This window comes from Lethenteron reissneri, chromosome 35, assembly GCF_015708825.2.
Source record: "Lethenteron reissneri isolate LAM-NWPU_2019-01 chromosome 35, ASM1570882v1, whole genome shotgun sequence".
Taxonomy (NCBI): Eukaryota; Metazoa; Chordata; class Hyperoartia; order Petromyzontiformes; family Petromyzontidae; genus Lethenteron; species Lethenteron reissneri.
The window spans coordinates 489897-778254 of NC_083813.1; the positions used below are offsets into that span (position 1 = coordinate 489897).

General features: G+C 48.3%; 9 protein-coding genes across 12 annotated transcripts; 6 read left to right on the forward strand and 3 right to left on the reverse strand.

Annotated features, from left to right (window-relative positions):
• Positions 1-481: 481 nt before the first annotated feature.
• Positions 482-23084, forward strand: GTF3C4 (general transcription factor IIIC subunit 4). The gene is given in 12 exon segments (XM_061565515.1): positions 482-904; positions 1708-1894; positions 6378-6607; positions 8352-8501; positions 9784-9969; positions 10222-10860; positions 10862-11263; positions 11265-11721; positions 13227-13429; positions 21142-21272; positions 22187-22275; positions 22825-23084. Coding segments are annotated over 12 exon segments (2970 nt in total). The 5' UTR covers positions 482-673; the 3' UTR covers positions 22890-23084.
• Positions 23085-74782: 51698 nt separating this feature from the next.
• On the forward strand, positions 74783-154890 carry LOC133350786 (PH domain leucine-rich repeat protein phosphatase 1-like). Of its 2 annotated transcripts, none has more exons than XM_061565516.1 (19): positions 74783-76110; positions 110997-111187; positions 112322-112447; positions 112911-113053; positions 118571-118717; positions 119723-119953; positions 121524-121729; positions 125126-125186; positions 125332-125427; positions 126289-126444; positions 128333-128536; positions 132264-132426; positions 133184-133314; positions 135058-135168; positions 135812-136015; positions 137095-137338; positions 143762-144114; positions 144669-144804; positions 147987-154890. In XM_061565516.1, the coding sequence occupies exons 1-19, from the start codon at positions 75105-75107 to the stop codon at positions 149232-149234; spliced, it is 5157 nt and encodes a 1718-aa protein (XP_061421500.1). In that variant the 5' UTR covers positions 74783-75104; the 3' UTR covers positions 149235-154890. The 2 variants fall into 2 exon arrangements, with proteins under 2 accessions (XP_061421500.1, XP_061421501.1); XM_061565517.1 differs by having other exon boundaries at positions 144672-144804.
• A 4897-nt stretch (positions 154891-159787) lies between these two features.
• On the forward strand, positions 159788-190161 carry DHRS1 (dehydrogenase/reductase 1). Of its 3 annotated transcripts, none has more exons than XM_061565519.1 (9): positions 159788-159893; positions 174939-175099; positions 176072-176215; positions 176396-176475; positions 181026-181158; positions 182606-182749; positions 183142-183211; positions 186916-186996; positions 189803-190161. In XM_061565519.1, the coding sequence occupies exons 2-9, from the start codon at positions 174950-174952 to the stop codon at positions 189937-189939; spliced, it is 939 nt and encodes a 312-aa protein (XP_061421503.1). In that variant the 5' UTR covers positions 159788-159893; positions 174939-174949; the 3' UTR covers positions 189940-190161. The 3 variants fall into 3 exon arrangements, with proteins under 3 accessions (XP_061421503.1, XP_061421504.1, XP_061421502.1); XM_061565520.1 differs by having other exon boundaries at positions 159843-159910; XM_061565518.1 differs by lacking the exon at positions 159788-159893 and adding an exon at positions 172839-172860.
• Positions 190162-190167: 6 nt separating this feature from the next.
• RAB5IF (RAB5 interacting factor) lies at positions 190168-196592 on the reverse strand. Its single transcript, XM_061565523.1, has 4 exons — positions 196304-196592; positions 194123-194226; positions 192188-192317; positions 190168-190846 (listed from the first exon to the last, which is right to left on the reverse strand). The coding sequence occupies exons 1-4, from the start codon at positions 196400-196402 to the stop codon at positions 190805-190807; spliced, it is 375 nt and encodes a 124-aa protein (XP_061421507.1). The 5' UTR covers positions 196403-196592; the 3' UTR covers positions 190168-190804.
• Positions 196593-209859: 13267 nt separating this feature from the next.
• Positions 209860-214123, reverse strand: LOC133350790 (chymotrypsinogen B-like). The gene is made up of 7 exons (XM_061565524.1): positions 214011-214123; positions 212912-213015; positions 211858-211937; positions 211640-211721; positions 211269-211449; positions 210957-211096; positions 209860-210113 (listed from the first exon to the last, which is right to left on the reverse strand). Exons 1-7 carry the CDS (start codon positions 214060-214062, stop codon positions 209952-209954), a joined length of 801 nt encoding a protein of 266 aa, XP_061421508.1. The 5' UTR covers positions 214063-214123; the 3' UTR covers positions 209860-209951.
• A 14236-nt stretch (positions 214124-228359) lies between these two features.
• Positions 228360-230816, forward strand: LOC133350791 (chymotrypsinogen B-like). Its single transcript, XM_061565525.1, has 7 exons — positions 228360-228479; positions 228803-228906; positions 229079-229158; positions 229277-229358; positions 229518-229698; positions 229914-230053; positions 230512-230816. The coding sequence occupies exons 1-7, from the start codon at positions 228428-228430 to the stop codon at positions 230671-230673; spliced, it is 801 nt and encodes a 266-aa protein (XP_061421509.1). The 5' UTR covers positions 228360-228427; the 3' UTR covers positions 230674-230816.
• A 1774-nt stretch (positions 230817-232590) lies between these two features.
• LOC133350773 (uncharacterized) lies at positions 232591-234327 on the reverse strand. Its single transcript, XM_061565494.1, has one exon. It carries the CDS (start codon positions 234166-234168, stop codon positions 232714-232716), a length of 1455 nt encoding a protein of 484 aa, XP_061421478.1. The 5' UTR covers positions 234169-234327; the 3' UTR covers positions 232591-232713.
• A 3480-nt stretch (positions 234328-237807) lies between these two features.
• LOC133350792 (chymotrypsinogen B-like) lies at positions 237808-240271 on the forward strand. The gene is made up of 7 exons (XM_061565526.1): positions 237808-237927; positions 238251-238354; positions 238527-238606; positions 238725-238806; positions 238973-239153; positions 239369-239508; positions 239967-240271. Exons 1-7 carry the CDS (start codon positions 237876-237878, stop codon positions 240126-240128), a joined length of 801 nt encoding a protein of 266 aa, XP_061421510.1. The 5' UTR covers positions 237808-237875; the 3' UTR covers positions 240129-240271.
• A 23579-nt stretch (positions 240272-263850) lies between these two features.
• On the forward strand, positions 263851-267579 carry LOC133350793 (chymotrypsinogen B-like). Its single transcript, XM_061565527.1, has 7 exons — positions 263851-263988; positions 265443-265546; positions 265719-265798; positions 265918-265999; positions 266293-266473; positions 266656-266795; positions 267284-267579. Exons 1-7 carry the CDS (start codon positions 263937-263939, stop codon positions 267443-267445), a joined length of 801 nt encoding a protein of 266 aa, XP_061421511.1. The 5' UTR covers positions 263851-263936; the 3' UTR covers positions 267446-267579.
• Positions 267580-288358: the final 20779 nt, after the last annotated feature.

Below are 288358 nucleotides of genomic sequence, written 5' to 3' on the forward strand. Positions count from 1 at the left end.
CAACTCCATCAGGCAATTTTCCAGATTTGTGCTTGGCACGTGTTGTTTACATGACAAACCTTACTAACTGGCTGTATCCGGGTGGTGGTGGGTTAATGACACATTTATATTGAGGAATTATAACCCAAAACCTTTTCATGATATTGCTCGTGAAAGCCTACTTCGTGTTAAACTGATCAACCGCCATCCACCGATAAATACGACGCATCAATCACAACCTTTGTGCGTAGTAGGTTTTCGCAGGCGATATTATGATTCATAATAGATATTTTGGTTCGACCGGTTGTGTGTTGGAGAGTAAACCCACGAACAAACGACGACGTCGTTCTCTCTTCTCCACGTGGGCGGGTGTCCATATTTGGTGACGAGACGGGGGAACCCCCCCACCCCTCCCGCCCCGGAGTGACGCGGCTCTCCTGGAAGGAATCCCTCTGAGCTGGCGTCGCCTCCGCGCCGCGAATCGGCCGCTGCCAAACGCGCGCCCTGGTCCGTGCGTTCAGGGTGTGAGCACGTGCGCGGTCACACGCACACGTGGCAGGGCGCCCTGCACGTCCCCGGCCAGCGCACCGCAGCAAGAGCGCCCCGCGCACCATCTACCCGGCAGGCGAGCGACACCGCCAGGCGCCGCGCTCGTGCAGACGCAGAGGGACAGCGGCGGGGTTCCGTGCGGAGTATGTGGGGGGGTGGGGGGGTCGCGTCCCCCATGCGGCTCCACGCGGCGCCGTCCCGCCTGGGCGCGCGTCCCCGCGGCCCCGAGCCCGTGCAGTGGTCGCGGGACGAGCGCGTGAGCGTGAGCTCGGAGCGCGGAGTCCGCGTCGCCGACATCCTCCTGCTGGGCGGGGGGGAGGAGGAGGCGCCCGGGGTGGGCGACCCGCGGCCTCGACTCCGCGTCACCGCGCTGCAGGTGCCGGGGGGGGTGGGGCAGCCACGGGGCATCGCCAACAACAACAACATCACCACCACCACCACTAACATCACCATCACCACCAACATCATCACCACAAACATCAACACCATCAACACCACCACCAACATCACCACCCCTGGTGACAAAAGGCTTTCTTCACCTCTCTCTAAATGCCACGAATACAAAGTCATTCATATTACCGGAACATACAAAAAAAATGTAAACGCAGGTTTAAGGGGTTTTTTTTCGGGGTGGAATTAAAATCGTAGGGTTAGGGTAGTTTAATCAGGGTAGTTACCTAACTTTATTTTTAAATGAAATATAACTAAACTATTCATCGTCCGGATCAAACTGTATTTGCATCACAGCGCCGCGGACCACGAAGAGGATTGTCACGGACTCCTGGTGGTACGGGTCCACTACTCTTGAGCACCGCTGGCGTAGAGCAACAGCTGTGGTCTTACATGGAGGTGGTTGAGCCGGATGATTGCATGAGGAGTGAGTGGAGACAATCTCTCCGATGCCTCCTCTGTTTTTGTGAATGGGGAATTGGTTCTGTTCTGGGTGGCCACGATTGCGCGCTGGTTTCGGGTTGTGGCCCATGAGCTTCCTGTAAGATCCAAAGCCAGGGGATATTTTGCGTCGTGTCTTCCACGGGGTGTTTGTGGCTTCTTCTCAACTCCATTTGCCCCTCCAAGTTTCATCGTCCGGGGTCGACGTTGCACTGTTCCAGGTTCAGCGCGGGGGTCGATCCCAGCACCGCGTGCGTTTGTCTCCGGCGTTGCGCGTGGTCCCCACAGATCCCCTCCGCCACCTCCGCGGTGTCCGTGGGGCAGCAGCTGCAGCAGGAGGAGGAGGAGGCGGCGGCGGCGCGCGTCCACCTGGAGGAGGCCGGCGAGGAGGGGACGTTGGGAGCCGCAGATCGCCACGAGTTTGCGCTGCACCGTGGCTTCACACGCACGCACGGTTCCAACGTGCCGCTGCGCGGTGAGCATCGATGCACAGAGCTGGAATTTTCCAAGTTGTGTAAAAAAAAAACCGATTTATTAGGATGGGGACCGGGTTGAGACTTGTCAGTTTGCTACACCTCTGATTAGCACGTTTGGCTATGTACGGTGCGAAAGAAGTTCAAGATACATTCATACTTCAGAAGCTGGTTTGACAAGGGGTGGCTGAAGTCTGGATATGAGTGACGTGAGTGGCTGTGTCTCACACTGGTGGCTGCGTGAGTGACGTGAGTAGCTGTGTGTCACTGACGGCTGTGTGAGTGACGTGAGTGGCTGTGTGAGTTACGTGAGTGGCTGTGTGTGTCTCACTCACTGAAGGCTGTGTGAGTGACGTGAGTGGCTGTGTGTGACACTGATGGCTGTGTGAGTGATGTGAGTGGCTGTGTGAGTGACGTGAGTGGCTGTGTGTGACACTGGTGGCTGTGTGAGTGACGTGAGTAGCTGTGTGTGACACTGGTGGCTGTGTGAGTGACGTGAGTGGCTGTGTGTGACACTGGTGGCTGTGTGAGTGACGTGAGTGGCTGTGTGTGTCTCACTGGTGGCTGTGTGAGTGACGTGAGTGGCTGTGTGTGACACTGGTGGCTGTGTAATGACGTGAGTGGCTGTGTGTCTCACTGATGGCTGTGTGAGTGACGTGAGTGGTTGTGTGTGACACTGGTGGCTGTGTGAATGACGTGAGTGGCTGTGTGTGTGACGTGAGTGGCTGTGTGTGTCACTGGTGGTTGTGTGAGTGACGTGAGTGGCTGTGTGTGACATTGATGGCTGTGTGAGTGACGTGAGTGACTGTGTGTGACACTGGTGGCTGTTTGAGTGACGTGAGTGACTGTGTGTGACACTGGTGGCTGTGTGAGTGACGTGAGTGGCTGTGTGTGCCTCACTGGTGGCTGTGTGAGTGACGTGAGTGGCTGTGTGTCACACTGATGGCTGTGTGAGTGACGTGAGTGACTGTGTGTGACACTGGTGGCTGTGTGAGTTACGTGAGTGGCTGTGTGTGTCTCACTGACGGCTGTGTGAGTGACGTGAGTGGCTGTGTGTGACACTGGTGGCTGTGTGAGTTACGTGAGTGGCTGTGTGTCACACTGGTGGCTGTGTGAGTGAAGTGAGTGGCTGTGTGTGACACTGATGGCTGTGTGAGTGACGTGAGTGACTGTGTGTGACACTGGTGGCTGTTTGAGTGACGTGAGTGGCTGTGTGTGTCTCACTGGTGGCTGTGTGAGTGACGTGAGTGGCTGTCTGTGTCTCACTGGTGGCTGTGTGAGTGACGTGAGTGGCTGTGTGTGACACTGGTGGCTGTGTAATGACGTGAGTGGCTGTGTGTGTCACTGGTGGTTGTGTGAGTGACGTGAGTGGCTGTGTGTGACATTGATGGCTGTGTGAGTGACGTGAGTGGCTGTGTGTGTCACTGGTGGTTGTGTGAGTGACGTGAGTGGCTGTGTGTGACATTGATGGCTGTGTGAGTGACGTGAGTGGCTGTGTGTCACACTGGTGGCTGTGTGAGTGACGTGAGTGGCTGTGTGTCACACTGGTGGCTGTGTGAGTGACGTGAGTGGCTGTGTGTGACATTGATGGCTGTGTCAGTGACGTGAGTGACTGTGTGTGATACTGGTGGCTGTTTGAGTGACGTGAGTGGCTGTGTGTGTCTCACTGGTGGCTGTGTGAGTGACGTGAGTGGCTGTGTGTCTCACTGATGGCTGTGTGAGTGACGTGAGTGGCTGTGTGTCACACTGATGGCTGTGTGAGTGACGTGAGTGGTTGTGTGTGACACTGGTGGCTGTGTGAGTGACGTGAGTGGCTGTGTTTGTCACTGGTGGCTGTGTGAATGACGTGAGTGGCTGTGTGTGTCTCACTGGTGGCTGTGTGAGTGACGTGAGTGGCTGTGTGTGACACTGGTGGCTGTGTGAGTGACGTGAGTGGCTGTGTGTGTCACACTGATGGCTGTGTGAGTGACGTGAGTGGCTGTGTGAGTGACGTGAGTGGCTGTGTGTGACACTGGTGGCTGTGTGAGTGACGTGAGTGACTGTGTGTGACACTGGTGGCTGTGTGAATGACGTGAGTGGCTGTGTATCTCACTGGTGGCTGTGTGAGTGACGTGAGTAGCTGTGTGTGACACTGGTGGCTGTGTGAGTGACGTGAGTGGCTGTGTGTATCTCACTGGTGGCTGTGTGAGTGACGTGAGTGGCTGTGTCTCACTGGTGGCTGTGTGAGTGACGTGAGTGACTGTGTGTCACACTGGTGGCTGTGTGAGTGACGTGAGTGACTGTGTGTGTCTCACTGGTGGCTGTGTGAGTGACGTGAGTGGCTGTGTGTGACACTGGTGGTTGTGTGAGTGACGTGAGTGGCTGTATGTCTCACTGGTGGCTGTGTGAGTGACGTGAGTGGCTGTGTGTGACACTGGTGGCTGTGTGAGTGATGTGAGTGGCTGTGTGTCTCACTGATGGCTGTGTGAGTGACGTGAGTGACTGTGTGTGACACTGATGGTTGTGTGAGTGACTTGAGTGGCTGTGTGTCTCACTGGTGGTTGTGTGAGTGACGTGAGTGGCTGTGTGTGACACTGGTGGCTGTGTGAGTGACGTGAGTGGCTGTGTGTGTGACGTGAGTGGTTGTGTGTGTCACTGGTGGTTGTGTGAGTGACGTGAGTGGCTGTGTGTGTCACTGGTGGCTGTTTGAGTGACGTGAGTGGCTGTGTGTCTCACTGGTGGCTGTGTGTGTGACGTGAGTGGCTGTGTGTGTCACTGGAGGCTGTGTGAGTGACGTGAGTGGCTGTGTGTGACACTGGTGGCTGTGTGTGTGACGTGAGTGGCTGTGTGTGTCACTGGTGGCTGTTTGAGTGACGTGAGTGACTGTGTGTGACACTGATGGCTGTGTGTGTGACGTGAGTGGCTGTGTGTGACACTGCTGGCTGTTTGAGTGACGTGAGTGGCTGTGTGTGACACTGATGGCTGTGTGTGTGACGTGAGTGGCTGTGTGACACTGATGGCTGTGTGTGTGACGTGAGTGGCTGTGTGTGTCACTGGTAGCTGTTTGAGTGACGTGAGTGGCTGTGTCTCACACTGGTGGCTGTGTGAGTGACGTGAGTGGCTGTGTGTCTCACACTGATGGCTGTGAGTGTGACGTGAGTGGCTTTGTGTGACGCTGGTGGCTGTTTGTGACGCTGGTGGCTGTGTGAGTGACGTGAGTAGCTGTGTGTGACACTGGTGGCTGTGTGAGTGACGTGAGTGGCTGTGTGTGTGACGTGAGTGGTTGTGTGTGTCACTGGTGGTTGTGTGAGTGACGTGAGTGGCTGTGTGTGTCACTGGTGGCTGTTTGAGTGACGTGAGTGGCTGTGTGTCTCACTGGTGGCTGTGTGTGTGACGTGAGTGGCTGTGTGTGTCACTGGAGGCTGTGTGAGTGACGTGAGTGGCTGTGTGTGACACTGGTGGCTGTGTGTGTGACGTGAGTGGCTGTGTGTGTCACTGGTGGCTGTTTGAGTGACGTGAGTGACTGTGTGTGACACTGATGGCTGTGTGTGTGACGTGAGTGGCTGTGTGTGACACTGGTGGCTGTTTGAGTGACGTGAGTGGCTGTGTGTGACACTGATGGCTGTGTGTGTGACGTGAGTGGCTGTGTGACACTGATGGCTGTGTGTGTGACGTGAGTGGCTGTGTGTGTCACTGGTAGCTGTTTGAGTGACGTGAGTGACTGTGTCTCACACTGGTGGCTGTGTGAGTGACGTGAGTGGCTGTGTGTCTCACACTGATGGCTGTGAGTGTGACGTGAGTGGCTTTGTGTGACGCTGGTGGTTGTTTGTGACGCTGGTGGCTGTGTGAGTGACGTGAGTAGCTGTGTGTGACACTGACGGCTGTGTGAGTGACGTGAGTGGCTGTGTGTCTCACTGGTGGCTGTGTGAGTGACGTGAGTGGCTGTGTCTCTCACTGGTGGCTGTGTGAGTGACGTGAGTGGCTGTGTGTGACACTGATGGCTGTGTGAGTGACGTGAGTGGCTGTGTGTGTCTCACTGGTGGCTGTGTGAGTGACGTGAGTGGCTGTGTGTCACACTGGTGGCTGTGTGAGTGACGTGAGTGGCTGTGTGTGTCTCACTGGTGGCTGTGTGAGTGTCGTGAGTGGCTGTGTGTCACACTGACGGCTGTGTGAGTGACGTGAGTGGCTGTGTGTCTCACTGGTGGCTGTGTGAATGACGTGAGTGGCTGTGTGTGTGACGTGAGTGGCTGTGTGTGACACTGGTGGCTGTGTGAGTGACGTGAGTGACTGTGTGTCTCACTGATGGCTGTGTGAGTGACGTGAGTGGCTGTGTGTGTCACTGGTGGTTGTGTGAGTGACCTGAGTGGCTGTGTGAGTGACGTGAATGGCTGTGTGTCACACTGGTGGCTGTGTGAGTGACGTGAGTGCCTGTGTGTGACACTGGTGGCTGTGTGAGTGACGTGAGTGGCTGTGTGTCACACTGATGGCTGTGTGCGCTGGCTGCAGGTGGCTGCGTGTGTGCACGCTGGAGCCCCGTGGGGTGCGACGTGCGTGGGCGCTCTCTGCTAGTGTGCCTCTCCTCGGAGGGCTTCGTCTCGCTGTGGGTGTGGGCCGAGCGCGACGTCCACACCTGGTCGTGCCTCGCGGACCTCACCCAAATGTACAGAGACATTTTAAAGAAGGAAAATTACCACGCAGCTGATGGGGCCTCCCTCAAAGACTTTGATGAATTCAAGGTTCGTCCCACGCATGGCACCTTGCTTTGCTTCACTGCCAGTTTCCCTGTCGGTGATGCATCGACATGAACTTTGTTAATCTTGTTCTTTTACATGTGTGTAATGCAGCTCCAATACCATTGAGCTAATTGTGTGGATACTTTTGTTCGTGAATCTTTGCTGCAATCTTCAAATGTTTCGCATGTCGATGCAAATCAGTTCCTCGTGTTTTTCATTTCAGTTTTAGATTATGGAGCGATTTAAAATCAAACATATCCCATGTCCACGGGCAGAAGTAAAGGGATGAATGAAGTAGTCTGGGAAGAGGCTCCAGCCCCAGCCTGCTCCCTTGCCTGGGGTCGGCCTGCCCCAGGGATGCCCTACCTCGGATCTATGCAAGGAACGGCTTCCACTCAAAGCATTTTAGAGCAGTAATTCGAGTTTAAATAAAACAACCTAAAGGAAGCCGGTGGAGCGGTGATTCAGCGGTTATCACACTTCGCTTTAAAATCAGTTGCCCGAGTTTAGTTCTTGGCCATGGCTACCACCAGTGGCAAGTCGAATTTGAACCGGGCCTAGGTTCCTCTTCACCTGCCCGCACTGACCAGAGAGGCTGTTGTGCTTCTTGAGGTGTGGTGAGCATCTACCACGCAGGCACTTTGGCCTTATCCCCCAGAGCCTCCTGGCCACCTCCCACATGCCATGGCTGTGGCCCTCGCTTCGCGCCGGGGTATCTGCCGGCGTGCTGGGCGTGAGCGCGTGAGTGAGCGCGTGTGTCGGTCCGTGTGACCGTGCGGGTGAGCAGCTGTGTGTGTGGTTGAGCGTGCGCCGGTTCGAAACATTCAGGTCGGCCTGCCTACGATCCATCCTGGGTTTAACCAAGCTGGGTTTTGTGAGGAGCTCTCAAATCATTGAAAGATCTAGTCGCATTCCCATCGGTGAGCTCCTCTGGCAGGCAAGACTGTGTTGGCTGGGGCATGTAGCCCGCATGCCCAACCACCGCATGTCAAGCAGCTTCTGTTTGGCCAGATAGAGGGGGTTAATTAGGCACGACACGGGCTAGAGAAGAGATGGACGGATGAGGTATAGGAGGATGTGGAGCTGAGTGGACTTGCCAAAGACTGGTACCATCGGTGTCAAGATTGGCCTCTGGAGGAGGCTCATGAAGGTCGCTACTGGGCAGTAGGAGGCAGTCTTCCTCCAGCAACAACGGAGGGCAGAGGAGCGATGCTCACGACAACGAGTGGAGTGCCGGCTGGCTAATATGCAGCAAGTTGGCACGGTAGGGGGCACAGCTGGCTCTGTCCCATGACCTGTCAGTGAATCTTCAACACTTAATGTGGCCTCAAAATGCACCTGGCCTGGCACAAGTGCCGTGGTGACATCACCGCTACTTAGTGGAAAATGGCGGTTGTTTTTGTGTGAATATGATTGTGTGTGTGGGGAGCGGTAGTGTCGCGGTTTGCGTGCTGCGCTCCGAACCCAGCAACCCAAGTTCGATTCCTGCTCAGGGCTAACACCAGTGACGATTATCTGAACCAGTTCTGGGCCTTCGCGAGATCGACTCAGCCTCAATTGAGTACCTGGTGCGGCGTGTAAACATCGCCACTAGGGAGACAGAGGCGGCCGGACGTGGTGCTGGCCAGCCACCACCTCGTGTGCCGTGTCGGCCTTCATAGATGTTACTCGCTAACAGCTTGCCCCAAGAGTCTTCTAAAGGCTATATGGGGGCTCTTTGTCTTTCTGTGTGGTTGTGTGCTCCCAGCGGAGGAGCCAGATGCAGGCGCCCGTGAGCGTGGAGTGGTCGCGCATGTTCACGACGACGCGCGTCAGAGACAAGACGGGCACCTGCGAGGAGATTCGCTTCGCCCTCCTCGCCGTGATGATGGCCAGCGGCCACATCGTCGTTTGGCAGGTACCGAGGCACCGGCTCGCAACTCCGCTGGATCTCTTTGTTTTTATCGTTTATATTGTATTTCAATATGTAGAGGAGTAGTGGGATGACGTCATGTCATCTGTAGAGGAGTGGGATGACGTGATGACGTCATGTCATCGAGGCGGCGGGGTACTTAAGGGGGACCCCGGGACGAGGGCGGGGTCGCCGTAGAGAGAGTGAAGTGGCCGCCATGGGAAGAGGAACGAGAGCTTGCGTGGGAACACCCCAGCCGCCGAAGAAGGGCTAGAGATGTAGAGGTCTCACCTCGTCGCCGGGCAGTGTTGGATAAGCCCCCGCCCGGGGCAGACGAGGGGGTAGGCATGAAGGAAGCCGTACCAGAGCGTAGATAGCTGAGGGATGTCCCCTTAAAGGGCATAGTTCTGACGTGCGCCATTACGGATGTAAGCGTCGAGGGTAGAGAGTGTTAACGGTGTATAAGAGTGTGCAAAAGTGTGAATAAACGGCAAGCAGCCCTATGTAAGAATCCTCGTCTCCATCTTCCTCTGCAAGTTTTCTGGGTGTCAAGAGTTACTACACAACAAATATGAGCCCGGTACAGAGCCTATGGATCGTGATGATGATGAGAGTGACCAAGGTAGAAGTAATAAATAGGTTGCCCCATAGAAGAAGACATGATGATGGAGGCAGTGATGAGAAGTAAATTGGGGAACCATTTCGACACATCTATAGTAAGATGGACAACAACTGGAAATTAAAAGTGCGTTCGGAAAAATGGAAGGAACCGGAATGAGAGTAAGACCTGACAGAGGATGGCTTGGCGACAACAGAAAGAGGTTGATGCCAGAAAGATGTGGCCACTACTTTGAACATATTGGCACAAGACAAAGAAAAGTGGAAACAAATGACGAGATGTTCAGTGGACATCACGATCCATGGGCTATTTTCCCATGGATCGTGATGATGATGACAGATCACAAACCGCGACGTGAGGAGGCTGGGCACTGAAACTCCGTGGACAGAAGAAGTCCCCAAACTCTGTGTAGCTGGGTTTAGAGGAGGGGAGACATTGGGCTCACTGCCCCACCCTGGTGGGAACCGCGAGCGTCAGAGTTTTTATGGGGGGGAGGGAAAACCAAGGGAGGAAGAACTGAAATTGGGAGTAAAGGGGATGGGGAGAAGGAGGAGGAGGAGGTGGTTGTCTACGTATGGTGCGAAATAAGTTCAGCGTACACACACGTACCTCGTACTCGCCAACCAGTCACCACTCGGTTTTCCGCTTCTCACCGTACGTCCTTTGCAGGTGTTGGTGCCGGCCAGCACGAGTGCCCACGTGGTGCTGGGCTCGGTGCTGGAGTCGGGCCTGGCAAACCCGCGCTCGCTCAGCTGGTGGGCCTGCCACGTGGGCTCGCAGAACATCAACGGACTTGTTGTGGGAGACTCCATGGGGCAAGTGCGCCTCCTGCCGGTCAATCTCTCTGCTGTCAAGGTGCTCACCAGCAGCATGGCTGCCATGGTTGTGTCTCTTTACTTTTCTGTCACCGCTTGCCGGATCTTACACGCACATTGCATGGTTCTCAATGGGGAATGCAAACTAATGCAGTGCGGGGGTATGTCATTGTTGCCACCACCACCACATTGCCCCTTCGGCGCTACTAAAGGGCAGGGATAGTTGCGAATGTTTGTCTTGTCGACTTGCAAAGTAAAACGCAGACGCGCCTTGTGCATTATTGTGCTGCAGGGCTACTTCACACTGCGGCAGCCAGTGACCCTGTGGTCGAGCCAGGATGGCCTGTCGGTGAACTTCATCCGCACGCTTGACATGGTGCCCTCGGGCGACACGAGCGTGCACGGAGCGAAGCTCCCCTCCTCGCAGGGCTCGGGCGCGCCGGCCGCTCGGCACGCTGGGGGCACCGGCGTCACTGAACAAGCGACCGCCCCCAAGGCCGCCCCCAAGGCCGTCTCCCACGCCCGGGCGAGCCCCCACGCGGGCGCGCTGCCCTCGTCGACGTCTCAGTGCGGCCGCACGAGCGTGGTGCTCGCCGCCCGCGGGCCTCACCTGCTGGCATGCGTGGTGTGCGTGAGCGGGGGAGGAATGAGCGTGCAGACGGCGCACGTCACGGGCCTGCACCCGCAGCCAATCTGCGGCATGGCCGCTGTCTGCTCGAACCGTTGGGGCGACGGGGACGGCGGAGGCGGCGGCGGGGGGGTGGTTTACACCGCCTCCGCCGACGGCTCCCTGTGCTGCGTGTGGCCCGTGCTGTGCCACAGCGGCGGCGAGGGCGACGTCAGCGTCAGCATCCCCGCCGCCGCGGGACAGAGACGATGGGTGCGCTTCGAGAAGCGCGTCATGAGGCTTCCGGGCCCCCTCGGCCACGCAGCGCGTCCGCGGCCTCGCGGCGTCACCCAACGGAGCCTTCCTCGCCCTGCTAACCACGGAGGGGCTGTCCGGCGGGGACAGCGAGGAGGAGGAGGAGGCAGCGCCGGGCCAGGAGGGCAAACCGGGGCGAGATGAATCTGCCGAGAAACAACGGACTCGGGGAGATGGCGAAGATCTGGGCTTCGGAGACGCCGGCGAGCGAGACCCGGCCGCGGAGGCAGCGCGCCACCACAAAACACCGAACCCAGACGGCGGCCACGCGGACGGCGACTTCCCCGTCACTCTCGGCCTCCACCCTCCGCAAAGGACGTACTCGCTCGCGTTCGTCTCGCTCGTCAACCCAGACGAGGCCTTCAGGCGCTTGGTCTCCGTCCCGCCGCCCGACTCGCCCTCTTTGTCCGCCTTGCGGCCTGGCGTTTTTGCGGGCCGACCTGCTGGAGGTGCTGCGCTCGCACTCGCTCGATGTCGGAGGCCGGGTGCCCGCCACCATGCTGGCCGAGTTGGACCGCCTGACGGAGGCGAAGGAGGGTGGCGTGCGCTCGCGGGACCGGGGCCGCTGGGCCGCCTACCTCACGCGCGTCAGGCTTTATCTGCTGCGCTTCGCCATCCACGCCCGGGGGAGGCCGCGGCCACGCTGGCCGCCGGTGGGGGCGGAGGCCTTCGCTCGGCCTCGTCCAGCCACGGGAACCAGTCCAGATGGGGCCGGCGACGGCGTCCCGTCCGGCGTCAAAGACGAGAGCGTGGACGGAATCAAAGACGAGGAGGACGATGACGACGATGACGACGGCGGTAGTAACGCAGGTGGGGAATTTAACACTGCAGACGCCACAAGAATGAAGAGCACGGAGGCTGTCGGTGAAGGTGGGTGTCAGCGACTTGTGCCAGAGACTTGGATATTGCAACGCCGATGATGGCTTGGTAACGTTTTGAGCTACACCACACACGTGGTGTTGCATGTATCAGCAAAACATACAATAGCAGCAGCCGTCTCGTTCACTGGAGTTTGATGGCAGAGGCTCGGGTTGCTTGATCCCTGGAAAGTCAACAAAAGCACTGTTAGTATCGTCATATTTTTCAAACTGTGCTTTTCAAACTAAAACCTCTGTCAACAACGCCTCTGTGTATTCTATATACACCACGGGAGAGCAATGCTTCGCATACATTGCCAATTGTGCACATTGGGTAGCTGTTAGCGCGATGCGCTACGAACCCGGAAACACAAGTTCGATTCTCGCTCACGAGCCAGTTCTGGGCCACCCCTAGGTCGACTCGGCCTCAAATGAGTACCTGGTGTGGTGTGTAAACATCGTCACTGGTGGAGACAAAGGCGGTCGGGCGTGGTGCTGGCCACCCACCCCCTCATGCGCCGTGCCGGCCTTCAGAGTTGCTCGCTAGCAGCACTTGCCCCAACAGTCTGTTAAGGCTACATGGATCTTTGTCTTATTGTGTAAATTACGTAAATATTTTAAGTTTTGTGAATCTACACAATATTTGCACTGGGCCCTACATTTCTGAGAGGATGAACGGCCTCAAACATTCCATGATTGAGACTCGAAAGAATAACTCAGTGGTGTGTAAGGCAAAAATGGCTCCTTCAGAGCGAGGGTAAAACGCTTGGTCACGTGGAGCGAGTGTCAGGTGTCATGTTGTGATTAAATAAAGTCTCACAACAATCTTCCCTTTTTAAAACGAACCCATATCTGTCTCTACACATAAAAAAAGACATATTTTATTACACAACCCATCGGGGGTGCATCTGATGTTTGGGAACGGGCTGCGGCCGATGTCAGAATCTGAATATGTATTTATGCTGGAGGAATCCGATGAGCTATAAAGCTCTTTTTCACAATGTCCAGTTAGGGGCACAGGGTAAGAACATTACAACAACAAAAAATACACACGATAGTGAAAGTACAATAGAGGGAAACAAATCACCCAAACGCATACAGACACAACTAATCCATCCCCATCCCACCAGGCAAAGTCCACTGAGGTATTAGATTATTTTGCCTAAGCTCAACATTGTGGCTTATCATGCGGAAATTTATAGCAGCAAAATTATCTAAATGTGGAGAGACAAACGTGGGAAGGAGGCGAGTAGGAAGAAGTTAGATCTAAGTGACCGTACAGATAGTTATAGGAGTGCCTACAACTGGTGCAAGAATAGGCGAATAAAGTGTAAGCAGGTGACTTGTTACAACGTGTCGGTGCGAATAATTTTTGAACACACTACACTAGTACAGCACACCGGTGTGTTGGAGAGCAAAGCCGCAACATTTACAATCTGAGTACGACATTTCGGCAGGAATCAAATCGCTGGCGAAAGCCTACGTGTTACTATTCCATGTGTATTTGTCTATTCGCAGGTGCTGAGCGCGAGACGGAATCCGACTGGCTTCTGGCCGAGATCCGGCGCAGGGAGAGGGTGCTGGCCCGGGGAGCGGCGTGCCGTGTCCTGGAGAGGGCGTTCCTGTGCACGCGCTTCGACCTGCACTTGCACCTGCCAGCGCGCGGCTTGCTCGGCTTCATCACCAGCGGGGACACGAGCGCGCACGCCACCGACGCACAGGCACGTTCCTGCAGCCGTCTGTCGTGATGGGCCGTGCATGGGGTTCTCGTGTTCCATGTCGTGCCTGTTGGTCAAGTCGAGTCAAAGAGCGGTCGTGGCAGCGACATCAACAGCAGCAGCAAACGCTGTTCGCCGCTGAGTAGCGGTGATGTCACCACCGGCGCTTGTGCCGAGCTAGGTGCACCTGGAGACGACGTGAAGTGTCGAAGGCTGGTAACCCCCTCCAACCAAATCACCTTTACCAATAAGCACAGTGATGACACCAAACTAACAGTAACAAAGACAACGCTGTCTGAGTGTGAACGTACACACACACGCAGTAAATACTTGACGATTAGTGCGGCTTGCATGCTTTCTCTCTCGCAGGTGATGCCAAGCCTCGAAATAATTCTGAAAGTAAATTTTCTGTCCGTTCTTCTAACAGGTTCAATCACCTTTCTCGATTTGAGTCGGTGGCCTAAATACTTAAATTTTGTTTTAATCACGTCGATTTAATCATGTTGATTGGTGGTTCCAACCCTTTATGGGTACTGCGGCCCACTGTCAAACCCTCAAAACATTTACTCGTACCACATCCGTATAGTGTAATTGGTATTGGAAAAACAACTCAGTGTTGAAATAATACTCAATTAGTATTACACACAGCAACATTGCCCCCTCTTACTGCGAGATTTCGCAGGACCCTCCTGAAATGGAGTCTTGAGACTCAGTGATGCTCTTCTGGGTAGACACTCACGAGATTAAAGGTAGGGAAGCACTTCTGTAGAGCTGGACTAAAAAAGAATGTGTGTTTTATCCTAAGGGTCACTGAGCTACGTAGCTCTTTTTCAAAATCAACCTGGGCACAAATGATAGCTCGACGAAGTGGCTTATCATGTGTAATGCGAGCGTAAACGGCCTCGCGGATATGACGTCACAGGTGGGAGGAGTTGGGTCATGTGGGGAGAGGGAGTGCTTTTAAGGGCAGGAACCGGAAGGGCTGGAGGAGAGTGTGGGAATAAAGACAGGAGGAGGCCACGCAGGGCAGGAGGTGGAAAGTGGCGTGATCGCCACAGGTCGGGACTCGGCACCGTTGGCCAGCGGTGTCCGGGCACGGAGGAGAGCGGAGAGCAGCAGCGGGGCTGCATAGAGAGCAGCCGTGGGGCTGCAGGTCGGAGGCAGAGAGGCTGAGTGAAAAGCCAGCAGCGGGGCTGCATTGTGAGCCAGCAGCAAGTCTGCGGGAGCGACGGCAGCAGTGGGGCTGCCGAGCGGGAGACGGAGGAGACTCTGAGCGAGACGCCGTGCGGGCAAAGTTGTAAGAACCACAATAAAGGACAACGGAGACAGACCCAGTGCAAGAGTCCTTTATTACACTGGTGTCAGAAGTGAAACGGCATGTCAAAACAGCTCAGAAGAAAGAATATCCCCGCACCATCGTCTGCTACATCTTCCGACGACGACGACCTTCCTCAGGCAGTAGCGCTGCCAACGATGGAGGGAGAAATCGACGCAGGAACGAGTGACGGCCCGGGGGTGCAAGAGGTCGCCGCCTCGGTGGACGCTGACCAGCGATGGAGACAGATGGCGGCCCAGCTGGAGACTTTGAAGATCGTCTTGGCGCAACTGTGCGACCTCCTCACGCCGGTGACGGGTTCGGGGAGGCCCGGGGGTGACTAACAGACCAGGGCCTTGCCTGCGCCGCCAGCGCCCTCCGCCACACGCCACGAGGACGCCATCTTGGGGGTGGCGGGAGAAGAACCGCGGAAAGTCGCCATCTTGCGCCCTCCGCGGCGGGAAGCCGCCATCTTTGACACGTTGCGGTGCGACGCCATCTTGAACATGCCACGCGATGCGCCGTCTGCGGAGGACAGCAGAGCGAGGACCCGCAGCCGTCACTTGACAACAGTTAAAGAATTTTCAATCGGAGGCGACTGGAGTGCATTCGCCTGCCGATTTTTGGCGGCGGTGCGCTCCACCAGATGGACTGACGCAGAGGCCCTGGAAGTTCTGCCAACTCTTCTCGACGATGAGTCGCTCAGATTTTTCCGTTCCATCAAGGCCGAGAAAAAGAAGACACTGAGAGGGGTTTTTGACGAAATGGCGGATGCATACGAGCTACCGGATGACGCTCACCGACGATTCGTTCAGCGCCAGCGGGCGCCCGAAGAGTCGCCGGTGGCATACAGGGGTGCTGTCCTGGAATTGGCCATGGCCGCATACCCTGAGACGGAGCCTGACCTACTGGAACCCCTTATTTTGGGCAAAATGCTTGAGCTGTCGAGAGATTTGGGGATCCCTATGCCGGTGTGCGGCCATGAGAAGTTGACGTCTCGGGCAGCTGCGAAGTGTTTGGATGCCCAGTTTAATCTGCGCCATTGGAAGCAGGTGACAGCGTGGACGGGGGTGCCCATCGTGGAAGGGGGTGCCGTGGGTTGGGATCCCAAGAAGGCGGTGTACGTTCCTGACGGGGGGGGGGCCCGCAGGAATTGACGGCCGCCTCTGCATGGTGGCCTGCCCGCGGAGGGCCGGGGCCGCGATCTGCGCCGCCGACGCGGGAGCGTCGAGATGGGGGGAGTGCTGTGCGTCGCAATGACGTCGAGTGTTTCCGCTGCGGTCGCAAAGGCCACTACGCCAGGGATTGCTGGGCCCGTATACCGGGGCCGCCCCAGCAGGAGGCCTCGACCACGGACGTGCCGCGGAAGGACCCTCCTGGACAGGCAAGTCGGTGCGCACTAGACACCCGGCAAGGCTTGGCACCTCATTCATCACCGTTGCCGCGCGATCCGGGTGTCGTTAACAACGGGAGGCCGCCGACTGGCCTATGTCGCTCGGTAACGCAGTGGCGTAAATTGGCGCGGCGGGTTGTTGCGGCCGCTACTGGTTCGTCCACTGTGCCGGGTTCTATACAAGGGGTCGACGTGCGCATTTTAGTGGACTCCGGTGCGTCCGCGACGATTATATCGGATGTCATTTTCCATCTGTTGGGCATCCCGCCGGACGCAGTGCGCCCGGTTTACGATTCCTGTGTAGCAGCGAACGGGGGAAGTATGGGCATTGTGGGCCAGGTGGACGCCAATATATCCATCGGGGGGGTGTCGGCCTCGGGAACTGTGTTGATTTCGAGGTCCCTTGCGGTTCCGTGTTTGTTGGGAACTGATTTTCTGGCCAAAATGCCCATTCTAATAAGAGTTAATCAAAATTGCATTGAATTACCGGGGGGTCGAAAAATTACGTTTTTGCCGTCGCCCTGGGGGCGACCCGCTCCGGTCTGCCAGGTGCTGTCCGAAGTATCTGTTGACATTCCACCTGGTTCACAGATGTTTATCCCCTTGCGATATCGGAAACCGGTGCCTGGTCAGGAAGGAGCGCCTGGGGTTTTGTTATCGCCGTCCGCGACCATTACGGGCGGATCGGCGCTGGTCGAGGCGCAAACTATTATTCGGCCGGACCAGCAGCCATTTTTGCAGGTGCTTAATGGGAGTTTGGAGAATTTGTGCGTGCCGGCCGGAACGGTCGTGGCGCATGCCATAACGGCGTTTACGGCCCAGGACCATCTGGGCCGCCGGGATGTGGTTGCCGGAGTTTCGGGCCCTGCGGGTCAAGATGATCGCTGGATCGCCGAATTGTGCGGCGAAAATTCATCCCTGACTGGGGAACAGCGATCCACGCTTCGCGCGCTATTATTGAGTTATTCCGATGTGTTTAGCTCCGACGATTTGGACTTGGGACGCACCTCCCTGCTTTCCCATCATATTGACACGGGGGACGCTGCTCCGATTCGGCTGAACTCGCATCGGATGAGTCCGGCGGAGCGAGACCATGTTCGTGGAGCAGTGGATGACATGCTGGCTGCGGACATAATATCTCCGTCTAACAGCCCATGGGGCGCGCCAGTAGTCTTGATCAAAAAGAAAGACGGCAGATTGCGATTTTGCGTCGATTTCCGTAAATTAAACAAAGTGTCAGTGGCGGAAGCGTACCCCCTGCCGCGTATGGATGATTCCCTCGATGTCTTGTCGGGGGCGAAGATCTTTTCGACGCTGGATCTCTCTTCGGGATTCTGGCAGCTTCCCCTCGATGAGTCCTCAGCGGGAAAAGACCGCTTTCCGTACGCCGCAGGGTCTATTTCAATTTAATTGTCTTCCAATGGGGTTGAATGCTGCCCCCGCCACATTTCAGAGGTTGATGGAGTTGGTATTAACGGGGTTGCAGTGGGAGACATGTCTGATATATTTAGACGATATCGTCATCTTTAGCCGCACATTTGATGAACATCTACAGAGACTGGAGGCGGTGTTTGCCAGAATGCGCTCCGCCAATCTGAAATTTAAACCTAAGAAATGTCACCTACTGCAACGGTCCGTGCGCTATTTGGGACATATAGTCAGTGCTGACGGGGTTGCCACGGATCCGGAGAAGACGGCGTGCGTCCGCAACTGGCCAACCCCGGCCACGGTGGGGGATGTGCGTCGCTTTTTGGGGTTTGCCTCATATTACCGTAGGTTCGTTCCCAATTTTGCAACGATCGCGAGGCCTCTGCACCTCCTTACGGGTAAAGGACGGAAATTCAGTTGGGGACCGCCAGAGGAGGCGGCGTTTGAGGGCCTGCGCGATCGTTTGGCAACGGCGCCGACATTGGACTATCCCGATTTTGATCACCCTTTCATTCTGGACACGGACGCGAGTGACACGGGCATTGGGGCCATGCTGTCACAGTCCAAAGGCGGTGTGGAACGCGTGGTGGCGTACGGTAGCCGCGTCTTGTCCCCCGCGGAAACCCGCTACTGCGTCACTCGCCGTGAACTTTTGGCCATTGTCTATTTTCTCCGCCAATTTCGGCCGTATCTCTACGGCCGTTCGTTCATTGTGCGCACGGATCATGCGGCTTTACAATATGCTCTGAGGGTAGATCAACCGTCTGGCCAGCTGGCACGATGGTTGGACACTCTGCAGGAGTTTTCCTTCCAAATTCAACATCGGAAGGGGCGTCCGCATTCGCGTGACGCGCTCTCCAGGTTACTGCAGGGATCCCCTTGCGCTTGCGCGTCAGGGACGCATAGGTGTACGCCGACTCAGCAGCCCCCTCGGCCTATGGCGTTAGCGGTCGAGGTGCCTGAGACTCCAGTGTGCCCGGGACTGGCCGATGGGGTTCTAAACCTTCCACGAGCGGTGTGGATCCGTGAACAAATGCTGGACGACTCGTTGGGGACCCTGCGGAGTCGGGCTGCAAAGGGAGGGGGGGGACTGCTTTCCGGGGGGATGCCGTGGGCCGCTCTCCGCGACGGACTGCTGATGTGGAGGGAGGGGTTACATGATCGCTGGCGTCTGGTTGTACCGTCGTCGTTACGGTACGAATTGATTAGGACTTTGCATTGCGACACGCTATTACACCTGGGGGTGCAGAAAACCTTGTTGACGTTGCAGCGAGACTACTTCTGGCACGGCATGACGACGGATGTCGTCGGGCACGTTCGTGCGTGTCCCGAGTGTGCCCGGCGGAAGCCACCCAAACACCCATATGTGCCACCGATACAGTCTATTCAAGTGTCTCGAGTTAACGAGTTGGTGGCGTTGGATATTTTGGGACCCTTCCCGCCATCCGCTAGGGGTAATAAATACTTGCTAGTTGGGGTGGAGTATCTCTCCCGCTGGCCGATGGCCTGGCCCTTGCCCGACCAGTCGGCGGCGTCAATTACGGACACCTTTCTATTTGGATATGTCAAGGACAAAGGGGCGCCGGAGAGGCTGCTCACTGATCAGGGCCAGAATTTTTCTTCTAAGTTGTTGGGGGAGGTGTGCGCTGCTCTGGGGACCAAAAAGATCCGGACATCCCCCTACCACCCGCAGACGGATGGCATGGTGAAAAGACTCAATCGGACGCTGTCAGCCATGCTGTGTCACACGGTTAATGAGAAGCAAGCTGACTGGGATTTGCACATCCCTGGGGTACTCTCGGCATACCGGATGACGCCTCACGCGTCCACAGGATATTCTCCGTTTTTTCTCATGTACGGTCGCGAAAACGTGCCGCCAATGGATGTGCAGTTGGGAACGGGAGTGAGAGGACCTACTAAGCCTCTCCCTGACTACATTCAGGACGCCGTTCGCCGCGTCGCTGAGGCGCGGGAGGGGGCCCGAGTGGCTACTGCCAAAACCCAGGCTCGAAACTAACGTTGCGCTCGACGCTCGAAGGGGAAGTGCCCCTGGAAGGTGGGGGATATGGCTTGGCTGCATTGCCCGCAGGTGCGAGCAGGAACCTCCCCTAAACTGCATAAACCATGGCAGGGGCCTGTTAGGCTCATTGAGGTTCCTAACCCGCAGACCGTGCGCGTTCGGTTCAGAGCTCGGCGCTGGTACGTCCATACGTCTCGCTTGAAACTATACGTGGCCCCTCGAACGGATGCGTCATCTCCTGATGTTGCCTTGCCGGTGTCTGTTGCTGCCGACGCACCCTTGCCTGTGCCTGTTGACCCTGCAAGAGCGCCTGTCGTGCCTTCTACAGACAAACCGGCCGTGACACTGCAGGAGGCAGCGGACTCTGCTCGGGGTGGGCCTACTACGGCTGCGGGGACACCTGGCCCCGCCGCCCTTCCAACCCCACCACAGACACGATTGCGGGACACCCCGGACTCTGGTCCTTCGGGGGAACGGGACCTTGGCATTGGCGGGCCTCCAATAGCGACAGGCGGTTTTGATCCTGTCACTCCTAAAACCCCGTCGCGTTCTCGGTCTGCAGGGGGGCCGCCACTCGTCCGGGACGGGCCGGCGACCCGCACGCGTTCGAAGTCCCTTTCTTTTCGTTTATTGTTGTTCTCGTTCTTGTTGTTATTGTTATATTCGTTGTATTCTCCGTTGTCCGTTCACGGCTGGTGGTTGGGGGTCGCTCGCATTGCTTGTTTGTTTCAGCCGAGGACGGCTGGAATTTTCTCTACGGGGGAGGGTGGTGTAATGCGAGCGTAAACGGCCTCGCGGATATGACGTAACAGGTGGGAGGAGTTGGGTCACGTGGGGAGAGGGAGTGCTTTTAAGGGCAGGAACCGGAAGGGCTGGAGGAGAGTGTGGGAATAAAGACAGGAGGAGGCCACGCAGGGCAGGAGGTGGAAAGTGGCGTGATCGCCACAGGTCGGGACTCGGCACCGTTGGTCAGTGGTGTCCGGGCACGGAGGAGAGCGGAGAGCAGCAGCGGGGCTGCATAGAGAGCAGCCGTGGGGCTGCAGGTCGGAGGCAGAGAGGCTGAGTGAAAAGCCAGCAGCGGGGCTGCATTGTGAGCCAGCAGCAAGTCTGCGGGAGCGACGGCAGCAGTGGGGCTGCCGAGCGGGAGACGGAGGAGACTCTGAGCGAGACGCCGTGCGGGCAAAGTTGTAAGAACCACAATAAAGGACAACGGAGACAGACCCAGTGCAAGAGTCCTTTATTACACATGTGTAACTTTATAGCAGCCAAATACTCTAAACCCACGTTGATTCTTAATGTGGAGGAAAAAACCTGAGGACCCGGAGAAAAATCCACGTGACCACGGAGAGAGAGAGAGACGCAAACTCCAAATATACAGCAGACATCAGGGTCGGGATTGAACCCATGGCCTCCTATATACCGGGCAAGGTAGTTCACATTTTATAGCCACCATGACGTCGCGAGGCTTGTTGCTTGTTGTTGCTCTGCGGGAGCCTGGGCGCACGAGGTTGTGCCGTCCTGTGAGAGTGACGGTGACGGCGGCGTTCCCGGATGCACAGGTGCTGGCTGCGAACATCCTGAAGAAGATCGGCAAGCAGGACATTCAGGAGAAGTGCGTGCTGTGTGCCGCAGTCATCCCCTTCGTGTCGCACGTCCAAGCAACCTGCGCCAATGGACACCAGTGGCTCAGGTGAGCGAGCGCATGGGGTCCCAAGACATCAAGCGGCCAGCAATAAAACAGCACTGTCGAATAAAACTGACACCTTTTTTACAAGGAGTCATGTTTGCATTGACCACAATACCTGCGGTCGGAATGCAAACAAAAAACTCTGATAATGTATGCACTGTCCTTGAAATTGATTGGTCCAAACCCGAGACAGCTTTCTTAGAGCCTCGTCTCACATGGTGTTGGACCAGACGCCAAAAGGTGTCATCTGGTCAAAACGCGTCATCTGGTCCAACACCATGTGAGACGAGGCTCTAAGAAAGCTGTCTCGGATTTGGACCAATCAATTTCAAGGACAGTGCATACATTATCAGAGTTGTATTTTTGTTTGCATTCCGACCGCAGGTATTGTGGTCAATGCAAACATGACTCTTTGTAAAAAAGGTGTCGGTTTTGTTGCCAGATAAAAGGGTACAAAACCAATTATCATATTTTGCTACTGGCAAAGGAGGTTCCAATGGAGCACTGTCGAAGTTGTTAATGGGGAACACGTTTGTTGAATTGAGCCAACGTTATTACAAGAGTTTGGTAAAAGAGAAGAAGACGGTTGGAGGGAATTCCAAAGCGGTGCAGTGTGAGGGATGATGAGACCGTTTAATGTGCCGAGGAGTTCCTTGAGTTTTTCTCTCAGCCATCCCTTTTTGTAATCCCTCGCAACCCACAAAAGGGAGGCTTAAGTCGGATGAAGAGTGAGACGCATTTATATCTACGCAATCTAACCCAACAGAAAAAGTACATTTATTATGGATGGCGGTTGAGTTTGCTGGAATGCCCACGCCAGTGATTTCTGGCGGTCGCGTGCGAGATGCCCCGTTTCAGCACGACGGCCATGTCGTCTCTCCGCGCGCAAAACGCCGCGTTGTGTCTGCTCTTCCTAGGTGCGCGGTGACATTCGCAGCTTGCCAGACGTGGCGGTACCGGCGGTGCATCCTCCACGACAGCGTGGCGGCCTTCCCCAAGGCCACGGGTAACTCGCACAACACGGACGCAGAGTAGCAGCCATTCCACGCTACAGCCACACGCACTGCCAGACAAGTGTCGTTAGTAAGAAGCTTGGGGCGGCACGGTGGCGCAGTGGTAACACTCATCGTGCCTCGCAGCGAGAGGGGCCTGGGTTCAATTTCTGACTTAGACATCCTTCTGTGTGGAGTTTGTATGTTCTCTCCCCCTGTTCCGCAAGGGTTTCCTCTGGTTCTCCAGTTGCCTCCCATAGCTAGAAACACAAACACAATGTAACCGGTATTGGCTAAATATCCCAATGCTGGAAAATTACTCCATTAGGATTACACACAGCAGCAGCAACATCGCTACCTATTGTGAAAACTTGGCATGGCCCTGATGAAAAAGTCTTGAGCCTTTCCAGGATGAAAAAGTGCAATAATAAAGATAAAAACAACCCATTTTCAAGCGCTTATAATCAGATACTATATATTAACTCAATGCAACACGATTGCTGCCACTGTGTACGTACATGTCTAACTCTCAGCGCACGTCTCTTGTGTTCACCGCGTCACAGATCCCGAGTGGATGAAGCAGCACCTGGACAGCCCGTGCATCTACTGTGACTCGCCGTACCTGTGAGGTGCCACGTTTACAAAACCGTGCAGCCTCTGGGCCCAGCTCCGCGTTACTCCCCCCCCCCCACCCCCGCGTCTCACATCGCATTGTCTTTAACGGGGCTGCGCTTTACAGCTCCAGTTCTAATGCCCCCACTGATGATAGGTTCCTATTTCTCGACCAATCGGACAGCAATAAAAACAACTTTTAAAAGTTTCACCTCCTTGTTCCTGCGTGCGTCCGCCGGACGGGAGGCGATGGGCGTGGCTTGTCGCGGGGGCGTTTCCTGCCGTCAGACCACAAATGACCGATATCTTCATGGGAACTGCCGACGTTAATCTTCGCTTCAACAATGTTTACACGAGCATTCTAAACTAAATTATAAAAAAAAAAAATTCTCACAGGTAAGGCCCACCAATGATAGCCCAACAAAGAGGCTTATCGTGTAGAAATGTATAGCAGCCAAATACTCTAAATGCATGTTGATTCTAAATGTGGAAGGAAAAACCAGAAGACCCGGAGGAAAATCCACGTGACCACGGGGAGGGAGAGCGATGCGCACAATCCAAATATACAGTATTCGTCAGTCTGGATGGAACCCACGACCCCCTGTATACCAGGCAAGGTAGTTAACATCTCGCAACCGCAGCGCCCATTCATATTGACCAAGGAATTCATGGTCACTGTAGAGATCACCGAGATTACTCAAGCAGATCGAGAATGACTGGGCCCTATTTGCCTGAAGGTGCAATTCTTGCATCCACGTTTGGGAATAGTCTTGTGTTGCAGAGCTGTCAAGGCACACGCACCGCTCTTGTGTCTCACACAGCTCTGTAAACACGTTCACTCGTGTCTCTCGCACCCAGTCACACCCAGTCACACACACAACCGTCTCTCACACCCAGTCACATGCACACTTGTGCCTTAAACACCCAGTGGAAGTCTGTGCAGATAGAGTCCACATTTTTTCTAGACCACCAGAGGAGAAGCGAACTCGCCCGATGATTTCCGTATGATCCCCGTCTCTTCCGTCTCAAGAGACAATGTTCCTCAACTCTGAGTAATGAGCAGGTGGTGGCACCCTTCTTTATGGAAGACAGAAAAGATCATCGTCCGACCATCTGATACGGTCTCTGCAATCCATCACATCCTTTCAGAAGGTGTCTTCATATTCTGTCAGCAGATCTAACAGTTCGTGCTTTGACCTTCCGGTTACCTCACATCTGTAAATATCGATCCCTGATAGACCAAGAGAGGCCAGCCTATGCCTTAGGCTCATCCGTACAGATCCATGGAGTTCAAAACTTTTTTTTCTTAGATGCCCTGAAACAGGTCTCATTCCTCCTCAGCTCGGGATTGTCACACGTCTGCCAGCTCACTACGTCGTTAAAGCATTCTTACTTTTTGAGATTCACCACCATCACGGGGACCCAACAGTCGCCCCACAGAGGTGTAATAACCCTTGGTAGGGACCTCGCCATCATTCTCTCTACAATACCACGGCGTTTATTTCTGAATTGGGTGTACTTCACATAAGGCTTCCCCAGACCGAATGTTTCTCGCCTCTGTAAAAGCATCGAAGCCTGCGCCAAATTCCCACTCCTGAGCCAAGCCACCCCCTCCACCTGGTCAGATTACCCAGGGGGTCCACCTGGCGCTCTGCCTTGAGATGTCATTGAACATGTCCCTCGGGAGATCTTATTGCAGCATTGCTCCCACCTCTGAGATGCTTTTAGCATTTTCTTGATGGCATTTGACTTCGCCGTGATGTCGTTTATTTGGCCCAGGACAATGCGAGTCGGTACAATCGCATCCCAGTGCATCGGTGGCATAGCGCCGGGCCATGGATGCACTTCCATCGCGCCCGCAACCCACCAAAGCCCACTCGATTCACCGTTGCGCCAGGTTTAGGTCTGCCCATACCAGCCGTCCGCTCCGCATTTTTAACCGATAAGGCGTGCCATTGATTCCGAGTCTTTGCAACGCCCTTTAGCTCTACCCGGGCCCCCAACGTTGACCACAGTGTAAAAAGAGCTCGCTGAAAAATGTCAACTCTCTTGAGACTCCTGGATCACTTGAGTTGTGTGGGGCCCTCCGCGAATATCCCTTGGATCTCAACATGCAGTTGTTGTAGCTCGACCTCCTGCTCAAGGGGATTGTCATGAACGCCCACACGGGCCCCCCTCTCTGTGTGTGCGTAAGTGCCGGCGGCACGAGGGTCTCTCCAATTGTGTGGCCCAACTGAGGCTCGCCCATTGCCCGTGGGGCAACCCCACTTCCAGTGACTTCTTGCAAAGCAGCTCACTGATCTCGTCAAGAAACGTCAACCGTCACGCAAAACTCCAGTCATCCTCCAAGCAGCAGCGGCGGCTTTTGGGTAACCATCGAACAAAGACGGTCACCGCATCGCGCGCTTTCGGATGTGCTTCTGCGGCTGATTAGCACGGTTTTATACGTACGGTGCGAAGGAAGTTCAACATTACATAGGTTCGTCCTTGTGCAGTGCATAAGTGTGGTGTTCCCTTCTTCTCCACATACGCCACACAACTTGCTGTGCTGTTCCAGACACTTGCTTGCACCTGCTATGCCAGTAATCTATCCAGCCTGCTCAGAATCTTTATCAGGATATTTATCCTGGAGAAATCCGATGAGCTATGAAGCTCTATTTCACAGATGTCCAGTGGGGGCGAGTCAGAAAGTTATTCAAGTCTGCTGATCAGCCTCCTAATGTGCAACATGTTGGCGGTCTCCTGACCTGTGGGTCTCCCGAGTTCATTGGTCCTGTTGAGAGTCTCCTCCAGAATCTTCTGGGCACCGAGGTACTGGCTTGCTTTGTTGAACATTAGCAGCAGCATGGCTTCTTCCAGACGGTTTCTCTTGTTCATTTGATGCACGTTGTTCTACCGTTCCTCAAGTGCTGCTCTAGCCGCCCTTGGACTTCCCTGTTAGTCCACTTTTCTGCGGCTTTAAACTGGAAGATCCCAACGAGCACTGGATCCAGACAGTGCTTCGTGGACATCACTGCCACCTCTTGGCCCAAGTCCTCAACACTGTGACTCCGCCTCTGCAGGCACTCTGTCGCTCCATCAATTGATTTGTTCAGCCACATCCAAAAATCCATTACCCCCTCCTCTAGAATTGGGAATGTGTTACAATGTCTGCGAGGGCCATTGCAGAGTAGGGCAGCTTGCTAAAATTCCGTTTTAAATTGTCGAAAAGGCTTTCGGGTTGCTTTCTTTGGAAAAATGTTAGACTCCCACGCAATTAAATTTTCACCGTATCCCAGGTTTTACCCAGCAACCTGGAAATTGCCTCTTCCGAATATGTATTCGCTGGGTATTGATGCTTCTTAAGATAGGTCTCCACAACTTCCTGCCAATTCCTGGACTGTGTACTTATCCGACCCATCATCCCGAGATGAAGATTCCTTGGCATCGGTTTGCAATACCAACTGCAACCTGGATAAATTCAAAGTCAATAACTGGTCGTCCCCAGAATGTCCAGTGACACGCAGAACGCTGATGTCAAATGCTCTGCCACTCAACTGGAGCTGTATGCTCACCGATTGACCAATTTGGTGTGCCAGCTAGTTAATTAGATTGCTGAGCTCATACTCCCAACCTGACCTTCACGTGATCCTTTTGGATTTTGTCCGGGCGTCAGAGTGCTCACAACACCTGCACGTGGGACATTACATCGTCTTATTTGATGTCGACATGGCATGCCAACACCATTTCCTCTACGCCTGTTGGGCCGGTGTGCACCCATGCACCTATTGGTGTCACTGGTGGCGCTGATTTATGCTTATCCAAAGACAAAGATCCCCCTATAGCCTTAGACTGTAGCAGCAAGTGCTGTTAGCGAGGACCTTCAAGGCTGTTACGGCACACGAGGGGGTGGGTGGCCAGCACCACGCCCGACAGCCTTTGTCTCCGAGTGGCGATGTTTACACGCCGTACCAGGTACTCATTTGAGGCTGAGTCGAACTAGGGGAGGCCCATGACCGGTTCAAATAATCCTCAGTGGTATTGGCCGTGAGCGGGAATCGAACTCGGGTCGCCGGGTTCGTAGCGCGCTACCCAATATGCTACTGTTCCCCATTCTGCTTATCTACTATTGAACCTACACGCAATTAGACAAATTGTGTGCAACAATGCCCGACAAAAACATTAAAACAAGAAAATTATTGTTGCGCCAGAAAAATATGACGAGAGAAGGGTGGCTTTTTTGTGTTACTCTGCGTGTGCGACGCTGCTGCGAGTTAAATAATTTCACGATTTATTTGCGAACGAGCCACCCGCGTGTGCACAGCGAGCACCGGGGCAGCCCACAACGACGGCTGGTTCGTTGCCTTGTGCCGCGTTCACGTCGCCCCCGCGGTATCGCGCGGCCCGACTGAGACGACCGGACGGACACCTGCACCGAGTGTGAGCACGAGTGGGCCACGGGACGGCAAACACTTTGAGTTCAAAAAGTGCTCCTCTGGGTCGCATTCGTTGTCTGCAAAACTGACCAAGACACACCGCATCGGCCCGCAGAACACCGGGCTGCTCGAACCCCCCCACCACTTTCACTCAGCCTGCCCAGCAGTGAACAGGGCCCATCTGAGCCATGACTTGCTGCTGCTGATGTTTAAGCGTGGCCTATTGCAGGGGTTCTCAACCGGGGGTACACGTGGCATCGTCCCAGGGGGTTAACGTGAGGTGATTTATAAATGCGTGAAAATATATCATACATGGGAGTCATTGGTGAATAATCATGTTGTACGAATCTGCCGACATAAAATAACTACCATAAAATGTAAATCCATATGGTAACCTTGAACGGTATAAAAAGTATTTCTAAACTCACCGATCGTAAACAATGTGGTTTACGAGAGTAACCAGCGAGCGCGAACACATCACGTCACCCATGCAGAGCGTCTGTTGAATTTTTTTAATTCACTTGCAGTTACTCGCTAGTTAGGATACCTCACAAGATGGACAATTGGTTAACATATTGAGGTTCATTATTCGTACATTTATTTCTGAGAACCGTGTTGGGGTCAGACAAGGCGGGGGGGGGGGGTTACTCGGTTGAAACAAAATCCAACAAGGGGGGTAACAGCAGTAGCCAAACAAGGTTGAGAATAACCACCACTGGCTTGCACTTACCTGTCAACCCCTTATCAGTGCCTACCATATTACATACCGATTCAGACCTTGTTGGTCACCCCGTGCCCTTACAAATCTCAACGCTAATCCTACAAAGCCCCATCACAAGGGAGAAACAAATAAATTGTCAAAACAAATGTTTTACTCATTTTCCCTGTGCAAGAATACGGGTAAGGCGTATGGATTGCATCCCGTAAACCCGCGCCTGATCTACAGCGACCGTGTGGAGCACAAGGGCTCCTCACTCCACTCAGCTATTTGACAAAAGACACAAACAGCGGCGAGGTGCGGTACAAAAACATTTACTTGCCACATCCAGATATATAAACACAGAGACAATTTCAACCGAGAAGATGGGTATAATATTCTTAGGTTTTTTCGGTAAAGTCACGTAGGTAAAAAATTGTAATTAATAAAAGTAAAATAAAACAAAATAAAAAATTCACGACGTTTCGGAAGCAACACAAGCCTCCGTCTTCAGGTGGAACCGTCACAGCCACGACAGCTGTATCAAGTAAATGAGAGATCACAAGAAATACCACCCCGTATTTATAATGGTTGAGGGGGGAAGGGCCAGGAACGGCACACTTTTTTATTAATATGGTAAGGTGAGGCTTAAGACTAAGAATAGACTGCATAACAAAGGACTGAGCATAACAAAGGACTGAGCCTTTGTTATGCAGTCTATTCTTAGTCTTAAGCCTCACCTTACCATATTAATAAAAAAGTGTGCCGTTCCTGGCCCTTCCCCCCTCAACCATTATAAATACGGGGTGGTATTTCTTGTGATCTCTCATTTACTTGATACAGCTGTCGTGGCTGTGACGGTTCCACCTGAAGACGGAGGCTTGTGTTGCTTCCGAAACGTCGTGAATTTTTTATTTTGTTTTATTTTACTTTTATTAATTTAAAAGTTTTACCTACGTGACTTTACCGAAAAAACCTAAGAATATGAATCCTTGCAGTCACGAAAGCTTCAAATCTAAGATGGGTATAAGCTGAGCAATAATTGGAAGGAGGTTATTAGCTAAGCAGTCGTAACTTGCTGTGGTGCTTCCATCCTTCCTTCCGTTTGGCTGTTATCTCCCACTTTTTGAGTTGCATTGCCCTGTTGGGTGCCTCTGCATTAACCGGCTGGGGTCTCACTAACACGGCCACCTCTGCTCCCTTAGCCTCGACGTATCGATGGTTCCGGCTGTGTGATGGGCTTTGTGTCTCACTGGCGCAACCACCGTTGCGGTGGTTCTCTTACGTTTACGCGCTTGCCTCTCACAGCGCAGTTGGCAGCGCCGCAGCTTGTGTTACACATAGACATGACATTAACTTGCTAATCTGCCTAATCTCCCTGCCTAATCTCTCCCATCAACATAGTGCTAATCTCCCATTAACACTGCTGTTGTGCGTATATGCGGGGACGATACTCTTATGTGGCGACGGCAGCTCATTTCATGCTAATCTCTCTCTCCGTAATCTCCCCCATGAACACAACTGACGTGCTTGCGTGCGGGGATGGAATTTCTTTCCAGCTCAGACCCTGTCTGCTTGCCCTTCGCCACATATATAACCTCTTGTTGTAACAGCTCTCTCGCTGTGGTCTTCCTGGTTCAGCAGTTCCACTGCTGGATTATTTTTTCCGCCTGAGGACGACCGCTTGTGTTGCGATCGAAACGTCGTGAAATGTTATTTTTGTATTTTATATTATTTTTCTACCTACGTGACTTTACCGAAATAACCAAAGAGTATTCATGCTGTCATTAGTTACTCTTTGGTTCTTTCGGTAAAGTCACGTAAGTAGAAAAAAAAATCATATATCACGACTTTTCGATCACAACACAAGCGGTCGTCCTCAGGTGGAAAAAATATAATCCAGCAGTGGAACTGCTGAACCAGCGAGAGAGCTGTTACAACAAGAGGTTATTGATGTGGTGATGGGCAAGCAAGCGGGGTCTGAGCTGGAAAGGAATTCCATCCCCGGACGCAAGCACGTCAGTTGTGTTAATGGGGGAGATTAGGGAGAGAGATTAGCATGAAATTAACTTCCGTCGCCGCATAAGAGTATCGTGCCTGCATATACGCACCACAGCAGTGTTAATGGGAGATTAGCACTATGTTGATGGGAGAGATTAGGCAGAGAGATGAATGTCATGTTTATGTGTAACACAAGCTGTGGCGCTGCCAACTGTGTATATGGTTAGCTTGGTGTGTGTGTGTGGTTAGCTTGGTGTGTGTGTGTGCTTAGCTTGGTGTGTGTGTGTGTGCTTAGCTTGGAGTGTGTGTGGTTAGCTTGGGGTGTGTGTGTGCTTAGCTTGGTGTGTGTGTGTGTGGTTAGCTTGGTGTGTGTGTGTGTGTAGTTAGCTTGGTCAGTGTGTGCGGTTAGCTTGGTATGGGGAGCGGTGGCGTAGCGGTTAGCGCTATGCTGTGCTATGAATCCAGCGACCCGAGTTCGAGTCCCGATTAATTATCCAAACCAGTCATGGGCCTCCCCTAGGTCGACTCATCCTCAAATGAGTACCTAGTGCGGTGTGTAAACATCGCCACTGGGGAGACAAAGGCGATCGGGCGTGGCGCTGGCCACCCATCCCCTCGTGTGCCGTGCTGACCTTCACAGGGGCTACTCGCTAACAGCACTTTGTCTTGTTAACTTGGTGGGTGTGTGCTATTATTCCTGGTGTGTGTGTGTGAGAGAGTTGCGTGCCAACGCTCACACAGCAGCTGATGCAGCAGCGAGGGAGGGATCGCTCTGCCACGAGCGTGACTGGGCACATCTCACGAGTCTGGCGCAGTCGGCGAGACGCTCACCACCTCGCCCGTGATACAGGAGGTCGTGGGTTTGATCCCGACCCTCACGCCTGCTGTATAATTAATTGGATTGTGCGCGTCTCTCTCTCTCTCTCTGCGTGGTCGCGTGGATTTTTCTCCGGGTTTTCCCTCCACATTTAGAATCAACATCACGCGTGTCGAGTTAATGGCTGCTATATAAATGTCCACGTGATAAGCCACTTCATTGGGCTGTCATTTGTGGCCAGGCCGCTTCTGAAAAAGAGCGACATAGGTCAGTGGGCCTTACCTGGCAAAATAAAAACAAATTCATAGTTTGGTAAAAAAAATGTAGATTAAGTGGCATGGTGGCGACTGCGTAAAGCTCTACACAATATATTTAAATGCTCTTTTAAATCCTCTGATCATCAGGTCTTCAGCCACAAAATCGCTAATTCTGAATGTGAAATTGTAGTTGTTTCTCCGCATCTACATCAGCCATATGAAAGAAGAAAATCGCTAATTCGGACCTACCTTCTGTCTATAAGATTTCCATATTGGACACAGCGTGGTCTTCCAAAACACCTTTCTCTGCAGCAGCATTTAAAACCAAGTTGAGAGTCAGGGGAAATCAAACGCCCTCCCCTGGTTCAACAGCGACATAGTCCAGCTCTTTTACTCCAGAAAAGCAGCTTGGAAACTGGCTAAGCAAACCGGTTTGGACTCAGACTCGACCACCTACAGAGTTCCAAGAAACCGCTGCACGACATTAATCCAGCAGACCAAATTCCGTTATTTTCAAGATACCCTCATGGATAAAAAAAAAAAAAATCCCAAACTTTTTTGGAAAGCCATGAGGACCAGTGAAGGTAAAACTTGTGATTATGAGGATCGCCAAGGGTTTTGCTCAATGGCAGTTGTCTTTCTCATCAAACTGCAATTATAAATAGTGGGTTTAACTCCCTCGCTTTTCATCATCTGGCCACATCTTCAACACTCACATCCAGCCGTGTGACACCACCATTCACCCGCCCCCCCCCCCCTCTCACGAGCCAATCTCTGAATGTGAAGGCCTCGCCTCGTCCCTCACGCTATGCGCTTCCTCTGCCGACGCTGCCGATGGCCCACCTGCTCCGCCTTTGCCCTGCATGTTGTAGAGGACTTCATTGCCCGCACACATTCAACATTTACATTCTCGAGGCATCCATCCGTCGTCCCCCTTGAACAAGAGAACTGCTCGAGAGCGCCCTCGCCATGAAGGTGGCGCGCGATAAGACGACCCCAACAAATCCCGCGTGATCCCAATCCCCCCCCCCACCCCCTCTCGCGCTCTCTCTCTCTCTCGTCAGCATCTTGAGAGTGCCGAGGGGCAGTTTCAGGGCGTCAAGTTGAAGATGACGGCGGCCCTCTTGCCCCACTGCTGTTGTTTTACTTCGCGTCCGGCGCGTGGTGCCAAGGGCAAGGGGCCCGGCGTGCGGGGGGAGAGGTGGGGGGGTTAGGAAAGGGTGCGTAGGGGGAGGGGGGTGTGGAAGGGGGGGGGGCAAGAGCGCGGGTAGATGGGGGGTAGGCGAGGGTGTGTGGGGGGGGGTGGGAGGCGAGGGGGGGCACACGGGGCGATGGGGGGGACACGACGGGGGAGTGGGGGGAGGCGAGGGGGGTACACGAGGGGGGGGGGCAAACAGCAGGGTGTTGGGTGGAGGGATGTGGGGGATGGGAGGCGAGGGGGGGGTACACGACGGCGGGGGGGGGGTCTTAGCGACAGCGACTTCCTTGAGTTTTAGGGATGCGATGATGAGAACCTTCCAACAAAATCGATGTCTCCCTAACATTTGTCTCTCCATAGCAATAATTGCACACCGCTGCATAAGAAACACTTGGCAAGACCTTCCTGAAACGTCTTGAGACTCAAATTTCCAGAGGTGTGGACTCGAGTCATGTGACTTGGACTCGAGTCAGACTCGAGTCATGAATTTGATGACTTCAGACTCGACTTGGACTTGCATAACAATGACTTTGTCCCACCTCTGAGGTGTGGACTCGAGTCATGTGACTTGGAATAGAGTCAGACTCGAGTCATGAATTTGATGACTTCAGACTCGACTTGGACTTGCATAACAATGACTTTGTCCCACCTCTGCAAATTTCCCTGGACCTTCCTGTCGTATGGCTGCTGATGTAGATGCACCGGCTGCAGATGGCAGGAGCTCTCTTCTCTTCGTGGCCACGATTGGCGCGTCACACAGTATCCCACGCACAACCCCTACGGCAGACACAGGGGGATAGAGGGGAGGCAGGGGGGTAGAGGGGGATAGAGGGGGAGAGGTTGGGTTTTCAAAGCTTTTGTCCAAAATAGGAGCGCCACCACCTCCCCCCGAGCGACGCATACACAGAGGCCCACTGCACTCTTATAATAAAAAAACTCTTCCCCAACACACAGAGGCCAGATTGTCCTGGCGATCTCTTTATCCCACATTCAGCCATTCAGATGACATCACACCCTCCACCACTACCACCACCCCCGGCTCTTCATCCTCTCCGTGCACGCTTCACTACGCCCATTTCACGACGCGCGATTGTGCGCATCAAAAACAAAACGGGGCCCGGTTCACAGAGCACCTCGCTCCGTCCCTCGGAGGGGCCACACCCGCGCGCACGGCGCCGCAAGAACTCTGGACACTGTTGCCAATTCCACCGATAACTCTTGCCGATGACAAACGCGGGCTTCATGTTCGAGCGTTAAATATCTTCGCTACTCGAGGGCTTGATGGCAGACCGAATGGACTCTACGTGGAGCTCGGCTGCATATTAGCTGCTGCGTGACTCGCTCGCGGCCAGTTTAATCGAGTAGCATGGGAAGAGTGTAATGCCGGTTATGTACTTACTAGCTGGTTTGCCCGTCCTGGGACGGAAGCTGTGATATTTACGAAAGAATTGAGCAGAGTATAATTGTATCTTGTGTAAATCTAATGGCAGTGAAGCTTGCACGAATGTATGTCATTCAACACTTCACGGTATTTTACTGTAGTACTGCATTAATGGCAGTGAATCTGCCACAAAACGAAGTCATAAAACACTTAATTTAAATTCACTGTAGCACTGTATTAATGCAAGTGATTCTTGCACTAAACTATATCATAAAACACCTCACTTCATGTCACTGTAGCACTGTATATAACTGACTTTCAAATTGTTCAAATGTTTTATCTCCTGAACATACTATTCTCTTCTGCTTCCCGTCGCTGAGGTTGAAATAAATTTGAAATCGATACAATACCTCGAAATACACCGATACATTTATATTTTACCATAATGTCTCAAGTGCTGAAGAAATAAATAAATACACCAAATCTAATCTTGATTCGAGGCTTTCGTGACTGCAGGAATCCATACTCTTTGGTTCTTTCGGTAAAGTCACGTAGGTATAAAATAAAATAAATCACGACGTTTCGGGCGCAACACAAGCGTCCGTCATCAGGTGGGAAAGCATAGTTTGCTTTGAATTGCACTCTCATACATGTCTTTTGGATTGCACTCTCATACTCACAGGTCCTTCGTATTACACCCGTTTGGTTGCACTCCCTCGTCGAGGAGGCCCACCTCTTCTTCTTTTCTACAGTTACATGCTTATTTCTCACTTTAACATCATGCACTTCCGTACTATAATTTCTCACTTTAACATCATGCTAATCCCTCACATTAACATAACCACTTCCGTGCCCTCGTTTAGGAGGTCACTCTTCTATTTTACAGTTACATGCTAATTTCTCACATTAACATCATGCTAATCCCTCACATTAACATAACCACTTCCGTGCCCTCGTTTAGGAGGTCACTCTTCTATTTTACAGTTACATGCTAATTTCTCACATTCACATCACTAGCCCCGGCCACTTCTTTATAACCCTTGAGCTACACCAATTTCAAACCTTTTAAAACAGTCCGCTTCAGCAGCAGACTATGCTTTCCCACCTGATGACGGACGCTTGTGTTGCGCCTGAAACACCAAATCCACTTTGTTGCTGCATAGAATGATTTATTAGATTCACTTTCAATAAAGATCTGTCAAACTTAAAGTGAATTTGCGAAAAAATATATTTCCGCTCGACCTTCTGCGTGAGTGTAAAAATCCACCCGCTCATGAATATTAAAGTGGGGGGGGGGGGGGGTGCGGCATGTGGAGTGACGTCACGTGCGTTACACTCAAACAGACATTCTTGGTTCATAGTAGTAATTTAGCGAATGCTTTTAACACGTGACTTTTATGAAAAATAAGAATAGGTTTTACCCTGTCTGGCAATGAGACAGGTGTTAAGATGTTCAAACACCAAATAGAAACCTTTTGCAAGGACTTTTACACAGTTAGAGCAACCGTTATGTACTAATCTGTATGCAAAGCCGTCCTTAGGGTCATCATCATCGTCCTGAGGATACGGCGAATCGGGGTGAACGCCCTGGGCCCGACGCTTTGAGGGGGGGGGGGGGTCTCCACGCTTCGACGTCACGTCAATGTCAACATTTCGGTGGGGATTCGCCCCGGGCCCCACACTCCCTCCCCTATGGACGGCCCGTTCTGTTATGCATGTGTCGTGACTGGGAATGTCACTGTGTGGTGCCGGGCTTGTGAGGCCATGGCGAGATGTATACTGTTGTGTGTACACCCTGGACACGGGGTGTAGTACCAGCCCTAGTGGGGGATTGGGTGAGCGCTGGTTAAGCGCGATGGCCACGCACAGCATGCAGTGCAGGCTCCTGTTGAGAGAGTGAGAGAGTGTCAGCCAACTGGGGTTACGTTGGGGGCATGATATTCTGGCTGACCTGAGGACATGTAACCGGATGATACTGAAGGGGGGCCACCGGTGGAGGGGGCTAATGGGTGGTCACGTGGTCCGGGAAGAACTCTCGAGAGCCTTTGGGCAAGGGCGAGAGAGATCGAGGTGGTTGGGGCGAGAGGTGGAGCCAGGCCCAGCCCGGCCCGATATAAGGGGGTTCCTGTGAGGGGCTCGGGGTTCTTACTGTTGGAGAGGCAGGAGATCCACGTCAAGCTTGAAGAAGCCTCCAGCCACGCGGTCCGGGACCCAGCTTGTGGTCCGGACCGGGATAGTGGAACCGTGTCTAGTTCCGTGGTTAGTTGGGTGGTCACCACCCGAGAGTGTGTTGTGTTAATAGCCTGGAGTATGTTGTTCTAAGAGTTTAAAAAAAGTGTTGCTCCCAAGACAACATTTGCGACTCAGTTGGACTCACTACACATGCTTAAGGGTGGATTCTAGAATGCCAAGTACAATTACAATGTTAAATAAATAAACAGTTTTTTATAATTGGATTGCATTCATTCATACTTGGGTGGCAGGGTGGAGCAGTGGTAACACTCGTGTCTCACAGCAAGACGCTCCTACAGCAAGACGCTCATAATAAAGGTTTTTGGGTTAGATCGCGTTATTTATGTGTCGTAACCCTCCACCACCCAACACGGCCAATCAGTATTCTGGCAAATTGCCCAATGATGCTGGATGTAATTACCAGTGAAACGTTGTACTATAAAATTGTAAATGTTGTGGATTCACTCTTCAACACACCGGTGGGCTAAAATAGTGAACTATTTGTCTTTTGTCAACGTGACACATTTACTGATTGGCTGTGTCGGGTGGTGGAGGGTTACGACACATTTATAAATATTGCAATCTAACCCAAAAACCTTTATTATGAAGAAGCTCCTCGGTTTGTGGTGCCACGGCCGTGGAACAACTCCGCACGTGCCGTGACTCCCCCCTGGCCCTCACCCTAAGCACACACGCAGCGCACACATGTAGTGTCCTGGCGGGGGATCGCCTGGCACAACGGGTTTTCATCCGGAGGGTCCCACGGTTTCCCGGTGCCAGGAGATTGGCCGACCCTCACAGGCAAGTCACATTGCGGTGCTCCTAAATTGGCTTCACATTGTATGGGTGCACAAAGGTTCACCGGGTCAGCCGCAATGTGTCATACACGACATTGGGGAGGGGGGCTGGGGTGAAATATTAAGCGAGCAGAGCAGACTATGAGGTCATGCGATCGCAGCGCCACGTCCTCCCCCAGACCAAGTACACACTAGCAGGGTGTGTTTTCGCCAGCGGATTAAACAGGTTGAGTACATACTCTTTGGTTTTTTCGGTAAAGTCATGTAGGTGAAAATAAAACAAAATTAAAATAAAACAACTAAATTAAATCACGACGTTTCGGAAGCAACACAAGCATCCCGAGATCAGGTGTGACCGCTTCAGCAAAATTACTGTAGCTACAGTAGTTTTTGCTTGTGTTGCTTTCAAAACGTCGTGATTTAATTTAGTTGTTTTATTTTTTATTTTATTTTGTTTTCACCTACGTTACTTTACCGAAAAAAACCAGAATGAATCCTTGCAGTCACTAAAACTTCAAATCTAGGTTGAGTACAGGTGTATAGACAATAGGTCGCGAATTAATCATTGCAACCTTCCGTGTAAGGGAGGGGAAACGAGCGAGACTCACAGGTAGGTGCACGATTGGCCGTGCGGGATAATGCGACCCTGGGTTTTTGAAGTAAGGGGGATTAAAAAGGGGAACCCGAGGCATTCAAGAGAGAACTCTTCTTCAACAGCCTGGTCGCCAAGACCCGCCCCCTGCCGTCCTGCCTCCTCGAGCTGCTCGCAGCATCCGTGTGATGCCAGCGAGTGCTGCTACGAGGCAGTGATAGGCAAAGTTTTTTCGTCATCCTACCCCCGACTCTCACAGCGTCCGTGCGACGCCGTGAGTACAGCTGCTAGGTACGTGATAGGGCGTGTGAGTATTTGGGGGCTTGGGTAGCAGTAGGCTAGGCTCTGCTCGTAGAATATTACCTCCGGGTAGTGCGGGATTTGCGCTGCGAATAAAAGTTAGCACAGAGCATCGGTGTGGTGTCTGTGATTCATGTGTGGAGCGGCTGCGTGGGCGGATGCGCGGCGACAGTGAGGGCAGAGCCGCAGCACGAGCGCTCGTTGAGATAATCGCCTGCAGGTGCGGGCGTGGTCGTGCCGCTGCGCGCCGCGTGGCGTGAGTGGTGGGGGACGCGGCAGAATCATCCCGGAGCCGCAGCGTGCGCGCCGCGTGTTAAGAGGAAATCGCTCGCAGCTGTGGCCGCTCGCGTGCCGCTGCCCGCTTCGTTAGCTAAGGCTGTGGTGTGCACGGGTGAGTGTGGGGCTGTGGGCTAACTCCGTGCGGCGGTGAGCCAGCAATTGAGCTCTGTCCCTCAGAGAGAACACCAGTGCGGGGGGGGGGGGGCAATCACCCGGTCGGAGCCGATCGACGCGGTGGAGGGGGTGGACGTCGCGCCACACCTGCCCAGCGAGGGCGGTGGGTGGTCGCCAGCCCCCACAGGTTCGATTTCAGACTTGGCTGCCTTTAATCGCACTTCCGATTTGCACGGTTGTGAAATAAGTTCAACGTCGAGTGCGTTTAAGTGTGGAGCTTGGATGTTCTCTCCCTCGTTTATGCGTGGGTTTCCTCCTAGTTTACTGCGGTCCTCACATCGCTATAAAAAAAACACAGCATGCAATGTAACCGGGACTGGTCAAATATCCCAATGCTGAAACATCGCGTGCTAATTACTCAATCGGCATTACACACCGCAGCAACACCGCCCCCCTGCCGTGAAAAACTTGCCAGGATCTCCTGAAACAAAATAGTCTATGTGAGGCTCTCCCGTGTAAACGAGCTTTAAATAACAAAAATGTATAGCTCGTGTGCAGGTGCTGGGTGGATTTGTGACATCGCGGGGTCGCTGTTGACGACGGTGGCGTGGAGAAAAAAGATCCCCGTATCTCAGTGGGCCTTACCTGGTAGCATACAAACAAAGCATCGTTTAGTAATGAGTCCTTCACTCGTCCGTTGGCCGTGGATGACGACAATGAATCAAGAATACAGTACGTGTTTTCGAATGTGTGCAGGTGTTCACTGCATGTACTTTATGTCTAGAGGTCAATTTTACAAACATTCTAACAACCCCATTGTCAACCCCGCTCACTTTGGCTCCATTTCGAGCTAAATAAGAGACACGTAATTAGTGCCTGCGCATGAATTAGATCTCTCTTGACTGACTCTGTACTGGGGGGACAATGCTTGCTCACGTGTGTGTGTGACCCATCTTAAAGTAACAATAAGCAGGCAAGATGCGCCCTCAATCATAAATCTGTCCCTCTACATTAAAGGAAAATGAAAGTATTTTTGTAACACATCCCATCAGCCACAATGACTTCCGGAAGTTCAACAAGGCAGCCAACACTCTGGACCGGTATCGACATTCAGTATCTCGAAAGCAGAGTCAGGCTTGCTTGAACTAATGCCGTTGAACTGCCCGATGTTTATAGGCCAGGACCCTCCGCCCTCTGTTAGATACGAGTCGCAGACAGGGCGACGCTCTATGGCGTCAAGTTGAATGACCCGTGGCACAGTGCGAACCCAAGGGCAGTGTGGGTGGGCAGGGCTGGAGAGTGCCCGCGTGGCTTGCAGCGTGGGGGCCCACGCGAGTCACCTTGTATGTGAGTGTGAGCACGTGTTCAGGTGAGCTGGAGGGGTTGGGCACGGGTGGGAGGAAAATGATTGTGAACTTGGAAGGGCAACACGGGCACAGCGATCAATGTAACACGCACGCACACACCGCTCGGGTTGCCACCTTGCCACCTTCTCCACACACGATGCTTGAGACAGAGGAAAGTGGAGACAAATGACGAAATGTGCAGTGGATACCTCCGAGCTATCTGCCCGTGGATCATGATGATGATGACGGTACCCAAACATTTCTCAATCAGCTCAGGTTTTTAAATACTGTGCAGTACACTGTAACAAAATGTATACTATCCGAACGAAGCAGACCAATTCCCGGACTGTCCGAGTCAAACCAGGTCAGCCTAGAAATGTGTGGGTTGCCATCCCACTCGGCAGAAAATACGATCCGCACGGTTAGCTACGTACGGTGCGAAAGAATGTCAACATACATACAGATGGCAGCCCTGTGTTGTGACTGAATTATGAGGTTGATGTTGCTACACAGTCATCACAAATGTTACTTGAACGCCACTGTCTTTGTTATAAAGTGCTTCAAATAGCAACTTCTTACAATTCTTGACATCTGCTATTTTGAATACTTGCCATTTCTTCTGGCATATTTTTGGGCGACTTTTGAATATCTAATGGCGACAAGCAACCTGTTGAAGTTTATTTGGCAACTAATCTATGCCGTGAAGTTGTAAATACGTTTTGTAATTAAAATGATAGAAGCCAGACGATCGCGCACCCTGGATGATGCCCGTGTTGAATCATGCTCACGAGACCTCGCGTGTGCTGGGGGTTGAATGCAAATCCGATGTAAAACTAAAATTTGTATTTGTTATTTTACCAGCTATGTAGCTCTTTTTCAGAAGTGACCTGGCCACAAATGATAGCTCAACGAAATGGCTTATCATGTGGACATTTATAGCAGCCAAATAATCAAAATGCATGTTTCGAAATGTGGACAGAAAAACCGGAGAACCCGGTGAAAAATACACGCGATTACGGGGAGAACATGCAAACTCCAAATTTACAGGCGTCATGGTCGGGATCGAACCCACAACCTCCTGTATACCAGGCGAGGTAGTCAACATCTCGCTACTGCCGTCCGCTGAATACAGCACCTTCAGCACCCTTCAAGAAATGTCTAAGAGTGGGATTAACGTCCCAGCTCTTTCTCATTGCTCACGTAACTTTGCAAATGGTATATTTGTAATCTCTTGTCAGCGCTCAGAGGTGTTCGCACCGCATCAAATGGGCGCATTGGGATCTACGGATGCAATTCGTCTTATAAAGTGTAAATTATGATTATTATCTTGTAACACGTGACTATTCTTGTGAGCAACTGTGGCCCTCTCACCCCCTGCCGGCCTGCTCATCCGGGGTTGTGACCTCAAGCACGCCACGTTAGTCCTCGATGAGAATTGCATTGGGACGATCTGGTTTGTAAATATATTTTAATAGCTCACCTCCAACGCATATGCCATGCAGGCAGACAGGCATATGAGCATGTGTATACCCCATACAAATGGACATCTGTGAAAAATGGCTTTATAGCTAATCGGATTTCTCCAGTATCAATAAATATTCTGACTCTGAAATGCCATTTCTGACTCTGAAATGCCACAATGTGTATGCGACGTATTACAGCGTATGGTTGCAATGTTGTCTTTATAGGCTGAGGTACCTTAGTGTGTGCATGAATTAGGGATGATGGAGCGTGAGAGGGGGATTGGATTATTGATTGGAGAACACGCGTTCGGCTTCCCACGCTCTGAGACAGGCAGATTACGCCGCTCTCCGCCTTCGTGCATCGTTTTACACGGCTCCCCATTTTCATCATCCCGGCGTGTGAGATTAACAGCATTTAGGTGATCAGAATGAACCATTGCAAAATACAGTGGTGGTTCACTGCTGCGCATGGTGCGTTGCGAAAGTTGAACATGTGATGATGTTCGTGTACTATTTGATGTTGCTGTGTGTGCATGACATCACGCATCTTCTACCCTTCCTCGTGTCCTCTGTGATTTTTTTCTAACGTGTCCATTGCACCCAGACACTGTCTCAGTTGGATTGTCCCCTCGATATTAAAGATCATGATAAAGCTGATTAGAAGAGTAATAAAAAAAATCCACATATTTACTCGATCTAAAAAAACATTATGAATAATTTTGGTCGCGAAAGCCTGCGTGTTAAACAGAAATTTAAAAAGTGGCATGGTATATTTACGTACGTATATCACGGCCACATAAAAATGCGCTTCAACTGTATCAAATTTGACAACCCGGACCACACACGCAACCCTGTCAAAGCAAATTTGACTCTGTATCGTGTCGTTACATTTGCCGAGCTCTTCAGGAGTGAGTCGAAGACTGAAACGAGCTTACATCTTTTTCACTGATTGCCTCTGGCTCTGTGGTGCAGGGTTTGGCAACGGCTGAGCGTGTGTGTGTGGTTATTGTGTTTTTATTATAATGTGCTGGTTAAAACTTGCCCGCCATTAAATGGAGTTCACAAGGGGTGCTATAGAGGGAGTGGCATTACGGTCTGGCTCTAGCCCACGGCAATATGTCTTTATTGTGCTTCGTGACCGAGGGGAGCTCGTCCGGTTACTTCTGGGCATTGTACCCCTCCACTCCCCCCATGTGCCACGGGTTTCTGCGCTCAAATGGAAGCACTGTCGACGATTCTGCAAAGCGGCGCTTTAAACAAGAAAAACGAAACTCCTGCGAGAAGTGTCGACAATGAGCGTGAACAATGGGGCCGGGGCAACAAGGGAGCTGCCCCTCCAGTCCGTCAACTCGAGTCGCCGCGCCTCACACGCCGCTCCTGCGCGCACGTCCGCACAGTGAGCGTGGCACGCGTGGGCGGCGGCAATGCGCGTTGCACTTCTTTCGCGCCGTACGTAGCAACCCAGACCCGTGCTGATCGGGGTCAGGGAAATACACTCTAACAGACCCTTTAAAACGCAGGAGGCTTTCGCGAACAATTTTTATGTACCACTATAATGAGTCAAAAATGTGTGTCCCGCGCGTGACGTCACTACACATGAGGCCCACCCCCCCCCTCATTAATAATCATGAGCAGGTGACGTCACTGCACATGCCGCACCCCTCCACAATAACCATTAGCGGGTGACGTCACTCCACATGGGGCAACCCCCCCCCCCTTATTAATAATCATGAGCTGAACAATTTTCCATTGAATATTTCAGATTTACTGAAATATACATCCGTCCTTGGACGGGCAAAAAAGCTCGTTATCCATAATTGAGGGGGGGGGGGTTGCGTTAGATCACGCAAATATAAATGTGTCGTTAAACCCGCCACCACCCGACACAGCTAATTAGTAAGGTTTGTCACGTAAACAGAACGTGCCAATTAGTTACTAGTACAGCACACACCGGTTGTGTGTAGGAGAGTAAACCCACTACAACATTTACAATTCGAGTACCGTGACGTTTCGCTGGTAATTACAACAACCAGCATCATCAGGCGACATGTTAATGAGGGTTTATATTGTTGATACATTAATTCGTTAACCGGTAATCGTTTTCGGAATCGATTACCGGTTTTGAAAGTCAGAAACCGGTAACCGTTTGCAGTGGCACGTTTGTAATGGATGTTTGTAATGGATTGAGTTTTCATTTATTTTATTTGTTACACGGATGATCCCGTTCGGCCAGTGTCCTGGCTATGTTACACGGGAGATTCGTGGTGTGTGAACACAGCAACAACAACACAAAAAACGTCAATATTGCAGAGAACGAGTAACAGGCTCCTGAAGCAATATTACAAGAGGTGCCAGAAAGAGGTGCAATAAAAAGCTCGACACAGGACGAGTTATAATTGTGATATAATAATCGAAACACGCGAATATAAACGGACAGTGCAAACGTGTGAAAATACGCCAAAAAGACTGGTTTCAGCCTCCAGGAGCAGGGCGCCCTAATGACGTGCAGCTTTTTTCTCAGTCGAAACCGCACAAAGCGCAGCAATTGCTTACGCACGCCGCCGCTGCTGGACGAAGGGCCTCCACTAGAGGGAGCTCTACGCTGTATTTTGTCTACTCTTCCACGCTCACTCAGACGTCTTCAAAGAGGTGGACGTACCCACACTTTTCTCCACCCACACACGACCTGTCGACAAACTGCGGCGCACCCTTTACGAGCTCAACCTCATTGCTATCACAGTGCTGTATGGGAGAGGATAACTCGGACTCACAGTGTGATGTGATAGCTGGCTGACAGTAATTATACCGCCACTAAGAGAGAGGCTGTAAAACAAACACATTTCCAATGCACTACATACCAACAACTATCACACATGGTGCACGTGATGTGTGATAGTGACGTGGCGCAGCATGTAAACATGTTTCCTGATTGTAAAAGCAGTGCAGGTGCTTGTGAAAGCAAGTAGGGGTTTTGTTGTTGCAAGATCATAGTGCTGACTTGAGAACATGTTGATGCACAGAAGAGCTTCGCGGCGCCGTGTTGAAGAAGGGAGCGCGAGATGGCGCCATCCCTTCCACTGCGGGTCGAGTTGGTATTCTTTCGCTCGGTATTCCAATACTATAAACGAAACTACTATTTTTTTTTATTCAAACAGATAAGGCCCACTGAGCTATATCGCTATTTTTCATAAGCGAACTGGCTAGCACAAATTATAGCTCAATGAAGTGGCGTATCATCATGTTGATTCTAAATGTGGAGGGAAAACCCGGAGAACCCAGAGGAACATTCACGCGACCACGGGGAGAGACACGCAAACTACAAATATACAGCAGCAGCAGGCGTCAGGGTCGGGGTTGAACCCACGACCTCCTGCACACCAGGCGAGGTCGTTAACATCTCCTAGCCACCGTGGCGCCTCGTGCTCCCCTCAGCTGCCTGCGACTCAATCTGGGACAACCGCACGGCCGGCACAGCAGCACGGGACACCGGCGGTGGAACAATTGGGAGAACGCAAACATCGTCCAGAATCAGCCCCTCTCATCGCCGCCGCCACCACCGCCACCCAGCCATCAGGAAGCTCCCTGCCCCGCCCACCCCCAACGGCAAACAGTGGGGGCTGCCTTACATCGCATATCCCCACTGGCCATGGCAGCCGTATTCATCTCCTCCTTTGTTGGAAAATAAAGGAACCTCCTGGATGCGACTGTGGCGCACCGCGACAAACCGTGGGGCACATCGTGTTTTCTGGGTCTCTGTGTGAGTCGCTGGGTCTCTGTGTGAGTCTCTGGGTCTCTGTGTGAGTCTTGGTCTCTGTGTGAGTCTGTGATTCTTTGTGTGAGTCTGACTCTCTGTGTACGTCTCTGGGTCTCTGCGTGAGTCGATGGGTCTCTGTGCGAGTCTATGGGTCTGTGTGAGTCTTAGGCTCTGTAAACGTGGGGAGCGGTAGTGTAGCGGTTAGTGCGATTAATCACGTACTTCCAATGATTGCTCAATTTGTACCCATTTTCTTGGTTGAAGTTGTGTCTGTTTATATATCTGGATGGCTTCATGAACAAATCTCTGATGATAGCCAGTGGGTTTGCAGAGTACCTTAGTCTTGGAAAAATGTGGCAACTTTAGTGGGGCACTGCCTTATCAATACTTACTTCACCTGGAATGGTACATTCTACAAACACAGATAAAACTTCAACCGAGAAGATTGGTACAAATTGAGCAATCATTGGAAGGACGTTATTAACCAGCTAAAGTCTTAACCTGTTGTGATGTTTCCATCCTCCCTGCGATTTAGCTGACTCTCTGAGATGCATTATTAGGTTGGATGTCTTTGTATTGACAGGCTGGATATCCTTCTTGCTCAGTCACCGATGCCGCGACATACTAGGCAAGTCACCGATGCTGCGGCATACTAAACTCGTGCATTGACATGCTAATCTCTCACAATACAATAGCCACTTCCACAGCCTCAGGCAGACCATCTCTAGCCCCGCCCTCTTACCCTGAGGCTGCACCCATCTCAGGCCTACTGTATATAAGACCTTGTTTCAGTAGCTTTCTCTCTCTCTCACCTGAAGACGGTCGCTTGTGTTGCGATTGAAACGTCGTGATCTATTAATTTTCTATCTATGTAACTTTACCGAAAGAACCAAAGAGGATGGATTCCTGCAGTCACGAAAGCTTCAAATCAGTTTAGTCCGAGTTTATCTATATAAGATAGAAATATAGCAGCCCGTGCCTCCTTTGGACGTGTCCATCCAGCCAGCTAGCAAAACGTTAGTCGAATATGATAACAGTTGCCGCGCATTTGTGCGGGATACACGGCCTACGCGGAGGGTGGGGGGGGGATGCGTGACATCAACAGGCTCTGCGTAAAGCTGCCGCATGCGGGTGACATCACAGATGTGACGTCACCGCTCACTTGCCGTGCAATATATTATATCCATTACTCATTGGGTCTTTCGGTAAAGTCACGAGATAGAAAAATATAACAAAATTAAAATAATATAACGACGTTTCGATCGCAACACAAGCGGTCGTCCTCAGGCAGGAAAAATAATCCAGCAGTGGAATTGCTGAACCAGGGAGAGAGCTGTTACAACAAAGTTATATATGTGGCGATGGGCAAGCAAGCGGGGTCTGAGCTGGAAAGGAATTCCATCCACGGCCGCAAACACGTCAGTTGTGTTATAATGGGGAGATTATTTTTTCTGCCTGAGGACGACTGCTTGTGTTGCGATCAAAACGTCGTGATTTATTATTTTTATTTTGTTTTATTTTTCTACCTACGTGACTTTACCGAAAGAACCAAAGAGTATTGATTACTGCAGTCACGAAAGCTTCAAATCAAGATTGAACCGCCTCTACGGGGAGGGTTTCCACACATCTGTTAGATCATTTAACAGACTGCGAGACAAGAAGGCTCACCTGATCAAGTCACTCACCTTTCTCAAGAGATTCTGCGACACTCACATCTACTGCTGTCACTTCTCCTCACGCTAAACGGATCTTGTTCAATACTAGCCTATCGCTAATCTCAGAGAGGATAAGACTGCTCCGTTTTGAACTTGATAATTTAGATAAATGTCTCTTACAATCACACTTAGCATTAAGAGATAAAATGTCCACATCTGATTAGGACCTTGTAGATAAACATGACTGTTTCTTCTGCTGCGACAATGTCAACCAAATATAAAGGTAACCTGATTGTTAAATTCAACATCCTGTCAAAAAGAAGCCAGAGCGACGCGTTAAAAAGTTAGATGCTAACAAGATTGTCATCAATCATAGTAACATCCCAATTTCCGACAGCCTAAATCGGTACTAGCTAAAGGGTTGCATTTCGCAGTCACCCCTAAACTCATCCCAGTGAATGATATAATTGCCCAGGTCAACGTAGCCCTCAAAGGTTTGGGACACATCCTGGCAGACATTGCTAGATTTGAAATAGTTGCTATCCTCAAAAACGCTAAGAAACCCATTAGCAATATCAGCAAGGACGAGCGTGTTGAACTCTCTAAATAAAAAAAACAGAGATGCCATTGTCATCCTCTCAGCCGACAAGGGCAATGTCACTGTCATCTATATATATAAAATCGTGCATGTCTGTCTGTCTGTGTATGTGTGTGTGGATTTCGGACCATACGCACTTTCATTGGACGGCGGTTGCCCCTGGCAACAGCTAACGACGCCTTCGCCGCTTTCATTGGACGGCGGTTGCCCCTGGCAACGAGTAGCAACTTTTCGCCGCGGGGTGGACGCCATTTTTAATAGCGCGGGGGGGGGGGGGACCGGCACCCGTACCCAGCGTTCGCCGGGTGGGAAAATCAGGCAAGGCGGGAGGCTCTGCACGGTGCTAGGCCTCGACACCCAACACGCCACTCTGAGGTAAATTCATACAAATTTCACGTCCTCTACAGAGTGGCGAGGGAGGCAGAGTGGCGAGGGAGGGAGAGTGGCGAGGGAGGCAGAGTGGCGAGGGAGGGAGAGTGGCGAGGGAGGGACTCAGCCTCAAAACGAGTAACTGGTGTGGCGTATCAACATCGCCACTGGGGAGACAAAGGCGGCCGGGCGTGGTGGATACAAGTCCCGGGCAAAGCCGGGTCATGACTATGTGTGTATGTGTTTATGTGTATGTCTGTGTGTCTGTATGTATGTGTGTATGTATGTGTCTGTATGTGTTTGTGTGTATGTATGTGTGTGTTTGTATGTATGTGTATGTCTGTGTGTATGCATGTGTGTGTATGTGTTTGTGTGTATGTGTATGTGCGTGTATGTATGTGTGTGTATGTGTGTCTGCAGCAAGCGCGTGTATGTGTACCTATGGACGTGTAGGGGGAACGGTAGTGTAGTGCTTAGCGTGCTGCCTGTGTCTGTGTGTCTGTGTGTGTGTCTGTGTGTGTGTGTCTGTGTGTGTGTGTCTGTCTGTGTGTCTGTGTGTGTGTGTCTGTGTGTGTGTCTGTGTGTGTGTGTCTGTCTGTGTGTCTGTGTGTGTGTGTCTGTGTGTGTGTGTCTGTGTGTGTGTGTCTGTCTGTGTGTCTGTGTGTGTGTGTCTGTGTGTGTGTCTGTGTGTGTGCGCGTGTGTTGTGTAGGGGGAACGGTAGTGTAGTGCTTAGCGTGCTGCCTGTGTATGTGTGTCTGTGTGTGTGTGTCTGTGTGTGTGTGTCTGTCTGTGTGTCTGTGTGTGTGTGTCTGTGTGTGTGTCTGTGTGTGTGCGCGTGTGTTGTGTAGGGGGAACGGTAGTGTAGTGCTTAGCGTGCTGCCTGTGTCTGTGTGTCTGTGTGTGTGTGTCTGTGTGTGTGTCTGTGTGTGTGTGTCTGTCTGTGTGTCTGTGTGTGTGTGTCTGTGTGTGTGTCTGTGTGTGTGCGCGTGTGTTGTGTAGGGGGAACGGTAGTGTAGTGCTTAGCGTGCTGCCTGTGTGTGTGTGTCTGTGTGTGTGCGTGTGTGGTGTGTGGGGAGCGGTAGTGTAGTGGTTAGCGTGCTGTCTGTGTGTCTGTGTGTGTGTGTCTGTCTGTGTGTCTGTGTGTGTGTGTCTGTGTGTGTGTCTGTGTGTGTGCGCGTGTGTTGTGTAGGGGGAACGGTAGTGTAGTGCTTAGCGTGCTGCCTGTGTGTGTGTCTGTGTGTGTGTGTCTGTGTGTGTGTGTCTGTGTGTGTGTGTCTGTGTCTGTGTGTGTGTCTGTGTGTGTGTCTGTGTGTGTGTGGTGTGTGGGGAGCGGTAGTGTAGTGGTTAGCGTGCTGTCTGTGTCTGTGTGTGTGTGTCTGTGTGTGTGTCTGTGTGTGTGCGTGTGTGGTGTGTGGGGAGCGGTAGTGTAGCGGTTAGCGCGCTGCGCTATGAACCTGGCGACCCAGGTTCGATTCCCGCTCACGGCTAACACCAGTGACGATTATCTGAACCGGTCCTGGGCCTCCCCTAGGTCGACTCAGCCTTAAATGAGTACCTGGTGCGGTGTGTAAACATCGCCACTAGGGAGACAAAGGCGGTCGGGCGTGGTGCTGGCCACCCACCCCCTCGTGTACCGTTCCGGCCTTCATAGGTGCTCGCTAACAGCACTTGCCCCTACAGTCTGTTCAGGCTATACGGGGGATCTTTGTCTTTGTTGTCTGTGCGTCTGTGTGTGTGAGGAGCGGTGGGTGTAGTGGTTAACGCTACGCTGCGATACCAACCCGGCGAACCGAGTTCGATTCCCGCTCATGGCCACCACCGGTCAAGATTATTTGAACCTCCCATAGGTCGACTCAGCCTCAAACGAGTAACTGGTGTGGCGTATTAACATCGCCACTGGGGAGACAAAGGCGGCCGGCCGTGGTGGATACAAGTCCCGGGCGAAGCCGGGTAGTACAGCTAGTCATGGATAAAACCACTTACAACAACAAAATTCAGGACCTTCTTAATGATGGCAGCTATACCCAGTCCCTCCAGAAAAACGCGGAGTTTTTTGGTGATTGTTGCGGGCAAAAATCGTTGATTATGCGGCACGTTTTCTTAAAAAATGCGATGGAATATGCGGGATATTTATGCAATTTTATGCGATTAAATTGCGGGAACTTGCAAAAATTGCGGGAACTTGCAAAAATTGCGGGAACTTGCAAAAACTGCGGTTTGATGAAAAAGAGAAAAAAAAGTGATTCCCACAACACCCTATTCACTAGGCTACTACTTTAATGTAAAGAGTAATTTCTTATTACTTCCTATTGTAATAAAAGGACTCGAACACTTCTTTCTGTCTTCGTGTCTTTATTCAGGTTCACGTCTTTACCCACACGGCACTCTGTTATAACTCCTGTATTTGTAGCCCCCGGCTATTCACTGCTATTATAGCTTCCTCACCCCTCTGACTCTCTGCTTCATCTACTGTAACCTCCTCCCTGCAGACTCGCTGCTACCCCTATGTGCAGACCCTCTGGCTGTCACTGTATGCAGACCCGCTGCCCACTCTCTCTGTGCAGCCCCGCTGCTGACTGCAGCCTCCTCGCTGCTTCGGGTCGGTCACCGCTGGCCAACGGTGCCGATCCTCGCTCCCCCCGTGTTCGTGGCGATCTCGCCACACCCCGCTTCGCCCTTCGTGGCCTTCCTCTGTTCCTGGTTCCCCGTCACTCCCCCTGCTCTTCCGGTTCCCCTCCTTCTATACTCAACCCCTCTCCCCCCACGTGACCTAACTCCTCCCCCCCTGACGGCACCTCAGAAGGGCCGTTTACAACCGCATTACATCACCCTCCCCCCTAAAGAAAATCCAGCCGACCTCGGCTGAATTGCAACCTGAAAAGCAATGCGGGTGTAAAGGGCCAACACGCAAAAAGACACGAAGCATTGAAGAACATTATAACAATAACACAACACAACACAATCTAACGAAACGTGAGGGATTTCGAGCGAGTACGGGTAGCCGGGCCGTCCCGGACGGTCGGCGGCCCACCCGCCGAGCGGGAACGTGGAAGGGTTTTAGGGGCGACGGGCGCAAGTTCTTCCGTCGCCATTGGAGGCCCGCCACTGTCCCGCTCGCGTCCAGAAACATCCCGTACTCGCGTCCGCGGAGGGATAGGAAGAGCTGCAGGTCCCGTGGGTTCTGCGGCTCCGGTCGGCGTCCCACAAGCGGAAGGTCCTCCTCCCTGCGCTGTCACGGCCGGCTTGTCTGTGAAGGGTACGACAGGCGCTCTCGCAAGGTCAGCAGACACAGGCAAGGGCGAGTCGGCAGCAACAGACCCCGGCAAGGCAACTTGGGGAGATGACGCATCCGGCCGTGGGGCAATGTATGGCTTCAACCGGGACGTGTGCACGAACCAACGCCGTGCACCAACCTGAACACGCGCCGACTGTGGGTTGGGAACCTCAATGAGGCGGACCGGACCCTGCCAAGGTCGATGTAATTTAGGAGATGTACCTGGCCGCACCTGTGGGCAATGAAGCCAGGCCAGGTCCCCCTTTTTCCAGGGACACTCCCCCTTTGAACGTCGGGCACACCGCTCATTCCTGGCCTGAGCCTTGGCAGTAGCCATGCGGGCATTTTCCCTCGCCTCAGCGACACGCCGAACGTTGTCCTTAATATACTCAGGAAGAGGCTTAACAGGCCCCCTCGCACCGGTTCCCAACTGGTCATGAATCGGCGGCACGTTCTCACGGCCGTACATAAGGAAAAACGGCGAGTATCCAGTAGCCGCGTGCGGCGTCATGCGATACGCCGAAAGCACCCCAGGGATATGCAAATCCCAATCAGATTGGTTTTCCCCGACTGTATGGCACAGCATGGCAGACAGAGTCCGATTCAACCGTTCCACCATACCATCCATTTGCGGGTGGTAGGGGGACGTCCGTATCTTTTTAGTTCCAAGAGCCGCACACACCTCCCCCAACAATTTAGACGAAAAGTTACGTCCCTGATCCGTAAGGAGCCTCTCCGGAGCCCCTTTGTCCATTACATACCCAAATAGAAAGGCGTCCGTGATAGACGCCGCTGACTGGTCAGGCAAGGGCCAGGCCATCGGCCAGCGAGAGAGGTACTCCACCCCCACCAGTAAATACTTATTCCCTTTAGCTGATGGCGGAAAGGGTCCCAAAATATCTAACGCCACCAACTCATTAACCCGAGATACTTTAATCGATTGTATCGGCGGAACATATGGATGTTTAGGCGGCTTACGGCGGGCACAATCGGGACACGCGCGAACGTGACCGACGACATCCGTCAGTCATGCCGTGCCAATAATAGTCTCGTTGCAGCGTCAATAGGGTTTTCTGCACCCCCAGGTGTAAAAGTGTGTCACAGTGCAAAGATCGAATCAACTCATAGCGCAATGACGCAGGCACAACGAGACGCCAGTGTTCCTGTATCCCTTCCCTCCACATCAGTAACCCATCTCGGAGAGCAGTTTCCGAATTACCACCCGCACCGACTTCCTTACCCGCCTTCTCCGTTCGTTTCCGTAACGACACCAAAGAATCGTCCAACATTTGCTCCCGAATCCACACAGACCTTGGAAGACGCAAAATCCCGTCAGCCGGTCCCCCCTCAACCGGTCCCGGTGTAAGCGGAGGTTCGAGAACATCCACTGCCCGCGCGACAGGCTGAGGGGGGGGCTGAGCCGGTCCACACCTATGCGTCCCCGACGCACACGCACAAGGGGATTGTTGCGGCAACCTGGACAGTGCGTCCGCGTTAGCGTGACGCACACCCTTCCGATGGTGAATTTGGAAGGAGAATTCTTGCAACGTGTCCAGCCATCTCGCCAATTGTCCGGATGGCTGGTCCATCTTAAGAGCGTACTGCAAGGCCGCATGGTCCGTTCGGACAATAAACGACCGACCGTACAGATACGGTCGAAATTGGCGGAGAAAATACACAATAGCCAAAAGTTCCCTGCGAGTGACGCAGTAACGAGTTTCCGCGGGAGACAAAACCCGACTCCCGTACGCCACCACACGCTCAACACCACCTTTTGACTGGGACAACACCGCCCCAATCCCGGTGTCACTCGCATCAGTATCCAGAATGAAGGGATGTTCAAAATCCGGATAATCCAACGTCGGCGCAGTAGCCAGTAGGTCGCGCAGGCTCCGAAACGCCGCCTCCTCCGGCGGTCCCCACACAAATTTGTGCCCCTTCCCAGTAAGGAGATGCAAAGGCCTGGCGATAGTAGCGAAATTCGGAACAAACCTCCGGTAATATGAGGCGAACCCCAAAAACCGACGCACATCACCCACCGTGGCGGGGGTTGCCCAATCCCGGACACACGCAGTTTTCTCTGGATCCGTGGCCACCCCGTCCGCACTAACAATATGTCCCAAGTATCGAACGGAACGTTGCAGTAGATGACATTTCTTAGGCTTGAATTTCAAATTAGCAGAACGCATTCTGGCAAAAACGGCCTCCAACCGCAATAAATGCTCATCAAATGTGCGGCTGAAGACAATAATATCATCTAAATAAATGAGACATGTCTCCCACTGCAACCCCGTCAATACCAACTCCATCAATCTCTGAAAGGTGGCAGGGGCTGCATTCAACCCCATCGGCAGACAGTTAAATTGGAACAACCCCTGCGGCGTACGGAACGCTGTCTTTTCCCGCGAGGGCTCGTCAAGGGGAAGCTGCCAGAAGCCCGAAGAGAGATCTAGCGTTGAAAAAAACTTAGCCCCTGACAAGGCGTCGAGAGAATCGTCCATACGCGGCAGGGGATACGCATCTGCCACCGACACTTTATTTAACTTCCGAAAATCCACACAAAATCGTAATTTACCATCTTTCTTTTTAACCAACACGACAGGCGCACCCCACGGGCTATTAGACGGAGATATAATATCCGCTTTCAACATGTCTTCCACTGCCCCTCGAACGTGCTCACGCTCAGCCGGACTCATCCGACGCGAGTTCAAGCGGATAGGGGCCGCGTCCCCCGTTTCGATGTGATGAGAGAGCAGCGAGGTGCGTCCCAAGTCCAAATCGTCCGAGCTAAACACATCGGAATAGCTCGCTAATAATTTATGAATCGCACAACGCTGCTCAGCGGAAAGGGCCGAATTTTCCGCACATAATTCGGCGATCCAACGATCGTCCACCCCTCCGTCGTGTGAAACACCACCCACCAGCCCCCCGTCCGGAATGTCACTCTGAGCCGTAAACGCCGTAGTGGCGTGTGCCACAACGGTACCAGCCGGCACACACACGCTTTCAGAAGTCGCATTTAACACCTGCAAAAACGGGCGCTGATCCGGACGGACAATGGTTTGCGCCCCCACCAGTGCCAATCCGCCCGTAACAGCGGCGGACGGCGACAGCAAAATTCCACAAGCACTCTGCCGACCCGGAACCGGCTTCCGGTATCGTAGGGGAATGAGCATCTGCGAGCCAGGTGGAATATCAACTGAAACTTCCGATAACGCCTGCACCTGGGCAACCGGAGCCGGTCGCCCCCAGGTGGACTGTAAAAACGCCAATTTGCGGCCCCCTGGCAGTTCAATGCAATTTTCATTGATTCTAATTAAAATGGGCATCTTAGCCAAAAAATCCGTGCCCAACAAGCAAGGAACCGCCAGGGACCTCGAAATTAACACAACGCCCGAGGCCGAGACCCCCCCGATAGAAATATTAGCGTCCACCTGTCCCACGATGCCCATACTACCCCCGTTCGCAGCGATGCAGGAAGCGTAAGCCGGCCTCACGGCCCCCGGTGGGATGTTCAAAAGATGGAATATGACATCCGAAATAATGGTCGCGGACGCCCCGGAATCCACCAAAATACGCACGTCCACCCCTTGGATCGACCCCTGGTACAGTGGACGAACCTGTAGCGGCCGCGACAACCCGCCGAGCCAACTTACGCCACTGCGTTATCGAGCGACAAGGCGCAGATACTGGCCTCCCATATTTTAGAACATCCGCGTCGCACAACAACGGCGATGAGTGAGGTGTCAGGCCTTGCCGGGTGTCTGGTGCGCACCGACTTGCCTGTGCCGGAGGGTCTTTCTTTGGGACGTCCGCGATCGAGGCCTCCTGCTGGGGCGGCCCCGGAACCCGGGCCCAGCAGTCCCTGGCATAGTGGCCCCGACGGCCGCAGCGGAAACAGTCGACGTCGGGTCGGCGCGCAGCAGGCACCCCGTCCCGACGTGGCCGCGCCGGCGGCGGAGCCCGCGGCCCCGGCTCGCTTCGAGCCGGCCACGGAGTGGAGGCGGCCGACAGCTCCTTTGGGCCGGTCGCATCCGGCACGTACACGGCCTTTGTAGGGTCCCACCCTACGGCCCCCCCATCGACGACAGGACCGCCCGTCCACGCCGTGACTTGTTTCCAGCGGCGGAGATTGAACTGGGCGTCCAAACACTTAGCCGCGGTCCGGGACGTGAGTTTCTCGTGACCGCAAGCCGGCATAGGAATGCCCAGATCCCGGGATAACTCCAACATCTTCCCCAAGATGAGAGGTTCCAGCAGGTCAGGCTCCGTCTCCGGGTAAGCGGCCATCGCGAGTTCCAGCACGGCGCCCCTGTACGCTACAGGCGACTCCTCCGGTGCGCGTTGCCGCTGCACGAAGCGGCGATGGGCGTCATCCGGTGGCTCGTACGCGTCCGCCATTTCGTCGAACACTCCACGCAATGTTTTCTTCTTCGCAGCTTTTATAGAGCGAAAAAAACGAACAGACTCATCGTCAAGGAGAGTCGGAAGCACCTCCAGCGCCTCGGCGTCCGTCCACCTTGCCGTTCGTACCGCCGCCAAAAATCGACAAGCGAACGCACTCCAATCGCCCCCGATGGAGAACTCCTTAACAGTTGTAAGGTGACGACTGCGGCTCCTTGGCCTGCTTCCGTCCGTCACCGACTCTTCCGGCGGCAAGTTCAGCAAGGCGTCGCAACGCGGTGTCGCCAAGATGGCGGACGATCTTCGTGGCGGCCCCAAGATGGCGGCTTCCCGCCTTCCGTGGTGCGCCACGCCCAAGATGGCGTCTTCACGCCGCGTGGTCGATGGCGGCGCCATCGAAGACGACCCGGGCTCCTGCCGATCACCACCATCACCTTCCAACGCCGCCCTTGGCGTGACAAGGTCACACAACTCCGTGATGACGGTTTTTAGGGTCGCCAGTTGCTCCGCCATCCGGGTCCATCTTAAATCTTCGTCCTTCAACGCAGATGGGTCGGGCGCAGCGGCAACCTCCTCCACACCCGGGCCCTCACGGATCTCTCCCTCCGCCGAAGTGAAGCCGACCTCAGGAGGAAGATCGTCGTCGTCCGATGATGAAGCCGACGCCGGAGATGGGATATTCTTCTTCCTCAGTTGTTTCGCCATGCCGTTTCACTTCTGACTCCAGTGTAATAAAAGGACTCGAACACTTCTTTCTGTCTTCGTGTCTTTATTCAGGTTCACGTCTTTACCCACACGGCACTCTGTTATAACTCCTGTATTTGTAGCCCCCGGCTATTCACTGCTATTATAGCTTCCTCACCCCTCTGACTCTCTGCTTCATCTACTGTAACCTCCTCCCTGCAGACTCGCTGCTACCCCTATGTGCAGACCCTCTGGCTGTCACTGTATGCAGACCCGCTGCCCACTCTCTCTGTGCAGCCCCGCTGCTGACTGCAGCCTCCTCGCTGCTTCGGGTCGGTCACCGCTGGCCAACGGTGCCGATCCTCGCTCCCCCCGTGTTCGTGGCGATCTCGCCACACCCCGCTTCGCCCTTCGTGGCCTTCCTCTGTTCCTGGTTCCCCGTCACTCCCCCTGCTCTTCCGGTTCCCCTCCTTCTATACTCAACCCCTCTCCCCCCACGTGACCTAACTCCTCCCCCCCTGACGGCACCTCAGAAGGGCCGTTTACAACCGCATTACACTATGATAAGCAAGCATACTACATCACAGAAAGTGCTGGGAATATTTAAGTTCTCATCTTGTTTTATTTCAGACCTTAACAAACAGATGGCTCAAACTTACAAAACATTGCGTCGAACAAGTTCTGTAGCTTTACAAAATGAATATGCTACAACTTCTGTAAAAATGAATAAATAAAATATTAAAAAATAAAATGTGTGCTTCCTGTTTTACAGAGGTAGCTATACAAAACAGACATCTGTTAAAATAAGTGTTTTCAGTGCACAGTAACGTAAGCAATACAGTAACAGTACAGTCTTATAGTAATGTAAATTTACATACTACTAACAAAAAGTGCAATCTTACAACTGTAAAGTTGCATAAACTCCTGAATAAAACTAACTACGTAGCCTCTAACACTTCATAACGTTCCCATGGCAACAGGGGAAATGGCTGCGCTTGTGTGAAGTAAACGCAACATTTTTCAACTTTCTGCTAAGATATATGTGACTTTTTGCAACGAAAATGCGGGGATTATGAAATCATGCAAGCCCGCATATTTTGCGCGCGGAAATCTGCAATTTATGCGGCGAAAGTGCGGCGTATTTGAAAAAACGCGCCCCCCGCATAAATATGCAGGACTTTGGCTGATTTTGCGTGGAATCTTGCGATCGCATAATCGCGTTTTTCTGGAGGGACTGTATACCAAAATCAACAGATATCCCACCAACCGCCTAGCCACAAAAAGCAACAATAGCATCACTAATTCGACTTCTCTCATGGATCAGTCCAAGCAGCGCTCCCTAAAACCTTTGGCTGCTAGACTACCCAGATTTTATGGCCTTCCAAAAATCCACAAAGTAGGTACCCCGCTCTGTCCTATCGTCTCCACCATTAACTCACCCACCTACAAACTGACCCGATTTCTGTCTGAGACCCTGTTTCCTTTCACGGGCAAACCCACCTCAGCTGTACTTAACTCAGCTCACTTGGTTTCTCTAATCAAGGACATCTCACTGTCTCCAGATGATTTGCTTGTCAGTTTCGATGTAGTCTCCCTGTTCACCAAGGTACGTGTACCTGACACCATTGCAATCATTGAAGACTTGGTCCAACAAGGACTGAATCCAGATGTACCAACTTTGGTAAGGCACTGCCTTACCAACACTTCACCTGGAATAGTACATTCTACAAACAAAATGAGGGTACCCCAATGGGTTCTCCCTTATCGCCAGTGGTAGCAAATGTTTTCATGGAGAAATTTGAGACAGATGCCATCCAGACATCCACCCTACGTCCTTCCTTGTGGAAGAGACACGTAAATGACACGTTCGTCATCTGGCCACATGGTCTGCCAGCACTGAGCCAATTTCTCAACCACATCAATTCCATACACCCGTCTATCAAATTCACCATGGAAGTGGAAAAGAACGGCCAGCTACCATTCCTGGATGTTTTGATCGAGAAGAGACCTGATGGCTCGTTGGGACATTTTGTCTACAGGAAAGCCAACCACACGGATGCCTATCTAAAGCCTGACTCCCACCACCATCCAGCCCAGAAGAATTCCCTCATCAAAACGCTACACCATTGCATCTCCGACCAACACCACGTAGCCAGTGAGTTGGAGTATGTACACCAAGCCCTCAGGATGAACGGATTCTCTGACCGTACAATCCGCAAAGCTGTCTCCCCAGTCATGGGGAGACTTCGTGGGGTGTAAATGGTTACATTGTGAACAGTCGAGGGCAGTGCAGCAACGTCCATTGTTGGCGTGTACTATCCCTCCACCCCCTTCACCATCCCGTACTAACCAGCGTGGTTAACGCATGATAACGTAACCACCACGTCCCGCAAGGCGTTGGGGATGCCCTAATACACGAGTGACAAACGGGGCCGTACGTGACGTGTACTGCAGTAGTTCGTGTGCAGTGTGATGTGCCCGCGTGCATCACAGATGAAGTCGGAGACTCCATGTGGCCTGCGATGTCAGAGACCAATGATAGACTTTAGTGGTCGTGTTTGTTCCACAGACACGGGTATGGCGAAGATAACGGAAGCGTGCCAATGTGCCTTGGGTAACACGAGCTGCGCATCGCCACGCCCCGTACATAACGCAGACCACAGAAGGAATTGTGTCGACACTCGTAAATAACAATACTTTCGCTGTCATTTTGATGCAGTAGTTTTTCGTAGGCATTGGTGTGTCTTAATTACCAGCAAAATTAATTAAGCATTACGCTGAGTGAATGGCTAATGAATGACCGAATCTTACTGCTGCAGACAGGCTGTCTAAGAGCGGGCTCACTGTGCCACTTGCATCTTCATCCCTGGGTCACTCTTCTTATCCACAGATTAATCGGGATTGTGAGATGCAAACTCCAAATATACAGGCGTCAGTGTCGAGATTGAACCCACGACCTTCTGTATGCCAGGCGAGGTAGTTAACATCTCACCACCGCGGTGAGAGGTAATAGGGCCATGGATAGGAGGATTTTCATGATGTTGGCCTTCTTGGTTCTTTCGGTAAAGTCACGTAGAAGGGAAGTAATAAAATAATAAAAATAAAACATAATAAAATAATTCTCACGACGTTTCGGCTCCAACGCAAGCAGCCGTCTTCAGGTGAAGAATGAGACACTGCCAAGCTTGGAGCTTATATATAAGCTGGGTTGGAGGTGGAAGAAGAGCGCCCTAACAAAAGAATGTGCATATCAAGAGGAATTTAGCATATTCATGGAAATGCGTAGGAGGTGGGCGGGGGGGGGTTCAAAGTCATATTATGCCCATGCATTATGCAGGATTAGCAGCATCAAAGGGAGGGGGTAGGGGGTACCATTAACAAAGGGAGGGAATGTTAATAGTATGTAGAAGCAATGAAACATGTCAATGGGAGAGCGGTGAGGGAGACCCACAGCGGAGCAAATAATGCATTCCCTGTGGAGAACACAAGATACACAGTCAATGCCAGTGAGTAGACTGCGGACTGAAAGTCACCGTAAACGTGAACAACAATCAGTTAAGATCCGAAATGGTTTATTACGTCCTTCCAATGATTGCTGAGCCAGAATCCATCTTCTCGGTTAAAATTGTCTCTGTGTTTGTATATGTGGATCGCCTCATGAACGAATCTCTCATGATAGCCAGATGGCTTGCAGAGAACCTCTGTCTTGGAGAAGTCAATGTCATGTGAGCCCACTGAATTGTAACAGTGATCTGCCACGGCTGAGGTGTTTGTCCTACCGTGTTTCAGGTCTGCTTTATGTTCACGGATGCGGTCCGAGACATGTTTTGTTTCTCCAATGTAACTGCTACCACAGAGGAAACTTAGTTTGTAGACGCCAGGGTACTGTATGTTTGGAACCACGTCTTTTACAGACGGGACCAGATCACGGATTTTATGTACTGTGTTGAATCAGACCTGAATCTTGTGTTTAATCAGGATTTTGGAGATCTTTTTTGTGACCCCAGCAATGTAGGGTAAGGTGATGGTTTTGAAAGGCTCCTCAACAGGATCTTTCTTGATGGTTGGAGTGATGGCTTTTCGGATTGTGTAGTCGGAGTAACCATTAGCCGTAAGAGCTTGGTGTACGTGTTTGAGTTCAGTGGCAATGTGTTCCTGGTCGGAGATGCATTGGGCTCTATAGTATAGAGTCTTGATGAGGGAGTTCTTCTGGGATGGATGGCGGTGGGAATCCGGTTTTAGGTAGGCATCCGTATGGGTGGCTTTCCTGTAGATAGAATGGCTCATTGAACCATCAGGCCTCCTTTTAATTAGGACATCCAAAAAGGGTAGCTTGCCATCTTTTTCGACTTCCATGGTGAATCTGATGGCTGGGTGTATGGAATTGATGTGGTCGAGAAATTGGTCTAGAGCAGACCGGCCATGTGGCCAGATGACAAAAGTGTCATCTACGTATCTCTTCCATAAGGTCGGGTGTAGAGTGGCAGTCTGGATGGCGTCAGTCTCAAATTTCTCCATGAAAATGTTGGCTACAACCGGAGATAGGGGGGAGCCCATTGGGGTGCCCTCAGTTTGCTTGTAGAAAGTTCCATTCCAAGTGAAGTATGTATTGGTTAAGCAGTGTCTCACCAGGGGGGGTACCCCAGTATTCAGTCCTTGATGAACCAAGTCTTCAATGATTGCGATGGTGTCAGGTACAGTAACTTTGGTGAATAAGGAAACCACATCAAAACTGACAAGCAGGTCGTCTGGGGACAGGGAAATCCCCTTGATTGTCGATACCAGGTCAGTAGAGTTTAGTACCGCAGATGTGGTTTTTCCAGTGAAAGGCCGTAGGATTTCAGACAAAAAACGAGCCAGTTTGTAGGTGGGGGAGTTGATAGTAGAGACAATGGGACGAAGAGGTGTATCTTCTTTATGTATCTTTGGCAAGCCGTATAATCTTGGTGGCCTGGCTGCAGAAGGTTTCAACGAGAACTGTTTGGTCTGATCAATTAATGCGGTTGAAGCAGAAATGATTTTGTTGGTTTTGGAGACGAGGCTGTTGGTGGGGTCTCCTTTTATTTTTGTATAGCTGCCATCGTTGAGTAGTTCTTGAATTTTCTTGTTGTATTCTATTTTGTCCATGATGACAGTGACATTGCCTTTGTCGGCTGAGAGGATGACAATGTCATCCCTCTTTTTTAATTGAGCTAATTCAAAACGCTCATCTTTGCTGATGTTGCTAGCAGGCATCTTAGCGTTTCTGAGGGTTGCAGAGATTTCAGATCTTGCTACGTCTGCAGCGATGTGACTCAGGCCCTTGAGAGCTACATCTACTCGGGCAATTATATCATTAACTGGTATGTGTCTAAGTGTGACTGCAAAGTTTAGTCCTTTAGCTAAAACGGATTTCAGATCTTCAGAAATAGAACTGTTACTGCGATTAATTACGACTTTGTTAACGTCTAGCTTTTCTATGTGTAGGTCCGGTCTCTTGTTTGAGAGGCGGTTGAAGTTGGAAATCAAGTTGTCCTTACATTTGGTCGACATAGCGGCAGCTGAAGAGGTAGTCATTTTGTCTACATGTTCCCAATCCGATGTGGACATTGTTGCACTAAAAGATAAGTGTGATTTGTAGAGTGTCTTGTCTAACTGATCAAGATCGGTGCGCGTAAGTCTGATTTTCTCTGAGATAAGAGCTAAGCTAGTTCTAGACAGAATTCGTTTAGCATTAGAAGAAGTTACAGCAGCAGATGTTAGTGTAAATGCGTTTGGTATTACCTTAGAGTCGCGGCATCTCTTCATATTATTAACATTCCCTCCCTTTGTTAATGCTACCCCCTACCCCCTCCCTTTGATAATGCTAATCCTGCATAATGCATGGGCATAATGACTTTGAACCCCCCCCCCGCCCACCTCTTACGCATTTTTCCATGAATATGCTAAATTCCTCTTGATATGCACATTCTTTTGTTAAGGCGCTCTTCTTCCACCTCCAACCCAGCTTATATATAAGCTCCAAGCTTGGCAGTGTCTCATTCTTCACCTGAAGACGGCTGCTTGCGTTGTAGCCGAAACGTCGTGAGAATTATTTTATTATGTTTTATTTTTATTATTTTATTACTTCCCTTCTATGTGACTTTACCGAAAGAACCAAGAAGATGAATCCCTGCAGTCACGAAAGCTTTAAATCGAAATGATGTTGGCCATGATGCGGATTACATATTCCAGACTGCCTAATGTTCACATAAGACAATACATGAAGCTTGGTGGAAGGGTGGCACAGTGGTAACATTGTTGCCTCACAGTAACAAGACCTTCGGTTTGATTCCTAACTCTGGCGTCTTTCTGTGCTGGGTTTGTATGTTATTCCTCTGTTCTGCATGCGTTTTCATCCCATAGCTAAACACCACACAATATAACCAGTATCAGCCAAACATCCCAATGCTAAAACAATACCTGCAAAGAAGCCAATTGAGGTTACACTACCGTTACCTACTATAATCATTCAGAAATGTCTGTCCGTCCCACGCGTGACGTCACTCCACATGAGGGCCACCCCCCCTCGTTAATATTCATGAGTGGGATGATTTTTACACTAACGCAGAGGAAGGTCGAGCTGAATTAAATAATTTATTCCGCAAAGTCGCTTCAAATATGACGTTTCTTTACAGAAAGTGACAGTAAAAATAAAATCTACGCAGCACAGTGCTACATCCGTGTGTGACGTCACTGCAAAAGAGCCCCCCCCCCCCCCCTTCATGAATAATCATGTACGCGTGAGCACAAGAAGGTCGCGCACTCCACATGCCGCACCCCTCCCCTCATTAATAATCATGAGCGGGTGACGTCACTCCACATACCGCACCCCTCCAAAATGACCATGAGGGGGTGACGTCACTCCACATGTCGCACCCCTCCCCAACAACCATTAGCGGGTGACATCACTCCACATGGGGCAACCCCCCCCTCATTAATAATCATGAGCTGAACAATTTTTCTATTGAATATTTCAGATTTACTGCAATATACACTCATCCTTGGACGGGCAAAAAGCTAGTACCTACTATAATCACCCAGGAATGTCATTGTGTAACGCGCGTGATGTCACTCCACGTCGACCAGCCCCCCTCATTAATGAACAGGTTACATTCTATTTTTTTGATCTTTGGGTAAAGTCACGTAGATAGGTTCAAATGAATACAAATAAAATAAATAAAAAACTACGACGTTTTGATCGCAACACAAGCGATCGTTTTTTTCTTTTCTCACCGCCTGATGACGACCGCTTGTGTTGCGATTAAAACGTCGTAGTTTTTTGTTCATTTAATTTTTATTAATTTGAACCTATCTACGTGACTTTACCGAAAGACCCAAAGAATATGAATTCCTGCAGTCACGAAAGCTTTAAGTCAAGGTTACGTCCTCCACATGGACCCACCCCTCATTAATAATCATGAGCGGGTGAGGTTACTCCGCATGGAAACCCCCCCCCCCCACTCATTAATAATCATGAGTAGGTGACATCCTCCAAATGGACACCCCCCCCCCCCCCATTAATAATAATTAGCGGGTGACGTCACTCCACATGAGCGGGCGAGGCGCCTCCTCCCCCCTTCTCAGCGTCAACTGATAACCCTCATATTCTTTGGGTCTTTCGGTAAAGTCACGTAGATAGGTTCAAAGAAAATAACAAAAAAACTACGATGTTCCGATCGTAACACAAGCTTTCGTCATCAGGAAGAGGGGTTAGCTTCTAAAGGGAAACTGTTTATAAAAGTTTGAAATGGGCATAGCCCAAATGTCAGCAGCCAATGCTAATGTAAGTGGTGGGTAGCGACCACGACGGTGGTGGGTTTTAATGTTCATGTAAAATCGTTGAGCGGCCTTCACGGCCAGCGCCCTGAGGTGGCTGTTAATGTGAGAGATTATGTTAATGTAAGATCGCAGAGCAGCAACCTCGAGCTCGGTGAGCGAGGTGGCTGTGTTAATGTGAGAAATGTAAAATCAGAGAGCCGAAAATAACAACTAACATCAGAAGATGGTAGGATGGGAACATCAAAGCCAGTTATGACTTAAACTGGTTGATAATGTCCTTCCAATGATTGCTCAGTTTATACCCATATTCTCGATTCAAATTGTGTCTGTTTGTATATATGGATGGCTTCATGAACGAATCTTTGTTGATAGTGTTATAACCCTCACTACAAAGGCAGAACCCTCACGTCACGCTATTGAGACATAGAAGTAAAAATGACGTCATGATGAACAAGGGATTATAACCTTTAAATGAAATAAGTCTGTGTCACCGCGGCCTTACAAATTGCACACAAATGGATGCAATGAATATCACGTCGCGGTCTGCTTTTCGCTTGCAAGTTTTAGATTTACTGCAATACACCCGTCCTTGGACGGGCAAAAGGCTAGTCATCAAATACACATTGAATTGAATAATTGCTCACAAGTGCAAAATCTTGACAGGACCCTGCTTTAAAAAAGTCTTGATACTCAGTGAGGCTATCCTGGGTAAACAAGTGCAAGCGTAATCATAATAATATGATCTAACTTTTTTTTACCCCGTATCTCAGCTGTCTTCACTGCAGACCCTTTGCCTTCATGGCATTTTCTGTCATATAAATCTCACCGGCCATGCCACGTTCCCGAGCTTAGCCGTGCCCCGTGAGTGTTCGCGTTCACTTCCTCGCGCAGGGTCCTTGCAGCGTCACAACTCTACCGCCCAATGCTCGAAACTGTTTACCAGCGATTTGTTTCCCTACTGACGTCGACGTTCACTGCTCTGTCTTTCTTACTTGCTGCACCCAAACACATCACCCACCACTCTGTTGTCTAAGCTCAGCTCAAGTCCCTGCACTACTGCAGCTGCTAAGTGCGTCGTTCATCTTCAGTGACAAAATAAATGAGCAAATACCTATGTACTTGACAGTATGTTGAATTTCTTTCGCACCGTACGACGCCAACCGTGCTCATCGGAGGTGCGGGGGAAGGACAACAAACTAAACATATCTCTGCCTGCATGTAAACAAATTACATCCTATCAGCCACACGGCCTTCTGGAATTGCTAAATTTCAGATGTTGCAATGGTGCTTCACAACCGGTCCAGTTTGCTTGTGCTGAGCCAGTGTGAATTGTCCGCTTATCTTGTTACTTATATTGTCCACAAGGAAGCTTACGATTGTTTTGTGTATCTCCAGTGGACACTCTCCGGGCGTCTGGCACAGCAGTGCGGTGTAGCTGCTGACTCGTCTAGTCGGGGGCCATGAACGAGAAGCAGTGGGCCCAGTCCGGAGCCATGAGGGATTCCCGTATTCTCGCAAAATGATCTTGGTCATCAAAATGCAGTCTCAAAAAAAGCATATATTTGTTTTTAAAATGTTTAGTTATTATTTAGCTCATATCAGATACGTGACTTGTTCTTACCATGCCTATAAGCAGGTCTAACTCCATCTCCTCTCGGGCTGGGGTAGCCGGGCTGGTGTGTGGGGGCCCACCTTGACTGCGACACTTACTGCCTCGCATAGTGCACCTGGGTGGCCAACAAAGAGGGACATTTGGCTGGTGAAGGGCCCACCTCAGATCTCTGCCCTGGCACCAGCCTTTTGCTAAAAAGGCCTGCCCGGTTTGAGGTAGCTCTTGTGGGATATAAAATCCACAGGCGAGAGAGGTATCAGGCCGATCGAGAGTTCGCTGCAGGGAAGGCGAGGCCTTGGAGAAGAGGAGGCAGTCTCAATGCCAAAACCATTTGATATCAGTGTTATTATTGTGTAGTGACTGTGCTTGTCACTGTATGGTGCCGGGGCTTGCAAAGCTACGGCCGGTAATGTGTGTTGTCATTACGGACAGCCCGGGTTACAGGATGCAGTACCAACCCTAGTGGGGTTTGGATGTGCGCTGGTTAGCGTAGAGGCACCGCGAGCAGTGTGGGGTGCGGGCTCCCGGCGAAGGAGTGAGGGGGAGCGTCAGCCAGCCAGGGTTACCTTGGGGCATGATATGCTGGTTGACCTGCTGTAACGTGACCGGACGATATTGGAGGGGGGCCACCGGTGGACGGGGATCATGGGGCGGTCACGTGGTCCAAAGGAGCTCTTGGGAACCTTTGAGAAGGAGCTCGAGAGGCCTGGCAGGTAGGCAGGGCGAAGGGCGGAGCCAGCCCCAACCCGGGAGCATATAATGAGGGCTCCGTGAGGAGCTCGAGGTTTTTCGTGTGCTGGTGTTACGAAGATCCACGTCGGGGAGAAGAAGCCTCTAGCCATGCGGTCCGGGACCTCGTTTGTCATCCGGACTGGGATAGCGAACCATGTATAGTTCTGCCATAGCGTGGTTAGATGGGCATTTAAGACCTGAGTGTAGATCGTGTTGTGTTACGTGTTAATGTGGAATAAATAGTATTGCTCCCAAGATAACGTCTGCGACTCAGTTGGACTTACAACAATTGTACTCCAGCGCCTGTGGAGGAGGCGACGGTTGGATCACACAAATGTTGTGAAGCTCTCTTCCCGTGGACGTCTAGGAACCCTACCCTGGCTCTACCAGGAGAAGGCGGTATAAGCAAAAATGTGGACTCCACCGATTCCGTCTGTACGGGATAGAGTGTTTCCCCGTCGCACGCGTGGGTTTTCTCAGGGTGCTCCGGTTTCCTCCTACATGTAAACACTAATTAACACCTTCCTACAGGGTGCTTCAAAAAAAAATGTTAACAGTTCAGAGAATTTGCAACAATACCACTGTAGCGACTGACTCAGAGACACGAAGAGTAGGAGGCACTCTGTTTATTAGCACGGCCTGACAGTAACACTTAGTAACTACAGTTCCCAGTCAGGACAGCTGGTAGACTGCCTGACTGGTGACGCCGAGATGGTGAAGATGGAGACTACGGTGAAGTCTCCAGTAGCACGACGGGATCCCACTCCAAACGACAGCCCCGAGGTCCCCTGCTGGGGCCCCTCTTATACTGTCAGCGTGGCCTGGCTCCGCCCCCGGCCACGCCCCCGGCCACCCCCTCTTCTGGAACCTACTAGCGGTTTCTCGGTGTGCTCCTTCTGTGACCCTTCCCCTAGATCTCTCTCTAGTCTATCACCTGGGCTGCTGTCAGTCAGGGCTGCTGTAAGCTGCAGATCCCCTTCCCTGCCAGCAACCAGCGCTATGCTGCTACGTGACCGATTCTATGTCACTACACCACAAGAAATGTGGAGACCACCTTGAATAGATTCCAGGCATGTGTTGACAATGATGGCGAACAAGTAGAGACTCTTTAACTTTTTGGAGCTATGAATATACATTTGTTATCATGTTAAAGTGTATTATTCGTAGTTTTGCCATTAAAAACTAGTCCCATGTAAGTGTTAACATTTTTTGAAGCACCCTGTATATCGAGGACCTTAGACCCCACGTGACTGCCCTCCAGCTTGTCTATGCTTCCCCGTGCCTCTGAGTCAATCTCTCTCTGCGAGAGCCTAAACTGTGAAATGTTCACTCTCTGGTAATTTTGAATAACGTGTGTTTTATGGGTTTGAGCCTGAGGCATAGATTACCTTTACCAGTTAAAATTATGCAAATAAGGTTTTTTTGTATTCGTACATAAGTTATTGTGATTCTTGCAACCCCATAAATAACTTTTTCACTTTGCTGCATTGGTGCTCATGAAAGTGTAGTGACATCAGGGATGCCACTGTATGGTGCCGGCCCGGGGGGGGCAATGGCATGCGGTGTTCTTACGTCGTGGACCGCACTGGGTGGGTTGCTGTGTGATGCCGGCTTTAGCATAGCATGGCGTGTGATGCACCCTCATCGCGTATACCCCGTAGATGGTTGTAGTACCAGCACTAGCAGGGCTTTGTGAGCACTGGGATAGCGCGGGCACCACGCATAGCGTGTAGCAGAGGTCACAAACGGGTTTTGATTACTTACCCGTACCCGTACCCGGCCGCACCAGGGTCGCAAACGGGTACCCGTACCCATACCCGGCCGGGTACGGGTAGCCGGATATCGGGTAGGGTACGGGTAACAGGTACCCGATTGCGACCTCTGGTGTGTAGTGCGGGCTCCCACAAGGGGGAGTGGGATAGTGTCAGCCTAGGGACAGGGTTGCCCGGGCCATGGCACTTTGGTTGACCGCGTAGACACGTGATCTGGAGTGTCCACAGAGAAGGCCCCAGGTGGGGGGGGGGGGGGGGGGGAGGGGGGCTAGGGGGTGATCACGTGTCCAGGGAGAGCTCTCGAGGGGCATCGAGAGGGAGCTAGAACGCTCGAGAAGGCAGGCGGGGCCGAGGGCGGTGCCAGCCCCGACCAGGGAGGATATAAGGTGGGTCCCTGAGAGGGAAGGGGGTCACTTCGTTCTACAAACTGGAAGCTCTACATCTAAAAGCTGGAAGCTCTACGTCTACAAGCTGGAAGCTCAACGTCCTACGAGGCATCAACACGTGGCTGGGGACCCTAGTGAGGGTCCGACTCTTCGTAGGTGTAACTCCTACGTATAGTGTAGTTAGCTGGGTGGTCACCACCCCAGGCTGTATCTGGTAAAGGGGAAGTTACCCTTTTGTATATACATGTTATAATAAATGTGTTGCCTCTGAAGAATAACGTCTGCGACTCAGTTGGACTCACTACAAAAGTGAGTGTTCGGTAGAGCGATGGTCCATCTGCTCCCTGGGCCATCTTGGATCATATTCTTGGTTCTTTCGGTAAAGTCACGTAAATAGAAAACAAAAATCTAAATAAAAAGCAAAAAAACCCACGACGTTTCGATCGCAACACAAGCGGTCTTCTTCAGGTGGAAATAAAAGAGGGGGAAAGCCTCTGAATGTATCTGCTTATGTAGTGGGTTGAATATCTAGAAGGGAGCTTCTCTGAGGCAACACAGTTTTTATTTTACAATTAACACTTAACACAGAGGCAACGACCCCTCACACCCGATACACTATGGAGGTTACTCTCCAGTCTAATACACATCTCACTGGTTAATCTACAAGTCCTCCGTGAATGAAGCTTGAATCTTCACTGTATTTTAGCGGGAGCCGACCATTGCCAGGGGTACGGCTCTGCCCTCGGGCTCTTCAGTCTTCACTGGTATAGCTTAGAGCCGACCCTTGCCAGGGGTACGGCTCTGCCCTTGAGGCTCATCAGTCTACAGGAGGCTTCTTGTCTTCAGCTGGACGACGACTGCCGGGACCGTTCAGAGGTCCGGCTTTTATACAGAGCCGTGGCTCGCTCCGCCCCGGCCACACCTTCCTTCTCAAACCTTCGAGAAGGATCCGGGGATGATGTCATCCCCCAGCCCCCCTCCTGGGTCTGGGGTCTGCCCCTTTTACATAGGCCTCAGCAAGGTAAGGTAAAAGTTAAAATGTAAAAAAAACAAGCCTTTTAACTTACCATAATACAATCACTCTACCCTACCTTTTACCATTTAGCAGGTAAGGTATAAGGTAAATGGTAAAAGCAACGAGCCTACCTTTACCCTACCTTTTACCTTTACCCCATACAAATTACCCGATTACAGGGTAATTACTGGGGTACTACTACACATGAGAAAGGTTTATAACGGTAAATGCTATTTAGAGCGCTTTATACATATAGAATACTCTCGATGATTCCAATTTTACACACTTTCTTTGAACCCACTCTGTTGTTGTTGTCGTTGTTGTCATTGTCGTATCCTCAAATCTTGTAACTCAATTTTAACCCACTTCCCAATGTGGTATCGACTGCAACCTTGGTATACTTATATCATACTGATGACAACACTATATTCTATCATAAAAATATCTGTTTAAAAAAATCTTTTTTTAGTATGTTATGTTTCGGCTTGGGTCTAATTGTCTACGGTCAACTGACGTTGGCTGTAATTGGCCACGGTCCCTCACGTTATGGCAAGCTTCGGGGCCACTTTCTGGAGTCGTGGAGTTCTGCCATTACTAGTACATTTAATAAAAGCGTGTTTTTTTTTAAGTAAAAAAAAATATTACATGTTAAATGGAGGCCACGGACTGCGCCACGGAGCTTTTATCGGTAAACAAGGTACCGTATTTACCGGGTAATACTTCGCGCTTTTTACCCTACTGGGTAATTTTTCCGAGCTACCTTTACCCTACCCTTTACCTTACCCCTTGGCATGTCGACACCTTTACCCTTTACCCTTTTACCCGGTAAAAAGGGTAAATTACCTTACCTTGCCAAGGCCTACTTTTACATACGGTTCCATAAGATAACCGTTGGCCCTATGACCCATAGACTCTCAGCACTGGGGCTCAGCCCCTCTGTTGCCCCCTATTGGCATGTAGCCGAGATTTCCGGCAACTGCATGGGAATGGCGCATCTTGGCCCAATAACACCGTTATACTTATAAGGGCTCCAGAGTGGGCGGGGGAAAGGGGCTGCGAGAGAGACAGGGGGAGAGAGAGGGGGTGGGGTAGAGATGGGAGCAGGGAGGAATTGCACCTCAGTACACTCGTCTCGGTTGAAATTGTGTTTGTGTCTGTATATATGTGTAGCATCGGAAATGCACATCTTATTGTATATGTTTTTGTCCATGATGACCGCGGCATTACCCTTGTCGGCTGAGAGAATGACGATATCTTCCCTCTTTTTTAATTGAAACAACTAAAAGCGCTCCTCACTGATGTTTCTGGCTGGTATCTTAGCGCTTTTGAGGGTTGCAGTGATTTCAGATCTTGTTACATCTGCAGCGATGTGTCCCAAACCCTTAAGGGCTACACAGAGGCGTAGCTAGGGGGGGGGGGGGGGGCAGGGGGTACATATGTCCCCGGGCGACAAGGTAAAGGGGCGCCAAAATGAGGCTTACAACTTTACATTATAACTTATTGCGGCGGGCGCGGCAGCCTGAAACTACTGCACAAATCTACACCTCAACCTAAAAGTTTATATATCCCGCCACACACAGCCTACATGTCATGTAATAACATTTTGGTATGTGATTAAACGGGGGGGGGGGGCGCCAATTTTATAGTTCGTCCCCGGGCGCAAAATATCCTAGCTACGCCTTTGGGGCTACATCGACCTGTGCAATTTCATCAATTGGTATGTGTTTGGGGGTTAATGCAAAGTTCAATCCTTTAGCCAAAACCGACTTTAGACCATCGGAGATTGGGCTATTACTCAGATTTGTAACAACCTTGTCAAGGTCTAACTTTTTAATGTGTGGATCTGGTTTCTTCTTGGAAAGGAGGTTGAATTTGGAAATCAGATCATCTTTACATTTAGCTGACATTGTAGCGGCTGATAAAGCGGTCATGTTATCTACATGTTCCCAATCAGATGTTGACCTTTTTTCTGTCAATGTTAAGTGTAAATTCAAGAGTGTCTTGTCTGCATGATCCAGTTCAGTGCGGAGCAGTCTAATTCTCTCAAAGATCAGGGCCAAGCTAGCTCTAAACAAAATTCGTTTGGCATTGGAAGATGTGACAGTAGCAGAGGTCAGTGTGAATGAGATCGTTATTACCTTCGAGTCGCGGCATCGCTTCAGAAATGTGAGTGACTCGATCAGATGAGCTTTCTTGTCTCGGAGTTTGTTAAAAGATCTTATGGTTATGTGGAAACCCTCCCCGTAGAGGCGGTTAAATTTAGACTTAAAATCATGTTGTGGTATCATGTTGTGGTATTGCACTGCCACTCAATGCTGCTTTTCACACCTGTGGCGTACACTTGCACAGGCAATTCGTTTCTGTGACGCAACAGCTGTCAGAGCCACAGTTCAGATCCCAAACCCTGTGCCACTGCGAAGATCAACAACACAGTTTGCGCTTACTACGTGACAAAGCACGCATTAAATATCCATGATTCTATCCCATGTGATAGCCGGTAATGTCCACTAAAACTCAGTTCTTCAGTATCACATTCCTTTCTCTGACACTGTTGTAATTCCTCTTGATTTCATCATTTTGATCGCGGTCCGCCTTCAATAATTCCGCAGGATAGACGACATCACGCACATCCTGCTGCGGCTTCCCTTCGTGTCGTCGTCGTTGACCCAGCAGTGGTTCTGCTCTCTCGTTGCCCGCACGATCCGTGCGGTGCCGACCCGAAGAACCGAGTGTGAATGTTTACCTGAAGACTCATCACGTGAGTAACTACAACATACATCGAGCGTGTCTGTCTCCACACACAATACAAGTACTGTGCTGAATAATTTACACATCCCATCAGCTATACCGCCTTCTGTGAGTTTAATCTTATCAGCAGTATTGAATCAACGCAAAGCAAAACTCGAGACCGGCTTTGACAGTCAGTGTCTCATCAGCAGTCAGGCTTGCTGGAACCAAAGCTGGCGATCTGCTGGATGTCTCCAAGCAATGACTGTTAGACTTGGGTCCACATTTTGGGGAGGAGGGGTTTTGGGGGTGGGGTTTTCGGGAGAGGAGTTTAGAGTTGGAGGGGTTTAGGGTGGGGTTTTGGAGGCAGTTTGGGGGGAGGGGTTTAGAGGGGGTGGGGATTGGGGGGGAGGGCTTTTAGGGGGTTGGGGTTTAAGGTTCAAGTTCAAGTTCATTTATTAGGTACTAGCTGTACTACCCGGCTTCGCCCGGGACTTGTATCCACCACGGCCGGCCGCCTTTGCCTCCCCAGTGGCGATGTTAATACGCCACACCAGTTACTCGTTTGAGGCTGAGTCGACCTATGGGAGGTTCAAATGATCTTGACCGGTGGTGGCCATGAGCGGGAATCGAACTCGGTTCGCCGGGTTGGTATCGCAGCGTAGCGTTAACCACTACACCCACCGCTCCTCACACACACAGACGCACAGACACACACACAGACACACACACAGACACACACACACAGACACACACACACAGACACACACACAGGCAGCACGCTAAGCACTACACTACCATTCCCTCTACACACCACACACGCACACACACAGACACAGACACAAACACACACACAGACACACAGACACACAGACACACACACAGACACACAGACACACACACACAGACACACACACACAGACACACACACAGACACACACACACAGATACACAGACACACACACACAGGCAGCACGCTAAGCACTACACTACCGTTCCCCCTACACACCACACACGCACACACACAGACACACACACAGACACACACACACAGACACACACACACAGACACAGGCAGCACGCTAAGCACTACACTACCGTTCCCCCTACACGACACACGCGCACACACACAGACACACACACAGACACACACACACAGACACACAGACAGACACACACACAGACACACACACAGACACACACACACAGACACACAGACAGCACGCTAACCACTACACTACCGCTCCCCACACACCACACACGCACACACACAGACACACACACAGACACACACACACAGACACAGACAGCACGCTAACCACTACACTACCGCTCCCCACACACCACACACACACACACAGACACACACACAGACACACACACACAGACACACACACACAGACACACACACACAGACACACACACAGGCAGCACGCTAAGCACTACACTACCGTTCCCCCTACACAACACACGCGCACACACACAGACACACACACAGACACACACACACAGACACACAGACAGACACACACACACAGACACACAGACAGCACGCTAACCACTACACTACCGCTCCCCACACACCACACACGCACACACACAGACACACACACAGACACACACACACAGACACACAGACACAGGCAGCACGCTAAGCACTACACTACCGTTCCCCCTACACAACACACGCGCACACACACAGACACACACACAGACACACACACACAGACACACAGACAGACACACACACACAGACACACACACACAGACACACATACACAGGCAGCACGCTAAGCACTACACTACCGTTCCCCCTACACAACACACGCGCACACACACAGACACACACACAGACACACACACACAGACACACAGACAGACACACACACACAGACACACACACACAGACACACACACACACACACAGACACACAGACAGACACACACACACAGACACACACACAGACACACACACACAGACACACAGACAGACACACACACACAGACACACACACACAGACACACACACACAGACACACAGACACAGGCAGCACGCTAAGCACTACACTACCGTTCCCCCTACACGTCCATAGGTACACATACACGCGCTTGCTGCAGACACACACATACACACACATACATACACGCACATACACATACACACAAACACATACACACACATGCATACACACAGACATACACATACATACAAACACACACATACATACACACAAACACATACACAATACACACACACATACATACAGACACACACATACATACACACAAACACATACAGACACATAGACATACACATAAACACATACACACATAGTCATGACCCGGCTTTGCCCGGGACTTGTATCCACCACGCCCGGCCGCCTTTGTCTCCCCAGTGGCGATGTTGATACGCCACACCAGTTACTCGTTTTGAGGCTGAGTCCCTCCCTCGCCACTCTCCCTCCCTCGCCACTCTGCCTCCCTCGCCACTCTGTAGAGGACGTGAAATTTGTATGAATTTACCTCAGAGTGGCGTGTTGGGTGTCGAGGCCTAGCACCGTGCAGAGCCTCCCGCCTTGCCTGATTTTCCCACCCGGCGAACGCTGGGTACGGGTGCCGGTCCCCCCCCCCCCCGCGCTATTAAAAATGGCGTCCACCCCGCGGCGAAAAGTTGCTACTCGTTGCCAGGGGCAACCGCCGTCCAATGAAAGCGGCGAAGGCGTCGTTAGCTGTTGCCAGGGGCAACCGCCGTCCAATGAAAGTGCGTATGGTCCGAAATCCACACACACATACACAGACAGACAGACATGCACGATTTTATATATATAGATAGCCCTGTGAGCCATTCGGCTCTTGAATCGGGTGCAACCGCAACAAACAGAAAACAAGAACATGAAGAAGAAAACATCTTAAAGTGACTGTGCAAACAGAAAATCCAAGAAAAGACAGCAAAATATTGCAGAAAAAGCACCGTACACCAACACTGTGTGCAAAAATCCCAATGGGATGCAAATCAAACAACAACAACCACAAGACAACAAAGGTGGGAGGGGTTTAGGGGGGAGAGGGGTTTGGGGGCCGGGTATGGGAAGGGGGGGTTCGGGGGGAGGGGTTTAGAGGTGGGTCGGGTTTGGGGGGAGGGGTTTTAGGGGGTTGGGATTTAAGAGGGAGGGGCTTAGGGGGAGGGGTTTAGGGGGAGGGGCGCGGGGGGGGGTGTCACGTGGTGGTGGGGGTGAGGGTGACGTCACTGCGCTGCGTTCCGCGCGGCGACTCAAGATGGCGCGCGGCGTGGAGGAGGCGCCGCCACAGCGGCGGGAGCGCTGCCGCCGCTGCTGCTGCCGCCGCTGAAGCCGCTGCTGAAGCTCCGGCTCCTGTGGCAGTCGTGGCCGTGGTCGGTAGTCGCCGCGTCGCTGTCGGGGCTGTCTCAGTGTCAGCGGTTGTTGTACATCAGTGGCGACGTCACGAGTACGTGGGGCGCAGAGAGCTCGGAGAGACCGCGCGGCGTCACCGCCACCAGCAGCAGCAGCAGGAGGAGGAGGAGGAACTCGCGGCTGGCGGCATGAAGGAGGAGGAGGAGGAGAGCGGGGGCGGCGAGCGCGGCCCGCAGGGACACGGCACAGTCATCACCACCGCCGTCACCACCACCACCCCGACCTCCACCAGCACCACCACCTCCACCATCATCGCCGCGGCTTCGCGTGGCCGCGCCTGCAGCCCCAGGGAGCCCAGCGCGGCCGCGCTGGCCTCGTCGGGCTGGAGCCGAGTGCGGCGGCGCTTCCCGCGTAGCGCCACGGCGAGCGGGGCCGCCCTGCAGCACCACCAGCAGCACCACCAGCAGCAGCACCACCAGCAGGGCCACCTCCTGCAGCAGCAGCAGCAGCATGCGGCACCGCACTGCAGGCCGCGGGCGGCGCGCCTGGAGGCCCGCGAGCGCGAGTGGCTCCGCGCGGACCGCGGCCGCGGCTGCGTGCGGCTCCACGGGCCCGACGGGGCGAGCTGCGGCCGCGCGCTGCTCTGCACCGAGGCCACGGAGGCGCGGGAGCTGCTGCGCATGCACGAGCAGCAGCAGGCGCAGGCCAAGCACAAGCTGGACCAGCGCCTGCAGGTCAAGCCGCAGCCGCAGCAGCAGCAACAACATATGAAGCAGGAGTTGCAGCAGCAGCAGCAGCAGCTGTTGAAGCAGAATCAGGTGCAGCAGATGCTGAAGCGACAGACTCAGAGACGCCAGCTGCAGCAGCAGCACGAGTCCGTGAGCCCCGTGCGCGGGAGGCGCTCGGACGAGGACAACGACGAAGGCGAAGAGCAAGAAGAGGGAGAGGAGGAGGAAGAGGAGGAAGTGGAGGACGAGGAGGGCCAGGAGGAGGAGGCCGCGGCGACGCGGCGGCAGAGGCCGGCGCTCTACGTGCGGCTCGTGGGCCACGAGGTGGTCCGCAGGGTGGGCCCCGGCGAGCGGCCCTTGCGCCTGCAGAGAGACTTCCTGGAGGCGCTCGGCTACGCGGAGCCGTGGCGCCTCCAGGAGGAGGGCGCCGCGGCGGAGCTCGCAAGCCTCTTCAGACTGCACCTGGGTGGGTACCGCGCGATGCAGGCACCCCTGGGGCTCTAACGAGAGAGGAGATACAGAGGAGGGGGGGGGGGGTCTGTTCTTTTTCTTTCGTATTGGCTGATGTAGATGCAGAGTGGTCAGATACGAGGTGGGCAAGCCAGACCAGCGGCGTCAGGAGTAGCGGAGTGTGTCGCAGCGACTTCACGGAGGGGGTGGTGATGGTGGCAGTGGTCTGGGTTGGGTCAGGGTCTGCGAAATATCAGCGCTTGTGTTGGGACCTTCAAAGATGTCTTTGGGGGACCCAAGTTCACCCTCCTTCGCGGTCTCACTCTCACAGTGCCCCCCACACAACACCTGTACTGCCCTCTCCCCCTTCCCAATCCAAGAGGAGCTGTAGCCGGGGCTTCTTCTGGCATGGAGCTGAATCCGGACCTGGAAATCTTGTGAAACTACTGGAGTTACTCTTTGGTTCTTTCGGTAAAGTCACGTAGAAAGAAAACAAATTAAATAATTAATAGAGTACGGCGTTTAGATTGAAACAAGCAACCGTCATCAGGTAGAACTAAATTTGAGAGAGAGACAAAACACAGACACGGAGACACACAGACACACAAGCAGAGAGAGACACAGAGAGACACACAACATAGACACATGTCTATGTTTATGTTGTGTGTCTCTCTCTGTGTGTCTGTGTCGTCTCTCTCTCTGTGTGTCTATGTTTATGGTGTGTGTCTGTCTCTCTCTGCTTGTGTGTCTGTGTGTCTCCGTGTCTGTGTTTTGTCTCTCAAATTTAGTTCTACCTGATGACGGTTGCTTGTGTTGCAATCGAAACGTCGTACTCTATTATTTAATTTACTTTATTTCTACGTGACTTTACCGAAAGAACCAAAGAGTAACTCCTGCAGTCACGAAAGCTTCAAATCAAGTTTAAACTACTGGAGCTTTATAGCTCATCGGATTCCTTCAGTATGAGTAAAGATTCTGAGTTATAGGTCCTGCGCGCTGTGGGGAGCGAGAGAGAGAGTTGGCAGAGCAGTCGATGTGAAGTGATGCGCCTTACAAACACACCGCGTAGCTGTGTAAACCACTGTGGAAGGTAGAGAGGGTTAAACCTGATACTCAGACGGTTGGGGGCGGGAGTAATGTCTGCCTTACGGTAATAAGGTCAGAGCTGGGCTTTACCACATCAACTGGAAAATAAGCGTCTGGCTTTTGAGTACAGGTGCGTGCAGAGGATGCTATCAATGTAATGACAGGTGACAGAGGAGAAAGCCACATGGAGGGGGACAATGTGTGAACGCTTATTTTAGAGGTGCGCTGGAAAAAGAGAGGAGGTTGCGTGACGAGTGTGGAACGCGCTTGGTGGAGGAGGAGGCAGCCGCCGATGCGGGCATTGGGGCGGCACCCACCAGAGGTCGAGGGGAGGTTGCTCACGGGCACCACACGGCGCCTCGTCAGGCGTGGAGCCATGCCGCGGTGGCTATGAGATGTTATCTCCCTCGTCCGGTATGCAGGAGGTCGTTGGTTCAATCCCGACTCTAACGCCTGCCGCATATTTGGAGTCTGCGTGTTCTCTCTCTTCCCGTGATCGCGTGGATTTATCTCCGGGACCTCCAGTTTTCCCCTCCACATTTAAAAACACGCGTTTAGAGTATTTAGTTGCTTTATACATTTCCACATGATAAGCCACTTCGTTGAGGTATCAATTGTGACCAGGTCGCTTCTGAAAAATAGCTATACTTTCCTGGTAACATAAAAAATAGTTTAGTTCAGCTGCATCGGCCATGATGACATCTTGACCTTCACGTCGTGGGGGGGAGGAGGAGGCTTCGCTGACCGGAGTTTTGCTGACTGCTAGATTACGGAGTGGCCTCGGCTCGTGGTGTGAGTGTGTGGGGGGGCCGGTGTCGAGTGGGAAAAAGCTCCGCGACCGACCCACCCACCCCGTGCCTCCCACTGCCCCCAGCGGGGCCGCACTGGGCGCAGTGTTGCTGTGTAATCAACTCCTCGGCGAGGGTTAACGGGGAAGGCGTCATCAGCCCGGGTTACGTAAGTGGCTCTTTAATTTGTCGCCGTACGACTCGAGTGCCGTTGGCTATTAACGGAGCTGGGGACGCGTTCTTTCGTTGCGCACGCATTGCCGCCGCGTGTCTGCAGCGGGAGTTGAACTGTGGACTCTGCACTTGCCTCTTGGCCGTGGGGGGGCGTTCCGTGACGGGCCCATTCTGGTCACCCGGTACAGAGGTCAGGTGCAGTCACCTCCCCAGGCCCTCCACGCCCTCAGCTGTGTCACTCGGCAGGCGGGGGTGGGGTTGTACAGCCGAAGCGCCCTGCTCGTGAGCTTATCAGGGCATTTATAATAAGGGGAGGGGGGGTGGAAGTGAGCAAGCCACGCTTAACTCCTGGCTTCTCCGTCGCAATGGCTTTTCTCGGCTGCTGGCATTGACGGCAGTGTAATCGGAGTGATGTCGACATGCATTCCCGCACAGCTGCCAAGGCCACAGATAATTGCGCCCCGCAGCACAGTGCGTAGAATCCTGGCATTTAAACGCTGTCGCTATCACGTTTACGCCGCGGTGTGGGCACGAGATGTCTCGGCCTTCGTAACGGCGGTGTGTGGCATGGAAAGCTCCCAATGTTTAAAGGGCTTAATGCGTGCCCCTGTGAGCTTAGGTGCCAAGGCGTTGTGCACGCACTACGGTAATGTCACCTGACATACGGGCACAGTGACGCTGTTTGCTGTACCGAAATCACCTCCACGTGTGTGTATTGCTGCTACTCTCGTTTCTCGTCATTTACAGAAAGTATTCGTTTTAAGAGCTTAAGCTTGTTTGGAAACATGTGTGGCCAAACATTATTGCGCATCATTGTATGCATTAATTCTACACGGATCTCTGTAAGCGGCTTTTCAAATGAGAGCAACCAAATTACATCATAATCGGTCATTTTCAGGGTGAAGGGAGGTAAGCAGTGCAGATGTCCAAGGATGAATTCTACATTTGGTATTTTGAGTGAGGATTTGGAGTTTGAAGCATCTATTAGAGTTTTTTTTCTAGCAGGGAAGATGAGGAACATCTTTAAAAATAAAACAGTTCAAAAACGGACATGAAGGAGCCACAGTTGAGAAATTAGAAATAAATTAACTTCTCAGAATAAAACCCCCGGGATTGTCAGAGTTGTTTCTGGCCTCGGAAAATTCATCACAAGTCGTGATCACAGGCTAACGCGATGTAATCGGAATCGCCAAAGAAAGAACCAAAGCTAATTACAGGCAAAAAACAATGCACTTAGCATTGAAACTGCAGTTCAAGTGGGGGGAATTTAGACTGCTTCCAAGCAACAGATTAAGATAGTGTAGCCAGAAAAGGAAAATCATTAAGTAATGTCACCAAGTTAAATAATAATAATACAGCTGACGTGTTCCAGAAGGGGCTTGATGTGGAAAGTTGGGGGCAGAATAATACAATTTAAAACCAGCTACGTGAAATCGCAACGTGCATGTCGCAGAAAGAGATTGATTTTTTAAAATTCCAAACAAAGATGGAATGTACAGATGTCTGTAAAACCATTAAGGAAAGAATGTGTAAAGGAGTTGGAGAACGAAACTTAAAAAGATTGACAATTTCAGTGTTAGAGCAGAAACACGGTGGGGGGGGGGGGGGGGGGCGATGATTGGCAAATGACAAATATTGCCCATTAAAAAAAAACTACTTGGGATGACAAAGCGTGAAAGGATCACAAAACTGGTCGGAACAACTCTATGAAGATCTTCATATCCAAAAAGAGGATGACATGAACTAGTGCACGGGGAGCGAGGAATCGCCGGACTGTGAGTGATGGTGCCAACGTGGGGAAGCCTTCATCCTGCAGCGAAAAGAAAATGGCTGATAATGACATCCATCTGTGCATTAGCAGCACATAAAACACATTTCTCAAAATGCACCTTCTTTGGCAGTGGCAACGGCAAACATATTGCTCAACTTCATATTTAAATGTGGAGGTTTTGCATTTTTTTTTACTGCTCAGTAACACTTTGAGAACGTTTTCACCGAAGGATGCAATCGTATATTTCAATAAGAAATATACGTGAAAATGTCATGAAGCAAAGTAGATTATATACCAATGCAGACATACTCATCACATACACCCAAAATCATTAAATGGATTTACCTCTGTAACATAACACTTTCTCTCAAGCTCGTAAAGGTGTGAATGCAGAGGCGGTTTGTCAAGTGTTATACATTACAGTTTATTCTTTAGAATTTGCTCTGGTGTGTGGCAATTTGGCCCTTTATATTCAGCTGATTTTATTACTCAGACTTTGCCCCAGTGTCTTAGTATTTAATCATAACCTGCGTGTGCTGCTTCCAGCTGGTGGAGACTGCTGTTCAATGGACAGGGCCGTAGCTTGTCTCGCAACCAAGATAGTGTTATGGATTTAGCTGCATTGGTAAGAGGTAGTATGCACATAAATGTGATGGTGGATAACACAAACGAGCTTCATGGGATTAACCTCCATACACAACATTCACGAAGTGGCGCTGCTGCTTCAGGCTGCTATTCAGTTTCACCTTTGTTTATATCAACAGATTCACCCACAGAAACACATTGTAGTAGCAACGTGTATGCACACAGCACGAATCACGCCCATGCCTATAGGGGCAATACATTTAGTACGTACGCATAGGAAACGGGGTGGGGGGGGTGTGCCTCGATAATAAGTTGTCTTCATTGGCCTTCAAATTAGATAGTCCGGCGGTGGACTATCTGTTTGCTTAAACACGTCAATATTATTCATCCTTGATCGTTTCTGCGTGGATTAAATATCTATCGTCCGTTCTATAGGATTCGGGGGGGTGGGGTGCGTCAAGCATACGCACACACGCAGGTGGGGGGGTCAGTGTAAAAAGTGTGCGTACAGGGAGGGGTCAAGTTTTGACAGATTTTTGCGTACGTACTAAATGGAAGGCCCCATACTATGCAAATAATGCCGTGCACATACATTTCCTGTCTCGATTGCATTCACGAGCATTCACATACCTACATGCGTAAGACCTACAATAAGTCCTGCAGCATTCAAACGATATTTCCGCACGTTCATAGATCTGGCACGTACCCCAGATTCACATTAGAGACCGTAACATCTGCACACATTATTTATATGCTTGCATGCGTCACACTGCTCTTTTCCGTCACGTGCTCATCTGTGAATCCAATTAGCTGTGAGCCAACGGAGCTGTGGTTTCTCGCGTTGTTTTGTGAATGCAGAAGGATTTGCAGATAACTCGGGTGTCGGATAAGAATCGAGTTCAAATGTGGCTGCCAGCATGCGCTACATCTCATTTGCTTTTAGCCGAGAGGGAAGGGGCCGCGGCAAACAGCACCGAGCGACGGAGCACCGCATACTGCCCAATGTTGTGTGGGCCATGGCCGGCTCTCGTGCCTTGTTCAGCGAGGGAGTGAGAAGTTGTGCAGCAGCCACGGTATCTGCCGCCTCGTTTTTTTAGAGCCGCGCAGTTGTGGGGTGTCACCTGCGCTGCGTAGAGTATTGAACTGAGCGTTATGACCTGAGCTTGTGATGTGCTTTGTGAGTAGTGAGCTGAGTGGGTAATGCGCTCTGTGAGTAGTGAGCTGAGCGGGTTATGTGCTATGTGAGGAATTAACTGATCCTGTAATATGGTTCGAGACTAATGAGCCGAGCATGTGAACGCTTTGTGAGTAGTGAGCTGAGTGGGTGATGTGCTGCGTGAGTAGTGAGCTGAGGGTGTGATGTGCTTTGTGAGTAGTGAGCTGAGCGTGTGATATCCTGCATGAGTAGTGAGCTGAGCATATGATGCATTGCATGAAAAGTGAGCTGAGCGTGTGATGTGCTATGTGAGTGGTGAGCTGAGTGTGTGATATGGTGTGGAGCGATCGAGGGTAGTGACTCAGGTTAAATGATCTGCAAGTGATTGCGAAACTAAACATTTATTTTTTACACGCGGGAAGTACCTGGCATTGCCTGGGTGAAAAAGACCGACACACACATCGACTTACAGACATTGACCCACACACACAAACACAACAACTGCCATTCGCCACTAAGTGGCGGTGACGTCACCACGACGCTTGTGCCAGGCCATGTGCACCTTGAGGCTACGTGAAGTGTCGAATGCCCGCTGGCAGGAGGTCACGGGGCAGACCCAGGTGTCAATGGGTCGACTGACTGAGATGACTGGCTGATGCACCACCTGTGCCCCCTACTGTGCCAACTTGCTGTGCTTTAGCCACCCGGCGCTCCGCTTTTTGTTGTGAGCGTCGCTCCTCCGCCCTCCGTTGTTGTTGGAGGGCGACTGCCTCCAACTGCCCAGTAGCGTCCTTCACGAGCCTCCTCCACTGAGGCCGATCTTGACACCGCTGGTACCAGTCATCGGCAAGTCCACTCAGCTCCACATCCTCCTGTACCACATCACTCCATCTCTTCTCTAGCCCATTCCGCGCCCGTTTAGCCCCCTCGATCCGGCCGAACAAAAGCTGTTCTGGCATGCGGTGATTGGGCATGCGAGCTACATGGCCCAGCCAACGCGGCCTTGCCTGCCGGAGGTGCTCACCGATGGGACTTTGTCCAGATATTTCGAGGATTTGTGAGCTCACACAATCCAGCCTGGTTAAACCCAGGATTGATCGTAGGCAGGCCAGACTAAATGTTTCTAACCGGCGAAGATGTTCCATTAGGAGGGTCCACGTTTCACAAGCATCGAGAATGGAGGGAATGACTAGCCGAGAAGACCCGAAGCTTCGTGCGGAGCGACAGACCAGGTAGCTTCCACACAGCGTTACGCAACCGATGAAAAGAATGCCACTCGACTGATTCGGAGTAAGACCTCTGCTGTTAAACCGGAGCCGGTCATGAGCACACTGCCCATGTATGGGAAACTCTCCACTCTCTCCACAACTGCCCTATCACCGATTGGGAGTTGTGGGGGTGGAGTGCCCGATGGTACAAAATACCCAGGCAGGTGCTTCGTTTTGGTGGGGCTGATGGTAAGGCCCCAACTCTTAGTGGCACACTCCAGTTTCAGCAGCAGCACCTCCAACTCCTCCTCTGAGTGAGCTGCAATTACCAGGTTGTCGGCATACATAACGTGGTTGACTAATAGGGAGCCACCCCTTGACTGCACCCGGGCATCGATCAGCCTCCCATTGACTCTGTACCAGATGGAAATTCCTCCGGTACAGCTACTGAAGGCTTCAGGAAATACGGGGCCGAAATAGATGTTAAATAATGTTGGAGCCAGAGGACATCCCTGTTGCACCCCAAGGTGTACAGGGAATAGCTCCCGGCTACGTAGTCTCCTCAGCGTGCCTAGCAAGGCGATGTTGAATAATCCTTGCCAGGACCTTTCCCGGCACACTGAGGAGTGAGATGCCCCTGTAGTTGTTACAGTCTGTGCGGGGTCCCCCTTCTTAAAGGGTTAGATCACGTAAATAGTTGTCTGCACACAAACATCATTAGTGTAATATTTGCAAGGTGATTATTTAAATAAAATGTTTTTTTCTTCTTGGTTTTTTCGGTAAAGTCACGTAGAAGACGGCTGCTTGCGTTGTAGCCGAAACGTCGTGAGAATTATTCTATTATGTTTTATTTTAATATTTTATTACTTCCCTTCTACGTGACTTTACCGAAAAAACCAAGAAGATGAATCCCTGCAGTCACGAAAGCTTTAAATCGAAAAATAAAAGGTTTTTATCAACGTGAGTTTAATGTAATATTTTCAAGGTGATTATTTAAATAATAGGTTTTTATAAACGGTGAGTTTAGCGAAAGAAGCAAGAAAAGAGTACTTAACATTGCCGTGGTGAGGCCTAGTCCTGTGCAGAGCCCCCCCGCTTCGCCTTGATTGCCCAGCTGGCCGAGGTGGCATCTTGGCAGGCTGGGGGCTGGGCCGCTACCCCTCACCCCCCCATCCACGATCCCCCGCCTGCTCTGCAGTAATATCTACGGCCTATATATAGTGGTAGCATCTACCGGCTGTATGGTAGTAACTGCACGCATCGGGGTAGTGGGGGGCACATCACACTGAAAACTTAACCTCAGCGTTTTGTGTATTTTTCTAGCATTTTTTACGCGAAAGAAAATTTCCCCGTCACGCCCACCGAATGCGTGTGAGTTGGGTAGGGGCTGTCCCCCCCACCGAAGGCGTATGAGTTGGTATGGTCGAGCGCGCGTAATAAAGAAATACATAAAATGGCACTAAATCGCTCATTAAACTACTTTTAAGTTAACGTATGGGAAAACGGAATAGCGCTTGCTCACCACGGGGCTTACGGCATGGTACCTGGCTATTTTTTTCTTTAACGTAAACCCCAGAGTTTGAGAGCCAAATCCTTCTCAAGGGTGCGAACACACTCACAGACAGACAAAAAATGACATTTAGAAAAGATTTTACCAGGGAAGGCCCAATGAGCTATACATCTCTTTTTCAGAAGCGACCTGCCTACAAATAATTGCCCAATTAATTGGCTTATGTGGAAATGTATAGCAGCCAAATACTCTATTTGTTTATTTTAAATGTGGAGGGAACACGCGGAGAAAATCCACACGACCACGGGGAGAACATGCAAACTCCATATATACAGCAGACGTCAGGGTCTGGATCGAAGCCATGACCTCCTGTATACCAGACGAGATAGTTAATATCTCGTCACTTTTGCACCCCTTCGTCCATGAATTTGATGATCCACAACCCCAATGCTTACTTAATCGATCATGCACACACAAACTTATATGTATTCAAAACGCAAATGTGTTTCCAGTTTAATTAGACCAGATTGAGTGACCAGAATCGATAGTGACGTCGCTCCCATCGCACAGCATTTCGCTGGGTTCCTGAGCGATGACTTCATACCCCCTCCCCAGCGCTGTAATTTCGTCCACAGGCAGGCCTCTCTTAGCGTTCCTCAAGGCGCGTTCCTGGAGGTGTGAGCATGAAGAGAAATCGGCGCTAAGAGGGGTCCCGATACCAGTGTACATTCGTCCACAGGCAGGCCTTTCTTAACGTTCCTCACGGTGCCTAAAAGGTGCCATGATACCAGTGTATATATGGGGATGCGTTCCCGATGGCGTTATTTCTCGCGTATGAGCAATATATGAGGGCTTCATTGGGGCATTGGTAAGAGAGCTAATAGCAATGCAGATGGTAAACATTATTTAATAAAAAAATAACGTATAATAACATCAGTTACTGAACTGTACTCACGAGTGGTGGGAGATGAGGTTTGAGCCGCTGCGTTGGGGTCTTAGTGGTGCCCTCGGTCAACATTTCTGAGGCGAGGTTTCTGTTTCGGTGGGGCCTGAGGCTCCTCTATCCCTGGTCTCGTGAGGTCTCACCTGGCTGAAACGCGAGGGGGGGTCTGGTTGGCTGAGAGTTGTGTGTCGCTCTCATTGGCCGAGCGAATTATGGGGGCGGGTACGTTCCCTCGGCCGGCGCTGCTGCTGCTGCGTGTTCTCACTCGTAAATTTAATTTGTTTCAGTCAAACAATTTCGACAGCATAAAGCGCTATAACGGGTCTGCGTACTGCGGCGTCGCCATAAGTGAGGTCTTCCCGTACTGTGTATCATACACTAACATCATATCACGTTTAACACAAAGGCTTTCGCGACCAATATCCATAATAGAGGTTTTTGGGTTAGATCGCGTAAATATATAAATGCGTCGTTAAAACCCGTAACCACCCGACACAGCCAACTAGTAAGGGTTGTCACGTAAATAAAACATGCCAATTCATCACTAGTACAGCGCACTAGTGTGTTGGAGAGCCAAGCCACAACATTTACAATCTGAGTACTGTACTACGTTTCGCAAGTAATTACAACTAGCTGTGTTATTAGCTTCATGAAGCTAGTTGTAATTACTGGTGAAACGTCGTACTCGGATTGTAAATGTTGTGGCTTGGCTCTCCAACACACCGGTGTGCTGTACTCGTGACGAATTGGCACGTTCTGTTTACGTGACAGCCCTTACTAGTTGGCTGTGTAGTGTGGTGACGGGTTTTAACGACACAATTATATATTTACTCAATCTAACCCAAAAACCTCTCTTATGGATCATATCACGTCACACTGTAAAGTATTCGGGAAAAAAACCTTTCTCGTTGGCATCCTACCTGGCACCGACTCTGCGCGCATGCGCGGTGGTCATATTTAAATGATGCGGGAAGAGGTCACCTGCGAGACAGCTTTGAGCCAGCTTTGTGGGTTGCGCTGACGTCACGCCTTCCTCCCCTCTCACCCTCCCTCCACCCTGGATGTGTATCCCACACAATTGAGCGGGATACTCTTGTCATCTCCATATATATAAAAGGCAAAGTTGTGATTGTGCGTGTCTGTTCAAAATGTTTAGCATACTTCCCGACATGCAACAAACTGGAAACTTGCCATGTGGGTACTTTACAGACTGTGTACACCATGCAAAAATTATGAAAACACTTTTTTTTTGGGGGGGGGGGGGGGGGGGAGCTCAATAATGCATATACGGCAAGTGAGCTGTGACGTCAAATCTGTCACGTGACCCTACGCATGTGGAAGCGTAATGCATTGTAGTGTCGTGGATAGCGCGCTGCGCTATGAACCCGGCCACCCGAGTTCGATTCCCGCTCACGGCCACCACCGGTGACGATTATTTTAACTGCTCCTGGGCCTCCCCTAGGTCGACTCAGCCTCAAACGAGTAACTCGTTTGGTGTGTGAACATCGCCACTGGGGAGATAAAGGCGGCCGGGGTTGGTGAATTCAAGTCCCGGGCGAAGCCGGGTAGTACAGCTAGTGCTATCGTATTTCAAACTAAAACAATAAAAAAAATACTTTTTTTTGTTTACCAGGTAAGGCCCATTAAGCTGCATAGCTGTTTTTCAGAAAGGACCTGGCCACAAATTGTAGTTCGCCGAAGTGGCTTATTATGTGGACATTTTTAGCAGCCACATACTCTAAGCACGTGTTTTTAAATGTGGAGGAAAAACCGGAGGACCTAGAGACAAAACCACGCCATCACGGAGAGAGAGATATGCAAACTCTAAATATACAGGTGTCAGGGTTGGGATCAAACCCACGACCTGTATACCACGCGAGGTAGTTAACATCCTGCCACCGTGGCTCCCATTTCATCATATTCTCACTATCACATTCGTGCTACTATATTTTTTTGGAATAAAAGAGGTAGGTGAGGGAGGGTTGGAGATAGAGGGGGGGGCAGAGAGGAGAGGGATGGGCAGACTGGTGAGAGGGCATCAAACGGAGAGGAAAGAAAGCGACCGAAACGGAAAGGGGAGAGTGAGGGAAAGCCACAAGCAGTGGGAGAGTGGATTAGGAACAGACATGATCAATTTAAAAGGGAAAGGGAGAGGTGGGAATAAGGAGAACGAGGGTGAGAGGAGAGTCAAACAGGGAGAGAGATCGGGGGATGGAAGTGGGTTATATACCATGGAGTGAGGAGAGGGAACACAAGACTTAAGAAACAGAAACACAGACAAAGTGAGAAATTTCGATAAATTTCAATTTACAGTGCAGAGAAAGCAAGAGAGAAGTGGAGACCGACATCTTCTATATATAAGAATGCTGTACATCTTTGGCTGGCTGGGAGGGATGGACGGACAGTCACGTCCAAAGGACATGCGGGATGCTAGAATATATATGAAAAATAATGTCCTTGTCCGTCCTTTTATCTGTGAATCCTATAATCCGTGTAGGTCATATGGTTCATGATTAGAGAGTCAGCAGATCGCGGAGGATTTGCAGATGATTTGCATTATGGATTTAATGCATCTTCATTTGCTGTCGTATAATGTGGGATGCATACGAGACATCAATGCTGGAAAACAGCTTCCAGCGCGGTACTTGGATCGTGGGCTCCATGGAGGGACTGCACTTTGTTGCGAACACTCAACGTGGAGAGACGCTCTCATTACGACTGTTAAAGTACGATCACGCGAGTAACTGCCTCTTTACATAAAGTGAATATGCACACTGTTTATCATGGAAAGCATCTTGAGGTCCAGTCGCGTTTAAACACTTTTATCATATTATGCTTGTTTATCCCAGAAAGCCAGGAAGGTTCCTGACAATTGAGTAATTAAGCAGGATATATTTCAACATTGGGATATTTATCCAACACCAATTACATGTATCATGTTGTTTTAAGCTATGAGAGGAAACTGGAGAATCCGGAGGAAACTCACGGAGAACAGGGGAGACTAAAAAATCCACGCAGAAATACACTCGAGTCGGGGATAGAATGCAGGCCCTTCTTGCTGTGAGGCACGAGTCTCACCACTGCACCACCTTGACACTCAATATAAGTCCAAATTGCATTGTTAACCATTTCAATTGAATTGTGAAAACAGCATAGCCATGAAATGTAACTGGGACGTGGAATTCTACCGACATAGTTTTGCACAGTATTTTTGTGACAGTTGTCTGTGGCTTTTAGTAAAATATGCTCCTCTTTTTCCAAATAATTTGTCACATCTGGCACCATCTCATGGCGAGGGACCTCGCTTTTATTTTTTTATTGTCATAGATCCCGCGTTGAGCAAGTTACAGATTTTCCTGCACAACAAATGGCTCCCTACGAGCACGCCTCCAGCGCGACTGTTGGGCTGATTCCAAACGAACGTCCTTGAAAGTTTGAAAGGTGCCCCCTTTTTGAGTCACTGGTTGTGACGCAACACAGAAAGTGTAAACCGGTATGCCATTTTTGGGCTCTCCAGTGTAGGTAGGATTGCCCTCCCCTACTTCCACACTTGCTGTGTTCGAAGGTGTATTCAGCGTAGGTCCTCCGGTTTCCCCCACCACATATAGAATAAACATCACGCGTTTAAAGTATTTGGGCTCCTATAAATTTCTACATGATAATCCATTCGTTGAGCTATAATTTGTGGCCAGGTTGCTTCTGAAAAAGAACTATATAGCTCAGTGAGCCTTACTTTGTAAAATAAAAAAAATGGTTCAAATCGTTTTTAGTACAAGACTCAAATTGATCACATTCGAGGCTTCATAGCTTAGATTTGTTTCTTTGTGTACAGATGACGATCAGCCACCCAGGGATTCAAACGGGCACAGGCGCAGTGGATGTTTGGAGGAGGCAGTGACAACGTTCCACTGTAGCGGCTGATCAGTTGAAATTTGGCCTTGCCTGTAAACATCTGGCAGTTCACCAGTGACTCGGAGAAAAATCCACGTGTCCACGAGGAGAACATGCAAACTCCAAATTTCGTGTTGTCTGGGTCGGGATCGAACCCAAGACCGCCTGTATAACAAGCGAGATAGTTAACATCTCGCCACCGTAGCGAGATAATATGAACCCAGCAAAAGTGAGTTTGATTCCCAGCCACAGATAACATCAGTGGCAATTGATATCTGAATTACTTCTGGGTTCCCCTTCCACTTGGACTAACCAGGATAGTGGAGTATAGTCAGACAACCAAAATGACTGACATGGAATGGGGAGGCCTTCAACAGTGGGTTGACAGTGCAGTAAATTTTTAATTATTTATAATATTACACATACCCATATATAAATACATATGTATATATGTTGAACTTATTTTGCACTGTACAGAGCCAACCGTGCTAATCGGAGGTGTGGGGGAAGGACTACAAACTAATCACAAAAGGATTTCAAAACAAATGAGTTTTAAATCTCGATTTAAAATTGCACAGCTCTAGTGGCTTCCTAATATCGGAAGGAAGAGCGTTCTAGACGGCCGCAGAAGCACATTCTAAAAGCACGCAATGCGGTGACCGTCTTTATTCGATGGCTAGTCAAATGCTGCTGCTGCGAGGATGACTGGAGTTTTCCTTATGGGTTTATGCTCCTTTACGAGGTCAGCCAGGTGTTGTGGTTAAAAAGCAAGGTAAATTGTAGGTACGTAAATATAGTTTCCTCCCATTACAAAAAAAATAAACATTCAATTTTACTGGTATCTTCCGAACATCCCAATGCTGAATTAAACATTCCTGCACATGACTCAATTGGAATTACACAGCAGCATCGCCCCCTCCTGAAAAAGAGTCTTGAGACTCACAGAGATTCGCTTTCTAAGGTAAAAAAACGTGTGGTGATAATAATCATCATTGTCATCATCATACAAATGAGCTTTGCCTTGTTTCCACAGCACGCTAATAGCGCACTATGTTGGCAGGCCTCTGACATCCCGCTGTCCCCTGATTTTGCAAGCCTGTCTCTTGAACTCGAGCGATCTGCTACTGCCCTGGAGGGAGCACTCACCATCATCTCTCTCTCAGCGCTGCTGCTACCCCTTTTATCTGGGCTCCCTCCCCGGCGATGTCACGGCGTCACCATGGCAACAACACTCGCACTCTTCCATCAAATCTTCAACAGCCCGGCCGTGTTAGATTCAAAATGACACTATCTCACGTGTCTTAAGCTAAGCTGGTGAAGGGGGTTAAGAACAAATGTAGTATTAAGGCATTGTCGCTATCCATTTCATCTGGAGTTGCTTTTGATCTCAATTTTAGATGTATAAACTTATTGGTTCAGCACAATTATATTATAATTACGCTTGTTTACCCTGTAAAATCACAATGATTCTACAGGACATTTTCAGGAGGGTCCTGCCAAGTTTTCACATGAGGGGAGGATATTCTTGGTTCTTTCGGTAAAGTCACGTAGAAGGGAAACAATAACATAATCAAAATATAAAACAATAAAATTCTCACGACGTTTCGACTACCAACACAAGCAATCATCATCAGAGAATTTTATTGTTTTATATTTTGATTATTTTATTGTTTCCCTTCTACTTGACTTTACCGAAAGAACCAAGAATATGAATCCCTGCAGTCACGAAAGCTTTAAATCAAAAATGAGGGGAGGATGTAATGAAAGCTGAGCAATATTGCAACATTTGGGTTAAAGTGTGATGCAGAATTACTACAACAGAGCTCATGATCTGGCACATGACATCTTTCACACGTTCCCATGTGCCTGCCTGTCGCCTCTGCACTGCCCGTCACTGAGCGGGGACGTGAGTGTTTACACAACCTGCTGCGGTGATGTAGGGGGAAGATACGGTGAGGGATTTCCCATGCCTCATGAATGTCCGCAGATCATAAACGACATCACGATTATTCTAGCCACGGTAACATCAATACCCACAGTCCTTGGAGAGCCTCACTTGATACAGTAAATTTAGCTGTGACGGTCCCACCTGATGACGGAGACTTGTGTTGCCTCCGAAACGTCGTGATTTATAATTTTATTTCTATTCTTTTTATTTGTATTATTTATTTTTACCTACGTGACTTTACCGAAAAAACCTAAGAGTGAATCCTTGGAAAGCGTCCGGGCAGCACAGAGCGCTGCTTGATGCAGTAGGTAGCATGAACGGTTTTTGTTCTGTTAATTTGTTAACCCGTCATGTTATCATTGACAGGAAGAGGTTGTTTTGGAACAGAAATATTTAACGTGTGGCAGGTCATCTCTGTAGTGAAGCCTGACGCAAAGACTGTGTGTTGTGTTCGCTCTGTATTATGTTGGGGATCCGGGGTAAGCTGCTTTGCTAGTCCCTTTGTTGTCAAGTTTCTTTTGTTGAACCAGGCGGGGACTCAAGAGACCAGGATGAGTCATTTGCATGAGTGACCCAAGTTACTAAAATGACCAAAGCGAAACTAAATAAAGTATGTAATAAAAACGTGTAAAGTAATCACAAAATGGTCACAGAATAATTTTTCCAACCCCACAGGGCCATGACACGTTCGGTGCATCAAAAGCCTGTTGCATTCAAAATAGAGCATTGAAACGTTATCATCCCCATTGGCTACAAAAAGAATGATGCTTTAACCACAACATTAGAGCTCCAATGCGACTTCATTCATTGGTAACCATCAGAATTGGTCGTGACAATGTCTTCATTGGTAACCATCAGAATTGTTTTTACAGTGTCTCTTCTGGCATGAGGTTGTTTCCTTCCATTATATTATTACTTTGGCAAATGCGTTGTACCGGTTACAACAGGTTTCATACCAGCTCATGTGGCTGCTGGTAACTATTGCAAGAATGCGAAAGAGAAATGTTCTTTTTAACTTAACCTGGCCTGTCCAACTCTAAGTGAAAAAAAAATCTTGACCTTTTGGATGACGAATGTAGGGTTAATCTCTGTTTCAGTGGTGTAACAATGCAGTTTGTGTTGTTTGCACAAAATAAGTATTTTTGAAGTTGCCCGAAAATGCTGTGGCATCGTACATTTCACATCCACTTCCGTGAACACTGTGTTATAAAAAAAAGCAACAATGTGACAAGATTGACGGTGATTCTTCTCAACGGTGTGATTCTTCTCGTATTGCCATCTTCAAGTGCCGGTAACATGGGAGGTTGTCTCTTAAACCGTACATATGTACCATCTGAATGATCCCAATAGTGCTACTTTGGGAATATGATGTATGCAATAAATAAGCAGTCACTACGTCTCCTTCACGAATTTATTTCTTTAGATAACAAAGAAAGTGTATAGAAATAGTTTTACGGTTTGGGAACATGTGGATGGATTTAGAGACTCATTTGCAAGAACAAACTGACAAAAATGCATATTAAAGGTTTTGGGGTTGGGTTGCGTAAGTATGAATGTGTCGCAAACCTTCACCACTGGACACCAGCAGTAAGGCTTGTCCGTAAACAATGCGCCAATTAGTTACTACTTCAGCCCACTGGTGTGTTGGAGAGTAAATCCTCTCCAACAATTCTCCAACACGCCCAACGATTTTTTTATTTATTTACCAGGTAAGGTGCCACTGAGCTATATAGGTACTTGTCAGAAGTGACCTGGCTATCACAAATGATAGCTGAACGAAGTGGCTTATGTGAATATTTTATAGCAGCCAAATACTCTAAATGCAGGTTGATTCAAATTGTGGCGGGAAAACCCAGAGGACCCAGAGAAAAGCCCATGGGACCACAGAGAGAACATGCAAACTCCAATTATACAGGCGAAGGGGTCGGTATCGAACTCACGACCTCAAGTATACCAGGCAAGGTAGTTAACATCTCGCCACCGTGGCACCCCAATGTTAACTCCAATGCTCTGCGGAGAAACTGAAAATGTGAATCATGGTGACGTGGAAAAAGCTGTTATAGTCTCAGTGTGTCAGAATATGTATTGAGTTGCAGGTTGGGTTATGATTAGGAAATAAAGAGTAACAAACATTGGTCTGTCTTCTGGGGTTATCTAAAAAATGCACAAGACGAATCTAATACTCAAGTGATCATATGAGGGTGTTCCAAAAAGTAAGGAGACCTTTAACTCTGTCAGTGTGATGATTGTAAATGTTGGGTAGTGACTTCGTCGCAGATTTTGCACCCTAAATGGCTGAAGTAACACTTGATCACAGATAGTGATGCCCCTTGCATAACCGCACATTAGAAGACAGTGACATGTTGGTTCAGTCGTCTGAGGTTGTAAACAAGAGTAAGTACAGTTAATGATGAAGGAAGATGCGCTATGGTGACAGTTGTGATAATCATGACAATACATATATGGGTGGAATAGCTGCAATGAGGAAATGAGGATGTTTGTGATGATTGCAATGGTAAGCCACTTGATGTTTCGAGTCGGTCAACATCACTTGTTCATTCTGGACGCCAAATGGGTAGGAATAAGCCACATGCCAGTGGCCGTGAGGATGCATTTTGAAATGGTTCGTTCATTCATTCCTGATGAGGCGAGTTTCCAAAAAGTGTGTCCGAGTGTGCCGAATAGCGGGGAATACCGTAAATAATGTAGGGTTCCCGGGCATATTGGTCAGTGTCATTTGGAGGAAATGCGTTTCTGTCTCATTGCTGTGATTCATAGTGTTGTCACCCACCCGTTTCAGCTTCTCTGATAAATTCCACATGTCTTTACGCCCCCAGCGGACATACATATAAAAGTTATTCTTACTTACTGAACCACCATTACTCTCTGCAGACGCGTGTATGTAATCTAGTGCTGTGGGGGGACAGGGATGGTGGACCTGGTAGATTGGTGTGCTGTTACACAACTCTCAAACCTGTTGGGATGGGAGGCATCCACAAGATGACAGTACAGAACATCGGTTCAGGGCCCTTTGTGGGCTCATGAGTGTTATTCCCATGTACACATGTGCTTTTCTCCTGGTTCTACAGTTTCATCCCACGTATAAGATACTCATTAAAATAAATTGGTGAAATATTCCAATGCATGACCCTCTTGATATAGTCCTGACTTAGTGAGGCTTTTTCAAACAAAGGAAATTCTGTTAAATGTATAATGGTGCCGGCCCGAGCGAGGCACGGCGTGCGATGTGTTGCCAACGCGGACACCCCGTATATGTGGGTGTAATACCAACCCCAGAGGGGGCTCGGTGAGCGCTGGGTCATAGCGCTCAGTGGCACCACGCATGGCGTGCAGTGCTGACTCCTACAGGAGGGAGTGTGAGTGTCAGCTATGGGATGAGGTTACCCCAGGCCATGGCACTCTGGTTGATCCCGGAAAGCACGTGACCAGTACGATCTACACAGGGACCCCAAATGGGGGCTGGGGGGTGGTCATGTGCCGGGGCGAGATCCTGCTAGAGGGTTTGAGAAGGTGGTCGTGGCCAACGGGCAAGCCAACCACGGCCAGCAAGCGTATAACCCGGGTCCCCGAGAGGGACCGGGGCTCTGCGTTGCTGTTGTCATCTGAAGATCTACGTTCTACGTGGACCTGGACCCAAGCTGGGGTCCGGTCCGTTGTAGCTACTCCCAGTGTAACTAGTGTAGTTAGCCTGGTGGTCCACCACCATAGGGTCTTATCTGGTAAAGCGGCAGTTACTTCTTTGTGTTGAGTGTGTTGGTATTAATAAATTTGTTGCCTCCAAAGAGTACGTCTGCGACTCGGTTGAATCCACTCCACATTTATTAATATTCCCCACATGTGTTCCGCTTAATACAATCTCCTCTTCCTAATTACTGCTCCAAAAGTCTTTTGCCACGTTCTATTCTGAACTTCCAAGTTGCTTACCCATCCTTCTATTCAGTTCCTAGCATCCTCAGCAAGTATCTGTCTTCATAATATGTGAACTCACAGTAACGACGTCCGTTTGGGCTATATACTATGCTCCATGTGAATGGGTGAATAGCAAAACTACACAAACTCTCTCCTGTAAACCTCTCGTAGCCAATGGACCTCGGATGTTGGAATTTAGCTCCTGAACATAATTCCGTATGCAAGAATATAATTTGTATTCAAACAACTGGAGCATTGCTCTGGCTGTTTATCGCCCAGCTCAGAAACCCGTGCGGTAACTCACATCCTGGCCTCGATCACGCATATTTTCGCCAAGGTTTGACTTCTGTGCTCTTCCAGAGTGGTTTACGTAATCCATTAAAAACCCAGCCTGTTGGCACAGGGTGTCTTATGAACCCCTGTGTCATGAACATTTTTATTCCCCCCCCCCCCGCATTCGGACTTGGTAATCACACCTATTTTCAAGGTGCACGACAGCCTCATAATCTCTGCCGCCAGCTTTGTGTCTAGAATGCACATCTTGTGGACCCAGTGCCTTCACACCTGCACGGTCACGCCAGCGGTTTATTTTCAGCAGTCCTCACAAGATGTACCAAGTGTTTTTGGAAGCTAAGGCTAATTGTTGTACGACTAATTCTTGTACAATTTAAATGAACGCTGAAACTAATGTGTTGCTATGTTAAACAAATGGATAACATATTGGCAGTATTGATACGGCTTCTTATAAAAAAAAATAATCCAGAGAATATGCCGGAACCTGGATAAATTATAACTTGGTCGATCACGCTCTTTATCTCTCTCTGTTGCAGGGGTAACGATAATGCTCGGAAAAATTATCATATAATCTCCCCCATTAACACAACTGACGTGCTTGCGTGTGGGGATGGAATTCCTTTCCAGCTCAGACCCAGCCTGCTTGCCCACCGCCACATAAATAACCTCTTGTTGTAACAGCTCTCTCGCTGGTTCAGCAGTTCCACTGCTGGATTATTTTTTCCGCCTGAGGACGACCGCTTGTGTTGCGATCGAAACGTCGTGATATATTATTTTGAATTTAATTAAAATTTTCTACCTATGTGACTTTACCGAAAGAACCAAAGAGTATATACAGTAGCATTGCTATTAAGGAGAGGACCAAGCAAATTCATGAAAAGGTTTCCAAAAACTTGGCGAAATAATCCAATCACTCAGCACATTGGCGGCATCTATGTCAATTGTAATGACTTCGCACGCAGTGGCTAGTAACGATGAGTGACCTGGGCCTACCCCAGTCTTTCCTAGATGCTCTTACTTGTTATACTAGTATGGGTAGGTCTGGTTAATTAATTAATAATTACTTGTCTCAAGGATTTAACAAAAACCACCTAACTTTTCTCAATTAATAGATTTTCCAACGGGAAACACTGAATTAAGCTGCATAATGCATGCATACCAAAACCTGCCTCAGGCAAGCAGATCATTTCTTTAATCCAAATATTTAAAGATATCAGAAATCGGAATATCGATCAGTCCCGCAGATGCGATACTCGATAACACACTTGTTGCAACACAAAGGAAAGTGGAAAGCGACAAATGCAGATTTTTAACGCATGCCCGGGTAGGAGGCCAAGGTTTAAGGAGCGTTCGCGTCACAGTGCTCATTCCAGGGCAGGGGCGGCGAGTGTCCGTCCACACCGTTGTAGCTATTCACCTCGACAGGCCCGCCTCGTGGTTCATGCTCACCGTCTATTGTGAGCCATTGAGAGAATGTCGTCGGAGCAGTCTGCTCGGCGGTTCCTCGTTTACTTGCCGAGGCGAGAAAGGGTTGAAGAAGGGGTTGAGAAAGGGGGTTGCCTTTCTCGTTGTAGCGCTCTCTTGGTTTGCCAAGCCGACACACAGCGGCGAGATTTTGTGTTTTGTGCGTTAATTGTTGTTTGGTCCGATTGCTTTTTTTCCCGCTGTACTTTATTAATTTGTGTTTTGCTATAGTAAATTTCGTGACCCAGTTCACTTGCAAAAGAGAGAGAGAGACTATCTCGGTCTCTTTAATCCTCAGTTGGTTAAATAAAATAAACTTGTATGTTGGACTGTGACGGCGCAGTCTGTGCGGCCACACCGCAGCACATTGTATCTGATTCTCTGAGAGTGCGAATGAATTCCTTCGTTGCGCAAGCAAGAAGGATGCAGTTCTCACGGTGCGTTCTTTACCGAAGAAGCACGTGTTAGCTCTTTAGGCGCGTCGTTAAATTGCTCTTCATTGTTAAGTTTGGCTTTTATAAAAGCACTCAGCCGTCTCTCATCCAATTATGCATTAGTTTTTTAAAATAGTTTTTTATCAGCCTTCAATAATTGCCCCTTAGGTGTGCATGCACTTTTTTCCAGTTGTGTCCAGTTTACGCAATAAAATCTCTCCTTGAGGATGGAGTAATGCGTGAATAATTAACTTCGCCTCTTACTCAAGCAGTACCATCACGACATGACGAGACAACTGTTTGTCCACCATGTCATTGGAGTCACTTGATGTGTTCAATAATTATTATGTAATTCATGATTACACATTCGGTTTGTTTACGCAAAAGGGCAGTTTTAGTTTGTAAACGGCTTGAGTTTTGCACAGTTGAGGATTTGCGAGGTTGCCGTATTAGGTGACACGGAGTGTGAATGAAGAGCAGATGCTTCTTAAATGTCCACTCTCGAAGAGACTGGAAGTCCACCGTCTCTGGCAGTGACTAATCATGCACATCATGGGTGAGAATAGTGTCACTTCTGGGGGGGGGGAAATGTTGACAAGCAAGAAGTGGAATGGAATCAACTGGATGGAGGTAAACCTGTGCAGTCTGGCTGTGCATGCGACGGCCGGCGTCACGTTGTGAGGTGCCGCGAAATGAGAAACTCTGTCTCCACATACAGTGCATTAGGGGATTGCGATCTCAGCGGGTTTCATACGTTGTGCAATATTTCTGCCGGGTTAAACATTTACCCGCAGCGATTTGCTGGTATTATTTTGGCAGACAAAATTAGTATGGGATGGTGTAAAGGGAGGAGGGGGGGCCCTGCTAAGGTGAGCCAGTCGTGACATCTGGCCGCTTTGTGGCAGCCGTGTGGGTGGCCGTAGTAGTGACAACCTCAGATGGACCTGCTTCTTGTTGTGGTCCAGGGGTCGGCAACCCGCGTCTCCGGAGCCCGAGTGCAGCTCTTTAAGGACCGCTTCGTGACGTTATTTATTAAGGACCGAATTCTTTAAAAAAGTCTCCTGGTTTTTTTTGTTGCCGACCCCTGGTCCAGACAGTGAGAAGTGTGGTGAGGCGTGAGAGAACAAACTGTGGTTTTGCGTTTCCCTACCACCGAGGTACATAGAATAGGCTCACCGGGCGGCAAGGTGGCGCGGTGGTAACACTTGCACCTCTCGGCGAAAAGGACCTGGGTTCGACTCCTGACTCGGGCACCTATCTGCGTGGAGTTTGTGTGTTGTCGCACTTTTCTGCACAGGCTTTCTCCGGTGTCCTCCCATAGCAACAACAAAAAACCCATGCGATGTAACCGGTATTGGCCAAACATCCCAAAACTGGCACATCAGAAAAAATACTCTATTGGGATTACGCACATCAGCAACATCGCCCCCTTCTGCGAACACTTGGCAGGACCCTCCTGAAAAAAAGAGTCTTGAGACTCGGCCTTTTGTGGGTAAACACGCTTAATTACAGTAACAATTAATTGGTAGCAATGAATTACGTTGTCATATTCGTTGTGTGTGGTTTCTCATGTGTTATTGGAAACTGTGTGATTTGGCCTTGTGCCATACGGAGTGTAAATTACTTTAATGGAAGGCGATTCAATACGTTGCGTGATTCTCCATACAATTTGCTGATATCCTTTGTCGTCCTATTGTGCAAGGGTCATATTTACACTCTTAAAGTTGAACATTAGACACAAGTTAAAATGAAGTTACACAGTAACTGTTAATCGCTGAGCAAATAATAATAATAACAATAGATCAAAGAATCACTTGTGGCTTTGTCGGGTAACCTAGGACGAGTTTTATAATAATGGATGTGGAAAATCAAAGACCGTCAATCAAGGATTACTCTAAACCAGGAATTAGAACCCATTGCTAATGTCTAGGTGGCAAGGAATTGTATAGGAGGCTAGGAGTAAGCAATTAGTAACTTCACAATAGATCGTGGAAGGAATTGCATTGTAAATGTAATTGGGAGGAGGAGGGGGTAGGGCTGGCTGTGGATTGAGTGCAGCAGGAGGTGCAGGAGGAGGTGCAGGAGGTGGTGCTGACTGGAGTGAGTGCAGCAGGAGGTGCAGGAGTAGGTGCAGGAGGAAGTGCAGGAGGAGGTGCAGCAGGAGCCGGAGGGGGTAGGGCTGGTTGTGCAGGAGGTGCAGGAGTTGCAGCAGGAGGGGGTGGTGCTGCCTGTGGAGTGAGTGCAGCAGGAGGGCGTGCTGGCTGTGCAGGAGGAGGTGCAGGAGGTAGTGGTGCTGTCTGTGGAGTGAGTGCAGCAGGAGGGGGTAGTGCTGGCTGTGAAGTGAGTGCGGGATGGCAGAGCGTCATTTATCGAGACCGGGTGTCCTGGTGGAGACTTTTGTCAAGTGTACCTGATGGCTGACTTTACAGGTCTCTCTGATACACTTGGATAATTGCAGTGTATTGGTATCATAATATTTTTCACACAAATGTGGTTTTATCTAAATCACAATTTGAATGATATGCTTTACACGGTTTATTTTTCTGTTATTAGAATATCTTTGTAAAATCTGTAGTTTTTACAGTGTAGACACCGGTTCTATTTTATACCAGCCACGTGGTGTTTGTCGCCGCCGTGTATTACACAGCGAGCCTTCGTGTTGCTTTAACTTAACACGTAGTCGGCTTTCGCGACCAATATTATCCATAATAGAGGTTTTTGGGTTAGATTGCGTGAACATAAATGTATACTTAAACCCGCCACCACCCGACATAGCCAATTAGTAAGGTTTGTCGCGTAAACAAAACTTGGCAATTTGTTACTAGGACAGCTCACCGGTGTGTTGGAAAGTAAATCCACGACATTTACATTTCGAGTACGACGTTTCACCAGTAATTACAACTAAGTGACAGCCACAAATCTGGTTGTCGTCGCCTGATGATGCGAGTTGCTATTACCGGCGAAACGTCCTGGTACTTGAATTGAAAAGGTTGCAGTGGGTTTACTCTCCAACACACTGATGTGCTGTGCTAGTAACGAATTGGCACGTTTTGTTTAAGTGACCAACCTTTCTAATTGGCTGTGTTGGGTGGTGGCGGGTTTAGCGACACATTTATATTTGCACGATCTCACCCAAAAACCTCTTATGGATTGCTTTCACTTCTACGTGGGATTATGTTTTTTGATGTTCACGCTCGGAACAAATGTTATTGACCTTTTGAGTGTGCTCAATCCTGAACCACCAAAACAATGAACACTGGAGATGGTGCGCAATGCTTTTTGGAGGATGAATCTTAAACGCATGTTTTTGCTCGTCATTGCCTTCCACTAAACTCGGTGTGTGTACGCCAAAGGGTGACTCGGCGTGGTTTCTGCGGACGGGGCATGAACTGAGCGAGTGGTGCCTAGTCGTCGGGTTTTGGTTCAACGTAGTTTCCGAGCACAGGTCCAAATGCACAACAACAACAAACGGCCGGCCAGCAACAAACATCTCTGTCTGTAGAGTTGTAATCGATGGGAGTTAACACGTGAGCAAGGGCTTTACAAGAGCTTGGGTGGGGGGAGGGAAAGAGAGATGATGGGAGGGAATTCCAAGTGGAGCAGTGCGGGCACGCATAGAAGCCGAAGGAGAAGTGTTGTGACCTGCAAGTTTGCTGGTTGGATGCAGTGTGGATGAGATGAAACGGTTGGAGAGTGAGCGTGCATGTGTCTTTGTCTTTCAGTGTGTGTGTGTCTTTGTGAGTGTGTGACCCGAGCGGGGTGTTCTCCCCAGCATGCCGATGGAATCGGCAACCTGTGTTTATTTTAAGAATAAGCCATATATATAGGCCAAACTGTGTAATTTTGCAGAATAGATCCTTAAATCTTGACTTAAAGCTTTCGTGACAACAGCAATTCATTTTCTTTGGGTCTTTTGGTAAAGTCACGTAGATAGGTTCAAAGTAAATAACAAAATAACAAAAAACTACGACCTTTCGATCGCAACACAAGTGGTCGTCATCAGGAAAAGGGAGGTGAGCTTCTAAAGACAAACTGTTTATAAAAAATAAACACGGGGATTCGCTGCACGACGCGGGCATCAGCCTGCCGTGTGCCCACAGTCCTCCAGAGTGCCCCAATCGTTTTCTACACTCCCTGTGCCTTTGCTGGGTTCACTGATGTCCTTGCTTGGAGTGGCAAGGATTGCTTTCTTGTTCTCGAATCACTTGATCCACTTATGCACATTGTTGGCATGTGTGCAATTTGTTGGGTTCATTTTGGCGGTGGCCCAGCCCTACGGTGGCGGCTTCGCCACCGCTTGTCGGACGTGGCAGTGCCGCCCTGAATGATGCTGTGGGTGGAATAGCCATGACATGTCACGCGTCGTCTGATTTACGTGATCCAAATATTCCACATTTTTTCCCGGACATTAATTCATTGGGAAGCGCAGCAATCGTCATCCCCCCCCCCCCCCCCTTACTGCGAAACCTCGGCAGGAGTCTTCTGAAGAAGAGTGGAGACGCGGCGAGGCTTTCCCGGGTAAACAAATGTAATTAATAACATGAAAAAAACGATGAGAACGTCTTTCCGTTGTCTGTGTTTTATGTCGTCGCGCGTGCGTAATTGCTGCCGATTTTGGATGACTTGTCTCTCCACGGGGGGAAGCCGAGGCCTGCAAGCGGACTTCGCTTGCATTGCCGTGGCCTGTCCTGTTGCGGTGCCGCACGAGCAGTCGCACGGCACTGCAAAAGCTGCATGCAGCCTCCCAGTGTATGTGGGTTTTCCCAGTCCTAACCCTCACTGTTTAATGAGATGGGTTTTTCCATGCAATCTGCATGCGACAACGTGGCGTTAGAATGACCTATGCCATCCGAACAGCAGAGTGTCATAATGATTTGCCTTAACCTGTCGTATCGATGTCTTGTTCCTGCAAACTCCACTAATTGATTTCTTTGCTGAAGCTGAGCACTGGGGTCTACGAGACTGACCGATGTCATCTCATTCACACCGTGTTTGCTTGCCACATTGCAGGCTACGACAGCACTTCTCTTTCTGCTTCTTCCCTCACACTCGTCTACTTTGACGTTCCCTTTTTCTCCAAGCTCTCAATAGCAGCTCACTTCAAGAAACGCCTTCACTCTTATCCCTTACAATTGTGATGGCGCCGGTTTGTTTTTGTCATTGGCCGCTTTACGATTGGGCCTTTGGACCTGTGCTCGGGCAACCTTGATAAAAAACGTTCATCAAATGCAGAGGTGTCCGTGTCAGTGCCGTAGACCAGGCTAAGCCTCGCTAGCAGGGGCTTTGCTTGCGTTGACGACTTTAAAACATTGCCTGGAGATTGAGGAGGTTGGGATTTTACAAGAGTGAGTAAATAGTCTGCACATACAAAGATCCCCCGTATAGCCTTAACAGACTGTAGTGGTGGCTCGCACCACGCCCGACCGCCTTTGTCTCACCAGTGGCGATGTTAATACACTGCACCAGGTACTTATTTGAGGCTGAGTCGACCTAGGAGAGGCCCAGGACCGGTTCAGATAACCGTCACTGGTGTTGGCCGTGAGCGGGAATCGAACCCGGGTCGCCAGGTTCATAGCGCAGCGCGCTAACCGCTACACTACCGCTCCCCCTCACACACACACGCATGGATCACTTTGAAGTGCTGAAAACTAAAACTAGAAATTTTTTATTTTATTTTACCAGGTAAGGCTCACTGAGCTATCGAGCTCTTTCAGAAGCGATCTGGCTATCACAAATGATAGCTCAATGAAGTGGCTTATCGCGTAGAAATTTATAGCGGCCAAATACTCAACTCATGCTGATTCTAAATGTAAAAGGAAAAACTGGAGGACCCGTACAAAAACCCATGCGACCACAGGTAAAAAAGAGACACGCAAACTCCCATTATATAGCAGCAGGCGTCCTCAGGGTCGGGATCGAACCCACAACCTCCTCCTGTATACCAGGCCAGGTACTTAACAGCTTGCCACTACTTCCTCCGCGTCTGTCATGAGCGCGACCATTGATGATAATTGAGTCTGGGGACAGACACCTGTTGGAAAGCGATATTTAATTCATGCCGATCTATGATTTTTCTTCTTTGTTTAAAGTAATGATTGAATATACTCCTAAGAATACTTGTCGCTGTATCAGAGGATTTGTCAGATACACAAAAATCAGTGGAAAAGTTGCTTCTCCTGATTTAGGCTCTTGGTGAAGGAATTTCTTGATAAATTCTTTGCTTCTAATATAAAAAAACTAAGAAACACAAGATGCACTTCTTGTAAAGTGCCATCTCTTACCATGTTGCCTCCATGTTGGTCCTCCAGGCCTCATGGCGAAGCTTCCCAAGGCCCCAACCTTCACCAAAAGTGTTCGGCTGCCATTGGCATAGTGCGTGGAATGGAGGAATGTCAGGCGTGTGTCATAATCTGTTTTCTGGCTGACCTCCCAAGAGCACCAAAAAATCAGTCAAAATTGCATTGGTGCAAGGCTAGACAGATGGCAGACCGATGGCAGACAGCGCTCATGCCATGAACTGGCACGCTTCGGTCTCACTACCAGCAGACCAAGTGGATCCCATAGCTAGGTGACAGGATGATCATCAAAGGTTACAATCGACCTCCATCAGCACCTGACACTATGGAACATTATATTAGTCATGGCTCAGTTCTGGCTTTTCTTCTAATTCAGCTCGGCTCATCTCCGGCTTGAGCTGCTTATTTGCTTTCTGAGGCACATCATTAATAGCTCAGGCATGGCTTGGGCTCAGCTCATGGGAATCCTGAGCGTGGCTGGGAGCATGCTCAGAGCCGGCTCAAGTTGAGCACATGGCTTTGAGCCGACTCGATTTAGCCAGAGCCAAGCCGAAACTGAGCTGTGACGAAGAATCCAGGCCTCTGACAACCACATTGCTGTGCTAGTGTGATTCATTACGGGCCTTTGAATGTATAGGTTACTCTTTATCTATACATTTAATTTCCAGCGATATTAGGGACAAGGACAGGGATGAATGCAGATCACCAGATTATTTCTGGGATCCTTCTGTGACAGAATTGTCATGACAGTAGCACTTGTCTCTGCTTTTTGTGTTTAGTTTGTTGCCCTTCTTCCCCCGCATCTCAGATGAGCATGGTTGGCTACGTACGGTGCGAAAGAGGTTCAACGCACAATTCACCCGCGCCAATAGGAACCGGCTCCTCCAGCCACGCCTGCGGGCAGTGCCGCCTATCGCTAGCAAACACAACAGTAAGCGAGAGCTACAACTAATGGGCAATGTCTACCCTCCACATTGAAGACAAAATTCAACATAGAGCAGTCAGATTGAGTGATAACTCAGCACTGAGCGATTCACTTAAGTTGCTGGCTCACGGGCAGTCGAGCACCTCCTTACCACTCTTCTATCGCTAATGCCATGCTTACTGTTCCTGTGAACTTCACTTATCGATACCTGTACCGATGTTGAGGACTCGGTTCAACCAAACTGACTGTTTCGTCCGTACTGTGATTCATAATTGATATTTGGGTCAAATGGCGTAAGTAAAAGCGCCGTGTTCTGCAGGCCACAAACACTTCTCTTTCTGCTTCTTTCCTACACACGTGCGATTTTGGAATTCCCTCCCTTCGTCTCTTTTTCCAAGCTCTTATAATAACCTTGCTCAACGAAATGACTTTGGTGCTGTTTGTTGTTTGCTGCTTCATGTTTTGGGCCTTTTGAGGCCTGTGTCTAGCAGCTGTGTGTGTTTTTGTACACGCATTGCGTGGGCATCCAAGCGATGCTCAGCCTTTCTTGTGTTGCCATCTTGTCTGTATTATTCCTTGTGGCCTTCTCTGGATGGGCCTTTGGCCTCTCACCAACACTCTCTCAGCCTTGTTCCTTGTCTCGGGTGCCAAAATAATGCATCTTCAGCTGCTGGCGGCGCTCTAACTTTAGCACCCCCATTGCCTGGAATGATTCCGCTCTCGTCGTGAGCCTTTAAAGCGATGCTGCATTGGGGTCGTTTAATCACGCCGGGGCCCCGTTCCGCGAGGTCTCAACACGTTGCGCATGCTGGCGTGCCGCATGGACCGCTGGGAATGCATTTCCAAGCTAAACCGCCACCCCTCCCCTGCCTGGCTACAACCCCGCAGACTGAATATTCGCGAACGGCGGAGAAACTCCACGATTGCGTGGCCTCACTCCCAGCGCCACCCTCGCGCAAGTCCGTGCTGCCCCCCCCCCCCCCCCCCCCCGTTGCATTGTGCAGACCGAGGAATGACATAGCGCCGCTCGCAATGGAGCAGAGGTCCTCCATGAATAGCAATCTGTGGACTCTGGCGAGGATGCTGCAATAACAGCCATCGTCGGTCTCCCAAAACCAAGCGTGAACGGCATCCAAAAGCAACATGAATCGGGTCCCAGTAGTGGCGAAACTTGAAAGGTTCACTGAACAAGATGCCCTTGAAGCCAATTAAAATATTGTAGATGCAGAAAGGTTATCAGCAGATGCAGAATTGGAGCCGATCTGAATGCCAGAAGAGGCATTCGTAGTCTAATGCAGTTGAGAGATGAATCATCCAATAAAACCACTCCACGGCTAAAATGTGGCATTAAAACTTGGCCTTCTCACGTCTTTCAGCAAGGGGCCTCCTGCAGCACGTGAACAAAGTAGAATAATTAAGGTGTTGTGCTCAAATCCTGCACCCACATTGTTGGCCAGGCGTGGGTTCACTGCTGTCATAGCATAGAGCTGTGGTTATTCTCAACCTTGTTTGGGTTACTGCTCTACCCCCCTTGTTGGATTTTGTTTCAACCGAGTAACCCCCCCTTGCTGACCCAACACGGTTCTGAGGTATAAATGTATGAATAATGAACCAATTGTCCACTTTGTGAACTATCCTAACTAGCTAGTAACTGCAAGTGAATAAAAAAAACTTCAACGGACGCTCTGCATGCATGATGTAATCTGTCCGTGCTCGCTGGTTACTCTTGGCAACCACATTGTTTACGATCAATGATTTTAGAAAGGTCTTTTAAATCGTTCTAAGTTACCATATGGATTTAAATGTTATCGTAGTTATTTAACATTGACAGATTCATACATGATTATTCACCAAGGACTCTCATGTACGATATCATTTCATACATGTATGAATCACCTCACGTGTACCCCCTGAGACATTGCCACCTAGCCCCCATGGGTCCGCGTACTCCTGGTTGAGAACCACTGGCATAGAGGGATATTAAACAATGGACACACAGACAGGATAAGATGAGGGAAGTGTTTGTTGCTTGTATGAAGGGCGTTGTTGGCCTTCTGCTTATCCACAGACTCCACATATATTGGGGATCGTTCTCGTGCCTCCCTGCATCCTCATGCTCTTCTCTTAACTATGAAATTGCGGATGATAGGAAGGGTTTATCTGCAGTTATTTGGTAGCAGCGCAGATCAGTGCTCCTTGGTAGATTATAGGATGGGATACAAAATGAGTTTCACTTTCTCTCTGCTACACACTGGCAGTTTTTTTTCCATGTGTCCACCACGGACTCGGCACCTTCAGCAGAGATCGTCAATTCTCATTGGAATTTAGAGAACGTGGATTGGACACCCGAGTAATAATATTAGCAATGAAAGCAATGAAACAAATCATTAAGTGTTTGTCGGTTCTAATTTTTTACCAATTGAAAATTGTAAATTGGGAAGAATAATCTTGCTAACGCGTGTATTTTGTAGCATTTTCCAAAGTGCCCTTGTCATCGGATGTACGCGATTAGCGACGATATTGATGGGCTCCAGGCTGCATAATGAGACGGCGACACATGGCTCATGATGCGTGCTATCCAGGAGTGATGTCATCACCTTGCCGTGCCAGGCAGTTCACTTCAAGTGGTGGCTTTTTATTGACAAGTTTTGGACAACTCCTTGAATCAACGCGGTGGGTTTTCTTTTGGGTTAGTTCATCATGGCAACATAACTTTGCAATTAAATAATTAACAAGGCCGAATAATCTTTACGAGAGTTACCATGGACCCCTGTTACATGCAGTGGGCAGAGCGAACGCACAAACGCGTTCAACCTTGGTTGGAAAAGCGTTTACTTTTAATCCAGATTTAAAATACACTTTTCATGTTTTCTAAACCGTTTCAGTTTGTATTGGGGGTAGCTTAAGTTCATGACATCTTTGAATGTGCTGTTCTTAAAAGTTTTCTTTAATCCTTTATAAAATTGACACTTGTTTAAGCGAGAAGCATTGCACCGTATTATAATCTTGGAGGGTAATCACGGTTTCCATTAGCGATTACCTGGACTGTACGTAAAAGTGACAGGAATGCAGCAAAACGTCGCGTTTTTGTGCTTTCCTATTAATCGCACTGAGGGTTTGGCATTAATGGTTCGATTTTAAAAGATAAGTTCCAGAATGCTGTGATCTTAAACATGATACAAATGTTTTCATGGCATAGACAAAGTGATTCCTGCACATATTTAACTCTAAAAAGGGAGCGTAACTTTAAATAATTACATCACTCACAAGGAACAAACTCGTCTGTTCATCGACAATTTAAAGGCACTGTATCTTCAGCCTTTGGGTTGCACTGTAACTGCACTCTCGGTTCACGTCTTTTTTTTACAAACAAAAGCCAAGGTATTAAAAGCAAAATATAAACCACGCAATGTAACTCGGATTTGCCAAATATCCCCAATGCTGCGATTTTACTCAGTTGGGATTTTCTGCAGCGGCATCGCCCCCCCCTACTGCAAAATAACTTCCTAGGATCATCCCGAAAAAAAAGTCTTTAGAATCAAATGAAGCTTTCTTGGGTAAAACAAGTACAATAACATAAATTACTTGGAACATTTTTTTTAATGTATAGTTTATGAAGAATTAAATTCACAATGTGAATTCCAAATATTTCACATGGTTTAATTAAGTAGCAAAGTGTTTACGTGATAAACCTTCCTAATTGGCTGTGTCGGATGGTGGTGGGTTTAATGACACATTTATATTTACTCGAGAAAAAAAAAACCTGTATTGTAGTAATTCTGTTTGTAATACCTTGGAATGTCCCTCATGTTTGTGATGAATTCGGCATAGCATGATGCTTGCCTTTCCTATTCTCCGATCATGTTTTGTTTGTTGTTGTAACTTTCTGTCCCTGAGTCCCTACTGGACATATGTGAAAAAGAGCTTTACAGCTCATCTGGTTCCTCCTCCAGTATACATAAATATTCTGATCGTTACATCCGTGTGAGCACACTCAATGTTTAGATTATTCTTTTACCCTTGACAGTGGGACTTGTCCTGAACTTGTCACAACACGCTTAACGAAGATTAATTGGCTATTGTACGGGGTGCTCGCCTGCTGTGAATGGGCGCCCATTGTGCCTTTTGTTCCTGCTGTGGATGGCGCTGCCAGTGCCACCGTGGGTCTAGCGAAAATCGCTGCACGCCGTGGGGCTCTCGCCCTGGCAACTGCCCCCGCGGCGCCACGGTGCCCACTCGCTACCCTGCAAGAGCCTCTCCCGTTTGTTCGACCGGATATTGTGCGTTGGTAGGAAAGTGCTTTAAAAAAAAAGTATTAATTCCAAAAGAAGTTACTTCCAGTGTATTAGTGCACGCGTAAAAGTTCAGCGTGTTTTTAATTTATTTGCTGGGGCCATCAGTTGATGTCAGCTGTGATTCCCTCGTGCTCTCGCTGCGTGGCTGAACCTGAAGTTCACTTTTTCAACCCCTTTTCTTAGTCAGCTCAGGCTTGGCTCTGGCTCAAGTGAAACTAAACAAAAAAATAAACAATTTCACGTATTTTACCAGGTAAACCCCACTGAGCTGTGTAGCTCTTTATCAGAAGTGACCTGGCCACAAATGATAGCCCAATGTTAGTGGCTTACTGTATGGACATTTATAGTAGCCAAATACTCTTAAATGCGTGATGTTGATTATAAATGTGGAGGGAAAAACTGGAGGACCCGAAGAAGAATCCACACGACCATGGGGAGAGAGAGACATGCAAACTCAAATTATACAGCAGGTAGCAGGGTCGGGATCGAACCTACTACCTCCTGTATACGAGGCGAGGTGGTTCTACATATTGTTACAGCGGTACAATTGAGCTGGCTCAAAACCATGCTTAACTTGTACCGGCTCTGAGGATGGTTCCAATGGTACCAGCCATCCTCAAGATTTCCATGAGCTGAGCCGAGCCTGAGCCGAGCCTAAGCCGAGCCTGAGCTCAGCTGCTTCATGCGTCTTTGAAAACAAGTGAGCGTCTCAAGCCTGAGCTGAGGCGCATGAGAGGCCAAGAAAGAGTTGATCCACGAGTGAGTTTACGAACCTTAATGTCCAAATCATTGATGTGCTCGTGTGTGTGTGTGTGTACGAGGATGAACTCCCGTCAGCAAACTTTTGAGACTTCACAAGGCCTCAGTGCACCGAGCCTGGCACAAGGGCTGTGGTGACATCACCGCCACTTAGTGGCGAATGGTGGCTACTGGTGTTGTTGAGGATGAGGCTGCGTCACCCCTCTGCACTGTATAATATTTAGAAAATGTCACGAAATTGTTCATTGTAAGTTGCTTCTTTATCGTAGAATACTTTACGGTAACAACCCATGTGTGCCTGCATGTCGGTGTATGTCGACTTAGTCATGGGTGAGTGTCTGACTATTCAAAGCATATGCAAGGGAGCCTGCCATTGACTCTGCACTGCTATAATTCACAGAGTACATGCGAGGCACGTGTTTTGTGATATCGCCCCCAACGCTGGCCTCCTCTTCACCCTCCCTGTGTACCATTTGCTGGTGATTTAAGCATCTACATTGACAATTCATCAAATCCCTTCTCGCGGACTCTCCAACCACTCCTGGAATCTATTGATCTCTCCTTGGTGATTTCCTTTTCTCACGCCCGTGGTTGTCCTGTTCGGCCATTCTCTCTCACGGGGGTGGTGCTCACTCATTGCTCCTGCCAGGGTTACCAATCGCCGCGCCTGCATCTCAAGGAATGACGTCACGAGCATAGTTGGAATAACATTTAGGGGAATTACTTATTTGTGGTCCGCCATAGGATTGTGGTTCTCACCCGGGGGTACGGGGACCCTTGGGGGTACATCGCAATGTCCCAGGGGGTACGTGAGGTGATTTATAAATGTGTGAAATTATATCATATATGAGAGTCATTGGTGAACAATCATGTTGTATGAATCTGCCAATATAAAATAACTACAATAATATTTTGATCCACATGGTAACCTAGTGCGATATAAAAGACCTTTTTTTAACTCATTGATCGTAAACAATGCGGTTTCCAAGCGTAACCAGCGAACGCGAACAAATTACGTCACTCGTGCAGAGTGTCCGTTGATTTTGTTTTTATTTGCTTGCAGTTACTAGTTAGTTAGGATACCTCGCAAAATCGACAATTGGTTAAAATATTGATGTTCATTATTCATACATTTATTTCTCAGAACCATGTTGGGTCAGACAACAAGGGGTACAGTAGCCAAAAGAGGTTGAGAACCACTACCACAGGATAAAGCGGTTGCTGAGTATTCCAACAGAGCGTGCAGTGTTGTTATGAAGTTCACGGGAATGATCATAGGGCCCGTTGCGGTAGAGTGATAAGGAGGCGTCGGCGAACGAGCGAGCGAAGTCGATCAGGGGAGTTGTTAAGACCTGCAGACTGACGGGCGGCCGCTGCTGCCGCTGTGTGCCGCTGTGTGCCGCTGTGTGCTGCTGTGTGCTGCTGTGTGCTGCTGTGTGCTGCAGGCAAGCCGGAGGTGCTGGAGCACGAGGCGCGCGTGGCGCTGTCCGGCATGTTCAGCGTGAGGAAGGGCCGCACGCAGCTGCACAAGTGGTCGGAGCGGCGAGTGGTGCTGTGCGGGACCTGCCTGCTCGTCTCCTCGCTGCGCGAGAGCCTGCAGGGAAAGCTGCACGTCATTCCGCTCATCGGCGGCAAGGTAAAACAACATCAGTGTAGTAAGTTTGGAATTCGTGATGCTTTAAGAGCGTGATGCCATCCTATAGGAAGGCGGCGCTTTGATTCTCAACCAAGTGGCTTATCATGTGGAAATGTATCATGTGGAAATTTATAGTAACCATATACTATATGCCACTGGCCCCTTTAAATACTTGATCTGCTGCCCCAGCCATACCTCTCCTCATGGTTCATAGCAATAATCGGTCCTGAATTGGTTGTGATATTAAATGGGGTTTTTGATGTTGAAGTCGCCACCCAATTTCAGTAGTCTTCCCGCAGAGCCCAATGGGATGCAGGGGGGGGGGGGGGTGTGAGCCGCTCGTTTTACAAGTTTAATTTGAGGCTGAAAGTGTCCGCCTTGAGGAAGAGCGACAGGGGACAACTTTTATTTCTTCCTTCCTGTTCTACCCTTAAGATTTTCCTATAAATAGATCATTTCCGGCGCTTGCTGGAAATAGTGGCGAAATAAATTAAATATATAATGCAACCAAAGTGCTCCCTTTCACTCCCATCCATGTTTCCATGGATCGGAGTGAAAGTCTCCCCCATCTCCAAAGACGGTTGGGAAAGTGCCGGCTGCTTACTTGGCATGGCTGCGAGGCAAATCACCTTGCCCGGGAAGTTTCGCGGCCTCAACACCGCAGCCCGTGCTCACGTACAGAGATTCCCCCCCCGACAGCGAGCGACGTGCCGACTCGGGAGATCTTCAAACACAAAAACACGCACTGCTTCGCGCAAAAACGAGTTCCCGCCAAAAACCGGCACCACCGCTGGCGGGGGATCTCAAACTCCCCGGAGGCCAGCAGCGCGTCTCCGTGTGCATGAGCGTGCACGCGCTTGTGGGGACCCGGGATCAATTCCCGCTCATGACTAATAACAGTGGCCATTATTTGAACTGGGCCTCTTCTCGGTGAAAGTATCCTTAAGTGAGTAGCTGGCGTGGTGTACAAACATCAGCACTGGGGGGGATGAAGGCGGCATGGCGTGGTGCTGGCCATCCACCCTCTTTGTGTGCTGTGCCGGCCTTCATAGGTGCTAGTCACTAATATCACTTGCCCTCAACAGTCTGTTAAAGGCTACATGGGGGGGTCTTTGTCTTTGTGCGCCTGTGCAGGTGGAGGAGGTGCGCAAGCGCCAGCACTGCCTGGCCTTCAGCTCTGCAGGACCCCAGACCCAGACCTACTACGTCTCCTTCAACTCGTTTGCGGAGTACCTGCGCTGGCTGCGCCAGGCCTCCAAGGTAACGGTGCCGTTCACCAACGTGCTCCCATCGACGTTCGTCCTCATCCCGTCTTCGCATCACCACGGTGGCGTTTGTCTTCACGTCACCACGGTGGCTTTTTGTCAATGTTGTGATTTGTATTTGTAATATATTACTGAAAAGAAGAGGTGTGGTTTACTAGGCCTGTAATAGGGCATTCATTTAATACATTGATTGCTACACTTGTGGATTAACCTTTTGCTGCACGAGGTGCGTGAAAACACTGGCTTCGTCTGTTCCATAGCCGTGCTGTGGCCAAGATAGGCCCCTTCCCATGGTCCATTGCCTCTTCAATGTTTTGTCCTCACTGCCACTCACAGCATAGACGGAGCTTCCAATATTGAAAGACTTCCAACATTCCAATTAATACAATTCGCAATTTAAAAACAAACGTGTGTTGAATGCCAATGGGCGAATTTTACCTTTTGGAACCTTCCTTCAGATTGTGTCCCAGAGGATTGGTTCGGTGGACCTGTCATGCTGCAACCTGGAGGAGCTCCCTGAGCCGCTGTTCCACAGCCAGGATGTAACGCACCTCAACCTGCGCCACAACCTCCTGGGGCACGGCATCGGCGACACGCTCAGGTATGTGCGTGCGTGTGTGCATGCGATAGACACCGAGGCGCTGACCAGCATCTTTTCTCTCATCCTTGTTCAAACCCCGTATCTCTCCTGGTTACCTGCGAGAGATGATAGGCGGCAGCCATGGTTTTATGAGGTTTTTACATCGACACGCTTACTGGTTCACTCTCCCGATATTCCTTTCAGCTAAAACTCTCATCACACGGGGAATTACATTCAATAAATTTATTTCACAATGCTGCGTTGGCAGTGGTGTGTAAGCACTGTTACCAACAAAAACTCAACAGGCTCGTCAACAAGACAAAAGAGATATACAGTCTGTTCTCCTATAACACGTTATTTGCGTTCCTGAAGAACACCACGTTATGGAAAAATCGTGTTATAATATATAATATAGGGTAAAGCACAGTCCACGATAACACATGAGATGAGTACGCAGGTTGACTAAAGACTGAGACGCGTGAGTAGCGTCTAGAAGCATCCAGCAGCATCCCACTGCCTTGTGCAATGCTATGCCGAGGCAGCCGTACGACCTCTTATTCCTACTCGCGCAACCGAGTTCTCTATATGAAAACAATACGTGGCGTTATAGGAGAATAGACTGTACAAGGCGACGTTTCAGGCAATGGCCCTTCAGAGCACGTTGCACAAACGTGCTGCTTTCTTATTTAAAAGTTGTTTTGGTTGATGTTTCAGGCAGTGTCGCAGATTATATATATTAAAATGATCAGGTACCGTTGACCATTGTGTGTGTTTTTAGGGCGTTACGTTGACTAAAGACTGAGACGCGTGAGTAGCGTCTAGAAGCATCCAGCAGCATCCCACTGCCTTGTGCAATGCTATGCCGAGGCAGCCGTACGACCTCTTATTCATACTCGCGCAACCGAGTTCTCTATATGAAAACAATACGTGGCGTTATAGGAGAATAGACTGTACAAGGCGACGTTTCAGGCAATGGCCTTTCAGAGCACGTTGCACAAACGTGCTGCTTTCTTATTTAAAAGTTGTTTTGGTTGATGTTTCAGGCAGTGTCGCAGATTATATATATTAAAATGATCAGGTACCGTTGACCATTGTGTGTGTTTTTAGGGCGTTACATTGATTACATATCTTTAGGGACGTCGCAGCTATTACCTAAATCGGTTTTAACCATAGCTAGTCAACACCCCCCCCCCCCCAGGGCTGGCAGATACTGAGCCTCCTTTGTGTCCACAGAGACAGCTGTCACTGGATTTTTCCCGTTGAAAATGATTGAGATGAAATGTGTGATGTAAAGAGCTCTGAAATATTCTGGCGTAAAGGGGATTGGATTAATCCACTGTTTAGCTGCTGGTTACTGCGAGAACAATAGGTTTGATTTTACTTTTTGTTTTGTATCGCTAATTGGATTCTACTGCACACGCGGCCTTGGTGTGTATGTTCTCAGGCTACACGGTGTTGATAAACGGATGATGCTGTGCCGTGCAGTAGCATTGTGCGAGTGCCAATCCTGACTGCTTGTAGCTGCGAGACTGAAGGACGCCCATGGAATTTTCCACTCTGGGCGTGTTGAGCTGCGATCGAATTTCAATCAAAATTAAGTCAACAAGTTTAGGAAGCGCTATCGTTTGTTGCATGGCTCTGGCTTGTTCGTGAGGTAAACATAATTTATTACTCTTGCAATTTTTTATATAACCACACAAGTCAAGACCAAAAATGCTGGTTTCAGAGCTTCGTGCGTTTGTGCCTTATTGTAAAAAAATATATATTCTAATTTCTCCCGAGTAATTACATTTCTGTCAGCATGTGCTGAGTGTGTATGAATTTCTGTTTTTGCATTCATCTGTGTGTGTACTTCACTTGTATGCCCCAAAGAATAAAATACACCATTGTTAACAAGTGGGTAGTTTGTGGCCTTCTTAAGCATAGGATTGTTCCACTGGTCCTTACATTCAAGGAGTTTGAATCAGCCCTGTAATGTCCCGGTAGCCAAGTGGTTAGGGGCTTGACTTAGAATAATGATGTTAGCGTTCGAATCCCAGCTCGCCACCCTCCCCGGCACCAACGAAATTAACACCGCTGTGCGGGAGGGCGACATCGGTTATCCGACGAAAATACTGGCCGCTGCCGTGGGAATATGAAATTTATTTCACTGGCGTATGGCCACCATTGCACAGGAGCCCTGCCTTATTGATCAATGGGAATTTGGGTAAAGTTGACTGTGCAATAACACTTGTTCTGCAGGCAGTGTTCCTTATGCAGATGTTTTTGCCCAGAGTCTACTTGTTGCGTACTGTGTATTTAATTAGTGCCGATTGCATGCAGCATAGTGAACCTTAAATCTGCTATGATTGATTTGTTTCCTTGGCATTTTTAAACTTCGAGATTCTTCCAGTTTCTTCATGTGATGGTGTTGCCTACCATGTAGTGTTATCCTGGTATACTGGTGTGTATGTGAAGCCTTTCTCTGGATATTTCAGTTTTTGTCCACACCATTAGCCGGCTTAACCCTGGCAATGCAGGACCCCTGAGTAAGAGGTCTGTGGCTCGTTAATGGTTTCATGGATAAATGCATGACATTTTCTTTTTAAAAATAGGCCTTTGATGAATTTGAACTATTTACATGAAGGAGCAAAGGTGAATGCAAAAAACCCTGAGGGAGCATTGCACTGTGTTGTGTACATACAGTAGTGGATCTATACGTTTGGAGAAGGGAAGATTGGACAAAGATTAAGCACATTCTTCTTGTGACACAATTAGTTAAACGCAAGGATTAAAACTATCAAACTTTTTTATTTTAGCAGGTAAGGCCCACTGAGCTATATACCCTTTTTTCATCAGGAACCTGGCTGCAAATGATAATTCAGTGAAGAGGCTTATCAGGTATACATTTATAGCAGCCAAATACTACATTTGGAGGGAAAAACCGGAGGACCCGAAGAAAAATGAACGCGACCATGGGGAGAGAGACGCAAACTCCAAATTTCCAGCAAGGCTTCAGGCTAAGGATCGAACCCATGACCTCCTGTGTACCAGGCAAGGTAGTTAACATCTTGCCATCGTGGCGCCACAGGAGCTCCACTGATATGGCGGGGGGGGGGGGGGGTAAACCCCTAGAGGTGACGTGGAATATTTTCTTGGGCGGTTCCCTACGGCGCGGCGGTCCGGGCACTGCCAATCTCCCGCCCGAGTTTGCTGCGGCGGTCGTTCCACGCTGCCACCTGCGGGCTTCGTCCCTCGTCCCTCGTGCCTCGTGTTGTTTAGAGCCGGCGTGGGGCGGTAACGGTGGCGGTAATGGCGGTGGTCGCGGCAGCGCTCGCTCCACGCCACCTTTCCTTCTCTACCCCAGATGTGCGCGGTACAGATGTGGTTTGATGCAGTGAGCCCAGGGCGGCGCGGCTGCGTGAGCCTGGTCAGCTCCAGTGACGCACGGCCTCTTGTCACGGCGCTAATGAGACGAAATGGGAAACGCTACGAGAGCCTTGCGCTGATTTTCTGACTGAAAACAAACCGCGAAGGCGGTGGCGCTTTAAACGTTCGAGTTGAAACCGGCAGTGGTTGTAAAAGGCAACACAATCAATGGTGTTTTATTTACTGGGATAACCAAGTTGTCCTATCAATGGGCAAAATGCCGAAACCCAATCTCCGCCTTGCTCATGGGAGCAGTTGTATGAGTAACAGCGTTGTCAATGCAAGCAGGTTCAAAGAGTGCTGCGCCTGATTTATTCCAATTCCCCCAAATCGATGAGGACATTGTTAATTGATTGCCGCCTGGTCAGGTGGTAATGTCAGATAATTCACGTCAAATAATGGCTCATTGTTATGGGTAACCACCATCAAAATAATTTTTTTATCCTTTTCAACACTTTTCAACACTTTGTGGTGCTCTTCTGTGTGGAGAGGGTTTGATGGCATTAAGCAATGCATTACAGTGTGCCCTTCACCCAAGCAACCCGGATGAGCACCGCATTGAATGTATCACACCCCTATTACAGCAAAACAGCCGTCAGCATTTTACAGCATTGAGGAAACAGGTTATTTGACTGAGAGGTATAACTGGGGGAAGCGTTGTGTTATAATGCACCACCACCCTACTCTGTATGCTATGCTATGTGATATATGCAGCTGCTTTCTCTGTTGTATATTTAGACTTCATAGTGAAGAAGTAGAGGGGTGAGGCAGTGTCCCCCGCTAAAATATTGCAGAGGGCCACCGCCACATCAGAAACTGATCTTGTCGGGCCACATGTAGCTATCCCCATGTGTGAAATAAATTTTGTTTTACTTATCCTTATTCATTGGAGCTTGGGAAAGTTAGCGGACGGAATTTTAGTAGATTCAATGAAGCACTCCTTTACAATTCCTGTGTCACTCAAAGCCTTCAGGTGTTTCAGCAAAATCCATACAATTCGAAAATATGCAGCAGTCAATGCAGATTCTTGTGCAGTTGCTTGAGTCAACAACTGCTCCTGGCAATTCAGGGTTGCTTTCAGTTTCTTTCTGTGTTCTTTTCTAATGGAAGATCCCACCGGAAAATAAACGTACTGTATAATCGCTGTGCGTTGTTGTAAAATGCCTTTCCAGATTTCTCCGTTTCATAATTGCCGTAGATTTCTGGTAAATCGAACAGATGGGTTTATTTGTTAACTCCGTAAAAAAAGTTTTATACTTCCAGGCAGAGTTACATTTTCTCTCGCCCTGCTTTAGATCATCTCCATTTTTTCTTATCGCACATTTTTATCGGCCTTGTGTAGGTTAAGCACCTGCGGCCTGGCTTGAACTTCCTTCAGAAAGCTCTGGAAACTCAGTTGTTGTTGGCATAAAGCAGTCTCTAACTTCACTTTAAGGGTGTGCATTCTCATCAGTGTCGGTTGTATTCGTTGCCGTGAACGTTGTTTCCACTACCAGTAGGGTTCTACTACTTCTTCTGTCGTACGGCTGCTGATGTAGATGCAGTGCAACGACTACAATCTCACATTCAGGTGGTCAAGTCAAACAAACTGCGTCAGGAGTAGCGGGAGGTTATCGCCGTGATGTCTGCTTCATATTTGTGGATTGGGTGTTGTGCCGTAATACGTTGTACGTTTCTGTTGTGGTCATCCAGAGGTTTCTACTGTCGAAAATGGACATGAAGTATTACGCCTTGATGATGGACCTTCGTTTTAGCTGATATTTCTACAAATGCCAAAACATTGGCAATGTTCACACTGATACCTCATTACTGAATAGCGGAAAGGTATAATACTAGGTTAATTGAAAGTGAAAATATAGAGTAAAGCATAAAATAGATGTTTTCTAGGTCCACATAGTCATGAAGTGCGTGTTAATTTTAAATCTAAATCAAAGCACGTGTAACATTACCAATGCAAGGGGATGGTCAGTTTGACATGTAGGCTTTCCCTACCAATATTATTCCCAATAAAAGTTTTTTTGTGTTAGATTAAATATGAATGTGTCGTTAACCCACTGCCATCCGACACAGCTAGTGAACATTGTGTCTGCTCGCAGTGCGTCAACATTTATGAATGCGATGCCTCCGCAGGTTTTCTCAGCTGCGGAGCCTCAACTTGTCTCACAACAGCCTGGGAGTGTTCCCAGAGATGTTGTGCCACATCCCCACGCTCACCGAGCTCAACCTCTCCTGCAATGGTTTGCCAAACCTACCTGCAGCCATTGGCAACATGAACAGGTACCACAGCACTTTTTTTACTTTAACTTTTGTATTTTTTCAGGTAAGTCCCCACTAAGCTCTATAGCTCTTTCTCAGAAGCGACCTGGCCACAAATGATCATCCAATAAAGTGCTTTATAAGGAAATTTAATGTAGCCAAACACTCTAAACGCATGTTTTAAAATGTGGAGGGAAAAACCGGAGGACCCGGAGAAAAGTCCACGCGGCCACCAAATATACAACAAGCATCAGGGTTAGGATAGAACCCACGACCTCCTGCATACCAGGCGAGGGAGTTAACATCTTGCCACCGCGGTGCCCCATGGGAAATTATTATTATTATTTCTAGTCATGCTCGTTGATCCAGGAAACCCTCACCGAGTCTCAAGACCCTTGCTCAATATGTCTACAAGCTTGATCAGCAAATTGTACACGGACATAAAATGAGATGAGAATCACGCGACGTATTAAATTGCCTTTCATTGAAGTGCTTTATACTCTATATGGCACAAGGCAAAATCACACTGTTCCCAATAAAACAAATGCGAAACCACGTTTAACGAATATGGCACTTTAATTCAATGATACCACCGAATTTTTATTATAATTAAGCTCGTAAAATTTTGACTTAACTTTCGTGACTGCAGGAATTTATATTTTTTGGTTCTTTCGGTAAAGTCACGTAAATAGAACTCCACGTGACTTTAACAAAAGAACCAAAGAATATTAAGCTCGTTTTCCCAGAAAAGTCTCACTGAGTCTCAAGACATTTCTCAAGAGGGTCCTGACAAGTTTTCTCAGCAGGGGATGATATTGCCCTGTGCATAATCCCAATTGAAGTAATTTTGCAGGTGAATGTTTTAGAATTGGGATGTTTGGCCAATACCAATTATGTTGTGTGTGTTTTTTTAGCTGTAGAAGGAAATTGGAGAACTACCTTGTCGCCACATGTACGCTCAACCGGGCATTGTGCCGCTTGTATACGAGTGCTGGTGATAACTTCCGTGCGTTTGTGTGTGTGTAGTCTGCAGAGCTTGGTGCTGGATTGCAATGCGCTCTCAACTCTCCCTGAAGAGCTGACAAATCTCCAGAGCCTCGCCTACCTGGGCCTTTCCTTCAACTTCTTTGAGAGAATGCCACCCATCTGCCAGGGCTTGCTGGCCCTCGAGAGGGTCTGCCTGGCAGGCAACCGCATGGACATCTTCGAGATGGGGTCCTTGTCTGACCTCAGACATGTGAAGCTCGTTGATCTCAGGTGCGTTTTCTTCTGGGTTTTTTTTTCTTCTTCTAAACTTATTTGCTGCGCACAGACTCAAAGTCCCAAAAGGTCAAGTGACCAGCACCAAACCCTGGCTGCAATGGAACCTGATTACATTTACTTCTGAATCAACCCACAGTCTCAGACCCGTTTTATTAGTCACAGCTCACCTCAGCCTTGGCTCAAGTGAGCCGACTCAAAGCCATGCTCTTAACTTCAGCTGGCTTTAAGCAGGGTCCCAGCCACGCTGAGGATATCCGTGAGCGTTTCTGGAAGCAACTGCGCTGCTGGAGCCTGAGCTGAGTCGAATTCGAGGCCGAGGCCGAGCCAGAGGCGTGCTTCACCTGAGATATTACCGCTCTGAGGTTCGTCACAGGAGGGACATTAACGCGTAGATTCTTAACACTGCTAATGCTTGTAACGCTAATACAATGTTCACATTTACGTACTCGTAACCATTACTCGATTGAGCTGTATCCATAATCAACAAAAAATCAACAAATCTTGTGTTTAAATTAGTAGATGTTTATCTGTGTCACGGAGGAAACAGCTAAAACATGAGCTTATTATAGCTTCGAGTGATGTCTCACAAACGAATGTTAACGTGAGCCCACACCATCAAAGGGACGTTGCATCTGTAATTCTATGGAATGTCCCTTGAACTCCACTTTTGTAAAGAATATTCTGCATGCAGAACCGACTGGTGCTGTGTGATTTCGTGGCGGAATGTTTTTTGTTTGTTTTAATTACTCTCATTACATCGCTAAAATTACCCTAAGTGATTAAGTAACTAAAATGTGCATGCTTGAAGGATTTGACAAAGAGGCCTGGGCTACGCTATCACTGAGATTCCAATGGGAACTGCTTGAAGCCACGCTTGGTATAAATTAACTGTAAATGATAGAAATTAATTAATGAGGGCATCAAGGGAGCGACGTGTGGAACGGGGGAGCAGTGGAGGTGGCGCGATGGCGCTATTAACTATTAGGGGTGCCACGGTGGCGAGATGTTAACTCTCTCGCTTGGTATACAGGAGGTCGTGGGTTCGATCCCAACCCTAACGCCTGTAGATTTGGAGTCGGCATGTTCTCCCCATAGTTGCGTGGATTTTGCTCCGGTTTTCCCCTCCACATTTAGAAACATGCATTGAGAGTATTTGGCTGCTATAAATTTTCACATGGCAAGCTTTCTTTTGTGGCCAGGTTGCTTCTGTCGATTTATCTCTGTACTGAATTTGATGGTGGGGGATAGACATATACCCCTCATCTATAATCACAGGGGTCATCAGGAGGAGCCAATGTCAATTGATGCAAAGGTGGTAGAAGTCTTCATGTGGTATCGTGCAGGAGGGTGTGAAAAAGGTTGAGAGAATCGAGTTGTTTGTATGTTGTTGAACTGGACCAGAAAGCCACTTTGGAAGGGGAGTGAGGGCCAGGTGTTGTGCTGAACCAAACCTAAGTGATGAAGCCACAAAGAGACCCGGGATCTGTGAGCTTGTTCGGTGGCGGTGATCGCGGTGTGGGGCGGGGTTCCTCATCGTCTCCGTGCTCTGGGCTCCCCCGTGCAGGCTGAATACCCTGAGGCGGCTGGTGGCGGGGGACCCCGCAGTGCTGGGTCACGTGACCCACCTGGATGTGCGCGACTGCGAGCTGAGGGGCGAGCTGGACGCGACGTCGCTCGCCTGCCTGGAGACGCTGCGCTGCGACCGCAACGAGCTGACGGCGCTGCGGGCCGCAGGCCACGCGCTCAAGACGCTCGGCGCCGCGCACAACCGTGAGTCCCTCCGCCCCGCGGCATGCTCTGACAGCCGCCCTCAGCGGGCTAAGGGAGCTCCAGACATGTCGACACTCACCTGACTTAACACGTACGATTTTGGGGTTAGGCCGTGGAATCATCCAATCAAATCTGTGCAGTTTAGACCTAATGCGGGAAGGCAGAATATGTTATAACTTGCTGGATTGTCATTCTGACTTCCTGGATCGTGTCCTGTCGATGTTTTTTGACGACGTGTCAAACGAAACGTCGCGTCTATCTTTGCTGATCAACTTGGTTGTGAGAATTGTTCTTCGGCTCACCGGGGAGTGAGCCAAAACAATCATCTTTGGCGTGTTAAACGCTCGTACACCACTTGACAATGTTTTCGGCTATGTCAGGTGGTGGAGCTTCTCAACCACCTGGAATTGGTCAGATTATTTACATGGCCTAACCCAACATTCTGGTATGTAAAATACCAAGTTGATATGCCTGCGAAATGTGTCCACCTGGCTATTGTAGGGAAATTCTTATTCTTTCATAAAAATTACAAAACCCCGAAACTAAATCAATCTTACCACGGAGATGTAATGCCAATGCTCAGAAGTGTGTAACTTGGAGGCCAAATTGGCAATTACATTTTGAAAATGCTTTTATAAAAATTATTGTTATGCTGTCTACCGGCACGAGCAGTGCGCATGTTAGAACACGAGCGTGTGGGAACGAGTACACTCTGTGCGTCAGTCCGTGTGCGCTGTTCTCTATCGAGGCAAATCTCCTGACACATAGACCGGCACTGGCAGCTTGTTGGAGTTAGTTGGAGGGATTTCACGTCTTGTGGGGTCATGGTGCGTCACTTCTAAAATACCGTGGATAATCGCATTCGACCAATCGTTTCACATGTTGACATGTTTGGAGCAAATGTAATTTTCTTAATGCACCAATAACACAGTGGCCAATAGGTATGGGTTGTATATGCTACCATCAATAATTATCTAATGCATCAACTTTTATTTTCATTATTTTAACCTCTCTCCTTATCTGCTTCAGCAAGATATACATTTTATGTTCATGTTTATTTTGAGCCTGCCACTAAAGAAAACTGATTAAATTTTACTGTTTTTACAGTCATTTATGTATATATTTTAAAAATAATTTTAAAAGTAGAATTGAGATATTGAATATAGGATTGGAGAAACTTCTCAAGCAGGGTCTTTCCTGAAAGAGTCTCTGGACAACAGGGTGTTGGCGCAGTGGTAGCGCTGGCACCCCAGCCAGACGGGCCTGGGTTCGATTCCCAACGATGGGGCACCTCGTCTCCCCCGTTTCTGCGTGGGTTTCCTCCCAGTTTCCTGGTTCCTCCGATAGCTGAAAGAAATAATCCAATGTAATTTCCGTTGAGCGAACATCCAAATGCTGAAAAATGACATGCACGTTGCTAAATTGGAATTACACAGAGCTATATCACAACCTACTGCGGAAAAAAACACGGCAGGACCCTCGTGAAAAAGAGTCTTGAGACTAATCGAGGCTGGGAAAACAAGCTTAATAATAATAAGACTTGCGTCGAGTAGCTCTACTTTGGTCAGATATTGTAAGTATTGTGCTGGGACTGGAGCCAAAGACAAACGGGGGGTGGGGGGTGGTGTGAGGACTGGGATTTGAAGGTCTGATGGCAACATTAAGGGGCTCAGTTGGAGAGCCCCTTGCGTGCGAGTGAAGCATCGCGGTGGCCAGTGGAGGGGATATTGGAGAAGCGTGGGAGGACGTAGGGGTGCATGAGGGATATGTGGAGGGAGCAAGGACTGAGAAATACTGAATCCATCAGCACATGGCCTTCAGTGATTCTCTTCTATACACACTTTACAGGCCCACACTTTTCAGTTGTAGATACAGTAATAACTATTAAAATCTCGTTTTGTGTGTTCAGCTTCACTAATCAGCTTAAGCTGCTTAGTGAAAAATGGGCTGGTACCCTGCCAGAATGCACTGTAATGTGGATGTTCAGTGAACCCTAACGGTTTCTGCCACCGCTTGCCTTCAGAATATCCTGCATTCGCTCTGAGTGGAATGTCTATAATGCAGACATGGACCACAATACATTGCTGATCTCATCAAGGAGCATAAATCACCATGCAAACTCCAGTCATCCTCACAGCGGCTATTGGCTAGCCATCGAACAAAGACGATCACTGCATCGCGCGCTTTCAGAAATAAGTAAAAAATGCATACATACACAACAACAACCGCCATTCGCCACTAAGTGGCGGTGACGTCACCACGACGCTTGTGCCAGGCCATGTGCACCTTGAGGCTACGTGAAGTGTCGTACGCCCGCTGGCAGGAGGTCACGGGGCAGACCCAGGTGCCACGGGTCGACAGACCGAGATGACCGAGATGACTGGCTGATGCACCACCTGTGCCCCCTACTGTACCAACTTGCTGTGCTTTAGCCACCCGGCGAGCGTCGCTCCTCCGCTCTCCGTTGTTGTTGGAGGGCGACTGCCTCCAACTGCCCAGTAGCGTCCTTCACAAGCCTCCTCCACAGAGGCCGATCTTGACACCGCTGGTACCAGTCATCGGCAAGTCCACTCAGCTCTACGTCCTGTACCACATCACTTCATCTCTTCTCTAGCCCGTGCCCCGCCCGTTTAGCCCCCTCGATCCGGCCGAACAAAAGCTGTTTAGGCATGTGGTGGCTGGGCATGCGGGCTACATGACCCAGCCAACGCAGCCTTGCCTGCCGAAGGATCTCACCGATGGGACTTTGCCCAGATCTTTCAAGGATTTGTGAGCTCCTCACACAATCCAGCCTGGTTAAACCCAGGAAGGATCGTAGGCAGGCCAGCCTAAATGTTTCCAACCGGCGAAGATGCTCCATTAGGGGGGTCCACGTTTCGCAAGTGTAGAGAAGGGAGGGAATGACTGTGGCCGAGAAGACCTGAAGCTTCGTGCGGAGCGACAGACCAGGTAGCTTCCACACAGCGTTACGCAACCGATGAAAAGATATTGCCGCTCGACTGATTCGGAGTGAGACCTCTGCTGTTAAACTGGAGCCGGTCATAAGCACACTGCCCAGGTATGGGAAACTCTCCACTCTGTCCACTACTGCCCCATCACCGATTGGAAGTTGTGGGGGTGCCGTGTCCGATGGTACAAAATACCCAGGCAGGTGCTTAGTTTTGGTGGGGCTGATGGTAAGGCCCCACCTCTTAGTGGCACGCTCCAGTCTCAGCAGCAGCGTCTCCAACTCCTCTTCTGAATGAGCAGCTATTACCAAATACATACACACACACACATGGAACCACCTATGAAACAATTTGTAATCGCCACATTGCTGTAAGGGAACCCTTGCTACGACAGTAGAATGTCGTGGGCAGGATTAAAGTAGTGAACGTGTGTTCCTTTCCCTTCCAGTGCTCTCCACAGTCAGCATCCACCCTGCGCCAGTTCAGCTCGCGTACGCTGACATATCGAGGTATGCATCTGCACTCTCCTGCACGGACAGTGCGATGGTTCGGGAGACTTTTTGTATTAAGCTGAAATGTTGCACCTCCAGTCATTCCCTGTTGTTGCGTGAGCCTGCAGTGTGTGTGTGTGTGTATATTGATGCCTGTTTACAGGAATAAGTTGGAGAGCATTCCCGAATGGATTCCTGATGCAACCAGCCTGGAAATTCTCAATATCAGCCACAATGAAATCAGCGAATTACCAATCAGGTATAAATACATGCAGACTTTTTATTTTCAAATTGTGTTTGATCAGTGATCGCTTGAAAGTGGTAAAGAGCGACGTAAAACTCTAAGCGGTTCTCTAAGGGGCTATGAGTTTGGCGAGTGGCACACGTTTCGTCACGGTCGTGGGTTCGATCCTGACCCTGACACGTGTATATTTTGAGTATGCATGTTTTCCTCCCTGGTCGCGTGGTTTCTTGGGGGTCCTCCGGTTTTTAGAGTATTTTGCTGCTATACATTTCCACACGATAACCCACTTCGTTGAGCTATCATTTGTGGCCACGTCACTTCTACAAAAGAGCTATATAGCTCCTTGGGCCTTGTCTGGTAAAAGAAAAATTGTTTAGTTTAGTATCGTGTGGTCAGCATTGCCTCGATGCAAGTCATAAGGGACACAACCGAGGAACATGACTAATTGAAGTGCCGCCACGCTTGCTAGAGCCGCCGCTGTGCATTGCTCACCTGGATAGTGCCAGGGGATTTTCTCGCAATGCGTGGTAGAAGTAACACGTTATTCGCATTGCGAAGTCATGGGTGCTCTGCACCGCAGAACAACAAAACTCATCGTTTACCCCATTGGCGTTTCTTGCACCGTCGATCATCTTTGTAAATTGTTGAAAATCTACGCATATTGGGAAGGATTATAGATATCCAGACCCCCCCACAGAATAACAGGATTCGTTAATATGAGGATGATGGATGAGATGCCATTTGCTTTATATACAAATTGTGTTGCCATTTGTTTGCCCAACTCAAGTAGACGTCTTCGTGCGGAATTAAATAACTAATTTATTACGCACGTACGCCTGCCCGCCCAGATTGCTAACTGCCCTTTGCCCACGCCAGGCTGCTGTGTGCTGAGGGCTTGAAGAGGCTCCTTGCTGGCCACAACCAACTGCGCCGGCTGCCTGAGCGGCTGGAGAGAGTGCACATGGAGACCCTGGACGTGCAGCACAACCTGCTCACGGAGCTGCCCACGGCGCTCTTCCTCAAGGCGCCCAGGTGCGCCCTGCACGCACGCACGCATGCACACACGCATGTGCCTAGGGGCGTGCATGTCGCGAGCGTTTATATTTGTTATCATGATCCGGTGGTGGAAATGGGCCCGATTTATGATGTTATTCTTTGGTTCTTTCGGTAAAGTCACGTAGAAAGAAAATAAATTAAATAATAGAATACAACGTTTCGATTGCAACACAAGCAACCGTCATCAGGTATAACTAAATTTGAGAGAGAGACAAAACACAGACATGGAGACACAGACAGACACAAGCAGAGAGAGACAACACAGAGACAGAGAGAGACACACAATATAGACGCATAGAGACCCAATGCCTCTGTGTCGAGGTCTTAAATCACATCTCTCTGTGTGTCTCTGTTTGTCTAATTTCACACTTGACTTCTATTTTTAGCAATCTTTGGAGATCGTAATCAACCAGGCTATGCGTTAACTGTGTGTTAGCCGACTCTGTGTTGCATTGCATTTCCAAATTTTTTTGCTAAATTTAGTTTTCTCAAACTGCATATTTCTCTCTCTAAAATTTACCAGCCTCTCATAGGTCCATTCGCTCTTTCAAATCAAGTTTATGATGTTATGCCATACCGGAACTTCTCAGAACGGTTCCCTTTCCCACGTTGCCAGGTTTCCAGTGAGGAAACGGAAGTGAGATGGTATGTGATTGTGTATTTGTGCGAGTGATTGAGACAAAGGCAGCCCGGGCGTGGTGCTGCTCACCCACCCCCTCGTGTGCCGTGCCGTCCTTCATAGGTCTTTACTAACAGCACTTGCCTCAAAAGTCTGTTGAGGCTATACGCGGGATATTTGTCCACCCTATGGAGGCCAGTGAATGAAAAGGCTAAGCTCTTGAAGATGACGCAATGCACTATCCATGACCTTTACGTGAGGTCAAAAAGTGACCTTGGTGTCAGAGGATGCTGATGAATGGGCAGGGCCAGTGAATTAAAGGGCTGGGCTAGCGCAGTGGAGCGGCACAGGAGGAGGAGGATGCATATAGCCTTGGCAACGTCTCCATGGGACTGTTTCATCGCCGGCCCAGTTAGGGCTCATTTTGAATGCGAGAATTTAGAGATTTATGATGTTTAAGTTGACATAGGAATGACCTTGTGATCCATACATAAAAAGTCACTACATGCGAATCACAATTCGTGGTGCTTAAAATAAAAGCTTTGGCATCACATGTGCTTTTCACAAAATTATGCAACACCGGATGATGGCCAGCTGATTGCTGATGGTCAGTTTTCATATCGCGAGCACAGAAGGTTAAAATGATGTTCAACCTGCAGGCCCATAGCATTGTTCAGCCATAGGAACAAAATGCTCCTTTGTAATATTAACAAGGAGGGGGTGAGGTGACCGAGTGTCTGGTGAATGGTGACTGGTCCTGATGATTGGTGAGGCTGATGGCCGGTGAGTGTATTGTGATTTGGTGAGTGGTAAGGGTAAGCCTATTGTCAGATCTCACATCACCCTATTCGTAGGATGCACTGCCACCAGTATGCGTTAGAAGCAGACAACACTTTACAGCCATGCGGTGGTGAGATGTTAACCACCTCGCCTCGTATACCGGAGGTCGTGGGTTCGATCCTGACCCTGATGCCTGTATATTTTGAGTTTCCATGTCTCTCTCTCCCCATGGTCGCGTGGATTTTTTTTCTGAGTTCTCCGGCATCATGCGTATTTGGCTGCTATAAATTTCCATGCAATAAGCCACTTCATTGAGCTATCATTTGTGGCCCGGTCGCATCTGAAAAAGAGCTACATAGCTACAGAGCTCTGTGGGCCTTACCTGGTAATATAAAAAGTTTATAGTTTATTTCATCTTGAAAAATCTCGTGAAACCTTTTCATTCGATCACTCGGCGGCTCGCAGCCTCCGCTCTCTGAACGCGTCGGCCAACCGCCTGGAGTCGCTGCCGCCGTCAGTGCTCGGCGAGGGGGAGAGCGTGAGCACACTGCAGGAGCTCTACCTTGCCAACAACCAGCTGGTGGACAAGTGTGTTCCTCATCTGACCGGGCACCAGCACTTGCGTGTCCTACACCTGACCTACAACCTGCTCACCACATTCCCTGCCAGGTGAGCTCACGCGCTCGCCTTCGCTGCGCAGCCGGAAGGTCTTTGGCGGTGCGGGACGAACTCACGGGGTGGGCATGTCCAGTGCGGTTTGCCTCGTCTGCCCTCCTGAGAGCCCCCCCTCCCGCTCACTCTCCCCGTCTCCTCGTCACTGCCTGCCCCTCACGTTCTTCCCCCATTCGCACGTGGTAGCCTGCAGTGGCCTAAATATCGTTCATCACAATCCGATGACAGCTCCTCTCTTATCCAACGTCGCCCTTGTCCATTGCCCATCTTCCTGCCCACGCTCATGGGAATTGTCCTTCTTTGCTACAGAAACCAGTTCCACCATACTACTCTGCAGAGATGCCATTCATTACTGTGCATGATATGAACTCTTGATTAAGACGCAATAGAGCAGTGGTCCCCAACCTCTGGTCTGCAAAAGCCGTGGGAAAGTGGTCTGCAGAACTTATTTTTTTTCTCCCACAAACACCACTTAATTTTTCTGGCCACTGCAACTGATTGATATACGAATTAACACAGCTGCTGGCTATTGGCTCAATCTGCTGATTGCTGGCATCGGTTTGTAACGAGTAGTTTTAATTTGGAAACATCTGTTATTGGCGCACGCTGGATCAGCGATCGTTCGTCGAGAGATGACAGCGAGCGGCACGCGGCTCCATGAGGATTTGGGAAGCACTGCGGAGGGATGACGTTGCCTGCGTGCTTCTTTGGTAACCTGATAATTCCTTGCCCCTAAGGTGGTTGTTCTCTTTACACGATTGAATCATTCGCTTCGCGACAGTTGTGAGGGGCAGTGCTTGCAGTGTTGTGTGGAACCGGGCACTGAGGTGACATGACGAGAGAACGCCTCTTAAAAGCCTTACAGTGCTTTTTTTCCTTTTTCTTCCTGCACACACTGCACGGGTTGGAATCTTTTGTATTAGGGAGGTTGTTGATTTGATTCCTGTGTCTGTTCCATGATAAAGTCACGAAGAATTGTGCTTGTTTAAATGCATGTTAAACAAGCTGATGTCATTAATATGAGTAGGCCATTGTTTTCTTTTATTTCCACATTTATTTACAAATAAATTAATAGAATAGGAAGGTTGATTATAATCAGCCTTCCTATTTTGTTATTATACTAGCGGGAAGTACCCGGCGTTGCCCCAGCGAAAAAGACACACATCGACTTACACACACTCATACATAGACTCACACGCACATGGAACTACGCACACACATATGGACTAACACACAAACAAACAAAGATCCCCCATATAGCCTTAACAGACTGTAGGGGCAAGTTTTGTTAGCGAGCACCTATGAAGGCCAGAACGGTACACGAGGGGGTGGGTGGCCAGTGCCACGCCCAACCGCCTTTGTCTTCCTAGTGGCCATGTATACACACCGCACCAGGTACTCATTGGAGGCTGAGTCGACCTAGGGGGAGGCCCAGGGTCGGTTCAGATAATCGTCACTGGTGTTGGCCGTAAACAGGAAACGAACCCGGGTTGCCAGGTTCATAGTGCAGCGCGCTAACCGCTACACTATCGCTCCCCACTGACACACACACACGGACTTACACACACACATCGACTGACACACACACATAGACTTAAACACATACCGCACACACACGGACGTACACAAACAAACACAGCGACTGTCACACACACATTGACTCGCACACATTGACGCACACATGCACAGACTCGCACAGACACAACGCACACATATATGAACTCACACGCACACATGGACGTACATAGACTAAATAAGTTTGTTAATAATAGTTTTATATGTACGTGACTTTAGCGAAAGAAGCAAGGGAGAGGGGAAATGCAAGCGTGTATAATAAGTAATTAGGAGTGACCGCGAGGGTGTTCCGCCAGTTTGGTACAAACTCTTGCCGCAAGAGCGGCAAATATATGAAAATCAACTAATACAAAATGACCCTAACCTACCTGTAACTATGAGCAGATGCACACCAATTAAGCGTCATTGACATAACGTCACTGCTCAACCCCCGCACTTAGGGGGCAAGTGTAAATATGATAGAATGAAGACGTAATAGCAATGAGTATATTTATTGGTTTGTCCCTGCGCAGCAAGTGATATTACGTGGCTGGTTGTGATTCAAAAGTACAGAAAAAGACTATTCCCCTCAAACCTGTTTTTTGTGAGCAGGACAGTGATATTTAGAAATGTACCTATTTTCAAAGAGAAAACGTGTGCATAAGTGTGATGGCCTCACATAAAGACGTGGTCGCTAAAGCAAAGATAGTGGTAGCCGGGGAGAAAAAGCGTGTTACCTAGGGTAAAACATTGCATAATCCCTGTCATTAAATGAAAATTTTGAAAGGCAATTTGTAATGAGTAAACAGTCATGGTCATAAATGTTTGAGGGAGCTGTAAATCTGTGTGTGTTACCTTGTGCAGTGTCCACACGAAAGATAATTCCCCCCTCCACCCCACCGAACGCGTGTCAGTTGGTAGGGTCGAACACGCGCTAGCTAAAATAACAAAAAACATCACTAAATCGCTAATTAATCTACTTTAAAGGTGACGTACGTGAAATCGGAATAGCGCTGGCTCAGCACGGGGCTTATGGCGTGCTACCAGGCTACTTTTTAAAAACGTAAACCCCACGGTTTGCGAGCCAAATCCTTCGTAAGTTTCGGCCACACACAGACAGACAAAGAATGACTTTTATAGGTTAGAAAAAAGAAGACTAGCGGGAAGTACCCGATGTTGCCCGGGCGAAAAAAATATTTCAAAACTTATCTTAACCTTACATATACATACACAGATACTAAGGTATTGTGAAAGCCCGTTGGGCCGTATGTCCATTTCTCCACCAACAAAACTATAAGAGGCTTACACAAGTCCAAAAGTTATAGAAAGTGGGGGGTAAATAGTTGATATTGAAGGTTTCCGAAAATTGTAGACCCCCCCCCCCGCCTCAAAAAATATCTTTACCCCCGCGTAGGTATATATACCTATACGCCCTACATACAACATAGTAAGTAGTATCTATTGACTTTATAGTAGTATCTACTGACTCTAGTAGCTATTGACCGTAGCAGTATTTACTGACTGTAGTGGTAGATACTGACTGTTTTCGTATCTACTAACTCTATATAGCAGTATCTCCCAACTCAATAGCAGTATCTACTATCACTACAGCAGTGCATACCGACTGTGGTGGTACCTGCTATCACTACAGCAGTGCATACTGACTCTGGTGGTACCTGCTTTAACTACAGCAGTGCATACCGACTTTGGTGGTACCTGCTTTCACTACAGCAGTGCATACTGACTGTGGTGGTACTTGCTTTAACGGCAGCAGTGCATACTGATTGTGGTGGTATCCTGCAATGACTACAGCAGTGCATACTGACTGTGGTGGTATCCTGCTATGACTTCAGCAGTGCATACTGATTGTGGTGGTACCTGCTATGACTACAGCAGCGCATACCGACTTTGGTGGTACCTGCTTTAACTACAGCAGTGCATACTGACTGTGGTGGTATCCTGTTATGACTATAGCAGTGCATACTGATTGTGGTGGTACCTGCTTTCACTACAGCAGCGCATACTGACTGTGGTGGTGCTGGGCACTGGACGTTTTTAGGCCTTTAGGCTTGGTAGGCCCCTGCAGCTGTGTTAAGGACGCGACGAGGATAGCGGTGACGTTGAGCCTCCGTCGTCGTCATCGTTGCGCTGTGGTGCGTTATTGTTGCAGTAAACTGGCCAAGCTGACGGAGCTGGAGGAGCTGAACCTGAGCGGGAACCGCCTGCGCACAGTGCCCACCACCATCCTTGGCTGCAAGAGGCTGCACACGCTCTGTGCTCACTCTAACGCCATCAATGTCTTCCCGGAGGTCTTTCAGCTGCCCGAAATAAAGGTACCTGCTCTGCCAGCGCGGAGAAAAATAAGTACCGCCTTGTCACCGGTGGTTGTCCAACGGACATTTGCCCCTTCCCTCACCTCTCGGCCTCAGGAATGTGGAATTTCGAGCACTGGCTTCGGGTTGTAAACAGGAAAATATAGAAACGATTAAACAATTTTTATTCTACCAGGTAAGGCCCACTGAGCTATGCATTAATTCTCAGAGAAATGCTTCAATGCTCAGATGAGCAGTGAACCACAATCCTGTTAATGACAACCAGCATGTGCGCAGTCGACACACGACCTCCACAATCCACCCTGGCAGTCTGCCACCGCCTGCTCTCAGGCGTTGCTCTCACTCGCCAGACTCGAGGATACCGTTCCCGACCGATTTACATAGCGTCTCGTCGGTCCAGTTTCAGGCGGAGCGTGTGATGTGCCGCAACGCATGTTGTCCGCGTGAGAGCAGCTCGTGGGAAAGTGCTACAAACCCAGCAACCCGAGTTAATTTCTCGATTACGGCTAACGCCAGTGACGATTATCTGAATCGGTGTTGGGCCTCTCCTAGGTCGACTCAGCCTCAAATGAGTATTTGGTGCAGTGTGTAAACATCGCCCACCGAGGAGACAAAGGCGGCCAGGCATGGTGCTGGCCACCGTGCTCCCCCTTATGTGCCGTGCCGGCCTTCATAGGTACTCGCTAACCAGCACTTGCCCACCAACGGTCAGTTATTAAGACTACACGGGGGGGGGGGGGGGTTTGTGCGAGCGCAGCTCGTGGATCTCAGCTGCAATGAGCTGACAGAGGTGCCGCTGCCCGAGAGCCTGCCCCCCAAGCTGCAGGAGCTCGACCTCATGGGCAACCCTCGGCTGGCGCTCGACCTCGCCGCGCTCGACATGCTCAGGTGCGCTGCTTGGACCCCCACGGCGCCCCTACGATGGTCACGCTCGTTTACCCACGAGAGCCTCGCTGAGTCTCATCGCTCTCCTTTTTTAAATCCTTTATATTAAGTTCGCTTGCTTGCTTGCTTGCGTGCTTGCTTGCTTGCTTACGACCGTGCAAATCTTTCGGTCGTTTTTTAGCCCACTTCCCGTGATCCAATCGAGCTGACATTTTGCACACAGACTCGTTGTGCGAGACAATTAATGTTCGTGAAATTTTTTTTCCAAAATTTTACACTGTTTAGGGAAAACAAATTAAATATTTAATTACCAATTACTTAATACTGGCACACAATCATCTGACCCATAGGTGGCAGCCATCTCAAGCCAGAGGACGAGAGGACTCTAGCCGCCACGCATATAAAGGATTTATAGTGAAAAACTTTGTTTTTACGGGTTATACTTATTTGCTTTTAGGAGGTTCCTGCCAGGCTTTTTGCAGGAGGTGGCTACGCTGCTGCTGCTGTGTGTGTGATCCCGATTGAATAATTTGCATGTAATCTTTGAGCATTGGGATGTTTGGCCGATAGATTGAAAAAAATCTAGGTTAAAAAGAACTTCTTTTAGAACTGCTTTTGCGTTTAGTTTGGTTGTCTTTTCCCCGCACCTCCGATTAAAATGGTTGGCAACGTACAGTTCGAAATAAGTTCAACATGTGTACACACATACCGGTTACGTAGTGTGATTGTAGTTATGGGAGGAAATCGGAGAATCTGGAGGAAACCCACTCAGAACAGGGGGGAACTTACAAACTCTACACCACACCAGAAAGGCGCCCGAGTTAAGAATCGAAATGAGGTCCTTCTTGCTGTAAGGCATCAGTGTTAACAATAATACCCGCTTGAAAAACACTTTAATGGGTACACCAGGTAGATTAACATGCATTCGGACAGCATACTGCAATTGTAAGTCCATCATTGGTCGTTGACTTAAAATAGACTCTTGTCTTGCGCATTTCTCCGTCACAACATGTGACCTCTTGCTGGTAGACACATTAGCCGCTGACACTGCAGAAAATCCCTATCTTGCGGTACAGGTTTGAGACGGGCTTTACGAGTTAGCAGATTAGGAAGAAGAGCTCATTTTGTGCTGTAATCTCGTGAACATATATTGAATGTCATGGAAAAAAACACCTTGTGCTGCTTAGCCTAATGGGTGACTAATGCCCATTAAATAGCACTGAGGTTGCTCAACTGTTATAATTAATTCCAAGCTTTTAACATTGTCTGGAGAAATTGAATAAGATCATTGCGGATCCAAGGTCACGTTGCTCTGTTAGACCTTGATGTGAAAAAATATCAGCTACTCACAGGGTGAGTTTTATTCCTGAATCGTACATTGAAAATGTATGTTGCCATTTTGATATCAACCTAATTTAAATTACAAAAAATCCCAGGTTGTCGCCCATGATTCAGAACTGCGTTTGGTTAATGTTGCCTTAGCCTGTTTTGTATGATCACTTAACACTCAAACTGCTTGACAAGGCTAAATAAAAGCCTCTGTGTATCTTCTGCTAATTCAATTGAGCATTGATTCTTGCCTGGTAATTAAAAGTCCATTAATGCGTTGGACGCTGTAGGTATTGTACGTGTGCTCCGGATGCTTTGTGGATCGCTTGCGTGGCCGCGTCTCACTGGACGTGCAAGGCGGTGCCGTGGATGAATCCTTCCGTTGCTCATGCCGATGTTGCATTGTTTTTCCCTCAGCCACATCACCTGCCTGAAGATCGATCCCCGTCCGACCTTGCCGCCCGGAGATGCGGCAGAGTCACCAATTTGGAGCCACGGCTGCGCCGAGACTTTAGGGCAAAGGAAAAAGTGAGATGCTCATGGTCTTCATCGTAACATTAGCAGCCACAACCTCGCGGGGTTTGGCATTATCTCAATTGCCTCATTTTCTGACATTTTTTGTTTATGGAACAATCTCCATCACATTCACTGTGCTTGCACACAGGTGTATGCACAATGTGTCCACGTGTGTTGGTTATGCGTTGCCTTTGGCTTTGTGGGATTGGCATATTTTCCTGATTTTTCTGCAGCAAACTAAAGCCGGCCATGCACAACGCTATCATTCACTTCCCACAGCGGAGATAACCGATGCCAAGCTTATATCTGCTGAGTAGACGATGTTTTACAATCAAATGTCATTCACACACACGTAAACACTCACACATTTATACATCAACATGCACTAAGTGGCGGTGAAGTCACCGCAGAGCTTGTGACAAGCTAGGTGCACTTTGAAGCCACGTGAAGTGTCGGAAGCCTCACTTGTAGGTCATGGGACAGACCCAGGTGTTACGGGTTAACCGACTGAGATGACTGGCAGAACTGCCTCCTTTTGACACCGTTCAATTTAACATCGCTAAGCAATAACGATGAGATGCGACCTCTGCTCGAGCAGCGGTGATGTTCGCGAGCGAGCTGAGCTATCATCGCCGCCTTTGCATGTGGAACCCAGGCTGTGCGTGTCGTCGCTGGCGTCGGGCGCGTTCGGCGAGGACGCTCGAGAGGCCCTCTACGGGGTCTTCGACGGCGAGCGCAACGTGGAGGTGCCACGGCTGCTGCAGTGCACCATGGGGGATGTGCTGAGCGAGGAGATGCAGCGAGCTCCCGCGTCGTCCAGCGAGGACCACATGCTTTACACCTTCCTGGGGACTCACAAGTATGAGAGGGAGACACACACTCTCCACTGATTGGACACTCCATCGTGTGAGAGACACACACTGCACTGACTGGACACTCACAAGTGTGAGAGAGACGCACACTGCACCTGACTGGACACTCACAAGTATGAGACACACACACTGCACCTGACTGGACACTCACAAGTATGAGAGACACACACTGCACTGACTGGACACTCACACGTGTGAGAGGGAGAGACACTGCACCTCACTGGACACTCACACAGATGAGAGTTGTGGGGTTTTGAGATATTGCTCTGATATTGCTCGGCCATTGGACATTGAGCTGCATAGCCTCGCTTTTAGTGTATGTGTTTTTCTATTGAAGTGAAAATTGATGGCTTTGAATCGGAACAATGTCTTGAAATAATCGCTCTTGCTATCTTAACATGATGTAGCAACACGCGTGTTGCTTACCTGCTCGTTTTGCACAGGAGAAACACAACAGTGTGAGGATTCAATTTAGCACCGTATTCAATTGTTGGCAAGAACAACTTTTTGCAAATTTTTTTGCCATTCTCTTTTAATACTGCGGATGGTTCTTTTCCCCAGACGACACATCTGTTTTTATTTTGGGAAACAAAATGTTCAAAATTTTTCCCGTGAAAGAAAGTGTCTTTATAGGCTGTTTGCTGGTTGAATGGATTTAATCTGTTTTACTACACGCTTCTCATTTGAGCAGCCGTACAATTTGCTATTACTTCTTTGGGGGACGGTCATTGACAAAGCCAAGGCTGCTGATGAAAATATAATGGAGAGGGTAGAGTATAAATAAGTCACATAACTTCCCTTTTCTGGGGCAGAAGCAATTCGCTCTTTCCGTAGAACTTGTCTTTATTGTTTTCCCTTGAAATTTCACTTGTATTGGAGCTGTATATTAAATCACTTCATAAGAAGCAGAAGGAGCCCATGCGTGAGCTGCTTTGTACTGTCTGGTCTACCAGCTGTGCACGACTGCCATTTCCCTGCACTTTTTCCAGAACCGCGTTGTGTGGTCGCCTTCCTTAACTTTTCACCATTCGCCGCGCGAACGCGTTCCACGGCCGTGTCCCTCCAGGAAGCTCGGCACGGCGGGGCAGAAGCTGGGCGCCTCGGCGGTGCTGTGCCACCTCCGCAGGGATCTCCCTGAAGCCGGCAACGGAGGCGGCGGGCGTCTCACACTAACGGCCGGCAACGTTGGGAGCTGCCGCGTGCTGCTGTGCCGCGCCGGCTGCACCGTGTCCCTGACTCCCGACTTCACACTCACCGAGTGCCGGGAGGAACGCGAGAGGCTACGTGGCATCAACGCCATCATTACGGAGGTGCAGACTGGGGCAAAGCGTGCGGGGTGGGGTGGGAGGGTGGCGCGCCTTGGCGTTCCTCTCCCGGTCGGCTCTTGCTTCCATGCCGTCGACGTCAAACGGCGACGTGCGTGTTGACGGGACAGGGTTTTTTTTTTTTGCCGCAAATTGAGCACGATCTCGGCGAGCGTCGTAGTCTGGTCCCTTCAGTGCCACGGTAAATCAAGCACGCCGCCCTGCTTTCTTGCTTCCGCAACCATCACCGTTGCTCGCGCAACGTGGTGGCTCCAGCGGTGGAGCGAGCGGCTTGTGATCGGGGGGCTTGCGAGTTCAACTGGTCGGAGGCTGACTTGACTCATCGTTTGTCCGGCGTTAAAAAATAAAAATAGGTATCGCCTTGTGGTGAAGTTGACATTGGTTGTCCTATGGATAGACTCGGCCCCACCATAGCAATGCGGAGTTTCCCTCACCGGCTCAAGGATGTAAACGAGAGATGAACATGGTTGGCTACATATGGTGTAAAAGTAGTTCAGCATACATACATACATACAACGAGCAGCAACATCTACTTCTGGGTCATGCCACCATCCCAGGATTGCTGTAGTCGAAGCGATACAATCTCTGCACTGAAATGACCATTGTGTTAGTGGAGCCTTGCTGTTTGTATAACCATGGATACTGTGAACTGCATTGCAGTCATAGGCCTAGTAAGCACATGAACCTCCCTTTACAATCCATACATAGCAGGGGTAACCAAAACTATTTCCAAGATCATGAGCAAACGCAAGATCCAGGTACGATTCTACACAGTACAAACAATTCGTGATTTGATCCCATCTGTGAAGGATGTGATCCCTGACATGCAATACCCCGGTGTCTACAAACTAAGCTGTGTCTGCGGCAGCAGTTACATTGGGGAAACTAAGCGACATGTCTCGGACCGTGTTCGTGAACATAAGGCAGATCTGAAACACGATAGGACCAATACCTCGGCCGTGGCTGATCATTGTTTTAACGCTGTGGGCACACACGAAATTCATTTTGCCAAGACGAAGGTACTCTGCAAACCCACTGGCTATCAGCAAAGATTCGTTGATGAAGCCATCCAGATATATAAACACAGACACATTTTCAACCGAGAAGATGGGTACAAACTGAGCAATCATTGGAAGGATGTTATTAACCAGCTTAGGTCATAACTGGCTGTGTTGTTCCCTTCCTACCTGCCTATTTTGAGCAGTTATTTTCGACTCTCTGAGTTACATTCACGAACACAGCCACCCTTAGCTGTGTTAGTAAATGGCGGCTTGCCATCCTTTTCCTCTTTCTGAGTTCTCTCCGAGCTTACATTTACAAGCAAAATTCTTACATTGACATGCTAATCTCTTAATTCTAGATTTGAAGCTTTCGTGACTGCAATGATTCATATTCTTAGGTTTTTTCGGTAAAGTCACGTAGGTAAAAAATTTAAATTAATAAAAGTAAAATGAAACAAAATAAAAATAAAAATCACGACGTTTCGGAGGCAACACGAGCCCCCGTCTTCAGGTGGAACCACCACAGCCACGACAGCTGTATCAAGTAAATGAGAGATCACAAGCGACACCACCCCATATATATAATGGTTGAGGGGGGAAGGGCCAGGAACGGCACACCTCTTATTAATATGGTAAGGTGAGGCTCAAGACCAAGAATAGACTGCATAACAAAAGACCGAGCCTTTTCTCATGGAGAGGTGCGGCCTGCAACCAACGCCCAGCCCACATAACAAAAGTGTGAGAAAAGAGAAAGAAAAGCAAAACTAAAACTGGCAAAACAAAAACTGGCTGTCTATCAGTAACCTGCAATAGTTGTCAGTTCTGCCGTGTTTCAGATCTGACTTGTGCTCGCGGACACGATCAGAAACATGACGTTTCGTTTCTCCAATGTAGCAATCACCACAACTGCAACTCAGTTTGTAGACTCCAGGATACTGTAAGTCAGGAATGACATCCTTCACAGATGGAATCAGATCACGGATTTTATGCACTGTACTGAATCGGACTTGGATCTTATGTTTGTTTAGAATTTTGGAGATCTTTTTGGTCACGCCTGCTATGTATGGTAACGTGATAGTTTTGGTCGGAGTTTCATGTGGCTGTTTCTGTATGGTGGAAGAGACAGCTTGGCATATGGTGCGGTCAGAGTATCCGTTCATCCTGAGGGCCCGATGTACGTGTCTTAATTCACCAGCCAGGTGGTGTTGGTCAGAAATGCCATGGGCTCTGTGGTATAGCGTTTTGATGAGATAATTCTTTTGAGATGGGTGGTGGTGGGAATCCGGTTTCAAGTAGGAATCTGTGTGGTTGGCTTTCCTGTACACAGAATGTCCCAAGGATCCGTCAGGTCTCCTCTCAAACAGAATATCCAAGAATGGTAGTTTACCATCTTTCTCCACTTCCATGGTGAATCTGATGGATGAGTGTCTGGAATTGATGTGGTCCAAAAAGTGGTTCAATGCTGGGAGGCCATGTGGCCAGATGACGAAAGTGTCATCCACATACCTCTTCCACAGGGAAGGACGCAGGGTGGATGTCTGGATGGCGTCTGATTCAAACTTTTCCATGAACATGTTGGCTATCACTGGTGACAAGGGGGAGCCCATAGGGGTACCCTCATTCTGTTTGTAGAAGGTGCCATTCCAGGTAAAATAGGTGTTGGTGAGGCAATGCCTAACCAGCGCAGGTACATCAGAATTCAATCCATGTTGGACTAAGTCCTCAATTATTGTTAGGGTGTCCGGTACTGGGACTTTGGTAAACAGAGATACTACATCAAAACTGACGAGGATGTCATCAGGAGATAGTACCATGTCCTTAACCATAGAGACTAATTGGGTTGAGTTGAGTACTGCCGAAGAGGTCTTGCCTGTGAAGGGAAGCAGAGTATCTGATAGAAACCGGGCTAGTTTGTAGGTAGGAGAGTTTATCGTCGACACGATGGGTCGTAGCGGGGTGCCTTCTTTATGGAACTTGGGAAGACCATAGAGTCTGGGAGGTCTTGCCGCCGATGGTTTTAGAGAGGGATGATTACTTGGTTCGATTAGGGAAGTCGAACTCGTGATGATGCTGTTGGTTTTTGTCGTTAGGCTTTTAGTGGGATCGTTTTTAATTTTGGAGTAACTCCCATCATTAAGTAGGTCCAGGATTTTGTTGTTGTATGAATCTTTGTCTTACAAACACATTTAATGTTAACACAAAAAATGTCACCTTCCGATTGGAACCACGTTGATAACATGACTTCTGCTTCTACTGACTTAATGTCAGCCAAATGCAAAGCTAACCTGATTTCTAAATTCAACCTCCTATCTAAGAAGAAACCAGAGCCACACATCACAAAGCTGGATGTTAACAAGACCGTGATTAATCAGAGTAACATCCCAATTTCTGACAATCTAAAAACGGTACTGGCCAAAGGACTAAATTTCGCCGTCACCCCTAAATATATACCAGTAGAGGATGTGATTTCTCAGATTGATGTAGCCCTCAGAGGCATAGGACACATCCATGCGGATGTAGCAAGAGCTGAAATTGCTACTATTCTTAAGAATGCTAAGAAACCCACTAGTAACATCAGCAAAAACGAACGCTCTGAACTCGCGGACCAATTAGTCTCTATGGTTAAGGACATGGTACTATCTCCTGATGACATCCTCGTCAGTTTTGATGTAGTATCTCTGTTTACCAAAGTCCCAGTACCGGACACCCTAACAATAATTGAGGACTTAGTCCAACATGGATTGAATTCTGATGTACCTGCGCTGGTTAGGCATTGCCTCACCAACACCTATTTTACCTGGAATGGCACCTTCTACAAACAGAATGAGGGTACCCCTATGGGCTCTCCCTTGTCACCAGTGATAGCCAACATGTTCATGGAAAAGTTTGAATCAGACGCCATCCAGACATCCACCCTGCGTCCTTCCCTGTGGAAGAGGTATGTGGATGATACTTTCGTCATCTGGCCACATGGCCTCCCAGCATTGAACCACTTCTCGGACCACATCAATTCCAGACACTCATCCATCAGATTCACCATGGAAGTGGAGAAAGATGGTAAACTACCATTCTTGGATATTCTGTTTGAGAGGAGACCTGACGGATCCTTGGGACATTCTGTGTACAGGAAAGCCAACCACACAGATTCCTACTTGAAACCGGATTCCCACCACCACCCATCTCAAAAGAATTATCTCATCAAAACGCTATACCACAGAGCCCATGGCATTTCTGATCAACACCACCTGGCTGATGAATTAAGACACGTACATCGGGCCCTCAGGATGAACAGATACTCTGACCGCACCATACGCCAAGCTGTCTCTTCCACCATACAGAAACAGCCACATGAAACTCCGACCAAAACTATCACGTTACCATACATAGCAGGCGTGACCAAAAAGATCTCCAAAATTCTAAACAAACATAAGATCCAAGTCCGATTCAGTACAGTGCATAAAATCCGTGATCTGATTCCATCTGTGAAGGATGTCATTCCTGACTTACAGTATCCTGGAGTCTACAAACTGAGTTGCAGTTGTGGTGATTGCTACATTGGAGAAACGAAACGTCATGTTTCTGATCGTGTCCGCGAGCACAAGTCAGATCTGAAACACGGCAGAACTGATTCTTCGGCCGTTGGCGATCATTGCTACAACTCTGTGGGCTCTCATGAAATTGTCTTTTCCGAGACCAAGGTGCTCTGCAAACCTCCTGGCTACCATCAAAGGTTTGTACACGAAGCCATACAAATATACAAACACAGACATAATTTCAACCGTGATGAGGGTTACAAACTGAGTAATCATTGGAAAGATGTGATTAACCATGCAAAAAGGATTTAACTACACTTATTTGGACCATCTTATTTGACAGACAACTATTGCAGGTTACTGATAGACAGCCAGTTTGTTTTGCCAGTTTTAGTTTTGCTTTTCTTTCTCTTTTTTTCACACTTTTATGTGGGCTGGGCGTTGGTTGCAGGCCGCACCTCTCCATGACAAAGGCTCGGTCTTTTGTTATGCAGTCTATTCTTGGTCTTGAGCCTCACCTTACCATATTAATAAGAGGTGTGCCGTTCCTGGCCCTTCCCCCCTCAACCATTATATATACGGGGTGGTGTCTCTTGTGATCTCTCATTTACTTGGTACAGCTGTCGTGGCTGTGGCGGTTCCACCTGAAGACGGGGGCTCGTGTTGCCTCTGAAACGTCGTGATTTTTATTTTGTTTTATTTTACTTTTATTAATTTTAATTTTTTACCTACGTAACTTTACCGAAAAAACCTAAGAATATGCTAATCTCTCACAATACAATGGCCACCCCCCCAGCTTCGTTGGTCAAGATTGACCCGATCTTACATATACATGCAAATTTCAAATTTCTTACATTGACCTGCTAATCTCACAATACATTGGCCACCCCCACAGCTTTGTTCGTCAAGATTTACCCGATTTACATTTACATCTCTAGCCCCGCCCACTGACCCTTGGGCTACACCAGGGGTCGGCAACCTACGGCTCCGGAGCCGCATGCGGCTCTTTACGGGCTGCTTCTTGACGATATGTACGTATGTACATAGATGCATTGCGGCTCTTGAAATACTGAATTTTGTACCGAATTGGAAAGAAATGGCTCTTCTTGTTATTTTGGTTGCCGACCCCTGGGCTACACCCATCTCAAATCTTTATAACTCCCTGCCTTAGCAGCGCTCCCGACAATATATTATTTCCTGCCTCAGTAGCTCTCCCACTATATTTTTCACCTGATGACAATTGCTTGTGTTGCGATCGAAATGTCGTGATATTGTTATCATTATTATAAATTGTATTATTTTTCTATCTACGTGGCTTTACCGAAAGACCCAAAGAATGTGAATTCCTGCAGTCACGAAAGCTTTAAGTCAAGATTTAATACAAGCCACTCTTTAAAACAGCTCTCCAAGTATTGTTTATCTCGTGGGGGATTATACAAGCTCCTGTAAATGATATATGAATGATATGGAATAATCAAACTAAGACCCATATCTAACAGAGAGCCGTTGCCTATAAACATTTGGTAGTTCACCAGCACTGAATTGCTTGTGTTGAACCGATGTTGCTGAAATGATGCACTCCCAGAAGGCCGTGCATCTGACAGAATGTGTAAACTAGGCTGTTTTTTTACTGAGGCAATGCACGGGCACGTTACATTGCGCTGTTACGCATGTAGATACTGTAAACATAAACTAAAGCGGTTGTAAAAAGCAGGGGATAGAAAGATGGGAAACGAACCCACTGCCCCATAATAGGCTATTTTGTTAACTTGGGGGAACCACACGGGCATTGCCATCCGACCACCTGTTTGCCCGCTTGTGCCGCACGTTGAACGCCGCCCCTGTTTCGCTGCTCGGATCCGTTCGCGCGGCAGGACAACAAGGTGGGTGGGGTGACGAGCGTGACGCGGCTGCTGGGCTGCTCCTTCCTCTACCCGTCGGTGCTGCCCCGGCCGCACACGCGCGCCCTGCGCCTCACGCCCGACGACGAGCTCCTGCTGCTGTGCAGCCGCTCCCTCGCCGCCTTTCTCCCGCCCATCGAGGCTGTGGAGGCGATCCGGGACGTCGCCGACCCGCTGGCTGCCGCCAAGAAGCTCACTACGCTCGCCCAGGGCTATGGCTGCCACGACAACCTGGGAGTGGTGGTGGTGAGGCTCAGCGTCGCCTTGGAGGATGCAGGCTGCTGCACCTGTGATGCTGTCTCTGCTGAAACGGCCGTGAACAATGGGTAAGATGTCCTACCGCTGCTGCTGCTGGTCTGTGGTGGAGAGGAGAGTGGCCTAGCATCGTTTACCTACATTTAGAGCTGTATTCTGAGTCTCGACTCAGCTCGCCTTGTGACACGTTTCCTCTTGGGCGTGAGCCGCTCCGTTGCTTCCAAAGAAGCATGAGCAGCTCAGCCAAAGGCTTGGCACAGACTGATTTCCTGAGCGTGGCCGGGACCATGCTCAGAGCCGGCTCAAGTGAAGCGCATGGCTCTGAGTTGGCTCACTTTAGCCAGATCCAAACGCGAGCCAAGTGGTAACTAAGAATATGGGTCTTATTCAGCATAACATCGATTTTATTTATGATTTTACATGAGTCTAGCAAATGTTTAATGGTGATGCTGTGAAAGCCCCGATGAGGAAAGTGAGTAAAAGGCCTCCCTGTGTGCAATGCTGACTTCCGGAGCATGGCTATACTTACATGCCAAATGATGATTGTTTAGGAGTGGAGTTGATGCATTGACTTGTTTGGATGAGTTATTATTCACTTTTTCTTTTTGGGGAAAACATCCTGAAGCAGCGGAGGGAGCAGCAGTGGAGCGTTCTCGGAGCTGAGCAGCGAGGTGAGCAGCGAAGTCGCGGGGTCAGAGGTCAGCAGCGAGGTTGGCTCCACCGCTTCTGACGAGCAGCCGCCGTCTCTGGGCCTTGTGGAGGTAAGTGCTGCCTCCGAGCTTTGCCGTGCTACAGTGGCGAGATGTTAATTCCCTCGCCTGGTATGCAGGAGGTCATGGGCTCGATTCCGATCCTGACGCCTGCTGTATATTTGGAGTTTGCGATGTTCTCCCCGTGGTCATGTGGATTTTTCTCCGGGTCCTCTATTTTTTCCCTCCACAGTTCGAAATTAAATTCCATATGATAAGCCACTTCGTTGAGCTGTAATTCGTGGCCGGGTTGCTTCTGAAAAAAGAGCACTATAGGTCAATGTGCCTTACCTGCTAAAATGTAAATAGTTTATTTTAGAGTGCTGGTAATGCAGAACGTCCGCTGGAGTTCCTCTACTCTCACTCATTGCGAGTTCCAATCTAGTACTCACCGGTTTTTGGACTCGTCTAGAAAGTCAGAAAATCAGGCCTAGATATGATATTTTGGACGATCAGAAGACACGTTCTGTTTCAGATTGATACAAAAATGTCACGTGAAGTCACGAATGTGACATCGCTTTTGCTGCCGAAAGTGGTGTCATATGGCAACGTGCCCTGCAACTGTTGTTCGCGTGAAGACATTGGTACAAAATGTACGTGACCCGAACATCTGAAAACAATCCAAAATTGTTCATACATTTTCAAACATACAAAATTAAAAATGATTTATCTAACATTTATTAGAAATAGTTACACGTTTAAATGTTATAAAATCACAACTTTAAAACCAATCATACATTTACATAAAACACCGCTTCATAACATTGTTCAAATATTACTTGCCTTTAAACATTCCATTTTGTTGAAAACAACAGAACCACTTTGCATATTTATCCACGTGACAAATTGATTTGCTTGGCTTTGTCGGGTAGTGGAGGCTTGTTGTGGCTCTACTTGACATTATCATGACACGATTTATCCCAAAAGAAACGAATTATGAGTCTGCATTCTCAAGTTTAGTTAAATAGTTAAATAGGAATGGAACGGGCAGGAAAGGGGATTAATACCTTTAGATGCTCATTCAATTCGATTGAACCCATGGGAACAGTAGAAGGTAATGATGATTAACACTGGTTTATCGTAGAAAAATAACAGGCTAGCGCTTTGGCAGGGGGGTGGCATTTCTTCCGTGTGGGGAGCTGGGGGGTGTAGCGAGGTGGATGGACTCACAGGTGGGAGATTTTGGGGGACATTTTATGATGTAAAAAAATATGTATTTATATTGGAGGAATCTGATTAACTATAAAGCTCTTTTTCACATATATCCAGTCGGGGCATGTCAGAACATTACAACAATAAACAATACAAAAGCACAAAAGGAGTGCAAAGTATAGGAAAGGTAAACAAGTTACTTTATAATATATATATGAATAAAACCAAACTGTATTTTTTAATCTTACCAGGTAAAGCCCAGTGAGCTAATTTTTCTGGAGCGACCTGGCCACAAATGATAGCTCAACGATTAAAATATATTTTCATTAACTTAAATACTAATGGGAAGCTGTTCATACGTCCATTCAAAAAAATAAATGTGTGAATTGTTCTCGGCATGTTTGAGTGTAATTGTGCGTTTTGCTAATTTCATTTATATTCTATTACAGAGTAGTCTTAGTAACCACCAATGTTTTAGATAAGATATTTTGAATAAACCCCCTTGCAAGACTTGTAGTGAGTGGCCGGCCTTTCCCACATGGAGCGTGATCGCCGGTATGATTTGGGTCACGTGAGCTCTGCCGTGCGTGTGGGGGGATTATCAGTATACAGTGTGTAATGCCCTGCTGCTAGGGAAGCCAGTGGATGATGCCGTGGTTCTCCATGGCGGCCTGGTCTTAACTAGCCCACAACATTATAATATCTTAACTCATAATGCACTGCCACACAGTATTCACTCGCTGTCGAAGAGAGAGAACGACTCCTTGAGCCGGTGCCAACAATCGCCCAAGCTCTGTGGTCCTCGATGTTAAATAGTTATCGGCCAATCCGTGAGTGTTTACGTGTGGGAGGCGAGGAGGGTTGGTTAATGGCACGTATGTTGTGAAGCTCCCTCCCCATGGGCATGGAGGAGCCATAACCTGGCTCTGGCATGAGTAGGCATTAAAGCACAAATGTGGACTCCACCGGTTCCGTCCCTATGGAATAGAATGTTTCTCCGTCGCACGTGTGGATTTTCTCAGGGTGCTCCAGTTTCCTCCCACGTGTAAAGACTCACTGAATTGCTGATAACATCTTACTATATAGAGGACTACAGACCTTGGGAAATTCTTTGTGCCGGCTCATGGCATGCCTGCTCTCCTGCTCGTCTGTGGTTCCTCATGAGTCGTCCTCTCTCTGCGAGCGAATACTGTGTGGCATGTTACGAGTTGAAATCATTATAGCATAACTATATAAGATCCAATTACGCTTTTGGAAGTTTTACAACAAGTTGAGACGATCGAAACACACGGATTATTTTTGTTTTAAGGACTAGGATATTTAATGCAGAACACAGCAGGAATGAAATTATTTGATTAATTTGAGATTTGTGCCGGCACATTGAATTACGCGAACGCAGATTTACCACTGGTGCTGTAGAAAAGATGAATCACCTCGAGAGTTCACTGATCTATCATTTAAACAAATATTTCTTGTGGCCAAAAAAATATATAAATTCAGATTCTGAAATGAAGGGCTCACAGCTAATTGCGGTGTGTTAGATGGAGGTCAAAGTGTGTGTCCTCTTGTGTGTGCGTGTGTGGTTGAGATTGGAAATCTCATTACAAGCCCTGCGTGTGTGTGTAACACGTGTGACGAGTTGTGTGTGTTCGTTTTTTGTTTGTGGGGGAGCAGTGGCGCAGTGGCTATCGCACTGCTCTGCGAGCTCGGCAACCCTAGTCAATTCCCTGCTCACAGCCAACATCGGTGGCGAATATCTAAAGCGGTTCTGGGCCTCCCCTAAGCTTTAACTAAGTACCTTGTGCGGTATGTAAACAGCATTGGGGAGACAAAGATGGCCAGGTATGGTGTTGGCCACCCACTCCCTCTTGTGTTGTGCCAGCCTTCAAAGGTGCTCACTAACAGCACTTGCCCCAACAGTTAAAGGCTGCGTGGGGGATCTTTGTGTTTGTGTAACGTGTGTTGCTTAGTTTAACACCCAGAAAACCTGTATTATGGGTGTATTGCATAACGTGTGTATGTGTTGTGTGTGCATTCCGCAGGTGGGAGGCTCGGTGCCATCTCTGCAGCTCTCCGAGCGCCGATGCAGCCTCCACCCGAGCGCCTCTGCGCGCACCTTCCAGCGGCAGATGTCGGCCGCCACCTTCTCCAGCGCGTACTCCGATCCGGGCCTGGACAGCAGTGACGACGAGGACACGGGGTGCGGCAGCGGTGGCGGCAGTGGAGTCGGCGCCACCAACGGTCACGGCGCCAACGGCGCCAACGGCGGTGGGGGTAGCGACGCCAACCCTCTGTACTGTCTGCAGATGGGCGGCGGGGGACAGCGGCTGGAGGTGGAGGCCGACGTGCACCCGCTGTGCGCCTTAGCCGGGCCCTCGTCGCGATCGCTCAAAACCCTCTCGGTGACGTCCTCCGAGACGAGCGACGAGGGGATCGTCATCTCGCTCCGCGCTGACACCTCCGTGGCGTGCTCCGAGAAGCCGCCCGGCGCCCACGAGCCCAGGTCGAGCAGTGCGGCGGCGGCGGCCTCCGAGAAGCGCGACGGCGAGGCGGGCGAATCGGAGGGGTGCGATCGGTCGCGAGAGAGCAAGCTGGAGCCCTCCTGGTGCGACAGAGGTAGCGGCGGCAGGAAGGTCATGAACGGGAGCAATGCGCGCTGGCTGGCGGTCGCCGAAGGCCACAGCGAGGCAAACGGCGGCAGCGGCGGCAGCAGGAGCGGCGACGCCACCCTGGGAATGGGGCGGTGCAGCAAGAAGATCTTGAGGAGGATCCAGAGTCACTCCGACCTTCTCAGCGGCCGCGACGTCCCCCTCGTGGCCGGGCTGGGCCGCGGTGGCCTGGCCGCGTCCTCCTCCTCCGCGGGCGCCGCCGGCGCCGCGGCCACGCGCTCGGGATGCATCTCGGCACCGCACTGCAATGGCGGCGCGAGCACCCTGGGGCGCGGGCGCCGCAACGGCTCCGTGGTGACGCCCGATTGCGGCCAGGGCCTCATGGAGGTGATCGTAGCAAGCGACGCAGCCCCTGCACGCCCCAAGCGCTCCGCCTACTTCGTGTCGGAGCCGGCACCCGGGCCGGACCCGGACGATGAGCTCATCGTCCCGCCGGAGCTGGAGGAGGAAGTAAGGGAACAGATCCGGCAATACCAGCAGCAGCAGAAGCTGCAAGATCAGCAGAAAGTTACCGAGCAACAGAAAGTTGAGCAGCAGCAGCAGATGAAGCAGCCGCTGAAGCTACAGCAAGAGAGGCGAGAGGCGTTAATTCAACAAGATGTTTATGACACTGCACTCTAACAAAACTGTTCCCTAAGTTTTATTTTAAAAGTCAGAGTACCTGGAGCTTGTACATTGTAGATGCACCAACGCTGGAATCAGTACTGTTTTGTTGAATGTTTATGATGACCTATGGTTGGGTCCAGTTGGAGCTCATGAAGATGGAACCCTGTTAGGTATTTACGGAACATCTGGTGAAAGCAGTAGCAGATATATGGAGCAATAGTTGCAATAACAAAAGTAAGTTGGATCTCTCCATCGAATGTGGAAAAATTGCACTGAAAGTAAAATCTCACCAACTTTATTTAACATTTACAGGACTTGCATGTGAAAGGTTCCAGTCATAATCGACGACATACCTTAGTGCCGACTCGCGTGCGTGGCTCCCGTCTGTGATATGAGCATCGAATTACTGTATAAGAGATGTGAACACGTGACGCCCACGTGACCGGAGACCGTTGGACTTTATGCGCAGCTCAGTTCCAATGGCCTGTAACCCCCCCCCCGCCTCCTCTCCCCCGTCCCGTGCTTAAGTCGCAAGTGTTCACAGCAGCCATTCAAGTAGAATTAAGCAATGTTGAATGCTCGAGAGTTTTAACATGTATTTACTCCACTCCATTGGCAGCTTGTGGCATCCGAGACATTGCACTTTACAATTCATCCACGGCCAACTCAACCAAAGGGCTACGGAAAGGGGAGGGAGACCTTTGTTCTGCGTCCTTTTCACGTCATTACTGTACAGTATAAGTTGGGAAAACAGCACAGTCCAAATGACATCACCACGTGACTGAAATGAAGGGACAATGATAGACTGTTCACTCATAAGGCTTTAAATATCGCTGTTTCTCCTGCATTTAATATGGCTACACCCAGTGTGTGTGTGCGTGAAGAGGTATGACTGCCGCTTTGACTCTGTTGGATTCTCTTATGCCAGTGTGGCAATGCTCTTCGGTGAAGCTGCAGGTGTAGATGCTGCTGCCGCTGCTGCTGGTTGAAAAATACCCCAAACACTATGCATTTAGCATCACTTGAGCATCCAGTCAGAGGAGATCCCTCGCCCGTCTCTCCTGATGCTCAAGGTCACCACTGCCTTGAGTGCTCAGATATTTGTCGTTTCAATTTGGAGTTTGGTTGATTATCTGTGACACATGCACCAATGGTATCGATGTGTATTTTTTTAATACTATACTTTTTCAAGATGCCGTAGATTATTTTCGACAAAATGGCAAGTAGTTTGTGAGTAAAGCCTTGTAGAGAAGTCATGATTATAGTTTATAACTAACAATACTGTGTATTTTCATACTGCCCCTTGTCTTTGGAAGTGTGTTTTTTTTAACGCTTTTATTCTCGACTCGCGCGCTGGCAGACGTGTGTGGCCCCCCTCTGAGCTGCTGCTGCTGACACTCGTGGGCTCACACCGTCATCCGGCAGCGGATGCCCAGTGACATACCTTTATACGTTAGCACAAACTGATAGTTGTGATCATCCTACACAAACCGTTGTGTCGTTTTTTGCAGGTCATGTTTGGGCGCAGTGGGTAACGCTTGCACCTCACGGCAAGAAGGTCCTGGGTTTGATTCCCGACTGGCGCCTTTCTGTGTGGAGATTGTATGTTCTCCCCCTGTTCAGCATGGGTTTCCTCCGGGTTTTCCAGTTTCCTCCCATTAGCTAAAATCAATCGATGTAACCGGTGTTAACCAAAACATCCCAATGTTGAAAGAATAGCCTGCAAATGACTCATTTGGGATTACACACAGCAGCATTGCCCCCTTCTGCGAAAACTTGACAGCACCCTTCTGAATGAGAATCTTGAGGCTCGGTGAGGATTTCCTGGATAAATAATAATAATAATGACCTTACGAGGATTTACAATAATCATAATCCCATTGGGGAAGAAGTAGAAATAATTATTACCAGCCTTGTAACCTTAGCCCAAGCTAATACACTTGAGGGCTAGATTGAGAGCTGGATTAAGGTGTTTGGTCCCATATTTGGCTGTATACTTTGGCATGGTTTTGCCAAAACTACAATGATTATGAGCATTCGCCATCATATCAATCCGGCTGCACACGTTTTATGTTCAATTAACTTTTTTTAACTAACTTGGACGCTGGCTTGGACTGCTCTTATATTATGGTCTATTTGACTGCAACTGATGTCTTGCTTATGCCAAATCAGCCTTCTGTGCAGCACTAAAGCATGCAGGCCATTTTACAGAAAGAGCGTTGTTATGGATACCTCCACCTAACTTACTAACGTATAAAATAGTTTCAGCAAAAAGCTGTGCATATAATCAATGTTGTAGCCTACGGAAAGTCGGTGAGTAGAAGAACACTTAGGTGTCTTCTCATTCTATTTGGGTGATGTGATATTTTAACAAGAGATTAATCCAAGTACTTTTGAATTCATCACAGACACTCATGATCTTGCATCCCTCAGCTGTGACATCTTGTCAACTCTGTACGCTGATTATCTGCAGGAATTCCTTTCTGGTATAAAGCCGGGTTCTTCAACCATATCTCAGCTGTGCTGGTGGGTCACATGCCATCATATAACATCTGAATGTGTGATCACGACTGTTTTGTATCCAGGTCTCACATTTCTCTCATTTATCTAATTTTCATCCTCACTAATCATTATCTCTTCTCTAAAGCTCTCTCACCACCATCTCTTATTTCTCTCATCTTTCACGTGAACTTGTATCTCTCCATGGCTCAGCAGCCACTCCACAAGGGCCTTTGCGAGCCACTTGACACGCAGGCCGCGAGTTGAGCGCCGCTGTGTAAAGGATAGAAGAGTTATACCGTATTGAAAAATAACAGATACAGTCTTCTCTCGTTATTCGCGAGGGGTACGTTCCGGGGATGCTCGTGAATAGCACATTTCGCGGATAACGATATTGGATTCGAAAACCTACATTTTGAATTAATTACCTTAAATACATAAATAAGCAATTAAGCACATGAACATTTTCTCATCACTTTCTCGCATCACATTCTCTCATCACATTATCTCTCTCTTTCTCGATGGAGTCGTGCAGAGTTCCAGATGTGATTCGCGGATGGCCAAAATGACGGACAGCAAGTTCGTGAATAACGAGGCGAATACCGTTTCCCACATTCGTGTGGTGGGCTGCCAATACTGCAGGGCATGGTCCAACGAAGTTGAGAACTTACGAAATAATAACTGCTTTGATGTTGTATGGAATTGAACGTGAAAGTGCTCGGTGTAGCCGAAAGCAACCACCTATTGTGTTACCCGTCTGGCAAACAAAGCCTGCAAATCAAACACAAAGGGATTATGAAAAAAACACTTCCAGAATGCAAAACGCAGCAACAGAATTATTGGTCTTCTCCTACAAAAGTTGACGAGTGTCAACTGGTGTTCCTCGGTGTTAATCATCAACATCATGAATACTGTAATGAGCTGCACACATTTGAATGATTGCTATATATTTGTGTGTGTATACTGCATTGTAGACTTTAAGACGAAACCCAGATCTAGTTTTTGGAGACACTACTTTTATGATTCTGCATTAAAAGAGAATGCAGCTATATCACTGAATTGAAACTGGTGGAAGTCGCTGGTTGTTCACCCTCGGACATCCTGCATGCAAGGTGTCCCCTAGATGCACACAGATGGGGAGAGGCTGAAGCGTCGTGCCCTCAACAGCGAGACATTAGTTAACAGGGGTGTTCGTGCCGAGAAGCACGACTCGCGCTTTTATTAGGCAATGCCGCGGCGCTTTTTGATTGCCTTCAACAGAGCCGGGTAGCGGCTGTGCCTCATCACCCAGCTCGCGAGTAGTCCCCGGGGGACCGGCACCAGCAGGGCGCGGGCTTCTATCGATTGGCTGTCAAGAGTGACTGCTTTTCATACATACAGCACATGGTTGTGCAGTTGGGGTTTTTTTCCTGATTGTGAGGGCACCGTAAATTGGGAGCGTGGGGCCGTGCACGGCACCTCGCGGCACCTCGCCTGGAGTGATGTACGGGTGCTCCTGCTCTGCGTTAATGAATGCGCTCCTTGGTGGTCGTTTGAACACGTCCGCGGTGTTTCGGAGCTTCCGCCTCTTGCTGCTTTCGGACTACCTTTACATTCCCGGTGATGTCTTTACGATTCAACGGATTAACACTGAACACCCGCGGCTCGGAGAGCCCAAAGGTTCCCATCGCTTCTGAATGACCTTACCTCGTGCAATTGAAATTGACAAAATGTGAGCCCCCCCCCCCCCCCGAATTGTCACTCGTGCTGTCCCCTACTTGAGTCACACTTGAAATAACTTTTTTCTGGTGTCCGATAACATTCATTGTCAACCATAGAGTGCTTATTATGTCGTCGAGTCGTGCACGTTTCTCTTAACAGTTCCACGCCACGGGGAGTACATGGGTTGCGACGGTCTCGCACTGGTCATCGTCCCTGCCAGGCTATAGACGGTTGCAGTCATTTTGTGCCACTAATCGACTTTGAACTCTGAAGCCAGCACTGCAATACATAATGGCCTTTATTAATCGCGAATGTTGAGGCTGAAGGAACGTGATCGATGTGTTGTGCTCTGGATTGGTCGTTGTCCTGCAAGCCACAATTGTAGAGAAGAGCATGAGCTTTGCTTACATTTTTGGTTCCATGGAAAATATAGTTTTCTTCCCCAATGTTCTGTTCCGCTCCTGGATATTCCCCAGAGTGATATATTTCTGCTATAGACATCGGTTCTAATGATGGGTGGGGGGGGGGGGAACAAAAAAAACCCTGACAATTATTTTATAACTCTTAGGAGTTGACAAATAATGTTATTCTCTGAGAGAAGCGATTGTGTTATGGGCGCATGTGTCGTGTGTTGTGTGTCGAGTGTGACCAGTAGTGGCTGTCTGGACTTGTGGTGACTGTCTGGACTCGTGGTGACTGTCTGGTCATGGCAATGAAGAGCTGTTAACTCAAACCCAACTGAGCAGGACACAACCACGACTTTGACCCTTTGCACCCTTTGTGGTCTGCTAATGCATGCAGGTGTGTACATACGCAAACCACGACATTTTTCATTGGCAGTTCGTACTCGATGTACATACGTATGTGAAAGGGTATAGCATCAGGACTGCATTGCAGATGCTGCCGGTGGTCATTACAGAGGCTGCAATGGGACGTGTTTGTGTCCCCGCTGACTTGGAGGCGACTTGACAGGCGTGAGTGACACATGAGGCACTATGCGCGGCTGCGCAGGGGGAATGTTTGGAGTTTGGGATTGAGCATGGGATGCCATGTTTCACTGATGTATACAACTGATCACTCGCCATGTGTAAATACATCTTTATTTTCGTAATTGTGTTTAACATCCATTATTTCCTATCGGTATGTTTATGATCTGGGATATTGATTTTGTTGTGTACATGACAGAGTATATATATCGTGAGAGAGATCTGCACAGCTATTGTTTAGTACTGTGTTACGAATTTGTTCCTTGCATTTGCAGAAACTCAACGTTATTTAAAAAAAGAAAATCAGCTTAACATAGTTTCCAACATAACGAAAGGGAAAAGAACTGCACAGTACAGCCGTGGGTGTTTAACATTCCATTTTTTGTGCAACATTGAATCAGGTTTATGTACCTGTATAGGGCATATTTATCAGCCTAACACATTTTGTTGTATCTTTAGTGCATATCATCAAATAAAAAAATCATCTAATGAAATGCAAGCCTTTGCAATGTCTCATGGATTAAGGGTATGGTGTTGAACATCCGTGTGGTCCAGGGATTTTGCGAACAATATGCGCTGCAAAAAAGTTTCAATGTCATTCAATGTCGGCTCTGACCTCCCTCTCTCAAGAAATGGGCCGGCCGGCACGCATCTCCATTCGAGCCCCAAGCCACTGGCTGTCATACATTTGGTGGTCAACAGGACACCCTTTCGACTGATCACCATGGATAATACAGAAGTTTTTTTGGGGTTAGATCGCGTAAATATAAATGTGTCGTTAAACCCACCACCACCCGACAAGGATAATTAGTAAAGTTGTCTCGTAAACAGAACATGCCAATTCGTTACTTGTACATCACACCGGTGTGTTGGAGAGTAAGTCCACCACATTTACAATCTGAGTACGAAATTTGGCATCAGGTGGCAGCCAGATCACTATGGATCTCCATCCTGTACCAGGCATTTCAGAAACTTAAAAAGCAATGAAATTGTTTGTCAGATGAGCCGCTTCGGGCTGGACAGGGGTCCCCCCCCTGCTCTTCGCCCCCCCTCCAACCTTAACCCCTTAGGGGGTGTTGGGGATCGGAAGGCACTGCCCGTTCCACGTGACCCCTCCCCGTGCCGTGTCCTCGATGTAAAAAGGTTTATGCTGCTCGGGGCATCAAGAGACACGTTTCCGTCTCCATAAAGGGAGCTTGAATATCTGCACGAGAAGTTATGAGCGCAACTTGCTTACGCAGAGCCGTCCCCTGGGCTATATGGTGAATCGGGCGACTGCCCCGGGCCCCGCGCTTTGGGGGTGGGGTGGCCCACACGCGGTGTGAGTTGCCCTGGGCCCAGAGGTAGCAAACTGGTTTTGATTCCTTACCCGTACCCGTACCCGGCCGCACCAGGGTCGCAATCGGGTACCCATACCCTACCCGATACCCGGCTACCCGTACCCGGCCGGGTATCGGGTAGGGTATGGGTATGGGTACCCGATTGCGACCTCTGGGATGAAGCCATGTTGCAGGCGCGGATGGGTTGATTCTAGGAACTTGAATTGTGAGAAGAGGCAAGACGTTGGGAAATGAGTGACAAACGGTTACTCACCAGTGACTCACGGCCTACCCGTACCCATACCCGGTCGCACCAGGGTCGCAAAGCGGTACCCGTACCCGGCTGGGTACGGGTAGCTGGGTATCGGGTAGGGTACGGGTATCGGGTACCCGATTGCGACCTCTGCCTGGGCCCGCACCCCCGCTAGGGGTGGCCCTGGCCTTCACTCATTTTCAGTGGGGGGGGGGGGGGGGGAGGGAGACTCTTTCACCGATAAGACATCGCCAGTGAGAGTGAAGGCCGCCACACATTTGAAACCAAGGCCGTAGCCATGGAGTCAACATTGGGGGGGACCAAATCTTCCAGGGTGTTTGGGGGTCCCAACACAGAAAAATATCTAAATTTGAAAAGTAATTTCCTGCCTAAAATATTAAAAAAATTCACTAACACATGGGATGGACTTTTTCTTTATTTTTTACAATGTCTAATAGTGTATTGTATTACATTGCTCTGTTTTTACTTTTTTAACAAGCCGGAAATGCGAAGACTACAGACTGATAAGCTTGATGAGCCACGTGCTGAAAGTCTTCCTGAAGGTGATTCAACAGCGCATACCAGGGGCGGTTTCTTCATAAGGGCGATTGGGCGACGCACCACCAATGTCATTCAACCACAGAGTCACGCTAGCCGTCACTGTGCCTCTGGATATAGTCCAATCAGTGTCATGTCACGTTCGGTGGAGTACCGCCTCTTTTTGGGCGATTTCACTCCGGCTGAGAATCGCCCCGAGTGGCCCCATAGACTTACATTCAAAGATGTTTTTTTTCGACCGGGGGGCGCTGCAATGCATTCTCTATGGCTTCCGGGAGGGCTCGCCCTAACGTGCTTACGTCATCATACGTAAGCACGTTTCATCCAACAATATAATTTGTCGCCACCTAGTGGAATCTTTAATAAAAGAAACTTGAGTGGATTGTATTAATAGTGAGTATAGAAACAAACAAGATGTATTGTAAGAGTCACTTTATTTTTCATTAATATTAAAGAAGTGAAGTTGCCTTTACATGCTTAAGCTGTTAATTTATCCATTGCATGGGTGGACCTTATCCTTATCAATCATCCAGACATTTGCCCCCCCTGAGAGATTTTGCAGGAGCCGCCACTGGTGCATACGCTCCACATGCGAAAATGCATTGAAGAACACAGTTTGGCTTCTGCAAAGGACTAGGCACAAGAGAAGCAATCTTCTGTCTACAGATACACTACAGCGATGCTACGAACATCAGAAAGAAGTGTACATCTGCTTCATAGATTACGAGAAAGCCTTTGACTCAGTAGACCACGACCTACTAGCAGCTCTATTAAAACAACTGGGACTAGATAAAAACGACATCAACTTCATCATTGCTCTTTATTGGAAGCAAACAGCCCAACTACGATATGACAACGAATTGACAGACCCAACACCAATACAAAAAGGTGTACGACAAGGCTGCCCACTGTCACCGAGTCTTTTAAACATCTACTCGGAGTAGATTTTTGATCGAACACTAGCAGATAAAAACATTGGTGTTAAAGTAAATGGACAATACATCAACAACATCAGGTATGCCGACGACACTGCACTGCTGGCCGATTCGGAACAAGACCTACAACAAATCTTGGACGAGGTTGCCGCAGAGAGTCAAATATGGGGCTTACGAATTGACAAAAAGAAAACAAAGGTTATGAAGGTCAGCCGAACTACAAGCGAAATAACAATCAAGCTGGGCAGCAAAAAATTGGAACAAGTACACCGATTTAAATACCTTGGTGTAATCATTGACGATCAGTTGAACCATGAAGTCGAAATCAAGAGCAGAATTGAACAAGCAAGGCAAGCATTTATTAAATGGAAAACACTCCTTGCAGACCGCAACTTGAGTACATCACTGAAACTGCGCACACTGAAATGCTACATCTGGTCAATTTTGCTGTATGGAGTAGAGACGTGGACACTGACAACAACAGCAACAAAAAGGCTCGAAGCTTTCGAAATGTGGCTGTACCGAAGAATGCTGAAAATCCCATGGACAGCCAAAACCACCAATACACAAGTTCTGCAAGATATGGGCAGACAGGCAACTGCTGAAGACCATCATTAGCAGGAAGTATTACTACCTAGGCCACATTGCCCGAAACGACCACAAATACCAGCTATTAAAGCAAATCCTGGAAGGAAAACTCGAAGGGAAAAAACGACCAGGACGGCCAAAAACGACATGGCTCAGTAACATCAAAACATGGCTACAATTAACAACAGCACAAACTCTACACGCCGTGCTAGACCGGGACCAATATCATCGTGAAGTCGCACACGCCGTTAGGCAGCACTAAAGAAGTTTCATTGTATGTAATGGCAGAGATTAGGGATTAATAAAGTACTATCACAACCACAATCATATAAACATAAATCTATGCATTGATTTATATGAAGACAAGTCCAGATATTGTAGCCAATGTTTAGAAAATTATTGTTTTTATTTACATAGCATAGCAATTTTTTATAGCAATATATTGGGGGGACATTTTGAGCATATTTGAATAATCGGGGGGATGTGGTCCCCCCCTCCCCCAATATATATTATAATTACGGCCTTGTTTGAAACCATTGTTGGGGTTTGACAGCAGCACGACGACGACGGGGTGTGTTTTCATTTCTTTATTGTCGGGGGCCGCACTGAAAAGGCCACCAGGGGCCGCTGGCGGCCCGCGAGCCCCCCAATGAAGATGACTGTCTTCACGTTCGCAGGGACACACGTTTGTGTAGTTTCCAGCTCGTTAGGAGCGCCTAACTCGGTTGTTACCGCCACGAGCGGGTTAATGTTCACGTCTACTATACGCGCCCCGTGTCGTGGTCATTATTTCGTGAGTGAAAACCAAAATGTGAAGAATGCAACGCGCGTTCTGAATTCACGGCGGCCGATATTCGTCGTTGTTTGTTCACTCTCCGATCCAACCCCCACAATGGACACCACCATCCCCGTGCCGGGACTCGGATCTCAGTTACTTAGATGTTGACGTGTTTGATCTTTAAGCCTATGCGAGTAGCTATGGTCCATAAGCTTTTTGCTAAACTTTACTTTCTATTTTACCAGGTAAGACCCACTGAGCTGCTATATAGATGGCTCTTCATCAGAAGCAACATGGATATCACAAATGATAGCACAACGAGAAGTGGCTTGTCATGTGGAAATGTCCAGCAGCCAAATACTCTAAACGCGTGATTCTAAATGTGGAGGGAAAATCCAGAGGACCCGGAGACAAATCCATGCGACCTCGGGGAGAGAGAGACACGCAAACTCCTAATTATACAGAATCAATATTTATTAATACTAGAGGAATCTGATGAGCTTGCAAGCTATTTTTCACGGATGTTCAGTAGGGGCACGGGGTAAGAACGCTACAACAACAATAACAAATAATACAAGCACACGATAGCAGTTTACAACAGCAGGAGTCGGGGTCGGGATCGAACGCACGCAGTCCCTGCACACCAGGCGAGGTCGTTAACATCTCCGAGCCGCCGTGGCGGCGCCCACAAGGCGGGACGACGTCTCACAGGTAATGTTCGTGGGGTTTTACCGCGAGTTAGCAGCGCTACACATGTTATTGTATTTTAATTTATATTTTATCGGCTGCAGTATTTTAGAAACTGCCGTTAATTTCGCGCGCGCCTCCTGCTGCTTTGTGACGTCGTCCGCGCGCCTGCTGTTGTATTCTGACGTCACCCGCGCTCCTTGCTGCTGCATTTTGACGTCATCCGCGCGCCTTCTGCTTTATGACGTCACCGCGCGAATTCGCGGAGCTCGCGCCGTCTTCGCGTGACGTCATGTGGGCCTCCTGACTCGTGACGTCACCCCGAGATTTTATTTCGCTTCGAGCAGCGACTGCGAGCTGCGAGTTGCAGGTGACAGCCTCGTCCCTGTGAGCGACGATCCTGAGGGGAGTGGATTGCGTGTGTGGAGTTGCGTGTATGGAGTGGATTGCGTGTGTGGAGTGGCGTGTGTAGAGTTGCCTGTGTGTGGAGTTGCCTGTGTGTGGAGTTGCCTGTGTGCAGTTGCGTGTGTGGAGTGGCGTGTGTGTGGAGTTGCCTGTGTGGAGTTGCCTGTGTGGAGTTGCCTGTGTGTGGAGTTGCCTGTGTGTGGAGTTGCCTGTTGTGGAGTTGCCTGTGTGTGAGTTGCCTGTGTGTGGAGTTGCCTGTGGGTGGAGGTTGCCTGTGTGAGTGCAGGTGTGAGTGGCGTGTGTGGAGTTGCCTGTGTGTGGAGTTGCCTGTGTGGAGTTGCGTGTGTGGAGTGGCGTGTGTGGAGTGGCGTGTGTGTGGAGTTGCCTGTGTGTGGAGTTGCCTGTGTGTGGAGTTGCGGTGTGGGAGTGGCCTGTGTGTGGAGTTGGCCTGTGTGTGGAGGTGCCTGTGTGTGGAGTTGCCTGTGTGTGGAGTTGCCTGTGTGTGGAGTTGCTGTGTGTGGAGTGCCTGTGTGTGGAGTTGCCTGTGTGTGGAGTTGCCTGTGTGTGAGTTGCCTGTGTGGGGAGTTGCCTGTTGTGTGGAGTTGCCTGTGTGTGGAGTTGCCTGTGTGTGGAGTTGCCTGTGTGTGGAGTTGCCTGTGTGTGGAGTTGCCTGTGTGTGGAGTTGCCTGTGTGTGGAGTTGCCTGTGTGTGGAGTTGCCTGTGTGTGGAGTTGCCTGTGTGTGGAGTTGCCTGTGTGTGGAGTTGCCTGTGTGTGGAGTTGCCTGTGTGTGGAGTTGCCTGTGTGTGGAGTTGCCTGTGTGTGGAGTTGCCTGTGTGTGGAGTTGCCTGTGTGTGGAGTTGCCTGTGTGGAGTTGCGTGTATGGAGTGGACTGCGTGTGTGGAGTGGCGTGGCGTGTGTGGAGTGGCGTGTGTAGAGTTGCCTGTGTGTGGAGTGGCCTGTGTAGAGTTGATTGCGTGTGTGTATGGAGTTGTTTGTAGAGTTGCGTGTGTGTGGAGTTGTTTGTAGACTTTGTGCGTGTGTGGAGTTATTGTGCACATAGCCTGGCACAAGCGCCGTGGTGACGTCACCGCCACTTAGTGGCTAATGGCGGCTGCTGTTGTTGTTGTGGTGGAGTCGCGTGTCTGTGTGTGGATGGGGCGAAACGGGCGCGCTCCGGAAGAGATGGACCGATGTTGGTTGCGGGAGGATGCGGAGCTGATGACCGGCACTGTATCAGCAGTGTCTAGAGCGGCCTCTGTGGAGGACGCTCACAACAACGAGCAGAGCGCGCTGCGGATAAAACGCAGATTGTCACTGTGGGGAATTGCAGTTGGTGCATCTGTCGGCCATCTCAGGCAAACCCATAGAACCAGCAGGGTCTGTTCTGTGACCTGCTCGCAGCGGGCCTGCGACACTTCACGTGGCCTCAAAGTGCACCTAGCCTGGCATAAGTGCCGCCGTGACATCATCGCCACTTAGTGGCTACCGCCAGCCGTTGCTGTGTTGGGGGGTGCCGCCGCTGCTCCGTGAGCGTTGCCTGCACCTTGATGTTGCTGCTGCTGCGTGCGGTGTGGAGATTGTGGATCGTCTCGTCTCGAGGACGCAGAAAGGAGGAGGAGACACGGGGGGTGGAGGCTTTGGAGCTGCTCGGCAGCCCAGGCTCGAGCCGCTCCGTTGCTTTCACAGACACGTGAGCGGCTCAGCCGTCGTTCTCCTCGGGCCCAACTCATTGTTAAGAGCCGGCTCACCCGAGCTGTCGCCGTCACTCGGAATCGAAATCTTTATTGATCCAGGTGAAATCCGATGAGCTATGAAGCTCCAAAATGGGACCTTTTTGCCAGCATTAAGTATGAAAAAATAAGAATAGATTTTTTTTACCGAGAAAGGTTTTACCCTTTCTGGCAATGAAGCAGGTGTTAAGATGTTCAAACACCAATTAGAAACCTTTTGCAAGGAATCAAGTCTGCATTAACCACACGTACTTGTGGTTTTTACTGTTCGCCTTTTCGCGTTCTCTGGTCTGACACTGGTGAGACTAGACTCTAAAGAAGGCTGTCTCTGGTGTAGGCCAATTAGTTTCAAAGACAATGCATATATCAGAACCTGTACAGTTTAATTTTGACTTAACGTTTGTAGTGAGTCCAACTGAGTCGCAGATGTCTTGGGAGCAACACTATTCAATAAGTCAACATAACATAACCTACACTTGGGTGTTGAATTCTCATGTAGCTGCGCGACGGCAGAACTATACACGGTTCGCTATCCCGGCCCGGGCCACAAGCTGGGTCCCGGACCGCGTGGCTAGAGGCTTCTTTTACCCGACGTGGATCTTCATCGCCAGCAACACGAAGAACCCCGGAGCCCCTCACGGGGCCCCCGTTATATCGGCCTGGGCTGGAACTGGCTCCGCCCCTCACCCCGCCACCTTCTAGATCTCTTGAGCTCTTTCCCGAAGGCTCCCCGAGAGCTCTTTTATACCATGTGACCGCCCAGCGGCCTCTGTCCACCGGTGGCCCTCCTCAAATATCATCCGGTCACGTGTTGGCAGGTCAACCAGCGTATCATGCCCCAATGTAACCCTGGCTGGCTGACACTCCCTCTCGCTCCCTCACCGGGAGCTCGCGCCGCACACTGTACGTGGTGCCTCCGTGCTGACCAGCCCCGCTAGGGCTGGTACTACGCCCAGTAAGCGGGCTACACATAATGCCAACACATCCGCCGTGGCTTCGTAAGCCCGGCACCACACAGTGACAATCACAGTCACTACATCACCCCCCCCCCCGCCGTAGCTTCCAGTCGTCTCGGATGCCAACCCCCCCCCCCCCCCGCAAGTAAGCAACCAACGTACAATTATACAGAACAAACAAGTGTGCTCCAACAATAACGCAATAAATTACCCAAACCCAACTGTACAATATATACACGGAGAGATAAAAGAAAAGATGAACCCAACAATCGCGTCGTACAAGATCCCCACAACATCTCCCACTCAGAACGTGTAACAGCGCCCGTGAGCTCGATGGCGAGCAGGATCGGCCAAATACTCGCCACGACTCATGCGAGCGCGACAGCCCATTACGGTGTGGGAGTGTGCAATGCGTAACGCTGGTCCTCCAGGCGAATTGGGCTCGACCGCCCTGGAAGGCCCGGGGGGAACAAGAAATCGACCCGACGAAGCCGGCTCCTCACGAAGAGCAGTAGGCCGGGTCGCCGGGTCCTTCACGTCCAGAGCACGTGAGGCCGACACGAGCGACCGCGTGCGAGGCATCAATCACGAGGCGCCTGGGGGTGGAACAGAAACACCTGAGGATCTGTGTCGGCAGACGCACGCCCCAGCTCGTCGGGCACACCCGACGCTCGGCCCTGCGATATAGAGATGATACAAACTCACAAGGCGCGATAAACGGCTTCAGACGAGAGGGGTGTACAAACCAGCTCCGCTTACCGAACCGAATCTGGACACACTGCGGCCGCATGATTCGAACCACATCAACCGGCCCCCTCCATGGTTGCAGCAATTTGGGAAATGTGCCGACTGGCACCTGCGGATAATGCAACCAGGCCTTGTCCCCCGGTGACCAATCGCACAGGGAAACACAGGCGCCTTTGAGCCTCTCGTTAGCCAACTATTTGGCACGAGAGTTAACATTGGCAGCTTCCCGCGCCTTGGAAAGTTTGGCGAGCGTGAACCGAATTGAATCAGATATTTTGGACACCTTCGGGGTGGGCGCGGCTTGTAACTGCACATCGATGGGAGGATCATACTCCCATACATAAAAAAGGGAGAGTAGCCGGTGGACGCATAAGGGGCCATCCTATAAGTGACAAGAACCGCAGGAATATGCAAATCGCAATTGACCTGTGACACGCTAACCAAGTGACTCAACATGGAGGTCAGAGTCCGGTGTAGGCGTTCGACCATGCCATCCATTTGCAGGTGGTACGGCAACGTGCATACCTTTTTCATCCCCAGCAAATTGCACATGTCACACAGCAGCTTGGACGATTTTTTTTGCCTTGATCCGTCAAGAGGCGCTCGGGGGCACCCTTATCCAGAACATCGCTATTGAGGAATGCCTCGGTAATAGTCACCCCCGATTGATTCAGGAGCGACCAGGCCATAGGCCAGCGTGAGAAATACTCAACGCCCACAAGCAAGTACCTATTTCCACGCGCGGAAGCAGGAAACGTCCCGAGAATATCAAGCGCAACAATTTCATTTACACGCAACACTTGGATGGATTTAAATGGAGGGCAACAGGATCTCGCTGGCGGCTTCTGCTGGGCACTTTGCACGCAGCCCTTAAGCAGATCCTCGACGTCGGAGGCCATGGCTGGCCAATAAAAATCCAATTTAAGAGTGGCCCACGTCTTTTGCACTCCGAGGTGCAACAACCGTTTATGCACAGCCCAAACAACTTCGCCACGCAGGGCAGTAGGGACAACAATAGCATAACAGTGCAATCCTCTGGCCCAGCGCACCTTGAAATGTCGCCCGTACAATTACGGCCGATATTGTTGCACAAAAACGACAATGGCGAATAGCTCCCGGCGCGTTTCGCAGTACTGCTGCTCGGCCTGAGACAGCACTCTGCTGCCATACGCGACCACGTGCTCCACGCCATTAACGACTTGGGATACCACCGCACCAATGCCGGTATTACTGGTGTCCGTGTCCAAAACGAACGGCAACGAAAAGTCGGGATAACGCAGGGGAGGGGCGTTACGAATAAAGTGGAACGCAGCTTCCTCCTCCCAATGAAATTTTTGTCCCTTAACTGTCAAGGCGTGGAGAGGTTTTGCTATAGATGCGAACCCCACTACAAATCGTCAATAATAAGATCAAAGCGGATAAAACTGCACACCTCGCTGGCCGAGGTGGGGGTCGACCACATCTGAACGCGATTCCCGATTCGCTGATTATATGGCCCAAGTATCAAACAGATTTTTGGAGTAGGTGACATTTTTGGGGCTTGAATTTAAGGTCGGCCGCACGCATCTTAACGAGAACAGCCCGCAGGCGATCCAAATGCTCATCGAACGTGCGACCGAAAACAATGACGTCATCCAAGTAGATTAGGCACGAATTCCACTGGAGGCCCACCAAAACCAATTCGCTGAAAGGTGGCCGGCGTGGAGTGGAGCCCCATTGGAAGCCAGTTAAACTCGAACAACCCCTGTGGTGTTCGAAAAGCCGCCTTGGGCCTTGAGGCCTCGTCAAGCGGCAACTGCCAAAAGCGCGACAAAAGGTCAAGGGTGGAAAAGCACTGCGCGCCCGCCAGAGCGTCCAATGAATCGTCCATACGAAGAAAGGGGTATGCATCCGTAACAGAAACCTTGTTAAGCTTGCGGAAATCGACACAAAACCACTGCCATTGTGCTTCTTAACAAGGACGATTGGAGCACCCCATGGACTGGTGGATGGCGAGATGATATCTGCGGCCAACATCTCATCAACCGCCGCCTGAACGTGTTAATTCTTGGCCGGACTCGGGCAGTAAGGATTCTGCCGAATGGGGCCGGCATTTCCCGAATTTACTTTTACTAAAAATGTCCGAAATCTCCCGCAGAAGCGCTCGCAGATTCCCCATTTGTCCCATGGACAAATCGCCGTATTCCGAGCAGAGCCTATCCAGCCCTCATCCCGAGGTCCATGAGCCCGAACGCTGACCCCGATATTTCCCACGACATTCGCCTCCGGACATGCCGGAACCCTCCTGAATGACCGTAGTGTCTGACCCGGCATTAAGGACTTGGATAAATGGTGCCTGGTTCCGGGAGACCAGCGTCTGAGCCGCTACGAGTGACATCCCCCGACTAAGCTTATTTGAGGGACCCAACACAATACCGTCCCCCACAGCGCGCGCATCGAGCGGTTTACGCAATCGAAGGGGCACCAAAATTTGCGCGCCGTTCGGCACGCAAGCGCTTGCACCGTGGTGTTAGCAGAATACATGCGGGTCGGAGATGGGAGAAATGCCATTCGCCGTCCCGACGGCAATTCCAAACAGCCCTGGTCCATACAAATTTTCAGAGGCATTTTGCCGAGAAAATCAGTCCCCAGCGAGCACGGAATAGCCAGGGCTGTAGAAACCAAAACATGGCCCGACAATGTGACATCGGCAATGTGCAACGCAACAGCAATCCGACCGATTATCCCCAATGATCCGTCGTTGGCGGCGAAACACGGAGCATCCAACGGCTCCAAAGTCTGACACCGGGGGGGGGCAAAATATTGTAAATGAGGTCGGAAATAATGGTTGAAGACGCGTCGGTGTCAACAAGCATGCAAATTTCAACCCCCTCAATGAACCCAAGCACAGCCAACGACCCCGCGGTTGCCGCAACCACTCGATGTGCCAGCTCCAAACCACTGATCCGGTGCATGTTCGCGACGCGCGAACATGCACCGAAACCGCGTGCAACCCCTATGCAAATCAGACCCCACCGATGGGTGAAGTGAACCCCGGGGCCGAGTGTGAGGTGTGCCGCTACACGCCTTAGAGAGCTGGGAGTCGTGGGAAGGTGGATGTCTGAGGGGCTGCCGTCGAGGAACCCGGCAGCCCCATTGAACGTGCCCCGGTAGGTCGCAGTTGTAGCAGGTGACCAGTCCACTGCTGGACTGGGACGATGCAGACCTCGCCCGCCGCTGGTTGTCCCGCCGCTCCGCTGATGCAGCGAGCACGCGGGAGCAGGCTTCTCGTTGCAGGGTCTGCTGCGCCTGTATGCACCTGGCGATCTTGAGCGAATACACATCCCCATCCTCGGCGGGGAGCACAGTATGGAGGTCTTTGGCGAGTCCCAACATCTTCTCGAGGACCAAGGCGTCAAGGCTGTTGTGGTCCATTTTCGGGAACGTGGCCTTCGCCAGCGGCAAGAGCGCACTTCGGTAGGCCAGAGCCGACTCACCATCCTCTTTCCGGCTCACGGCGAACTTCTGGCGGCTGTTCAGCGGAGGCTTGAAAACTGCGGCCATTTGGTCAAACCCCTACATGAGGGTGGACCTCTCGGACAGCGGATTGGCGAGGAACGCCGCCAAGGCATCATCGCCGAGGGCGGTGGGCAGCGGCGATTGCGTTGCCGCCTTCTGTGAAATGGCGGCTGAGTCGCCCCGTCCGGACAACTCCGCCGCTCCCTCCTTCGCCGTCGAGGGCAGGGACCGCATCTCAATGAGGAGCGAGGACGCCGCTTGGAGGAGGTCAACTAGACGGCTGTGCGCGTCCCTGACGAGCTCCTCCGACGAAGGCGAGGCGCCGCGCGCCCCGACTGCAGCGTCTCCGCTCCATCCTCGGCGGCCGTGTGCGGAATCAGCTCCTCATCGTCTTCGTCGTCCGACGCCTGTACACGAACTCTGCGACGTGTAGACATGACTTGTCTACCGCTAGCTACAGTTTAGCAAGTTGGCCACTTCCGACACCAGTTGGTGTGAGTCCAACTGAGTCGCCGACTTTGTCTTGGGAGCAACACTATTTATTCAATAAGTCAACATAACATAACAACCTACACTTGGGTGTTGAATGCCCATCTAGCCACGCTACGGCAAAACTCGACACGGTTCGCTATTCCGGCCCGAACCACAAGCTTGGTGCTGGACCGCATGGCTAGAAGCTTCTTTTACCCGACATGGATCACCAGCAACAAGAAGAACCCTGAGTCCCTCACGGGGCCCCTCGTTATATCGGGCTGGGCTGGGGCTGGCTCCGCCCCTCGCTCCGCCCACCTAGATTTCTTGAGCTCTTTCCCGAAGGCTCCCCGAGAGGCTCTTTTATACCACGTGACCGCCCAGCAGCCCCTGTCCCTCGGTGGCCCCCCTCCAATATCATCCGGTCACGTGTCGGCAGGTCAACCAGCGTATCATGCCCCAACGTAACCCTGGCTGGCTGACACTCCCTCTCGCTCCCTCACTGGGAGCCCGCACCGCACACTGTATGTGGTGCCTCCGCGCTGACCAGCGCTCACCCAAGCCCCGCTAGGGCTGGTACTACGCCCAGTAAATTATGGAATGCCAATACGCTCACCAAGCTTAAAAGCCAGGTTACAGTCTACATTATAGAATGCCAGGACGCTCACCGAGGTTAAGAACCAGGCGCCAGTCTACATTATAGACTGCCAGTAAACTCACCCAGCTTAATAACAATTACTACAGTCTACACTAGACTGCCAGTATATTCACCAAACTTGATAACCAGGCTATAGTCTATATTATAGACTGCCAGTACACTCACTCCGATTAAGAACCAGGCTACAGTCTACATGAATGTCTTTTTTATTATTTCATTTTTTTTATTCACTTTTTATTATTATTTTTCTATCAACGTGACTTTACCGAAAGAACCAAAGAATATGAATTCCTGCAGTCACGAAAGTTTTAAGTAAAAATTTTACCAGGTTACAGTCTACATCTGTGTTTTTGTGTTTTTTTTTATATATTTTTTATTCACTCTATTTTTATTATTATTTTTATATCTACGTGACTTTACAGAAAGAACCAAAGAACATGTACAGTTTGTTGGCATGTTTACAGCAAGTACGTGTGGTTAATGCAGACTGGATTCCTTGCAAAAGGTTTCTATTTGGTGTTTGAACATCTTAACACCTGTTTCATTGCCAGAAAGGGTAAAACCTATTCTTATTTTTTTAATAAGCTATTACGCTCTTTTTCTAGTAGCTTCAGTGAGAGGAGAGAGCCGCTGTTATTGGGGCTGGATTGCTGAGTGGTGCTGTCTCCACTCAATTCTGGCTCTGCTCGCATTTTCCAGCAGCAGTTATTGCTGCACGACCTTGCCATGCAAGAGCAAGTCCCCTGATATCTCTCGAGCTTTCTTTTGTTAAGCAGGGTTGGAGTCTGGAAAGTAAAAAAGTACATAGTTGCATAAGCAACTATGCCTTGCTGATAAGTGTCTAAATACCACAGGAAGTGTTGCACAATTCTCAGTGGAACTGCAGTATTAACCTGTAAAGTTAAGTTCTCTGCTATATCATTGATCCCTCTTACACGGTCTTCTTCTTGTGATGCATTTGCTTGTTGAGACAGTGTTTTTTGCCATGACACAGGAATGTAATCGGGACTTTGTGTTTTTGTTTGTTTGTAATACATTCTGTAGTTTGGAAAAATCAATGACACAGGTGAAAAATTATACCACTAAAATTATATACCAGAACATATGTTCATAATGTTATTTTCTAACTGCAAATGCATTTATGAGGCAGTGGGTGAGGAGCAGGAGAGAGATTGCAAGTGGAGTGAATTTTTATTTGTCAACTGCGAATTGGAAACCCAGTGCACGTCACGTTTGTGTTAGCACAAGCATATGTTGAACTTCTTTCGCACCATACCCAGCCAACTGCGCTAATCGGAGGTGTGGGGAAGGACAACAAACTAAACACAAAAATCTGTTCTAAAGAAATGAGTTTTCAATATAGATTTCAAAGTGCATAGCTCCAGTTGCTTTTTAATATCAGAAATAATAGCATTTCAAGCCGCCACATGCATCTGAAAGTTCACGATGCAGTGACCGTCTTTATTCGATGGTTAGCCAAAAGCCGCTGCTGCGAGGATGACCAAAGTTTGCATGTTGGTTTATGCTCCTTGACGAGATCAGCAAGGTATTGTGGTTCATATGTTGAAAGTTGTGGTTCATTTGTGGCAGGATACATATGACATGCATCCTTTCTCAAAGTACAGAGAATCGGCTAGCCATTTCAACCCACTCGGGGTAGTGAACAACAGTCCTGCTCTCGCAGGATGATGCATGCGAGTGGTACAGAATCTGAGACACTTGACCCTTGCACCCATAAACCATCTATCGTCAATTGTGCAACCATGGTTGGCGATACGCTAATACCATCAAGCTGTAGGGTAGCCCAATTCCTATTGGAAATTATAAATCCCGAATGTTGCCCATGAGGTTGCTTGAACAAATATGCATTGTGTGGTTAATATCAACACAATTATAATTTTAAAGGTTAAATGCATCTCCCCGATACATCAGAATCAAAAAATATTTTTTTTATACTGGAGGAATCCGATGAGCTATGAAACTCCCTTTCACAGATGTCCAATTGGGGCGGGTAAGAACGTTAACAACAACAAACAGTACATAAACATGATAGTAATGAAAAGTACAGTATAAGAAAGGTAAACAAATCACCAAACACATACAAATAAAACTAAACCATCCTACCAGGCATAATATATATCACTCAAGTAATTGGACCCTTAGCCTAACATGCAGTTGATATTTGGACATTTTCCTAAGTTAATTGTTTCACGAAAAAATGACATTCAGTAAAAATGCTAAGTTTTTTTTCTGTCACAGGGGTAGAACGAAAATCGTTAAACAAGCTATCAGATGTAATTGCTGATGCATTCGTATGACTAATGGCACAAGCGTGTGGGGGCATGCGTGAATAGTGATCACTAGCATTGTCAAACGCCAAACCGGTAACCACTTTCATAAGTCAGAACCGGTGATCGCTGTTATAATCTGTTACCGGTTATGAAAATCAGAACCAGAAACGTTTTCAATAGAATTGTGGTAATAAATGCACCGATTGGCAACGCGAACACACGAACGACACGGAAGGCCCATACTTTACCTCACCACATGCATCCTGCCGATCGGCTGTGGTGTACACGTTTGTACTGCTGTTGGGCAGACAGAGGTTGTGGGGTGCTGGATTTAAGAAACTTGCACCCAGTTTGAACGGCTGCGCCAAGAGATGCTATTCAACCGTGACCTCTGACCATTACTCCAATTTGGCAGCAGCTATCGCTGCTCAGTTAAAAAGTTTAACATGTTATATGTTCATTGCTCTAGACATTTACAGTATACATGTGCGGCAAATTATGAATAACCAGTTGCTAAATGTATTTTTTCTCATGCGGTTGCTGGCTATGCGAATAAACTCGTTTTAACAATGCTAGTAATTACACTCCAGAAAGTGACAGCTGTACTCTATAGTTGGTAGTGATTTATTTATTTAGTATTGAGTCACCTGGAAAAGATGTGACCTACATTTCACCCTGCAACCGGAGAGCAAATTATCGCTCAAACAATGAACAAATGACATGTCAGAACCCACAAGTAAAAATGTATATACTGTTAAGAAGAAGACTTACAATTGCATTTTATTTTACTTAAAATCTGGTTTCAGCACTTGCCCACTTACAGTGCACGCTGTACAGTGGTGGCTGTAGCATTTCCACTGTAAAATACTATTGCCCAGTCACATGGAACACCTTACATTAATTTCCCGCTTCGTTCTTACCCTTAACCATCATTTACCTTAAGCATTATACCGACACCTAAGTGAGAGGAAAGCTCAAAAGATTGTTCAGGGATTTTATCCAAAATGTCTTCCCCTTGAGTGTATTGCATAACTGCAGTAAAATGTTTAAGGTTTTTGTTGAGTTCTATGAAATAGAAAAATTACGTTAAATGTCATTGAAGCCAGGCTGAAGTCCATTGTGGGAAATATGTATGTACGTATGTTAAATTTCTTTCACATTTAAGGAGAGATCATGGGCCTAGAACCCTTGCTGCAAGTTGGCAGTGTACACCAAAAGCCTCTGAAATCAAGAAGCATTGGTGGTATCGACGGAGGTGAAGAGTAGGGCAACCAACAGAATGATGATGTATGTATGTTGAACTTCTAACGCACCGTACGTAGCCAACCGTGCTAATCGAAAGTGTGGAGGAAGGACAACAAACTAAACACAAATAGCAGTTCTAAAGAAATTAATTTGTCAATCTAGATTTAAAGATGCATAGCTTCAGTGGCTTCCTAATATCGGACTAAAGAACGTTCCAGACGGCCGCAGAAGTGCATCTGAAAGCGTGCGATGTTTAGCAAAAATCTGCTGCGAGGATGACTGAAAAAATATGGTTGACTAAACATTGGGATCAAAGCAACCTCTGCAAACTCCTCATGGGCAATTATCAGCTAGACTGAATTCCTGTAGAAAATTCGACTGCATTTACTGCAGTTAATTGGATTTGCCATTAGCAACAAATAAAATGACACAACTTGAATACTATAAATCAAAGGTATCATAGGAGATGTAAGTTTGCTACGCTAATTTCCAAGACCACGGCTGGTTTTCTTGGTTATCGTAGCTCTGAATGGCAGCTATTGGCTGTCAATGATTGATGGTTTTTACCCAATTTGGGTCAAAAGTCGCTGTCAAATCTAGCGTGGGGCTCACCTGCAGCACAGCATATGCTCAATACTGGGCAAACTCTGGGGTGAGGTGCCCTGTATATTCATTCTCAATCAAAACCCCATTATTTCCATGAAGGCCAAATTTAACCCACATACAGCTTGTAATGTTATTTTTGAGTGTTAAAAAAAATGTATTTTAAGGTATGAAGTAGCTTTCAAAAATATACCACAACTTACTTGGTCTGATAAAATTTAAAGACCATTCACAATCCAGTGCTTTTGGAACCAGAAGTCATGAAAGAGTTCGAATCTTGCAATTCGTGGAGGAAATGTGTGCACATCTCTCCAGAATAAAATTCATATAGTCCAGTAATTGTGTAGAGGAGAGATATATGCGGTGCGCGCAGTTAAGTGGGTGCAACTGAGGACAAACAGGTGTGCGTGTTGCAACATGAGGTTTGCACCGGAGAAGCGGGTGCAAACGAGGTCGAACAGGTGGGAACGTTGAGGCTGGAGGTTGGCGTCGGGGTGATGATAAGGGATTAATGAGGACACAGGCGCCGGGCAGGCGGCGGCTTAAGGGGAAGCACGCGAGGACTCGGAATGAGCAGGGGGATATAAGCTGGAGTGTGCATGCGCGGAGTTGAGTTGCCCGGGAACCAAGAGTGAAGACATCTCGCCACTGCCGCTCAAGCCGTCAACAAAGCCTCAACCCTCACCGTCGCCGGGCGGGTGTTGGCTGAACCCCCCCACCCGGGACAGACGGGTGAGCGGGTATGGGGCAACATAAGTGAGGGCAGCGGTGGAGATGCAGAGTTCTAAGAGCTGCTGTGTGCAGAGTCGCTGAGTGCGGAGTTGTTGTGTGCAGAGCCGCTGAGCACGGAGTTGCTGTGCGCAAAGTTGCCGAGTGCGGAGTTGCTGTGTGCAGAGTGGCTGAGTGCAGGATAGGTGAGGTGCAGAATAGGTGAGAGCGGAGAGAAGTCAAGTGTATGTGACAGTAAAGATAGATATAGTAGTGCCTACAACTTGCGCGTGAACAGGAGTAATAAAGTGTAAGCAGGTGACTTGTTACTACGTGTCGGTGTGAGTAATTTTTGAAGACACTACAATTGGACCAACGCGGATGAAGAGGAGGGAGTTCTCAGCTCTGCCTTTCGCTTTATGACACAGAGAGCCAACGATAGTGTGTGTTGGAATGTTTTTGGAAAATTGAACTTGACGATGAAATCCAATGCTGTTGAAAAATGTAAATCTCCAGGCCAGGCAGTTGAAATATTGGGGTGAGTTTATCATATCCACCTTAACCTGTCTAGCGATTTATACTGTTAATTGAGTGGAAGCTCTGGTTTGTGGTGGGGTAAAGTGTGGGTACGCCCACCTTTTCCGAGTCGTCTCTCGCGGAGGCCCAGCCTAGCAGCGGCGTGAGTGAGCAACGAGTGCACAATACCACCACGTGGTAATTTAGGCCACCGTGCTGTTCGCATGTGCCAATGGGGGCGTTCATCACTAAATACAGTCAACCATCAATTATCCGGCGGCTTCGGGGGGAAGAGGGGCGTCGGAGTTTCAAAAACGCTGGATAATCACATTATTTTAAATAGCCTGTGTTTGCACATTATTGCATAACATGTTTTAGGTGTTGTGTTTTTAAAAAAATGTGTTTACTCTGAAATTGGCATAAATAATCATACAAATAGACAAAAATAAATATCCTGTATCAAGGTACTGTATTTACTGTACCGTACTTACCACTTTAATCTCGAAGACTCTGCATGGCGTGATGTACTGTACCTACTATGCTGTTTCAACAACATGATGGGTCCAAAGGCTGTACCAGTCACTGGACTGGTACAGCCTTTGGAGCGGTTTTGCTGGATAGGTCCAGGACCGCCGGATAAATTTGGAAGCTGGATAATCACGTGCCCGATCATAGAAGATCGATTGTATTCCATTGGAAACGGTTACCGATTACTGACTTTGAGAACTGGCCATTTATTGCGAAAATGGTTACCGGTTTGCTGGCTATTTAAACAACCCTGATTTTTATATGGTCTGCGAAGCATGCGTCGTGCAAGTCATAGCAAAGCAACGTTTAGTTCTCAGAACAGAATAAGCCGAATTGAGTGAACAAACATTTGATACGCTGGTTGTTTATGTGTGTGCAGTCATTGTTGGCCAGTCTGAGACCAGCACCTCACAACGCTTTGGGACCCCCCCCCCCCCCCACCTGGGTTAATCAGGGTGGTGGTGACCCCAGGTTTCAAATTCAGCAATGCAGCATGGACACCTTGATGCTGCGGCCCCTAGGCCACACGGCCCCATAGGCCACACGGCCACCTGACAGCCTCGCTGAGTCTCAATACCTTTTTTTTCGGAGAGTCCTGCCGTTTTATTTGAAATTTTGTTTTGCAGTAGTGCACATATTGCTAAGTTTCCCAATGAGATCATTTGCGAGAAGTTTTTAAAACAATGCCAGTTTCAACCGTGACGTCAGCACAGAATGGCCTGCTGTCCTTCAAATGACATCCCGGGATCTTTGACGTCCACTGCAAAGCAGAAAATGTCTATTTTAGTCTTAATGCACACCGCAGTAATAATCAGGGCGGCCTGTTGGATTTGAACTGCGAACCTTCGCCACGAGCAGCGAACGAGCTACCACCGTGCTGTGCCACTACATTTGTGGCACTAATGGTGCATTGCATCACCCAAGTTTCAGTGTAAAAAAACAGTGGTCAATCTCAGAAGGCTTGTGGTGAAACCATTAGTTACAAAGATATCACACTGGCATGGTCATGATTTACTGGCGTGGTTTCTCCCCGGGTGTGTGCGCGTCTGTGTGCGCAGTACTGCTCGTGATGGCGGGTTCCCTGAGTGGACGAGTGTGCATCGTGACGGGGGCGTCTCGCGGCATCGGCAAAGGCATCGCCCTGCAGCTGGCGGAGGCAGGGGCCACGGTCTACATCACGGGGCGCAACCAGGAGACGCTGCGGCAGGCCGCCGAGGAGGTGATGGCGATGCCTCGGTCGCGAGTGGCTGACCGTTGCTTTGTTTGGTATCGTGGCATCATGTCCTGCAGGCAGTGATGATGACATTGTTTACATCGACATGTGTTTACTTGTGTAGTGTTCTTCACGGAGGAACATACTAGAACTTGGAGACAACACATTTATTGTACTGCCCTAACAGGGCTACTACTTTAACATAACAACGGGTTCTATATCTAGGTGATAACTACCACTATTAACTAGACCACAACGGGGTAACTACATATCCGGGTCATTCAGTCACACACTGCCTGACCCACGATGCCGAGCATAAAGACCGAAGACCGAGGACCACGGATCGAAGAAACGTAGCACCGACGGGTTCCATTCTAACAGCCACGATTGATCTCGGGACCTCTGCTTTATGCTACCGAGTGTGGCCTCGCTCCGCCCTCGGCCACGCCCCCTTCTGGATCTCACCAGAAGGTTCTCGACCGAGCATCACGTGTCCCTCAAGCCACCCTTTGGGCCCCCTCGCTACCCTGTCCCGGTCACTTGTCCTCTTGGGGTCACCCAGACTGTCACGTCCTCACATGCCCTCTCTCTGACCGTCATCCGAACCATGCCCTCTCGGGCCCGCTTCCATGCCATACCTACTGGTATGGCATGGTGCCAAAGAGAGGCCCAAGACACACAGTTCCATTCTTGTGACAGTAGCTGGCACTATATACCATAGTGACTCCATTTACGTCACTACACCTGCAGTTGAACTTATCTCCATTGAAGTGGGTGGGTGTGTAGTGCTCTTCGAGGATAAGCAAATTCGCAGTGGAAAAGGTTTGTGAAATTAGCTCCTAGTCCACAAAACTAATCGAGGATAAACTCAGGGGTGTTTGACGGTACGGTGTGTGTTGGCTGGCATGGGGGTGGGGTGTGTGATGGCACGGCGCGTGTTTGCCATTGGCTTTGTCCCACTCTCCGTGTCTCTGGCAGGTGGAAGCACGTGGTGGACGCTGCGTCCCCGTGTCCTGTGACTCCACCAAGGAGGAGGAAGTGCGAGCGCTGTTTGAGCGTGTGCGGCGCGAGCAGAAGGGCCGACTTGACATCTTGGTCAACAACGCGTACGCCGGCGTCAAAGTGAGTGCCCAAGAGTTGTGATGCAAATTCTTAGCCAAATGCAAACCTACAACTTTCCATACTCGTTTATGTAATTTACTTGTTGAGCTTCATTTGGCGTAAATGAACACTAACAAAAGTATTAGTTTCATATGTAGATTGTCTTTGTTGCATTTCCCGTCCCAAATGTGAATGCCAAAGACGATTTTCAGCGGCATTGGAAAGCCATTTTGGGAGCAGCCTGCCACAGACTGGGATGACATCAACAACACTGGTCTGAGGTGTGTATACCATTCCAACTCTGTGGTTTAAATATTACAATGCTCTTATTATTGTAGCCGGGCAGATCAGAGCTAGCAGTGCTGAGGTGCTAGGTTCGAATCAGATCAGCTGACTGGGGGATTTTGGAAGGCCTTAGCGGAGAGAGAGTTGTCAATGGTCGGTTTAAGAAGCAATGAAGGCATGCACGTGACTCGGCAGTAGCTGGGACGAGTGAAGGGTATGATAAAACAAGCACCACCACTCATAGGTTAGAGCACGATTATCCCTGCTATGTAAAACCGAAACATTTAACAATAACTGAATACATTTATTTATAATTGGTTCTTTACCCTTCTATCTGGCAACACAACTGACACCTTTTTGCAAGGAGTCATGTTTGCATAGACTCAACTTCAAGGACAGTGCACATTATCAGAGTTATGTTCTTTTGTTTGTATTATGACTGCAGGTATTGCGGTCTATGCAAACATGACTCCTTGCAAAAAAGGTGTCAGTTTTGTTGCCAGATAGAAGGGTAAAGAACCAATTATCATATTTTTACTGGCAAATGAGGTCCCCATAGTGTAGATGCTTGCCCCGAGCTCTCATACTCTGATGGTGCATTGTCCTTGAGTTGTGCGCCTTTTGGCGTCATCTGGTCCAACCCATATGAGACTAGGCTCGAAGGAAAGCTGTCTCGGGTGTGGACCAATCAACTTCAAGGACAGTGCACATTATCAGAGTTATGTTCTTTTGTTTGTATTATGACTGCAGGTATTGCGGTCTATGCAAACATGACTCCTTGCAAAAAGGTGTCAGTTTTGTTGCCAGATAGAAGGGTAAAGAACCAATTATCATATTTTTACTGGCAAATGAGGTGCCCATAGTGTAGATGCTTGCCCCGAGCTCTCATACTCTGATGGTGCATTGTCCTTGAGTTGTGCGCCTTTTGGCGTCATCTGGTCCAACCCATATGAGACTAGGCTCGAAGGAAAGCTGCCTCGGGTGTGGACCAATCAACTTCAAGGACAGTGCACATTATCAGAGTTATGTTCTTTTGTTTGCATTATGACTGCAGGTATTGCGGTCTATGCAAACATGACTCCTTGCAAAAAGGTGTCAGTTTTGTTGCCAGATAGAAGGGTAAAGAACCAATTATCATATTTTTACTGGCAAATGAGGTCCCCATAGTACATTTATTTAGTTTTGTTGTGTGGTACTAAATAAACTATTCTACTGGGTTTGCATGGATGCAACGAACAATACGTTAAACTGTTTTTTAAGTAGTGTAGAGGTGTGTATACACAGCGTTAGCATGTGTAATTGTGTAGTTGGTTTGCTTCGGAGCAGCATTACATTTGTAAATCGTTGGGTCCGACTGGCCAATTGCCATTGTCAGAAGAGATGCGTTACAGTTCCCTGCTGTTCAGGCCATGGCTCGTGGGCTAATACGGTGGTGTGGCAATGACGGTGCCACAATTCAGTGCAACATGCCGACTGCACAGCGAACAGCTTGACTGGAGGAGAGCCTGGACTGAATTCAGTGCACCACTGCCTCATCGGGCTCACACAAACCTATTTTTACCAAAAATTTGATTTTACCAGGTAAGGCTCAATGAGCTATATAGCTTTTTTCAGAAGCGACCTGACCACAAATGATAGATCAACGAAGTGGCTTATCGTGAGGAAATTTATAGCAACTAAATACCCTAAACGTACATTTCTAAATGTGGAGGGGAAAAACCGAAGGACCTGGAGAAAAATCCACGAAACCACAGGGAGAACATGCAAGCTCTAAATATACAGGCGTCAGGGTCGGGAAGGAACCTACGACCTCCTGCATACCAGGCGAGGTAGTTTACATCTCGGCCACTGCGGCGCCAATTTTGAAGAACTTCCAGATGCCGACAGATAGGACCCAGCATGCATGTACCCCCTGTTTACATATGGTTCCTAGAAACGAGTTTAGGGTTTTCTCGTATTGAGCCAATGCTGCAGAGGTTATGTGTTCCCAATGGGCCTTGTGGCTGATGAGATGTGTAAAATAGGTACAGACGTGAAGTAGGCGTATTGTCTGTTTATTAGTTTTATTACTTATGTAATTGTTCGACAGAGGCGCACACACTCGTGTGAAGGCAACACTTATTTATTTAACACAACTGCAACAACTGCAACACACCCTTCACATAAGGTAGTGACCACCGTCCTACTCTCGCTAACACTCGGGTACTATGATAATTGGTTTTTTACCCTTCTATCTGCCAAAAAAACTGACACCTTTTTTACAAGGAGTCATGTTTGCATAGACCACAATACCTGCAGCCATAATGCAAACAAAAAAACATAACTCTGATAATATATGCACTGTCCTTGAAGTTGATTGGTCCACACCCGAGACAGCTTTCCTTAGATCCTAGTCTCACATGGGTTGGACCAGATGACACCACAGGCCAGAATGAGTCATTTGGATACTCGGGTACTACTTGGCGTGACCAAGCCAGGAGGGCTTCTGCTTGGCCACGATGACTGGAGGCTTCTTTCTTCAGATTCATCATTAGACGTCTTCATTCCAGGCACGAACAGCCCAGCTCTCTGTGTGTAGCCGGCTTATAAGCCCCCCTGGCGTGGCTGGCCACACCCTGGCCACGTCCCCCTTCTCGAACCCACGATAGAAGGCTCCACTCCCCGACCACGTGACCCCCAGGGTCCCCTGGCCCCCATCTGGATCTGGTCACGTGTCCAGCCGGGGTCACTCAGAGTGCCCTTGCCAATCGTCAACAGCCTCCATACCGAACAGGCAGTGACGTCATGTGTGTACAGACCCAACAGCAGTGACGTCATGTGTACTGACCTGACACGGTAGTGACGTTTAATATCACTCCACTTATATTCTGCATCAACGACGCTGATCATTTTTAGTTATGAAAGCAGTAGTCTGGGGAAAGCAATCTGGGATGTATATGGTTCAAGTTTTCAGGTTTATTTTGTTTAACTAGGTGAGACCTCCACAGGCCAGAATGAGTCATTTGGAAGAATGACCGAGATTGCACCTATCCAATTATTATGGAGTTCACCCAAATTTTTTTAATAATTAAAATGCACTGTGATCAAAGAATGTGCATGGGCAGTACCTGCTTTGAACACAGCCAGCATGGGACACCACAGACAACGAGACAAGGACACACAGAGACACACAGCCACTCGGACTCGGAGACACAGGACTCGGTATGGGAACATGTTTTTCATTGTGGGAACGTTTAGCACTTTAAGAGAGGAGGAACAGCATGAGTGGACAATGCTCTTTGTAGAACGCACGGTGGCCACAGGTACCGAGAGCGGGCCTCACGAATAGTCTGGTAATCACAAAGAGCCCACAGAGGTCATGCGTGAGTCGGCACACTCTGGGAGGTTCAATCCACTGCTGGTCGAAGGCCTCCCCGAGCCTCCACCAACTCTCATGTTCCTGTGATCTATGTGTATGTAGCACCTTCACATTTACTGACATCATCGCTCCATCTCGGTGTTGTGTCCTCGCGGACGCATTCCATGCCTAATTGAACATGGCTGTATGAAATATGCCCTGCTAATACAGCAGGGTTCATAATTTCTTGTTTCATGTAAAACAAATTAATACTTTATCTCAACAATTGTTTGTAATATTGTTTATGAATGTGTATTGTTTATGGATAGTGCGTACCATTGTTTATGAATTGTGCGTGCTATTGTTTATGAATCGTGCATACTCTTGTTAATTAAACCAGTGACTATGGTATGGGCTGGCATTGTGAGCTAGGAAAGCATGCCAACTCTTTGGCGCAGCTCAAACAAAACATTCCATTTTTCAGTAATACATTTCAAGTCATGGATATCATCAATAACTTGAATGCCCCATTTCGCAGCATAGAAACCCTTCCAATGTAATGCACAGCAACGGCTTTAATGATACATCAAAGCTCACAAACTCGAAATGAATGCATTCATGCATACCGTGACACACACAAACGAGCTTTTGGCATAACGCACAACAGCTTGCACGGTGTTTCGCAGCGTGTAGAAATGTGTTTATATAAAACATAACGGGGGTGTGAATTTAACTCCAAAACAAACAAATGCCCTTTGATGTACAAACTTTGCGTTCAAGCTCTCTGCACATTGCATAACAAAAGTGTTTTGAATTTCACGCTGCACAGACCGAGGCGCTGACGGCACCAAAAATAATTTTGCGTTTTGATCATTGCAGGAGACATACAGCCGCGTCAAAGCGTAACCTCTGTAGATCTGTCTGCTGCAATTTCCTCCTAAAATATATTGAACCTGCGTTTTGGGATCATAATGAAACTCGTGTCTGCATAACGCAATGTTATTTTTCATTAAATAAAGCTAGCGGATCCGTTTTTAGATGAATCCAGAAATATGAACATGCCTCGTGTATTGTTTGAGAGCTTTCCATTGTATAGTTTATGCTGGTTGCAGAAAAAATATCTATAAAAACCTTGTGTTTGAAGTGGGAAACTTGTGTGAAATGACTCGCATGATTGTGTGCGTGCGCCCACGTGTGTGCGGGCTCCAGGGGACACTACCTATGCTCGGTGTACGCAAGCCAGATGATGGTGGAACTGGGACAGGGGCTCATTGTCGTCATCTCGTCCATGGGTGGCCTTCGGTACCTCTTCAGTGTGCCCTACGGAGTCGGCAAGGCAGCCGTGAGTGTCCCCCGGCAGCTTTGTGGCGAGATGTTAACTAACTCACCCAGCATGCAGGAGGTCGTGGGTTTGATACAGACCCTGGTGCCTGCTGTATGATTGGAGTTTTGCGTGACTCTCTCCCTGTGGTCGCGTGGATTTTTCTCCGGATCTTCCGGTTTTTCCCTCCACATTTAGAAATAAGTGTTTAAGAATATTTGGCTGCTATAAAGTTCCACATTATAAGCCACTGCGTTGAACTATCATTTGTGGCCACATCGCTTCCAAAAAAGAGCTATAGAGCTAATTGAGCCTTACCTGGTAAAAATCAAAAATAGATAACATAAAAAAGAAAATAGGTTTGGGTGAGCCCGACTGCTGATGAGACTGTGTGCTGAAGTCAGTCCAGGCTTTACGTCTCCTCCAGACAAGCTGTTCACTGTGTGGTCGGTTGCACTGATTTGTGGTACCGTCATTGCCGTATTTGCCCACAAGCCACGCTTCAATAGTTTATAATAAAAATAGTTTATAGTTTAGCTCTAGAGCGGTGGCAACCACCTTGTGGTCTGTGACACCCCTGGTGGCCCGGTAAGTGCTCCGCGGATTTTTTTCTTCGTGATTTGCTTACCTTTCCAATACTTTTCACTCATATCATGTTTTTGTATTGTTTGTTGTTGTAACGTTCTGACCTGGCCCGACTGAACATCTGTGAAGAAGACCTTTATAGCTCATCGGATTCCTCCAGTATTAATAAATATTCTGATTCTGAGATGCGATTTTATTGTCCACATGACACCGAATTCTCTACTGCACGGTGGTTTACAATTTTTATTAGGGTTTAACGGTGCCGAGTGGCATCATAGAATGTTGGCAGCCACGGCTTTAGCGTGTATTTAAACGAGTGTTGGATTCAGCGATAATACGCAAGTTGCATGCATTAAATACAAAGTTGCTTAACACAGTCCATTGATTACAATCGAATCTTGCGTTCACGACACACGCATGGATTCGTGCGTGCAAGAATTTCAAACTCGCGTGTTGCTGCTTGTAATACGTTTACATGACCCCTACAGCCACTAGAGGCCCTAAGTTTACTGTCATGTAAAGAAAAAGTATTGGTGCCTGCATTGAATCGTAATAGTTCATCAAATTGCGAAGAAGGGGGTGTGTCATTACATTCCGAATTGCAAGCGTATGAGGGTTTTTATTTAACTGCAGCCACCATCACGTTCTTTACTCCTGAAACCTCTGCCAGTGGCCGGCACAAAGTCACCAATCGTTAACAACCTAATTCCTTACGCAGGGGAGTTGGTGTGACCACCATTCATCAGTGATAAAAGATGCACAGGGCCCGGCCACATACACTTAGCGTTCTTCACATGCAATGGCAGTTATGCATGGGACAAATCCATGTTGTGCTTGGTGTGCACTGAAATGCATCTCTGTGACCCCTGTGACCCCGTGGCAGTGCGACCGCCTGGCTGCCGACTGTGCGGTGGAGCTTCGCAAACACAACGTGGCCTACGTCTCGCTGTGGCCGGGTGCCGTGCGCACGGAGCTGGTGCAGGAGTTGGTGGCCAGGGACACAGAAAAATCCATTACGGAGCAGCGGGTAATTGTTAATATCATTATTACAACGCTTCTTGACTCAACACTTTTTCACGAGGGTCCTGCTCACTGTTCAGAGTCAGTGGGTGACATTGCTGTAAGCCTAATGGAGTAATGTGGGTTATCTGGATCATCGAGGTGCTACATAATGGCCTACTCTTCTTCAAATCACATTGGGGGATGTTTAACGTCCACTGTGAAGCAGATGGCGCATAGTATTTTATGGTTAATACACCCTGCAGTATTAATCAGGGCAGTCTGCCTGTTTTGAACCACACACCTCTGCCATATGCTGTGAACGCGCTACCGTTGGGCCATGTCACAAGCACCGTGGCAAAAAGTGTGCCCTGAATCCAGGAGTCGTCATTTGGCTAAATTTCTTTGCTGTCATTGTAGATGGCGAAGGCTTTCGAGAATGGAGAAACACCAGAGTTGAGTGGGAAGTGCATAGTCGGGCTGGCTGAAGGTAATTATGCTTTTCACGCACAGGAGTGGCTTACCTGATGAGCACGCTTGTGACAAATCATTACCTGACATGGATTATTACGCTCAAGATGCCCGCATCGACCGCTTAAGTAAAACTGATGATAATCCATACTCTGGTTCTTTCGGTAAAGTCACGGAGGTAGAAAAAAAATAGATCACGACGTTTCGATCGCAATAACAAGTGACCGTCTTCAAGTGAAAGAATCAGACTGCTGTGGACGAGGCATTACATTGACCCGAGAGGGGGGGAGGGAGGGGGGGGGTTGCCGCATCGGGCAAGAGGGTGGGGCCAGCGATTGTGAGGAACTTGTGAGCATGAGAGTGCAATCCAAAGGACATTTGAGCATGAGAGTGCAATCCAAGAGATCGGCTGTAGGGGGTAGAGGGAAGGGGGGGGGGGCAGAAAGTGGGACTCTGCAGCAGCACTTGAGTCACGGGGGGAGAGATCTAAGAGAGAGGCACAGAGAGACACACAGAGAGTCAGAAATAACAGCTCACATAGGCAGGTAGGATGGAAACATCACAGTCAGTTAAGACTTTACCTGGTTAATAACGTCCTTCCAATGATTGCTCAGTTTGTACCCATCTTCTTAGTTGAAATTGTGTATGTGTTTATATATCTGGATGGCTTCATGAACAAATCATCACTAATTAGACTTCTCTAATCGATCAGACCAAGCAGCGCTCCCTAAAACCTTCGGTTGCTAGACCACCCAGATTTTATGGCCTTCCAAAAATCCACAAAGTAGGTACCCCGCTCCGTCCTATCGTCTCCACCATTAACTCACCCACCTACAAACTGGCCCGATTTCTGTCTGAGACCCTGCTTCCTTTTACGGGCAAGACCACCTCCGCTGTACTTAACTCAGCTCACTTGGTTTCTCTAATCAAGGACATCTCACTCTCTCCAGATGATTTGCTTGTCAATTTCGATGTAGTCTCCCTGTTCACCAAGGTACGTGTACCTGACACCATTGCAATCATTGAAGACTTGGTCCAACAAGGACTGAATCCAGATGTACCAACTCTGGTGAGGCACTGCCTTACCAACACTTACTTCACCTGGAATGGTACATTCTACAAACAGAATGAGGGTACCCCAATGGGTTCTCCCTTATTGCCAGTGGTAGCGAATGTTTTCATGGGGAAATTTGAGACAGATGCCATCCAGACATCCACCCTACATCCTTCCTTGTGGAAGAGATACGTAGATGACATGTTCGTCATCTGGCCCCATGGCCTGCCAGCACTAAATCAATTTCTCAACCACATCAATTCCATACACCCATTTATCAAATTCACCATGGAAGTGGAAAAGGATGGCAAGCTACCATTCCTGGATGTTTTGATCGAGAAGAGACCTGATGGCTCGTTGGGACACTGTGTACAGGAAAGCCACCCACACAAATGCCTATCTAAAGCCTGACTCCCACCACCATCCAGCCCAGCAGAATTCCCTCATCAAAACACTACACCATAGGGCCCGTTGCATCTCCGACCAGCAGCACCTAGCCAGTGAGTTGGAGCACGTACACCAAGCCCTCAGGATGAACGGATACTCTGACCATACAATCGGCCAAGCTGTCTCCCCAGCTATGGGGAGACAACCTTCTGAGGATCCAACCAAAACCATCACTTTACTATATATAGCAGGGGTTACCAAAAATATTTCCAAAATCATAAACAAACACAAGATCCAGGTTCGTTTCAACACAGTACACAAAATCCGTGATTTGTTCCCGTCTGTAAAGGATGTGATTCCTGACATGCAATACCCTGGTGTCTACAAACTGAGTTGTGGTTGTGGTAGCAGTTACATTGGGGAAACGAAACGACACGTCTCGGACCGCATTCGTGAACACAAGGCAGATCTGAAACACGGTAGGACCAATACCTCTGCCGTTGCTGATCATTGTTTTAACGCTGTGGGCTCACATTAAATTGATTTTTTCAAGACGAAGGTACTCTGCAAACCCACCGGCTACCTTCAGAGATTTTTTAATGCGGCCATCCAGATATATAAACACAGACACAACTTCAACCGAGAAGATGGGTACAAACTGAGCAATCATGGGAAGGACGTTATTAACCAGGTAAAGTCTTAACTGACTGATGTTTCCATCCTACCTGCCTATGTCAGCTGTTATTGCCGACTCTCTGTGCCTCTCTTAGATCTCTCCCCCAGTGACTCAAGTGCTGCTGCAGAGTCCCACTTTCTACCCGCCCCCCTTCCCCACCCCCCCCCTCTCTCCCCCCCTCTCTCGCCCCCCCCCCCTCTCTCTCCCCCCTACAGCAGATCTCTTGGATTGCACTCTCATGCTCACAGGTCCTTTGGATTGCACTCTCATGCTCAACATGCCCTAAAGTCCATCTCTCACAATCGCTGGCCTCACCCTCTTGCCCGATGTGGCAACCCCCCCTCCCTCCCCCCCCTCGCGGGTCAATATAATACCTCGCACAGCAGTCTGATTCTCTCACCTGAAGACGGTCGCTTGTTGTTGCGATTGAAACGTCGTGATCTATTATATATTTTTTCTACCTATGTGACTTTACCGAAAGAACCAGAGTATGGATTATCATCAGTTTGAACTCTTGATTTTACTCTAACTTCTATATGGATACTTTGGGAACATCAATCAAGTGGCATGTATGCTACTTGATGACTGGAGATGGCACAATGTCAAGCAGGAACCTGAAATGTGATATGGGCAGTCCATTGAGTTACGAACGGGCTCCATTCATGAGACCCGTTTGAAAGTCGAAGGATTCGTAAGTCGAAACACAACAATGTACTGCATTTAAACGCAGTGTTATAAAATGTGTTATGGTTCAACAAAAAAGGGAAGCATTGTTAAACTCAAATAAGAAATATTGTACATTTGCATGGAATACTGTAATAATTACTTTATTAGTAAATAAAACAAAATAAAGTAACAAATAGAAAAACAATCTGTTTTATTTTCACTTACCTTGAGCCCTGATGCTGGCTTGTCAGAAGGGGCAAATGATTCACCACAATTGCACACACACACACAGGAGCATGCGCGCACACACACGCATACTCTCACTTTCACACATATCTGCACGTGCACACACACGCACTCACTTTTTCACTCACTCCCAGATCGAGGCTGACTCATTACATCTCGCGGAGGATCTCTCCGCTGAACAAAATAGTTCCGCAGTTCAGTTTGGAAGTGCGGCTTCGCGTTTTATGTCGATGTTAAAAAACAAAAAAATCATGGAAGCAGGTTCGTAAGTACATGTGTTCGTAAGTCGAGGACTGCCTTAAATGTAAATTTTATGTATAACGTATAGTTCTAGTAGATTGTTGAACAGAGCTAATATTCCGTTGCATCAGTTTTTCATGATTACGACTCCGTAAAGAAGATCCAATATGAGCAAAACTGTAATATAAAGTGTTGCTCAACAGAAACTGCTAAACTTTATGAACGTGTTGCCCGACACTTGGAGATGAAAACTAGTGCTAAAAACCCAGCACTAAAAGGAAGTATGTGCCTCCCACCCTGACGTCATTCCTGCAATGTCCTCTCCCGTCACACACCGTGTGATGTCATGTGTGGCTTGAAAAATCGTTATTTCGAAACGAACATTTCCGTGGCACGCGTGCATGTTGTGGAAGCGTTACAGGAACAATGAATATGCACGATTTTTGTTTAACAGACAAAAACATCATGAAGAAGTCCGGCCGAGTGCTAATGACAGCTGACCTTGCCTCCGAGTATGGCCTCAAGGATGTGGATGGTAAGTGGGGCATCATTCGTCATATTTAATGGAATTCTCACACTAATTTTCAAACCCAAGCTACATCTCGAGGAGCTAAGCAGTTGCTGAATCTCAATTTCTAGGGGTGCAGTTCAGCTCCAATTGAAACGCATCACCTGCTTTCGATTGTGACCCAAAATGTAAACCAGTTCCAATCCATGATTCCGTGGGTCTAATTTGATCCAGATGGGCTAATCTCGATGGAATTATAATTACTGTGATATACTGTACAATTGAGCTCATTGTTATTTGCAACCCTATTATCCTCAATTTCCCTGTTAGCCACTGCCAAAATTTCTGCACCGAAACTGTCTCTAGATAGAATGTACCTGTTGCCCACGGCTATTGCACAGATAAGTCACCCAAACGAGATGGCAAATTCTCTCTTGACATTTATCCAGTGTTTGGCGAGTGGTACCTGGCTCGTGGCGCCAGTTGAGAGGTATCTCAGGGCACCACGGTGACGAGATGTTCACTACTTTTCCTGGTATACAGGTCATGGGTTCGATCCCGACCTTGACGCTTGTATATTTGAAGTTTGCGTGTTTTCCCTGTGATCACGTGGATTTTTCTCCGGGTCCTCCAGTTTTTCCTCCACATTCAGATACAAGCGTTTAGAGTTACTCTTTGGTTCTTTCGGTAAAAGTCACATAGAAAATCAAATCAAATAATAATAGAATACGACGTTTCGATTGCAACACAAGCAACCGTCATCAGGTAAGAATGAGAAAAACACAATAGTAAACTTAGAAACACAACCTTCTTGGTTCTTTCGGTAAAGTCACGTAGAAGGGAAGTAATAAAATAATAAAAATAAAACATAATAAAATTAATTAATTTTATTAAGTCACGTAGAAGGGAAGTAATAAAATAATAAAAATAAAACATAATAAAATTAATTAATTTTATTATGTTTTATTTTTATTATTTTAAAATAAAACATAATAAAATTAATTAATTTTATTATGTTTTATTTTTATTATTTTATTACTTCCCTTCTACGTGACTTTACCGAAAGAACCAAGAAGATAAATCCCTGCAGTCACGAAAGCTTTAAATCAAAATTTAGAAACACAATGCAACACAACACAGAAAGCCGGACAACATAACAGCCAACACCCCACCTGGCTGACCACGCTCCTCCAAATGACAAAAAGAAAGACAGCGCCACTGTGTCGAGGCTTGAAATAGAGAGAGGGGGGAGGGGTTGGGGCAGAGGACAATGAGAGAGTTGCGTGGAATTCCGGACCATAGTGGCCGGAGGAGAGACAATGGACTATAAACAGGCAGCACGGAAATATTTAGAGTAAGAAAATCGGAAGTTTGAGAAAGCAAAATGAAGTAAAATTAGGAAGTGTAATGTAATGCCACACAGAGAGTCGGTTAAGACTGTGTTTCTAAGTTTACTATGTTTTTTTTCTCATTTTTACCTGATGACGGTTGCTTGTGTTGCAATCGAAACGTCGTATTCTATTATTATTAGATTTTTTCTACTTGACTTTACCAAAGGAACCAAAGAGTAATTCCTGCAGTCACGAAAGCTTCGAATCTAGTTTGAAGCGTTTAGAGTATTTGCCTGCTATAGATTTTCATTAAAGCCACTTCGTTGAACTATCATTTGTGGCCAGGTCGCTTCTGAAAAAATTAACCCGTAAAAACAAAGTTTTTCACTATAAATCCTTTATATGCGTGGCATCGGTTTTATTTTATTATTCATTTCTGTTTTTCTTGAGTAAGAGTTTCATTTTTATCACATTGGTATTTTAAATTAAATATGAAATTTTTTTTCCCTAAAAAGTGGAACATTTTGGAAAAAAAATTTCACGAAAATAAATTGTCACGCACAACGAGTCTGTGTGCAAAATGTCAGCTCGATTGGATCACGGGAAGTCGGTTAAAAAACGACCGAAAGATTTGCATGGTCGTAAGCGCGCAAGCAAGCAAGCGAACTTAATATAAAGGATTTAAAAAGAGCTGTACAGCTCAGTGGGCCTTACCTGGTAAATTAAATAAAGTTTATATAATTTAGTCTGGCAAGGGTCAGGTGTCGTGTCATCCCATCCTGAGGACAAGCGACCCTCTCGCTACTTATTCACCAGTGCCCTCTGCTGGTTATAGCGATAATTTATGTTTTTGTCAAATATTTTTCGTTCGAGGCCATTATTTTTGTCACATTTAATGGGCCTCGACCTCTAATATAAAGTTGAACACAAACAATTATTTGACAATAAGGGGTGAAGGCTGGTGCTTTATGCAGAGTTAAAACCATAATCCAACGAGGTATTTGACGTGAAATATCCATACATTGGGAACATCTGACCAGACTGGAAAATCTGCTGCACCGAGACAGAAAACGCCTTAGAAGAGATAACGTGCAAATATATATGTAATCGAAACACCTTTACCAGGAGCAGCATTCATGGGGTAGCGGCACAGGTGCAAAATAAAATGCGCACCTTTTGCTACTGGTAGATTTTCATAACGTACGCTGGCAAGTGAGCTTAATAAGACAGAATCGGTGGCAATATTTGTCTGTCTTGAAAACTCATCTCTTTAAAAACTGCGCTTTATTCTCTAGTTCTGTTTATTTACTGCTTTCAATGGCACATTGGAATATACGGATCAAATGCGCCTTACAAATGTAAATTATTTCCGTGAAGTGGCTGAAACCCAGGTGCTTCGATTGCTGCTGCGACACCAGTTTTTTTGGGAACAGTCTGATGGAAAGGGTCCTCGCCTGATGCTGTTCTCGTTTTGTTTTACTATTGTGAATGTTGTGTTGCAGGCAGCGCGCCAGTTAACTACACGTCACTCAAGTTTTTGGTGACACAGGTCCCAGGGCTCGCCTGGATGTCCTGCGTTATCCCCAGCTTCATAAAGGTTCCCAAGTGGATGCTCAGCCTCTCGGCATCCAAATTCTAAAGCATCGTCGGCTCTGCTCAAGTGCCTCATTCAACAGCTTAAAAATGTATCCTATGCCATTCGTAACAAAGTGCATCTTGATTTAGATTGTCACAGGTATACGTTTACAGTGATTATTTAAATTTAACAAATTTATCATTGGAGTCTATGCTGTATTAAGATAGACACTGCAAATAAATGTAAAAAAATAAAAATGTGTGGATTAAATGATTGAGAATACAACACGTATAAAATCGCTTAATTTTTATTCATTTCGTAACCACCTCAACATTCTGCGTGGAGGATGAGCTCTTAACCTGTGGTGGGTGCACAGCCCACTCTGATGGGTTTGAAAAATTCTACAACTTGTTTGCAGATAAGTCCTGTTAAGATACTGGCAGCTGCCAAAATGTAGTCGGATAAAATATGCTACTTTGGTATCTTCCAATTTGTGGGTTAAAAATACCATAACACAGTACTTCTTAAAAGGACACTTTTAAAATGTTGATTACTGCCCATGTGTTCACGCAATTGCTTTTGAGATGAAACTTGCTTGTACACTGGTCATCGCTCAGGAATCTAAATGCATGCGTATTTTTCACAATAGGATGCCGGACCAGCCTTAAATGTCCTTCTGACGGATGGCACATTTTCAATAGTCTCCATACCAAAGCTTTGAATTAATATGTAGTGAACTATGACTTGGGCTATGATATTTCATTAAACTGTCCCCATACACATGAAAGTGTGGTTCAAACTCTTAAAAAAAGTAGTCTGGCCACAATATAAATGGTGCTTGCATGGGATAGCAGTGTTTAAAACACATGTTTAAAAACTTTACCATAACTATGGACAAAAAATTTTTATTTTTCAAAATTATCCAAAGTCATTCGAAATGTAATGCAGTGTAGAAGATCGCCCAGACAACCTGAAAAAAAGGAAAACAATGTAAACAATTGCATTTTTACACTATGGGAACCTCATTTGCCAGTAAAAATATGATAATTGTTTTTTTACCCTTCTATCTGGCAACAAAAGTGACACCTTTTTACAGGAGTCATGTTTGCATAGACCGCAATACCTGCAGTCATAATACAAACAAAAGACATAACTCTGATAATGTGCACTGTCCTCAAGTAGGATGCCGGACCAGCTAATGATAATATGCACTGTCCTCAAGGACAGTGCACATTATCAGAGTTATGTCTTTTATTTGTATTATGACTGCAGGTATTGCGGTCTATGCAAACATGACTCCTTGTAAAAAGGTGTCACTTTTGTTGCCAGATAGAAGGGTAAAAAAACAATTATCAATTGCCTTTTTCTCACTTGTATTCAAATTCAGTGTCTTTTGGTGTCATGTCACGAGGCCGTGTGGTCATTCAGATCCCTCGCCAGCAGTGAATCGCCCATGTGAAGCATTTAGCCTGCATTCGGCCTTTCGCGATTCCTTTTCAAGTAACATTATTTTACACGCACACTAGGGGGAAACACTTTCCTATGCACCTTACTACACTGTGAAAGGTTCATCCCTCCACAGGTATTTCTAATTTCCCAGGGCTGGAATTTGCCAAATTGATTGAAAAAAACAATTACATTTTACGATTGTTTGTGCACTCATTGGTAGATCTTTAATTGTTTATTATGACCTTTAGATAATGCTCAACCATCTAAGTTGTAACCAGGTTTGGCCTCCCTTCTGAAGTCTAATAAGATCGTGCTCCAATCGCTGTTGAATATATTTTGGCTACAGGGTTTGTACATGATTAGTATCAGATATTCTATTCTTTGGGTCTTTCGGTAAAATCACGTAGAACAATTTTTTTTACAAAAAACTACGACGTTTCCATCACAACACAATAAATCGTCATATTTCTCCTGATGAAGATTGCTTGTGTTGCGATTGAAACGTAGTTTTTTGTAAAAAAAATTGTTCTACGTGACTTTACCGAAAGACCCAAAGAATATGAATTCCTGCAGTCACGAAAGCTTTAAGTCAAGATTTATGAGATTCTCTCGAATGATTTTTACAACTTCACATTCAAATGACATAATATAGCTACATGCAACAATATTCAAATATGCTACTGAAAATATGATCGAGTGAAAATCAAGCATTCCATAGACCATATTTTACAGATAACGACAGCTCTTTGTTTTCCTTAGTATTATACTACAATATTCAAACTTGCAAATTAAAATGAGTTTACTTTAAAAATTACTGTTTGCGAGAATGCCAAGCGCTGAATAAGAATGAGGACAGTCTCACCAAGAATAAAGAGAAAGATGTCATAAAGCCCTCCTTGGTCAGCTCCCACGTGCCACCATACTCCTCCTCGTCCACCTTTTGGAAGTTACTGAAGTACAAGTAGAGCAAGCCTGCGTTTATCACGCAGAATCTGTGGGAACACAGGCCAGGACCACACAACTCAAAATGTGCGCTCCCTGAATGGGAATAACGCTGGATTCAAATATGACTCGTGAAAATGTATCAAAAGGGGCAAGTGGCAGGGTCTTGTTTTCAGCCTTTTTTTTATCTTGCTCATTGGGGGTTCTCAGTATGGTAACAAAATCGAATCTTACGTTTCAAACGTGCATTGCACTGCGCAGGCAAAAAGCAATTGTTTACATGTTATACATTCATACCACTTATAGATTTTATATGCAGCATAATGGCAGATAGGAATGTATTTGTGAATTGAACTGTGACCACTGTTTATGACAACTCATTGAATTGTGGAGGTGGTGAATCGTTAAACCCTGAGTTGCGAGCAACATTAATGGTGTCCATATGATAGCGTTGTTTGTTCAGACGATCAGAACTCATCACATACTGTGACTGGGAGAGTGGTTTATGTCTAAATACAGCTGACAACCCAGCGAGTGGGAGATCAAAGTTGGCCACGATTGGCCATCCCCTGCAAGTCCGTGCTGACCCCACTGCAGCTTCTTAAAACTTCAGACAAACTTTTAAAGTATTCAGCAATGCGTGGAGAACTCGGCCTATCGTCATATTTGAAAGTCAACTGTGAGAAATTTCAGCTGTGACCGATCTCCTTTCAAGAGACGAGCATCGCCTCTGGTTTGTTTCAGCAGGGAGACTTACTTTAGAGTTAGGAATACCATTGTTTACTGTTATTCCTCTTACGTTACAGAGTTACGCACATATAATACGGAGGTCATCTTTTGTGTTGAGACCAGAGTGAAGATGAGTAACGTTGCAAGTCTTGAGAGCTCAATTTCTTCACCAAACGCCCCTCCCCGTAAAATAAATCACAGTAATAGCGACCTTAAATCGAGTGTATATATTTTTAAAATGCTTCACACAGTTGCCTAAACATACGCTTCTCATAACACGCTGACGCTACGCGTCCACGATCACTGGCTTGGCGGGCCCAGCAATATTCCTGGGCTGTTCCATAATCAAGAGCTTGGCTCCAATACTTGTTCCAGTGCTCCATAAGCCACGTGGCTCTGTGGATTCAGCTTCTGCTCCATCCCCATTTCTGTCCTCCTTGGCCAGATGGTATCAATAAAAAGCATGTTAAGCTCATGTTAATAATAATTTTTATTTGTAAGGTGCATTTCATCCATAGATCCTAATGTACTTTAATAACAAGAATCAAAGTGCTTAAATTCGTATATGTTAAACCAGTGTTTACAAAAATACAGTTTTTAAATGTGGGTCATTACATCATCAACAATCCAATCAGATGTGTTTACCACCATCAAATATGAACATCACACATTTGCAAGTTTCTGATGACCTGTGTGCTAAGTGGGTGTCACTGGTAAGATGTTAACTACCTCGCCTGGTATGCAGCAGGTCGTGGGTTCAATCCTGACCTTGACGCCTGCTGTATATTTTCAGTTTGCGTGTTTCTCCGTGGGCGCGTGGATTTTTATCCAGGTCCTCTGGTTTTTCCCTCCATATTTAGAATCAACCTCAGGCGTTTAAGAGTATTTGACTGCTATAAATTTCCACATAAGCCACTTAATTGAGCTTTCATTTGTGTGAGTCAGGTCACTTCTGATAAGGAGCTACCACAGCTCAGTGGGCCTTACCCTGGTACAATAAAAAACGATAGCTGAATTTCAAATACAGATAGTTGAGTTTTAGTTTATCAATGCGGTAGAATGACACGCACACGAAGCAGCTCGGGGTGGTACACGAGCATTGCGTTGTTGATTTGCGCGTACTCACAGCAGGATGGCGACAATCCCCTTGAGGGGAACGACTCCCCAGACGACACCCAGAACCAGCCCAATGATCTGACGGATCCAGTAGATGACGTCCAGGAACTCGTCCTGAAGAGGATCGCAGAGACGAAGCCGTTACGGAGACCCCGCGCGCCACCCGAAGCCACCGCCATTGATCACTCGGGAGAATAACGATACTTGGCAGAGAATGCCAAAATAAGTTGTTTAAAGATATAACAAACCAACAAAAACCCACGACCAAATGAGAAGTCACGGAGACAACTCTCTTGTGCAAGGAATATCGCCTGCACGGCTCCTCCTGCAATGATTTTAACGCGACCAACGCCAGATGCAACACTGAAGTCTGGTCTAGATGTACATACTTACCCTGAATGTACAAATATTATTACGGAGCATTGGTATATTAAATAAACGTCTTAATGAGATGCAATGTCACGCGACTATTTTTGAAACTTGTAAAGCAATAAATACTGCCATGCCTGAAAGTGGCAAGAGCATGTATTGGGTTTCACGTGCGGCTGATGTGTCTCTGGTCGCCACTTTAAAAGCAGCGACTTTAAACCCCACAAACCATTCCACTCAACTATATATATTTTATATTGTACCAGGTAAAGTGCACTGAGCTGTGTAGCTCTTTATCAGACGCAACAAATGATAGCTCAACAAAGTGGCTTATAATGTGGAAATGTAAAGCAGCCAAATAATCTGAACGCGTGATGTTGATTCTAAATGTGGAGGGGAAAAACCGGCGGACCCGGAGAAAAATCCACGCGACCACGAGAGAGACACGCAAACTCCAAATATACAGCAGCAGCAGGCGTCGTCAGGGTAGGGATGGAACCCACGACCTCCTGTACGCCAGGCGAGGGAGTGAACATCTCGCCCGTGCCACTCCACTGGGGTCCCCCCCCCCCCCTGGGGGCCTCTTCGCCAGGGGGGGGCGCGAGGAGACGCGGGCTGGAAGGGGTGGGAGACGGTGGGAGATGGTGGGGTGGGAGGCGGTGGGGTGGGTGACGGTGGGGTGGGAGGCGGTGGGGTGGGAGATGGTGGGGTGGGAGACGGTGTGAGATGATGGGGTGGGAGGCGGTGGGGTGGGTGACGGTGGGGTGGGAGGCGGTGGGGTGGGAGATGGTGGGGTGGGAGACGGTGGGAGATGGTGGGGTGGGAGGCGGTGGGGTGGGTGACGGTGGGGTGGGAGGCGGTGGGGTGGGAGATGGTGGGGTGGGAGACGGTGTGAGATGATGGGGTGGGAGGCGGTGGGGTGGGAGACGGTGGGAGATGGTGGGGTGGGAGGCGGTGGGGTGGGAGGCGGTGGGGTGGGAGACGGTGGGAGATGGTGGGGTGGGAGGCGGTGGGGTGGGAGACGGTGGGAGATGGTGGGGTGGGAGGCGGTGGGGTGGGAGGCGGTGGGGTGGGAGACGGTGTGAGATGGTGGGGTGGGAGGCGGTGGGGTGGGAGACGGTGGGAGATGGTGGGGTGGGAGGCGGTGGGGTGGGAGATGGTGGGAGATGGTGGGGTGGGAGGCGGTGGGAGGCGGTGGGAGATGGTGGGGTGGGAGATGGTGGGGTGGGAGGCGGTGGGGTGGGAGACGGTGGGAGATGGTGGGGTGGGAGACGGTGGGAGATGGTGGGGTGGGAGGCGGTGGGAGGCGGTGGGAGATGGTGGGGTGGGAGGCGGTGGGGTGGGAGACGGTGGGAGATGGTGGGGTGGGAGACGGTGGGAGGCGGTGGGGTGGGAGATGGTGTGAGATGGTGGGGTGGGAGACGGTGGGAGATGGTGGGGTGGGAGGCGGTGGGGTGGGAGACGGTGGGAGATGGTGGGGTGGGAGGCGGTGGGGTGGGAGATGGTGGGAGATGGTGGGGTGGGAGGCGGTGGGGTGGGAGACGGTGGGAGATGGTGGGGTGGGAGGCGATGGGGTGGGAGATGGTGTGAGATGGTGGGGTGGGAGGCGGTGGGGTGGGAGATGGTGTGAGATGGTGGGGTGGGCCCGCCTCGTCCCAGGGAGCTGATGGACACCACAGCGATGGAGGCGAGATGAGAGGCAGCAGGAGGGAATGGCTTGGCCCTTATCTAGGCACGGTTGAGAGAGAAACCAGAGATGAGAGTTTAGAGATCGATGAGACATGAGAGAGATGAGGGATGATGGGACGGGGCCTCCTCTTGCCTTGTCTCCCCATTGCGCGCCGGCGCTCAGCGCTTTGCTCCAAGGCGACTTCACGGCGCCGTTACTGACGCCGCCTCTCTTCTTCTGCGGCGAGGCCATGGGCTCGAACAGGGACTCCTTGGTTGCTCTACTGGCCCTCACTGCGTGGCCCCACCACCCCCTCACTGCGTGCACCCTCGCTACGTGGGACCTCGCCGCCTTGGGCCTCGCTGTGCTGACGGACGCCGTGTGGTGGCACCGGCGGCCGCAATGCACCGCGGCGGCCGCGTCACCTCCTGTCCACTTTGACAGGAGCCCCCTCCTCCAGCCCCGCCCCCTCCTCCAGCCCCGCCCCCTCCTCCAGCCCCGCCCCCTCCTCCAGCCCCGCCCCCTCCTCCAGCCCCGCCCCCTCCTCCAGCCCCGCCCCCTCCTCCAGCCCCGCCCCCTCCTCCAGCCCCGCCCCCTCCTCCAGCCCCGCCCCCTCCTCCAGCCCCGCCCCCTCCTCCAGCCCTGGCGCCTGCTGTAAATTTGGAGTTTGAATGTCTCCCTCTCCCCGTGGTCGCGTGCATTTTTCTCCGGGTTCTCTGGTTTTCCCTCCACGTTTAGACTTTCGCTGATAGAATTTCCACATGATAAGCCACTTCGTTGAGCTATCATGTGTGATTGCCAGGTCGCTTCTAAAAAATGAAATATTTTTCAGTGGGCCTTACCTGCTAAAATAAACATAGTTTAATAGCTTTAGTTTGTTATGTGGAAATGATAGCAGCCAAATACTTCTCGATGCATGTTGATAAATGTGGAAGGGAAAACTGGAGGACCCGGAGAAATTCCACACGACCACAGGAGGAGAGACATGCAAATTCCAAATATATACAGGCATCAGGGTTGCGGATCGAACCCACGACCTCCTGCATACCCAGGCGAGGTAGTTAACATCTCACCACCGTGGCACCCCTTGGTATTGTGATGAGAGATTGCTGTGAGGTATCTCAGCAGTGGTTCTACGCCAGCACCTTTTGATCGAGGGATCGCGTACCCTCTGGGGATGAGAGGATGATCGGAAAGGGGAGCAGTTTGCGGCGTAAATGCTGTGCAAGATAAATGTCAAAATTGCGCTGAAACGTCAACGCCTTGTTCGCGGTGATAAACGCACTCGCCTACCACACGAAACACAATGACCAGATGCGTGGACATGTGATCTCTCTTTCTCTCCATCTATCGTGGCCCTGAGTTAAAGAACATTTTATTTTTGGAGCTGAGATTGGGATGGGGGGCGGCACATTACCAAAACGATTGAGAACCACTGCTCTATACAGATGCCTGCATCATGGAGATGTGTTAACAACTGAGATTGACAACATCAACGTATGTATTAACGCTTTTCTCATCCAAATCAAACATTAACCCTAGCCTTAAACATCTGTTGTCTATAATAACTTATGAATATTAGGATACATATACTGTGACTTGTCTAACACGTTAAACAGAAACGAATAACAAGATTGCTTGTTCTCAGTTAAATTCGCACCGTGTTTATCCCGGGTCTTTTTGTACATTGTAGATGAAAGGACAATGTGCTGATTGGCTCACCTTGTGGGTTACCAGAATTGCAATGAATGAAGTTGCCGACGACTATAGTTTCAGTATATTTACTGATAAACACTCTTGTTTTTCATAAAATAGTCGAATTTGTTTAAATTTGCCAACAGGTTTGGGCAAGTATTCAATTCGAGTGACAGTCTCATTGCTTATGTTAATGTCATACCGGTCATTTCTCGACGAGACAGGGGGTCTTCGTCAAGCAGTGGAGACAGACTCGCATGCTGCTGGCGATGTCGCCATCGCAGTTGCACAGGACAATGCAGGGCAATGGCACAACACAGAAGCTTTCACAAGTCGATGCGTAATGATACGGAATGGTAACGTCCGACATGGTGAATCACAACCGAAAGAACGTTGACTGGACGTTGTATATTTGTTTAACATTCGCAACGAAAGCACTTAGCCAGGCCAATCTTCCACCTTAAATAGTATAATAAAGCTCGTTGAGACGACTTCTGGAATCCGTCTTTTATTCAACTTGTATACAGCTTTTCCTTCACGCTGCTGACAGGCAGCGTGAGAGGGACAGATAGCGAGAGAGACACACTGCCACGTGGCAACCCAGAGCCCCGCTCCCGCATGGCCCCCTTCCTCTGTTCGTTCCCGTTCTGACCACGTGTCGTTCGTCTCCACCCCTATTTAATACCCGGGTCACTAGGTACGTTTCCCCCAATCCTGGCTAGCCTCCATGGAATATTCTAGGCTCCCTCGTAAGCTGCCGGGACCACGCCCCTGACTCATCTCCCCATTGGCTGTGGCCAAAGCCAGCAGAACCAATCCCCTACTTCCAGCTGTCACCTTTCCATTACGTCAGGGCCACGCCCCTAGACTTCCCCCCATTGGCTATAAACCAGGACCGGCAGAGCCAATCATCATGACAAGTTGTGATACGTCATTGAGCCTGATATATCCTCACATTACAATAGGATGGAAAGCAGTTGTGAAAATGTACGGGCTTTTTCGCTGTATACCGTGGTAGATGTTGAAGACGATTATGTAATGAACTCATGCACTCTTCAGTTCATGAAAAAGGACTCTCTAGCGGGATTTTACATAGAATTAGTGTCTAAATATATATGGGCGTTTCATGACTGTACATGAAGCTGAACACGACGGCAAATTAATTTTAATGAGGGCGCCTTCACCCACCAATAATAAATGGCTTAAACTAATACAGCCCCCAAAGTAATTAGACCATCACCGATATTGTTTCTGACCGTTAAACTTTCTCCCACAACCCACACATAGCCTTAACAAGTGCTGTTAGTGAGCACCTTATGAAGGCTGGCACGGCACACGAGGGGGGTGGGGTGGCCAGCACCACGCCCAGCCGCCTTTGTCTCCCCAGTGGCGATGTTTACACACCGCACCAAGCACTCATTTGTGGCTGAGTCGACCCAGGGGAGGCCCAGGACCGGTTCAGATAATCGTCACTGGTGTTGGTAGCTGTGAACGGGAATCGAGCTCGGGTGGCTGGATTCGCGCTAACCACAACACTACCGCACTCCCCCCAACCCACCGCATCGCTCGTGTCACCCACATCCCACTTGAACTCCGCCACATCTCCCCTGCCCGGCCTCATGAGAGCACAACCCACACAGCACCGCGTGCCCACCCCTCTGTGCCCTCGGCACCGCAGTCTGCCCATGTGTAGTATGGTTCCAGGGAGACTTGACACGTAGTTGGATGCACACGCTTATTTATTAACACCAGCACGTAACTCGGAAGCTTACAGTAACTGAAGGGGTATCGGCCCCTTCACCCGTCTAGCCACGGAACACAACAGCCTAGCTCACAGCTAGCTTACACCTAGGTTACGGCACCCCGAATATCCAGACCCCGCTCTTAGAAGAGCGTCGGTTCTGGGCTCTGGGGGCCACGCCGTTGGCTTGCCTGGTCGGTCCTTAAAAGGACAGCGATCCCAGGGAGTTCCAGGGCCGGTCTAGCTGGTCTTCTTTTTTCACTGGTTACAGCTTAACACACTAGACCCAGAGCCCTTCGGCTCACCGCCTTAAATAGCCATCTCCCCCCGAGGGGAGGGGCTGTGGGGGATCCCAGCGTACGGCGAGGACGTCGCTGCAAGCACCTGCTCCGCGTACCGACGTAGCCACGTCCATTGTGTTTGTTTGCCACCCGCGGCAAGTCTAAATCAGGCCGTCTACAACGGCTACAATGGCTCTACATCACCCCCCCCCCCTGTACAGCTCGCAGCCGTCCCGGCTGCAACAAAATAGCAATAAAGATGCATCCCCCCCTTTGAACCCGTGTGTGCCTCACAAATCTTTAACAACAACAACAACAACAAGAAGAACAAACCAACACGACACACCCCGACCGAATAAATACCCCATCCCGTAAAAACAACATATATACAAGAACCGAGGGCGGTCGCTCGCAAGGGTCGCATTGGCGGCCGGCCTCACAAAAGTCTACGCGTTCTGGCGCGCGTCCTTGCAGCGGGGCCGTCACAAGGGACCCCTCTGGTTTGGCCAGTGGCGGTTGTTAGCAGTCCGGGTGTGAGGGTGTCCGGCTCTGCTGCAGAGCGACCCCCGACCCCCCCGGGAGGGGTTGGCGGTCGTGAGCGTGTCACTCCTGGTGTGCCTGGAGGTGGAACAGACGGTGTTAAGTCAGATGACAGCAGAGAAGTCGTACTCCGGGAGTCGGTGGACCCCTCACATGATTGGCCACGCGTGTGTGAAGTAGGAACATGGGGTGCAACGAACGGTTTTAACCTGGAGGGGTGCACAAACCACCGACGTTTCCCCCATCGGATACGCACACATTGTGGGCGCAAAACCTGCACCACCTCCACGGGCCCCCGCCACGGCCGCACCAGTTTAGACGAGGTTGCTAGCGGGACTTGGGGACAGTGCAACCACGCCTGGTCACCCGGCTTCCACTGAAGCACGTGCACCCGAGCCAGCCTGAGCCTCTCATTTGCCTTCTGGCGGAGTTCAGAGTTCTGCATGGCCGCCTCCCGCGCCTCTGTCAATTTAGCGACGTTGAATTTCACATGTTCGGCCAATTTGGATTTACTATGCGGCGTGGAGATCCGCAGCTGAGTCGGAACAGGTGGGTTAGGCTCGCGGCCATACATTAGGAAAAAGGGTGAAAACCCGGTCACCGCATGGGGAGCCATCCTGTATGCTGCTAAAACCCCCGGGATATGAAGGTCCCAATCGGTCTGGGATTCAGACACCTGCTGGGACAGCATGGACGTGATGGTCCGATGCAGCCGCTCCACCATTCCGTCCGTTTGCGGATGATATGGGGAGGTACGAATCTTTTTCGTTCCCAGGAGCTCGCACACCTCGTGGAGAAGCTTCCCCGAAAATGTTTTACCCTGATCGGTCAGCAGCCGCTCCGGAGCACCTTTGTCGAGGACATAGCCCTGGACAAAGGCCTCCACGATGGCCGCTGCTGACTGATTGGCGAGGGCCCAGGCCATAGACCATCTCGTAAAATATTCTACCCCGGTTAACAGGTATCTATTCCCCCTAGGCGTAGCAGGGAATGGGCCCAGAATATCTAGTGCAACGAGCTCGTTAACTCGGGAAACTTTTATGGACTGTAAGGGTGGATTAGACCCCTTGGCTGGTGGCTTCCTTTGCGCGCACTGGGTGCATGACCCCAACAGGTCCTCCACATCCCTTGCCATGCCCGGCCATGAAAAATTTAGTTGGAGTGTGGCAAGGGTTTTGTGGGTCCCTAAGTGAAGGAGTCGCTCGTGCGCAGCCCACACGACCCTCCCCCGCAACGCAGAAGGCACCACCAGCCGGTGTCGACGGGATTTGCCGTCCCAGTGCATGAGAAGGCCCTGACCAACCCCCAGGAGTCGACATTTTCACCCCCCCGCACAATTCCCCCGATGCGACGGCGTAAAGCGAGGAGGGAGGTGTCCTCCATTTGGAGGTGCCCCCACTCCGCAACCGACAATCCCAGCAAGGAATCCCTCCCTTCTTGCTTGATAGGACCGGCAACGGAAGGCGCATCGGCGGCGGCTGCTAAAACCGAATTAGAGCTGACATTCGGAATGTCTGCAACACCCCGAACCCAGAAGGCAAGCGCACTCAGAGGTGGGTGGTAACCGGGACAGAGCGTCCGCGTTGGTGTGGCGAGTGCCCTTACGATAGGTAGTCGCAAAATCGAAATCCTGAAGGATTTCCAACCATCGAGACAATTGTCCCAATGGCTGTTGAACCCGCAAAGCATACTGCAGCGCCGCATGATCTGTGCGAACGGTGAAACGCCGACCGTACAGATATGGGCGGTATTGTTGAATGAAGTACACGATTGCCAATAGTTCCCTACGGGTAACGCAGTATCTTTGTTCCGCCGGAGACAACACCCGACTGCCGTACGCAACCACATGTTCCACACCCCCAATAACCTGGGAGAGAATGCCCCCGATGCCCGTGTTGCTTGCGTCTGTATCGAGCAAGAAGGGTTTTGTAAAATCGGGGTAACTCAATGGCGGAGCCCCGACTAGGGCGTCCCGGAGCGAGTGAAAAGCAGCGTCTTCCTCCTTACCCCAATGAAATTTGACCCCCTTCGCTGTCAAGGCATGTAAGAGTTTTGTAATGGAAGCGAAATCAGCGACAAACCGGCGGTAGTATGATGCGAATCCGATGAAACTCCTAACCTCACCCACCGAGGTGGGAGTCGGCCAGGAGCTAACACATTTCGTTTTGGCGGGATCAGTGGCAATGCCTGAACGGCCCACAATGTGACCCAAATAGCGCACCGATTCGCGGAGCAAGAAACACTTCTGGAGCTTGAACTTCAAATTAGCAGCCCGCATCTTGAGCAAAACGGCATGCAACCTCTGGAGGTGTTCCTCGAATGTTCTACTAAAGACGATGACATCGTCTAGGTAAATCAGACACGAATCCCACTGCAAGCCAGCCAGAACCAATTCCATTAATCGCTGAAAAGTTGCCGGCGCGGAATGTAATCCCATTGGCAAGCGATTAAATTGGAAAAGGCACTGCGGCATACGGAAAGCAGTTTTTGTTTTTGATTCGTCATCCAGAGGGAGCTGCCAGAACCCGGACAATAAATCCAATGGGGATAAGAATCGCGCCCCTGCCAGGGCATCAAGCGATTCATGCATCCGGGGAAGCGGGTATGACTCGGCTACAGAAATTTTGTTAAGCCGACGGAAATCCACACAAAAGCGCAATGATCCGTCGTGTTTTTTAACCAGAACGATCGGCGCGCCCCAAGGGCTGGTGGAAGGGGATATGATATCCGCAGCTAGCATGTCATCAACAGCCGATTTAACATGCTCCTTTTCGGCGGGACTTAACCGAAAGGGATTTTGGCGGATTGGCGCGCTGTCACCCGTGTCAATATGGTGTTTGAGCAATTTAGTACAGCCAATATCGTATTTATTTAGACTAAAAACGTCTGAAAATTCGCGAAGGAGGACTCGAAGCCTCTCACGCTGTGGACCGGACAGGTCCACCGATCCCGCGCAAAGCGCATCGAGCCACCCCTCATCACGATCTGAATGCGGTAGCGAGGGCGAACCGGCGCTCACCTGAGCAACAACCGGTTCCTCACGAGGTACCGGCGTCGCGTGCGCGAGCACGGTCCCCTGAGGAACCACGGCCGTTCGCGACCCCACATTGAGGACCGCGATGAAGGGGTCCTCGTCCCCTTTTACCAGGGTCTGGGCCGTTACCAAGTCGGGTCCGTTGACCCCAGCCCTCGATGGTCCCAATAGAACCCCCCGATCCCCGACACCCTCCGCAAACGGCCGGCGCAGCCTAAGAGGTACGAGCATTTGAGCTCCCGGCGGTACGCGTACCGTCCTCGCGACCAGTGCCGGTACCGTTGCAAACGCCGCATGGACAGTGGTAGCGGGGGATGACAAAAAGGCCATACGTCACCCCGATGGGAGTTCAATGCATCCTTGGTCGATTAGTATACGAATGGGAATTTTGGCCAAGAAATCCGTCCCCAACAGGCACGGAACCGCCAGCGAGGAGGAGACCAATATCGGGCCAGATAATTTAATGTCCCCAATACAAATTTGCGCGCGGATCTGTCCGATAATGCCCAACGAACCCCCATTAGCAGCGTAACATGGGACATCAACAGGGAGCAAGGGACGACTTTGAATGGGGAGAATGTTGTAAATCAAATCGGACACAATAGTCGCCGATGCTCCCGGATCAATCAAGACCCGTACCTCGACCCCATCAATATGTCCCACAACAACCGACGACCCCGACGACGCGGCAACAACACGATAAGCCAACTCGGACCACTGGGTCGGTTGGACCGCACACTCCTCGGAGGTATGTTTTGGCGTGACAATGGATAATTTCTGACCCCCGTTAGTTGTGGTGTGTGAGTGAGTGGCAGGTGTGTGTGTGGGCCAATCATGTGGGGTGCCACGACTCGCTGGATTTTGCTGGGGAGACTTGGGTCGAGGCGCGACGTCCTGGCGAGGCGTCGCACCACGCTGCCGAGGAGCCCGGCATCCCGAGGCCACATGGCCCCGGAGGCCACAGTTGTAGCAGCGCGTGAGTGCTGCTGATGACTTGGGCTGATCCCGGCGGCTCGGTCCGTCCCGAGCTGGCCGTACTCCGGACCTCCACTCCGTCGGGCGATCCACAGCGCAGATGTCTTCCGCTGGGAGGGCGGACGCAGCCACGGTATGGCTGGCCGTCGCTTTGCTGGCCTTCCGACGTTGGGCCAGCAGGTTGGCATGAATGTGCCGGGCGGCCCTCAACGAACACATTTCCGCATCGTCTTCAGCCAAGACAACGATGTCCAAATCATCGGCCAGCAGCAGCAGCTTCTCCGGTGACCATGGCGTCCACCCCATCCTCGTCCATCCGTGGAAAAGCTGTTTTCGCCAGGGCCAGGAGAGCCGTGCGGTACGCCAGGGGCGACTCCTTGGCGCCCCGCTGGCGATCGTAAAACAGCTGACGACAGTCCGAGGGTGGTCCATAGACCGCGGCGAGGAGTTGCAGCGCCATTTGCAGCGTGGCGCGCTTCGCCCTTGGTGCCGAGGTGAGAGTGGCGAGGGCATCGTTGTCAAGCATCGCCGGCAGCGCACGCAACGCCTCGTCGTCGGTCCATTTCGCCATCTCTTGATGGGCGAGGAAGCGCCTCTGGAAGCCACCCCAGTCGCCTTCTCCTCCCACGAATTCCTTGAGAGGTGGCAGTCGCTGTTGCACCGCAGCGTCCGTAGGCGAAAAACGCTCTCCGTCACTCCGTGCAGCTTTGGCGGGCTGGTCGCGTGGCAACGGCGGTTGCTGTGGTGACGTTTCGCTGTCTGCCGCTGCCGGCGTGGCTTGTGGTTGGTGAGTATCGGCCACGTGACGTAGCCCCGCCTCGCCGTCAGCCTGCACTGTACTTATGGCGGGAACTTAAAACTCAGCGTCCTTGGAAATGGCGGGAAGCGGCATCTTATGCCGGCCGCCATCAGCCCGCGCAGCTCCACCCGCACCCAGCCGGGTAATTTCTTCCAGTGTCGCGGTTGCAGCATACAGCAATTCGGCCAGTCGAGAGTGTGCCAGCCGCAGTCCTTCAGGCGACGGTCCCCACTCGTCCTGACGCTGCGGTGTAGGTGGACTTGGCTCCTACTGCTCGGGTCCGCCCGCAGCCATCTCTGGCTCGAAGTCGGCCGTGGTTTCCTCTGCCTCCGTCTCTCTGGTACGAGCTGTGCGTCGCGTCTCCATCCTTGTAAAACCACTCCTGACACCAGATGTAGTATGGTTCCAGGGAGACTTGACACGTAGTTGGAGGCACACGCTTATTTATTAACACCAGCACGTAACTCGGAAGCTTACAGTAACTGAAGGGGTATCGGCCCCTTCACCCGTCTAGCTACGGAACACAACAGCCTAGCTCACAGCTAGCTTACACCTAGGTTACGGCACCCCAAATACCCAGACCCCGCTCTTAGAAGAGCGTCGGTTCTGGGCTCTGGGGGCCACGCCGCTGGCTTGCCTGGTCGGTCCTTAAAAGGACAGCGATCCCAGGGAGTTCCAGGGCCGGTCTAGCTGGTCTTCTTTCTTCACTGGTTACAGCTTAATACACTAGACCCAGAGCCCTTCGGCTCACCGCCTTAAATAGCCATCTCCCCCCGAGGGGAGGGGCTGTGAGGGATCCCAGCGTATGGCGAGGACGTCGCTGCGAGCACCTGCTCCGCGTACCGACGTAGCCACGCCCATTGTGTTTGTTTGCCACCCGCGGAAAGTCTAAATCAGGCCGTCTACAATGGCTACAACGGCTCTACACATGTGTGCATCACTGAGGAGCTGCACCTGAATGTCAACGACGTTACATTTATATTTAACCAGCTCGGCAAAGTGTCTGTCTCCCAGTCAGAAGCGAGCAAGTTCAAATCCTGGTAATGGGTTGGCATCTAAAAGTCTCTCGTGGAATGAATGAAGTGGGACCGATTCGTGAACCATTGCTTTCCAAGTAATTCATGGAAAAATTTCCACCTTTGGAGTTTCATAAAAGTAAATCCTCCAAATTAATATACTGTACACCAATTCACCACGTATTACGGTGGAGTAGTGCACCAATTACAACAACGATGATGACGATAATGATGAATCTGTAAATACTTCACTGAGTTTCTAAGCTGTTTTCCGGAAGGTCATCAAACCCCATTCTATTTCATCCAACCTCCAACCTTTACGCAATGCCCAAACGCAAATCTCTTTGTACTGCACCAATCCCAATCTCTACATGAAACTCAACACATTCGTCAATAACACCCTTTAAAAATTACATGTCCATATTTATAGGTATATAAATTTACAACAATACATTACCCTCAGATTATATGGAGATATAGGCCATTTGTGTGGATCTGTGTTTTACTATATGGTGCTGTCATATTTACAAAAACGGAACAGCCACACAAATATTACATGAAAATACCAAAATACACATTATAAGGCTAATCAGATTTGGTGTCAAGGGTTATTTCACTTCTAAATCTAGCACTTACATATTGTTTTCATAACATTTACGGCAAATAGCATTTATAGCAAAAATTACATGTACATATAAAATATCTCTCATCACTTAATGTCATCACTTTATCTCATCACTTGATGTCATCACTTTATCTCGCTCTTGATGCAGTCGTGTAGAGTTCCAGATGTGATTCGCGGGTAACCAACATCGCAGACAACAAGTTCGTGAATAACGAGGGAATATTATAATACAAATCACCGTAACCTCACACCTGATAAATGTAGAATTTTAATCGAACAAATATTTTTGAAATGTAGAAATTGAATCGAATCAAAATAAAATGAATAGATGTAACTGCTGGGGTTACGTTCCTGAAAACCGCCGTGGTTGGCAAAACCTTATGGGAAATAGGAGGTTATAGAAATTGTGGCCCCGGTCACTTTCGTCAAAGCCTCAGTTGCCTGTTCCTTCACTAAACACAAATAAAAAAACAATAAGTGTTCAAATAAAATAATTGAAACCAAACAGGACCCAGCGGGGTGGGCTGGTAGGAACGAACAATTGAATGGCTATAATAAAATGAAATGGCAAAAAATGGCCGCCATGCCCCATGGCCCCGCCCTCCACCCGCGTAACCCCGCCCCGGCCACCCGTGGTCCCGCCCCATCTCGGTGTCCCCGCCCCCAGCTCGTGGCCCCGCCCCTTACCGCCGTAACCCCGCCCCAACCTCGCGTAGCCCCGCCCTGCACCTCGTGGCCACGCCCCCTGCCGCAGTAGCCCTGCCCAGCCCCGCGTAGCCCCGCCCCCTACCGCTGTAGTCCCGCCCAATACACCCCTAGCGGGGGAGGAATTCCCAGGCCTGGCTCTAGGCTGGCGACCCGCCGACGACGGGGAGGTAGAGAGTTTATTTTTATGTAAAAGCTGTAAATTTAAATGTTTCTATTTAAAAACATCAGGGAATGTAACATTGTTAAACATTAACTCCCTTTCACACACGCGGGGGGGGGTACGATACGAAGGGAGAGTTTGAGGCCTATTTCTAGACTGTAGGCCTAGCTGTAGGCTTTAGGCCGCTGCGAGTACATTTGTAATTGAAATGTTTTACTCAAAAACTAGCCAGGAAAGCCTCACTGAGTCTAAAAGTTTTTGTAGGGTCCTGCCAAGTGTTTGCAGTAGGGGGCGATGTTGCTACACCTAATCGGACGATCCGAAGGGAGATTTTGAGGTCTAGGTCTAGGCTTTAGGCCTAGCTGTAGGCTTTAGGGCGCTGTGAGTTAATTATTAATTTAAATGTTTTAATTATTAATGTATAATTTAAATGTTTTAATTATTAATGTAAAAGCTTTAAATGTAAATGTTTCTATTTTAAAACATCAGGGAATGTAACATTGTTAAACATTAACTCCCTTTCACACACGCGGGGGTACGATACGAAGGGAGACTTTGAGGCCTTTTTCTAGGCTTTAGGCCTAGCTGTAGGCTTTAGGGCGCTGTGAGTTTTTTTATTTAATTTCAAAGTTTTAATTAAAAGCTATCTCAGGGAATTATAAGGGAATGTTACACGTGTTTAGCCAGGAAAGCCTCATTAATTTAAATGTTTTAATTAAAAGCTATCTGAGGGAATAATAAGGGAATGTTACACTTGTTTAGCCAGGAAAGCCTCACAGAGTCTAAAGGTTTTTGTAGGGTCATGCCAAGTGTTTGCAGTAGGGGGCGATGTTGCTACACGGACGGATGGACGGACGATATCATCTATTGTAGGGTGGTCCACTTGATTCCTATCAGTATAATATGTTATTTACCTTCAAAACTGAGGGTTGAAGTCCATGGTGATGGCGATGGCGTTGATGAGGGAATGAGGGAGGTGGTTGCTAGAAAGAAGAGGGGTTTTGTCCACCCTCTATCTCTACCTGGTTGTTGGAAGAGAGCGATGATGGGAGCTGGGAGATGAGATGATGCATGGAGGGAAGACATGCGGGGTGATTTGAAATTACAAGTGCCGGTTGCCGTGCTCAACCGCGGAACGTGTTGTCTATATTTATTTAAAGTTGCGCATTTTGATGTGACGTCACATATCTCAAACCCCCCCCCTCTCGTCCCACATCGTCACAAATGTTTGACCCCCCCCACCTAGATGCGTGACGTCATTTATGGACGGCCCCTAATTCCTATGGAGAGCCAGGTGCGTGTTTTTATATTTATGTGTAGGCAATGATGATCAGAGATAGGACCCAAGCCTCGCGTACACAGTAGGCCACACTCAACAGTGTGAGTAGGGAGGACACCCCCAATTCAGATTTGGGGTGGACTCCGTGCTGAGGGACTGAGCTGAGGTGTTGTGTGACGTGGAGGGTGTTGGGAGGGGTGTGTCTGGTCATGATTGCAGGCACGCGAAGGATCCTCGGAAGAAGACTTTGAAATAAAGCGTTGCTGTTGCCGTTTCACAAACCTCTGGTGCTCAGTTGTCGTGGAGTCGCCCACTTCTCAGGAGGACAGAACACAACGTGGAGTATCTACTCATCGCCTCCCAACTTTGTTATTGTTATTATTGTTTATTTCACAGACTTGTCCCCTCGTTACGATTCACGGGAGGAGAGGGACAGGGCAAGCTGGCAACAGATCCATAGCAGAAGGCATAAGTGCTGGTCAATGTGACATCTTCTAAAGCTCCTGTGGTCCCAGTTAAATCCAGTAAATCAAAACTATGATGAATCTAAGGGTAGCCTTGATTAGTTTCTGGAAAGTTTTGGGCGGTACAATAAGTATCATGATTGGCCAAACGATCGGACCAAATATGTATTCTTCAATGCACAAGATATATGTAGAAGATATGCTGTATTTGGAATGCATTACAGAATTCACAGCAACCAAGCATTTAGAAATTCAGACGAATAACAATGTTTTCATTATGGAACATTGTTTACTAAGCTCTACGTATGCTGAACTTCTTTCGCACCATACGTAGCCTACCGTGTTAATTGGAGGCGCGGGGAAATCGGAGGTGAAGGATAAACCCGCTCATATTTGATTCCATTGTTTTATTGAAATACTTAATTTGCGAGTTACAATATAGGCAACTTGTCACAAAATGAACACCATACACGTGCTGGTGCGTTTAGTTGGCAGCGATGGTCTGGTCGATCCAGCTGCGCAGGGCGGTGACGCGCGCGTACACGCCAGGCATGGAGGTGGAGCACGAGCTGCTGCCCCACGACACGATCCCCACGAGGTTCCACACGCCGTTCTTTTCGCACACCAGGGGGCCGCCGGAGTCGCCCTGTGGAGACAGCATCGCCAAAAATCAGACCCTTGGCCGATCGCGCTTTGCTCATCAATCGACGTCACTTGGTTGGGTTTTACAGTGAGCAAAGGGATGCTGCGCTACTTCATCAAGTGTTAAAGAGCAACGATTTGTTTGGTAACAAGAAAAGGACATTTTAGTCCAATATGTTCTTGTTCTTCTTATTCTATTTCATGTAGTACGTACGTTGGCTTTATCTGTTTAGCATTTATGTTTTACCCATGTTAAATGTCACTTTTATTTGCTGCTCATTTAAGGACTTGTTTGACATTTTACCTTTAATTTTGCTGTTTAGCAATGGCTTCGCTATTCTTTGTATAATGTGTTTGTAACCCAGGTCTCCCATGATAGAGGGGCTAGCAGTCACAATGGGCAAAAACACTGAGAGAATGATACATTTTCCTACCGACTAAGCCCATGTGACTCAACTTAAGAAAAAACAAGTGATTTTTTTACTGCAATAAAACAAAAGAGAATGTGCAGACATTATGGCAGTTTGGGAGTTCTCGATGAGCCTGTTGGATTCTCATATTAATGAGGACAGTATATTTAGATGCACATGCACAACATTTGTAGCTAAATCATAAATTGTGAGATGGACATCATGATGTCCAAATCGCCCACGACGACACCACGTGTCCCACGGTATTGTGCTGTCTCAATTCATCTTGCTTCTCAAAACCAAATGGTGGGAATATGTCGACTTTCGGGCTAAGTTAAGGGTGCCTATGCCTTTATGAGCATTAGACCTACTTTTGTGCAGTGTATAATACTTTACACCAAGTAAAGATCGTCAATACTAACGAAACGAACACTCACCATGCAAGAGGAAGCACCAGCAGCACCAGCACAGACCATGACACTGGTGATGGTGTTGGCAGAGCCCCACTTCTGCTGGCAGATCGAGGGAGGCACAAGGGGTAGAGCGGTCTGCTGCAGGATGGGCGGCGTGTTGAAGGCTGTGAATTACACACACACACAAACAAATCCATATCAATTTGGGCTGGAACCTGTGGATTAGATTTATATTTTCTATAATTTAGTTTTAATAACATTGTTGGATTGGGGTGGCCTATACAATACAAAATTCCGCTCAGTGTTCGGCATCACGAGTTCTGCATCGATGCTCACCGGAAGAGCGGACCTTGCCCCAGCCGGAGGTGACACACATCATTGTATCAGGGAAGACATCCGAGGAGGCAGGTAGGCAGACGGGAGAGACACGGTCCACGATCTGAGCGGGCTGAGCCAACTTCAGCACCATGATGTCGTTGTTGATGTTGTAGGAGTCCCACTGCTGGTGAGTGATGGCCTGTGTGTGTGCAAACGGAGTGAAAAACCATAAAGCAACGTAGCTACCGGTATTGACAATCGGGAGCTGTCAGCCTGCATTTCAAATGCTCACTATACCGTCATGTGACGTTGCAATCTAAACGACGTGAATATAATCGTGTACAGTTTCCATCACGCCTGGGTGAACTGAATGAGGAACACAAGTTTACCTTAGAGACGGACAGAGACTGGATGTTCTCGACGTTGGAGTTCCTGTCGTGCTCTCCCAGGACGACGCGGTCACGGGACGGGCTGCAGATGCGCACACGTTCATGACCCCTACATGACCTTCTTGCTCAGAATCATCTACCCACACACACGTGTGCGTGTTTTGCTGATTACAGTCCATTGAGCTGCAATACGCAATCGCGTTTCAGTGAGCACTCACTTGAACTCGCAGTGAGCAGCGGTCACCACCCAGGTGGAGCTGATGAGGGAGCCACCGCAATAGTGCCAGCTGGTGGAATCCTGTGGTGGTTTAAAGGGCATAATTCAAGGGGCTGCTTTGACAGTGGTGTACATGAACTAATTGAAAGGGGATGAAAATTCACCAGCGAGTGGGTAGTGACGATATTATCAGCTCAGGGGGTGCGACAAACGGTCAGGTGGGGCCCAAATATTTGATGTCTCGCTCGGTCGCACCGAGGCTATTATATTTCGCGTCTCCTCTTGCCTAATCACATCGTTTAGTATTTTCATAAACAATCAATTTAAACCGCGTTTTAAATAAGTTGTCGTTCTTTTATGCTGTTGAAAACATATATCATGCTGGTTGTCAAGTGGGGCCCATCTCAGACAGTCTGCCAGCAAAACTTTTTGCTCGTTTAGTATGATTATTTACAAAAAATGTTTCTGTTGGATGGTCTGAACCCTTTGAGGCCAGCAGATTTAAAGGGGCAATTATGAATTGAACTATCGGCTCTATGACTATGTCATGTTTGTGTGCCGGCACTAATTAATTATTCACAGGCCTTAAAGCAATACAAACAAAAAGTCTACCGTTTGGGTAAGAGGCCTCTCCACTGTTTGCATTCAGACGCCTATGGGAGGAGGCCTCGTCCCATGACAAAGTAAATTGCAAGCTAGGAGTTTTTTTTGGGAGAAAATATGGCACTATTGTCATATTACACTTTGTATCCATTAGAAACGTGGTTTCAACTTCGGTTATTCACAATCGGTTGGGTATTGTTAATTAATCTGTGTTATCTCTTGACCATACAGGGAGATTGATTTTACGTAGAACTATATAACAACATCCACATTACCATATCAAATAAGGCAATTTCGTTCTGCATATAGAATTGTGATAAGAAAATACTTGTTCGTAAATATAAACCGAGTTGTAACGCACATGTATAACAACACACTACTGTAATCTAATTATTTTTTATTTTTAGAAGTTACAAGGTAGATTATAGGGGAAGGCAAATTGGCATTCGTACCTGCAGGGACACCTGCCAGGGCCAGGAGCCCGACACCGCATTCTCGCCGTTGACGATGCGGGAGTAGCCGGTGATGACCGGCTTGATGGCCGGGACACCGCACCCTGTGACGTGGGTACAAGACGAGCTCAGAGAGCACACCCTGGCTTGGTGGATTCAGAGATTACTTCTCACGTTATTTGACACGCATGTACTGGGGGTGCCGCTTCAGGTGAATAAACAAAACCGGCACACATAGTCTTCTGAAACTAATAAAAAAAAATATTTCTTTTTTTTCACGTACATGTTTATTTATAATTCGTAATTCATGTAACCCTCCGTGAATTTAGCTGAGTGACTCTAATTTTTCATCATCATTAACTGGGAGTGGAGTAGTGGCGTAGTGGTGAGCGCACTGCGGCTGTGCACTCCGATGACTTCAGTTGGATTCCTGGCCATGGCTAACATCATTGATGAGTGATATCTGTCCCTCCCCCCACCACCCGCCTTCATAAACCCGCAGTGACAAGCTTGGTGAAGTTTGGTGAAACCGACACGGCAACATTCGAGTTATGAAGGGTTTTAAAAATAGAGTTATTAATTGTAATTACATCACCATATATCCAAGATGGCCTCAATGAGTCTAAAGCTATGTTGCCGCTCTAAGATGATCCGTTAATGATAGATTTTGCATGCGGGTGGCAAACAGAATGGGTAACTTAAACTCTCGGCATCAGGAGGGAAAACGACGGGAATTCTGTAGACATCTAAAAGACATTCATAATAAACTTTTTGGGTTAGATCGCGTTATTTATAAATGTGTCGTAACCCTCCACCACCCGACACGGCCAATCAGCAAAACAGTGTCACGTTGACAAAAGACAAATAGTTCACTACTTTAGCCCACTGGTGTGTTGAAGAGTGAAACCACAACATTTACAATTGTTTAAGCCTACGTGTTAAACTGATCTAAAAGACAACCTGTTTGATGTAACTATCACCTTGAGCTCTACACGTTCCAGACACATTTACTACTTAGAGACCAATAGTATCTGCCTGTGTAAATATGGATCATTCACATAGACACGGCTGCTTTCACGTTCCAGCGGACATTGCTCACCGAAGGCGGCGCCGATGAAGGCGAAGCAGGAGACGAGCCAGAAGAGAGACATTGCTATTGTGGTGATCGGTGCTGGACCCTGTCTCTCTAACCGGCCCCTTTTATACCAAAAAAATGCCGTTGGGCAGCGAGTTTATTACATCGCAATCTGATAACACCGGCCCTGTATACAAGTGGAGAAATCCAATAGGTTCTCATGAACTTCGGGTACATTATTACCGAAATAGAATTTAGTCACAATTAGACGGGCCGCGACGTGTCTTTTAATCACGAACCAAGGGGACTTGAATTGCGACTTACAGCTCGAGAGTTTAGGATAGAACACAATGCATAGTAGATTGTTCTTGTAGTTAATAGTTAATAGGTATCGTTTGTGAAATATAGTTAGGTAAGTACAGGCTTCTTCTTGTCTTAACTCATCCATTGTTTTACTAAATTATCATGTGCAGAAGTTTGATCTGTGTTTGGCATGCACACATGAGTAGTGTAATCTCAATTATATGGCATTTACACTAAAAAAACCTCGCCTTTTATACTTCCCATAAGCGAGTTTGATAATATAATCTTCACATGTGTTATGCGTAAACGAGTTTGATCATCCACAGATGTTACGAAGATGTCGGCTTCTGACACCTTGGGTGACGGAGTGAAATGTATTTTCATCGTCTATAATAAAGTCAGGCATAATGGTGTTTGATAGTAATCTCTTTTTACGATCAGATTCATAGAGTACCGTGAATACGTTATGTGGTCAAAGGACGAAACCCGTTATTTGATCCAGGTTATTCGTTTGTTTCGGTTGGCCTCTAAATTTTCCATTATCTGGGTTCCTATTATCTCGGTGAACAATTAATACACGAATTGTGATAGGATGCCAATTAGTCTATGTAAGTCAGCTTTGTCTTAAAGGAAAATAACGATGAGATATTTAATGTCTGTGTTCAAATAGAAACGTAATTTTACACGCCATGTACCAGGAAGGAACAGCTAAAAATGACAATGTACAAAGAGAGCACATTGCTCACATCAGTGGCAGGCAAGAAGAAAAACTTGCACTGAAGCCACCGATATGAGGAAAAACGTTGCTCTTTTCGCCTAAAGCAGGCCTCACGAGAGTTATTTTGACCAAGAGATACATTACCTCAGAGGTTTACAAGTGTAATAAAAGGACTCGGACACTTCCTTCTGTCTTCGTGTCTTTTATTGGGTTCTCGTCCTCACCCACACGGCACTCTGTTATAACTCTGTATTTGTAGCCCCCGGCTATTCACTGCTATTATAGCTCCTTCTTCCCTCTGACTCTCTGCTTCATCTACTGTAACCTCCTCCCTGCAGACTCGCTGCTACCTCTATGCAGACTCCCGCTGCTACCCCTATGTGCAGACCCTCTGGCTGCTACCGTATGCAGACCCGCTGCTGACTCTGTATGCAGCCCCGCTGCTGACTGCAGCCTCCTCGCTGCTTCGGGTCGGTCACCGCTGGCCAACGGTGCCGATCCTCGCTCCCCCGTGTTCGTGGCGATCTCGCCACCCTCCGCTTCGCCCTTCGTGGCCTCTCTCTGTTCCTGGTTCCCCGTCACTCCCCGTCCTCTTCCGGTTCCCCTCCTTCTATAGCCTAACCCCTCACCCCCCCACGTGACCTAACTCCTCCCCTCCTGACGTCACCTCCGGAGGGCCGTTTACGCCCGCATTACATCACCCTCCCCCATAAAGAAAATCCAGCCGACCTCGGCTGAATTGCAACCTGACAAGAAATGCGGGTGTAAAGGGCCAACACGTAAAAAGACACGAAGCATGCAACAACAATATAACCAGAACACAACACAACACAATCTAACGAAACGTGAGGGATTTCGAGCGAGTACGGGCAGCCGGGCCGTCCCGGACGGTCGGCAGACCACCCGCCGAGCGGGAACGTGGAAGGGTTTTAGGGGCGACGGGCGCAAGTTCTTCCGTCGCCATTGGAGGCCCGCCACTGTCCCGCTCGCGTCCAGAGACATCCCGTACTCGCGTCCGCGGAGGGATAGGAAGAGCTGCAGGTCCCGCGGGTTCTGCGGCTCCAGTCGACGTCCCACGAGCGGAACGTCCTCCCCCCTGCGCTGTCACGGCCGGCTTGTCTGTGCCGGAGGGTCTTTCTTTGGGGCGTCCGCTGTCGAGGCCTCCTGCTGGGGCGGCCCCGGAACCCGGGCCCAGCAGTCCCTGGCATAGTGGCCCCGACGGCCGCAGCGGAAGCAGTCGACGTCGGGGCGGCGCGCAGCGGGCACCCCGTCCCGACGCGGCCGCGCCGGCGGCGGAGCCCGCGGCCCTGGCCCGCTTCGAGCCGGCCACGGAGTGGAGGCGGCCGACAACTCCTTTGGGCCGGTCGCATCCGGCACGTACACGGCCTTCGTAGGGTCCCACCCTACGGCCCCCCCATCGACGACAGGACCGCCCGTCCACGCCGTCACCTGTTTCCAGCGGCGGAGATTGAACTGGGCGTCCAAACACTTGGCCGCGGTCCGGGACGTGAGTTTTCCGTGACCGCACGCCTGCATGGGAATGCCGAGATCTCGGGACAACTCCAACATCTTCCCCAAGATGAGTGGTTCCAGCAGGTCAGGCTCCGTCTCCGGGTAAGCGGCCATAGCGAGTTCCAACACGGCGCCCCTGTACGCTACAGGTGACTCCTCAGGTGCGCGTTGCCGCTGCACGAATCGGCGATGGGCGTCATCCGGTGGCTCGTACGCGTCCGCCATTTCCTCGAACACCCCTCGCAGAGTTTTCTTCTTCGCAGCTTTTATAGAGCGAAAAAAACGAACGGACTCATCATCAAGAAGAGTCGGGAGCACCTCCAGTGCCTCAGCGTCCGTCCACCTTGCCGTACGTACCGCCGCCAAAAATCTGCAGGCGAACGCACTTCAATCGCCCCCGATGGAGAACTCTTTGACGGTTGTAAGGTGACGACTGCGACTCCTTGGCTTGCTTCCGTCCGTCGCTGACTCTTCCGGCGGTAAGTTCAGCAAGGCGTCGCAACGCTGTGTCGCCAAAATGGCGGACGATCCTCGCGGCGGCCCCAAAATGGCGGCTTCCCGCCTTCCGTGGTGCGCCACGCCCAAGATGGCGTCTTCACGCCGCGTGGCCGATGGCGGCGCCATCGAAGACGACCCGGGCTCCTGCCGATCACCACCATCACCTTCCAACGCCGCCCTTGGCGTGACAAGGTCACACAACTCTGTGATGACGGTTTTTAGGGTTGCCAGTTGCTCCGCCATCCGGATCCATCTTAAATCTTCGTCCTTCAACGCAGATGGGTCGGACGAAGGGGCCACCTCCTCAACGCCCGGGCCCTCACGGATCTCTCCCTCCGCCGAAGTGAAGCCGACCTCAGGAGGAAGATCGTCGTCGTCCGAAGATGAAGCCGACGCCGGGGATGGAATATTCTTTTTCCTCAGTTGTTTCGCCATGCCGTTTCACTTCTGACTCCAGTGTAATAAAAGGACTCGGACACTTCCTTCTGTCTTCGTGTCTTTTATTGGGTTCTCGTCCTCACCCACACGGCACTCTGTTATAACTCTGTATTTGTAGCCCCCGGCTATTCACTGCTATTATAGCTCCTTCTTCCCTCTGACTCTCTGCTTCATCTACTGTAACCTCCTCCCTGCAGACTCGCTGCTACCTCTATGCAGACTCCCGCTGCTACCCCTATGTGCAGACCCTCTGGCTGCTACCGTATGCAGACCCGCTGCTGACTCTGTATGCAGCCCCGCTGCTGACTGCAGCCTCCTCGCTGCTTCGGGTCGGTCACCGCTGGCCAACGGTGCCGATCCTCGCTCCCCCGTGTTCGTGGCGATCTCGCCACCCTCCGCTTCGCCCTTCGTGGCCTCTCTCTGTTCCTGGTTCCCCGTCACTCCCCGTCCTCTTCCGGTTCCCCTCCTTCTATAGCCTAACCCCTCACCCCCCCACGTGACCTAACTCCTCCCCTCCTGACGTCACCTCCGGAGGGCCGTTTACGCCCGCATTACACAAGTAATGAGAATGGGTGAAAATGCATTCACATAATTTTCTGTACACACTGCACTATATCCAACACATGTTCCCATAAATAGTAAACCACCTAGTTTTTTTTATCTGTAGCGAACCAACGTATTCACATTTTATGGGCAAAATGAAGTTTAATTTGCATTGCACTACGAAGCACATGTCTATTTTATAAAGATTGAGAACATGAAAAAGTGAAATGATATGTAACATGGGAAAAGCCTGATTTCGTCTTCTCATCAACAACAGCCATGATGAGTAATCTGTTGGATAAAATCCTCCCCAAGCTATGTGGTATCTCTTACGATCCTGCGATGTACAGAATCCACCGATTGCTCTATGCCGCTGTACCGGCCCCGTTATGTTGTAATGTGCACTGATGCATACTTTACTGAGGGCGATATTGGCACCGAAAATTAATATTTATTGATTGATACACACGAGCCGATTTCATTGCTCCATCTTCCTGATGGACATTCTGTCAGGACACGTTCCATCTCTTAGTAACCACGCCATAATTCTGCAACCATTTAGCTATCATCCCTTATCTCAATATGCGTGGGAATTTACTAAATCTCACCAGATGACTGTCGTGTTCTGACCTTCAATGATAAAACAAGCTTATCTTTGCTTATTTATTGTGGAAAGAGGTTGCCAAACCAAACGTCTTTCCGATATAAAAAAATGCCGTATTTAGCTTAAGGAACTTCAGGTACATCAACCACAGCACAAATGGCTCTCGTCTGGCTCTTTCCTGTTTCGATTTATTTGGCGCTACCTTTGGTGAGCGTGTACACTTCACTGGATTTGAAACTGATTAAAACTTGTGGCCAGTCATTTGGCGCTGTGTGGGGCAGCAGTTAAATAGTGGAATCTGCATCTCATCCTTCCGGAATTGATCAAATAAGTATAACATTGTGTGCAGTGACTGGAAACATGCAACGTAAGCGTAGAACCTCCAACTACTAGCTCAGAACCTCCAACTACTAGCTCAGATACGTAAACTCAGAAGATACCTCCCCACCACTCGTTTGAGCATGGAGACACTTTTGACTTTTTTGTTGAACAAAAAACAAGTTTCTGGAGCCTTGTTTATTTATTTTAAACGCTCATTCTGGAGGTCATGTCTCTGATATATTGCATGGGTTAAAATGTAATTTCCAGTCACATAAAACTAAACCGAGTTATAAAATATTCATATTATGAAAGTGTGGTGAGTTGATGAATTCAACTCGGTTAACAATAATTGTAATAAAAAATAAAATGAGCTCTCGGAATGTAAAACCATATAAGTTAGACTGCAATCTGACAAAGATGACAAAGTCGAAGACCCTGCGAGATAGTACACGCCTTAGTAAAAAGTAGCTTGAAGAGATATCAGATATAATTTTATTTAAAAATTTCTACAAATTTAATTAGATTTAGAAAAAGTAGAAATAAAATATTTAGAGTTATTTACCATGTAGTCTCTTGGCCTCACTCAGGATTTTCCCATTCCTGTGGGTGTATATTTTAATGGTTGAATTATTGATAAAAAAATACATTCTATCCGTGAAAAAAGTTATTTATACGTTGTAAGATTAGACTACTTTAAAATAAGCATTAAATGCAAGTATAGCTTAACATGTAGGTTAATGTAGCAGTGTCAATACTGGAACTTTGCAGACTTGCGAACGTGGCAAATTGTGAAGGATTAAAATATATATTTTAAAAATATTATGTATTTAGTTTCAGGTTTAACTACACTGATTGTAACAAAAAACGTAGTAAGATTTATTAGCCCAACTTGATGTGGAAAATATCCAGATTAAATAAAAAAATATTTTCATCAAAATCATGCGATAAGTTCCTGAATGTGAATTTCTGCACGTGATATTTTCTCATGCATCATCCCTTCAATTCCATTATTTGTGTTACAAGAATATCGACCTCCTCCCTCCCCCTCCCACTGTAATTTGAAGTTGATAAGAGGGTAGGAGACAAGGTGGTCTCCTTCAACACGCCCAGGATGGAAGTTCGATAGCCACAACAAATGGACAATTGTGTCATTTGGCGCTGTTCTACGTAATTAAACTGTGATGCAATTTTTATAATAATTTACAGTTCTAAAAAGTCTCCCACCCGGAGATCACAAGACACAACAACAACCGCCAATCGCCAGGCTAGATGCACTTTGAAACCACATGAAGTGTCAAAGACTCGCTGGCAGGAGATCACACTGAGATGCCTGGGAGATGCACCACCTGTGCACCCTACTGTGCCAACTTGCTATGATTTAGCCGCAAGCGCCCCACTCGTTGTTGTGAGCGTCGCTCCTCTGCCCTCCATTGTTGCTGGAGGGCGACTGCCTCCAACTGCCCAGTAGCGTCCTTCATAAGCCTCCAATCTTGACACTGCTGGTACTCGTCATCGGTAAGTCCCCTTAGCTCCATATCCTCTTGTATCACATCACTCCATCTCTTCTTTAGCCCGTGCCGAGCCTATTTAGCCCCCTATATCTGGGCATGTAGTGGCTGGACATGCGGGCTACATGCCCCAGCCAACGCAGCCTTACCTGCCAGAGAAGCTCACCAATGGGACTGTGTCTAGATTGGCACAAGACACACGCACATGCAGGCAGGCTCACACCAATAAAATCCAACCCCAAAATAAAGGATTCAAGAAATATCACAAATACTCATAAATAAGCTGCGTCTTAAGGTTCAATTTGAATAAAACGAGGAGATGATGGGGAGTCAGTGGATCGAACATCCTGTGAACGTATATTTCATTGCCTAGGGGCCACACGAGATAAGGCCTGGTCACCCATCATCGTTGAAGAGACGTCACTTCGGCACACACAACAGACCAGAATCGGCTGAAGCACTCTTGTTGGACATATAGGCGATGTATATGTGAGGGAACAGCATCATTGAGAGCCTTGTGGGTGAGGATAAGAATCTTGAAATTTACTCGAAACCAGACCGGCAGCCAATGGAGATGCCAGCACAGGGATAATACGTTTTAGGTGACGAAACAGAATATGAGGGATGCCAGCTAACAGTGCATTACAAAAGTCAATACGAGAGAAAACAAACGCATTATTCAGCTTCTCGTTGTCAGTTAGTAAATGGATAGGGCGCAACCTGTATATATTTCTAAGATGAAAAAAAGAAAGCATTGATCTAGTTAATGTGAACTTCAAAGGTGAATGAGGCACCAATGACAACACGAAGGCTGTGAACTGCCTGAGTTGATCATATTATATTCTTAGTCTTGTACAGGTATTTCAAACAATTATCAAGGCGAGTGATTAAACATCGCCTATGTTTTTGAAAGGGGTGCTCTTTGCTAGCCATTGCGACACATCATTGCGAGTCAGGTATCAATACTTAAATTAGGCTTTCTCAAAGATTCAAATAAATAGGGTACGTAAAGTCGTAACACCCACGGTGGCAGGGAGTTAGAGGGGAAATGGGGAAGGGGTCAAAGCAGGAGGGAGAGTCGGGGGGGGGGGGAGGGAGGAGAGTGTATTATTAATGAGTTTCGGATCTAAACATTTTTTAAATTTACGGATAATTTACAATATGTAATAATTTAACATGTCTTCATGCTAAATAAAAATGGGGTCGTGATGCCACGTGACACCCTCTTGGTAGGGAAAATGTTGATGACATCATGGAAGTGATGCTATTTCCTTTGACATTGTTTTTGGAATACATTTCTTATTTTAGGCACATTTTTTCGATTTGTATACAATTCATCCGGAAATCTGGAACATCCTTAAAGTGTATGTATCTTCTTGAAGAATTTAAGTACAGGCCAACCTTGCCCAAAGTGGCTTTATTGAATGCGTGTTTTGGCTATACACATTTTACCTAATGATGTCTATTTTCATGTACACGGGGATGATGTTTCGGTTGTACGCAGTTTGACGCTGCTAGGATTATCATCTCCATGTCGAAAAGTAGTGCCCTGAGAGTGCTTCATCCATTGGAAGGTGTGAATGAATCGACTGTGAGAACAATTTATTTAGAAATATGCACATTAACATAACGCAAATGTTCCCACATTGCCACATGGATCTATCTCTCCACTCATTGAAGATGTCAGTCAAACGGATGCCTAAATAGTGAATCAACATGCTCATGGACAACGGTTCTGGAGAAATACCATCTAACCCTGCTGCTTTGCCATTTTTAAGATTAATGATGACATGCCAAACTTCCTCTGATGTAGGAGAGTCTGTGTTAGTTTGGCAGTCAAAGTCAGCGCAGTATCTGCCAAATTGGGATAAGCATCTGTTGGTGGGTGGTTCAGCACTGCTGCATAATGCTCAGGACTTCTTCCACCGATGAGCAAGGAGAGCCGTCTGATTTGGTGATCGTAGCCTTGGCAGTATGTCCACCACCTCCTCTGAGACGTTTTATGACGGAGAAAGTTGTCCTCATGTCGTTGTGTAACAGTCCCAACTCAACTTCATCAGTCAGCGAGGTCAGGTACTTCTCTTGGTCAGCTTTTGCTCAAGCTCTGAACATTCTCTGAAGCCTGCGATGCTCCTTGATGTTATCAGTCTGCTGTGCAGCTGCCTTCTGTTCCAAACCCTGGAACGTGGAATCAGAGAGCTAGGGTTTATGCACAGGCTTTCAGAGGCATAGTGTAGCTTCAGCAGCCAGTGTAATGGATGCACATTCGACCAACATTCTGGTGAGATGCTGGAGACTGCCAGCATCTTAGGGCTATCCCTGAGTCTCTGGACATCATACTGCTTAAGGTACGTTGCATCCTATTAGCAGAGGGTTACATCAGCTCGTCATCAATATTTGGATATCCGGCAAGGTACCTGCTGATTGAAGAGACAGTTTAATTGTTTCTCTGTACAAAGATAAAGTATCCCGTATGGCATTTATCAATTAGAGACCTATATCCCTACTTCCGTAACCGGGAAAAGTTTTTGCACGTGTACTTCTGGATAGGCTGCAACCACTCCTGACAAAACACAATCGCCCACAGCAATCAGGATTCATGGCTGGTCGATCTATGATGGCTGCTGTGCTTGCACTCCGTCTACTTGCAGAACTGCACTGTAAGTTCGACCACCCATTGCATGTCACTTACATTAATTTGAAGGTGGCTTTTGACTGTGGAGTCGGCTCTTTGGTCTGCCTTGAGAGGAATTGTGGTCCCTGGCATTCTGCTGGACCTTGTGAAAGATCTGCATGCAGGCACAAACGCATGGGCTTGTGCCGGGTTCTGACTTTCACCACAATTCGAGACCTCATCTGGAATGTCAATAATATTCTTAGGTTTTTTCGGTTAAGTCACGTAAGTAAAACATCAAAATAAAATAAAATAAAAAATCACGATGTTTTACTTACGTGACTTAACCGAAAAAACCTAAGAATATGAATCTTTGCAGTCATGAAAGCTTCAAATCTAGAATTAATGTCAATAATGTGTCCTCACACCAGCAATCTTCTGTTGGGTGAACGACTGAATCTTTGAAATATGACCCATGACCTTGGAGTCAGGATTGGATGGCACTACTTCACTGACCTCGACTACGCTAATGATGCAGCCCTGTTTGTTGAGAAGCCTGAAACATTCACGCCAGTTCTCCAACATTTCCACAACAATTCAAGAAGAATGGGACGAATAGTTTCAGGGCAGAAAACAGAAGTCCAGAACTTGGACTCCTACCCTCCATAAGCACCCTGCGTAATCAATGGCAATGCTGTCAAAGCAGTGGAGGAATTTCTCTAACTGGAATCTGCACAAACCACTGATGGATGATGTAGACTTGATGTCATGTGCCAAATCGGCCTGGCCTCGGAATAATGAATGGTCTGAACCGCATTTCATCCCAGAAACGTTAAAGTCTGGGCACCAAATTGAGAGTCTACCAGTGCTGTGTTTTGTCACGTTTGTTTTATGGTGCAGAGGGCTGGACATTGCTTCTAGCTGATTTGGATCGGCTGCAGTCCTTCCATATTCGATGCCAAAGACGCTTTTTGGCATCCGATGATTTGACTTCATTAGAAATGTCACTATTGCATCTGCATCTCATAGTGATTGAGAGCTTAGTTCGAGAGAGACGACTGTCACTTTTTGGACATGTCGCCAGTCTTGATGCCCAAACTCCAGAAAATTGTGCTCAATTCATTTGGCGGTTGACATTCAAAGTGGACTGCGACACTCAAAGGAATGTCGCCGCCCCCGTGGTCGCCCCCATCCCCCCACCCGTTATCCATGGATCAAACAAATCACTTGAGACACCGGTGTATGGCAGCAAGAGCTGTTTATGCGAATGCTGTTGCAATAGGTCACGTTTGGCGCAACGGTTCTTCGCTGACTATGCATGATGGATGAATGGACAACGGCACAATAGCACAACTTAAATGGCCGCACATAGCTGCATGTATCTAGTCGTCCAGTAATGAATTGCATTAGTCATTTGGACGCCTATATGTCAAATAATTAACGTTAAAGTGACATAATAGAGGATTTTGGGTTATATCGCGTAAATATATAAATGTGTCGTTTAAACCCGCCACCACCCGACACAGCCAACTAGTAAAGGTTGTCAAGTAAATAGAACATGTCAATTCGTCACTAGTACAGCACACCAGTGTGTTGGAGAGCCAAGCCACAACATTTACAATCTGAGTACGACGTTTTGCCAGTAATTACAACTAGCTTAATCTTGTATGGATGATATTGGTCACGAAAGCCTACGTGTTAAACTTTTCAAGTGACAGTGTCAGGGGCGAGCGTTGGGCTGGCAATTCAGTGCGTTGGGCATGAGCGCTGTAATGCGGGAATAGTAATTTAGGCAGGTTTTGTGTTGAGGTTAAATGGAAAATTCGTGCACAATGTCAGGTTTTTTCGGTAAAGTCACGTAGGTAAAAAATTAAAATTAATAAAAGTAATATGAATCCTTGCAGTCACGAAAGCTTCAAATCTAGAATTGAATCACTTCTTCGGGGAAGTTCCAAGTTGATCTTTTTCTCTCTCTCTGGGGTTTTGTTTTCTCTCTCTGCCTGTGTATTTAGTGTACTTTTTTCTGTCTACACTCGTTTTTTGTCGTTCTTATGTTCTGCTCTGTCTGTGTGTCTCCGTTCCTTTTGTTTTATGTTTTGTCTTTCTTTGGAATTTTCACACTTAAATTCTAACTTAGCAATCTTTGAAATACGTAATCGACCAGGCTATGCGTTAATTGTGTGTTGACCGACTCTCTGTGTTGTATTACATAACATTTCGATATTTTGCTAGGTTATTTAATTTAGTGTGTTCTTTCTCCCTCTCTCCTAATGTTCAAACTTGCTTACTTTACTACGTGTTTTCCGCACTCATTGACATGTAAATTTTTTACGCGTTTTCCACACTCATTGACATGTAAATTTTTATCTAACCCCTCCATCTCTCTGCCACCGCCCCCTCTGCCTATTTAAGGCCACTTCACAGAGACGATCTCCCTTTCTGTACCTGTGTTACTCTCTCTCTATGTATCTCGGTGATATCTGTCTGCTTATATGTCTGTCTATAGTTTTTCTGGTTAGAATTTTTTGTTGCTATTTCATTTATACCTGATGATGATTGCTTGTGTTGCAATCGAAACGTCGTGATTTTTATTTTTATTTTATTTTACTTTTATTAATTTTAATTTTTTACCTACGTGACTTTACCGAAAAAACCTAAGAATATGAATCCTTGCAGTCACGAAAGCTTCAAATCTAGAATATACCTTTCTGTTTCGGTCTCAGTCGAAAGTGTAGTTAAACTTTCGGCTTCGGTTTCGGCTGAAAGTAATTTTTTTACTTTCGGTCTGGTTTCGGTTTCGCCGAAACCAGAAATTCAGTTTCGGTCAGCCTCTACCGGGGTAAATTATTTTTCAAACGCAGTTTTGCCCAACACAGCATTTTTCAGTAACGTAACCCTCACACTCGGTGAGGTCTGCCTGTATAGTAACTGACATGGATATGAAGAGAAAGATATATGGAACCTAGGGTCCTGTGCTCCTTCATTGCACAGAACAAACCCAACTGAGCGCATACACAAACGCCTATTGTCTGATGCATTGTTTTTAACCAGGGTTATTACATCACACGACATGGTAGGGGCTGGCAACATCGCAACAATTTTGCGCGATCACTTGCGTGTCTTTCAATATCAAGATTTCATCGTGGCCAATGCCATTGAGGCACCGTACCTTGCCAATTCTTTTTACCCTCCACCATATCTTGCAGCTGCTCCATCGTAGGCATGTGACCCCCAAGATCTGCCTTCATAGTATCCCACCATCTGCTCTTAGGTCTCCCCTTGGTTACCAGACTATTCAAGAACATTGAAATGTCTGTCTCAGCAACAAGATCTCTGTCCTGAACGCATACTAGCACAACTTCTTTCCCCTAATATGTACAATCCTTACATGTCATGCTGTCTTCTAGAAGTGTCCTTCCACAAACATCCCAACATCTGTCTCAGGAACATGCACTCGCAAGCCAACAACTTTCAAACTGGTTAGAGTCCACACTTCTTATCTATACATTAACACAGCTAGCATGCTCACCTGGCCTTCTCACAGCCACATGCACAATGGGCATTCCAGTCTCAAAACATCCTTTACTACCTCAACCTTCTCTCATCCTGATCCTACGACATAAGCCCCTTTTATAAATATCCATCATTAATGTCTGAAGATCGTTTTCCTTACGACCCTAGTGTCCAGCCTCAGTGATTAAGATCACCAACTGTTAAGGATGTTACATTATGTATCAAATCGACATTACCTGCATACTCAAAATCCCAGACATTTACTCGTACTATAATGATTATTGGTGTTAATACTGTGAAAACCCGACTCACGTGGTAAACATAAAATTACGCGATCTAACCCAAAAACCTCTATTATGGATCATGTTGTAATTGTAATTGGATTCGTAGTCAAGCACAAAATTAAAGAGTGATTGACAAAATGCAACCTTGAACATCTGTCCGAATATCAAACCATTCTGATGTGTTACCTTATACGTGTTCACAAGCCTGATTCCCTTTATTCAAGTGTTTAAGGAGGCAACCTTTCTTACCCGGGATGCCATAACAACCTAGGTGTTCCCACAGATCCTCTTTCCAGAGTCGTTGGCCTGCTTAAAGTCTACAAATGAAATCCAAAGAGACTTCTCATACTCTCAACTTTTCTGCAAAAACCCAAACTTCACCGAAAGAGGAACCACGAGTGCAGAGAACCCAAACAGCCAGCTCTGAACATGAGGCGGAGTCCGGTCATAACTTTTACAAATAAACTCCACTACAGTTGCTTTGTCTCAAACCACAGGCCTATCAAAATATCCATATTCCTGGGCAAGGGTCAAGGCAGAGAGAAAACAAGTTACTGGCGTTTTCAAATAATAATACAAGGGCAATGTGCAATGATTCCCAGGAGTTACAGGGCAATGAATTTGCATGTTCTTCCCGTGGTCGTGTGGATTTATCGAATCCACGTTTAGAAATATGCGTTGGCTACTACAAGTTCCCACATATGAAAAGTCACTATGATGAGCTATCATGTGTGGCCAGGTCATCTATGAAAAATAGCTAACAGCTTAGTGTGTTTTACCTGGTAAATAAAAAGCATGTACTTTTGTACTAATCATTTTTAGATTTCGTTAAGAAACGTCTCTCAATAGACACGTTTATCAAACATACATGTTTATCAAAACATGACTTCACTCGATTGTCATATGTTGTCACCAGAATAATATTTTCTTTGATATAGAGGGACTGTTTTAAACACACCTTATTTGCTTGTAAATGCCCAAATGATCAGTTATCCACGAAAATACACTCGTGAGAAAATATGGGATGGTATGGTATTGATTGCACATTCATTTAAATAACCATTTTTTAAAATGCTGGTTCTCATGGTACAGATCAACTTACATATCACTCCAAAAGCCAATTTATCTACGATGCAAATTAAAAGTATGGCACAAAATAATAATTTCTTAATGAAAAAATAACAACTTCAGTTTGTTAGATCTTAATATGTTTGTTTTAAGGGCCCTCAATATAATACTTTTTCGACATTTGCACTTAATTTTATTGCAATGAAAGTAATAATTTTGTTCGATAATCATGAAAATATTCATTCACAAAAATGGCCATATCTTTGCATTTTAAACGTTATAGTCAATGTCACCTCAATATATTACTCGAAACTAAAAATGTTAAAACTTCAGATTACATCACCTCTCTGCATGAGAACGTATCGACTCACCTCATATGGCACAAGACATGTACCAGTCATCTAAGAGCAAAGGCTGCAATCGATTTTATAGTTGAAACTCGCTGCCACACGGCAGATTTTCTGTATAAAAGGGGCTGCCCAACAGCAGGAGGCCAGCACCGTCTACCACAGTCGCAATGTCTCTCTTCTGGCTCGTCTCCTGCTTCGCCTTCATCGGCGCCACCTTCGGTGAGTATTTATGATAGTCATTGGTATTTCAGATGTAGCATTTTAGTTTTTTTTTAAAGACGTTCACTGGGTTATTGGCCAAAACGTATTAGCCCCTTCAGCCGTGCATCTATTTAAGTTGATATAAATGTGCGATTTTTTATGGAACTTTTAAGTGACCTATTCCTCCCAGGTCACTTCAATAAGGAAACCACTTTGTGGGAAGCCAAGAGTTGCCATATGGAGAATTTTCAACAATGGCTCATGACCACCTGCAATGACAAGCAAGGTCCACCATTCATTGAGAATGGAGATGCTTTAACTTGGTTTTTGATGTATTATAGGGTGCGGTGTCCCGGCCATCAAGCCGGTCATCACCGGCTACTCTCGCATCGTCAATGGCGAGAATGCGGTGTCGGGCTCCTGGCCCTGGCAGGTGTCCCTGCAGGTGAGTGCTCAATGTTAGTATATCACGAGTCCACATTGACATGAACCGTATCGCGGTGTCCATGACACAAGTGAAAGTCGGCCTGTACAAACTGCTGTTTGGTATGTGAGGAATGCTACGCGTGTCCCAGAGTGCGACACGACACCAATTTTGTCGCGTCTTGCCACTACAGGATTCCACTACATGGCACTATTGCGGTGGCTCGCTCATCGACCCCTCGTGGGTGGTGACCGCTGCCCACTGCGAGTTCAAGTAAGCGCATGCAGGAGTCACTGCGCCAGCGTCGCACTGCTCATTGTTAACGATTTAAAACGAGGCAGAATATCTTTCTCAATCAGTAAATGTTGGGTTTTCTTAAATGCGTCTGCAGCCCGTCCCGTGACCGCGTCGTCCTGGGCGAGCACGACAGGAACTCCAACGCCGAGAACATCCAGTCTCTTGTCGTCTCTAAGGTAAACTTGCGAGCTATGAAATTACCTCATGAACAATCCCGCAACTTGCTAGACATTAAAATTGATGAAGTTCAACAGAAACCAAATGTATTCATCAAGTACCAAACAAACGTAGTGCGTTTAAGATATTCTAACATCTCGTTCTGTTTGCACACACAGGCCATCACTCACCAGCAGTGGGACTCCTACAACATCAACAACGACATCATGTTGCTGAAGCTGGCTCAGCCCGCTCAGATCGTGGACCGTGTCTCTCCCGTCTGCCTGCCTGCCGCCTCGGATGTCTTTGCTGATAACATGATGTGTGTCACCTCCGGCTGGGGCAAGGTCCGCTCTTCCGGTGAGCATCGATGACCAATAATTAACACAATTTACTTTGTGAAGGGTTATTCACGTGAACTTCCTACAGCTAGTAGGACTTGACAACTTTGAGATTAATTCGTGCCAAATAGATTTATCAATAAATATTATCAACGATATGATCTGTTACCTCAAAATATATGATCTAACCATTATTCTATGTTATTTTACAATCTTCTATGTGTGCGTTCACAGCCTCCAACACGCCTCCCATCCTGCAGCAGACCGCTTTGCCCATTGTGCCTACCGCCACCTGCCAGCAGAAGTGGGGCACCGTGAACGTCATCACCAGTGTCATGATCTGCGCTGGTGGTGCTGGAGCCAGCTCCTGCATGGTAAACGTTAACGGTATTTCTTTACGTAGCTAAAGTTGTTATATCTGAAGTCAGTGTTTCATTTCTACATCTGAAGGTTTAAGGATGGTGGGGTTTATGGGCCTATCTTGTAAAATGTAACGCATTTGAAAGTGAACCCTCGATGAAAGTATTTGCCAGTTTAATAGGGTTGACATTTTATATATACCTCAATGCTTAATTTTAAGAGGGAATATCATTTTTTAAAATCAACAAATATAAGTTAGTGACAGCTCATTATTACCATGCACAATGCACATACATTACTTGAAAAAAATGTGTAATGATTGCAGACCTACACCACCATATACGTGAAGTGTATCTCAACACAACTCAATTGTCATCAAAGATGGGTAGGCAGATTTTAGTTTATTCTGTCTCGACATCGAAGGTCGTTCTCATACTCTTGTCGCTATGCACCTTGCGTGTCTTCTCCATAGGGTGACTCCGGCGGCCCCCTGGTGTGCGAGAAGAACGGCGTGTGGAACCTCGTGGGGATCGTGTCGTGGGGCAGCAGCTCGTGCTCCACCTCCATGCCGGCCGTGTACGCGCGCGTCACCGCCCTGCGTAGCTGGATAGACCAGACCATGGCTGCCAACTAGACACACCGATGGGCAACGATTCAGTAATTGCTTTCAATTGGTCGCATTGGATTCATGATTGTGAACACCTTGGATATTGTATGATTCAATTTCTTGTGTTGATGATATGTTGTATCATTAATAATAAAATTGCTGACCAATAATATTTCTCCATAATCTTTGGTTCTTTCGGTAAAGTCACGTAGGTAGAAAAATAAATAATAAATAACGACGTTTCGATCGCAACACAAGCAATCGTCATCAGGTGGAAAGACACAGCAGTAAAACTGCTGAACAGGAAAGGGCTGCTGCAACAAGAGGTTATATATAAGTTTGAGGTGGGTGTCACCCAAGGGTAAGTAGGCGGGGTCAGAGATGGAAAGGAGTCCCGTCGCCGCATGCACGCACAACAGCTGCGTTAAAGGGAGAGATTGGTATGTCAATGTAAACGAGTTTAATGGGAAGATAGCATGTCTGTGTCAGAGGACCGTGCATAGCGCCACCTCATGGGCAACACAAGCTGCGGCATTGGCTGCTGCATAGTGAGAGGCCAGCGTATCAACGCAAGAGAACAACTGTAACGGCGCCGTGCCAGTGAGACATACAGTCTATTAAACAGCGAGGTGGTTATGTTCGTGAGACCTTAATCTGCTACTGTAAAGACATTTAACAAGGTGATGTAATTCAGAGAGTCTGAAATAACTGCTAAACGGCAGGAAGGATGGAAACATCACAGCAAGTTATGCGTTTTCCAGGTTAATAACATCCTTCCAAAGTAAACGTTTTTGGGTTAGATCGTGTTATTGATAAATGTGTCGTAACCCACCCGACACGGCCAATCAGTAAAAAAAAGTGTCACGTTGACAAAAGACAAATAATTCACTACTTTAGCCCACCGGTGTGTTGAAGAGTGAATCCACAACATTAAAACTTTTTTTGAATACGACGTTTAGTAATTACATCCAGCATCATCGGGCAATTCGCCAGAATGGTGAAGCCCTCACTTGCTCCCGGTCTTAAATAGAGCAGCAGGGTGATGTCATCATTTAACTCAATCAGGTGCAGTGATTTGAAGCGGGGGGGGGGGGGGGTTGTAATTATGTAATAGATTAGTAATCAGTTAATTATTATGATTAGTAATAAGTTGTAGATTAGTAATAAGTTGTAATGTGTGTTATTGTAATTATATGCTAAGTTAGTAATCAGTTAATTAGTATGCGTTTCCCCTATAAGGAAATGTAATATGTATTATTTAATAATACGCTTCCAGGCTGCACTAAGCCTGTAGCTGTCAGAGCGATTAAAGTTATTTCTCTCAATTTCAATGGATTCTATAATTAGTCTTTGCCAGTAATAATTCGTTTCGCACAACACTTCAACGTTATCAAAATCAATTGAGTGTCCTTGTTGGCAAGCATGTTCTTCCACTACCGACAGTTATGTTTGAGAACATTTTATATTTCTTTGGTGTTCTTTTAGTCTTACGTCCCGTCTGTCCAATATTGCATCTGCCACATAAACAATTAATCCGATATACACCTTCTGTAGGTAATTCGTCTTTAGTGCAAGATACTAGTTTTTGAATTTTGTGTACTGTGCCAAATCTTACTTTAATGTTTTGCTTTTGCAAAACACGGTCTAATTGATCAGTTACTCTTGAGATATATGGTATTTTAATTGTTTTAACAATCTGATCGCTTTCAGCAGTGTTGCTTTGCGATCGTGATTTGGCATTCAGTGCTCTGTTAATTTGAGCATTATTGTAGCCATTCTGTCGTAGTGCTTCTTTAACATGTTTCATCTCTCTCACTAGACTTTCACTATCTGACACTGTTTTAACCCGATGCATGAGCGTCTTGATAAGAGAGGATTTCTGAGCTGGGTGATGATGGGAATCTGCATTCAGATAGGCATCAGTGTGCGTTCGCTTTCTGTGAATGATGTGTGTTATTTTAACATTTAGGCCATTTCCAAGCAAAATATCTAGGAACGGGAGTGTGTTATTCACACCATTTATTTCCTATCTCATAAACAAGTGTATAACAACTTCAACGGATCAACTTATTTGTCCATATCTTTGCGACAGAGAAGTATTACTATCTCGACTATGGGCCTGATGAAAGTTCTTGCGACACCTTGCTTCGCAATCATAACCTCGACCTTTCGAACTTTTCCATCGGCACTTGGAATCGACTTGAGGATGCGGCCCATTGGCCACTCATTCCGTTTGGCTTGGTTGTCCTTCAGTAGGACGAGGTCGCCTTCTTGGATGTCTGGTCTGTTAGACTGCCACTTGTTGCGCACTTGGAGTGTCGTAAGGTACTCGTTTTTCCAGCGACGCCAGAACGTGTTCGCGAAGATCTGCACTTGTCTCCATTGACGTCTGTAGAGGTCTGCAGTGCTGGCCTCCTCGGTAGGTGCTGTGAGCACATCTGTCTTCTGGGTAAGAAGTGTAGCAGGAGTCAAGATGAATGGTGACTCCGGGTCGGTTGAGACGGGGATCAGGGGTCTTGAGTTAATTATGGCTGAGACCTCGGCCATGAGAGTGGTCAAGACCTCGTGAGAGAGCCGTGTGGACCCGACATCACATAGCATGGAGTCGAGAATGCGTCGAGCAATCCCGATCATGCGTTCCCAGGCTCCACCCATATGCGAAGAGTGGGGAGGATTGAAGATCCATGTGCAGCCTTGGTCGCTAAGGTATTTCCTGACAGAATCATCTTCGACATTCTCCGTATTGATCTTAAGCTCTTTACATGCTCCTATGAAATTGGTTCCACAATCTGAACGAAGTTGCTTGGCTGGCCCTGTGATGGCGAAGAATCTCCGGAGTGCATTTATAAAGCTCGAAGAGTCCATGGACTCGATGACTTCGATGTGCACTGCTCGTGTACTCATACAGGTGAACAGCACTGCCCAACGTTTGCTGTTCGCGAGCCCTCCTCTGGTGCGGCGGGAGATGACTGTCCATGGTCCGAACACGTCGATCCCTACAGAGGTGAAGGGAGGTTCCACACTGAGTCGATCGGCTGGGAGGTCTGCAATTTTCTGTTCTTCCTGTTTTCCACGTAGCTTGCGACACCGGATACACTTGTGGATTGTGCTGGCGATGCACCTCTTTGCTCCAACGATCCACAGCCCTGCAGATCGGATTGCTCCTTCTGTGAAGTGCCGACCTTGGTTCTTGACCTTCTCGTGGTAGTGGCGCACAAGTAAGATTGCGATGTGGCTCTGGCTTGGGATTATGAGGGGGTTTCGTTCATTCTCATCTAATTTTGCATTCCCAAGCCGACCACCGATCCTGAGCAAGTCGTCTTTGTCCATCCTGGGGTTTAGCTTCCTGAGGGTGCTGACCCTAGGAAGGTCTTCTCCCTTGTTGATGGCCTTGATCTCACTTGCATAAGCTGCCTGTTGCACACAGCGGAAGATTGATTTCCTTGCTCTGGAAAGCTCGTCTTCAGTGCGTGGCACTGTGCAGTGATGCCATCCATTGCAGCTACCAGTGGTGCCTCTCATCGGGCGATGGAAGCAGTCTGCGATATGCGTTAAATGTGCTATCGCTCGCACGAGCGTCGTCCATTTCGAGAAATGTTCAAAATGGTGTGGACTCAGTGGACTTCTTGGTCGCACATTTGTTATGAAAGTTGTCACTTGAGGACGAATCTCCTTGTTGGACTTGGGCTCTACGAGTCCAACGGTCTCCTTGGTAGTACATGGGCCACCGTCACGTCATAACAGGAACGCTGGACCCGTCAGCCAGATGGTTTGATTCAGCAGCGATGTAGGGACGGACCTAGTTGCGAGATCTGCTGGATTCTGGTCAGTTGGAACGTAATTCCATTGTTCCGGCTGTGTCGATTTCCTGATGCGCTCCGCCTGGTTGCTGATGTAGGCGTAGAACCTTATGGTTTGGTTGTTTATGTAGCCTAGTACGACCTTACTGTCCGTGTAGAACTTGACCACGTCCAGTTTGACGTCAAATTCGTCTAAGATCAGTTCCGCCACCTCTGCAGCAAGAACCGCTCCACACAGCTCAAGCCTTGGGATGGTATGTTCCGGTTGTGGGGCCTTGCCGTGGAACTCCTTCCAGGATTCCCACTCGAATGACAGCTCCGGGTCTAGGAACGAAGAAGCCACGGCCGCAGCAACCACCGCCACGACCACCAGCAGAGCGACGAGCAGCGGCTTCGTCTTTGGCTTCCTCTTGTCAGTGAGGACTGGATTGGAGAAACGTGGAGGAACAAAATCCAGCGAAGATGGTGGATGTACGTGCGAAGTTGTGGTCAGCATGGTGGTTTCTTTGTAAGTCTGCACGGTACAGCATTGACTCCTCTCGCTGAGTTTCTCTTTCAGCGTGAAGTGGTTGGGGCACGGTTTGAAGAGCGACGTGCGTCCATTCATGAGCACACTCGTTCTGAATGTACTAATGTGGTCTGGTTTGTGTCTTCCATCGAGACAAACATCACCTACGATGACCCATCCTAGGTCGAGGCTCTGGGCGTAGGGAGCATCTTGAGGTCCATTGCGTTGGTCGCGAACCTTGTGGACTCTCAGCATGTCCCTGCCGAGCAGAAGTAAAATCTGTGCCGTGTGATCCAATGGCGGGATGAACTCTGCTATGGGTTTCAGGTGTGGGTGGTGACGTGCAACTTCGGGCGTGGGAATCTCACTCCTGTCGTCCGGTATCTCATTGCACTCTGTCACCGTAGGAAGGGCTAGCTTCATGGTGCTATCTATGGATTCCACCATGAGGCTGCTCACTCTTCTTCCCGCTGTCTCCATCAGTCCTGAGCATGTTCTGAGCGTGTATGGAAAGGAATTCCCACCTACGCTTAGCTGATCAAAGAACTCTGACCTTGCCAAAGACCTGTTGCTCTGGTCGTCCATTATGGCGTACATCCTTACTGCCCTTTCAGGATGTCCTTTGGGATAGACTCGGACGAGGCATATCTTTGAGCAAGATCTTTCTTTGAAGCCTTCTCCACAGACTTCTGTGCATTTGGTTGTGATTGACGAAGTGAGTGCGGCGGTCTCGCCTTGCTCCCCGCCGTGCTCTGCTTCGGGATCGGAAGCCTTAGTGCCACTGGGTTTCGAGTAAAATGTATGCAGAGCAGTTGCGTATTTGTCGCTGCCACATTCCTCACACTTGATATCTGCCTTGCAATTCCTTGCAAGGTGGTTTGTAGAAGCACAGCATTTGAAGCACACTCCAAATTCTTTCAGCATGTTCTTCCGCTCTTCCAATGGCTTCCTCCTGAACTCACGGCATTTCTGGAAGGAGTGAGGTTTATCATGCAATGGGCATTGCTTCTCTGGATCCTCTATCTTCTTCTTTGTGGTGGTTGCCTGGACGGAGTTTGCAAATGTTGTAGGAGAGACCTCAGTCTTGTGTACGGAAATTGGCACTCTCGCTGTTCCTCGTTTCGCCATTGCTCTTTCCATTTTTGGGAGATCTGGACTGGAAATCCCTGTGGTGCCAAACATGAAACTCGGGTCATTTCTAGTCTTAGCCAGGTTGCGAATAAACTTTGAGAAAAAAGAGAATGGGGGGAATGCAACCTGATGCTCTGACTTGTATCTTGAACCCGCTGTTCTCCATTTTTCCTGCACGTCAAATGGCAATTTCTCTACGATGGGGTTCATGCCATGGTAGGTATTCAACTCACGTGGTAAACATAAAATTACGCGATCTAACCCAAAAACCTCTATTATGGATCATGTTGTAATTGTAATTGGATTCGTAGTCAAGCACAAAATTAAAGAGTGATTGACAAAATGCAACCTTGAACATCTGTCCGAATATCAAACCATTCTGATGTGTTACCTTATACGTGTTCACAAGCCTGATTCCCTTTATTCAAGTGTTTAAGGAGGCAACCTTTCTTACCCGGGATGCCATAACAACCTAGGTGTTCCCACAGATCCTCTTTCCAGAGTCGTTGGCCTGCTTAAAGTCTACAAATGAAATCCAAAGAGACTTCTCATACTCTCAACTTTTCTGCAAAAACCCAAACTTCACCGAAAGAGGAACCACGAGTGCAGAGAACCCAAACAGCCAGCTCTGAACATGAGGCGGAGTCCGGTCATAACTTTTACAAATAAACTCCACTACAGTTGCTTTGTCTCAAACCACAGGCCTATCAAAATATCCATATTCCTGGGCAAGGGTCAAGGCAGAGAGAAAACAAGTTACTGGCGTTTTCAAATAATAATACAAGGGCAATGTGCAATGATTCCCAGGAGTTACAGGGCAATGAATTTGCATGTTCTTCCCGTGGTCGTGTGGATTTATCGAATCCACGTTTAGAAATATGCGTTGGCTACTACAAGTTCCCACATATGAAAAGTCACTATGATGAGCTATCATGTGTGGCCAGGTCATCTATGAAAAATAGCTAACAGCTTAGTGTGTTTTACCTGGTAAATAAAAAGCATGTACTTTTGTACTAATCATTTTTAGATTTCGTTAAGAAACGTCTCTCAATAGACACGTTTATCAAACATACATGTTTATCAAAACATGACTTCACTCGATTGTCATATGTTGTCACCAGAATAATATTTTCTTTGATATAGAGGGACTGTTTTAAACACACCTTATTTGCTTGTAAATGCCCAAATGATCAGTTATCCACGAAAATACACTCGTGAGAAAATATGGGATGGTATGGTATTGATTGCACATTCATTTAAATAACCATTTTTTAAAATGCTGGTTCTCATGGTACAGATCAACTTACATATCACTCCAAAAGCCAATTTATCTACGATGCAAATTAAAAGTATGGCACAAAATAATAATTTCTTAATGAAAAAATAACAACTTCAGTTTGTTAGATCTTAATATGTTTGTTTTAAGGGCCCTCAATATAATACTTTTTCGACATTTGCACTTAATTTTATTGCAATGAAAGTAATAATTTTGTTCGATAATCATGAAAATATTCATTCACAAAAATGGCCATATCTTTGCATTTTAAACGTTATAGTCAATGTCACCTCAATATATTACTCGAAACTAAAAATGTTAAAACTTCAGATTACATCACCTCTCTGCATGAGAACGTATCGACTCACCTCATATGGCACAAGACATGTACCAGTCATCTAAGAGCAAAGGCTGCAATCGATTTTATAGTTGAAACTCGCTGCCACACGGCAGATTTTCTGTATAAAAGGGGCTGCCCAACAGCAGGAGGCCAGCACCGTCTACCACAGTCGCAATGTCTCTCTTCTGGCTCGTCTCCTGCTTCGCCTTCATCGGCGCCACCTTCGGTGAGTATTTATGATAGTCATTGGTATTTCAGATGTAGCATTTTAGTTTTTTTTTAAAGACGTTCACTGGGTTATTGGCCAAAACGTATTAGCCCCTTCAGCCGTGCATCTATTTAAGTTGATATAAATGTGCGATTTTTTATGGAACTTTTAAGTGACCTATTCCTCCCAGGTCACTTCAATGAGGAAACCACTTTGTGGGAAGCCAAGAGTTGCCATATGGAGAATTTTCAACAATGGCTCATGACCACCTGCAATGACAAGCAAGGTCCACCATTCATTGAGAATGGAGATGCTTTAACTTGGTTTTTGATGTATTATAGGGTGCGGTGTCCCGGCCATCAAGCCGGTCATCACCGGCTACTCTCGCATCGTCAATGGCGAGAATGCGGTGTCGGGCTCCTGGCCCTGGCAGGTGTCCCTGCAGGTGAGTGCTCAATGTTAGTATATCACGAGTCCACATTGACATGAACCGTATCGCGGTGTCCATGACACAAGTGAAAGTCGGCCTGTACAAACTGCTGTTTGGTATGTGAGGAATGCTACGCGTGTCCCAGAGTGCGACACGACACCAATTTTGTCGCGTCTTGCCACTACAGGATTCCACTACATGGCACTATTGCGGTGGCTCGCTCATCGACCCCTCGTGGGTGGTGACCGCTGCCCACTGCGAGTTCAAGTAAGCGCATGCAGGAGTCACTGCGCCAGCGTCGCACTGCTCATTGTTAACGATTTAAAACGAGGCAGAATATCTTTCTCAATCAGTAAATGTTGGGTTTTCTTAAATGCGTCTGCAGCCCGTCCCGTGACCGCGTCGTCCTGGGCGAGCACGACAGGAACTCCAACGCCGAGAACATCCAGTCTCTTGTCGTCTCTAAGGTAAACTTGCGAGCTATGAAATTACCTCATGAACAATCCCGCAACTTGCTAGACATTAAAATTGATGAAGTTCAACAGAAACCAAATGTATTCATCAAGTACCCTGAATTAAACAAACGTAGTGCGTTTAAGATATTCTAACATCTCGTTCTGTTTGCACACACAGGCCATCACTCACCAGCAGTGGGACTCCTACAACATCAACAACGACATCATGTTGCTGAAGCTGGCTCAGCCCGCTCAGATCGTGGACCGTGTCTCTCCCGTCTGCCTGCCTGCCGCCTCGGATGTCTTTGCTGATAACATGATGTGTGTCACCTCCGGCTGGGGCAAGGTCCGCTCTTCCGGTGAGCATCGATGACCAATAATTAACACAATTTACTTTGTGAAGGGTTATTCACGTGGACTTCCTACAGCTAGTAGGACTTGACAACTTTGAGATTAATTCGTGCCAAATAGATTTATCAATAAATATTATCAACGATATGATCTGTTACCTCAAAATATATGATCTAACCATTATTCTATGTTATTTTACAATCTTCTATGTGTGCGTTCACAGCCTCCAACACGCCTCCCATCCTGCAGCAGACCGCTTTGCCCATTGTGCCTACCGCCACCTGCCAGCAGAAGTGGGGCACCGTGAACGTCATCACCAGTGTCATGATCTGCGCTGGTGGTGCTGGAGCCAGCTCCTGCATGGTAAACGTTAACGGTATTTCTTTACGTAGCTAAAGTTGTTATATCTGAAGTCAGTGTTTCATTTCTACATCTGAAGGTTTAAGGATGGTGGGGTTTATGGGCCTATCTTGTAAAATGTAACGCATTTGAAAGTGAACCCTCGATGAAAGTATTTGCCAGTTTAATAGGGTTGACATTTTATATATACCTCAATGCTTAATTTTAAGTGGGAATATCATTTTTTAAAATCAACAAATATAAGTTAGTGACAGCTCATTATTACCATGCACAATGCACATACATTACTTGAAAAAAATGTGTAATGATTGCAGACCTACACCACCATATACGTGAAGTGTATCTCAACACAACTCAATTGTCATCAAAGATGGGTAGGCAGATTTTAGTTTATTCTGTCTCGACATCGAAGGTCGTTCTCATACTCTTGTCGCTATGCACCTTGCGTGTCTTCTCCATAGGGTGACTCCGGCGGCCCCCTGGTGTGCGAGAAGAACGGCGTGTGGAACCTCGTGGGGATCGTGTCGTGGGGCAGCAGCTCGTGCTCCACCTCCATGCCGGCCGTGTACGCGCGCGTCACCGCCCTGCGTAGCTGGATAGACCAGACCATGGCTGCCAACTAGACACACCGATGGGCAACGATTCAGTAATTGCTTTCAATTGGTCGCATTGGATTCATGATTGTGAACACCTTGGATATTGTATGATTCAATTTCTTGTGTTGATGATATGTTGTATCATTAATAATAAAATTGCTGACCAATAATATTTCTCCATAATCTTTGGTTCTTTCGGTAAAGTCACGTAGGTAGAAAAATAAATAATAAATAACGACGTTTCGATCGCAACACAAGCAATCGTCATCAGGTGGAAAGACACAGCAGTAAAACTGCTGAACAGGAAAGGGCTGCTGCAACAAGAGGTTATATATAAGTTTGAGGTGGGTGTCACCCAAGGGTAAGTAGGCGGGGTCAGAGATGGAAAGGAGTCCCGTCGCCGCATGCACGCACAACAGCTGCGTTAAAGGGAGAGATTGGTATGTCAATGTAAACGAGTTTAATGGGAAGATAGCATGTCTGTGTCAGAGGACCGTGCATAGCGCCACCTCATGGGCAACACAAGCTGCGGCATTGGCTGCTGCATAGTGAGAGGCCAGCGTATCAACGCAAGAGAACAACTGTAACGGCGCCGTGCCAGTGAGACATACAGTCTATTAAACAGCGAGGTGGTTATGTTCGTGAGACCTTAATCTGCTACTGTAAAGACATTTAACAAGGTGATGTAATTCAGAGAGTCTGAAATAACTGCTAAACGGCAGGAAGGATGGAAACATCACAGCAAGTTATGCGTTTTCCAGGTTAATAACATCCTTCCAAAGTAAACGTTTTTGGGTTAGATCGTGTTATTGATAAATGTGTCGTAACCCACCCGACACGGCCAATCAGTAAAAAAAAGTGTCACGTTGACAAAAGACAAATAATTCACTACTTTAGCCCACCGGTGTGTTGAAGAGTGAATCCACAACATTAAAACTTTTTTTGAATACGACGTTTAGTAATTACATCCAGCATCATCGGGCAATTCGCCAGAATGGTGAAGCCCTCACTTGCTCCCGGTCTTAAATAGAGCAGCAGGGTGATGTCATCATTTAACTCAATCAGGTGCAGTGATTTGAAGCGGGGGGGGGGGGGGGGGGGGGTTGTAATTATGTAATAGATTAGTAATCAGTTAATTATTATGATTAGTAATAAGTTGTAGATTAGTAATAAGTTGTAATGTGTGTTATTGTAATTATATGCTAAGTTAGTAATCAGTTAATTAGTATGCGTTTCCCCTATAAGGAAATGTAATATGTATTATTTAATAATACGCTTCCAGGCTGCACTAAGCCTGTAGCTGTCAGAGCGATTAAAGTTATTTCTCTCAATTTCAATGGATTCTATAATTAGTCTTTGCCAGTAATAATTCGTTTCGCACAACACTTCAACGTTATCAAAATCAATTGAGTGTCCTTGTTGGCAAGCATGTTCTTCCACTACCGACAGTTATGTTTGAGAACATTTTATATTTCTTTGGTGTTCTTTTAGTCTTACGTCCCGTCTGTCCAATATTGCATCTGCCACATAAACAATTAATCCGATATACACCTTCTGTAGGTAATTCGTCTTTAGTGCAAGATACTAGTTTTTGAATTTTGTGTACTGTGCCAAATCTTACTTTAATGTTTTGCTTTTGCAAAACACGGTCTAATTGATCAGTTACTCTTGAGATATATGGTATTTTAATTGTTTTAACAATCTGATCGCTTTCAGCAGTGTTGCTTTGCGATCGTGATTTGGCATTCAGTGCTCTGTTAATTTGAGCATTATTGTAGCCATTCTGTCGTAGTGCTTCTTTAACATGTTTCATCTCTCTCACTAGACTTTCACTATCTGACACTGTTTTAACCCGATGCATGAGCGTCTTGATAAGAGAGGATTTCTGAGCTGGGTGATGATGGGAATCTGCATTCAGATAGGCATCAGTGTGCGTTCGCTTTCTGTGAATGATGTGTGTTATTTTAACATTTAGGCCATTTCCAAGCAAAATATCTAGGAACGGGAGTGTGTTATTCACACCATTTATTTCCTATCTCATAAACAAGTGTATAACAACTTCAACGGATCAACTTATTTGTCCATATCTTTGCGACAGAGAAGTATTACTATCTCGACTATGGGCCTGATGAAAGTTCTTGCGACACCTTGCTTCGCAATCATAACCTCGACCTTTCGAACTTTTCCATCGGCACTTGGAATCGACTTGAGGATGCGGCCCATTGGCCACTCATTCCGTTTGGCTTGGTTGTCCTTCAGTAGGACGAGGTCGCCTTCTTGGATGTCTGGTCTGTTAGACTGCCACTTGTTGCGCACTTGGAGTGTCGTAAGGTACTCGTTTTTCCAGCGACGCCAGAACGTGTTCGCGAAGATCTGCACTTGTCTCCATTGACGTCTGTAGAGGTCTGCAGTGCTGGCCTCCTCGGTAGGTGCTGTGAGCACATCTGTCTTCTGGGTAAGAAGTGTAGCAGGAGTCAAGATGAATGGTGACTCCGGGTCGGTTGAGACGGGGATCAGGGGTCTTGAGTTAATTATGGCTGAGACCTCGGCCATGAGAGTGGTCAAGACCTCGTGAGAGAGCCGTGTGGACCCGACATCACATAGCATGGAGTCGAGAATGCGTCGAGCAATCCCGATCATGCGTTCCCAGGCTCCACCCATATGCGAAGAGTGGGGAGGATTGAAGATCCATGTGCAGCCTTGGTCGCTAAGGTATTTCCTGACAGAATCATCTTCGACATTCTCCGTATTGATCTTAAGCTCTTTACATGCTCCTATGAAGTTGGTTCCACAATCTGAACGAAGTTGCTTGGCTGGCTCTGTGATGGCGAAGAATCTCCGGAGTGCATTTATAAAGCTCGAAGAGTCCATGGACTCGATGACTTCGATGTGCACTGCTCGTGTACTCATACAGGTGAACAGCACTGCCCAACGTTTGCTGTTCGCGAGCCCTCCTCTGGTGCGGCGGGAGATGACTGTCCATGGTCCGAACACGTCGATCCCTACAGAGGTGAAGGGAGGTTCCACACTGAGTCGATCGGCTGGGAGGTCTGCAATTTTCTGTTCTTCCTGTTTTCCACGTAGCTTGCGACACCGGATACACTTGTGGATTGTGCTGGCGATGCACCTCTTTGCTCCAACGATCCACAGCCCTGCAGATCGGATTGCTCCTTCTGTGAAGTGCCGACCTTGGTTCTTGACCTTCTCGTGGTAGTGGCGCACAAGTAAGATTGCGATGTGGCTCTGGCTTGGGATTATGAGGGGGTTTCGTTCATTCTCATCTAATTTTGCATTCCCAAGCCGACCACCGATCCTGAGCAAGTCGTCTTTGTCCATCCTGGGGTTTAGCTTCCTGAGGGTGCTGACCCTAGGAAGGTCTTCTCCCTTGTTGATGGCCTTGATCTCACTTGCATAAGCTGCCTGTTGCACACAGCGGAAGATTGATTTCCTTGCTCTGGAAAGCTCGTCTTCAGTGCGTGGCACTGTGCAGTGATGCCATCCATTGCAGCTACCAGTGGTGCCTCTCATCGGGCGATGGAAGCAGTCTGCGATATGCGTTAAATGTGCTATCGCTCGCACGAGCGTCGTCCATTTCGAGAAATGTTCAAAATGGTGTGGACTCAGTGGACTTCTTGGTCGCACATTTGTTATGAAAGTTGTCACTTGAGGACGAATCTCCTTGTTGGACTCGGGCTCTACGAGTCCAACGGTCTCCTTGGTAGTACATGGGCCACCGTCACGTCATAACAGGAACGCTGGACCCGTCAGCCAGATGGTTTGATTCAGCAGCGATGTAGGGACGGACCTAGTTGCGAGATCTGCTGGATTCTGGTCAGTTGGAACGTAATTCCATTGTTCCGGCTGTGTCGATTTCCTGATGCGCTCCGCCTGGTTGCTGATGTAGGCGTAGAACCTTATGGTTTGGTTGTTTATGTAGCCTAGTACGACCTTACTGTCCGTGTAGAACTTGACCACGTCCAGTTTGACGTCAAATTCGTCTAAGATCAGTTCCGCCACCTCTGCAGCAAGAACTGCTCCACACAGCTCAAGCCTTGGGATGGTATGTTCCGGTTGTGGGGCCTTGCCGTGGAACTCCTTCCAGGATTCCCACTCGAATGACAGCTCCGGGTCTAGGAACGAAGAAGCCACGGCTGCAGCAACCACCGCCACGACCACCAGCAGAGCGACGAGCAGCGGCTTCGTCTTTGGCTTCCTCTTGTCAGTGAGGACTGGATTGGAGAAACGTGGAGGAACAAAATCCAGCGAAGATGGTGGATGTACGTGCGAAGTTGTGGTCAGCATGGTGGTTTCTTTGTAAGTCTGCACGGTACAGCATTGACTCCTCTCGCTGAGTTTCTCTTTCAGCGTGAAGTGGTTGGGGCACGGTTTGAAGAGCGACGTGCGTCCATTCATGAGCACACTCGTTCTGAATGTACTAATGTGGTCTGGTTTGTGTCTTCCATCGAGACAAACATCACCTACGATGACCCATCCTAGGTCGAGGCTCTGGGCGTAGGGAGCATCTTGAGGTCCATTGCGTTGGTCGCGAACCTTGTGGACTCTCAGCATGTCCCTGCCGAGCAGAAGTAAAATCTGTGCCGTGTGATCCAATGGCGGGATGAACTCTGCTATGGGTTTCAGGTGTGGGTGGTGACGTGCAACTTCGGGCGTGGGAATCTCACTCCTGTCGTCCGGTATCTCATTGCACTCTGTCACCGTAGGAAGGGCTAGCTTCATGGTGCTATCTATGGATTCCACCATGAGGCTGCTCACTCTTCTTCCCGCTGTCTCCATCAGTCCTGAGCATGTTCTGAGCGTGTATGGAAAGGAATTCCCACCTACGCTTAGCTGATCAAAGAACTCTGACCTTGCCAAAGACCTGTTGCTCTGGTCGTCCATTATGGCGTACATCCTTACTGCCCTTTCAGGATGTCCTTTGGGATAGACTCGGACGAGGCATATCTTTGAGCAAGATCTTTCTTTGAAGCCTTCTCCACAGACTTCTGTGCATTTGGTTGTGATTGACGAAGTGAGTGCGGCGGTCTCGCCTTGCTCCCCGCCGTGCTCTGCTTCGGGATCGGAAGCCTTAGTGCCACTGGGTTTCGAGTAAAATGTATGCAGAGCAGTTGCGTATTTGTCGCTGCCACATTCCTCACACTTGATATCTGCCTTGCAATTCCTTGCAAGGTGGTTTGTAGAAGCACAGCATTTGAAGCACACTCCAAATTCTTTCAGCATGTTCTTCCGCTCTTCCAATGGCTTCCTCCTGAACTCACGGCATTTCTGGAAGGAGTGAGGTTTATCATGCAATGGGCATTGCTTCTCTGGATCCTCTATCTTCTTCTTTGTGGTGGTTGCCTGGACGGAGTTTGCAAATGTTGTAGGAGAGACCTCAGTCTTGTGTACGGAAATTGGCACTCTCGCTGTTCCTCGTTTCGCCATTGCTCTTTCCATTTTTGGGAGATCTGGACTGGAAATCCCTGTGGTGCCAAACATGAAACTCGGGTCATTTCTAGTCTTAGCCAGGTTGCGAATAAACTTTGAGAAAAAAGAGAATGGGGGGAATGCAACCTGATGCTCTGACTTGTATCTTGAACCCGCTGTTCTCCATTTTTCCTGCACGTCAAATGGCAATTTCTCTACGATGGGGTTCATGCCATGGTAGGTATTCAAGAAAATGAGACCTGGTAAGTAGGGGTCAGCCTGGGCTGATTCAAGCTCCATCAAAATATCTCCAAGCTCCCGTAACCTTTTATTGTCTCGACCAGAGATTTTTGGAAATTTCTGCAACTTCTTGAAGAGAGCCTTCTCAATGGTTTCTGGGCTACCATAGCACTCCTCGAGCCTCTCCCACACCGCATGCAGGCTTGAGGCGGGGTCGTCAATTTGCTGACCGGATCCTCTTTGCGTACTCTGCAGATTCATTTCCTAACCATTTCACCAACAGGTCGTGTTCTTCACTTGCAGAGATGTCTGCATTTCGGATTGCATTCCTGAAGGTAGATCTCCAGACTCGATAGTTCTCAGAGTGGTCATCAAACTTAACGAGTCCTGTGTTGATTAGTTCGCGGTGAGCCAGGTACCTAGCAAAGTCCCCTAGTCCTGCTGATCCAGTGTGTGTCCATACTGGCGCTTGTGAGGTGGCATTATTGTCTGTATTGCCTTGCATGGCGTCATTTGCGATGACGTTGGACTATGGGCCCAAAGGGTTTCGATCACGTTGGCTGGATCCCCTTATGTGACTGTCTGGAATGTGGGTCTGACTTAATGCATCCACGTCTGACCCCACGTGCGCGACGCTGAGTCGGCGACTAACTCTCAGGGCAGGATATGCATTCCCACCATTCCCATAGACAGCATTCATGTTCATTCGGTGTGGAGATGGCGATGCCTGAACGTCCACCCTTTGTTCAGTATCGTTTGGTGGAGGAGCATTGAGGCATTGTTCAGACCAGTCCAAAATATTTTTTCTGGTGAGTTGATCACGGTCCTTGACAGGTATCTGAGTGCCAAACTCACTCCAATTCTCTTCCTTATTCAGGTTGGCTGCTGCCTCGAGCACCTCTGCCTGGGCCATTGCAGCAGCTGCTTCCCTTTTGAGTTGTAGGGTGCTTAACTTAGCATCCAGCTCAATTTTCTTCCGCGTGGCGGTAGCCACTAATATACTCTCTTGCTCTTGGTTCACCTTCAGCATCTCTCCCTGCTGAACTGTGGCTTTCCATGCTGCGATGCTTGCAGCACGATTTTAATGTAGACTCTTTGCCGAGCTGGTTGCTTGCTGCAGGCTGACTGCTTGAGAGTGCCTTTGCTTGCTGCAGGCTGACTGCTTGAGAGCTCCTTGCTTGCTGCAGATTGGGAGCTTCAAGAAGAGTGTCTTTTTACTATCTCGGCCTCGCTGTGCGCTGCGTTGCACCGCTAGTCGAGTAGATAACCTTGCGTTCAATAAACCCTCGGAGCCAGGATGAACGTCCAACTCCAATCGTCATTTATTGATTGTAACAAGGTAAAACTGGTGAGAAAACACAGATACAGCATCTGTTATAATCCGGAAACACCAACACAATGAACACCACAGCATCAGAACATTGTCTTAGATAACAATAGATCCTGGACGGACCAGGCCCCATACATTACCACTGAACAGTGGTAATGTAGGGGCCTACAGGCACATCGTGTATTCATCCCACTGCACCCCAAATGTACAGCATTACACATAACACTAAACTGTGGATGAGATACTTCGTCATCTTTACTCTCAGGATCGCAACATAGGTACAAGTCTGACCCAACCTATTAAATCACAAGTAACATCCACAATAAGGAAAGTCGCAGGCTTCGTTACTAACTAGGCCTCGTATTTACTACAACAACTGAACGGCACCATAAAGGCATTTACATCACTATAACGGTCATGCCAACATTACAACAGCATTGCCAATATTATAGGAATATAAACAAACTTACAGACAATGCTTCTTAAGCTCCCACAATGGACAAGTGCGGCTGTGGTCTCACTGAGATGCGATGCGTGCCGCCATCTTGAATTATGAGTAAGATGGCCGAAGCCCGCGTGGTTCACTGTAAATCTAACATCGTGACTTCCTGGTCACGTGACCAAAATTAGCATAAAAAACAGGAACTTCCTGTGAACGTACGCTCCACATCTGCCGTGAGGCAAGACACTCATTAATTTCGGACTCATCCTGGCTAATCTGGACGGATGTACGGCTGACGAATACACACTCTGCTTGTGTGTATTTGGTCTGGGGCCGGGGGAGGTCGTGGCGCTGCGATCCCCTGACCTCATGTCGTGCATGACTCATTGCGGCTGGCCCGGTGAACCTTGTTTTGCGCCCAACGCAATGTGACCTGTCCTGCGAGGGTCGGCTAATCTCCTTGCACCGGGAAACCGTGGGACATTCCTCCTAGGGACCCCTCGGATTAAAACCCGTTGTGCCAGGCAATCCACCGCCAGGTCACTATGTTCGTGTGCTGCGTGTGTGTGCTCAGTGTGGGGGCCAGGGGGGATTTGCGGCGCTTGCGGAGTTTCTTCGTGGCCGTGGCACCACAGAGCACTTGAAATAAAGTTTTGCCGTTTCACAAACCTCTGGTGCTCAGCTGTTGTGGAGTCGCCCACTTCTCCAGAGGACAGAGCACAACACGGAGTATCTACTCATCGTTTCTGAACTTTGTTATTTTTATTGTATACTAGCTGTACTACCTTGCTTCGCCCGGGACTTGGATCCACCACGCCCGACCGCCTTTGTCTCCCCAGTGGCGATGTTCACACACCACACCAGTTACTCGTTTGAGGCTGAGTAGACCTAGGGAAGGCCAAGGATTGGTCAAAATAATCGTCACCGATGGTGGCCGTGAGCGGAAATCGAACTCGGTAGCGCAGCTCACTAACCACGACACTACAATGTGTTACGCTTCCACATGCGCGGGTCACGTGACAGATTTGACGTCACAGCTCACTTGCCGTGAAAAAAATATATGCATGATTGAACTTCCCTCCCCCCCAAAAAAGTGTATTTTCATAATTTTTGAATGGTGTATAGTCTGGAAAGTACCCACATGGCAAATTTCAAGTATGTTGCATGTTGGGAAGTACGCTAAATATTTAGAACAGACACACATATTCACAACTTTGCCTTTTATATATATGGAGATTTCGCCTCGTTAGGATCCACAGGAGGAGAGGAACAGGGCGGACCGGCTACACTTGGTGCCGTGACTTGGATTTTATTTTCTCTTCGCCATTGTCATTTGGCTGCCAAGAGCTTGCTGTACGTGCGTGGTGCGTCGGGCATATTGAACACGCACAATTATTCCAATTCTGTATGTCCAATGGCAGATAGAATGGAACGAGAAGCACCTATAACACCTATTGGGGTCACAGATGTGCCACGGCTCGGCATCTTGGTCTCAGGTTTCAAGGGTGGTTCTAAGGACAATGTTAATGATGTGGGCATAGTGGTGGCATGCCGATTTGACCACCGAAAATATGCCAATGTCCTAGGATTAGGTACTACGAGCACTCCGAGACCCGGGCAAGTTTTAACAGGGTCACGCAGTGAGGGTCAGGTTAGGAGTGAGCTCGGTGACTTAATTACCCACCTGGTGCACTAAATGGGCCAATTGGCGAGCATGCAACTGCAGTTGAGTGCCAGGACTAATGATGCAAGCACGCTGGATAATCCTAACAATTTGATCAGTGACCAGTCATCAACTTTTAATTTATCTGGGATTGGTTTGGTTGTACCATATGATGCCATTCTTTCGGGTTGATGGGTCAGATAAGTACACCATCCAGGAATGGCAGGAACTCATGGAGAACTAACTTAGGAAGAATGCATGCCCAGCAACTTAATATTCGGAAGATGTAATCTCAAATTTATTGGCAGGGCTTGGGATATTGTGAAACTAAAACTTTTCCAAGAAAATTACCCTTAATTAGTTTTTGACATTCTAAACCAAAACTTTAGTGAGCTGACATACTCCTCAATGCCTTTCGCAGATATTTATAACGCATTTCCAATTCTAGGAACAGAACACAACGCGGAGTGTCACGAGGCGACTAGGACAATGAGAGGGGGATTCTGCTCTTCCCCCAAACTTCATTCCCCGCCCCACCCCACTATGTGTTGTATTTTTTTTATTGTGAGCCAGGGCGCTCTTCATGTGGAGAATGCGTGTGGACTGGGATCTATTGTTGTGTTATGCACAGTGGTGGCTACTGTAAGACTCACATTGATGGCTGCATGGTGATAAATGGTGTGGCCAGAGAGAGTTGCATGATTGCAGCATAGTGTGTGTGTGTGTGATGGGTTCGCGCTAGCCATAAGGTGTGTGTGGTTTTGCGGCGGGAGAATGTCCTGGAATTCGTAAGGAGAAATCATATAGCTCGACCCATGTTTATATCAAAGCCTCTATGTGATATTAATATACATATACCTCTTCAAGACGTGTAACTGAGACCTCTGTTAATCGTGTGGCAACCCACTCACACCACACAATCCCCCATTACGGGGGAGGAACGCCCTGGCTCGCAATAAGAAAGAATTGCAAGACGTAGTGGGGCGGGGAGTGAAGTTTCGGGGAAGATCAGAATCCCCCTCTCAGTCTCCCAATCACCCCGTGACATATTTACTGGGGGCTTCGCGTCCGGGATTTGTTCATAGTTGGAGCGGGGGTGTTGCTGCTGCAATACCCCAGTTGTGTAATACTGGTCATTAAACTGCGCTACACCTCCAGTCTGGCCTGGAACTCACCCAATAGAGACAGAGGCGTGTCTTTGAGAATTGTGGGGTTTGTGTGGGCTTCCTGACGATTAGGGCTTATGAAAGCGTAATGGAGGCTGTACAGGTGAAGTATGGGAATTGACGGCAGGAACTTCTTGACGGGAACACACTTTTATTAAATCTTTACGTATCAAAATACAACGTGTAGTCTCCTTTCTTCCGACTTCACACTCCACTACTCTCGTGTAAACTCTAGGCCTCTGGCTACACACGATACCCTTCACTCGTGTAGACCCTACGCCTCTGGCTACACAATACACTCGACTCGTGTAGACCCTATGTCCCTGGCTACACAATACACTCGACTCGTGTAGACCCTATGTCCCTGGCTACACAATACACTGCATTCGGCTCGTGTAGACCTTACGCCTATGGCTACACACACTACACTCGCCTCTGGGTTACACAGAGTCCCGGTCCCGCTAGGACAGCGGGACTAGGTACCGCAGGGCCCTAGGTCTTCATCCCCGTCTTCATTCTTCGCTGGTTACACTCTGCCCTCACGCCTGTGTGCATCCCCTTTTATAGCCCCTGCTCACGAGAGGCGGAGCTGATGCGTACTTCAACGTGAGCATCGCTCCTTAATGAACCAATCACGACGCACTCTCTCTACGATCCGTTTTCCCCAGCGCGTGTTAACACTCCTCCACCAATCACACCGCGCTGCCACCCGATCACTCCCTCTCAGCACGTCACCCGTCCACAGCCAATCAGTACCCCGTAACCCACGACCCCGCGCTGACCCCTGATCCTCCACCGTCAGCGCACGTCACCACCTACACAGCCAATCATTACGCGCTGGCATACGATCTCTAATCCCAGCGCGTATCACCTCTACACAGGTGCAAGCAGTGGTAACTGCTTTCGGGCTAGAGGGAGAAGCCCTGAAGGCCTATCTGCATGATGAGCGGATGAAAGGAGAGAAAGCAAATTAAACTTGAGGTGATATGTGAGTTGGAGCTTGAGAAGCTCCATAGAGGTGAGCGTCCAGGATATGTTCCTAGTTGGAGCAGGGGGGTTGCTGCTGCAGTACCCCAGTTGGGTAACACTGGTCATTGTACTGCACTACACTTCCAATCTGGCCTGGAACTAACCCAATAGAGGCAGAAAGCATAATGAAAGCTGCACAGGTGCAAGCAGTGGCAATTGCTTTGGGGCTAGAGGAAGAAGCCCTGCAGGCCTACCTGTGTGATGAGCGAATACAAAGGAGAGAGAGTAAGCGAATTAAACTCAAGGCGATATGGGAGTTGGAGCTTAAGAAGCTCCATAGAGAAGGTGAGCGTCGTAAGGAGTAGGAAATATGAGAAAAAATGGAAAGGGAGGAGAGATGACAGATAGAGAAGTGGAGAATTAATGTTGAGTTTGGAAAAGCTGAAACAGGGTTTTGCAGCTCAACACCAGCCAGTGATGGCCTAGAGCATGGTCTCTATTCCAAAACTACTTACGTTTGATGAGCAAGTTGATAGTCTGGACTCGTTTTTGCAACGATTTGAACACTATGTGGAATGCTAGAAGTGGTTACATGATGATTTGCCAATTTACTTGAGTGCGTTTTTGAGTTGGAAGGATTTATTAGTGTATCATCAATTAGGAAATGTGGATGCGGCAAGCTAAGATAAACTTAAAGCAGCTTTGATGGATCGATACGAACTGAATGACGAAGGTTTTAGGGATACATTTGGGGAAACAAAACCAGAAAATGGTGAAAGCTTTGGGCAATATGCAGTGCGTTTGTACCACTATTTATCTAGTTGGGTGTACTTGTCAAGAATTGAGAAGACCTTCAAGGGTCTATTTGACTTGTTGCGAGAGCAAGTTTTACTGTCCTGCCCACAGGATCTGGCTGTATTTTTAAAGGAAAGAGTTCCAGATAACATTCAAACTGTCGTCGAGTTAGTCGAACAGTTTCTTGCTGCACGGTGCAAAACATATGACATCTGTCCTAGGAGTAGGGGGTTCACAAGGGGAACATGAGGTTTGCACCGACAAACCGACAGTAGTTAAGGGGAGAAGCAGGTGCAACCGAGATCGAACAGGTGGGTACGCTGTGACCGGAGGTTGGCGCCTAGGAGATGGGAGATGGGGGGTGATGATGAGGGATTAAAGGGACAGCTGGCGCCGGCCTGGCGGCAGCTTGATTGAGCATGTGAGGACTCTGAATGAGGAGGGGGTATATAAAGGGAGTGTGCGTAAGCTTAGGGGAGTTGTTGCCAGGGAACCAAGAGTGAAGACATCTCGCCACTGCTGCTCCAGCCATCAACGGGACCTCAACCCTCACGCCATCGCCGGGTGGGTGTTGGCTGAACCCCCGCCCGGAACAGATGGGTCAGCAGGTCTGAGGGAGCGTAGGTGAGGGTAGCGGTGGAGATGCAGAGTCACTGAGTGCGAAGTTGCTGTGTGCAGGGTCGCTGAGTGTGAAGTCGCTCTGTGCGGTGTCGCTGAGTGCGAAGTCGCTGTGTGCGGAGTCGCTGAGTGTGAAGTCGCTCTGTGCGGTGTCGCTGAGTGAGAAGTCGCTGTGTGCGGAGTCGCTGAGTGCAAAGTCGCTGTGTGCAGAGTCACTGAGTGCGGAGCTGCTTTGTGCGGAGTCGCTGAGAGCAGAGCTGCTGATTGCAGGATAAGTGAGGTGCAGAATAGATAAGAGCGGGGAGAAGTCAAGTATATGTGACCGTACAGATAGTTATAGGAGTGCCTATAACTGGTGCAAGAACAGGTGAATAAAGTGTAAGTACGTGACTTATTACAATGTGTCGGTGTGAGTAATTTTTTAAGACACTACACTTAGGAGGAAAGGGCACTGATCTGCAGGTAGGGTTCGTGGGCCAAACACAAACTGTTAAACTAAATGATGGTTCACAGATACCATTACGGGTATGTGGACTGATAAGAAACGATATCCTACCCAACCAGGTTACCTACAGTACATACGGAACAGGGAGTGCATGAGGGGACAGTGTTGTGTGACATGGGTTGCAGTGGAATTGTGGTGGACCGACACTTTGTGGACGAAAGTGACTTGACAGGAGATAAGGATTTGTTTGTTGATGGATGGATGGAACAGCTTGACGGTGTGAGATAGCAGGGGTAGAGATCGATACCCCATTTTTACAGGGTATAGCCCTGCTGTGCATGGATCATTAATTATTCAATGTTGTTATCGGTAATGTCAAGGGGGCTAGGCAGCTTAAAAACCCAGACATTGCTTGGGTGCAGAGACGTGGTATCCGAATAGGCGCTTCACAGTGGAAACGGTGCAAGCAGCAGTGACACGTGCCCAAATAAAATGAAACAAAGTGGCGGCAAGGCCGTTAAAGATTCTGACGATAATAGGCCAAGATGTGACAACAGAGGTGATGAGATATCTACAAAGTGGAGACCCAAGTTTGGCATTTTTTAGATCAAGTCAAGACAGGATCTGGTGTGCAATACAAGCTCTGGAATGTCAAGTGAAGTGGTAGTAGGGGGAGGACTCCTCTACCAGAAATTCAAAAACCCTAAGATTGACAATGGGCAGACATTTCCGGCAACTAATAGTTCCCAGGTCTCAACGTGATCAGGTGATGGCTGTTGCGCATGACTCATTGATGGCGGGCCACATGGGAATTCGTCGAACTTTTATTGGCCCGGGGTCATCGGCGATGTGGAGTGTTAGTGTCAATTGTGTGACGTCTGTTAGAGAACCTCTGCAAAAGGAAGGGTGAGCAAGGTCCCTTTGGGATAAATGCCAGTGATTGGCACACCTTTTGAGCACGTGGGAGTTGATTTAATTGGACCGCTATCTGTGTCTGAGAAGGGCCATCGTTACATACTTATATGGTCGATTATACTACAAGGTATCCGGAGGCTATTGCCTTGAAGACCATCGACACCATAGAAGTGGTGGAAGAATTGATGAGCATCGTTGGATGGGTGGGTGTACCAAGAGAAATCCTGAATGACAGAGGAACACATTTAATGGCTGATCTTGTGCAGATCAGTCGTCCTTTGTAAATGAAGCAGTTGTTTACAACGCCATATAATCCTAAATGTAATAGACTAGCTGAATGATTTATTGGTACAATTAAGATGATGTTGCGGAGGATGGTGCAAGAGCAACTGCGCAATTGGAACCGCTAGTTGCCTGCATAACTTTGTGCATATCGGGAGTCACCACAAAAGAGCCTTGGATTTTCACCATTTGAATTGTTGTATGGGCGATCAACAAGAGTTAATTTGTCCATATTCAAAGAACTTTGGTCCAAGGAGAGCACCAACACTGAAGTGAAGATGACATACCAGCATGTCTTCGAGTTGCATGAGAGGCCTGAACATACCTGCCAGATGGCAAGAGAGTCACTTGCAATGATGGCTGCGAAGCAGCAAAGGTTATATAACCGAAAGACGAAGGAACAAATCTTCCAGGTGGGGGACAAGGTGTTGTTACTGCCCGTGAAACATAACAAGCTTCTGTTGAAGTGGAAAGGGCCGTACCAAGTGATGGAGAAGGTGGGAGTTGCAGATTACAGAATTGATGTGGGGGATACCCAGCGGCTGTTTCATGCCAATCTCTTGAAGAGGTACTTTGAATGGGTGTCTGCTAATACGACAAAATATGGCAACACGGTGGTACAGGGATGCGGAGTTACACAATGGGAAGTGGTGATGGTGGGTAGTATCTTCTTACCTGAAGACCCAGGGGTTGAAGAAGAACCCATAATTGAACTGACGCCACCGCCAGATGGAACTGAGGAGAATTGGGGAGACGTGACCACCGATCCTCATCTGAGCCAGAAGCAAAGGGAGCAAGTAAGCCGGGGTCTACGGACTTGGCTACCTTCACTATCAGACTGACTGAAGACACTCCCATCTAGCAAAATACATCCCCATTTCCATTGGTCATCAAGAGGCAAATTGAGCATGAGGTCAATAGCATGAAGGCGATGGGAATTATCGAGTCAGACAATATGCCAGTCCAGTTGTGTGTGTGCCCAAAAAAAATGGGATGATACACTTCTGTGTCTACTTTTACAAGCTCAATATGGTGACGGTGAAAGATGCAGAGCCAATACCCAATATAGAGGCACTCTTGGCACGGATAAGCAGATCACAGTACTTTACGTGGCTAGATCTCACGAAGGGCTACTGGCAAATCCTAGTTGCAGAAGACCGACATAAGACGGCATTCCATACTCACAATGGGTTGTATCATTTCAAGGTAATGCCGTTTGGGGTAGTTATGCTCCAGCAGTGTTTAGTCATATGACGTGTCAGCTACTGAGAGGAATATCTCGGATAATGAACTATATCGACGATATTGTGATCCACACCAGTACTGGGAAGGAACACTTAAAGATATCGGAGAGGGTACTCGACGGGTGTTAAGAAGTGGTCTGACGGCTCGACCAACAAATATGTGAGGTTGGGCCATCGAGTAGGCAAAGATTGTACACGCCCGCAGGGGGACGAAGTACAACAGATTTGCAAACCAAAGACTCCAGGAACGAAGAAGGCACTACTACGTTCATTTATAGGGTTGGTGGAATACTCCCGAAAGTATTTCCCTAGGTTCGCAGAAATTGCAAAACCCCTGACAGATATGACAGAGAAAGGTTAACCGAATTTCACTCAATGGGATGAGGAAGCGAGGATGAGCATTGTCACTTTCAATAAAACACTGACCAATGCACCGATTTTGAAATTGGCAGACGAAATAAAACCTTTTGTATTCTGCACAGATGCATCTGAAATAGGTCTTGGTGCTGTGCTACTGCAGAAACATGAAAGAGAATTTTTCCCAGTGTTGTATGCAATTTGGAAGCTGCTTACAAGCGAGCGAAGGTACTACACCATCGAACGAGAGTGGTTAGCACTTGTGTGGGCAGTGCAAAAGCTCAGAATGTACCTCAATGGGAAGAAGTTTATTCTAGACACTGATCATGAACCCCTTTTGTATTTAAACAAATCTCGTATGGAAAATGGAAGGGTAATGCGATGGGCCATGGTGTTACAACCCTACAGTTGTACCATGAGGGTGTTAAGGGGTAGTGAGAACGTCGGAGCAGATTTCTTTAATCAGAGTGACTACGAGGGTCCATCAGCTTAAAGGAAAATCACCGCCCAGTGCTGGAAAGATTCAATGGAGCATCGACTTCCGGAAGGGGGGGGGGGCTTCATGACGAAGGCTCTGCACGGGCTGTTTTCCAAAGCTAAATGGATATGGAGGGTGAACAATATGCAGTATGGGCCAGGATATTAAGGTTGGACCTGCCTAATCGAGATAGGTGGGGTTGATGGGGGTTGGTTCCCCCTGGAGTAGTATAAAAGACAGTGCAGGCAGGAGCCATTCTCTCAGCACCTCCGCAACCCATATAGCACTGGAGGAAGCTGTAGACCTACTGCTGGTGTCGGAGCCCTCTCCTACATTAACATTAGCTACCCCGCCCATTTCGAAACCTTTACAAACAGCTTGCCCTCAGAGGCTAACCTCCCTGTTCCTGATGACGACCGCTTGTGTTGCGATCGAAACGTCGTGATATTTTTATTATTTTTTATTCGCTTTGTTTTCATTTTTATTATTTTATTGTTATAATTTTTCTATCTACGTGACTTTACCGAAAAAAAACATAGAAAATGAATTCCTGCAGTAACAAAAGTTTTAAGTCAAAATCTACTATTGTGTTTAGTATGCACAGTGGTAGCTACTGTAGGACTCACATTGATGGCTGCATGGTGATAAATAGTGTGGCCAGGGAGAATTGCACAATTTTAGCATGTGTGACGGGTTCCCGCTAGCAATAAGGTGAATGTCCTGGAACTCATAAGGAACAATCCTATAAATAGACCCATGTTTATTTTAAAGCCTCTTTGTGTCCGGCTGATATTAATATACATGAAATGACTCTGACGACCATGTACTAGGAGCCTCTTTAATAGAAACAATCAACAACACTAGGTCCGGGCTTCGTTATTGACCCTGAATCTCGTCCCCTCCCCATGTGCCCTCCTCTTTTATCCTTCGAGCCCTCTTTCTCTAATCTTTCTTCACTGTTTTTCCCACAGCCAATCCTGGTCCTTTTCCAATGGTTCCCAACTGTCCCTTCTGGGTTACATTCTGTTTCCCAATTAGTCTCTATGGTCAAGGACATGCTGATGACATCCTCGTCAGTTTTGATGTAGTATCTCTGTTTACCAAAGTCTCAGTACCTGACACCCTAACAATAATTGAGGACTTGGTCCAACATGGATTGAATTCGGATGTACCTGCGCTGGTTAGGCATTGCCTCACCAACACTTATTTTACCTGGAATGGCACCTTCTACAAACAGAATGAGGGTACCCCTATGGGCTCCCCCTTGTCACCAGTGATAGCCAACATGTTCATGGAAAAGTTTGAATCAGATGCCATCCAGACATCCACCCTGCGTCCTTCCCTGTGGAAGAGGTATGTGGATGACACTTTCATCATTTGGCCACATGGCCTCCCAGCATTGAACCACTTCTTGGACCACATCAATTCCAGACACCCATCCATCAGATTCACCATGGAAGTGGAGAAAGATGGTAAACTATCATTCTTAGATATTCTGTTTGAGAGGAGACCTGATGGATCCTTGGGACATTCTGTCTACAGGAAAGCCACCCACACAGATTCCTACTTTAAACCGGATTCCCACCACCACCCATCTCAAAAGAATTCTCTCATCAAAACGCTATACCACAGAGCTCATGGCATTTCTTACCAACACCACCTGGCCAGTGAATTAAGACATGTACATCGGGCCCTCAGGATGAACGGATACTCTGACCGCACCATCCGCCAAGCTGTTTCTCCCTCCATACAGAAACAGCCACATGAAACTCCGATCAAAACAATCACGTTGCCATACATAGCAGGCGTGACCAAAAAGATCTCCAAAATTCTGATTCCATCTTTGCTCTGCTACTCTCCCATTCTCATATTTCGTTGCTGCCTCTTAGTATCTTTCACACGACGGTCAATGGTACAGTGTATAATAACAAATAGTATAACATTTATATGCATAATACAATGTACAAAGTAATATATAGTATCGTAATTGTATAGTGAATATATAGCAGTGTGATATACATTAGGGTGGGTAGAATAATACATAGTGTAATATAACAATGTATAAGGTATAGGGTGGTGTATAGTAATACAGTATATAATTTAATGTTGGGTTTGTCTATGGCAGCATATAGTACGGGTAAGACCTGTTTGATGTAAGGAAAAAAGTTTAGCTGGAAGCATATTATATTTTTTGCGACATAGAATTGTAATGTATTACTTACTGTTAGTAGCTCAGCTTATTGGAGAGTATATTTAGTATACTGATGATACTATGAAGTTTATACTTTAGTTTTTTTACGTGGTTGTTTGGTTGCTGCAGCTGCATACTATTCACATTCCTTCCCTTTGTTGGTGCTGCCCCTGCCCCTCTCACTTTGATGCTGCTAATCCTGCATAATGCATGGGCATAATATGACTTTGAAAACCCCCCGCCCACCTCCCACGCATTTCACAATTAGCACTATTCACATTCCTGCATTTCCCATAAATATGCTAAATTCCTCCTCAAATGCAAATTCTTTTGTCAAGGCTCTCTTCCTCCTCCCTCACAGCTTAAATAGACACTCCAAGCCTAAGACGTGTCATTTAGACTCTGTCTTATCGACAGACATGTTCTTCACCTGAGGACGGCTGCTTGCGTTGTGGCCAAAACGTCGTGAGAATAATTTTATTATGTTTTATTTTTATTATTTTATTACTTCCCTTCTACATGACTTTACCGAAAGAACCAAGAAGATTCTTCCTTTTCTGTCGTCACTTTATTTTCAAACTCAGCACATTTCGCCACCACTCTCCAGCGCATTCTCCGCTCGCTCGCCGCGCTCCGCCGGCCTCGCTCGCTCCGTTCCTCTCTCTCCGTCTCTCCCGACTCTCCTCTCTGCGTCTCCGTCCCACTCCAGCTGTCGCTCTCTCTCGGCTTCTCCGTCTCACTCCAGCCATTGCTCTCTCTCGGCTTCTCTGTCTCACTCCGACTGCCTTTCTCGTTCCCATTCCACTGCTAGCCTACCCATCCTCCCATCTCCTCTTCTTCCTCTGCTCCACTGCTACCCTATTCTACCTCTAATCTCTTCCTCGTCTCCGTCTCTACTGCTACCCTATACTTCTTCTTCTACTCTACTGCTACCCTATCTTCTTCTTCTACTCCACTGCTACCTATACTTCTTCTTCTACTCCACTGCTACCCTATACTTCTTCTTCCACTCCACTGCTACCCTATACTTATTCTCGTATCTTCTTCTTCTGCTCCAACCGTCTCCGTCCAGCTCCTAGCACAACTCCCCCTCTTGCTCTGACGCTCCCGTATTTATCTCCATCCCTATTAATTTCCAATTAATTAACTGGCGCTCCCCCAATGCTCCGCGGCCCCTGCCGCCACCTGTTCCCATTCCCAGACTTTTAGACGCCACCACGTCCCTGATAACAACAACCGGCCAATCACTGCCCCGTATCCCATAATTGCCTAACGCGCCATCTCCGTCCAGCCGTTGTCCCCCAGCAACACCAGCATGTCCTGATACGACCCCACTGTCCCCAACCCGCACGTGTTTACAATTACCCCCTTAGGGCGCGTTAAACCACTACATATATACTGTGGCCTGCTGATGCGAGTATTTCCGTACATCACAGTTACCATTTTCTGCTAGCAACCAGCGCTATACCCCTACAAATGTATGGTAAAAAGGATGTTGAAATGTTATACTAAAGTTAAAAGAAATAAACTGTGTTATCCAAAATGTTGCTTAATTATTGTGATGTGTATATAAAGTATATCTGGAAAGACATTTTAAGCTAATTTCAGAATCCACAATGGCTAAAACAGTACATTAATATTCTTAGTTCTTTTGGTAAAGTGACATAGATAGAAAATAAAAATAAAATATAAATTAAAATGACAAATAAAAACTAAAAAAACCACGACGTTTCGATCGCAACACAAGCAATCTCTCCGCCTCATGAAGACCGCTTGTGTTGAACGTCGTGGAGGCAGGACAGCAGGGAGTGGGTCTTGACAGTCCAGAGGTTGAAGATAAGAAACCGAAAATCGTCCTGGGCTACTCTTTTTAAATCCTTTATTAAATCCTTTATATTAAGTTCGCTTGCGTGCTTGCTTGCTTGCTTACGACCGTGCAAATCTTTTGGTCGTTTTTTAACCCACTTCCCGTGATCCAATCGAGCTGACATTTTCCACACAGACTCGTTGTGCGTGACAATTAATGTTCGTGAAAATTTTTTTCCAAAATTTTAGACTTTTTAGGACTAAAATATTATATTTAATTACCAATTGCTTAATGCTGCCATGCAATCATCTGACCCATAGGTGGCAGCCATCTCAAGCCAGAGGACGAGAGGACGCATATGAAGGATTTAAAAACTTTGTTTTTAAATCCTTTATATTAAGTTCACTTGCTTGCTAGCTTGCTTGCGCGCTTACGACCGTGCAAATCTTTCGGTCGTTTTTAACCCACTTCCCGTGATCCAATCGAGCTGACATTTTGCACACAGACTCGTTGTGCGTGACAATGTATTTTCGTGAAAAAATTTTTTTCCAAAATTTTCCACTTTTTAGGGGAAAAAAGATTTCATATTTTATTTAAAATACCAATGTGATAAAAATGAAACTCTTACTCAAGAAAAACAGAAATGAATAATAAAATGAAACCGATGCCACGCATATAAAGGATTTATAGTGAAAAACTTTGTTTTTACGGGTTAATTTTTAAATCCTTTATATTAAGTTCGCGTGCTTGCTTGCTTGCTTAGGACCGTGCAAATCTTTCGGTCGTTTTTTAACCCACTTCCCGTGATCGAATCGAGCTGACATTTTCCACACAGACTCGTTGTGCCAGACAATTATTGTTCGTGAAAAAAAATTCCCAAAATGCTACACTTTTTAGGCAAAAAAAAAGTTATTTTACAAATATTCAAATAGAACGCATTCATGGCTTTGGCTGAACGTCAGAGTGTAAGAGCCCAGAGCGTAACCCCTCCACAGGCCGTGGCGGAGTAGCGCAGTTGGTAGCTCCCTCGCTTCCCATGCCAAAGGTCGCGGGATCGATCCCCGCGTCCTCCGCAGGCAAATATATTTTTAAATCCTTTATATTAAGTTCGCTGCCACGCATATAAAGGATTTATAGTGAAAAACTTTGTTTTTACGGGTTATACTTATTAAGTTCGCTTGCTTGCGTGCTTGCTTGCTTGCTTACGACCGTGTAAATCTTTCGGTCGTTTTTTAACCCACTTCCCATGATCCAATCGAGTTGACATTTTCCACACAGACTCGTTGTGCGTGACAATTAATGTTCGTGAAAATTTTTTTCCAAAATTTTACACTTTATAGGACAAAAATATTATATTTAATTACCAATTGCAGACAATCATCTGACCCATAGGTGGCAGCCATCTCAAGCCAGAGGACGAGAGGACTCAAGCCGCCACGCATATAAAGGATTTATAGTGAAAAACTTTGTTTTTACTGGTTATACTTATTATTCCCTAAACTTCAAAGGTCCAGCGTGACGTCACACCATGCAGCCAATTGTGCACGCTTTACTGCACCGTCGCGGCTTTGGAACTTCTCTCCCAGGGCGTAATCCCCTCACTTCAAAGGGCCGAGATGGCGTTATACCAATCGTGCGCCTACCTGTAGTTACCGCCCCCCCCCCCCCCCCCCGTTACTGTGTCCTCCGTCGAGTGCCGCGGGAACGGCGCTGGCCATCCATTGTCCCTCGAGTGTCGAGGTGGCGGTGCCAGCCGCCCATTATCTCTCACTGCAGGGGATCTGGAAGGGCACTCGGCTGGCGAACACACAGCCTGCGAGTGGGTATTCGGTATGAGGGGTGAGATGGGGGACGGCAGTGGCGCTGCGATTCTCCTGACCTCATGGTCTTCTCGCTTAATATTCCACCCTCAGTTTTCCCTCCCCCCCCCAATGTGGTTAATAACTTATTTCGGTTGGCCCAGTGAACCTTTTCTTTCTGCGCCCATACAATGTTTAGCCAATTTTATGGGCACCGCAATGTAACCTGTCCTGTGAGGGTTGGCCAATCTCCTGGCACCGGGAAACTGTAGAACTTTCTCTCTAGGGGCCCTTCGGATTAAAAGCTGATGTGCCAAGCAATCCCCCGCCAGGACACTACGTCTGTTTGCTGCGTCTGTGTGTGCTCAGTGTAGGGGTCAGGGGGGAGTCACGGCGCTTGTGGAGTTGCTTCGCGGCCATGGCACCACACATCTAAGTTAAACGAAATTAAATCTAGGCCTACATTATAGGTCTGTCAGTGTGGATACAGGTAGTCCCCGATTAATACGGCAGATGAGTTCTTGAAAATCTTCGTGTAAGGTGAAATCGAGTGAATCGAACACTAACTTTCCTTAGCTAATTATGTAATCGGGGAGGTTGTGTTCCAAGCCCCAACTCAATCGACAAATTTATTATTATTAATTTATGACTATATTTTGGGCTGTTTCCACTTTTCTAATTTTATTATTTGCACTATCACTAGAAGCATCACCACCACGCTTCTTATCCTTACCGCGCATTATGAATACACTATTTTGAATATTAAAGTAAATGCAGAGGCATATAATTGTGAGATAAAACGCGCACAGGTCTTAGCTAGCACAAGGCGGACTGAGTGGGATGGCTCACTGCTGCTGCCCGTGACACACGTGTTGCCTCACGCTTGGGGACTGTACTGTATGTGGGAACGTGATGGAAAATTCCGCTCCTGGAAAATGTCACAAAAATGGTGTGAAATCGTGTTAAGTTGAGCACGCAAATCGGGCTCTATACCTAGTTTGTAAATCGTGTGAAAACGGATTTGTGCTAAATGGACGCGTGTTAATCGGGGAGTACCTGTACTTACGAAGCACAATATTGTAATTTATTTGAACTTACATTGAAACACCACATTTATTTGAAAGTACATATTTATTATTTCTTAAAACAAAATTATTCACTTAAATTATATATATTTCACATACATAATTTAAATTGTATAATTCAGTTGAATTACTGGTGACCAAGTTTTAACTCTGATAATCCTCAAAATATAGTTAAGGTTAACCCTCACTCTAACAAAATATGTAATGAAGTTTGGAAAATCCCTCTTTACCTGTTCTTATTCATTTAAACGCTGGTCTTTACAAAACAACTGTCTTTAACTTAAACAGAATTTGATCTTAGTTGGACACCCATTTCCAAAATGGCATGTTTAAACCAAAGGGTGTAAAATACATTTGTTGCTCCATATCGCTATTTGTGTTTTTCAGCCGACCTTCGCAATATTGGTTGTTCATGGGAAGATATAGATTAATGGCATGTGGCACTGGTACTCCAATGCTTATCCAGGGGCAAGGCCAACCGCTAGAATTCTAAATAAAGGTTTAAACTCGCTGCCACGCGGCATATTTTCTGTATAAAAAGGGCTGCCCAACAGCAGGGGGACAGCACCGTCTACCACAGTAGCAATGTCTCTCTTCTGGCTCGTCTCCTGCTTCGCCTTCATCGGCGCCGCCTTCGGTAAGGACTGTACTGCCGTTGCACACCTGTTGAACTCAAACACTCACAACATAAAATGGGAGTCGCACGCAGCGTGGTAAGAAAGGAAATTTACGTTTTTAAGACTTAGATTGAATTCCTTTATAAGAAAAAATCATTACAGAGGCTCTTAAGGATGGGCCAGCTAATTTTTTATTCATCAATCGTCAAGCGAGAGAACCATTTAAACATGTACGCCATATTGAGGGATCCACTGAACCTTGGGTAATTTTTAGTCGATAAACCAAGACATGGTGTACTCCCAATTTGCCAGAATACTTTAACAAAATACATTCATAAATCCCCTAATTGACATGACAGCTGGGGAGGATGTACATGCATGTTGCATTGGGATGAAACTCAATATATATATACTTTTTAAACTATCAAGATTGTGTAGACAGGCAGTCTCAAGGGTTACAGAAGGGTTAGGTTCCCGAGAAATATCCGTAACCCGAATTTTTTTTATGTTGGAAACTAAACAATTTTCCCCAAAATCAACGATAAAATCCATATCTGGAAATAGTTGTGCCTCCACTACCGTTTTCTCTGAGTATTGTATCACACTGTCATCCGTTTCATATCGCTACCTGTATCGTATCGCTGTACATACGCTCTACACTTCCTATGATGTTTTCATTTGATCAAATATCTACCCTAACACTGCCCATAATTCAACGAATGTACTGTCTAATTGTTTATGAATACCACGAAGCATAGAAAACAAACAATTACGTAATGCTCCAAAAGGAATCGAGACGATGTGACGGGTAGTCTACTCAGGGTACCAATGTAACAGCGTAACTCAAAGTGCTGTACAGGACACCACCACCTTGGGGAATATGCGGCCCAGCTTTACCCCTCCCTCCTCTGTATTCATCCGCAACCTCACCACGCTGCACCATTTGCGCTTACATAACTAATGCAGACATTTATGCATACAGTATTTCAATTTTTTTACGTAAAGTCGGATTTCGGAAGTCGGGTCTTCCATAACAATGCATGCACTATACTTTTTATACACATAGCGCAAACTGCTGTCTAACTTATAATTCTTTCATATTGTATGTATGTAATCATGGGCAATGATCTATCCGCTGGTGGATGAATGCCCCACCAAGCCGTCGACTTCTCTCATGGTCTAATGATGCAACAATATTTACATAGCTCCTCCACTAGCTTTGTAGGTAAATCATTCAAGGAGCCTCTGCAGACTGCATCAGCAGTAGGCAATGCTTCCCACCTGATGACGGACGCTTGTGTTGCGCCCGAAACGTCGTGATTTAATTTAGTTGTTTTCATTTATTTTATTTTTTACCGACGTGACTTTACCGAAAAAAAAAGAGTATGAATCCTTGCAGTCACAAAAGCTTCAAATCGAGAACTGAGCATCTGTAATGTTCACGATAAATGACCGTTATCTTTACACATCACAGGGTGCGGTGTCCCGGCCATCAAGCCGGTAATCACCGGCTACTCCCGCATCGTCAACGGCGAGAATGCGGTGTCGGGCTCCTGGCCCTGGCAGGTGTCCCTGCAGGTGAGTGCTCAATGTTAGTATATCATGAGTCCACATTGACATGAACCGTATCGCGGTGTCCACGACACAAGTGAAAGTCGGCCTGTACGAACTGCTGTTTGGTATGTGAGGTGTGCTACGCGTGTCCCAGAGTGCGACACGACACCAATTCTGTCGCGTCTTGCCACTACAGGATTCCACCACATGGCACTATTGCGGTGGCTCCCTCATCGACCCCTCGTGGGTGGTGACCGCTGCCCACTGCGAGTTCAAGTAAGCGCATGCAGGAGTCACTGCACCAGCATAGCACCGCTCATTGTTAACGACTTTAAAACGAAGAAGAATATCTTTATCAATCAGTAAATGTTCGGTTTTCTTAAATGCGTCCGCAGCCCGTCCCGTGACCGCGTCGTCCTGGGCGAGCACGACAGGAACTCCAACGCCGAGAACATCCAGTCTCTTGTCGTCTCTAAGGTAAACTTGCGAGCCATGAATTGACCTCATGAACATTCCCTGCAACTTCCTAGACATTGCAATGGATGAAGTTCAACTGAGACCAATTGTGTTGATCAAGTACCCTGAATTTAAGAAATGTAGTGAGTAATAAAATAATAAAAATGATAAAAATAAAACATATTTTATTAGTTACCTTCTACGTGACTTTACCGAAAGAACCAAGAAGATGAATCCCTGTAGTCACGAAAGCTTTACATCGAAATGTAGTGAGTTTAAGGTATTATAACATCTCGTTCTGTTTGCACACACAGGCCATCACTCACCAGCAGTGGGACTCCTACAACATCAACAACGACATCATGTTGCTGAAGCTGGCTCAGCCCGCTCAGATCGTGGACCGTGTCTCTCCCGTCTGCCTGCCCGCCGCCTCGGATGTCTTCGAAGATAACATGATGTGTGTCACCTCTGGATGGGGCAAGGTCCGCTCTTCCGGTGAGCATCAAAGACCAATAATTAACACAATTTACTTTGCGCAGGGTATTCATTCAGACTTCCTAGTAGGCCTATACAACTTTGACAGTAATTCGTGCCAAATAGTTATTAAGAAATATTATTAAAGAGATGATTTAACCATTATTATGTTATTTGGCATTCTTCAATGTGTGTGTTCACAGCCTTCAACACGCCTCCAATCCTGCAGCAGACCGCTCTGCCCATTGTGCCTACCCCCATCTGCCAGCAGAAGTGGGGCACCGTGAACGTCATCACCAGTGTCATGATCTGCGCTGGTGGTGCTGGAGCCAGCTCCTGCATGGTAAACGTTAACGGCCTTCCATTACGTAGCTAAAGTGGTATCTGAAGTCAGCGTTTTAATGCCTACACCAGAAGGTAGGCGATCATCATTGGAGGTATGAGGGATGGTGGGGTTTATGGGACTGTCTTGTAAAAATGTAACATGTTTGAAAGTAAACCATTGATGAAAGTAGTTGTTGACAATTTAATAGGATTGAACTTTGATATATACCTCAATACTTAATTTTAAGTGGCAATATATATTTGTATTTCATCATCTAATGTAAATTCGTGACAGCTCATTATTACCATGCACAATGCACATACATTATTAAAAAAAAATGTGTAATGATTGCAGACCTGCACCACCATATAAGTGAAGTGTATCTCAACACAACTCAATTGTCATCAAAGATGGGTAGGACGGTTTTATTTTACTTTATTCTGTCTCGATATCAAAGCTCATTCCGATATGCTGGTGGTTATGCACCTTGCGTGTCTTCTCTCCAGGGCGACTCTGGCGGCCCCCTGGTGTGCGAGAAGAACGGCGTGTGGAACCTCGTGGGGATCGTGTCGTGGGGCAGCAGCTCGTGCTCCACCAGCATGCCGGCCGTGTACGCGCGCGTCACCGCCCTGCGAAGCTGGATAGACCAGACCATGGCTGCCAACTAGACACACCGATGGGCAACGATTCAGTAATTGCTTTCAATTGGTCGCATTGGATTCGTGATTGTGAAGACCTTGGATATTGTACGAATCAATTTGTTGATGACATGTTGTATCATTAATAAAATTGTTGACCAATATTTTTTCCCAAAAAGTTTGATTTATTTCATCCTTGACTTGTTTTGGTTTAACACGTAGGCTTTCGCGACCAATATCATCCATAATACAGGTTTTTTTGGGTGAGATCGCGTATTCCATTTGTAGGCAGTTTAAGGAATACGAGTTTAAAAAATAGGAAATTTAATCTAAACATATCATACAATATAAACCACAGATTTTTTACAACAGTAACATAGCCAATATTCCAAAAAGCAAGTCGACCTTCCCAATTGCAATTCTAAATTTATACTCATGTATATTTTTCATTCATTTATAAATTGCTTTGCATGCACATCTGACGTTTTTGGACTAGAGTTTGGAAACCCATGGAGTATGTTATATGTAATGAACTCTGTCATATCACTGCAATTAAACTCTAATCGTAACGTGAACAAAACTTCAAAATTTCAACTTCAAGATTAGCTTAACACCGATTATAATCATACAGGCAGACATCGTCGAACGCATGGGGTAAGGTTCTTGGAAAATGCCATATTGGGAAAAACCACGTTCGACAATAAAGTTAATGGGAGTTGCATTTCTGTGTCTGGAATGATCAACCCCTCCCTTTTTAACTAAATATACATGATTTCCACCCTTGATATTATGCTGAAGGATTCTGAGTGACTCTCCATTTCTTGTGTTTGTGTGTACACTCTTGATTTTTCAATTTCACCTCAATTTATACCTCCATCTCCATTCCTCTTTCCGCACCGCGACACTCTTTCCCATAACTCGCCCCCGACATGTAATTGCCAGCCCGGTGCTGGCCCCTAACAAAGTCACTTGAACGTGAATGATTTGCCCATTTAGGCGTCCATATGAACTGACACATTTCCTGCACGTTTTGACTCCTAAGGATTTTTAGAATTTCTTCATTTTTGTAAAAAAATCTCCAGAACAAAGAGCGCTTTGACGAATTAGCGTTGTACGGGGTCGCGCTTAGCGAGATCTGCCTGTATGTTATACCAGGCAGATCTCGCTAAGCGCGACCCCATCGAACGCTAATACGTTACAGCACTCTTTGTTACTATAACATAAAGCACGGCCGGCCGGGCTGCAAGGACACAGCACCTATGGTGGCGGCAGTGAGGCTGGTACAACAGAATGGGGAGCCCTTCTGATGCCAGCAGGGTGTGCGGCAACAGGGCGAAAAGCCCAGAGCAGCGGGATGATGGCTGCCCGTCATCCCACAAACACCCACGCACACAGTGAAATAGTGCTCACCACCAAACCTCTCCACATGGGTTTTTATCCTGGCAGCCTTGAAGGTTATTTTTACATGAGTTTTTCACATGAGAGGCGAGTAGGGGGCATTGGGGGTTATAGAAAACCAATGTGTGTATGATTGAACAAGGGTGAACCCAGTGTGAGGCCACCTTCAGGAAACCCCAAATAACAATTATAGTTACGTTATAAAAATGAGAGGGCAGCCTGTCCTACAGATGCGTTATAGTCTCCATCGGCTCAGTCCACTTCTCTCAACTATTCTCTGCTACTGACTTCATCTCTCCTCTGTTGCGCACTCTCACCCACCGGACACTACTCACCTGATGTTCGCTGCTCACATCAGGCTTTTCACTGGACGATGATTTTATCAGCTTCGACAATTGAACACCGTGCATCGTGCATTGACTAAAGAGATAGAGAGGATACTTCTCCATGCATTCATCATCAGTCGCATGGACGATTGCAACAGCATCTTTTTCTGCTCTAGCACTGTGCATCTATGTCCACTCCGGCCAGTGTTCAATGCTACGGCTCACCTGATAGTTCGGACGCGGAAATTTTTATATGATAACGACCTCGATATGAGACGACTTACAGTGAGGGAAAAACGTATTTGATCCCCTGCTAATTTTGTACGTTTGCCCACTGACAAAGAAATGATCAGTCTATAATATTAATGGTAGGTTTATTTGAACAGTGAGAGACAGAATTACAACAACAAAATCCAGAAAAACGCATGTCAAAAATGTTATAACTTGATTTGCTTTTAATGAGGGAAATAAGTATTTGACCCACTCTCAATCAAAAACATTTCTGGCTCCCGGGTGTCTTTTATACAGGTAACGAACTGAGGTTAAGAGCACACTCTCAAAGGGAGTGCTCTTAATCTCAGCTTGTTACCTGTATAACAGACACCTGTTCACAGAAGCAATCAATCAATCCGATTCCAAACTCTCCACCATGGCCAAGACCAAAGAGCTCTCCAAGGATGTCAGGGACAAGATTGTAGACCTACGCAAGGCTGGAATGGGCTGCAAGACCATCGCCAAGCAGCTTGGTGAGAAGGTGACAACAGTTGGTGCGATTATTCGCAAATGGAAAAAACACAAAAGAACTGTCAATCTCCCTCGGCCTGGAGCTCCATGCAAGATCTCACCTCGTGGAGTTGCAATGATCATAAGAACGGTGAGGAATCAGCCCAGAATTACACGGGAGGATCTTGTCAATGATCTCAAGGCAGCTGGGACCATAGTCACCAAGAAAACAGTTGGTAACACACTACGCCGTGAAGAACTGAAATCCTGCAGCGCCCGCAAGGTCCCCCTGCTCAAGAAAGCACATATACATGCCCGTCTGAAGTTTGCCAATGATTCAGAGGACAACTGGGTGAAAATGTTGTGGCCAGATGAGACCAAAATGGAGCTCTTTGGCATCAACTCAACTCGCCGTGTTTGGAGGAGGAGGAGGAATGCTGCCTATGACCCCAAGAACACCATCCCCACCGTCAAACATGGAGGTGGAAACATTATGCTTTTGGGGTGTTTTTCTGCTAAGGGGACAGGACAACTTCACCGCATCAAAGGGACGATGGACGGGGCCATGTACCGTCAAATATTGGGTGAGAACCTCCTTCCCTCAGCCAGGGCATTGAAAATGGGTCGTGGATGGGTATTCCAGCATGACAATGACCCAAAACACACGGCCAAGGCAACAAAGGAGTGGCTCAAGAAGAAGAACATTAAGGTCCTGGAGTGGCCTAGCCAGTCTCCAGACCTTAATCCCATAGAAAATCTGTGGAGGGAGCTGAAGGTTCGAGTTGCCAAACGTCAGCCTCGAAACCTTAATGACTTGGAGAAGATCTGCAAAGAGGAGTGGGACAAAATCCCTCCTGAGATGTGTGCAAACCTGGTGGCCAACTAAAAGAAACGTCTGACCTCTGTGATTGCCAACAAGGGTTTTGCCACCAAGTACTAAGTCATGTTTTGCAGAGGGGTCAAATACTTATTTGCCTCATTAAAATGCAAATACATTTTTCAACATTTTTGACATGCGTTTTTCTGGATTTGTTTGTTGTTATTCTGTCTCTCACTGTTCAAGTAAACCTACCATTAAAATTATAGGCTGATCATTTCTTTGTCAGTGGGCAAACGTACAAAATCAACAGGGGATCAAATACTTTTTTCCCACACTGTAGATTGGCTATTAAATCTAGAATTTATAAACAAAAATAAACTTTGCTGACTATTTTACAAGATGCTGCACAAATCCGCTCTGTCTTATTTCACTGAGCAATGTATACTCGCCTCAATGGACCCAAGACGATGCACTCTACAATTCACAGCTCATGGTGATCTACTTTACCCATGCACACACATTGTGCTGTTTCGGGTTTTTTGGTCCAAAGACCGGTTACTTGCATATGTTCTAGATCCATCCTTGAGTCTGAGTCATCTTACAACATACTTAAAAGAGTAAAATTTAGTATGCAAGATCAGTGCGCATTTACATCGTACATAGGTAACTGTGCTAATCGGAGGTGCGGGATGCTCACCTGACATCTAACGCTCACGAAACACCCCCAATACTCCCATGACACCATTCACCAGTCATCCACTTGACCCTCACCAGAAACAACTGACACGTCACTACTCGGTAGACACCACACCACTCTGCTGACATTTAGACACCCTAAACTGATGAATTAAGTATAAATCACTCACCACTCACCCGCCACCAGCCTCATCGTTAATACACACTCACTAGACCAATTGACTTGATAATAACACCACTAAACTACACCGTCAACTCCAATTACACTGAACTGTACTTTAGCAAGGCACTGCACAACATGACAATGGTACACTACTCCACATCACTCTTAGTGCGCCATTCCTCAGCACAGGTGAACCGAAATGAAGAACCGACTTTTACCAATAAAACTTTAATAAAACAAAACACAACTAAACAATCACAATAACCAGCCCACTCGCAACTCCCCCAAAAAAGTCACCCAACCACACAATTGGGTCTTGACTCTGGAAACTCTTCCGGGCCTCACGCCGGAGCAGCTTACAGCCTCAGTCAAGACTCCTGGGCTCAGGAACAACTTGCAGTCTCAGACCGCTGAGCTAGATTCAGGAGCGGCTTGCAGCCTGTTGTATATATATAGGCCCTTTTCAAAAACTTATATTAAGAATAATTCTGCCAATAGATCTTTAATAATAATCAATCGGGGTGTAGCATGGGGCATAAAAAAGGTGTAACAAAACACCATCACCCCTCACAAACCATACAAGAAGGCAGCTGGAGATAAGCCATAAAATGTAAAAAAAACCCGGTGCAAGGCGGGGGGAGGGGGGGGGCATAAAACGCAGACACAGAACAGGGCAAACGGACGTTACAACTGGCGTTGTTTTTTACTTCGGTAAAAGTTCTAAACTTAGCAACAAGAACAAATCATATTCTTATATTCTTGGTTTTAGCGGTAAAGTCACGTAGAAGGGAAATAAAAATAAATAAATTAAACAACAAAAAATTCTCACGACATTTCGACTGCAACACAAGCAATCATCATCAGGTGTGAAATCCACAGCAAGAAATTTTGAAAAAAGGGGCGGTTTTTCCTAACGTCAGCACCACATACAGCGATTTGGCAGTTGGTCAGATGGACGAGTCCATCTATGTTCGGAAAAGAGGAGGGGGGAGCGGAAAATAGAATGCGGTCTGAAAGTCACCGTAAGCGTGAAAACAATCAATTAAGACCCGAAATGGTTTATCAAATCCTTCCAATGATTGTTAAGCCAGAATCCATCTTTTCGGTTGAAATTGTCTCTGTGTTTGTATATGTGAACAGCCTCATGAACGAATCTCTCATGGTAGTCAGATGGCTTGCAGAGAACCTCTGTCTTGGAGAAATCAATGTCATGTGAGCCCACTGAATTATAACAGTGATCTGCCTTGGCCGAGGTGTTGGTCCTACCGTGTTTTAGGTCTGCTTTGTGCTCACGGATGCGGTCAGAGACATGTCGTTTGGTTTCTCCAATGTAACTACTACCACAAAGGCAACTCAGTTTGTAAACGCCAGGGTACTGTATGTCCGGAATCACATCTTTTACAGACGGAACCAAATCCCGGATTTTATGTAATGTGTTGAATCGGACCTGGATCTTGTGTTTATTCAAGATTTTGGAGATCAACATTACAGATTGCAGTCCACATTGGTGCCCTTATATTATTACTTACCTTATTTTACTCTCATTCAACTCACATATTGTTTATATTGTATCTTTCTATCTGCGTGACTTTACCAAAAGAACCAAAGAGTATGGATTCTTGCAGTCACAAAAGCTTCAAATCTAGATAGACCAAATAATACTTCTTCTTGGTTCTTTCGGTAAAGTCACGTAGAAGGGAAATAATAAAATAATAAAAATTCAAGATAATAAAATAATTCTCACGACGTTTCGGCCACAACGCAAGCAGCCGTCCTCAGGTGAAGAATGAAACACCACCAAGCTTGGAGCGTATATTTAAGCTGGGTTGGAGGGGGAAGAAGAGCGCCTTGACAAACGAATTTGCATATCAAGAGAAATTTTGCATATTTATGGGAAATGCGTAGGAGGTGGGTGGGGGGTTTCAAAGTCATATTATGCCCGTGCATTATGCAGGATTAGCAGCATCAAAGGGAGGGGATAGGGGGTAGCATTAACAAAGGGAAGGAATGTTAATAGTATGTAGCTGCAATTACTAAACCACCACGTAAAAACTAAAGTATAAACTACATAGTATCATCAGTATACTAAATATACTCTCCAATAAGCTGAGGTACTAACAGTAAGTAATACATTACAATTCTACGTCGCAAAAAATATAATATGCTTCCAGCTAAACTTTTTTTTCTTTCTCTTACATCACACGGGTCTACCCCGTACTATATACTACCATAGACAAACCCAACATTAAATTATATACTGTATTACTATACACACTCTATACCTTCGACTATAATATTACCCTAAGTATTATTCTACCCACCCTACTGTATACCACACTGCTGTATATTCACTATACAATTACGATACTGTATATTACCTTATACATTGTATTGAACATTAAAATGTTATACTATTTATACAATCTGTTATACACTATACCATTGACCGTCGCGTGAAAGATACTAAGAGGAAGCAACGAAATATGTCAATGGGAGAATGTTGGTAGGAGACTTGCAGCAGAGTAAAGAATCCATTCCCTGTGGAGAATACAAGATATATAGTCAATGCCAGTGAGTGGACTGCGGTCTGAAAGTCACCGTAAACGTGAACACAATCAGTTAAGATCCGAAATGGTTTATTACGTCCTTCCAATGATTGCTGAGCCAGAATCCATCTTTTCAGTTGAAATTGTCCCTGTGTTTGTATATGTGGATTGCCTCATGAACGAATCTCTCATGGTAGCCAGATGGCTTGCAGAGAACTTCTGTCTTGGAAAAGTCAATGTCATGTGAGCCCACTGAATTGTAACAGTGATCTGCCACGGCTGAGGTGTTTGTCCTACCGTGTTTTAGGTCTGCTTTGTGCTCACGGATGCGGTCAGAGACATGTCGTTTGGTTTCTCCAATGTAACTACTACCACAAAGGCAACTCAGTTTGTAAACGCCAGGGTACTGTATGTCCGGAATCACATCTTTTACAGACGGAACCAAATCCCGGATTTTATGTAATGTGTTGAATCGGACCTGGATCTTGTGTTTATTCAAGATTTTGGAGATCAACATTACAGATTGCAGTCCACATTGGTTTCCTTATATTATTACTTACCTTATTTTACTCTCATTCAACTCACATATTGTTTATATTGTATCTTTCTATCTGCGTGACTTTACCAAAAGAACCAAAGAGTATGGATTCTTGCAGTCACAAAAGCTTCAAATCTAGATAGACCAAATAATACTTCTTCTTGGTTATTTCGGTAAAGTCACGTAGAAGGGAAATAATAAAATAATAAAAATTCAAGATAATAAAATAATTCTCACGACGTTTCGGCCACAACGCAAGCAGCCGTCCTCAGGTGAAGAATGAAACACCACCAAGCTTGGAGCGTATATTTAAGCTGGGTTGGAGGGGGAAGAAGAGCGCCTTGACAAAAGAATTTGCATATCAAGAGGAATTTTGCATATTTATGGGAAATGCGTAGGAGGTGGGTGGGGGGTTTCAAAGTCATATTATGCCCGTGCATTATGCAGGATTAGCAGCATCAAAGGGAGGGGATAGGGGGTAGCATTAACAAAGGAAAGGAATGTTAATAGTATGTAGCTGCAATTACTAAACCACCACGTAAAAACTAAAGTATAAACTACATAGTATCATCAGTATACTAAATATACTCTCCAATAAGCTGAGGTACTAACAGTAAGTAATACATTACAATTCTACGTCGCAAACAATATAATATGCTTCCAGCTAAACTGTTTTTTCTTTCTCTTACATCACACGGGTCTACCCCGTACTATATACTACCATAGACAAACCCAACATTAAATTATATACTGTATTACTATACACACTCTATACCTTCGACTATAATATTACCCTAAGTATTATTCTACCCACCCTATTGTATACCACACTGCTGTATATTCACTATACAATTACGATACTGTATATTACCTTATACATTGTATTGAACATTAAAATGTTATACTATTTATACAATCTGTTATACACTATACCATTGACCGTCGCGTGAAAGATACTAAGAGGAAGCAACGAAATATGTCAATGGGAGAATGTTGGTAGGAGACTTGCAGCAGAGCAAAGAATCCATTCCCTGTGGAGAATACAAGATATATAGTCAATGCCAGTGAGTGGACTGCGGTCTGAAAGTCACCGTAAACGTGAACACAATCAGTTAAGATCCGAAATGGTTTATTACGTCCTTCCAATGATTGCTGAGCCAGAATCCATCTTTTCAGTTGAAATTGTCCCTGTGTTTGTATATGTGGATCGCCTCATGAACGAATCTCTCATGGTAGCCAGATGGCTTGCAGAGAACGTCTGTCTTGGAAAAGTCAATGTCATGTGAGCCCACTGAATTGTAATAGTGATCTGCCACGGCTGAGGTGTTTGTCCTACCGTGTTTCAAGTCTGCTTTATGTTCACGGATGCGGTCCGAGACATGTCATTTGGTTTCTCCAATATAACTGCTACCACAGACGCAACTTAGTTTGTAGACGCCAGGGTACTGTATATCTGGAACCACATCTTTTACAGACGGGACCAGATCACGGATTTTATGTACTTTGTTGAATCGGACCTGGATCTTGTGTTTAATCAGGATTTTGGAGATCTTTTTGTGACCCCAGCAATGTAGGGTCAGGTGATGGTTTTGAAAGGCTCCTCAACAGGATCCTTCTTGATGGTTGGAGTGATGGCTTTGCGGATTGTGTAGTCGGAGTAACCATTAGCCTTAAGAGCTTGGCGTACGTGTTTGAGTTCACTGGCAATGTGTTTCTGGTCGGAGATGCATTGGGCTCTATGGTATAGAGTCTTGATGAGGGAGTTCTTCTGGGATGGATGGTGGTGGGAATCCGGTTTTAGGTAAGCATCCATATGAATGGCTTTCCTGTAGATAGAATGGCTCATTGAACCATCAGGTCTCATTTTAATTAGGACATCCAAAAAGGGTAGATTGCCATCATTTTCGACTTCCATGGTGAATCTGATGGCTGGGTGTATGGAATTGATGTGGTCGAGGAATTGGTCTAGAGCAGGCCGGCCATGTGGCCAGATGACAAAAGTGTCATCTACGTACCTCTTCCATAAGGTCGGGCGTAGAGTGGCAGTCTGGATGGCGTCAGTCTCAAATTTCTCCATGAAAATGTTGGAAATCAAGTTGTCCTTACATTTGTAATGCGAGCAAGGTTTGAGGGGGGGTGGAGTCTGGGTCACGTGGGGAGTGGGTGGAGTTAGGATCACGTGGGGGAGAGGATTTAGGGAGAGAACCGGAAGGGGAAAGGGGAGTTGAGACGGAGTGAAATACGAGGAGGCCACGCTGGGCAAGACGGATAGTGTGGCGCGGTTGCCACGCGGTGGGAGACGTCGACACCGACGGCCATCGGTGTCAGACGAAGAGAGCTAACGGGGCAGTGAGAGGCTAGCTGTGGAAGGTGCAGCGGTGACGCTAGATAGCGGGGCAGCGGTGTGGCTGCAAGGATTGCCTGACGGGGCAGCAGTGAGACTGCATATTGGAGCAGCAGGGAGACTGCACAACGGAACAGCCGAGGGCTGTGGAGAGGTCGTCGAGCGGGACGCGGGCCTGAGCGAGACGCCGTGGTACGTAAATTCTACGAACCCAATAAAGGACAACGGAGATCGACATCTGAGAGAGAGTCCTTTATTACATTGGTGTCAGAAGTGAAACGGCATGTCAAAACAGCTCAGGAAGAAGACCGTCCCTGCATCATCTTCGGCAACATCTTCCGACGACGATTTCCTTCCAGCGGTGGCACTGCCCACGATGGAGGAGGACAGCGGAGCGGGGACGAGCGGGGTTCCAGCCGTGCAGGACGTGGCCGCCTCGGTGGGCCCACCCGCGCGACTGGACGGTGACGACGGATGGCGACAGGTGGCGGTGCAACTGGAGGCGCTGAAGGCGGTACTGGCGCAATTGTGCGTTCTCGTCACGCCGGCGACGACTTCGGGGAGGCCCGGCGAGGAACAACGGGCCGGGGCCTTGCCGTCGCCGTCAGCCTTCTCGACCACACGGCACGAAGACGCCATCTTGGGCGTGGCCGAGGAAGAACGGCGGGAAGCCGCCATCTTGCGCCCTCCGGCGCGGGAAGCCGCCATCTTGCACACGTTGCGGAGCGACGCCATCTTGTCGCTGCCAGCGCATGTCACCATCGGAGGAGGACGGAGGAGCAAGAACCCGCAGCCGTCATTTGACAACGGTCAAAGAATTCTCAATCGGCGGCGATTGGAGCGCATTCGCCTGCCGTACGCTCCGCCATGTGGACGGACGCGGAGGCCCTGGAAGTCTTACCAACACTTCTCGACGACGAGTCCAGTCCGGTTTTTCCGCTCCATCAAGGCCGACAAGAAGAAGATGCTGCAGGGTGTCTTCGAGGAGATGGCGGATGCGTACGAGCCTCCAGACGACACCCATCAGAGATTTGTTCAGCGCCAGCGGGCGCCTGATGAATCGCCGGTGGCCTACAGAGGCGCAGTTCTAGAAGTGGCGATGGCGGCATACCCCTAGATGGAGCCCGATTTGTTGGAGCCCCTCGTGTTGGGCAAGATGCTCGAATTATCTAGAGACCTTGGGATCCCGATGCTGGTGTGCAGCCATGATAAATTGACGTCCCGTGCTGTGGCTAAGTGCTTGGATGCTCAATTTAATCTCCGACGCTGGAAGCAGGTGTCAGCTTGGACGGGGGGGGGGGCCCGTCGTTGAAGGTGGTGCTACGCGGTGGGATCCTACGAAGGCGATCTACGTTCCTGACGACAAGGGACCGCAGGAGTTGACGGCCGCCTCTGCCCAGTGGCCTGCTCGGGGGGGGACGGGGCCCAGGTCCGCGCCGCTGGCGCGGGAGCGTAGGGACAGGGAGGGTGCCGCGCGTCGGAACGACGTCGAGTGCTTCCGCTGCGGCCGTAAGGGCCACTTCGCAAGGGACTGCTGGGCTCGCATCCCGGGGCCGCCCCAGCAGGAGGCCTCGACCACGGACGCCGCACGAAAAGACCCACCATTACAGGCAAGTCGGTGCGCACCAGACACCCGGCAAGGCCTGTCACCTCATGCATCACCATCGTCGCGCGGTCCGTGTGTCGTTAACAACAAGGTGCCTCCAGTTGACCCGGGTCGCTCGCTGACGCAATGGCGCCGATTGGCACGCAGGGTAGTTGCGGCCGCTACGGGGTCGTCAACGGTACCCGGTTCCATTCAGGGGGTCGAGGTGCGTATTTTGGTGGACTCCAGTGCGTCCGCGATCATTATTTCGGATGTCATTTTCATCTTTTGGGCATTCCGCCAGGGAAAGTGCGAGCGGTTTATGATTCATGCATAGCGGTGAATGGGGGAAGTATGGGCATTGTGGGCCAGGTGGAAGCCAACATAACCATCGAGGGGGTGTCGGCTTCAGGGACCGTGTTGATCTCGAGGTCCCTCGCGGTGCCCTGTTTGTTGGGGACTGATTTCCTGGCAAAAATGCCCATTCAAATAAGGATTGATCAAAACTGCATTGAATTACCGGGGGGGGGGGGGGGGGGGGGGGCGTAAAATTTAATTCCTACCGTCGCCATGGGGCCGGTCTGCCCCTGTTTGCCAGGTGCAGGCGCTGTCCGAGGTATATGTTGACATTCCACCTGGTTCGCAGATGCTTATCCCGTTGAGATATCGGAAGCCAGTACCTGGCGTTGAGGGAGCGGCAGGGGGTTCTGTTATCGCCGTCCACAGCTATAACGGGCGGCTCGGCGCTGGTTGGGGCACAAACAATTGTCCGGCCGGGCCAGCCCCCGTTCTTACAGGTGCTAAATGGGAGTGCAGAGAATGTCAGTGTCCCGGCCGGATCGATTGTGGCTCACGCCACGACCGCGTTCACGACCCATGATGACCGGGTCTGCCGGGACATGGTAGGGGGGGTTTCGGCCCAACGGGGCAGGATGACCGTTGGGTTGCCGAGTTATGCGGGGAGAATTCGTCCCTGACCAGGGAGCAACGGTCCGCGCTTCGCGCGCTGTTGCTAAGTTATTCCGACGTTTTCAGCTCGGATGATTTTGACTTGGGACGCACCTCCCTGCTTTCCCACCACATTGAGACGAGGGATGCCGCTCCGATTCGGTTGAACTCGCATTGGTTGAGCCCGACGGAGTGGAATCAGGTTCGCGGGGCAGTGGAGGACATGCTAGCCGCTGATATTATATCCCCGTCTAACAGTCCATGGGGCGCGCCGGTGGTCCTTGTGAAAAAGAAGGATGGGAAACTGCGATTTTGCGTTGATTTTCCGAAATTGAGAAAAGGTGTCCGTCGCAGACGCGTACCCACTTCCACGTATGGATGATTCCCTCGATGCCTTGTCTGGGGCGAAGTTTTTTTCAACATTGGATCTCTCTTCTGGATTCTGGCAGCTTCCCCTTGACGAGTCTTCGAGGGAAAAGACGGCTTTTCGCACGCCGCAGGGACTGTTTCAGTTTAATTGCCTTCCGATGGGCTTGAATGCGGCTCCAGCCACTTTTCAGCGGTTGATGGAGCTGGTGTTAACGGGTCTGCAGTGGGAGACATGTTTTATTTATTTGGACGATGTCATCATCTTTAGCCGCACATTTGACGAACATTTGCAGAGATTGGAGACGGTTTTTGCTAGGATGCGCTCCGCATAATTTGGGACACATAGTCAGTGCGGACGGGGTGGCCACGGACCCGGAGAAGATGGCGTGCATCTGTAACTGGCCAACCCCGGCCTCGGTTGGGGACGTCCGTCGCTTCTTGGGGTTCGCCTCATACTATCGCAGGTTCGTCCCGAACTTTGCTATGATCGCTAGGCCCTTGCACCTCCTTACGGGTAAAGGTCGGAGGTTCAGTTGGGGTCCGCCGGAGGAAGCAGCGTTTCAGGGCCTACACGATCGGTTGGCGACGGCGCCGACATTGGACTATCCGGATTTCGATAGACCATTTATTCTGGCTACGGACGCTAGTGACACTGGGATTGGGGCCATTCTGTCACAGTCCAAAGGCGGCGTGGAGTGCGTGGTAGCCTACGGTAGCCATGTACTGTCCCCGGCAGAAACCCGCTACTGCGTCACTCGCCGCGAATTATTGGCTATTGTCCATTTTCTCCGCCAATATCGGCCGTATCTTTACGGCCGGTCATTTATTGTGCGCACGGACCATGCGGCTCTGCAATACGCCCTGAGGGTTGACCAACCATCTGGCCAATTGGCACGATGGTTGGAGACCCTGCAGGAATTTTCATTCGACGTACAATATCGGAAGGGGTCGCGTCACGCGAATGCGGACGCACTCTCCAGATTACCGCAGGGGTCCCCTTGCGCTTGCGTGTCGGGTACGAATAGGTGTACGCCGGTTCAGCTACCCCCTCGGCCCGTCGTGTCAACTGTCGAGATGCCTGGGGCTCCGGTGTGCCCAGGACCGGCCGATGGGGTTCTGAACCTGCCGCGCTCGGTATGGATTCGCGAATAATTGCTTGACGACTCGTTGGGGGCTTTACGGAGTCGGGCTGTGAATGGAGTGGGGAAATTGCTGTCCGGTGGGACGCCGGGGGCCGCTCTCCGGGATGGGTTGCTCATGTGGAGAGAGGGATTGCATGACCGCTGGCGTCTGGTGGTACCGTCGTCGCTACGGTGCGAATTGATTTGGACTCTGCACGGCGACACTTTGTTACATCTCGGGGTGCAGAAGACTTTGTTAACATTACAGCGTTACTACTTCTGGCACGGCATGACGACGGATGTCGTCGGACACATTCGGGCGTGTCCCGAGTGTGCCCGGCGGAAGCCGCCTAAAAACCCTCACGTGCCGCCGGTGCAGTCTATACAAGTGTCTCGAATCAACAAGTTGGTGGCGCTGGATATTTTGGGACCTTTCCCGTCGGGGTAGAATATCTTTCATGCTGGCCGATGGCTTGGCCCTTACCCAACCAGTCGGCGGCGTCTATCACGGACGCCTTCCTATTTGGATATGCGATGGACAAGGGGGCGCCGGAGAGGCTACTCACGGATCAGGGGCGAAATTTTTCTTCCAAATTGTTGGCAGGAAGTGTGCGTTGCTCTGGGAACCAAGAAGGTTCGTACGTCTCCATACCACCCGCAGACGGATGGCATGGTGGAACGCCTTAATCGGACGCTGTCGGCCATGCTATGTCACACGGTTGACGAGAAACAAGCTGATTGGGACTTGCATATACCTGGGGTACTCTCCGCGTATCGGATGACGCCTCATGCGTCCACTGGGTATTCTCCATTTTTTCTCATGTACGGCCGCGAGAATGTGCCGCCTGGTGGAAGTACAGCTGAGTACGGGGGCGAAGGGTCCTGTTAAACCTCTCCCCGAATATATTCAGGACACGGTTCGACGTGTCGCCGAGGCACGGGAGGGGGCCCGGTTGGCTACTGCCAAGGCTCAGGTGCGAAACGAGCGTTGCGCCCGACGCTCGACCGGTACATGCCCCTGGCGAGTGGAGGACATGGCATGGCTGCACTGCCCGGAGGTGCGGCCGGGGACCTCCCCTAAGCTTCACAAACCATGGCAGGGGCCGGTTAAGCTTATTGAAGTCCCTAACCCGCAATTCGCACGGGTTCGGTTCGGATCGCGGCGCTGGTATGTTGATACGTCTAGGCTGAAGCCCTACGTGGCCCCGCGGACGGATGCGTCATCCCCTGATGTTGCCTTGCCGGTGTCTGTTGCGCCCGACGCACCTCTGCCCTTGCCTGTTGACTCTGCAAGTGCGCCTGTCGTGCCTTCTACAGACAAACCAGCTGTGACGCAGGAGGATGTGGCGAATCCTGCTCTGGGTGGGCCTACCACGGCGACGGGGCCATTTGGCCCCGCTACCCTTCCAACCCCACCACAGACACGGTTGCCGGAAACCCCGGACTTGGGTCTCCCTGGGAGACGGGACCTTGGCGTTGACGGGCCTCCAACAGCGGCGGGCGGTTCTACTCCCGTCGATCTTAAGACCCCGTTGCGTTCTCGGTCCGTGGGGGTACCGCCGCCCGTTCGGGACGGGCCGGCGACCCGCACGCGCTCCAAATCCCTTTCCTTTCGTTGATTGTTATCGTTCTTGTTCTTGTTATCGTTTTATACTCTCCGTTGTCCAGTGATGCCAGATGGTTCCAATATTGCTCGCATTATTTTTTTTTTGTAATTGTTGCAGCCGGGGACGGCTGGGTTTTCATTAGGGGGGGGGGGTCGTGTAATGCGAGCAAGGATTGAGGGGGGGTGGAGTCTGGGTCACGTGGGGAGTGGGTGGAGTTAGGGTCACATGGGGGAGAGGATTTAGGGAGAGAACCAGAAGGGGAAAGGGGAGTTGAGATGGAGTGAAATACGAGGAGGCCACGCTGGGCAAGACGGAGAGTGTGGCGCGGTTGCCACGCGGTGGGAGACGTCGACACCGACGGCCATCGGTGTCAGACAAAGAGAGCTAACGGGGCAAGTGAGAGGCTAGCTGTGGAAGGGGCAGCGGTGACGCTAGATAGCAGGGCAGCGGTGTGGCTGCAAGGATTGCCTGACGGGGCAGCAATGAGACTGCATATTGGAGCAGCAGGGAGACTGCACAACGGAACAGCCGAGGGCTGTGGAGAGGTCGTCGAGCGGGACGCGGGCCTGAGCGAGACGCCGTGGTACGGAGATTCTTCGAACCCAATAAAGGACAACGGAGATCGACATCTTGGTCGACATAGCGGCAGTTGAAGAGGCAGTCATATTGTCTACATGTTCCCAATTCGATGTGGACATTGTTGCAGTCAAAGATAAGTGTGATTTGTAGAGTGTCTTGTCTAACTGATCTAGTTCGGTGCGCTGTAAGTCTGATTTTCTCTGAGATAAGAGCTAAGCTAGTTCTAGACAAAATTCGTTTAGCATTAGAAGAAGTTACAGCGCAGAGGTTAGTGGACATGCGATTGGTATTACCTTAGAGTCGCGGCATCTCTTCAGAAAGGTGAGAGACTCGATTAGCTGAGCCTTCTTATCCCGGAGCTTGTTGAAGGATCTTAAAGTTTTATGGAATCCCACCCCGTAGTGGCGGTTAAATTTCGATTTAAAGCTTTCGTGACTGCCGAAACGTCGTGAGAATTATTTTATTATGTTTTATTTTTATTTTTTATTATTTACCTTCTACGTGACTTTACCGAAAGAACCAAGAAGATGAATCCCTGCAGTCACGAAAGCTTTACATCGAAATCAAATAATACTTGGGAAGTATTAGACCGAGGGTCATCCAGAAGAGATACAAGGCGAAATAGGTCATTCACATATGACCAAGATAAAATGTATCCCATAGAGAGAGCCTCCCAACCGCCTTTGTCTCCCAGCAGCACGTGGTAGCAATACATTACATACGCATGAGGAGGGCACCTCCCCTTTAAATATCAAACACCATGAAGGAATTCCAAACCTTGATGGAAGTACTGTAAACACTGCTCCAAACATACCTTGAGTCACTTACAGAGTCAGAACTGCGAAAGTGGTACGGTATCAAGCTATAAGAGGTAAAATAATATTTTAACTTCCAAACGGTATGAAAAAACACTACTTCAAAGGCCACAACACCCGAGCCGCGAGGGACGAGGGGGGGGGGGGAGAATGCACCTGGGCAAAAGGAACCCCTCCCTCCTTCCAGATTATTTATTGGAATCACACACACACGTACACTGGACAAACAACTGCCCCCACAGCAAAGAGCAAAATCAAAGGAATTTCGTTCCTTTGTGAGAAGGCGAGCCAAGGAGAGAGAATTTCAGATATAAACAGAGACACAAAACACACAATTGAGTACTGCAGGGGGTAGGCTCCGGGGTGGGCCCTGCAATCAACCAAGAATGGCGAGGCTTGCAGAGTAGCGATGTGTCACCGAGTGTGAGTTCAGAGCTGAAAGATGAAGTATCGCAAAAAGTTTATTCTACATTGAGTGCCAGCTCCAACCAGCAGCTACAGCCCGAGAGAAAGAGTGATGAGCAACGTCAAGCAATCAACCTCGAGGAAGGGCGGAAAGCACCAAGCATCGACCAAGCGAGCATCACAGAGGACCAGCCGCAGCGAATGAGCTGCGAGCACATCGTGCATCGCTAGAGAGCACGGGGCAGGAGAGAGCGCACAACCAGCGCCACCGAGCAAGGGTGTCTGCCACCAGCGAACGAGCTGCGAGCGCATCGTGCATCACCAGAGAGCACAAGCAGGAGAGAGCGCGCAACCAGCGACCACCAAGCAAGGGTGTCTGCCACCATCGAATGAGCTGTGAGCGCATCGTGCATCACCAGAGAGCACACTGTTGCACACCATTGTTCCAAGACATGTTGTTAATTGCATAATCTTATCAATGAATCCATTGAGGTCTACTTTTGCTTTCGGGATATGTTTCTTTATTGCTGTTCGTATGAATATTGTCACATTCATTTTTAAGGACTTTTTCCTATCGCCGTGTATGCTCGCTTTACTCTGAGGAATTAACCGATTGTTTTGTTACCCAGTTTAACAAACGTGATCATTGAGGGTTAAATGTATGGAGCAATGAGGAGGACATCTCTAGGAGTACTGTGTTGACATTCCAAGCATACGAGTTCGCATATTAGAGTGTTATGTTTTTGTTTAGAGATTAAAGTTGCTTAGCACAGAAGTGTCTGAGTGGTGCCTTCCTAAGTTCATGCATAATAATCTTGATTGTGAGAACTGTATCCTGCAGCGAGATCTGAATTTTGAGACCTGACATAAAACACACTTAGGCATAATCAGTAAAAGTTAAAGCGAGAATCATTGTATTATCCTGATTGATAATACAACCCTAGACAGCGAAGCCGAGCTTAATCAGCATACTTACATCACACTTGCATAACTTCATACAATTCATTATATTATCTCGATTGATAATATAACCGTATACAACGAAGCAGAACCTAATTATCATAATAGCATACATTAGCATAATTACATACACTTGCATAACTTCATATAATTACACCTTCAAAATTCGCATAATTGATTTGCATTATTGCATAAATAAGCATAAATTCGGATATTTACCAAACAAATATTTTCATTTTATTGATATATTTTTTTATACATTTTTAAGACCCAATATATACAACATAATGGGGGATTGTCCGGGATCTCTCGCAGACAGTTTGTGCATGAATTAAGGAATGAATCACTGTTACGTTAACCAGAGTATTGTGAACTAACATTGCCTTGTGATTGGTAACTGTCATAAAACAAACAAAAAACGCACTCTGAGGCGAAGTACCAGAGTAGCAGGTGAGAACAAAGATAGGTAGATTAAGATAATATATCGAGTCGAACTGACTGCATCCTGTGATATAATTGTTTTTATATGCACTCTGAGGTCGAATACCAGAGGAGCTTACGCCACACACGAGATGCTAGGATTAAGAGGAATTGTTGAATGGATTGTGGACTATTGGGAACTCGTATTAAAACGTACAGGCCGGAGAAGACAAGGCAGAGAGACACATGGGAGGGGAGCCGTAATGATGATAGTAAGACACATCGAGGGAAACTACTTAAGGACTTGAAAAAATGTGACAAAAGCGAACACGATGTAAAAACTGCAGAAATAGCAATACTGGGCTCATACCTTCTTACACAGACAGATAGACAAAGATTGGGGAATGAGAAAATACATTTTTGAAAGGAAAAGGTGCGAGAAACTGTCTCTGATAGACGAAGTATAATGTCTTCACACCCTCGTAAGGGAGAAGGAATCGGTGCTAGTGGCACCAGCGAAACTCACAGACGTTGATTCCCAGAACAAATACGAAGGTAGCAGTACACCACATTCTTGGGTATGTGACCGTAGTCCAGGAACTGACCACACAAAAAGTATGGTTATCGATCAAAGTAACTTTGACAAAGAACCCCCTCACAACTCGAGAGAAGGGATGGAGAAATACAGGTGCAGCAGGAAACAGGTGGGACTGACAACCCCGAAGTCAGAGGGAGACAAAATCTTTAAACAAAGTTGCCAGGATATGCTGTACGGATAGCGCCAAAAAGGGGGGAACCTGAGCAACACGAGCGGCACAGCAGAGACAGCTCGCTAGAAAGACGCACACCACTCAAACACGACCGACACGGCACAGATAGCAGGGACAGCTCACCAGAGAGACGCAGGCTACGCAAAAACCACCAACACAAAATAATCCGCACCACAAACGACAGACACATACATCACGACAGGCACTAGGCACGAGACAAATATAAATCAAGCATCAAATAAGGACCTCGGAACGCAAGCGCCACACCTAGCAGACACCATACACAGAGTGGGCAGCAGGAAAGCCGAGCTCAAAGACACTCACCACATAAGCACAGGCCAAGGGGACAACGCACACCAACCCATAAACAAGGATCACAAGACAAGTATAGGAAACATAAGGGACACAAGCCACGGGACAGGCATGAATTACCGAGCAAAGTTGAACCACGTTACAGGCGCAAAATACACTACAGAAGTTATGTTAAGCAGCGCCACAGTTGGAGTGATAGCTCATCTGACACTGACTCCTCTGACGACGACCAACTTTCTGAATACTCATTCAGTCGTAAGACTCTTACATTTATGGACAAAGCTCTCGTCAGAATTCCCTATTTTGATCCACAGAATAGGAACAGAGACATACACACTCATATCGCAACAGTAGAAGCAGAGGCAATGATCAGAGGTCTGAGGAAAAAGGACAAGAAAGCAAGTCTGCTGAAAAGAAGTTTACATGAACATTCTATACCATGGGTAAAGTCACTACCATACAAGGTTAGGTTTAATTTCAAACAACTGAGCCTGGCAGTGATTAGGAAGTTTGTAGAATATTCAACACTGTCTGTGGGTTTAATGCTGCCAAATCTATGACCCAGTGCATAGACGAGGATCCGCGAGATTACCTCCTACAATTTAAAAGAGCGTACTAAGCAGGCGATGTTGATCAGTACCACGAAGGTGACAACATGTTCAAGATTATATTTTTTGAATCCTTGAGTCCAGAGATTACAGAAATTGTGGGAATGGTTTTGAACCCAGAAACAGCCTTCTTACACCGCATAGATAATAGGGCTCACATGGCATGGCTATATAGAACTAGGAGCTATAATTCGGGTTAAACACACAGGGAGAGGGTCAATGAACCCAGCCATCCAGAGGGAAGAAAATAATCACGTGAGCAGCTACAGCACCCCACATGTGAGGCATTTAATACACCAAGCCCCACAATACAGAGAGGAACAAGCACCCACGAACTACCAACATAATTACACACACAGATGGCAAGGTAACAATCCAGCGAGAGAGTGGCACACAAATCGGAGGCGACCACAGCGCACAAAGACAAGTATTTATGGGAATTGCAGGGTGTGGAGGCCAAGAGCGGAATCATACCAGGACCCCATGCCACGACACACTCAAGGTCAAACACAATCTGCCCATTCACGTGGCACAAACACGTGATGAGTCTAGATTTGAAGCTTTCGTGACTGCAATGATTCATACTCTTAGGTTTTTTCGGTAAAGTCACGTAGGGAAAAATAAATAAATAATACAATTAAATTATATAAATAATAATAGAAGTAAAATAATAAGTCACAAGCTTCCTTCATCAGGTGGTAAAAGGCACAGCAAAATAACTGTAGTGAGAGTTATTTGTGATGGGACATTATTGTATAGGGTAAGACGAGGGGGGAGGAGCCAAGGGGGATGGGTGGAGGGTGGGGGGGTTTGGGGTGTGGGTGGAGCAGAGGAAGGTGAAGGTGATCCTAGAGGATGGGTGCAACGGATGTTGGAGAGAGGACGAGGTG

What these genes read in the sequence shown, in the direction of transcription:
- LOC133350786 (XM_061565516.1), top strand. Translation starts at nt 75,105, where the DNA reads ATGAAGGAGGAGGAGGAGGAGAGCGGGGGCGGCGAGCGCGGCCCGCAG. An exon ending in ATCAGCGAATTACCAATCAG is followed by an intron (nt 125,428 to 126,288) that starts GTATAAATACAT and finishes TGCCCACGCCAG; the next exon opens with GCTGCTGTGTGCTGAGGGCT. An exon ending in GAAACGGCCGTGAACAATGG is followed by an intron (nt 144,115 to 144,668) that starts GTAAGATGTCCT and finishes AACATCCTGAAG; the next exon opens with CAGCGGAGGGAGCAGCAGTG.
- DHRS1 (XM_061565519.1), top strand. Translation starts at nt 174,950, where the DNA reads ATGGCGGGTTCCCTGAGTGGACGAGTGTGCATCGTGACGGGGGCGTCT. An exon ending in ACGCGTACGCCGGCGTCAAA is followed by an intron (nt 176,216 to 176,395) that starts GTGAGTGCCCAA and finishes TGAATGCCAAAG; the next exon opens with ACGATTTTCAGCGGCATTGG. An exon ending in CATAGTCGGGCTGGCTGAAG is followed by an intron (nt 183,212 to 186,915) that starts GTAATTATGCTT and finishes TTTGTTTAACAG; the next exon opens with ACAAAAACATCATGAAGAAG.
- RAB5IF (XM_061565523.1), bottom strand. Translation starts at nt 196,402, where the DNA reads ATGGCCTCGCCGCAGAAGAAGAGAGGCGGCGTCAGTAACGGCGCCGTG. An exon ending in GGGATTGTCGCCATCCTGCT is followed by an intron (nt 192,318 to 194,122) that starts GTGAGTACGCGC and finishes GTGTTCCCACAG; the next exon opens with ATTCTGCGTGATAAACGCAG. An exon ending in CATCTTTCTCTTTATTCTTG is followed by an intron (nt 190,847 to 192,187) that starts GTGAGACTGTCC and finishes CCTTTTTTTCAG; the next exon opens with GTTGTCTGGGCGATCTTCTA.
- LOC133350790 (XM_061565524.1), bottom strand. Translation starts at nt 214,062, where the DNA reads ATGTCTCTCTTCTGGCTCGTCTCCTGCTTCGCCTTCATCGGCGCCGCC. An exon ending in CTTCATCGGCGCCGCCTTCG is followed by an intron (nt 213,016 to 214,010) that starts GTGAGCAATGTC and finishes CCCACGTCACAG; the next exon opens with GGTGCGGTGTCCCGGCCATC. An exon ending in CCTGGCAGGTGTCCCTGCAG is followed by an intron (nt 211,938 to 212,911) that starts GTACGAATGCCA and finishes AAACCACCACAG; the next exon opens with GATTCCACCAGCTGGCACTA.
- LOC133350791 (XM_061565525.1), top strand. Translation starts at nt 228,428, where the DNA reads ATGTCTCTCTTCTGGCTCGTCTCCTGCTTCGCCTTCATCGGCGCCACC. An exon ending in AGTCTCTTGTCGTCTCTAAG is followed by an intron (nt 229,359 to 229,517) that starts GTAAACTTGCGA and finishes TTGCACACACAG; the next exon opens with GCCATCACTCACCAGCAGTG. An exon ending in GGGCAAGGTCCGCTCTTCCG is followed by an intron (nt 229,699 to 229,913) that starts GTGAGCATCGAT and finishes GTGCGTTCACAG; the next exon opens with CCTCCAACACGCCTCCCATC.
- LOC133350773 (XM_061565494.1), bottom strand. Translation starts at nt 234,168, where the DNA reads ATGAGAGGCACCACTGGTAGCTGCAATGGATGGCATCACTGCACAGTG.
- LOC133350792 (XM_061565526.1), top strand. Translation starts at nt 237,876, where the DNA reads ATGTCTCTCTTCTGGCTCGTCTCCTGCTTCGCCTTCATCGGCGCCACC. An exon ending in CCTGGCAGGTGTCCCTGCAG is followed by an intron (nt 238,355 to 238,526) that starts GTGAGTGCTCAA and finishes TTGCCACTACAG; the next exon opens with GATTCCACTACATGGCACTA. An exon ending in AGTCTCTTGTCGTCTCTAAG is followed by an intron (nt 238,807 to 238,972) that starts GTAAACTTGCGA and finishes TTGCACACACAG; the next exon opens with GCCATCACTCACCAGCAGTG.
- LOC133350793 (XM_061565527.1), top strand. Translation starts at nt 263,937, where the DNA reads ATGTCTCTCTTCTGGCTCGTCTCCTGCTTCGCCTTCATCGGCGCCGCC. An exon ending in AGTCTCTTGTCGTCTCTAAG is followed by an intron (nt 266,000 to 266,292) that starts GTAAACTTGCGA and finishes TTGCACACACAG; the next exon opens with GCCATCACTCACCAGCAGTG. An exon ending in CTGGAGCCAGCTCCTGCATG is followed by an intron (nt 266,796 to 267,283) that starts GTAAACGTTAAC and finishes TCTTCTCTCCAG; the next exon opens with GGCGACTCTGGCGGCCCCCT.